The following is a 288358-nucleotide window of genomic DNA, read 5'->3' on the forward strand; positions in this document are numbered from 1 at the left end:
AGGGTTTGTATAGAGGTAAAAAAGGCATCCACGTGTGTACTAATAAAGGAAAATGCCTACAAAGTTTTAAGCAGGTGGTACTATACACCAGACAGGGTAAAATTGATGTATGCTAGTGCCTCAGACAGATGTTGGCGTTGTGATAAGGACCTGGGCAATTTTATGCATGTGTGGTGGTCATGCCCACTTATTCGTTCTTTCTGGGACGATATAACTATGTGCATGACCTCTATTCTGGGGACACAGTTTGTAGGGGAACCTAAATGGTGCCTATTAGGGTGGGGGAATAAAAGAGGCAAGAAGTGGCAGAAGCGGATTAAAAGACTATGTTTATCAGCTGCGAAGCTGGAAATTGCAGCCCACTGGAAAAAGAAAGTGGGTCCTACAGTCGTGGAGTGGAAAACAAGACTCCGCACCATAATGGGACTTGAACAACTGACGGACAGACGAAAGGGCAGATTTGAACCAAAGGCGGAGGAATGGAATCATCTAGAGTGTTTATGGACTAATGCCACTATTACACAGTGTATTCAGCCATTACGTGAAGATGGGGGGGAGGGAGGGGAGTAAAATTCATTAAGTTTTCAATAGTTGATATTATTGTACAGTTCACTAAGGCTTGTTGCATAGTGGGTAATTGATATTGTGATTGTACTTATGAATAATGAGATTAAATAAAAAATTTCTTTCAAATAAAAAAAAAAAAAAAAAGAATCAGTTGGATTGCTGGATGACCAAGGGGTAAGAAGGGCACTCAGGGAAGACAAGGCTATAGCGGAGAGACTAAATTAATTTTTTGCTTTGGTCTTTACTGAGGAAGATGTAGGGGAGATACCTCTACCAGAAATTGTATTTAATGGTGATGAGTCCAAAGAACTGAAACAAACCTCTGTAAACCTGAAGATATAATGGGGCATTTTGACATACTAAAGAGTAGCAAACAGAAGATTAATTAAAGGGCCCCTAAATTTCTTTAGGAAAAGTCCATAAACTATTATTAGCCAAACAGACTTGGAAAAGTAATTGCTTATTCCTGGGAGTGAGCAGCATGGAATAATCTGTTCTCAGGATCTTGCCAGACAGTTATAGAGGCATGAATGTCAACATGCCTTGAGCAATACAGCCCACTGGTGATTAACCAACTTTTGCAACATAACAGACATCTACACATTCTCCTACCATTGCTATTACATTTTACCATTTGTCTGTGGCAGTGGTTCCCAAACCTGGTCCTGGAGGCACCCCAGCCAGTCAGGTTTTCAGGATATCCACAATGAATATTCACGAGAGAGATCTGCATGCAGTGAAGGCAGTGCAAGCAAATCTCCCTCATGAATATTCACTGTTTATATTCCAAGTTGATTCCTTTCTTTTTAATCTTTTATAATCATGATGACCAAATTACTTCCATTGATATAATAAACCACTCCAAACTTATATTGCCAAAAACAATTTTTTAAAACAGTTCTTTTAAAATTATTTTTTTATTAATATTATTTAAGGTGCTCAGTACATCCCTGTAACTCCACTCTGGGATATTATGGTATCCTGATGAAAATTATTGCACCTTCAACCTATGATTACTTTTCATGTATATTTCTCTGTAATAAACTTCATTTTACTTATCTTTATGATGTGCACTTTTGATGTCTTTTTTTCTCTGGGATAAGTACATAAGTACTGCCACGCTGGGAAAAGACCAAAGGTCCATCAAGCCCAGCACTCTGTCTCCGACAGTGGCCAATCCAGGCCCCAAGAACCTGGCAAAAACCCAAAATTTAATAACGATCAATGGACTTTTCCTTTAGGAATTTGTCCAGACCCCCTTTAAACTCAGCAAGGCCAGCTGCTGTCACTACCTTCTCCGGCAATGAGTTCCAGAGTCTAACCACTCGCTGAGTACATAAGTACATAAGTAGTGCCATACTGGGAAAGACCAAAGGTCCATCTAGCCCAGCATCCTGTCACCGACAGTGGCCAATCCAGGTCAAGGGCACCTGGCACGCTCCCCAAACGTAAAAACATTCCAGACAAGTTATACCTAAAAATGCGGAATTTTTCCAAGTCCATTTAATAGCGGTCTATGGACTTGTCCTTTAGGAATCTATCTAACCCCTTTTTAAACTCCGTCAAGCTAACCGCCCGATTTGTTTTAAACCTACCACATTCTAATTTCATCTTGTGTCCCCTGGTTCTATTATTGTTAGAAAGCGTAAACAAACGTTTCATATCTGTCCGCTCTACCCCACTCATTATTTTGTAGAGCTCTATCATATCACCCCTCAGCCGCCTTTTCTCCAGGCTAAAGAGTCCTAGCCGTCTTAACCTCTCCTCAAGAAAGAGAAAAACATCGAAAGCGCGCACATAAAATGAAGTTTATTATAGAGAAACATGCATGAAAAATAATCAGTGTTGAAGGTGCAATGATTTTCATCAGGATACCGTAATATCCCAGAGTGGAGTTATAGAGATGTACTGAGCACTTTAAATAATATATAAAAAAAATTAATTTAAAAAATTGTTTTAAATGTTTTGGCAATATAAATTTGGAGTAATTTATTATATTAGTGGAATGTAATTTGGTCAAGATTAAAAAGAAAAGGATGAGTCAACTTGGGTTATGAATAATTACTATTAATTATATGTTAACTAGGAAATCAGTTCAATCAACCCAACTATTTGGAATGAATTTTCATTGTGGATATCCTGAAAACCTGACCGGCTGGGGTGCCTCCAGGACCAGGTTTGTGAACCACTGGTTTAAGGGGCAATGACATAGGTTGACTTATATTAGGGGTTTGTGTCCCACAATTCCACTGTAGCAGAATTCATCTCCACGCACAAAATCGAGGCAAATGGTCCCAACAGCAGCACCTCTCCTGGGCTTGTTCTTGGTCCTTTCAATGTCACATAATTCTGTCTCACTGCTTAGCACAACTGTTTACTCGCCCTCAAGCACAGCCACTCTCTCCTGCCCCCTTCAAAATTGCTTCCATCTCATAAGATCATAAGAATAGCCAACCTGGGTCAAACCAATGGTCCATCTAGCCCAATATCCTGTTTCCAAACAGTGGCCAAGCCAGGTCACAAGTACCTGGCAGAAACCCAATTAGTAGCAACACTCTATGCTACCAATCCTGGGGCAAGTAGTTGCGTCCCATGTCTGTCTCAATAGCAAACTATGGACGTTTCCTCCAGGAAGTTGTCCAAACCTTTTTTAAACTCAGATATGCTAACCACTGTTACCACATCCTCTGGAAAAGAGTTCCAGAGCTTAACTATTCATTGTGTGAAAAAATATTTCCTCCTATTTGTTTTAAAAGTATTTCCATGCAACTTCCTTGAGTGTCCCCTAGTCTTTGTTCTTTTGGAATGAGTAAAAAAATTGATTTACTTCTACTCATCCTACACCACTCAGGATTTTGTAGACCTCAATCATATCTGTCCCTTGGGTGCCTTGCTTCCCCACAGCTATCACTCTCCCCCCCCCCCCCCCGACAACTACCATTTTCTGATCTCATCCCCACCCACTCACACAAATGCCAAGAAAGCCAACTCTCTCGCCCTCGTTATCACCACCTTCCACTTTGCACAAAAAGCCATTGCTGACCTGTATATGGGTTTTTTTTCTTCACTGTTCCATATTATATGCTGTTATATGTTTTTATAAATATTATGTTGCTTTAAAATCAATAAAGTTAAAAAAAAGCCATTGCTGTTCACCCAACACTTCTACCACTCCCTCTCTGTCCGAACAGATGCAGTTACTTCTGCCTGTATACAGCCGCTGTCTCCTAGTGCTCCTTCCCTGCACACAGAGCAGCCACTCTCTCCTAAACACCCACTCTTGCAGTTGCTCTATAAGGATGTGTGCTAACAAAAAAATAAAATAAAATAATGTCCAAGAAGATAAACTCCTAGTATATGATAACATATGTATACTTGATCTTGAGCTGTCCTTGACATTTTTAGTGCACAGACCATAGAAGTCTACACAGCACTGGAGATGATGTTGAAGCCCACTCCAGTCCAACCATATCTATCTAGCCATAGAAGTCTGCCCGGAACTAGCCTTACTTTCCAACAACTAGATTTGCCGCTTAAACACTGCTAAGTTGTTTTGATTCCATTCTCTTTCCATATAGGAATTCCTTTGTGCTTAGCCCACACATTCTTAATTTCATAACCATTTTCATCTTTACCACCTCCAGCAAGATGGCATTCCAGGAATCCACCACCCTCTCCATGTAAAAGTACTTCCTAACATTACGCCTAAGTTGATCCCCCCTCCCCCCGCAATTCAATTAATGTCCTCTAATTCTACCGCTTACCCTTCTCTGGAAAAGGTTTGTTTTCATAGTAATATCTTTCAAATATATAAATGTTTGTATCACAGTGATTTTTTAATGTTTGCTATGGTATTTTAACATATACTAATTAACTTCAGGTTTTTCCTGTCATCATCTACTGTGTTATTATGTTAATGCACATTCATTTGAAGGTTAGTGCAGACTTTAACAATCTTTAAGAGGTTCTAACAAATCTAACTCACCTTGAGCTACTACTGAAAATAAAATAAAGCAAATTCACATCGATTCCTATCTTCAGTATAACCAGGGCTCAGCCATTAGGTTCTGCTTTTCAGGAAAGCGATGCTGCAGGGCTTCTGACTTTAACAAACAGAGCCACACAGTGGCGGGAGTGAAGAACAAGAGACAGGACTGAGGATGGAGAGCAGACATAATGAGAGCAAAGGACAAGAGAAGGCTTATAAATAGGAGGGCAAGATTAGAAGGAGAAGTGTAATGAGCCCCTTTCAGAAAGGGCAAAAAACAGTAGAAGACAGGTAGTATAAGATGGAAAGGTAAAAAAAACACATAAGAAAAAGGAATTGAAAATAAAAAAAAATAAAAAAAAGAGAGAAAAATCAAATGGACAAAAGGAAGGAAAACAAAAGAGAAGCCAAGCATTCACAGATAAGGTTCAGCAACTATTATTTTCTTTTCACAAAATATTTAGAAATTGATTATAATAATCAATATTGAATATACTAACATATGCAACTATGCCACAAATTGCTATACACTCTTAAAAAAACTGTGCAGCACCATTTCATAACTTGACGCAGAATTTACACAGAAGCTGCCTCAGGAATTAACATCTCTGTTTACTGGGAATAAAACACTAGGGACCCCACCTAAGTAGATAGGGATGCAATCTGATCAAAGTCACTGAAAATGCAGATTTAAAAAAATCACAAATATACCAAAAAAATACTTAAGAATGCTTTTATTCAAACAAGCAACAGCCACTTTACAAACTGTTGCCATCAGATTCTGCCCTTACAGAAAGAAGATCACCTTTGAAAGCTGTTTCTGAGGCATAAGCAAGGATTCCTGAATAAACAGGCAGTATAATCATCTAGTCAAAAGTAAACTACATGAAAAGAATTTTGTGAAAAGTATTATGGTACATCCATTCTGGATATCAAGTCATGCTCCTTAATAAACTACCTCACTTTTTCATTTTTTTTTTCACTAAATATGACAGCAGTGTGTTTATTTCATAATTCATATTCTTTAAACTATACAGGACCACTAGAGTCTGAAAACAGTCTGTCATCTTTAATTATATCTATTTATCTATACCTCCATAGATACATACGCTGCATGTGTGTTTCACACACGCATCTATATATAGTTAACCTATTACACAATATATAGTACTTTACTAGGTGTAAATATATAGACACAAGATATTTCTTACAGACTTCTCATCCCACTATAATTTCCAATTCCAATATACCTGAGAGAACAGTCATTTTCACATCTCGCACAGAAACCTCAAGTCTCCATTTAATGGAAAATCAAGCAATGGTGTGTGAGGAAAAAAATAAATTATACCAAAAAAAAAAGTTGAGAGAAAAACAAACTTACCAGAAAATCACCTTTAAGATTTTCCTCCCCTTTCCCATCCCTCCCACCTCTGCAGAGAGAGAGAAAAAAAGGGAAAGGACTGTTAGAAATCTTCCCCCAAGAAGACAGAAAGCTTCGGAGAGAATCCTGTGCCAGGCAAAGGATGTGGTTCAGGATGGCTCCTTTTTTTTGGTGCTTGTTGGTGCTTCTCCCTCCAAGATGGTAGGAGAGTTGTCGTTTCGCGGCTCTCTGGTGTTATGTCCTCTCAGTGCCTGTAGTGGTGCTGTGGGAGGCTGCGAGCGTCTCTCTGCAGCCCTGCCTTCTTTGCCGGGGAATATATTCAGGGATTCCCTTTACCATCGCCGATCCCCCCTTTCCCCCTTCTCAATCGTTATTATTATTTATGATACCCGGGGCTCAGGCTTTTCCCGCGGCAAGAGGAGATCCCGGAGCTGAGAGAGGGAGCGTCAGCCGCCCGTTCGCTGGGGAGGAAACTGCGATCTGCCAGCCGGCCGAAGCCGAGGGGGGAGAGAGAGGGAAAAAAAACGCACACACACGTACAGCGAAAGAGGTAAGCGGAGCGCAGGCCTACAGCCTCGGCCTCGAGTGGCGCGCCCGGCCCGGCCAGGCGCGCGACACGGGCGGTCTCAGCAGCTACTCCAGGTCGGGGATCGGAGCGGCCCACCGGGCCCGGGAGGGAACGGGGGTTTATTGGGGATCGGGGATATTGTGAAGGTGTGTCGGGTCGGGAAAGAAGGGGAGGCGGGATGTATTCCGGACTCCTAGCGGGAAAGGTGGCCTGGGGGCTGCATTTTCGGGTTTATTGGTGGAGGCGAGGGCCGGGGACCCCACTGAGTCCGGCTGGGAGCTCCGGTGTTTAAGACAAGTCCATGTGGCTGCCGTTGGGAATATTTAGGGTGTTGTAAAGGGATCTGACCCGCGCAGAGCATCCTTCGGCTCCTGGGAGCTGCTCCTTCCCAGGCCGGGGCCAGAGCTACACTATAGCCACTTAGCTCTACTTCTCTGTTAGGGTATTGGGTTGGGTACGAGGCTCCCGGGGAAGTCCCTCTTCTCCTCATTGGTGTGTGGTGGAACTTTCGGAGCCCCTCGGTTCGTTTTGTGTGGGGCCCTCCCTCGCCCCGGATAGTGGCACTGCTGCTGCAGGCACGCAGGTCCCCTCCCTCCTCCCGAGTCCCTTCCTTCCTGACCCTGTCCTGGAGTTTGCAAGGAAAGAACTGTGAAGCTTGTTCATTCATCCATAGGGGAAGAATTGTATAGATCTTGTGCAGCCACCCCCTTCAAAGGAAAAAAAAAAGCTATTGCGATGAAATCGGGTGGGGGTGGGCACGTGTGAACTATTGTTACTGTCGCAGGGTGGTCTGGCATGGAGTGAAAGTTACTTTTATTTAGGACACCCGCAACGTAGAGACTTGGTTTGTCTTGGGAAGCCTGGGTATACAGAACAGTGTTTAGAAAGAAAATAGCCTAAAAAGAAACCATGTGATGTTTAAGCACATTTTGGTGCTCTTGAATGCAGTGGTGTAGGGCACCGGTTTCTGTGGCGTTACATCTTTTAACTATGTGTCTAAAATAAGTCTCCCAGTTCCATCCTCACCATGGATAGAGCTGCTAATAATTGGGAGCTGAGAGAGTTGCAGACAGTATTTCTGTACAGGGTAAGTTCCAGCTGTTCCTGCCCAGGAGATCTTTATCTGGTCCAGGATGGAGATGGTAGTATACCTGAAGCCTGTTTTTTTTTAAGTTTGCAAGAATATTTTTAATAAGCTTTTACATTGGTTTGTCATGTTATGATTCCTGAGCCTCCTTGGGGAGGGATACTTTCCAACTGCATGAGGGTAACCCAGGTAGCTGGAGTCCAGGAGCATGTACTGGCTTGTGGAATGTGACCCCCTGACCTAAGAGGATTGTAGGCTAGAGAAGCCTGAGAAGAGAGCTTAAAAAGGGGGGGGGGGGGGGGAGTGAGTGGGAAAAAGTCATTAGTTAGTTTTGTAAAGTACTTATGGCAGTGGCATAGCCAGACCTTAAATTTTGGGTGGGCCTACTGGCAAAATGTGTGAGCACAGTGTCATGTGTGCAGCCTGCACCCGCTCTCTGCCCTCACCCCAACTTAATTTAAAATATTAAATACCTGAGCTGGCAGGGATACCCATGTCCCACCACCTGTGTCCTCAAAGGTGCCCAGAGCTCCCTCCAGCATAGTTTGGCAGTCAGCAGCTGCTTTGCTGAGCCACTGGCACCCGGTGCATGATCAGTTTTCTTACGTGCACGAAAACTGAGCATGACAGCACAGGAAACCTGCAGCTGACTGCTGAGTTGCACTGGATGGAGTTCTGGGTGCCTTTGAGGAGGTCTTCAGCTGGTGGGGATTGTGGATCCCTGCCAGCTGCAGCAAAAGTGCACTGCTACTGGGTGGGTCACCTTTGGCTATACCACTGACTTAAGGTACCATTCTGTTGAGGCCTGTAGGAGAAAGAGGAAACTGTTTTTGGTAGAAAACGAATCTCTTTGCTCAAAAATTGAAGTTATTCGTGTAGCATTGAGACATCTGGTAGCGCTGCTAATAATAATAATTTCACACCAGCACCTCAGTGTTCTCACATTTCTAGTTTCAGACTGCTTCTGCGTGCTTTTTGTCCTAAACTGTGAGGTTTAAAGCAACTTATGAGTGCCATGCACTGATTGATTGATAGTAAACTATTAACTGCATTATGTGTTATTGATTTGCGATATATCAAATAAATGTGATCTATGAACTATATCAGTTGAACAGAATATTATAATGAATAGGAGTGTGGTTTCTTGGCTTAGGAGCCATTTCTCTATCCCTGGATACAGTGAAGGAGTTTGTTCAGTGCTGGGGGGGGCTCAAGCATCTGTTGCACGTGCAAGGCTGACACTTGTGTTCCTGAGGGAATAAGAAGCTTCAGATTGACACTGGAAAACACACGCTTTTCTAGGATGTTGTACGCTTGATTTTTTTTTTTTTACTATATCTTTATTGAGGGGAAAGGAACATACACAGCACATATGCCAGCAGAAAGATGCAGGAGTATGATTGCACATGACAATAATATGAGTGAACAAAAGAATTAACACATATAGTATGAACTCCACTCCGCTCTCCCGGTGACTCTATCCCAACGGCATCATCTGAGCTCAATGAGGTGAAGTGCGTGTCCCCCAAAACCCTCCAAAGTTTACTTTTTATAAATGTAATTGCACCCCCCACTCAAATCAGCCGCACCAGACATTCTTCCACTCGCACAACCAGACACAATCCTCTCCTAGGCTTGATTTCTAATGTCTGTTATTGGAAATAAGTCTTTACAGATTCTATAGGAATTGGTTGGTGACGCTTAAGAGCTGGCGCTTTGCTGAGTAATTGGCATATTCAGGACTGAATATTGTACCAATATTATAGGAGTCCTTTTACTCAGGTGCACTAATGAATTTAACTCGCTAAGTGGTCCTTTTACCTGAGGTACATGCCAAATGATAAGATGCTCATAGAAATATAATGGGTGTCTCATAATTTAGCGCACGCTAAATCTGTTAGCACACCTTAGTAAAAGGACTAGAGAATGACATGGGGACAAAGTTTGTCTCTGTCCCCGCCCCGTCCCCGCAGGCCCTGTCTCCATCCCCACCCCCGCAGGTTCTGCCCCCACCCCCGTGGGCTCTGTCTTCATCTGCAGAAACCTTGAACACTTATGATTTTATATTTAAATCTTTTTATTAAAGTATAAAAAGGAACAATATGCTGTGCAACTGTTGTGTATAAATTACAAATAGAGAACAATAATAACAATGAGCAGCTATAATAACCCTCCATCCCATCACCACCCTCTACCCTTCCAACTTCAACAATAGGTGATTTCTACTACACCAAAGAATCCTAATTCACACTGTTAAAATGTTCAGGGGTATAAAATACAACCGATTCTATATGCCCTAGAGGGGAAAAATATGCCCTCTAAAGCACTGTTATGGTTTTTCAATCTGTGGATAAATAAGACGTCATCAACAATCTTGGGATTCAGTCTAGCTCTCCTGTCTTCCACAGTCCTTCCTGGAATAGAAGTTGTCTTCTTACAAGATGCGCTGGTAGCAGGATGTATAGGATCCCTTATGCAAATTTTGCTAGTTGTAGTCAGTATGTTTGCTTGTTTTTCCAAAAAAAGTCAAAATATCTTCGTAGGCATCACTTAAACATAAATAACAGTCCAGTTCATTAACAGGCTTCACAGTAGAAAAGGACATGGGGACAAAGTTTGTCCCCTGTCTCCATCCCCACCCCGTCCCCATGGGATCTGTCCCCATCCCCGCGAGCTCTGTCCCCATCCCCGCGGTTACTGTGGTTCCCCGTCCCCGTGTCATGCTCTAAAAAGGACCCCTAAGAAGCCCATTTTATACCTGTAGGCTTCATAGCATTTATCACATGCTAAATCCTTTAGTGTGCCGTAGTAAAAGGACCCCGTAGTTTTTTGACTCTTATTATTTCCTTTCTTAATTCTGTTCATGGTCTCTTTTTTGCTCTTCTAGGTTTTATTAATGTGTCCATGTTGCATTATATTTTTTATTGTGAAATCTTTTGAGGCTACAGCTGTGATTAGGACTTGGAAAATACCAGGTGCCTCAAGTTCAGTGAAGCCAAAAAATATAAAAGTTATTTACAAAAAGAGCAAAATATGAATAAAGCTAAAGAAAATATTCAGCAAAATTGTAATAATAAAAGGAGTAAAGAAGTGTGGGAAGGAGCAACATTTTCCTAGCTTCTAAAAATTTGCGCCCAAGTTTGTTGGATACAAAATAGACAGTAGAGGTGGAAATACAACATTTTTCCTCGAGTCTTCCTATAAGCTGTGATATTCTTCACGTGTGATCGTGATCCTTGCCTGAGTGTTGATGATTCAGCATAGCAACTCCATGGCTTGTTGTACCTCATAGTGGTGGGAATACAGTAGCTAAACAGAAAATTTCAAAACCTTTACGCAGGCATTTCTACATAAGAGTTTAAGAAAAACATTATAGTAATAACTGTAACTACATGTGTACAAAGATGCTCTTATAGGACTGTGTACATGTTCTTGTAAATTATTTACATTTTTTTTTCTTTTAAATAGTGCCACACAAAAGGCTTCTCCCATGGTCCGCAGTGGAATGTTTTCACTGCTGTTGCCTTATATAGGGATCAGAGGCCAGGGGGCCTGCTCAAGCAGTCCAAGTAGCAAAATTCTTCTGTTTCTTCATAAGTTGGTGGTAATTTCAATTTATTATTAACAATTTACTGTTTCAGAGGGAAGGCACTCCTTTGAGCAAATTATTTTTGCATTTTTGTTTTGTTATAGCATTCATCTCACTGTCAGTAAAACCGTAAGTCTTCATTTATGGTTTGGCCTAAAAATTGGTCCTATGAAGGTTCAGGTTGGATCATTCGAAATCTGTGGACACTGCAGGAAACTTATTAAGGCTTACTAAATTATACTATCATAATATTTTATTATGATCCTTCTCAGAACCCCTTGCAATTGCCATTTTGGTATATATTCCTCCTTTGTGTCTTTGCAGAATTTCATTACCTTTTTTTTACTATTGAATTCAGAGCAATTTGGATCCTTATCTTAGGCTGAACCTTTTATTTATTTTAGCTTTTAGGTCTTCAGTAGCTAAAAGTAAAACTTTTATTTGCCACTAGTGTTGCTAAGAATTCTTCTGACAAAAATTCTGTGAATTGATTCCCTCGGCCTTTTGAGTTCTCGTCCCATTTGCAAGAGTTTATTTTCCTCTTGTGCTGATGGAGAGAGTTGAGCCAAAACCATGTTCCTTTGACTCAACCAGGTTGGTGATTCATGGACAGTAGCCTGAATTGATACCCTTCCAATTTATCTCTACTGACAGAGGGAAGTCAATATTTTCATTTGTGTTGGTAGTTTGGTACTGGATGCCAAGTTTGTACCTGTGGCTGTTGACACATACCAGTCCTTCAGTCAGCAGAGAGCCAAAACCTTCTCACTCCAAACTGTCGGTTGTGGACCCCCCTCCCTCCCCACCAAAAAAAATAGGTTCATAGAATCTGCATTTGAGGTCACAACCGTACATAGCAGCTTTAAAAAGAAATGTGCCATTGGCCTGTGCAGAGGTGGTATAACTCAGCTTACACATAAGTACATAAGTACATAAGTAGTGCCATACTGGGAAAGACCAAAGGTCCATCTAGCCCAGCATCCTGTCACCGACAGTGGCCAATCCAGGTCAAGGGCACCTGGCACGCTCCCCAAACGTAAAAACATTCCAGACAAGTTATACCTAAAAATGCGGAATTTTTCCAAGTCCATTTAATAGCGGTCTATGGACTTGTCCTTTAGGAATCTATCTAACCCCTTTTAAACTCCGTCAAGCTAACCGCCCGTACCACGTTCTCCGGCAATGAATTCCAGAGTCTAATTACACGTTGGGTGAAGAAAAATTTTCTCCGATTCGTTTTAAATTTACCACACTGTAGCTTCAACTCATGCCCTCTAGTCCTAGTATTTTTGGATAGCGTGAACAGTCGCTTCACATCCACCCGATCCATTCCACTCATTATTTTATACACTTCTATCATATCTCCCCTCAGCCGTCTCTTCTCCAAGCTGAAAAGCCCTAGCCTTCTCAGCCTCTCTTCATAGGAAAGTCGTCCCATCCCCACTATCATTTTCGTCGCCCTTCGCTGTACCTTTTCCAGTTTTGACAGGAGTCAGGGGACGATGGCAGCTTCACAACTCACAATACATGCAAGTCTGATGAAGTGGCATGGCAGGTAAGGTTCGTATTCTTGTAGGTAAGGTTCGTATTCTTGTTGCAATCCCCTGAAATGGGGTCATGGCTGCAAATAGTTTTGGAAGCACTGCATAAAATGCTAACAACTGAAACTTGATTGAATACTTTTGTTTGCTTTTCTCTCTGGGCAGTATCTCTCGATTTTGAGATTGAGAGATTCATGCTTTACCAGTGTGATGCCATCTCAGAAGGAAAGACAGACGTATAGCTTCAATAGAGCCATGCGCCAAAAAAGTGCTATGCCTGATGCAGTAAACAAATTGTATGCAAATAACTAGCGTACAAAAAGTGTGCGCAAACATGGGCGAGTACACCGGTTACCGTGCAAAACATGCATTCAGACATATGTTGGCAGTAGGCACAATTTCTGCACACAGTATTTAATCGGCATTAGGAGGAGCATTACATGTACACACGTTATTCGTATTAGATGTGCATATTTTGAAAGCCAAATGTGTATCCATGCCTAAATATTTGTATGTTATCTAAATTTCTGCGATTCAGAGCACTGCCCATCATTTTACAGTGGTAGCAACTCCTCCTTAACCTCACAGTTGGTGACATAAGAATGTAAGAGTAGCCATACTGGGTCAGACCAGTAGTCCATCTAGCCCAGTATTCTGTTTTCCAAACAGTGGCCAAGCCAGGTCACAAGTACCTGGCAGAAACCCAATTAGCAGCAATATTCTATGCTACCAATCCTGGGGCAAGCAGTTGTTTCCCCAAGTCTGTCTCAGTAGCAGACTATGGACTTTTCCTCCAGGAATTTGTCCAAACCTTTTAAAACCTAGGTATGCTAACCGCTGTTACCACCTCCTCCGGTAAAGAGTTCCTGAGTTTAACTATTCGTTGAGTGAAAAAATATTTCTTCCTATTTGTTTGAAAAGTATTTCCATTTAACTTCCTCAAGTGTCCCCTGGTCTTTGTACTTTTGGAACAAGTAAAAAATCGCTTTACTTCTACTCATTCTACACCACTCAGGATTTTGAGGACCTTCATCATATCTCCTCTCATCTGTCTCTTTTCCAAGCTGAAGAGCCCTAACCTCTTTGGCCTGTCCTCATATGAGAGGAATTCCATCCCCTTTATCATTTTTGTCGCTCTTCTTTGAACCTTTTCTAATTCCACTGTATCTTTTTTTAAGATACGGTGACCAGAACTGAACACAATACTCAAGTTGTGGTTGCACCATGGAGCAATAGAAAGGCATTATAGTATTTTCGGTTTTACTCACCACCCCTTTCCTAATAATTCCTAGTATCCAGTTTGCTTGTTTGGCCACCACCACACACTGAGCAGACAATTTCAGTGTATTATCCACAACGATACCTAGATCTTTTTCTTGGTTGCTGACCCCCAAGGTGGACCCTAGCATCAGGCAACTATGATTCGGATTATTCTTTCCAGTGTGCATCACCTCGCATTTGTCCACATTAAATTCATCTGTCATTTGGATGCCCAGTCTTCCAATTTCTTTAACTGAAGAGTGTGCTGAGGTCTGTGCAACTCTGTGTATATAGGAGAGAATTCAGTAAATGGCACCTCAAGTTAGATACTTGGATGATCCGTGCTAAGCTAGTATTCTGTAAAGGGCACTTGCGTGGAGTGGTCTTTATAGAGTACTAGCTTAGTGCGCATTTCATGCTTAACTTTTTAATACGAGCATTTACACCTGCCAGAGGCTGGTGTAAATGCTCGTGCCCAACTGATGGCAATTATATGTGCATATTCAGGTGTTCTATTACATCACACTTAAATCCTGGGCATGCCACTTTCGCTTCCATAGCCACACTTGCCTGTGGAGTTGCACAGTATAAAATTTAGACGCGCATGTTATGGAATGGGGCATGGGGCAGATCCACATTCAACTCAATTTCTGCCAGTTAAGTGCTTGTTAATGCCAATAATTATTATCTGCTAATTTAGTTTGTGTGAATCTGTGATCCATGTCCAAAGTTGCCTGCCCAACTTTGGGCAGTTACACAAGGTTTTACTTGGTGTAACTGCCAGCAGCTAAATTTAGTCATGTGGATGGGAGCTCAGCATATTCTATAAACCTTGTGGGAATTTAGGCTTATTCTATAAAGCATGCCTAAATTAAGGCATACTTTATAGAATACTCTTAAGCAAATTTCATTTCGGTGCCTAATTTTTAGTTGTGATATATAGAATCTAGTCCTATATGCATTAACTGGGGGAATTGTAGATATGGCGCGTTCTAACGGATGCAAGGTTGCCGAAATGGGACTGAAATGGCAGATTTGCGTAGAAATGCACTTATGCACCCAGTTATTGGATAGTGCCTAAATGTATTTGCACACAACTGTAAAGGGGGCATTTCCATAGTAGGGACATGATCGGAGTGTTCTGGAAAATTGCACCACTATTAGAATACCGCGGATGCACACTCAACTTATGCACCAGGATTTACACTTAGTGTAAGTCCTCGCGCCCAATGCTACTCTATAAAGCGTGATCATCCCAGAGTGTCCTTTATAGAAGAGTGCTGGGCGCAATTTACTGAATCTAGCCCCAAATGTTGATAAAACTTTGGACATTGCCTTCTTAAGAACTTATTTTGACCGTTATAACCAGTATTCCATTTCCTTTAATGAGCTCTGATTGCATAACTTAGGGACCCTTTTACGGAGCAGCGGTAGCTGTACCGCCGTGTCGCCGAGTGCCAAATTGGCTCTACTGCCGGGCCTACTCAGGAGCTCGATGGTAGTTCCAGCTTCTGGCACATGGCGATTACGGTGCTAGAAAATATTTTTGTATTTTCTAGCGTAGGGGTTGTATCCTAGTGCCTCCTAAGGGCTCTCCCAGGAAATGGGCATGTGCCAATGCCTTGGCTTAGTGCCCAGCCATTTCTTTCTGGAGGAAAAACACACCTTTTACCAGCGGCTGTAAAAGGGGGTCTTACTGTGCGGCAAATCCCTTATGTGCGCCAGTGTCATCGCAAGGCCCCTTTTACCGTCATTTGGTAAAACGCCCCCAAGCTAGCTAGAGATTCAAGGCACAAAATTAAAAGTAGGGGGAGGGGTGGAGGCAGAGGATAGCCCTGTCACATACCCTTAAACAAAGGAAAATAATCTGATGGTTGACCGTTAGTGATAGTGCTACTTTTGGGTGCATTGTTCAAAGCATAAAGCAGTCAAGGAAGGGTCTTCCAGCGCAAACTAGGACAGTAAATGATTCTACAAACTTTCTCAGAGGCTTTCTCAGGAGGCCTGAACACTTCTGTCTGTCAATAGTGCCATTTTTGTCCTTTTCTCCTTCACTAAAATGTCTATAGTTTTTTTTCATTGACCTTTTTGTATAATTGGTGGGAATTGGAGTGGTCTGGGTGATCCTAACTTCATTCTCCACAGTTTTGTTAGGTTGTGATCCCAGATGTGTTTTTTTCTGATGTAGCGGTGTTTTACATAGTTTTACTATACTGTTCCTTTCTGTATAGAGGCCTCCTTACATCAGCACTAGCACCCAGCGATGAATTGTATTTCTTTCCAGTGCCACGAATTCTGCTTTGCCTGTTTTACCAGTTTTTTCCTTTGTTGGTTGTGACCCTTCTTGTCCATAGTCCCCTATCCTGTGCTGATTTATCAATTTCAGCTTTAGGTGTAAGTTCCCTTCTCCATAACCATTGCTATGTCTGGTCTAGAGGAAACGTCCATAATCTAGTTAGGCTTGAGTAAAGCCACTGCTTATCCCCAGGAGTGAGTGACACTCAATACATCTATTCTTTGGGATCTTCTAAGTACTTCTTAGGTAGGAAATTATTAACTGAATACGTTGTTACTTAGAAAAAAGTTTAAAGAGTGGCTCTTTATTTTAGCTTTTGATAGACACTCAAATCTTATTTTTGATCCCTTCTTTGATTAAATAGTTGAATAAGTTGTGGTATGTTTGTGAAATGGAGAGATTGAGGGCTATTCGTGGTAAAACCTTATCTAAATGGGAGAAGGTTTAGGAGCCTTTTATTTCCCATTGTTCTTTTTAAGTGCAATAGTTTATGGGAATTATTGGGTGGTGGGTGGGGATTTGTTTTTAATTTTGGGGGAGGGGTTTGGGTTTTGTTTCATAATGGTAAAAAAAAAAAAAAGAAGTTTTGCATATGTGCATTGTATCGTATTTCACCTCCCCACTCCCCCCCCCCCCCCCCCCCCCCCCCCCCCCCGTTTTCTATTTCTGTTGATGGCTCTTTCATTCTCCCTGTCTCCTCAGCTCGAAACCTTGGGGTCATCTTTGACTCTTCTCTCTCCTTCTCTGATCATATCCAGCAGATCGCCATGAACTGTCGTTTCTTTCTTTACAACATCCGTAAAATCCGCCCCTTTCTTTCCGAGCACTCTACCAAAACCCTCATCCACACCCTTGTCACCTCTCGTTTAGACTACTGCAATCTGCTTGCTGGCCTCCCACTTAGTCACCTCTCCCCTCTCCAATCGGTTCAAAACTCTGCTGCCCGTCTCGTCTTCCGCCAGGGTCGCTTTACTCATACTACCCCTCTCCTCAAGTCGCTTCACTGGCTCCATATCCATTTTCGTATCCTGTTCAAACTTCTTCTACTAACCTATAAATGTACTCACTCTGCTGCTCCCCAGTATCTCTCCACACTCGTCCTTCCTTACACCCCTTCCTGTGCACTCCGCTCCATGGATAAATCCTTCTTATCTGTTCCCTTCTCCACTACTGCCAACTCCAGACTTCGCGCCTTCTGTCTCACTGCACCCTACGCCTGGAATAAACTTCCTGAGCCCCTACGTTTTGCCCCATCCTTGGCCATCTCTAAATCTAGACTGAAAGCCCACCTCTTTAACATTGCTTTTGACTCGTAACCACTCGTCTCCACCTACCCTCCTCTCCTCCTTCCTGTACACATTAATTGATTTGATTTGCTTACTTTATTTTTTGTCTATTAGATTGTAAGCTCTTTGAGCAGGGACTGTCTTTCTTCTATGTTTGTGCAGCGCTGCGTACGCCTTGTAGCGCTATAGAAATGCTAAATAGTAGTAGTAGTAGTTAATGTTTTATTTCATTTTCAAGCAGTTTATTATTGCTTGATTGTTATTGTTTCTTTATGAATTAATATTGTTTCTTATTGTCTAATAAAGACTTCTTTAAGTTTCAAATCTTATTTTTTGACCTGGTTAATGTTACAGGCTTACTTTGGAATTTTCCTTCCTAACATTTTAAGAGATCCTTTTTTTTTTTTTTTTCTGTTGGTAAGGGCATGAAGTTTTTTTGGATTATTTTAATGGATCTTTTAATTGTAGAGTACAGTTTTGTGTATGTTTTTTATGTTTTGATTTTGTTTGATAGTTGTTTTGTATATATTGTGTTTTAGGGGGATAATTTTATAAAGCTTTTTCTGGGGGGTCTTTTACTAAAGCTTAGCTCAAGTTATCTGCAGCAGGGCCCATTTTATTCCTATGGGCCCTGCTGCAGATAACTCGAGCTAAGCTTTAGTAAAGACCCCTTCTGTTTGTGAAGCTTGCTCTCTACTTGGGAAAACAGAATGCCAGTATACACATATAGAAAGAAAAACAGTCACACTGTAAGATACTCGTACTTTTACACAATCTGGACTATATTCTATATATCACGCTTAAAAATTTGGCACCAAAATGAAATTTGCTTAGGTGTAGTAAGTACACTTTAATTTAGGCGTACATTATAGAATAGGCCTAAATTTCTACGCAGCTTCTAGAATATGCCGAGCGCCGGTCCACATGATTAAATTTAGTTGTGGTCAATTATGCCAAGTAAACCCTGGTGTGAATGCTGACGGAGCGGGTGTATTCTATAACAACATACATAGATTTTAGATACACCCACCCATAACCATGTCACTTTTCAACTATGCGACTTACATTTTATGCGCACAGCGTTATAGAATACGCTTAGGGAGTGGTGTGCGTAAATTCTAATGAATGACAGTGCTGATTGATTGTTAACATTCAATTATCAAAACTGATTAGCTTGTTAACTAATTAAATTATGTGCATTGTTGTGGCATAGCCTTCGATTTCCGTACGGAAATCTCGGCATGATATATAGATTCCCAGGGGTCTGTGTGTAGGCATTCCTGGAGCACAGTTTGGGCAGCATTTCAATGCATACATGTATTTTATAAAATATGCATCAGCACATACACATATGTACACCTTTTGCACAAATTTATACCTACTCCAAGAGAATTTTGTATGCTATTGGGAATAGTGCTGAAAGCGTATTTTATAAAATGGAATGGAGGAGTATCCTGGTGGTTGGTGCAGCAAACTTTGATCCTGGAGAACTGGGTTCGATTCCCTCTTCAGCTCCTTGTGACTCTGGGCAAGTCACTTAACCCTCCATTGCCCCAGGTATAAATAAGTACCTGTATATATTATGTAAACTGCTTTGAATGTAGTTGCAAAATAGCCACAGTATATCAAGTCCTGTTCCCTTTCCCTAAAGGCACATAGGCCCTTATATACTGCTAAAACTGACCACAAGGTCACTTCTCTGCCATTTACACCATAACATCTGCAACTCAAATTGCATCTTGCACAATATAGAACCTAAGCCCAGGGTTCTAAGATCAACATATAGGTTCACTGAGGTGGCACAGATGGAGAGGGGCTTCTGCATCTTCAGCTTTTCTAGGGTTTAGGAGGGATGAAATGTGGCATGTGGGACCACTTGTATAATGCTGCATGGTCACACCAATGCTTATTTTAGAGGGAAAGCTGCTTGTATCCTCCCACCAATTTCTCCTAATTTTACCCCTCATTTAGCATTCACCTGTTCTTCCTCAACTCAGATCATTCACAGTTTGCTGGGCAAAAGCCAGTGGTAGTTTCCTTAAAATAAATACAGTGTTGGGGCTGGGGAGTTCTACTTCTACTCAGCTGCAATAGGAAAAAGGTAGCAAGTTTCAAAAAAGTCTCTGGGTCAGTGACAAATAGATCTGGGTTGCCTACCTGGCATGACCTTGCTGAAAGTCATGGTGCTGCTCCCTCTTTCTCTCTTGGTTGGCAAATAGATCTGGGTTGCCTACCTGGCATGACCTTGCTGAAAGTCATGGTGCTGCTCCCTCTTTCTCTCTTGGTTGGCAATGTGGATGCCAATGAAAGAATAGTTTCTGTGTGTCCTGCAGTCCCTCCTGCCTCTGTGGCAAAAGATGCATATGCTAAAGAGTGGAACAGACGTAGTGGAGCAGCTTTTCTGCACTTTGCTGTGACCTGCTCCTGAGGGAATTCTGTGCTACGGCACAATGCAGAATTTAGGCAGAATTGCCCTCTTGTTTAGAGGTCTGTGCTTGCCTTGCAGAATTCTATAAAGGGGTAAGGAGGCAGAGGTGACTCACCTGGTTTCCGCCCTCTCTCTCTCTGCTGATTGGCTGCATGTTGGAAACATTCTCTTCCTCTTCTGCTTCCTGTATCCAGCTGCTGAATTTGAACCATGGGACTATTTGGTGGTCTGCGTGGTTCAAGTCAGCAATTAGAGCCAGGATGGCAGAGGGAAAGGATGGCACCCTGATTTGCAGCTGCGCTCCTCTTCTTGTACTGATTGATGCAGGGAGGAGATGAAGAAGTAGGCTTAGGATGTATGCCCTATTGGATGAGGAGAACAAGCTGGAGGGAGAGGGGAGACCTGGGAGCTCACAAAGAGAAAGCTATAGGTGTGTGTGCTGAGGGGGATGAGAGAGGGATAGAGAGAGCTGGGGGTAAAGAAAGACCTTGGAGGACAGAGTTTAAAAAGGTTTGGATGGCTTCCTAAAGGAAAAGTCCATAGACCATTAATAAATTGGACTTGGGGAAAATCCACTATTTCTGATATATGCAGCATAAAATGTTTTATACTTTTTTGGGATCTTGCCAGGTATTTGTGACCTGGATTGGCCACTGTTGGAAACAGAATCCTGGGCTTGATGGACCTTTGGTCTGTCCCAGTATCACAATAGTATGACAGAGAGAAAGGGAAAGAAAGTTAAGGAGTGTCCACTCTGTTGGGGGGGGGGGGGGGGGGAGGGGAGGGCTGGGGTAAGATAGCTTGAACCTCTCCCTAGGCTTCTGTACTATGATTTTGAATATATGAACAGCATTGAGAGTTTTATATTGTTGCATTGTTCCATTAGTATCTGTGATTATACTAAAAAGTGAGTCCATATTGCAGCAACAAAATATGGCTGCATAGATGACGTGGAGATTACATATGAGAGCCCTCCCTTTTCACGTGTGATTTTTGATTTCTAAGGGTTATTTTTAATTTGGCTATCGGGCAGAATATGGCACCCCTGTTATAGGTCATATTTCCTTATATGGAAATATGATCCCTAACAGTTGTACTGCAAGACTACCACTGGGAGCACCTTATTGGTAGATGACAAGGGCAGAAGCGACTGAGGATCAATCCTGTCCTTGGACTTGCTAGAATACTAGGTATGTAGTGGTAGCCCCCTGGAGGTGTTGGGAGGGGAGTCATTGGGGGTGAGGATTCAAATTGGGGATGGGTGAGAGGATAGCACTTTGGCCGTTTAAGATGTGGCCAGGAGCATCAGGCCATGACTTTGAGGGCCTAAGTTAGTTTTCCTTCTATGACACAACTTGAAAGTTGTGTTATAGAATTTACATAGTAATGAACCGCTTTACATGCATTTGCATGTTTTGCATCTCATTAACGTGGACTCTGTGGTAACTTGGTTATCGCTGCGATACAGTAATATAACCCATGTTAGTGCCCATTAACACATTGTTAAAGGACAGGTAATACATCTTGATAACTTTTCCTCTAAATAAATGATAAACCAACTAAGTGACTAGTCTTTACTAATTAGACCTTCTGATTTATTTCTTCGTAGACAATCTGCTCCTGCTCGACTCCTTGGCATTCCATGACAAGAACATCCTCTGGCGGGGGGCTCTTTTTCCAACCCTGATATGGTGCATGAGGTTTAAAATCAGGTAACACCATGGAGGCTGAACTAGGAACGATGTGAAAACCAAAAAGACAAAAAGTCACACAGAAGAAGAGGAAGTTTTTTTGGTTCCTTAATTGTTGTTGTTATCCCTTCAGCTGATGTTCACAAGGAATCGAGTCACGTGATGTATGAAGGCAAACACATACACTTCTCTGAGGTTGATAATAAGCCCTTGTGCTCCTATAGCCCAAAACTCTGCAAGCAGCGGCGACTTAACGGCTACGCCTTCTGCATCCGACACGTTTTGGAGGACAAGACTGCCCCCTTCAAGCAATGTGAATATGTGGCAAAGTACAACAGCCAGCGTTGCACCAACCCCATCCCTAAATCTGAGGACCGTAGGTGAGTACCGGAGACTGTAAGCTCTTTGAGCAGGGACTGTCCTTCTATGTTTAAATTGTACAGTGCTGCGTAACCCTAGTAGCGCTTTAGAAATGTTAGTTAGTAGTAGTAGACTGTCTACCTTTTTGGGCAAAAATTTAAACTGTATCTTTAACTAGAGGCTTGGTTTTAATGCCAAGTTGGTAGGGTAAGGATATCACTTAATGCAATTAAATATTTTGAATATCAGTAATAATTATTTGAATTGATATCTCTCTTTTCAGCCAAACTGGGTCCTAGTATGTTTTACAATACAGTGTTTCAGCAACAGGCAAACACCCAACTTTACAAGTGGAAAGTCTCACCCGCTTTGTTACCTAATTTTTACGAGAAATAAGCAGGAGAGCAGATTCAAATTGAAGGGCCAGTGCAGAATGATTTCCTAATATACGCATAAAAAAAACGTTTCTCCTTAAAGTAGTAACCAAATAAGTTGTGTGCAAAAAAATTGTGAGCTTTCATGAGAGCAGATCAGAAACATGTGTCTGTGGGTCTGTGGTAGCAGCAGCTATATTTTATACACAGACACAAAAAATCATAGCACATGTGTGCATGTGCTGGACTGTTATTCTGCACATATATATTGTTGGTATTGGGAAAATTATAGCTGTACATAGGGTTATAATGCACATACATTATGTTCATGTGTGGAATGCTCTTTCATGCATAAACAGTAAATATGCTGTACAGAAACCGTATTGTATTGTACTGTACTGTACTATAATGTCAGCAGTCCAGCACTTTACTGATTGTTCCAGCACACCTTCTCCTCAGTTCCTCATCCCTTACCCTTTTGTGTTTTTTAAAACCCATTCCCTTAAAAAAAAAAAAAAAAACAGCAGAGGAAAGCTGCAGGTGCTTCATGCTCACAGCAAAGAAGATAAATGGGCTGCAAATCCTCACTAGTAGTTTAGAGCTTATTCATATTTGCTATGCCGCATTTGCTAACTAGCAGATCAAAGTGGTTTGCAATCAAAATAAAACATCGTAAGAAAAGGAACTACAAAATATGACAGGGAAGTAGAGGCAGTTCCTTTCATATGATTGTGCTCAGGCTTCAGGCCTTTTGCATACTTCTTTGCATCTGGTTTTAATGAGTATGAGCTATGCATTTGGTATACTAACTTTCTGTGGTACAACCAAAGTAGTTTACATATTATATACAGATATTTTCTCTGTCCATATTTTTTTTTTTTGTTACATTTGTACCCCGCGCTTTCCCACTCATGGCAGGCTCAATGCGGCTTACATGGGGCAATGGAGGGTTAAGTGACTTGCCCAGAGTCACAAGGAGCTGCAGTAGGAATTGAACCAGGTTCCCCAAAATCTCAGTGCATTGCACTAACCATTAGGCTGCTGTATTAATACTAATACTTTCATTATCATGGGAATTAAATGAGCTGTACACTGATGTCAACCTGAGTCTTTGAGTGGAGAAATTAGATCCTCTACGTGGAAACAGTAAAAGAACAGCAAAAAAGTAGCGAGTTCAACACGACACTTCCAAGACACCGTGGAGGCGAGTAATCAAAATGCTTTATTAAATGAAAGTTAAAAAGACTGGACACGGAGCTGTGTTTCAGCAAAAAATCGCCTGCTTCAGGAGTCTGTTTGTTGTGTAAGCCAATGAATGGAACACCATAAGTAAGACAGTCAAATCAAGCCTTTACAAAAGGCTAATGACAGATGAACGCGCCAAGAATAAGCTTAAAAAAAAAACAATCAAAACTGGAACAGAAAACAACCACAGTGGTGCTAAGGAAGAAACGATAAGGCAGCCTTATGGTGTTCCATTCATTGGCTTACACAACAAACAGACTCCTGAAGCAGTCATATCGAGTCTTTTTAACTTTCATTTAATAAACCATTTTGATTACTCGCCTCCACAGTGTCCTGGAAGTGTCGTATTAACCTGAGTCTCTGCACATAGCTCGTTCACAAAACTCATCTGAACATAGGGATCCCTATGCTAAGCCGTGCGCATGCGGAAAAGCCTCTGGCGTTTTATTATATCAGCCTGTGAGGAAACAACTGACTCACTAGGGGAGGAAAGGAGAGGGAGCCCCAGTCTTGTGTGGGTTTTAACAAAAGTTTGACTTTTTTTTTTTTTTGTAAAGTTATGAATGTTCACAGTTGGATCTTGAACTTTGATACAATTATCTTGGCCTGTATGATTTCCAGAGGGCCCCGTGACTTTTAAACTTTTCCATGGCTTTAGAATAGAGTGTGCTTCTTTATTTGCATAAGTTTGGGCCAAGTTTATACCAGACCTACAAGGTTCAACGTGTATACTCTAAGAAGGAAAGGAATCCTGTTTAGAAGGATTGGATCCAAAGACGCTTAGCAGAGATTAGGAAGCAACACCAGTAATTGGGAAGCAAAGCTAGTATTGGGCAAACTTTTACAGTTTGTGCTCTGATTGTGGCTGGACAGATTCAGCTTCAGTTTCAGAAGTTGGAGAACAAGGACAATTCTGGGCAGACTTCTGTGGTCTATGCCCTGAAAACGGTAAGGACAAATCAAGACCAGGTATACATTATGAAGTATCACATACCATATGTAATGTTTATCTTGTTGGGCAGACTGGATGGACCGTACAGGTCTATTATCTGTCGTCATCTACTGTGTTACTGTCCACAGTTTTACTAAGCCGTTCGCTAATGTCGACACAGCCCATTCACTTTGAATAGGCTGTCGGCATTGCTGCGCAGCAGCTGCTAGAGTGGCTTAGTAAATGAGGGTGTGTTAGCTCTGTAATGCACTGTGAATTTTAAACTTTTTTTTTCAGTTTATCCCCTTGTCTCTTTTGAGCTAACTGTGTTCTACCCAATACATTTCAAAATACAAGTGTAAATTTGAAAGGCAACACAAGTTGTATGCCCCTCTTTTTACATGTTTTGATCAACAAATTCCCCTTCGTCCTTCCCCTAATTAAGTACATTATTACCATACTAGGACAGACCAAAGGTCCATGAAGCCCAGCACCATGTTTCCAACAGTGGCCAATCCAGGTTACAAGTACCTGGCAAAATCCCAACACAGTATAATACATTTTATGCTGCTTATCCTAGAAATTGCAGTGGATTTTCCCCAAGTTCATTTTTATAGTGGTCTATGGCCTTTTCTTTTAGGAAGTTATCCAAACCTTTTTTAAACCCCGCTAAGCTAACTGCTTTTACTACAGTCTCTGGCATCAAATTCCAGAGTTTAATTAGATGTTGAATGAAGAAATATTTTCTCCGATTCGTTTTAAATTTACTACTTTGTAGCTTCATTGCGTGCCCCGTAGTCCTAGTATTTTTGGAAAAAGTAAACAAGCAATTCATGTCTACCTTTTCCATTACACTCATTATTTTATAGACCTCTGTCATATCTCCCCTCATGTCTTTTCTCCAAGCTGAAGAGCCCTAGCCGCTTTAGCCTTTTCTTATAGGCAAGTCTTCCCATCCCCGTTATCATTTTTGTCACCCTTCTCTGAACCTTTTCTAACTCCACTATATCTTTTTTGAGATGCGGTGACCAGAATTGCACACAATATTCAAGGTTGCACCATGGAGCAATACAAAGGCATTATAATGTCTTTATTTTTGTTTTCCATTCCTTTCCTTATTAAACCTAATGTGGAACCTTTGCATTACGTAGCTATAATTTGGGTTCTTCTTTCCCACATGCATCACTTTGCACTTGTTCATATTAAATGTCACCTGCCATTTGGATGCCCAGTCTTCCAGGCTCTTAAGGCCCTCTTGTAAGTTTTCACAATTCTCTTGCGATTTAACAACTTTGGATAACTTTGTGTCGTTAGCAAATTTAATTACCTCACTAGTTACTTCCATCTCTAGATCATTTATAAATATGTTAAAAAGCAGCGGTCCCAACACAGACCCCTGGGGAAACCCACTATCTATTCTTCACCATTGAGAATACTGACCATTTAACCCTACTCTCTGTTTTCTATCTTTTAACCAGCTTTTAATCCACAATAGAACTGTACCTCCTATCCTATGACACTCCAATTTCCTCTGGAGTCTTTGATGAGGTACTTTGTCAAATGCCTTTTGAAAATCCAGATACACAATATTGACTGGCTCATCTTTATCCTCATGTTTGTTCACCCCTTCAAAGAAATGTAATAGATTGTTGAGGCAAGATTTCCCTTCACTAAATCCATCTTGGCTTTGTCTCATTAAGCCATGCTTTTGAATATGCTGTGTAATTTTGTTCTTTATATAATAGTCTCTACCATTTTGCCTGGCACTGAGTTAGGCTCATCGGTCTATGATTTCTTGGATCACCTCTGGAACCTTTTTTAAAAATCAGCGTTATGATTGGGTACCCTCCAATCTTTTGGTGCCATGCTTGATTTTAATGTTAAATTACATATTACTAACAATAGTTCTGCAAGTTCATTTTTTAATTCTATCAGTACTCTGGGATGAATACTATCCGGTCCAAGCGATTTGCTACTCTTTAATTTGTCAAATAGTGCCATTACATCCTCCAGGTTTATAGAGATTTCATTGTTTCTCTGACTCGTCAGCTTTGAATACCATTTCTGACACTGGTATCTCTACCAAATCTTCCTCAGTGAAGACTGAAGCAAAGAATTCATTTAATCTCTCTGCTATGGCTTTGTCTTCCCCGAGTGCCCCTTTTACCCCTCGGTCATCTAGCTGTCCAACTGATTCTTTTGCTGGCTTCTTGCTTTTAAGATATCTAAAAAAAAAATCTTTACTATGTGTTTTTGCCTCCAACACAAACTTTTTTTTCAAAGTCCCTTTTTGCCTTTCTTATCAGCGCTTTGCATTTGACTTGCCATTCCTTATGCTGTTTCTTATTATTTTCAGTTGGATCCTTCCATTTTCTGAAGGATTTTCTTTTAGCTCTAATAGCTTCCTTCACCTCACTTTTTAACCATGCTGGCTGTCGTTTGGTCTTTCTTCCTCCTCTTTTAAGACATTGAATATATTTGGCCTGGGCTTCCAGGATTAAATGTTTGAACAGCATCCACGCCTGACATAAATTTTTGACCTTTGCAGCTGCTCCTCTAAGCTTTTTTTCACCGTTCTTCTCATTTTATCATAGTCTCCTTTTTGAAAGTTAAATGCTAATGTATTGGATTTCCTCACAAACTTGTAAATATGTGTCTTAAATCAGCAGGGTCTCCTTGATGGAGAAATAAAATTTGACAAGCAGAGAAACACCATAAAAGCATCAAAAAGAGCCATGACAAAGGTAATTTCTGTGGGGCATTATCTTCTGAAATTTCTTATACCACATTCTAAATTTCTTTGTGGATCGAGGCACCAAGTTAAGTGCTTTTAGTTGCTCTACAGAGCTCCCCAAACTGTGGGTCGGGACCCCCAATGAAGAGCACTTTTCCAAAACTCAGTCCATTTTTTTTGTCAGTTTTGAGCCATGCGATTAATTTCGTTCATTGAGATAAGTACATAAGTAATGCCATACTGGGAAAACACCAAGGGTCCATCGAGGCCAGCATCCTGTCCACGACAGCGGCCAATCCAGGCCAAGGGCACCTGGCAAGCTTCCCAAACGTACAAACTTTCTTTACATGTTATTCCTGGAATTGTGGATTTTTCCCAAGTCCATTTAGTAGCGGTTTATGGACTTGTCCTTTAGGAAAACGTCCAACCCCTTTTTAAACTCTGCTAAGCTAACTGCCTTCACCACTTTCTCCGGCAACGAATTCCAGAGTTTAATTATACGTTGGGTGAAGAAAAATTTTCTCCGATTTGTTTTAAATTTACTACACTGTAGTTTCATCGCATGCCCCCTAGTCCTAGTATTTTTGGAAAGCGTGAACAGACGCTTCACATCCACCTGTTCCACTCCACTCATTATTTTATATACCTCTATCATGTCTCCCCTCAGCCGTCTCTTCTCCAAGCTGAATAGCCCTAGCCTCCTTAATCTTTCTTCATAGGGAAGTCGTCCCATCCCCGCTATCATTTTAGTCGCTCTTCTCTGCACTTTTTCCAATTCTACTATATCTTTCTTGAGATGCAGCGACCAGAATTGAACACAATACTGAAGATGCGGTCGCACCATGGAGCGATACAACGGCATTATAACATCCTCACACCTGTTTTCCATACCTTTCCTAATAATACCCAACATTCTATTCGCTTTCCTAGCCGCAGCAGCACACTGAGCAGAAGGTTTCAGTGTATTATCGACGACGACGACGACACCCAGATCCCTTTCTTGGTCCGTAACTCCTAACGTGGAACCTTGCATGATGTAGCTATAATTCAGGTTCTTTTTTCCCACTTGCATCACCTTGCACTTGCTCACATTAAACGTCATCTGCCATTTAGCCGCCCAGTCTCCCAGTCTCGTAAGGTCCTCTTGTAATTTTTTCACAATCCTGTCGCGATTTAACAACTTTGAATAACTTTGTGTCATCAGCAAATTTAATTACCTCGCTAGTTACTCCCATCTCTAAATCATTTATAAATATATTAAAAAGCAGCGGTCCTAGCACAGTCCCCTGAGGAACCCCACTAACTACCCTTCTCCATTGTGAATACTGCCCATTTAACCCCACTCTCTGTTTCCTATCCTTCAACCTGTTTTTAATCCACAATAGGACATTTCCTCCTATCCCATGACCCTCCAATTTCCTCTGTAGCCTTTCATGAGGTACCTTGTCAAACGCCTTTTGGAAATCCAGATACACAATATCAACTGGTTCCCCTTTGTCCACATGTTTGTTTACTCCTTCAAAGAATTGAAGTAAATTGGTCAGGCAAGATTTCCCCACACAAAAGCCGTGCTGACTCGGTCTCAGTAATCTATGTCCTCGGATGTGCTCTGTAATTTTGTTTTTAATAATAGCCTCTACCATTTTCCCCGGCACTGACGTCAGACTCACCGGTCTATAATTTCCCCTGGAGCCTTTTTAAAAAATCGGCGTTACATTGGCCACCCTCCAATCTTCCGGTACCATGCTCGATTTTAAGGATAAGTTGCATATCACTAGCAGTAGCTCCGCAAGCTCATTTTTCAGTTCTATCAGTACTCTAGGATGAATACCATCCGGTCCATGAGATTTGCTACTCTTCAGTTTACTGTGCCTTATTCCTGTACCAAAACTCATTAAGTCCATGGTATTTTGATGACTTTATATAAACTGAACCTGGCTCAAAAGCCACTACCTATTTTTCTCAAAACTGAACATCCCACAGTGATGAGAAGCTGAACTCTTCCAGTGACATCACCAGTATAAGAAGTGGTGCAGCCTGGAATTTGCCATATATTTCTGCTTCCAGCAGATGGTGCAGTTTGGTGCTGCTGGAATTCTTTTCGTAGGCCTGACTCCCCAAAGGGAAGTTTATGGCCTGCTCTCTAATGATCGAGTTTCAGGACCAGTGTTATATTCTACACACCTTTCTCTGGTTGAGTGGAGGTACTTTTCTTTGTTTCTCTTGTTTCACCCCGAGAATGAGGTTATAGGGTTTTGTTCAGTGAGGCATGCTGTGGTAGGTTCCCTGGCACTTACGCCTGTGGGGACCAAGGACAATAGAGCCCTCCATCTCTTTCAAGCTGGGTCTCTCAATAAAGAGGGTTCTTTGTTTAGCAGCCCTGTCATCTAAACTTTTCTGACAGGACTGTCTTTCATATAAAAGTTAAAGAAAAAAGAAAAGAAATAAAATAGAAAAAGGCTTGGAGCTTTGGGGGCATAGTGTCAGGTTTGGTGTGACTGCAGTTTTACTGGAGGGTTAAGTACCCATGAGGAGGGGTGGGCACAGGCATGTTTAGCAAAAGGCACTGCAAAGTGTGTGGAGGCTGGCGGGTCAGCACTGCTGCTGGCTCCTACTGCCCTGGTTTAAGTTGGGAGGCCATGGTTTTTGCAGTGTCGCTATGCCCATATTAACCCTGTCCTTAAGTCACTTCATTGGCTCCCTATGTTTCTGGATACAGTTCAAACTCCTCTTATTGACTTACAAGCGCTTCACTCTGCAGCTCCGCAGTGCCTCTCCACTCATATTTCTCTCTACACTCCTCCCCGGGAACTCTCTTCATTAAGTAATCTCTATCTGTACCCTTCTCCTCCACTGCTAACTCCAGATTCCATTCCTTTTACCTTGCTGCACCATATGCCTGGAATAGACTTCCTGAGCCAGTACATCAAGCTCCCCCAGTGGGGGACGACTCTCTTTTTGTGATCTCATGATGACCCAGCAGAATGTAAAGTGTCTTGGGATTTTTTAGTTGCAGGAGGGAGTTGGGGTCAGTAGGTTTAGTTGTTCTGGTGCAAACTTGGTCCAAGCAAGATCCCCTCTCATTTCCCCTGCGGCTCTTAATAGGCTGAGCTATTTTGAGAGTTGCCAGGCATCTGTTTCTGATCATTCTAGCGGCTTCAGATTGGCCACACTGGCCTTGGTATGCAGTCCTAGTGTATCTACTAGATATCAAACCCCCTACGATTCCCAAGAGGACCAGATCTTCTGCATTAGATTTCCTCTTGGCTAATGGCCTGGCCCTTAAGAGGTGATAACCTGAGCTGCAGAGGATACTCGGCTTCAGTTATAGCCACCATGCTGAAAGCTCTTTGGGCGGAGCACAGACACTCAACGAATCAAGAAAGCCCATTGGTTAATCTCTGTTTCCACTCCCCAAACGCAGCCATCATTCCCATACACTCAAAACCAAACAAAATCGCCATCCTGGCCAATGTGTGGGTGTGGAGGGTGTTTTGTGCTAGTGTTCAGCTCATGGTGTGTTGGCCTTACAGGCAGACTGGAAACCATCATAGCCTTTCTTCACGGGGCCTTGAACAAGTGCAAGTGGCAGTCTTGTCTTATTTCAGAGGAAAAGTGAAAGGGGTGTCTGGGAGGGAGGGGGAGCGACCCTTGAACTGATAGGGGGACCCTGGAACTGAGAGGGGGACTATGGAACTGGGAGGGAGGTCATCCCCCCCTCCGAGTCCAGGGTCCCCACCCTCCCAGTTCCAGGGTCACCTTCCCTCCCTCCCTCCCAGTTCCATAGCCCCCCTCTCAGTTCCAGGGTCCCCCTACCAGTTCAAGGGTCGCTCCCCCTCCCTCCCAGTTCCACAGTCCTGTCCCCTACCTTCCTCCCTTCATCCGAGGTGCTTGTTGGGGGGGGGGGGTGCTATTTGCTGTCAACCTAAGGAGACACTGCTTCTGGCGTCCAGCAGCTAAGTCCTGTCGTGACCCACAGGCAGCTGGAGGTACCTCATACTGTTTCAGTGACACACATTGACAGGCAACGGCGGGGCTGACGCAGCCACGGGCACCCTGGATAAACTTTGTATTGTTGACAAATGATGTGAAATACAGAGTTTAAAATTCGTGTTTCTACCAGGTAGAATAATTTTTAAAGCTGTTTTAGTGATATTTAATTTAGATTTCATGAAATTCATATGTACAGATGGGTAGCTTTGAAATACATTAAAAAGGTGTGCAGTAAGAAACCAAAAACAAAAACCTTTTGTCCTTTACCTGTTAAGGCACAGTTTATCCAGTAGAAACAACTTTAGACGTGTTTCAGATGTAAGAAGGAAAAAAAAACGACAATGTGGATCAGCAGCTCCTAGGTGTTCTTGGTTTTGAGTGTATGGGAATGACGGCTGTGTTGGGGAGTGGAAACAGAGATTAACCAATGGGCTTCCTTGCTTACAGTGTAGTTGATTGGGTCACTTCCACTCGTGTGTAGTAATCGTCCTGCTGCATGGCCAGAGTCGGAGAGGAGAGGGGTTGCGGCGGAACGGTGAGCGAGCGGCTGCGGGAGGGTGGGTGAGGGGGACTGTGGGCGGGGGGACGGGGTGCAGCGGCGATTTTGTTTGGTTTTGAGTGTATGGGAATGATGGCTGCGTTTGGGGAGTGGAAACAGAGATTAACCAATGGGCTTTCTTGATTCGTTGAGTGTCTGTGCTCCACCCTAACGTCTTCACGTTTGACTTGAGGGCGGGGCAGACACTCATGGGATCTACACAACTACAAATTTAGAACGTTGAAATGTTGGAGGCTTCATTAGAACGTTGGGGTTGTGAATTATGTCTGGATGGGGCGTGGCTGAGGGCGGGTCTATGAGTGAGAGTGAGTGGTGCTGACAGCCTAGCCTACCAACAGTACAGGGCTTCAGTGTTTCCTTGCCACAGAGTGAGCTTCAGAACGTTGGAGGTGAGAATTATTTATATAGATATATTTTTTTTGGGGGGGTGGGGGGTTTGCCGGGTTCTTGAAGCCTGGATTGACCGCTGTCGGAGACAGGATGCTGGGCTTGATAGATCCTTGATCTTTTCCCAGTATGGCGGTGCTTATGTGCTTAGGGGGGGTTGGAAAGCCAACATTTAGGCAAGATTAAAAAGAAAAATTATTTATACATTTATTTATTAGTATTTATTTACCGCCTTTTTAAAGGAATTCACTTCGTTGTGCAGTAAAATTAAATCGAACACAAGCAACAGACAATTACAGCAGTAAAAATATTCAAATAACAATACAAAGTATGGCATAGTATACTACTTACAATATCCACACAATACATAATAAAACATTTTCATGGGCAGGGTAGGGTATAAGCAAAGATGGAACATATAGATAGGTAAGAGGAGTTAGAAAATAAGGAGGCTAATTTAAAGAAAGCTACACATGAGGTCAGAGAGGTGATTAAATATTATCTCAGCTAGGGTAGGAGTGGATAAACATGTCCTGCTGCAGTATGTGCAACCCATGTCATTCCTTCTGTGTCTGTGTGTGACTAACAAGTTAGTTACATGTCAAATAATATAAAAAAAAGACTAATCAATATTTCAAAACCAATTTTGGTGCCACAGCGTCTGTTTGAATACAGCTTCGGCTTGGCTTATCCTTAACTCTGCTATAATTTAGAGCCATTTTATCAAGGCACCATGTGTAACACCTTCCAGCTTCAAGTACTGTTGTATTTGACCACTGAGGCAGATGGACATTGCCTCCGAAACACGACCCCCGTGTCAGGTCTCTTCTGGTGCCTTAATAAAGAACGCTTTTGACGACACTCCGTTAGTGGAAGTCAGTGGTTCATCCTCTACTCTTTGGTTTCTTTGGACTCTCGTACAGGTTACTTTTCCTGTTCCCCTTTGTACATTTTTTTTTTAATGTAAACCATGAAAATGCTTACCACATCACCTTTATTATATGTATTCACGAATTTTCCATGTCAGCAATGTGTAATAGCACTAACAGCTGTACTCCAACCCAAATCCTGCTTTCTAGATCATCTGGGGGTCCTATGGCATCATCAAAGGCTCTTCCGCTTAGTTGGCTAACTAGAAGGGAGTGCCATCTATGAGTGTTTTTAACACCAAAGTGTAACATTGCTTTTTTTTGTTTGTTTTTACTGTCTGATTTAGTTATCTGGGGCTTTAATTACCATAGCACTGCTTTTGATTAGACCAAAATCATTATACGTACAAGTTTTGGTACATTACAGTCAAATATTTGATTGACATACCTTTTGTTTAAAATAAGTTCAGCATCTACAACTGTAACAGTGTTGGGTGGACTCTTTCTTTCTAATGCCTTAATACTTATTCTGTTTTTCTCTTTTTAAAGGTACTGCAACAGCCACCTACAAGTACTTGGTTTTATACCTAAAAAGGAGCGGAAAAAAAAGAATGATCCAATAGAGGAGGTAAAGGCCAGGCACCAGATGGATGCTATGGCGTTCAGTCTGACGATGCCCACGCTAGCCCTGAAAATGCCCAATGGACTGGCGTGGCTGTCGCTCTCTCACACCAGGAGCAGGCTCCCTTTCCATTATCTGGAAGCGGATTTGGAAGACCCTTTGCTTTCGAGAGGAAGAAGATGACCTAAGGAAAGGGGTGACCGTGAGGAAGAAACTCCAAAGCAAGCTGGCTCAGAACCGACAGCGTCAGAGAGAGACGGAGATTTTAAAAGTTCGCCAAGAGCACTTTAGCCCCCCTCCTGCACCTTTGCAACTGCAGCAGCCATCTCTGCAGCAGCATTCCTACATACCACCTTTAACAACATCTCTGAAGTCTACTGGACTACCGCAGGGCTTAGTCTGCAAGTCACCTCAGCCTCAGAACACCAGCCTACCAGTGCAGGGAACGGTGCCCACCACACGCACTATAGCACAAACCAGGCAGTTGTCTGGCAAGAGACCTTTGCCTGTTCTGCCACCTGCTAGGGTTCCTATCCCGGACCCACCGAGGACTGACCAAGTCCTCATGAAAGCCACAGCCTTTTCCCCACACTCAACCTGCATGAGTCGGCTGCAGAGACTGGTGAAACTGTGCACTCGAAAACAGCAGCTGGACACTGATCTGTTTCCACATTTAGGTAGGTCAAAGAGGAAATGTTACTTGAGTAATGAAGCACAATTAACAGTGAAAAATACATAATTAAAAAAAAAAATGGATCCATTCTGATTATATATTTTAGAAAATGTGGATTTTCTCATAGCTACAGTAATGGTCCATATGTGCAACTGTGTCGGTGCACGTACGTATTTACTGACTGGAATTACAGCAGTTAGGAATGGAGAAGTGGATTGTAATTGCTTTGCTTTGAATCTGAATGCTGCTTTTTGTGAGAGAGAAAGATTCAGTTTGTAGTATAGTGCTGACATCCTGTTGACAATGTGCCAAAGTGTAACTGGGTATTTGGATTTACAAATGTTGTGCCTCTGCTGATTGAAGGAGCCAGGCTAACAAGAGACAGGAATGTATTCCTGGTGGAATTCTGAAATCTGATATGCTGCCTGTGATCTCCATATTTTATGTAACCCTGGCAGTTGAAAAGGCACCGTCCCCTCCCTGGAGTGGAATAGCAGCTTAATGTTAGAGTAGCGATCTAAGAACCAGGGAAGCCAGGATTCAAATCCTAGTGATTCTCCTTGAGATCTTGAGCAGGTTTTTTATCCCTCAAGTGAAAACTTAAGGGTCAGTATTCAGCAGGGCGTTATTCCTGGATATTCAACACCGGGCCCTGTCCGGGCTTCAGGCATTGAATATCCGGGTTGTGCGGACCAGCTAACACTCAGCCGATTGAGGGCCAGATGCACTAAACTTAACGAGCCAGCAACATGTTTTTTTAAACTGGTTCTAGCCAGTTAGCGCGCAAGTCGTTAAACCAGGACATGCACAAAAGGGTTCTCCGAGCCATTTTCCTGTCACGGTAGCAGCTACGAAAACGGAATGCAAATGAGCTAATTACTATTATAATGTGAATGCGATGCGATGCACTACCGTTTCCGACCCCATGCACAGTGGAAAACCTAATGGGAGATCTGCACCTCTCGTTGGGGATTTTGTGAGTGGGACCTATGCAGAGAAGGACGCCCATCACAAAAATTGGAAGAAAAAAAAAAACGTCCAAGTGCTCATCAGGGACGTCCTTTCAAGTGCCTAACACTTGGATGTCCTTCAATAAAAAAAAAAAGGATGTCCCTGACGAACACTTGGATGTTTTTTTTCTGCAGATTTTGTGATGGGCGTCCTTTTCATAGTCGTGTTTTTCTTACGTGCCCAAAAACCGTTGGAGAGAATCGGGGATCAGAACGTGCGAGGACGTCCAAATCAAAACTATTTGGACGTCCCTTTCGATTATGTCCCTCCAGGTCTTTCTCGCCAATCACAGCACGTTTAGCTGTCACCACATAAAGATGTCACATTTATATGGTTATATGGCCAGTTAAGTGCTGACTTTGCCCCCAGAACTCCCCCAAAATAGCCAGTTTCACTTAGGCGCTAACCACTAATTTTCAGTGACAATAACTGGTTAGTGCTGATAAAAATTAGCGGATAGCCCCAAACATGAAATTTAACCGGTCAGCGGTCATTTCTAGCTGGTTAAATCTTTCTCCGAGGACAAGCTGGCTGCTTGTTCTCACATGTGGGTCGACGTCCGCGTCGGCCCAGGAAACGGCAAATGTTTCACCAGCAAAAATAAAAAGTTTTGCCAGAGCGTGAGCGTGCCTCCTCAGTTTGTTTCTTGTCCGCGAATGAGGTGACAGGTTTTTTTCTGTGCTCCTCGTAAGGCCCAGGAAAAGAGTCTGACGACTTGTTTCTTTTTTTTTTCGTCATTTTTTCTTTAAAAATTCCGCGTAGCTAAATTCTTAGTTTAGCCCCCCCCCCCCCTTTAAAGTTTCTTTTGTTTTTCAACGCGGTCGGATTAAGGCCACGCGGTCAGGTTCTCTCCTTTCTTTTTGTGCCCTTTTTTTCTTTAATAGGCACAATCACGTCTTTTGATTTCGTCAAGGCTGTTTTTCCTTCCATGTCACTCGAAGACACCCAGCGGCTTCAAACGTTGTACTCGGTGCAAACGGAACATATCAGGTACCGATACCCACACCTGGTTATCCAGTGCCTTGGGCCCAACCATAGCCCCAGCCGCTTGTGGTTGTGTCTTTGTATGAAGAAACGGGACCCAAGCGTCTCGAGAAGCCCAACAAGAAAGCTTTTTGGGGGCTCGGTCCGGTCTTCGACATCAGTACCGAGGTCGTTGGCGTCGACGTCGGGAGCAGAGGTAATGGCTGCTGAGAGACCAACCTCGCGCTGGGAGCAGTGAGCGTCGAATGGGTCTCCACCTGTCTCGAGGCTCCTGTTATGCAGCCCCCGGGACCGACCTTCGTCGGACCCGGCTCTGAGGAGATGTGAGGATTCCACGTCCTCCTCATCGGTACCGAGGAGCAGGGCTGTGGAGTCAGTACAAAAATCCTTTGACTCTGACTCCTCAGTTTATGGTACCTCCGACTCTGACTCCGACTCCTCAGTTTTTAATATGTATTTTTTTTGCATGTTGACTGAAAGAGTGCAGCATGCAAGGCTGCATGTAATGTTTGGGTTTAAAATCTATGTCATTGTGACTTTTTATTTTATTTATTAAAGAAACTATAAATATCATTAATCCTAAAGTTTAAACAAAAAAACACACATAAAAAAACAAGGTTATGTTTATTGTTTTTTTTATCAAGTATAAAGTCATCATAGCATTAGCAAGTATAAAATCTGGAACAAACACATCCTTTGGAATTCTAAAACAACATCCTTTGGAAATTAGAACAAAATCAAAGTTAACCTACATAAACCAAAAACATTTGGAAAACCTTAAAACAACTTATATATTATTTAAACTTGGCATTATAGCTGTAGAATAGCTGTTAAACATATCCAAAATTAACTAATATATTGTTCTTAGAAACAGAATTGCTTCTGCCAGATCCTCCTTCATAGAAGCCCTTAAATCTGATTTGATTATTTTCAGTGCTGAAAATAGTCTTTCAACACTGACTTGAGTGGGTGGCATTGCTGTTACGGTTCTAGCTGCATCACTGACAATCTCTGGATAAACAATGATGGCTTCTTCTATAGTCAGTTTTGATAAGCGGTCAAACTTTTCCACTTCTTTTAATCCTTTAAAAAACTCTTGCATTAATTTCTTTATATGGACATTTACAGGTTGCTTTTCCATGCTTAACCGACATCGCTTTGCTTTTGAAGCTTCCATTTGTCCAATAGGCTTGAAAATTCTCTTCTTCATTTGAAGAGGATGAACCTGAGTTCCATTACCACCAGTATTTATAGCTTAGCTTCATCCAGTGGTTTATGAGTTTCAGGTAGCAACCCTTTCATGCGAACTGCTATGTCATAGAGTGCCTGTTTTCCGTAGCAATTTTTGTCACTGCTCAAACAAAATTCGGCTCCTTGGATCAACATAAATAGCAGCTAAGAGAATTTGATTATCCAGCAAAGAGCTCCTCTCTTTTCCTCAATGAAGATACAATGCCATCAGCAATTAACCCCCCACTTTTGTTAAGGTTATATATCAAGCCCTTCCATTCCAAGAAGAATTTACCAGGTGTTAAATCTTCATATTGCAGCTTCTTGGTAACAGCAAAAGGGTAAGAAAGTAGCCTTTCTAATTCTGTAACTTGAGCCCACTGGTTTTTTTTAATGAAACATTTACATTGTCCAGTTCTTCAAGAAAGTCTTTAGTTCAAGCAAACGCTTTATCATCAGTAAGTGCTTCCCCAGCGCGTTGCTTGATCCAAAATGGCTCCTTTCCCAGCACGTCTCTTCAGAATAGCATCTGTTTTAGGGATCCTGGCTGCAACAGCTACTTGCCTCAACTTGCTAATTAGTGTAAGCCGCATGACGATCCTTCAATCCATCTCTTATTGCTAGTTGCAGAGTATGAACAGCACAACGCATATGTTGAATGGTAATAAGCTTAGATGCTTCTTCAGCAATATCATCCAAACTTTCACCAGCTTTCTTGAATTGCAGAACTGTCATCTTCTGATATTTGTATGCTGCTTTTCTTCATCAACTTCCTTCATTTATTCAATTGTGCTTAACATATTTGAAGCATTATCAGTTACATACATAGAATGTGTTCCTTTTTAATTTCAAAGTCTTCTAAAACACCTTCCACTAACTTCTGCAGATACTCAGTGGTATGATGTGCCTGAGTGTCCTTTACTCCTAATGTCCGGGTTATTGTTTTTTTGTTTTCATCAGCAAATCTAACATTAATGCAAAATATTGACTCTGTGACGTGTGCATGCATCCATTTAATAAGACAAAACGTCCCTTCAGACTTTTTCTTAGTTCTTCCTTCTTACATTGGCCTTTTCAAGTATAAGTTTCCTTATACTTTCTCGTTCCAGAGAAACTCCCAAGCTTTTTAGCCATTCTCCATTTAAGCCTAAAAAGGCTGGTTGTGAAAAAAAGATAGTGGTATACTATTCTTTACTGCCATTTCAATGATGTGGTTTTTGAATTTTCTGGTGTCATTGTAGTCACTTTGTCAGCTGTAAAAAATCTGATAGTTGTGTCTGGCCTCCAGTAGATTTCTGATCTTTTATGACCCCTGAAGTAGATGGAATGTTTTCATTGCTATCTTTCTCATTCACAGCTTCTAACACTTTAGGATGGAAACGCTGCAAGGTGTCTTTTAAATTTGATGCTCTTGTAGGTGCATTTTTTTCATAACCACTGAAACTGCTAATTTTTGCATCACATGCTTTTTCACCATCATCATCTTCTATAATTCATTGACATACATAATGTTTCCCATCTGTGTTATTGTAAGTGTTCATAAACAGCAGACTTTGTCATGTTTCCTGGACATTCTTTTTGCCATTGTGAATGGTGTGCCACTTCCACTAAAATATAAAGCTCTTCTTGCAGAGAGAGAGGAAGTTGGGTGGAATCTCTCTGCTGCCTTATCTGTGTTTGCTGAATGATCTTCTCTTGGAGCTTAAGTTCACTGTGGGGTCAGAGAGGAGGTGCTCTACAGCAGGTCAGTAAATGCAAAGGGAGACTGAGCAGAGGGAAGCTCTCCAGCAAAATAGTTCAGCTGGACTTCACACTAGTGAAACAACTAGGCACTAAGCTTTATTCACAGCAGAGAAGTACTTTATTCAAATGTATGAGGAGTCGGATTCGGTACATTTTTGCCGACTCCAACTCCGACTCAATGTATCCAAAATTGCTGCCGACTCCGACTCCACGACTCCGACTCCACAGCCCTGCTGAGGAGTCTCGATGATGGGCGTCGAGCGAAGGCGAAGAAGCACCATCATCGTTCTCCTTTGACGCACGGTACCGGGAGCTCTGGGGCGTTGAGAGAGTTGACACCCGAGAAGCGTCGGCGCTGAGAGGATCGCTCCCCCTCAATACAGGAGGTGCCGATGCGTCGGTCTCCTAGCAGCCCAATGCCTGCTCCCGAGCGTCCACAGATTCTGACACCGCCTGTTCCACTGACCCCGCATCCTTCTCCGATGGCGGCTCTCGACGAGCGCATCTGGGCTTTGTTTCCAGAACTTCTGGAGGGACTGCTACGTCAGTCAGCTTCGGTGTTGGTGGTGCTTGCGCCTTCTGTACCATCTGCTGCAGCAGTGTCTGGCCCTTCTCCTGTGGTGAGGTCTCCGCCTGCAGTGCCGCCTGCGGCATCAGCGTCGGCTGCCACCCAAGTCGACTCCCCTTCGACGTCGATGGAGAGAGCTTCGCCGCAGTCGGACCGGGTGTTGGCCTCTCAACATCGCCATAGAAGACATCGTTCCTCGGCGTCGAGGCAGGTTCAGTGTCGAAGTACCTTGACACAGGTTTTATCGGACATTGAGCAGGAGCGCTCGTGGGAGTCAGAGGAAGATCCCAGATACTTTTCTTCTGATGAGTCCTTTGGGATTCCCTCTGATCCTTCCCCACCTCCAGAGAGGAGACTATCTCCACCGGAGAGTCTGTCTTTTAACTCTTTCGTCCAGGAAATGGCTATGGCTATTCCCTTCCTTATTTAGGTTGAGGATGAGCCCAGGGCTGAGATGCTCAAGGTCCTGGATTATTCTTCTCCACCTAAGAGGCTGTAACAGTTCCTCTGCATAAGGTACTGAAGGAAGTCCTTTTGCGAAACTGGTCGGCCCCTCTGGCCCTGTGGTCCCGAAGAAATCTGAATCCTAGTACGGAATCCACTGTGAACCTTGATTGATGAGGTCCAAGTTACTCCACAGTTTCCATGGTGGTGGACTCCGCCCTCAAAGAGCCAGGAGTTCTAGAGACTATGAAGGCAGAGAAGCTAGAACTCTTGATTCTTTGGGAGAAGACGTATCAGGCCACTATGTTCGTCGCCAAGATTGTCATACCAGCTCTTCACGAGCGTGCACTTGCGGGACTCGATATGGCAACTGTCAAGCTTGGTTGATGCACTCCCTACAGAGCTGGGCCGAGCCTTTTCGCCAGGTGGTCAGGCAGCAGAAGGCGTGTCGAAAGTTCCTGGCCAGGGGTACATTTGACCACTTTTGAGGTAGCATCCAGATCCCTGCTCAGGGTATAGTGATGTGCGGACTCTCATGGCTGCGTGTCTCTGACCTGGATCATTCTGTCCAGCAGCGAATGACCCATGTTCCCTTGCCCGGGGGACAACCTTTTTGGTGAAAAAAGTAGAGGATCTTGTTGATCAGATCAAGAAGCATAATGATGCTATGGATTCCTCTCTCCCACCGGGCACCTTCTGCTACTGCCTCCCTCATCTAGGGGGGAAGAAGAATGCTCCCTTTTCCTATCCTAGGAGTAGGTACACTCCTGCTTCTCTGCAGCCTACCAGGCTCAGCCCCAGCGCTTGTTCTCGTCAACAGCATGCGTCTTAAGGCCTATACTGCTCCCAGTCAAAAGCAAGGGACAGGCTTTTGACTGCCTCCAGTTAAACATAGCCTCAATAAAAGTGTCCGTACCGGACGACTTGCCGGTTGGAGGGAGGTTGATATTTTTTCACCAGAGGTGGCCTCTTATAACCTCCGACTGGTGGGTTCTTCAAATAGCCTGGTTAGGATACACCCTCAATCTGGAATCCAAACCTCCAAATTGCCCACCAGGGAACTCATTCATACAGTTTCCAGCACAAACAGGTACTTGCAGAGGAACTCTCTGCCCTTCTAAAGGCTCAAGCGGTCGAACCCGTTCCACCAGGGGAAGAAGGGCTGGGAGTCTATACCAGGTACTTCCTTGTGCAGAAAAGATAGAGGGGATGCGTCCCATCCTAGAACCCTAAGGGGCCTGAACAATTTCTGGCTTGAGAAAAGTTCAGGATGATTTCCCTGGGCACCCTTATGCTTTCTGGACCTTAAAGGATACTTACATAATATCTCGATACTTCCAGCTCACAGGAAGTATCTTCGATTTCGGCTGGGAACTCAGCACTTCAGTACCGTGTATTGCCTTTTGGTCTGGTGTCTGCGTCCAGAGTATTTACAAAGTGTCTGGCGGTAATAGCAGCGTCGCTACACAGACTGGGAGTGAATGTGTTTCCTTATCTCGCCGATTGGTTGATTAGAGCACCTCGGAGGCAGGCGCTCTACAGTCCATGCGAATGACTGTTCAGGTGCTAGATTACTGGGTTTCGTGATCAATTACTCCAAGTCCCATCTCATCCCAGTACAGAAGTTGGAATTCATTGGGGCTCTGTTGAACACAAAGACAGCTCGAGCTTATCTTCCTGACACAAGGACAGACAACCTCCTATCCCTGGTGTCCATGGTTCGAATGTCTCAACAGATCACGGCTCGGCAGATGTCAGGCCCTCTGTATGCTTATCCTCCCATACCTCTAGTAGGGAAGACTTTGCTGAAACTCAAGCAAGACCGCGGAACCATGATTCTGATTGCGCCCTCTTGGCCCTGTCAGATTTAGTTCCCTTTTCTTCTGGAGTTGTCCTCCGAAGAACTGTGGAGATTGGACTGTTTTCTGACTCTCATCACTCAGAACGAGAGGTCGCTTCTACATCCCAACCTCCAGTCTCTGGCTCTCATGGCCTGGATGTTGAGAGCTTAGAAATTGCCTCCTTAGGTCTTTCAGAGGGTGTTTCCCGAGTCTTGCTTGCTTCCAGGAAAGATTCCACAAAAAAATGTTACTCTTTCAAATGGAGGAGGCTTGCCGTCTGGTGTGACAGCAAGACCCTAGATCTTTTTTCTTGTCCTACACGGACCCTGCTTGAATACCTTCTACACTTGTCAGAGTCTGGTCTCAAGACGTAAGAGTTCATCTTAGTGCGATTAGTGCTTATCATCGTCGTGTAGTGAATAAGGCTATCTCTGGACAGCCTTTAGTAGTTCGCTTCATGAGAGGTTTGCTGTTGTCAAAGCCACCAGTGTCATGGAATCTCAACGTCGTTCTCACCCAGCTGATGAAAGCTCCTTTTGAGCCACTGAATTCCTTCCATCTGAAGTACTTGACCTGGAAGGTCATTTTCTTGGTGGCTGTTACTTCAGCTTGTAGGGTCAGTGAGCTTCAGGCCTTAGTAGTGCATGCACCTTATATTAAGTTTCATCACAACAGAGTAGTCCTCCGCACTCATCCTAAGTTCCATCTGAACCAGTCAATTGTTTTGCCAACATTTTTTCCCCGTCCTCATACCTGCCCTGGCGAAAGCAGTTTGCATACCTTGGACTGCAAGAGAGCATTGACCTTTTACGTGGAGTGGACAACCCTTCAGACAGTCCGCCCAGTTGTTTGTTTCTTTCGACCCCAACAGGAGGGGAGTCGCCATCGGAAAACACACAATCTCTAATTGGCTAGCAGATTGCATTTTCTTCACTTATGCCCAGGCTGGCTTGACTCTAGAGGGCCATGTCACGGCTCATAATGTAAGAACCATGGCTATGTCAGTGGCTCACTTAAAGTCAGCCTCCATTGAAGAGATTTGCAAGGCTGCAACGTGGTCATCAGTCCACATCTCACTACTGCCTTCAGCAGGATACCCAACGCGACAGTCGGTTTGGGCAGTCGGTGCTGCAGAATCTGTTCGGGGTTTAGAATCCAACTCCACCCCCTAGACCCATTTTTGTTCTGTTCCAGGCTGCACTCTCAGTTAGTTGTTATGGTTTCAGGTCAATCTCTGTTATGTCCTCACCGTTGCGAGGCCCAATTGACCAATGTTTATTGTTTTGAGTGAGCCCAGTTTTAAGACCACGGGAGCCAGGCTAACTCCCACAGTCTGTGCTGAGCCTGGATATTCAATGCCAGGCCGTTTCCGGTGACTGGCATTGAATATCTGGTTTATTTTTGCCGGTTCAAACTTAACCGTCCAAGCCGATATTCAGCACCGGCCAGTTAAGTTTAAACTGGCAAAATGTAAGCTTGGTATTCACATGACTAAATATGGTCGCCAAACGTGCTGAAAATCAGCAGATAGCCGGTTATATCTGACGATATAAAAGGCTATCGCTAGTCACTAACCGCAAATTCCTTAGCGTCCCTCCGGCCCGGCCCAGAATGTGACTGATGGGTTGTGCAAGCCTTCAGCAGGTGGAGACTGAGAGCTGTGACTCTAAAGAGGAGAGCCAATAAGAGCCCTTGCCAGCTAGAGGAAAGATCCAGTATTCTCAGTCTCCAGCAGGTGGAAGATGGTGAGCCCTTTAGTCTCATTCCTTTCTATCTCTCTTCTATGGTTTTCCTTTGTTTGGTTTGTTTTTAAGGCTTGGCAGAGAGTTTTTTTTTATTCTCAGTGTAGAATATTAAGTCAGGCTGTGCATCCAAGGTTTTGCCTGTTGATAGAGGCAGAGGCCCATGGGGGTCTCATACAGCCTTGGGGGTGTCACACTCGGGTGGCCTGGTCCCTCCCCCTATGTCCTCCCTAACATCGGAGTGATGCATTTGTGTCCTTGATTGTGCCTCAGTCTCTTCGGGGGAAGAGCTGTACAGGCAGGGAGAGGCAGCCGCTTTCAAAAAAAATGACAGCTATTAGCTGTTCAGGGAGTGCAAGCGAGCAAGGCAGCTCCTTTTCCTTCCTTTGCGGCTTGCCTTTCCTTCTCCCCTTGCCGCTTTTGGCTGTGGCACAGGTTAAAAAAAAAACCAGCACGCCGGTTTCAGCGCCATGATAGACAAGTTCTGCAGCTGTGCTGGGTGTCAGCGGCACAGCTTTGAAGGCAGTGGCAGTGGCAAGTTATCTGCAGTGCTGGACAGTCCTCGGAGATAGGGACATGACTTTTTAGTTGGCGGCGCCTGTATCGGGGTGGTCCGATTCGGGCGGTTCTTGTTTGCTGCGGTCTGCTTTGGTTTTGGCGGGAATGCTGCCATTTTTTGTCTTCCTTGGCGTCTCGGCCCGCAGTTTTCTTGGTGCCTTTGCTTTTGGGTGACTGCTTCTGTTTTGCCAGCTGTATCTGCATGGGCAATGTGGATACTGAGCACTGCGGCTCATGTTTTGGTTCTTGGTGCTTTTGCCAGGATGTCTCGGTTTTTCTGTACCGTCTGTTCTGTGGATGGTTTGGTCAGGCATCTTGGGATTCCCCTCAGCTACTCTTCTAGCTTATTTTGCCCTTCAGAACAGCTTGGCTCACAGGTCTAGGCAGGTTGCTTTTCCCATGGAGGTTGGCATGTTTTGCAGTGTATAGCGATCCTTCCCATTTTTTGCATGGGCAGCTTATGTGCTTACATAAGTACATAAGTAATGCCACACTGGGAAAACACCAAGGGTCCATCGAGCCCAGCATCCTGTCCACGACAGCGGCCAATCCAGGCCAAGGGCACCTGGCAAGCTTCCCAAACGTACAAACATTCTATACATGTTGTTCCCGGAATTGTGGCTTTTTCTCAAGTCCATTTAGTAGCGGTTTATGGACTTGTCCTTTAGGAAACCGTCTAACCCCCTTTTAAACTCTGCAAAGCTAACCGCCTTCACCACGTTCTCCGTCAACGAATTCCAAAGTTTAATTACGCATTGGGTGAAGAAAGGTTTTCTCCGATTTGTTTTAAATTTACTACACTGTAGTTTCATCGCATGCCCCCTAGTCCTAGTATTTTTGGAAAGCGTGAACAGACGCTTCACATCCACCTGTTCCACTCCACTCATTATTTTATATACCTCTATCATGTCTCCCCTCAGCCGTCTCTTCTCCAAGCTGAAACGCCCTAGCCTCCTTAATCTCTCTTCATAGGGAAGTCGTCCCATCCCCGCTATCATTTTATTTGCCCTTCGCTGCACCTTTTCCAGTTCGACTATATCTTTCTTGAGATGCCTCGACCAGAATTGAACACAATACTCAAGGTGCGGTCGCACTATGGAGCGATATAACGGCATTATAACATCCTCACCCCTGTTTTCCATACCTTTCCTAATAATACCCAACATTCTATTCGCTTTCCGAGCCGCAGCAGCACACTGAGCAGAAGGTTTCAGTGTATTATCGACGACGACACCCAGGTCCCTTTCTTGGTCCGTAACTCCTAATGTGGAACCTTGCATGACGTAGCTATAATTCGGGTTCTTTTTTCCCACATGCAGCACCTTGCACTTGCTCACATTAAACGTCATCTGCCATTTAGCCGCCCAGTCTCCCAGTCTCTTAAGATCCTTATATTTCCTGTCAGTGTAATTTGATGTCATGAAGTTGAACACGGGGCAGATTTCCTGGAGGTTTCCATGTGAAAGTTTCTGGTTTTCTGGGTGTTATAGCTGTGAGTACCGCTCAGATATCAGAGGAGTACTCCCCCAATACAGGTATTTACTTTGCAGGGAGGTGTCAGTAAGAGTATTTGTGATTCTTTTCAGTGAACAGCGTATTTGCTCTTTAGTTTGTCTGTATGCTGTCTTACAGTAGGTAATTATTTTGCTCTAGTTTTTACCTTTGTGTACCTATGTGGTTCTTTTTTTTTTTTTTGTTACATTTGTACCCCGCGCTTTCCCACTCATGGCAAGCTCAATGCGGCTTACATATACAGGTACTTATTTGTACCTGGGGCAATGAAGGGTTAAGTGACTTGCCCAGAGTCACAAGGAGCTGCCTGTGCCTGAAGTGGGAATCAAACTCAGTTCCCCAGGACCAGAGTCCACCACCCTAACCACTAGGCCACTCCTCCACTGCTTCTAGTGTGGTTAGGTATGTTTGGTACAGAGTTTAGCTTGTTAGGCTTTTCTGGCTTTTCTTGTGTCAGGCATGAGCTCATCACTGGACTGCTTGGCTGGCGGAGCTGGGAGTAGCCTTCACGCTCTCACATGCAGGCTGTTGATTCCTGGCTTTTGTGAGCACATCCCACTTTGCTCCGTTCACAGAGGGCTGAAGCTGCTCTTGCTAACTCATGTCTGCCTTGATTTAAAAAAAAAAAAAAGTTTGTGTGAGGCACGGTGTATGGATTTTTGGAAGGATTGTTGGATGGGGTCTTAATAATTTCCAAAGGGATGTGTTTTTTCTCCTCTTTCATGATAATTATTAGTAAATAAATTTTTGCTTTTCTTGCAGCTTGTGCCTAGCTTCAGTCTACAGAGCTGAGAAGTAGTTTGCCTAGATCTGTCAGGGGTTATATCGTGATAATTGCAAAGGCTGTGCAGTAGTGTTGGGAGTGTGCCAGCATCTCCTCTACTACTGTGACACTGAAAAGAAAAAATAAAAAGTCACTTGCCTTGTCATCAAGCAGATGAAGCCATTACGTATGGGTCGTGTCCATCAACCAGCAGGGGGAGATAGAGAGCACTCAACTTTTCATAGTGCCTCATGGCCAGCCAGCTCCACTGCCTCTTCAGTATTCTCTATCTCCCCAAGCAGGGTTGCTGCAGCTTCTTCGAGCTCCATCAAAAATCTGCGTGGTGGTGGCTCCTGGCTTGCCAGTTGTTAGCCAGGGTAATAGAGGCTATAGCAGCTTCACTTTGAAGGCACATAGGTTAGCCCTTTCCCTGCCTTACCCATGCCCCCGTGGATGTGGACATATTAGCTTGCTTTTCCCTGTCCTTTCCCACTCAGTGGATGCAGGCACATTGGTTCGCCTTTCCCTGCTTTCCCACTCATCTGAGCCTCCGGAGTTCTTATTACCTCTGCTTTCCTCAAAGCGTTAAAAAAAAAAAAAATGGAACAGAGGTTTTCCTTTGATTCTTCTATGGGACCTGAGCTGTGATACTCGGTATGGTGAGGTAAGAGTGTTTTCTAACTCCTTCGGGGTGGGCCCGCGATTGGCACGTTTTTGGTGCGAAACCGCCATTTTGAATTTTCCCGCCGTTTTCGGCAATGGATGCAGAGAATGTAAAGCGCTGTTCCCGGTGTGGCAAGTGCAAATCAGCAGCGGGGCTCTGTAAATCATGCTGTACAGGTGTAAGTGCCGGCCCGAGCATGGCGAGCGATGATTCTTCCCTCTCAGAGCTGGCAGCGGACGCCATTTTGAATTCTCCGCATGGCGCGGCCTCCGTAGAGACGGAGAGCCCTGAGCCCGGGGGGGGGGGGGGGCGGACCTCGAATTGAGGCTATTCAGGGAGTGGCTATCCCCGGACGGGATCTGGGTGCCCAGGGCGAGTTTTTCTCCCCTGATTTTGTGTTGTTATTGCATAAAGCATACATGCTGAAAAGAGCGTCGTCTGAGGCCCCTTCTGTTGTCTCCCCCCCCCCCCCCCCCCCCCCCCCGGTGGATTCTGGCCTGGGACTGCCCGCTGAGGCTATTTTCCCTGATAATTGGCATAAAGAAAAGCATAGAAGGGCTAATTCCCCTTCAGATTGTGGTGCACCTCCTTTTTCCCCCCTGTGGTCGGGCTGTGAGGATTCGGAGAGTTCTGGCAGGCCTTCGTGGTCTGAGGAGCCAGACTCAGGTGCAGAATTACCACAGGATCTGGATGATCCCTCCGCGGTGAGGATTTTCCACCGTGATGAACTGCCAGTGCTTATTTCAGATGCCCTACAGGTCCTTTCTATTGAAGAGCCTGACAGTGGCACGGCCTCCTCTGTGAATCCTAGGATGGCTAGTATCAAAAAGCCTGCTCGAGCCTTTCCTTTGCATGACTCCATCCAAGAGCTTATTTCCGCTCAGTGGGCTGACCCCGAGGGACCTTTGAAAGTTTCCAGGGCTATGGGGCAATTATACCCTCTGCGTGAGGAGCATTTGGCTCGCTTTGCAATGCCTAAAGTAGATGCCCTAGTCACTGCGGTGACAAAGAGAACTACCCTCCCTGTGGAAGGAGGAGTTGCCCTGAAGGATATACAAGACAGTAGGCTGGAAGCAGCACTTAAACGGTCCTTTGAAATTGTAGGTCTTGCTGTTCGGGCGTCTGCATGCAGTTGTTATGCTGCTAGAGCCTATACTATATGAAAGCTACAGCCTGAAATTATTAGTGTTGTATTGGTAAAACAGAGAAAAAGCCCTCAGAACCGCTGGCAAAAATGCCTACGGTTTAGTGCATGGTTATATATAATTCAATTTATAACTCACACAGCGTTTCTATCATTGGGCAAAAAAACTCTGTCGCCACAGGGCTATATATTTACAAGCCTCAACCAAAATTATACTAACTGACAGCAATAGTTTGACTAACAGCAATAGTTTTTTAAGTATCAGGCCAAACTCATGACCCGAATCAAATCAGCAAAAAAAGACTTAGCTTTGAACTGCATTTTGTTCTGACCATTATTTAATATGCTGCTAGAGCCTGCCTGGCGTGGTTGCAACAGGCAGTGAAACAGCCCGGAGATGGAGCGGAGCCCTTCTCGGATGTGGCTCCGCGGCTGGAGTTGGCCTTATCCTTTTTGGCTGATGCCCTTTATGATATTGTCAGAGCTTCGGCTAAACAAATGGCAGTAGCAGTGGCGGCTCGCCGTCTTATTTGGCTATGACATTGGGCAGCGGACATGGCCTGTAAGCAAAGGTTGGTGAAGTTGCCCTTTCAAGGCCTTCTCCTATTTGGTGAGGAGTTGGAAAAAAAATTGTTAAAGGCCTGGGAGATCCTAAACCCCAGCGCTTGCCCGAAGATAGGCCGAGGCCTTCCTCCAAGGGGCCAGGCGGTCCACTCCTCTTATAGACCTCGCTTCCGTGAAGCTAGAAGGTACCGCTCGGGGCGTTCTGCTGGGTTCACTTCTCGTGCCCGTTTTTCAGCAGAGGAACTCCTTTCGCTCGGACACTGCTCTAGGCCTGGAGTTCAGGGGCGACCCTCTCAATGATGGTGCGCCAGCCCCTCCTCGCTTCCTGTCATCGGAGGACGTCTTTCCCTCTTTGCCGAGGAGTGGGCCAATATTTCCTCAGATCAGTGGGTTCTGGACCTTAGAGATGGCTACAGAATAGAATTCAATGCCCCAGTAAGAGATGTGTTTGTGGAGTCCCGATGCGGTTCTGCTGCCAAAGGGGCGGCAGTAGAGGAGACTTTGCAAGGGTCTGATTCAGTTAGTGGCCGTGTCCCGCGTACCTCCGCTGAACACGGCTACGGCCGATACTCCATCTACTTTGTGGTGCCGCGAAAAGGTGGTCTTTTCGCCCTATTCTGGACTTAAAAGAATTAAACAAGTCCCTGAGAGTGCGGCATTTCCATATGGAAACCTGCGCTCCGTCATTGCTGCGGTACAGCCAGGAGAGTTTCTCACGTCTCTAGACCTGAAAGAAGCTTACTTGCACATTACCAATTTGGCCCGCACCAGAAGTTTCTGAGGTTGCGGTGTTGGGAAAACATTTCGCAGTTCCAGGCCTTGCCTTTTGGCTCGCCACAGCTCCCCGAACCTTTTCGAAGGTAATGGTGGTAGTAGCTGCTTTGCTTAGGCGAGAAGGTATCAGGGTTTCACCCGTACCTAGACGACTGGCTCATCAGAGCAGACTCTGTCAACAGAGAGCTATCAAGCTACAGCCAGAGTGGTCTCAGTACTTCAATCTCTAGGCTGGGTCGTCAATATGGCCAAAAGTCACCTGACCCCCTCGCAATCTCTAGAATATTTGGGGGCCAGGTTCAACACAGACTCGGGCTATGTATACCTACCCGAGCTAAGGCGGTGCATGCTTCAGAATCAGGTCCGTCTGCTCCTGAGGATGCCCCGCCCGCGAGCTTGGGACATTGTCCAGCTGCTGGGATCGATGACAGCCACATTGGAAGTGGTGCCCTGGGCGAGAGCGCACCTGAGACCTCTACAGTATTCCCTACTTCAAAGATGGTCTCCAGTTTCTCAGGATGATCAATGCAGACTTTCTTGGCTCCCTGCGGCCCGACTCAGCATGGTGGCTCTCAGACAGCATGCTGCGGCGAGGAGTGCCGCTGGCGCTCCCTGATTGGTGTCTAGTAGTGACAGATGCCAGCCTGAAGGGCTGGGGCGCACATTGCAAGGGGAAGCATGCCCAGGGTCTATGGACACCCAAGGAGTCGGAGTGGTCCATCAAACGCCTGGAGTTGAAAGCGGTGTTTCAGGCGCTTCTGGCCTTTCAAGTGACCCTGGAAGGATTGGCTGTCAGAGTGATGTCGGACAACACGACAGCAGTGGCCTACATAAATCGACAAGGTGGCACTCAGTGCAGAGCACTGGCCGCGCAGGCTGAACAGATTTGCCACTGGGCCGAGCTGCATCTTCAGTTTCTGTCGGCAGCTCACATTGCAGGTCAGAGCAACTTGCAAGCCGATTATCTAAGCAGGCATCAGATCGATCCAGCAGAATGGGAACTAGCAGACGAAGTATTCCTGCAGATATGTGATGGATCTAATGGCGACAAGTTCAAATGCCAAAGTCCCGTGCTTCTTCAGCAGACAGAGAGATCCTCGCTCGGCAGGGTTGGATGGCCTTGACTCAGCCCTGGCCTCCGGGCCTACTATATGTGTTCCCTCGTGGCCCTTGATAGGGCACGTGCTCCTGCGGATTCAGCTGCACCGTGGAGACGTGGTCCTCATCGTCCTGGATTGGCCCAGGAGGTCCTTGGTATGTGGACCTCCGACAGATGCTAGTGGAGGCTCCCCTTCCTTTACCTCTGGTACCGAACCTGTTGTCACAGGGCCCGGTAGCCATGGAGGACGCCTGCCACTTGGTCTTATGGCATGGCGATTGAGAGGGCGCAGTTGAGGGACAAAGGCTATTCAAACACAGTCATTTCCACTCTCCTGCAGGCCCGCAAGCGTTTCCACTTCCGTGGCTTATGCCAGGATTTGGCGCCAGTTTGAGTCTTGGTGTGCTTCAAAAGCGATCACACCCATGCGGGCTCCTGTCTCGCCGATTCTGGACTTTTTTGCAGGATGGTGTACAAATAGGCTTGGCCTATAATTCCCTGCGGGTGCAAGTGGCAGCGTTGGCCTCCCTTCGTGGTAAGGTTGAAGGCGTGTCTTTAGCTGGCTCATCCAGATGTGGCACGGTTTCTTAGTGGGGTGCTTCGGCTCGGCCTTCCGTGCGAGCACCCTGTCCTGCTTGGAACCTGGGGCTAGTTTTGAAGGCCCTGCAGGCTTCTCCTTTTGAGCCGCTTCTGCGAGCATCGGAGAAAGATTTGATACTAAAGGCCGTTTTTCTGTGACCATTACTTCGGCGGGTGTCAGAGCTCCAGGGCGCTGTCCTGTAGAGACCCATTTCTGCAATTCTCAGAGTCCGGGGTCACGGTTCGGACCGTGCCTCCTGCATGCCTATGGTGGTTTCAGCGTTTCACCTAAACCAGCCTATTTTCTTGCCCTCCTTTGATAAGGAGAGTTTCCAGAATCTTTTGGGCAGTTGCACCTGTTGGATGTGCGCAGGACTCTGCTTGCAGTATCTGCGAGTTACTATCTCTTTCAGGATCTATGATCATCTGTTTGTTTTGCTATCAGGTCCTCGCAGAGGGTTTCCAGCGTCTAAAGCCACTATTGCCCGCTGGCTCAAAGAAACTATCTTTCAGCTTATCTGCTTGCCGGCTGGTCTCCGCCTGTAGCCTTTAAGGCGCATTCTACCAGAGTGATTTCTTCCTCTTGGGCTGAAACTGGAGCACTCTCTCGTAAAGAGATATGCAGTGCAGCAACATGGGCTTCTAAGCTCTCTTTTGCCCAACATTACAGGCTGGATGTGGCTGCTAGGAGGGATGCGCGTTTTGGAGCACAAGTGCTAGCGCGTGGTGTGACCTGTTCCCACCCTATATAGGGATTGCTTTGTTACATCCCATACGTAATGGCTTCATCTGCTTGATGACAAGGAAGGAAAAATTAGGTTCTTACCTTGGTAATTTTCTTTCCTTTAATCATAGCAGATGAAGCCATGAGCCCTCCCTGTATGATTGTCTGTATGCTGTGAATCTGTTTCAGGTTCTGTTCTTGTTTCCTGAAGTTCCTTCCTTGGGAGAAAGTTGGAAAACAGTCTTCAGGATTCATGTTCACTTATAGGAGGATGAGTCCATTCCCTCCAGTTTATGTTTTGGAGGATGAGTTATTCCCTCCAGGAGGTTGCGTGTATCCCCTCCAGTTATACAATAAGGAAGACGAGTTTATTCCCTCCAGGAGGATGTGTTCATTCCCTCCTTTTGAGTTCATGCCCTTGTTAAGGGGCCATCGTTCGCTGTGAGGAAAGTTCATGTTATTCCCATTGCGGTTTGTCATACTGCTTTGGAAGCTTCAAATACTGAGGAGGCAGTGGAGCTGGCTGGCCATGAGGCACTGTGAAAAGTTGAGTGCTCTCTATCTCCCCCTGCTGGTTGATGGACACAACCCATACGTAATGGCTTCATCTGCTATGACTAAAGGAAAGAAATTACCAAGGTAAGAACCTAATTTTCCCTTCTGCAGTCCATGAAACACTCCCTATAATTCCAGAAGCTCAGTTCAAAATTGTATACATAAATACAAATCTACAATAAAGTCTCAATCTAAAGAGACGACATAGCCCAGTTTCCCACTGTTAGGAGGTATCGGTTAAAGACAAACCACTGTGTCTCACCGTATCTTTGCTCTTATAAAAAGCTTTACAAGGCAGCCAGGTCCTCAGATGATCAGTTTGTGTTGTTTAAAGTAACTCACAGTTGTGCAGGAAAGAGATTTGTTATTTGGCATTCATTTTCTTGAGATGAGGCCACATTGCAGGAGCTGTTCCTAGTGTGTGTGTGTGTGTGGGGGGGGGGGGGGGTTGCCGGTTTGTTGAAGCCTGGATTGGCCACTATCGGAGACAGGATGCTGGGCTTGATGGACCCTTGGTCTTTTCCCAGTATGGCGGTGCTTATGTACTTATGTAAATAGGAACAACAAAGATAGTTTGAAATGTCTATATGCGAATGTCAGGAGCCTAAGAAATAAGATGGGAGACTTAGAATATATTGCACTAAATGAAAAATTAGATATAATTAGCATCTCTGAGACCTGGTGGAAGGAGGATAACCAGTGGGACAATGTCATACCAGGGTACAAATATATCATAGTGATAGGGTGGATCAAATTGGTGGAGGGGTAGCATTGTATGTTAACGAGAGCCTTGAATCAAATAGGTTGAAAATTCTGCACGAAACAAGGCACTTCTTGGAATCACTGTAGATTGAAATTCCATGTGTAAAAGGGAAAAGGATAGTGATAGGAGTGTACTACCGTCCGCCTGGCCAGGATGAACAGACGGATGCAGAAATGTTAAAGGAAATTAAGGACGCAAACAAACTGGGCAACACAAAAATAATGGGTGATTTCAATTACTCTGATATTGACTGGGTAAATGTAACTTCGGGGCATGCTATGGAGTTAAAATTCCTTGATGAAATCAAGGACAACTTTATGGAGGCAGCTGGTACAGGAGCCGACGAGAGAAGGAAAAATTCTAGACCTAGTCCTTAGTGGAGCGCATGATCTGATGCGGGAGGTAATGGTGCTGGGGCCGCTTGATAACCAGTGATCATAATATGATCGGAGTTGATATTAGCTTTGAAGTAATATACATAGGAAATCAAATACGTTAGCGTTTAACTTTTAAAAGGAGACTATGATAAAATGAGAAGAATGGTGAAAAAAAAAATTAAGGAGCGGCTCCGAGGGTCAAAACTTTACATCAGGCATGGATGCTGTTCAAAAACACCATCCTGGTAAGGAAGGCTAAGAGGGACTTCGAAAAAAGATTGCGTTGGAGGCAAAAACACATAGTAAAATTTTTTTTAGGTATATTAAAAGCAGGAAGCCGGCAAAAGAATCGGTTGGACCGCTGGATGACCGAGGAGTAAAAGGGGCGATCAGGGAAGACAAAGCCGTAGCGGAGAGATTAAATAAATTCTTTGCTTCGGTCTTCACCGAGAAAGATTTGGGTGGGATACCGATGCCAGAAATGGTATTCGAAGCTGACGAGTCAGAGGAACTTAATGAATTCCCTGTAAACCTGGAGGATGTAATGAGGCAGTTCTACAAACTGAAGAGTAGCAAATCTCCTGGACCAGATAGTATTCATCCCAGAGTACTGATAGAACTGAAAAATTAACTTGCGGAGCTATTGTTAGTAATATGTAATTTATCATTAAAATCGAGCGTGGTACCAGAAGATTGAGGGTGGCTAATGTAACGCCGATTTTTTAAAAAGGTTCCAGAGGAGATCCGGGAAATTATAGACCGGTGAGTCTGACGTTGGTGCCAGGGCAAAATGGTAGAGGACTATTATAAAGAACAAAATTACAGAGCATATTCAAAAGCGTGGATTAATGAGACAAAGTGAACATGGATTTAGTGAAGGGAAATCTTGCCTCACCAATCTACTACGTTTCTTTGAAGGGGTGAACAAATGTGGATAAAGGTGAGCCGGTTGATATTGTGTATCTGGATTTTCAGAAGGCGTTTGACAAAGTACCTCATGAAAGACTCCAGAGGAAATTGGAGAGTCATGGGATAGGAGGTAGTGTTCTATTGTGGATTAAAACTGGTTAAAGGATAGAAAACAGAGAGTAGGTTCCCCAGGGGTCTGTGCTCGGACCGCTGTTTTTTTAACATATTTATAAATAACTTAGAGATGGGAGTAACTAGTGAGGTAATTAAATTTGCTGATGACACAAAGTTATTCAAAGTCGTTAAACCGCAGGAGGATTGTGAAAAATTACAAGAGAACCTTACGAGACTGGGAGACTGGGCGTCTAAATGGCAGATGATGTTTAATGTGAGCAAGTGCAAAGTGATGCATGTGGGAAAGGGGAACCCGAATTATAGCTACGTCATGCAAGGTTCCACGTTAGGAGTCACAGACCAAGAAAGGGATCTAGGTGTCGTCGTTGATGATACGTTGAAACCTTCTGCTCAGTGTGCAAATAGAATGTTAGGTATTATTAGGAAAGGAATGGAAAACAAAAATGAGGATGTTATAATGCCTTTGTATCGCTCCATGGTACGACCGCACCTCGAATATTGTGTTAAATTCTGGTCGCCGCATCTCAAAAAAGATATAGTGGAATTAGAAAAGGTGCAGAGAAGGGCGATGAAAATGATAAAGAGGATGGGACGACTTCCCTATGAGGAAAGGCTAAAGCGGCTAGGACTCTTCAGCTTGAAGAAAAGGCGGCTGAGGGAAGATATGATAGAGATCTATAGATGTGAAGCGTCTGTTTAAGCTTTCCAAAAATACTAGGATTAGGGGGCATTTGATGAAGCTACAATGTAGTAAATGTAAAACGAATCGGAGAAAAATTTCTTCACTCAACGTGTAATTAAACTCTGGAATTCGTTGCCAGAGAATGTGATAAAGGTGGTTAGCTTAGCGGAGTTTTAAAAAGGTTTGGATGGCTTCCTAAAGGAAAAGTCCATAGACCATATATTAAATGGGCGGGTAAAATCCACTATTTCTGGGATAAGCAGTATAAAATGTTTTGTACTTTTTTGGAATATTGCCAGGTATTTGTGACCTGGATTGTTCACTGTTGGAAACAGGATGCTGGGCTTGATGGACCCTACTTATGCATTTATGTATAGTTCAGCACAAGGTATATTGTAACGGAATTGGTTGCCATGGCTGTTTCTGGGATAATTCTGTGTGCCAAGTGCCTTGTATTCTGGTTGGTTATTAAAAACATTACAAGTTTTACAAACAAAAAAAAAAACCTATCCCCCCCCCCCCCCCCCCAAAAAAAAACAAAAACACCAAACAAACCAGGAAGTAGCATAGCATTGAGGTTTGTGTAGCTGCATTTCCTGTAAGTCCAGCCATCTCTCTCCTTTCTTCTCTCTGCATCCCTCGCAGTCCAGCAACTCACTCCCCCCATAGTCTGGTATCTTCCCCTCTCTAGTGCCCCCCTCATAGTCCCACATTTTATCCTCTCTTCCTGCCCCTCCCACCCTAAAGTCCAGCACCTCTTCCTCTGCTCTCCCTTGAGTCTAGCAACTCTCCCTCTATTCCACCCCCTTTGAGTCCATAAACCTCTCCCTCTGAACTCCCATCCAGCTCCTCTTCAGTCTCTTCTCCCCCTCAGTCCAGCAACTCTCCCTCAGCCTCTGCTCCCCATTAGTCCAGTTGCTCTTCCTCAGCCTCTCCCCCTTGCGAGTCCAGTACCTCTTCCTTTATTCTCTTTCAGCACCCTCCTCTCATCAACAGCTCTTTCAAATCTTTTCTTTGCCAGCAGTGGTAATCTGCTGCCTGAGCCAATCTGGAGCCTTTCCTCAGCCAGATCCCATGCATAAACAGAAAGTTGCATCAGAGGAGCGGGACTTGGCTGAAGAAAGTCTCCTGGTTGGCTCAGGCAGCAAGTTACCCTTGCTGACAAAGAAAAGATTTGAAAGAGCGGGATGTGAAAGGAGGGGGCCTGAGGGAGGGCGTAAGAAGAGGTGCTGGACTCTTGCGGGGAATAGATGAGAAAGAGAACGAAATACAGTGACAGCATGCCACTGCAGCTGCTGTTTTTATGTTCCAGCCCCATGACACACCGGTTGAGAACTGCTGCCCTAGAGATTGCTAGGTACAGTAGGCAGCCTGGCACGGAGTTTATAACACCTATGGCACTGTTCTCAGCTTTGCTAATGTACATAATGGAACACTCACAGCTGAAGAGTGGACTCTGAATTTTTTTAACTGATCAGCCTTATATATGCTTTTTATTAATTAAAAAAAAGGGGAGGGGTGGTAAAACATTTGGGAAAACACCCCCCCCCCCCCCCCCCCCCAAAAAAAAAAAAAAAAGAAGCCAGAAATGGTCAAGTTGATCTTCTGGCTAAATGGCAAGGTAATCAAAGAGAACAAGAGAAGGGCTGTATGGTGGTGACATCATTGCTTGCAAATGGGGAATGGTAGTGGTGTTGACTCCGTCAACTCTATAAATACCCTGCAATGAAGACGGAGCAGGATCGCTTCATTTAGCAGATCTAAAAACAGGTCTTGTAAACACATAGGGTGAGTGTCACCAGAGACATTTTACCCTCTCTTCCTGCTATGCAAGATGTTCTTTGAAGCAACATGATCGGCTCAGGGTTGCTGGGCATACCTTGTTGCTCTGTTGAGAACACGATAGTACAGTTTGTAGTCAAAACTTGTGTATAAGACAGTATTTCCATCAAATTTGTCACGTTTTGTTTTTGGTTTTTTTTGCTGTACTCTGGGTAGAAAGGCCCATGTGATTAGTTGGAAGAGTAGCCTAGGGGTTAGAGCAGTGTGTTCAAACTTTCATCTAGTATGACTCCATACAAAAAAAATTCACGTGACCCAAGATGATGAATACAAAGTAGCAAGCCTTGACCCCTCCCCACACTAACCCATTTCCTTATCCCCCACTTCATGCAAAGCAGGAAGGTGGCAGCACAGCAGCAGCAGTCAGTGCAGGGCCTGTGAGTCTGTGCACACTCACAGACCCTGTGGCGGTATGCAGGGTCAGGGCCTGTGAATGTTCATTGACTTACAGGCATGCTGATTGCCACTGCTGGGCCTAGGTCACAGTGAAAATTCAAAGAGAAGGAATGGCCCTGTTCTGTGATTTCCATCCAGTAATGAAATCTCCCAATTTGGGGTCCTGACCATTTGAGTTAGGGCAATGGGATAAGAACCAGGGAAGCCAGGATTCAAATCCTACTAAAAGCTCCCTGTGATCTTGGGCATGTCACTTAACCCTCCATTGCCTTAGAGGTACAGACTTAGGTATTTCCCTATCCCTGGAGGGCTTACAATCTATCCTACCTGATTGTAATTCACCTTGAGCTACTGCAGGAAAGGCATAAACTAAATCCAGATAAACAGGTGCTAAACTAATAAGTATTCTGAAATATTCTTTCAAGAGAAATTGCCTTGGAGGAAAAATCATATCCTTACAGTGGTCCTCTGGGAGAAGTAGTTATTTTTGGGAGTCAGGGGATCAGTTCATAAGTTCTCCTGTACCCCACATGCTTAAAGGTTAGCAATGTTTCTGCATAGGACATTTTTGAGTGCCATCAATCCATCATTACATGGTTATTTATACTAAAATATTTTTGCCATGTTGTTATCCTAGTCCAGAGAATAGTTGCATAATTTTAAATCACAGCAAAAATCACTTTTAGATATACTATTCAGAGTGGATGTACATAATAATAAGTGTTTTGTAAAACAGCTCAGAAAAGTGAGTGATGATCTGGTATCCTAGCTAGGAGTTTATTGCTATTGTTTTTGGTCATTTCCCTAACACTACAGCATTGCATACTACATAATGAGAGAGAATCCCTGGTTCATAGACTTAGAGACATGCTGAAAACATACACAGATAAACAACATGGTTGGATTTAACTGATTAACATTTTTAAAAAAAATCAGGTATCTGCACCTCTAAAAAAAAATTTATACACACTTCTAAAAGTGTAAAAAGGCTAAAAATGCTGAATTTCCTCTCCAGAGCCCGCTTACACTGCTATATTAATATCACATAAGCAGCATACTGGTCAATGTTCCTTTTTGAAGAGAATGTAGATCAGAAGCAGAGCAGCAATTAAGCAATACAATTTTCTTAGTGTCAGCTCATTGTTCTGTGCAAATGGGTGTTATCCTGTCCTACCAGCAGATGGTGGTAGAGAAAACTGAGTTTTACCAGTGCTCTCTGGAAAGATCCAGTATTTTTGTTTACCTTCCAGCAGGGTGGTAGGTTGAGCTGTTTGGTGTTCTGTCCCTGGCCTAGCTTCCTGCTCTGCTGGCCACAGCTTCACAGTGTAGTCGAGTCTAATGTCCGCTCCCATTTCATGGTCATGGACCGTACCTGGTAGAGTGTGGAGCTTGTCTCCGCGTCCCCCAGTTGCACCATTTAGTGCCTCTGGGTGAGGCTTTAGCTTGGTCCCAAGGGATCTTGCCTGAGGGGTGTGGGTTTCAATCCCCCACCCCTCTTGCCCATTCACCCTGTTTGGGTTTGTCCTCCATGGGCTCCCTCTGCAGCTCCCAGTGCTAAAATCCCCCCCCCCCCCCCCCCCCCCCCAAATTGCCCTGGGCAGCTTTATTCCCTGCTTTAGGGAATAAGGCTATTTGTCTGCTACTGCAGCTTTAAGAGCTAACTGCAAAAAAAAAAAAAAAGGCAGAGCAGCCAGGTGCAGGGAAATCGTGTATCAAGGATAAGGGATTTCCCTGCTTTACATGCCAAGGCCCTAGATTTCCTTTATACGTTCACTCTGGAGAAGGTTGGAAAGTATTGGACCTTCCCTAAGGTGAATGCTGTGGTCACGGCAGTCACTAAGACAGCCGCTTTTCCGGTTCAGGGGGATTCGGCCCTTAAGGAGCTCCATGATAAGAAGGTGTGAACAGCAGCTCTGCCTAACCTTTTCGGTAGGGACATCCAGCATTCAAGCTACCACTTGTGGCGATAATGTGATGAGGGCTATTCTATGTTGGTTGCTGCAATTCCTGGAGTCCCTGAAGGTGACGCACCTGGAGTCTAAGACGGCCTTTTTAGCAGATGTTGTTTATGATCTAGTCTGCTTGTCTTCCCACTCAGTTGCTGCTTCAGTGGTCGGGCACAGGTGGTTGTACCTCTGCCACTGGTTGGTGGATGTACCTTCTAAGAAGCTGTTGAGTCAGTTGCCCTTTTGAGGATGCTTGCTTTTTGGCGAGGATATAGAGAAGCTGGTGAAGGACATGGGAGAGGCACAGCCTCTCTGATTGCCTGAGCCGAGACAGAAGGGAGCTCAGCACTCCACTTCTGCACGGGGGTGCTCCAAAGGGGTGGGCTGTTTTATTCAGTGTGTAGCACTTTGGCCCAGGGAGGGGGGCCAAAGCAGGTCTTTCAAGCAGGAATCCTTTCATGACCTCAAATGGAGCTAGTCCTCAGGTGAAACCATGGCTGCCTGTCCTGCCCAATGAAGGTGCACCGGGCCTCTCAGTAATCCTGGTAGGGGACAGGTTTTCTCTTTTCCAGAAAGAGTGGGCCCGTATTGTCTCAGATCAGTGGGGTCCTGGAGGTGGTCAAAAAAGGGGGTACTCCCCAGAATTTGCCCATCCGTTTCCAACACCTTCATGGTCTCACCTTGCTGCACTGCCGTGAAGCAGCAGGCAGTTGTCCTTACTCTGCAGCATCTGTGTGATCTCAGGGCAGTGGAGCCTGTACAGCATGGCAGATCAAGGTCTGGGACAGTACTCCGTCTATTTCATGGTATCAAAGAAGGTAGGCTCCTTCCGGACCATTCTAGATCTCAAAGGAGTAAACGCTTGCCTCAGGGTCCAGCGTTTTTGGATGGACCCTGCGCTTGGTCGTTGCATCTGTAAGGCTGGGGAGTTCTTGTCCTCCCTGATCCGTACGGAGATGTACCTCCACATCCCCACTGTGAGTCATCACAGGTGCTATCTACACTTTTGTGTGCTGGGGCAGCACTTTCCGTTTCGGGCCATGCTTTTTGGCCTGGCTACAGTGCCATGCACATTTTCCAAGGTGATGGTGGTGATGGCAGCGCATCTGCTGCATCGGAGGTTTTGGATTCACCTGTAACTGGTTGACTGGCTGATTCGGACCAACTTGGAGGTGGAAGTCACGCTGGTCACCGCATGGGTGATTTCCTTTCTGGGTGGTGAACCAGTCCAAGATTCATCTGGTTCTGTCTCAGCTTTTGGAGTACCTTGGAGTCCACTTCAGTACAGCCCTGTGGATGGTGTTCCTTCCAGAGAAGTGGGTGGGGAAGCAGCGGGCATAGCTGCGCCGGTTGTGCGAGCTCCTGATTCCCATGGTCTTGAGACTATTTGCAACTCTTGGGCTCCATGGCGATAAGACTGGAGGTTGTGCCTTAGGAAAGGGCTCATGTGCACCCTTTTCAGCGAACCCTATTGTCACGGAGGGCTCCAGTCTCTCAGGACATCCATCGTCCTCTGCTGCCTCCATCCCAGGTGTCCAGGGTGGACAACTTGTTTTGCAGGATTGATCGCTGGACTGGCCTTGCAGACCTTGGTATGTGAATCTCAGGCATTTGCTAGTGGAGGACCCTCTTCCTCTGACCAGAGGATGGGCTCTTCTCAAGCAGGGTCCGGTACAAATGGAAGATCCGGATCCCTTTTGGCTTACGGTATGGCCATTGAGAGGTGGCATTCAGAGAAGTGTGAGTTTTCCCCCGTGGTAATCTCTGTGCTGCTCCTCTCCAGGAAATCCTCTACATCCCTGGTTTATGTCGGGGTCTGGCATATGTTTGAGGCCTGGTGTGGGGAATGGTCCCTGTCTCCCTGGAGGTCCCAGGTTCCTGATGTTTTGGGTTTCCTCTAGCATAGCATTGAGCACCCTGAAGTTTTAGGTGGCTGCACTGTCCAATTTTCGGGGGAGAATGAAGAAAGTCTCTCTGGCTCTGCATAGAGAAGTGGCCCGGTTTCTAAAGGAGGTGGCGCATTTGTGTCCCTTGCTTTGTTCTTCCCATTGTGGGACCATAATTTGGTCCTCTGGGTGCTATCTGAAGCTCCATTTGAACCTTTGTGCTCAGTTTCTATTAAGGACCCAACTCTTAAGGTGGAATTTCTGGTGGCCATCACCTCTTCACAATGGTTCTCAGAGCTCCAGGCCCTGTCATGTCGGGACCCATATCTCTCCTCCTCAGAGAATTCATTGCCTTTGTGCCTGGTCCCATCCTTTCTGCCAAAGGTGGTGTTGCCATTCCATTTGAATCATGTGGTTTTCTTGCCCTCCTTTGCAGCAGGGTTTCAACTCCTGCAGACCAGCGGCTTTACAAGCTGGATGTCCGGAAGATGTTGCTTAGCTATCTTTAGGAGACGAATGAGCTTTGTCTTTCGGGCCACCTCTGTGTGTTTTCACATGGCCCTCGGAGGGGTCAGGCAGCCTCGAAGGCCTCCATTGCAAGGTGCATCAAGGCAGCTGTTGAGTCCGCTTAGATCTGCACGAATCGTGCAGTGCTTCAGGGGTTGATGATCCACTCTACCATTGCACTACTCTAAAATAACATTCCCTAAGTTGCGCACTAACAGTAAGCCCAGGTATACCCTTGATATTATTCAACATTTCCCAGTTTCGCAAGCCCCCTATATGTCTATTGTTCTGAGATGCAGGATTGCAGGCTCCGTTAAACAATTGCTAGTGGACACATCAGGGGCCTTTCGGGAGAAGGCTAATGGAGAAACACTGTTTAGGAAAGTTAGTCTTGTTGTATGGAAATGCATTCTGCAATCTTGGAAATCCTCTGAGCTCCCGGCTTATTGGCAGTGGAGAAATCAGCTACATGAATTGCTTGCGAGTCCCCTAAATGAAAGAAGTACTTCCTGATGATATGGGATTCAAGCATACAAAATTTGAGTCCCAAAGGGAGAAGTTTAATTTTAAATGCCATATAAAACTCATCTGGCTGAGTTGGCTATATGAAGTGGCTGCCCCAGAGTGGTGTGTTTTAAGGATATGGTGGGGTGCTTTTAATAGCTGTGGGTATACATCCAGGGGCCTATAAGAACCAAAGCCTTCTGATTTCTAAACATTCATTGTGTATAGTTGGCTAACGGGTTAGGAAGTGGAGAGCAGTAATGAAGGTGGGAGGTTGTAGTTGGCTAATGGGTTTAGGAGGTGGAGAGCAGTAATAAAGGTGTGAGGTTGTTCTATGCCATTGTTGATTTCCTATGGGCCACCAAAGAGTTAATCCTGCCTGTATAGAATTTAAAAAGAGCCCACTTTTTTATGCTTGGCTCAAAATACAGAGATTTAAAAATCACTTCTACATATGTCCTCAGAGTATGAACCTGTTTAAAACACTGTATTCTATCCTTTTTTGGTCTGATTTTTTAAAATCTCCTTTCTTCTGTTCAAGGAAATGATGATATTCAGAGCCTATAAGCTGGGATCTGGTAAAAGAGATGTCATTAGAGCCCCCTGGTGCTAGAAAACTGTGGTAGTGGCTATTGCTGCTGGAGGGGAATGGGATGGCTGGTCCCAAGCTGTGGGATGAGAGGAAAGTATATTAAGGAACAGGGAGTGTGGGAAAGCAGGGGAAAGAAGAGGAAGAGAGTGAGATTGCGTGGAAATGGGAAGGAGACAGGGAGAAAAGGTCCTTGAAAGAAGGGAGTAACAGAATAAAGGAAAGTTTAAAATAAAGGGAAACATAAGTGTGTGTGTGTTGTTGTTTTTTGTTTTGTTTTTTTTTTGTAATAAGGCAAAGAGCAAATTATCAAAACGTACATTTTCCTAGCTCCTAAAAATGTTGTCTGGTGCCTAAATTTTTTGAGATATTTTTTCTCCACAGCTTACATTTCTACATTCCTTTGGCATGAATGGGCATGCACATGTGATAATGGTTAGATCACCTTCCCTTTCCAGCTGTTGATGATATAGTGTATTTATTATATACTGCGGTGCAGCATTGCTTATTAGATCAGTGATGATGTGGGAGTCTAAGCAAGAGATGTTGTGATGGACTTGGTTGGTAGTGAAATATAGATAGAAATAAAAAAGGAAGCTTACTTATAGTATTCTGGCTAAAAATATTTTGGCAGGAGTAGTGCTTTAACATGCCATTGGTTACAATTAAAAAAATCTAAGGCAGCGATTCTCAACCAGGTTATCTTCCTGAGCATCTGGGAGGTGTGTTGTAGGGCAATGGCTCTGACATAGTGAGGGCAACGGCACAGGAAGCACAAGGGCAGAAGACGTGGCTGCACAAACACCTGCAGTCTGCCTTGATTTCTTGACAGCTGTGCTCTTTGCCTGTGTTGCAGCTTCAAGCTGTTCTTAGAATCATTTCACTTATGGTTCACTGAATGCACTGGGAATGAAAAGAGATAAGTGCCAGATGCAGCTGCAGTGCAGAGAAGAAGCACAACTCTCAAGTGGAGGAGTAACCTAATGGTTAGTGCAGTGGCCTGAGAACCAGGGGAACTGGGTTCGATTCCTACTGTAGCTCCTTGTGACTATATATAATGTGTAAACCGCTTTGATTGTAACCACTGAAAGGCAGTATATTAAATCCCATCCCCTTTCCCTTTTCTTTCAAGAAATCAAGGCAGACTGCTGGTGCTTTTGTGGCTGTGTCTTCTGCCCTTGTGCTTCCTGCTGCCCCTGCCCCGTGACACACCAGACTGCTGGGGCTTGTATGGCCACTTCTGTACTGCAAGGGGTGGGAAGAAAGGGGAGAAGGAATGTGTTGCACTGTAAGAGGAGAAGAAAGATGCTGAATGGCTGCACTCTAGGAAAACAGAGGAGAGGAAAGGTGCTGTACTTTAAGGGAGGGAAGGGGAGAGAGGAGATGCTGAACCCCAAGAAACAAGGGAGGGGAGACGATGCACTGTAGGAGGACATGGGAGACGGAATATGCTGTACTGTAGGGGGACAGGGAAGAGAGGGTACAAGGAGGGATCAAGCTGAAAGGATGGGGAAGAGGGGGAGGGGATGCTGGGCTACAAGAGTGGAAAAAGGGAAACGGCGGGAAGATGTTGGGAATGGTGGAACCACATGGGAGAGGCCGTGGGGAGTTTCAAGGAGATGAATGAGAAGAGGATAGTGAATACAGAGGGTAGAAATAGAGGATTAAAGAGAAGGGAATAGAAGTCCATGGAATTAGTGAGATAGGGGAAATGGCAGATTTATGGGTAAGAGAAGGAAATGGAAAGTTGCTAGGTGAAAATTAAAAAGGAGATGGACGATTAGAGGGTGAGAAAGAGGGTGATATTTGAGTGGAGAGAGACACAGAAAAGAAAGGGAGGAAATGGCTAAAAGGGAAAGATTAATATTTCAGATAGATGTAGTGAGGGTATGGAAAAGATAGGAGGACAGAGAAGAAATGACAAATGGATAGCAGTCATTGGAAAGATAGCAGAAGACAAATAGGAAAGCAGAAAAGAGAAACTGGGACCAACATGACTGAAAAATAAAATTCTCAAACAACAAAGGTAGGAAACTGTGTTTTTATTTTGAATTTAATTTATTAACTGGAATGTTTGCTTTGGGAAATAGGCATCACAAATGTATTGTGTTCAGTACAAAAAGAAATGCATTTTCTTTCTTTTTTATTTTATTTCTCAAGTGTTACAGTATATGCCAAGTTTGACTTCTTGGGTTCCTAATTCAATTTGGTTTTCATATTTCTAATTTGTGATACCTTGTTCTGTATCTGAGAAGAGTTTGTGTGTTGCATTTGACTAAGGTTCAATATTCTGTTCGCATGTACTTCTTTGTGTAGAAACCTGTAGCAGTCCCACTTGTTCTGTTTTGCCAGTAGTAGGTATATAGTTGTGTAATATTTGTAGTGCTGCCTTTTCATAGATAGAGTTCTTGCTGTTCCAGTCATAGTAGTCTAGTGCTACTATTATTGTGTTTCAGGTTTGATATATACATATTGAATGGGGATTTTTTTCAGTTTTTATATTATTTTACAGTGAGCCTGGTAGTGGAAAGTGTTGCTGTTGCTCATATGACATGGCAATTAGAATATTTTTTGTATGGTGACCTCTATATAGAGAAATGTCTTAGTTCTGATCTGAAGCTGTTGGTGGTGGGACAGTAGGGTTTAATAGCTTCAGAGCTTGTTTACATTCCATTCATATGAACCTCTGTGCTGTGTCAGACCACAGGTCCATGAGGGTCATGTGAGCATCTTCCCTCAGGTGTATCCTGACTGGAATACCACGTCAAAGGTATATTAACATGTATATTAGACAGAGTTGGTGTATTATTTTGAAGCATGTTCAACCAAGTGACTTCTTTCCTTTCACAGGGCTAGACTGGTCTGAAGACAGTGGAGAGGACCTGGAGGAATCAGAACAAACCTCCCCATACCATGTGGCGTGGTCTGTCCGAGAATCCCTCCGATACCACAGAAAAGAGTAAGAACAGCTTTCTTCTGCTTGTCCTTGGTGACATGTCTGCTCCCGAATGGTGTAGAGAAGTGAAAAAGAAGGTGGTGGTTTGACTGTAATGAGCATTCATACTTTCTGATCTTAGTCTGTTCCATGGAGAAACATTATGCCATCACCATAGGGAGAAGTGGTATGTACTCGCATTTCAAAAAGATTAGGGCTTCATTTGGATTACAGTTTTTAAACACTTCTCTCCCTTCCTTCCATGGGTCCAACTCTTCCACCTCACGTTATCAGTTCGCCTGGTAGTGATTTACACAATAACAATTTATAAGAATAGATTAATATAAATCAACATATTTTTTCAAAATTAACACTTTTATTTATTATCTAAAACCCTTTGTAACATTCTCCACTTGGGTGATATAATCACAATTTTTAATATAATCCTTTCTTATATACAAAAACTTTTACTAGTAATTTAATGTATAACTATAAGCATTGATCTTTAGAAGACTCTTAGAACCTTTTACATATCAATAAATCATCCAAGGAGGTACAATAAAGTGCCAGATGTTCTGTATTGAGTGATTTCTAAAATCAACCACAGATAACCCATGGATAATTAAAAGGTCCTTTTAATCAAGTGAAACCAATGCAGTTGTACTCCAATCGTTACTGAAATTGTCCATTGAAGTCCACAAAGTGAAATTCCAAAAATGTCCCCAAAAGTTATCCTTGTATTGCTTCGTCTGTATCAGATACCACCTTTTAAACGGGTGGCCACAATTAACGCATCACAGCACATTTTTGGCGCGTCAATAAGAATAAGAACCAACAGAGGCCAACTGCCAAGAACATGTTTGGAATTTCACTTTGTGGACTTCAGTGGACAGTTTCGGTAACATTTGGAGTACCAACTGCATTGCTTTCACTTCATTAAAAGGACCTTTTAATTATCCACGGGTTATCTGTGGTTGATTTTAGAAATCACTCAATACAGAACATTTGGCACTTTATTGTACCTCCTTGGATGATTTATTGATATGTAAAAGGTTCCAAGAGTCTTCTAAAGACTAATGCTTATAATTATACATTAAATTACTAGTAAAAAAAAATTTGTATCTAAGAAAGGATTATATTAAAAACTGTGATTATATTGTCCAAGTAGAGGATTTTACAAAGGGTTTTAGATAATAAATAATAGAGTGTTAATTTTGAAAAAATAGGTTGATTTATATTAATCTGTTCTTATAAATTATTGCTGTTCAGGTTTGAAGAATAGTTAAATTATTAAACTCCCTCATTAATTCTTGTTGGATTGTTTATCAGTGATTCACACAAGCCTGCTCCAGAGCCTTCCCTCTCATAAACAGCGAGGCAGATGCAAAGGTGCCACACCCGCGGGTTGGCGATGGGAGCAGAGGGAAGGGAGAGAGATGTTGGACCGGCGGGAGGGCAAGGGATGCTGGATCATGGGTGGCCGGGGTGCACAATTCCTGGGAAGAAGTGTGTGTGTGTGGGGGGGGCGGGGGGGGCTGGACCCACCCAGTGCCACGCCTCTGGTTCATTCACAGCAGCAGGAGACATCGACTTTGGCAGCACCACATGCTCCTCAGTGGAAAGCATGGGAATAGCAGCGTTGGTAGCACATGTTCAGCAGCGGTTTTGGAGGCAGTACATGCTGCTCATTAGCAGGCATAGTGGCATCGGCGGCCCCAAGCAGCCTCCCTAGTAGGAGCCCATTGACTCCCTGGTGACCTCCAGGCAAACAAACATCCCCAGAGGCTCTTGTAGATGATGTTACGCATGGAAAGCTGAGGCTGGTTTTTCAGCAAGCAAGTTTGTTGGGGGTGGAGGGGAAGGAATGGTATGCCTGATGAGTGAGCAGGTGAATGCTGTGATTAATTGTGAATATGTTTTTAAAAATCGTTTTTGGTGAATAACACGTTATTCACTGCATTAAATGCAATTAATTTGCAGCCTTACAAAAAAATGTGCCTGTAATGTGTGTTACTTCTGTTGAATGTGGGATAGCTTGTGGATGACCTGTGAGCCGTAGTTTTACCCCAGTATGGTTTATTTCAATATTGATTACCATCAAGTTGTTCCATCTTTCCTGGAAGGGAGAGTTGCTGGCAACTGGTCCCAATGTTTTTCCAATCTTTGAATCGTAGTTTAAGAGAATACTGTTTCAGGCAGTGAAGATTCATGAGTGTTGAAGTGTGACATGTGATCTCTGAATATGGCTGTTGGTTGCTTCTGATCCAAGGACCACTGAGGCACACCTTCAGAAGCCCTCCATTGACTGGTTGGGATTATAACGTCTGCCACAGAGATGGACTAAACCACTCATTAGGGCAGTATTTTCCAAACCTGCAGGCACATCTAAGCAGTCTGGTTTTCAGAATATCATAATGAATGTGCACAAGATAGATTTGCATAGATTTGGTCATTGGTATATATATCTCATGCATATTCATAATGGCTATCCTGAAATCAAATTGGTTAGGTGTGCTTCTATAGCTTGGTTGGGAAACACTAGGCTAGGAGGAATACATAATGAGATTTCATGTTACCTAGAGCAAGCTGAACCAGTCCTAGTTTTGTCCTGTTGGATGCACCAAATGTACACACGTTACTCTTGTATATAAATAAGAAGGTATGAACAGAACACATTAATTTGCAGAATTTAACGTGGAATTGTGATGGTTCTTTTTAAATCCTAAAATACGGCTGTAGAGGATAGATTCTCTAATGTATGCAAATATATAAACAGATGTTATGTTCTTTTGTTGTCCCCCCCCCCCCTCCCCTTTTTCAGGTTGGAGGATGAAGCTGCAGATAGCAGGAGCTCCAGGGTATCGCAACTTTGCACTTACTTTCAACAGAAATACAAGTACCTGTGCCGCCTGGAGCGGGCAGAGTCTCGGCAGAAGAAGTGTCGGCACACGTTCCGCAAAGCCTTGCTGCAGGCAGCCAGCAGAGAACCGGAATGCACTGGGCAGCTGATACAAGAACTTCAAAGAGCTGCCTGCACCCAGGCCAGGTCAGAAAGAGCCCAGGGGCAACTCCTTTTCAAGGTCCAAAAATATGGAATAAAATACCGCTTCCCATACAGAAAATATCTAATTATCTTTGGTTTCGGAAAGCCTTGAAAACGCATTTGTTTGTATTGTAAGAACTATGTTAAGTACTTTAAGGAATATTGTTAATCATATCTGACTGAGATATTTTCTTTAACTGTAAACCGCCTTGAAGACAGGATTAAAGGCGGTATATAAGTACCAAAATAGAATAGAATAGAGCTGAATGCTTTGAAACAGTAGTGTTACTGCTTTACTACTTGCTCACTAATTCAAACTAGTACAGAAGACCAAAAGGAGGGAAAGAGGGTGTTTGAGATCAAAGTGTGTCATGTGACTTGTGCGACTTCTTGATTTTAATTCAGCGAAGAGATTTGTGGCTGTGAACAGAGGTCTTCTATGAGTCTGCAGTCATGAAAAGGGCTAAAAAAAAAATCCATCCCTTCCTGTTGAATTTTGCCAGTCTTACAAAATTGCCACAGACACCAAGGGATGAATCAGGTTGTGGAAGCGGAGGCTGTTTGATAGTTGTTCAACTCCATCCCCATCTCGTGTGCTGAACTGGTGGCAGGAAGAGGTGAAAGTGCATGCATACTTTAATTTGAAAATTGCCTAAGGAAAACATACCCACGGAGGCTCATATCTACTTTTTTTTTCTGCAGGTGCTTTTTCTGACTAAAACATTCAACTGTACATTAACTCCAGTAACTGCTGATTGCGCCTAGTTAAGCAATTAACTTGCATGTGTAACTGGCACTGTTCTGTAACCTGCATGTGCAATTTTTGCACACTAGGTAAAAAAATGTCTGCAAGGTTATAGAATAAAGGGTTTCTGAATTGAAAACCACTATGCTGCAGGTAAATGTTAATGGCAGTATATCAAGTTGAAGAAATGAATAAATGCCACATTTTAAAAAACTAGTTGTTCAAGAAAAGCCAGTTAAGGAGCTCATGTGCTCGAAGTGTGTGTGCTCGATGCAAAGAGCTCAAAGCTCTCAGAGAACGAGTCCGTTCTCTTGAGGCTAGAGTAGCAGACTTTGAGGAGCTGAGGGAGACAGAGAGGTACATAGAGGAGGCCTACAGGGACATTGTGGAGAAGTCCCATCTTCATTCTGAAGCTCCTGTGCTGCCTTGGAGGAGGGAGGAGAGGGAGGTCTCCTAAAAGGAGAGTATCACCCTGGTGAAGTAGGAAGTAATCCTGTAGCCAGGACCTACACACCAGGAGATGCAATATCCTCTCGCATTGACGATGTGTCTCCAGGAGCTTATGCCCTGGAAGGAAGGGTTAGGACAGCTGCTGTTGTTGATTTGGTCATTAGGCATGTAGATTGCTGGGTGACTGGTGGACATGAGGATCGCCTGGTCACTTGCTTGGCTGGTGTGAAGGTGGTGGACTTCCTGTATCACCTAGATAAGATTTTAGATAGTGCTGGGGAGGAGCCGGCTGACTTAGTACATGTGGGTACCAATAACATAGGAAAATATGGGAGGGAGGTTCTGGAAGCTAAATTTTCTTTTGTCAGTTTTGTGATAATATTATGTATGTACTTATGTAATCTGTTGGATTAAGTGGAATATAAATTTTTAAATAAATAAATTTAGGCTGTTAGATAGAAAGCTGAAATCCAGATCCACCAAGGTAGCATTTTCAGAAATGCTTCCTCTTCCACATTCAGGACGCAAGGGGCAGGCAGAGCTCTGCAGTCTCAGTGTGTGGTTGGGACGATGGTGCAGGGATGAGGGATTTAGATTTTTAGGAACTGGGCAACATTCTGGGAAAGGGGGAGCCTGTTCCAAAAAGATGGGTTCCACCTTAACCAGGCTGTTGGTGCTAACATTTAAAAAGTAGATAGAGCAGCTTTCAAAAACTAAAATTGGGGGGGGGGGGGGGGGGGGGGGAAGATCCAACAATCGCCCAGGAGCGCATGGTTTGGTGTGGAGTATCCTAGGAGGATACTATTGAAACAGGATCTTTAGGGAACCCCAGTAGAGAGGTTTCAATAGAAAGAAAGCCAGGAGAGTTTAATGGGAGAACAGAGTAAAGGATGCAAATTATTCCCATCAACTTCAAAGCAGCTTGTAGATGCAAGCAAAACCCACAATTTGAAGTGTCTATATACAAATGCTAGAAGCCTTAAAAATAAGTTGGGATAGTTGGAGTATAGAGCAGTAAACGAAGAGGTAGATGTGATAGGCATCTCAGAGACCTGGTGGAAGGAGAACAATCAGTGGGACATTGTCCAGCTTATTTTCAAAAGAGATGGCCGGCCATCTTCCGACACAAATTGGGAGATTGCCGGCCATCTCCTGAAGCCGGCAAAATCAGTATAATGGAAATCTGATTTTGGCCGGCTCCAACTGTTTTCCGTTGCAGAGCCAGCCAAAGTTAAAGGGGGCGGTATGGAAGGCGGGATGGGGGTGTGGTTATGAGATGGCCGGCTTCGGCCGATAATGGAAAAAAGATGGCCGGCTCTGAGGAGCATTTCGCCAGCTTCACTTGGTCCATTTATTTTTACGACCAAGCCTCAAAAAAGTGCCCCAATTGACCAGATGACCTCCGGAGGGAATCGGGGATCACCTCCCCTTACTCCCCCAGTGGTCACCAACCCCCTCCCACCCTAAAAAAAAAAAAAAAACAATTCTGTGCCAGCCTCTATGCCAGCCTGAAATGTCATACCCAGCTCCCTGACAGCAGTATGCAGGTACCTGGAGCAGATTTTTGTGGGGTGCAGTGCACTTCAGGCAGGTGGACCCAGGCCCATCCCCCCCTACCTGTTACACTTGTGGGCAACATTATAATAATGGATTATTTCAGTTACCCCAGTATTGACTTGGATAAATGTTACATCAGGGAGCACTTAGATGTAATAAATGACTGCTTCTTAGAGTAACTGGTCCAGGAACCAAGGGGAGCTATTTTAGATCTGGTCCTTAGTGGAATGTAGGGTATGGTACGAGAGGTAGCTGTGTGGATCTGCTGGGATACAGTGATCATAACATGATCAAATTTGAGCTGATATCTGGAGTGAAGTCACTAAAGAAATTACTGTAGCAGCATTTAATTTTCAAAAGGGTAAGTACGACAAAATGAGGAAAATGGTTAAAAAGAAGCTGAAAGGGTCGGCCGCAAAGGTTAGGGCTTTAAAGCCGGCATGGATGTTGTTTAAAAATACCATCACGGAAGCCCAGACCAGATGTATTCCACGTATTAACAAGGGTGGAAAGAAGAGCAAACGACAAACAGCATGGTTAAAAGGTGACATGAAAGAGGCTATTTGAGCCAAAAGAGCTTCCTTTAAACAATGGAAAAAGAATCTGAATGAAGAAATTAAGAAGCAACATAGGCACTGTCAAACTAGATGTAAAGCACTGAAAAGAAGGCTAAAAGAGAATATGAAGAAAAACTTGCTGCGGAGACAAAAACTCATAATAGCATCTTTTTCAGGTATATCAGAAGCAGAAAGCCTGTGAGGGAATCCATGGGACCATTAAATCATAAAGGAGCACTCAGAAAGGACAAGGCCATAGTGGAGAGATTGAATAAATTCTTTGCTTCAGTTTTTATGGAAGAAGATATACGAGGTCAACCTGTACTGAAAATGGTTTTCAAGGGTGACGATGCGGTGGAACTGAAAGAAATCTCGGTGAATCTGGAAGATGTACTGAGCTAAATTGATATGTTAAAGAGTGATAAATCACCTGGACCGGATGATATACTCCCCAGGGTATTGAAAGAACTCAAACATGAAATTGCTGATCTGCTGTTAGTGATCTGTAGCCTGTCGTTAAAATCATCCATAGTGCCTGAAGATTGGCAGGTGGCCCGTGTGACACTGATTTTTTAAAAAGGGTTCTAGGGATGATCCTGGAAATTACAGACTGGTAAGCCTGATTTCCGTGCTGGGCAAAATAGTGGAAACTATTGTAAAGAATAAAATTATGGAACACACAAACACGGTTTAATGGGACAGAGTCGGCATGGGTTCAGCCAAGGGAAGTCTTGTCTCACCAATTTACTTCATTACTTTGAAGGCATGAATAAACGTAGGTAATGGTGAGCTGGTTGATGTAGTGTATCTAGATTCTCAGAAGGCTTTTGACAGAGTTCCTAATGAGAGATTCCAAAGAAAATTAATAAGTCATAGGATAGGAGGCAATGTCCTTCTGTGGATTAGGAATTGGTTATTGGACAGAAAAGAGGGTAGAGTTAAATAGCCATTTTTCTGAATGGAGGAGGGAGAATAGTGGAGTGTTGCAGGAAATGTACTAGGTGCTATTTAATATATTTATAAATGATCTGGATATCGGAACACAGAGTGAGGTGATTAAATTTGCAGATGACAGAAAGCTATTCAAAGCTGTCAAAACACATGTGAATTGTGAAAAATTGCAGGAAGACCTTAGCAAACTGGAAAACTGGGCATCCAAGTGGCAGGTGAAATTTAATGTGGACAAATGCAAACTGATGCACATTGGGAAGAAAAAGCCGATTCATAGGTACCTGGTGCTAGGGCTCACCTTAGGAGTCAGCACTCAAGAAAAAGAAATCTGTGTCATTGTAGACAATACACTGAAATCTTTTGCCCAGTGTACAGCGGCCAAAAAGCAAACAGGATGCTAGGAATTAGTAGGAAAGGGATGCAAAATAAGTGTTATAGGGCTTCTGTATTGCTCCATGGGATGACTTCACCTTGAGTATTATATTCAATTCTGGTCGCTGTATCTCAAAACAGATATAGCGGAATTAGAAAAAGTTCAAAGAAGAGTGACCAAAATGATAAAGGGGATGAAATTCCTCCCATATAAAGACAGGTGGGGGGGGGGGGGGAATATGATTGAGGTCTATAAAATCCTTAGTGGTGTAGAATGGGAAAAGTGAAATAATTTTTCACTCTTTGAAAAAGTGATAAGACCATGGGGACAGTCAACAAAATTACATGGAAATACTTTTAAAACAAATAGGAGGAAATATTTTTTCACTCAAAGAATTGTTAAGCTCTGGAACTCACTGCCAGAGGATGTGGTAACAGCGGTTAGCCTATCTAGGTTTAAAAAAGGTTTGAACAAGTTCCTAGAGGAAAAGTCAGTCCATAGTCTGTTATTGAGATGTCCTTGGATTGGTAGCATGGAATGTTGCTATTATTTTGGTTTCTGCTAGGTACTTGTGACCTGGATTGGCCACTGTTGGAAGCAGTATACTGGACTAGGTGGACCATTGGTGTGACCGGGTATGACTATTCTTATGTTCTTATTAAAAAAAAAAAAATCTTTGGCGGAATTTGTGAGCTGCTTTAGAATACTAGAGTGGTAAGCACAATATGGTGGAACCCACAGGTCCAAACGAGCAGTTAGCTGACAGTTACATCAGTTTTGGGTTAGATACAAATGCCCATACCTTGATTTTGTGAAGAATGCATGTATTGATGTTGAAAACTCAGAGATACACACAATGCTGGCTTGCCGAGATCATGCCCACATTTCCTTTCTGAAGCGTGTATGTTGCAGTTGTAAACATGTAAAGTCAAGTAACGAAAGAGAGGGTCCAAAAGTACACAAATCCAAACAGCAAAACAAAACACCAAAAGTCCTCCAAGATTGAAACAATGGTACAATCTTTAATAAGAGTGACCCAACACAGGCCGTGTTTCGGCACAACCTGCGTCTGCCTCAAGGGTCTGAGAAAACATAAATATACAAAATCATAAAACTCTTAAAAACAGCGTAAGACAGCATAAACATATCCAAAATTATAAAAAGTTAGACATATATGTATAGTGTCAAATATGGCAATATTTCTGTTGAGCTTAAGAATTAGTGTCCATGCATGTAAATCAAAAAATTAAATTTTAAATAAAATGAAATAAAATTAGCCGTTTGTTTCTTAGTGAGGAGGGGAATCCGTCCATGCATGTAAGAACAAGTGTGATAAATGGAATTATAAAATAAAACTTTTGGTGTACAAAATGTAAAAGCATGCAGAGCAGTGAGAGTTCATTCATCCAATAAATGTGAAATGAATAATATATGGTACTTAATCTGCACATCTGTGGTCAACATGAGCCAAAACCAGAAAGCTCCCAGAGTGTTGGAATTTGCATGTCTTACCAAAAGTCGATGTCCTAAAGAGGAATGAATATTTCAAAATGTCCTTTCTGAACTAAAAGATAAAACAAGATTAGGAATGTAGTTAGTAAAATACTTCAGGATGCTAGAATATGTGGTTCTGTGCAACTGTGCATTATTATTTCACTAGTAAAAAAGGCCCGTTTCTGAGAGCAATGAAACGGGCGCTAGCAAGGTATTTGTTTTCTGCAATGAATGTTGTGAAAGGGATTTTTAGGATAATTTGTTGTGTTGGTAATGAATAATTTACATTGTATTATGTGCAATATCTAGGGGGGCGGGGGTGGTGAACTGTGAGGGTGTGGCGGGGAGAGAGTGAGTGTCTTTCCATGTTGTGCATCAGTGTGTTTGTGAGTGGTTTTTTTTTTGGGGGGGGGGGGGGTTGGGGGGACGGTGGTTGTGTGTGTGAGTGTGTATGAGTGTAAGAGACAAAGATCATGTGTCACAAAGATAGATTGTGCGCGTGTGTGAAAGTGAAAGAGGGTGGGGCAAAGTTGGAGTGAGAGTATCAGTGTGTGGGTGTGTAACAATGTTGGGGGGGGGTGTCTGGTGAACTGGGAGGGGTTGGCTGTTGGGTTTTACTCTTTTTGTCTTAGAGGTACAGGTGTCTTGTTAGTTTGGTGGGCTTGGGGGTGGGGGGCATATGTTGGGGAGGAGGCGTGTTTTGCGATCTGTAAGTCTGCTTCACTGTGTGTGTGTCACAGAGAGAGTTTGTGTGTGTGTGAAAGTGAGAGAGGGTGGGGTGGACTGGGAGGTTGGGTGCTAGTGTCTGTTTTTGTGGTATTGTGTGTGTGTCTCACAGTGGCTGGTGGGGGAGGGGGAAGGCAATCTGAGAGGGTGTGGCAGGGGGCTTGGAGGGGGGTCAGCATTTGTTGGGGTTGGTGGGGGTGTTGGCCGTGTTGTTGCTGGCTAGTATTAGTGTGGTGTTGTAGTTTTTTTTTTTTTTGTTTTTTTTTTCTTTTAATGTTGGGTTTTTTTTTTTTTGGGGGGGGGGGTTGGGGGATGTCCCGTGCTGGCAAAGTGGGATGAAGTGGTGTGTGGCTTTGAGGGTGGTTATTGTTGCAGGGATGATATAGAGTGAGAGAGAGAGAGAGATTGAGTGTGTATCTATCCTTGTTCCTTATCAGTGTGTGTGAGTGTTTTCTTGTGGGGTTTTGGGGGGGAGGGGGGCGTTTGTTGTCTGTCTGTGTGTGTGAAAGATCATGTGTGTCACGGAGCTACATTTTGTGTGTCTGTGTGTGTGTCACAGAGACAGTTTGTGTGTGTGTGTAAGTGAGAGAGGGTGGCGTGGATTTGGCGGTTGGGGGTGAGTGTCTGTTTTTGTGATATTGTGTGTGTGTGTCTCACAGAGAGTTTGTGTGTGTGTGTGTGTGTAAGTGTGTGAGGGTGGGGTGGATTCGGAGGTTAGGGGTGAGTGTCTGTGATATTGTGTGTGTGTTTCACAATGAAAGGGGGGTGGGGGGCAGGGAGAGGGTTTTGGGGGGGGGTGTTGGGGGATGCCCCATGCTGACAAAGTGTCTTGAAGTGACGGGTGGCTTTGAGTATGGTTATTGTTGAAGGGGTGATGTAGAGAGAGAGTAAGTGAGTGTGCATGTTGCACATCAGTGTATGTGTGTGTTAGTATTTTTAGTGGGGTTTTGGGGTGGAGGGGGGCGGTGTCTGTGTGTGAGAGTGAAAGATGATGTGTGTCATACAGGTAGTTTGTGTGTGTGAGAGAGTGTGTCTGTGTATGTGTCACAGTGTGTTTTTGTGTGTGTGAGAGAGGGTGGGGCGGTCTGGGTATTTGCGGGCAAATGTGTGTGTTTTTGTGATATTGTGTGTGTGTGTCTAACAATGACGGGGGGGGGGTGAACTGTGAGGATGTGGCTGGGTGCTTGGAGGGGGTCAGCGTTTGTTGAGGGGTGGAGTGGGTTTTGACCGTGTTGTTGCTGGCTCATATTAGTGTGAGGTTTTTGTTTTTGGGGGGGGGGGGGGGGTGGGGTTGGGGATGTGTCGTGCTGGCAAAGTTGGAGGAACTGTTGGTTGTCTTTGACGGTGGTAGTGAAATGAGAGGGTTTTTGCAGGGGGTTTGGAGGGGGGTCAGCTTGTGTTTTGGGGGGGGGGGGGAATTCTTGTCATCGTCAGTGTTACGGTGGCTGGCAGCAGCGGTCCAAAGCATGTAGACTCGGCCCTTTTCTCTCTCATGTCCTGTTTCCGCACGGGCGGGACCAGAGCTGTGAGAGAGAGAGAAGGGCCGAGCCTGCACGCTTTGTTTAGCTGCTGCCATTCGCCAACACCGACGATGTAAGTGCAGATGTCTTTTCAAATTCGGAGGGAGGGTGCCTGCAACTGGAAGGGAGGGGGAGGGTGTAACGGAGGATCGACGACCCTTGAACGCAGGGGGAGAGGGTGGGGTCCTCTACGTCCAGTGGTGAGTCGTGACGGGAGGGGGGAGAGTATGGGGGGATTGAACGGCGATTCAGGAGGGAGTTGGTCGGGGAGGAGGGGGAAGTCTGAAGTCGGAGAGGAGAGGGCGGGGGTCCGAAGTCGGACGGGAGAGGGAGGTCTGTGGCAGTGTGCATTGGGGAAGATAGTGGATGAGGGAGGCAGTGGCCGGGGGACGGGGTCCATTGGCATCTCGGCAGGAGCAAGGGACAGAGCACCGGAGGGGGGTGGGGTGTTGTCGAGTGTGTCTGTGAGGTGGGTTTACCGGCAGTGTTCACGGCGGCTATGTGTCGTTGACGTTCAGGCACGCTGTTTGAGCTGTTTTTTCAGTCCGTTGGTGTGCCTCGTGCTGCTTTCATGTGGTTGGTCAGTGTCGCTGGTGACGTACCAGGAAGTACTGATGTCAATTCATGAGATGGAGTTACAGAGAGCACGAATGCTTCAAGGTTTTAGTGCCACGGAGTCAGCTTCAGAACGTTGGAGGTGCTTTTTATTATATAGGATAGGATTACACCCATTTAAAAATGAAAATTGCTCTGTTTCATTTTCAGGGCACATCAACCTGAGCTGAGAAATTCGGAATCTGCTCTCTGCAGTGGAACAGTGAAAGGTGAACCGTGTGTGAACAAGGCCCTTCCACTAACCAGACACTGCTTTCAGCGTATCCTCTTCATTCACCCTGAGCAGAACAGTACACTATTTGGCTTTTTTCTGGTGCAACCTGATTGAAAAGCTGTTATGTTGTGTCTGGCTTTTTATAATGGCGTTTTGTGAAATGTACACTAGTGGCAACATCTAGAGAATCTGAGCACAGATGTAAACCTGAATATTTCTTGCTCTTTGATTGCTAGTAATTTGCTCTTGGTACAAGTCTGGGTTCTGCTTTCAAAAACAGATATCTCTCTTCTTTGACTAAGGCACAAATCCTTGGAAGGTGGCAGCCATTTCTTCCTGTTGTGTAGCATGACCCAGCTGCCATAACTGGAGACTCAGGTTCAGTTCCCTGGCTCAGTTCTGGGTTGTGGCCTACTCCATTTAGAAGGGAAAGGGAATGAGATTGGATATACCACCTTGCTATGTTTACGATCAAAACAGTTTACATATTATATACAGGTATTTATCTTGTACCTGGGGCAGTGAAGAGATAAGTGACTTGCCCATAGTCACAAGGAGCTGCAGTGGGAATTGAACCCGGTTCCTGTGGTTCTCAGGCCGCTGCACTAATCATTAGGCCAATCCTTCACTGGTGGGAAGAAGGCCCAGCAAATACAGTCCCTAGTAGAAGATGTAGGAGGAACACTGACATTCAACAGTGACATATCCCTTAGCTGGTCAGGAGAACACAGTTGTTGTGCTCCGAAGGGAGCTATAGTTCTTTTTGAATAGCTAACTGGTATCGGGACACCTGAGTTACTTGTGGGGAGGTGTGGTGATTAACGAAACAGTCCTAATGGAGTACGGTAAAAGAATGACACTTCCAAAAACATGAGGGAGTCAGAAATCCTTCACACACAGTGTTTATTCTAATAAATACACCTTGTCACGGAACTGTGTTTGTGTTAGATGCCTGCCTCAGGAGTCTGTGTTCTGTGTATAATAAATGGTGTATTAAAATGCTGTGTATTGAACAAGGTGAACAATCATCAGTTGTACAGTACAGTTGGCAGTTGGATAGCAAATAAGCTCTTCATAGAGCCTGAGGCAGGCGTCTAACGCCGAAACATGGTTCCATGTCAAGTCTTCAAGATGTATTTATTAGAATAAACATTGTATGTGAATGATTTCTGACTCCCTCTTGTTTTTGGAGGTTCCATAATTTTACCCTACTCCATTAGATCGTTCCTGCTATGTTCATAGGGATTGATGTTCCTCCACCCTGGTGATTGACTTCCCTGATGATTACCGGCATGCATATCCAGCAGTTTTAAATGAATTCTGATGTTTCTACTTTAGTTGTTGCGTCCTTTCTTAACATAGAGTAGGTTGGGAAGAAAACTCTCTTAAATTCAATAGGGTCAGTATTCAGTCAGCAATAGTCAGATAAAATAGACCCAGATATTCAGTGCAGTCTATATCTAGGTAACGGCACTAAATATCCGGGTCTTTGGCGGATTCCTGAAGTAAACATGGATACAGCCAGTATTCATTGCCGTACCTGCATACTTACATAGCTAACCGGGCAAAGTTAAGACTTCTGTATAATCGATCCTACTTGCCTGATTAGTTATGGAGGCTCTGATAGTTAATATTACTCAGCTCCACCCAGAATCTGTCCTGGCACCAGTTAGGGAGTGCCATGGCAGTCAGGGAGGATATTCAGCAGCACTCCCTGAGAAACTGCTGCTGAATATCCCTCCTGAGAACAGGCTTAAATTGTTTTGAATACCAATCAGAATTCCAGTTTTGAGTGTAACTGGCAACAAAAATAGTATTTCTCTGAAGATGAGGATATACAATCTTTGCAACTGAGTAATGTCATCTTACTTATCCCCAAGTAGATCTGGGAAATTGCATCAGACTTAAAGGACCCAAAGTCCCACCACAAATACATCTCAAATGATCCAAGAGAATGTCACCTTTCTCTTGTACCACAACCATTGTCACCATGTGGTCTTTTTTTTTTTCTTTTTTTTTTTCCCCCAATTTTGTTTTTTTATTGATATACTAGCCTTTGAGCCCGTAAAAACGGGCTATTATAGGAAGGGGGGGGGGGTTGAAAGCCCCCCCCCCCGTGCCGCTGAGTTCGCCGCTGCCCCTCCCCTCTGAATTGCCTCTCCCCCCCCCCCCCCCCGGATGCCGTCGCCGTTGCCACCCACCCTCCCCACGGTCGGGCCCTCGCTCCGCTACTGAAACAGCGAGGGTCCGGGAACGCAGACTGAGCTCTGCTGAGCAGCCAACGTCGGCCTTCCAAGTTCCTTCTTCTTCTCTGCCTGTCCCGCCCTCGTGTGACGTAACGTCGTCGAGAGCGGGGACACAGGCAGAGAAGAAGAAGGAAGGCGACGGCAGCTCAGCAGACCTCAGTGCTGCGTTCCCGGACCCTCGCTGTTTCAGTAGCGGAGCGAGGGCCCGACCGGGTGGAGGATGGGTGGCGACGGCGACTCCGGGTGGGGGGAGCGTTAGCGACGGCAGTGTCCCTCCCTCGCAAATTGCGGTAGAGACCCTCTCTGTTCCGCCCCCATCATCACGTATTGATGCGGGGGCGGGGCAGAGAAGGTCTCTACTGCGCATTTGCGAGTGAGTACGACACTCGCCTTTTATATATATTGATGATGATTGCAAATCGGTAAACTGTATACAAAAAACATCCAAACAAATACCCTAAACGTTCCACCCCCCCCCCCCCCCCCCCCTCCCCCCACCCCCCCATCCCTTCTAATACAGTGTATCTGTATCCTGATTAAGGCTAAAATAGGTCATCTGGGGTATAGTCCATCACCCTGAGGGATCCTGCTACTCTCATCTTCCATTGTTTCATAGATCCGCCAAGTGTCATAAAAATTAGCCAGTCACCCTGTCGCAAAGCTGTAATTTTTGATAATTGAAAGATAACATCCTGTTGCTGCGTAACACGCAACAGAGGAGGTAGAACAGCTTGTTTCCATGCTTGTGCGATAACCAGTCTAGTAGCTGTGAACAACATTGTAGCAAATCTATGTTGGGAGACAGTAACTGCAGTCGATTTGTGGTGCAGAAGACAGTGCTCCGCCCGCAGTGGATATGTCTTTCCCAATATGTCCTTCAAGGTATCTAATATCAAGGCCTACTGGATCTGCACCACTGAGTAAGACCACCACATGTGAAAGAAGGTCCCCCTCTCTCCACAGCCCCTCCAACACACATCCAGTGCTCCGAAGAACAGTTGTTTTAATTTTACTGGTGTATAATGCCACCAATAGAAAATCTTAAAACTATTCTCGACCAAATTGCTAGTAATAGATACTTTGAACAAATATTTAAATGTTCTATCCCACTGTTCCCCTGAGAAGTGTGTATCCAGATCATGCTCCCATTTAGCAATATAACAGTGCAGCGGAGACTTGAACAGCAAAAGGGCTGTATATATGCGAGTGATACTTCCCCTAGCTCAGTCTGTAAGGGAGATATATTCCCCCTCCTCCCAGAGCTGTCCCACGTACTCGCAAAGCCACTGCTGGCCCATCTTTATAACCTGATCCTGTATAGCTGTGGAGAGATCATTCCTGTCTGTAAAAAAAGTTTTCTCGCACCCTATACCAATGTATGAAGGGGATAACTCACTACCAAAGGGCTCTCCGGATCAAGTGGAGAAGATCTCTTTTCGGGAGCCAAGGGACGCCCATACAGGGCAACACCCAGCCAGTGCCACTCCATTCCATCCATTTTTCCCCCCATCTTGCATCCATTCTGCTAAAAATTCGTAACTGAGTGGCCTTAAATAAAGCTCAAAAATGTGTGCCCCTCCAAAGCTCGAAGAACCCTAAGTAGCAAGGGGGCTAAGTGTGTACTATATAGTTTATAGAATTTGTTAGAGAATCCAACCAGTCCCGGGTCATGCTAGGAGGCCCCTATGGCCCAGAGCACCTCATCCAGTTCTATAGGCTTAGACAGCTGGTCAGCCTCTCCTGCTGTGAGAGTAGGAAGTGAGACTGAGGACAAAAAGGCCTCCATCTCGGATTCCAATGGAGAGTATTCCGGGTGTATAGGGTTTCATAAAATTGAAGGAACCTATTATGGATGTCTACAGTCTGTGTTAATGTAGTCCCGTCCTCCCCTTGAATAGAGAAAATATAATTACGCTGAGATTGCTGCTTAAGCTATGCGCTAATAACTTGCTAGAGCGATTATCAAATTCAAAATAGACCTGACTAGCTTCTGTAACTGGTCCACTATATCAGCCATTTGAATCTCCCGAAGAGATAAGCATAGCTCGTGTAGTCTGTCAGCACAGGCTTGGTTTTGAGTATCAACCTTATAGGCTCCCTCCACCTGTGAGATCTTGTGGCGGATACTAGATTCCTGAGCTCTCTTTGCTCTAGTAACATGGGCCTGCAGTGCTATAATACGACCGCGCATCACAGCCTTCATTCCTTCCCACAGGGTGAGGGGAGAAATGTCCCCTCTATCATTCAACTCAATATACTCTTTTAAATATTGCTCAATGGCTGACACATATTGGGGTTCTAGCAATAAAGCATCATTCAGTCTCCAGTATCGATGACCCCTAGGGCCTGTATCCCAATTATATGTTAAAGTAACTGGGTGTGTATCTGAACATCTTGCGTCTCCTTTAAAATCTGAGAATCTCCCAGCCATAAGTCTATACGCGAGAAAGACCTATGATGGGGTAATAGGTAAAGTCTCTATCTCCTGGGTGTCTCCGTCTCCACAAATCAAAGAGACCCCATCTATCCAGAAATTGCTGAAATGATATACGTTCCCTTTGTGAGTATGAAATCCCAGCTGCACTGGTATCCCACCCAGGGGCTAGAGTAAGGTTAAAATCCCCCCCCCCCCCCCCCCCCCCCCCCCAGGAGAAGAAAACCCTCTCCCAGTCGTAATAAGATATGACCCAGGTCTTGCCAGAATGCACTATGGCCCTCTAGGCGCATATATGCATCCCAATGTAAAGGTCACACCGCCCAACTTTATTAAAAGAAAAAGTTACCGCCCCTCCCTGTCCGACACAACCTTCAGTATCTGCCAGGGGTGGGCGGTGGAGTGTGCTATCAATACCCCTCTAGTTTTAGTTTGTGATTTGTTAGAAGCAAAAAAAACATGATATTTTTATGAGCCACATATCTCTCATGACATGGCTTGAGGTGTGTTTCCTGAATGAATGCAACATCCGCCCGAAGTCTGATAAGTTCTTTGAACAGAAGTTTTCTCTTAACTGGCGTATTCAGGCCTCTGACATTCAGAGTTAAACAGTTTAAATGAGACATACCATAGAAAAGAAAATCCTTGGCAAATGCCCTCTATCCCTAGCCCCCCCTCCAACAAACATATCCTATGTAGTGAAATTACAAACCACACCCCAACCCAGTTAAAGCATTTCCTAATACCACTGTAATCCCTTAAACTCCCCCGTACCCCACCCCCAGATATTATGTAGGCAAGACAACACCACTGTAGCTGGCGTGCCCACATATTTAAAGAGGGAGCCGCACACCAACAAATATTACATTGGACATCAATGCCCATAACCCATCCAGGTATAGTAGATCACTAGTACCCCTGTACCAAGCACCTTATAGGGTGGAAACAGACAAAGCAGATCAGTATACTGATCTGTTTTGTCTGTTTCCATCTTGGAGTTTGCGGATCGGCTACCCTGCTGTTTTCTTGGACCAAGCACCTTATAGTCCAGAGTTTTTAGAGCATGACCAGGTTTTTTGTAGAATGCTGTCGCTGAAGGCGTCCCCGTCCATTAGAGACGCGTTGCCATTTGGTTTCAGTGCTCCGCTAGTGCCCCTTGTCTCGGGGGGGGGGGGGGGTAGCTCTCGGCCTGGTCTGTAGGCAGATATGCCTGCGCCTAAGACCACTGCAAATGGATGTTGCCACTTATATCTAATGCCTTCATCACGCAGGTGCTGTGTCAAAGGGCGCAGTTCAGCCCATCTCTTTAGCGTAGTAGTTGCCAGGTCCTGGTAAATTTCAATATGATATGTGTCCCATTCAAAATCCTTATGCACCTGTGCCTTCGCCAAAATGGCTTCCTTCATTTTAAAGTCCTTCAAGCAGGCAATAATATTCTTAGCACGATTTTGCCTCGAGTTACCCAGTGCTTTATGGGCTCTATCGATCAATTTTGATTCTGGTTTCACTGGTGGGGATTCCACGGAAAGGAGGGTCCCTGCTATTTTCTGAACCACATTTTCACAATCCACGTATTCAGGGCCCTCCAGGATTCCCCGAAAGCGAAAATTGGATCTGCGACTTCAATTTTCAAGATCCTCGATCTTGTCCAAGAGCTATCTGGTGCTGTGTTTATTCTCATCGAGCTGCTGGTTAATGCTAGATAATTCCGCAGCATGTTCCTCTAAGCCAGTTTCGGTTTCTGCAATGTGCTGGCCCAGCTCAGCTAGCTCTGGCCGCAGAGCAGTGGGGTAGCCACAGGTGGGCTTTGGTGGGCCAGGGCCAACCCACTTAGGGCTCAGGCCCACCCAACAGTAGCACACGTTTAGTGGTAGCTGGTGGGGATCCAAAGCGCCGTCAGCTGAAAACATTCGCCTAATGGTAACAAAAAAATGCTACTCTCAACGATACTGGAACCTGCGCTTGCTCAGTTTTCAGCGCATGCCTTCTGCAGACTGCCAAGGTGGAAAGAAGCGTTTTCCTGCCAGCTTAGATATTTTTTTGGTGATGGTGTTGTGGAGAACACTTGGTGCCCACCCACTTATTGCCTAGGCCCACCCAAAGTCTGTTGTCTGGCTATTCCCCTGCCGCAGAGCAGCTTCCAGTGTAGCTACTTCGCCCCGTAGGGCCTTTATTTCGTACTGAATCGTAGAAAGGGATGTCCCTATGGCCCAAATCGGGTCCTCAGCATTTGCAATATCCACAGAGCTCGCAGATGGTCCCACGGCGGCAGATTCGGGCTCATGAAGATCGGGTGTACCCGCTTCCGACTCCACTTCCGGTAGATCGCTACTGAAGGCTGCCGCCTGTTGTTGAAACGCAAATTCTTGCAAGTTCACTGCCCTATGCCGTCGGTCTGCCATCTCAACTGAATCACTGAGTTGTTAGATTAAAGATGCGCCAAAGAGAAGCCGCACAAGCTGCTGCTGGATGAGTTAAAGGTTCTTTAGAAAGCTAGGTGGTGCCGAGCTGTACAGCTAAGCAACCATTCCAGTTGGTGATGTCACTTCCCCCCTCATGTGCAGTCTTTTGATGAAAAGTTGAAGAGGAAGCTCCAGGGCACGCTGAATCACCATCTAGCAAAGTGAGCTGGAGAGTTTATGTAGAAGGACTCTACATCCAGGGCCTGTGGTCTCTTCAGAGAAAACTTTGATCAGATACGTTTCGTAGATCTAAGGCTGAGAATTGGATAACTATATTCTAACAAGCAGGGAGCAACAGGGTCATACCTCCTGTGTCGGGAGGCACTCAGGATGTGGAATTCAGCCATCTCACGTGGGATGACCCTCAGTCTTGCAGCTAGCTGGAAAGGACAGTATCCTACCAGTCAGACTGAGTCATGTCCCTCAACCACACAAGTGGTCCCTGCACAGAGGGGGTAGCAAGCAAGATATTCCACAAGTGGGGACCACTAACAGTAGATGTATTTGCTTCTAAACATGAAGTTTTCTCAATTCTGTTTGAGTGTACAGATATAGCAAACTAGCCTCAAATACATCCTTCCTGTATTGGAGAGAGGGTCTCCTGTATTCATAGCTCTTATTTCTATAGTGGCAAAGACTCAAAAGAGATCATGGAACTAGATTACTCATAGCTCTTTACTGGCTGAGACAGATTGGCTCCTGCTCCTAGGAGAGTTTTCTATCAGGGAACTGATCCGTTTATGGGTCTTTGCAACCCTAATAATGCAAAATGGTTAAATCTGTTACATCCCAACTTCAGGTCTCTAGTCCTTACAGCCTAGAAGTTGAAAGGGTAAATTTAAGTTACCTAAATCTGCCTGAGAAGGTTTCACAAATCCTTCTGGCTTTCAGGAGAAATTCCACTAGGAAGTCTTATGGTTTTATGTGGAAGAGGTTTGCCATCTGTGATAAAAAGATCCTAGACTTTTTTTCCTGTCTCACACACAAAAACTGGGTGAAAACCTTCTACAAATATTACAATTAGGTTTGACAACTAACACTGTTAGGTTTCACCTTAGACCAATGTGTGCCTTTAGTTTAATTTGCTATTATATGGGAAGTCCCGCACATTTGTAATACATGGCTGCAGAAAGCTTTTAGATCTTTGTTTCTGCACCCTGGATTCTTAACGGATAACATTGCTTGGAAAACAGGTGCTATACAGGTAAGCAACTTTGCATTCTCGTAAGTGTGGTGCTGGTATTGTCCTTGACTGCATTTTACAGATATCCTTTTGAATCGCTCTCAGCAGCTTTTCTCCAGTTGCACAGCTAAGTTTGCAGATGGGCAGCAGTGCTCGGTGCCAGTGTTTGACATCACACATCAGACGCCTCTCTGTGAAGAACATGCCAAGAAAATGGTAAGTGAATCTTTCAGCTGGTCCCTATTACATGGGACCCCTTTAGCTCTCTGTACTGGTTGGTTTTATCACTAGAGGGTAGGGATGGAAGGAGCCAGAATACAGAACTGTAACACCATGATTCTTCTGCGAATTTACCTATGCAGTCTCTTTATAGTTGTGCTAAGAAGCAACTTAGATCATTTGTTGCATGAAGGGTGTGCAGGTTTTTTAAATGTTCCTCATTTACACATCAATTAACATAGTAACTATCTGGTGTAGGACCAGGTTCAGTTCTTAGGAAGATTGAATGACTATGGACTGAAAGGATATCAACAGTGCAAAGGTTTAAGAAGGGTGTGACACATGGATTTGTTAAACCATCACTACCGTCATGTACTGTAGGAAGCGGTGACTTTGGAAGTTGCTTCTGATTTTGAAAATAAGCCTTTTGGTTTTAGATTTTTAACATGGTAACTGATTGACAGTGCCAGTGCAGGAATTACGCATGTGCGAGGACAACGGAAACCAGGTTTCCTCTTATCAAAGCAACATTTTAGAAACTGTAAGAAACATGGACTTGTTCTTGTGGAGGATACTGTTTTTAAAATCACAGTCTGTTATGATAAGCAGTTATAGTGTTCAGTTACAGCAATATTCGTCAACAGATCTGTATTTGGATCAAAAACAAATCCAATGAACAATGGACTAATTGGAAAAAACTCCTAAAATTATACAAGAGCATGATTATCAAAGCAAAAACCACATACTATTCAAAACTTATAGGTGAAAAAAACAGTTAATCCACAAAACCTTTACACACTAGTAAATAAGCTATTGGAATACTCAACCTGTAACTACAACAAACGAACCCACTCCCAACAGCTGATCAATTGGCATCATATTTTGAGCACAAAATAACTAAAATCAGACAGGAACTAAATAACTCCCTAACATCAATAGATCATGTTCTTAATCTACATGATTCTTCACCACTGTGCTCCCAAATAGAATCAGGTTGGCCTTTCACCCAGTTACAACTGATTGAGTCAAATGCATTCTTCATAAATACGCTAAATAACAATGCCTACTTGATAACTGCCCTAGTTACCTACTCAAATCAAACCCTAATTTTAAGCTATTTGCACTCAAACATAACTTTAATGCTATCTCAGGGCCTATTCCCCCCTCAAAATGGCAACATTATTTTGACTCCCATATCGAAGAATACCCAAACTAGCCTAAGTGTAGTCTCTAACTACAGACCAGTGGCTTCAATTCCATTATTGGTAAAGGTAGTGGAGGGGTTAGTCACGCACCAACTAATGGACTATCTCCAACTTCACTCCATTTTACATAGCTCACAAGGGGTTTTAGACCTTCTCACAGTACTGAAACTGTTCTCACCACCCTCCTAGCTAAATTTAGATGAGAGCTTAGCTTTGGTTAAAATATTAATACTCCAATTTGATATGTCCAGTGCCTTTGACATTGTTGATCATAATGCTTATCCGAGATTGGGTGGCAGTATAGCGCTGCGTGAGTCTGTTAGCGCCTTGGAAATGTTGAGTAGTAGTAGTAGAGCCAGTGGGGGGAGGCAGGGCTAGTGCTGGGCAGACTTATACGGTCTGTGCCCTGACAATGGCAGATACAAATCAAGGTAAGGTATACACAAAACGTAGCACATATGAGTTTATCTTGTTGGGCAGACTGGATGGACCGTGCAGGTCTTTTTCTGCCATCATCTACTATGTTACTATATAATCTTCTTCTAAACATCCTTGACCATTTTGGAATCTGTGGAGCTTCGTTAAAATGGTTCTCAAGCTTCCTAAGGTCTAGATCATACCAAGTGAAACAATCAGGTACAATTTCATCAGCATGGTCCCCTGTTTGTGGAGTGCCCCTGTGCTCTCCGTTGTCCCCCATCCTATTTAACATCATGTTGATTCCATTAGGCAATTTACTGGAGAAAAATGGTCTCCCAGCATTCATTTATGCAGATGATGTTACCATCTATATTCTATTCACTAAAGAAATAAATGAAATTACTCATATCATCAGATTAGGTATCTCTCTATGAAATCTTGGGCATCCAATTTCAAATTAAAACTCAACACCAATAAAACTAAATTCTTAATAGTAACTAATACTCATCACGCTATAAATCTTAAATCATTTACCACTGAGAACATCACATATCCCCTTGACTCAACTATGAAAATCTTAGGAGTCATGATTGACCAATTCTTCACTCTAGATAACCAAATTTCCAAAGTGGTCTCAAGTGTCTTCAGTTCATTATGGAAATTGAGGAGACTTATTCTTCGCAAAATCAGTCTTCCATACCCTAGTTCAATCCCTAGTCCTAACAAAATTTGATTACTGCAACTCTATTTACGCAGGACTTAAAGGGGATTTCCTCAAAAAAACTACAAACTGCTCAAAACACTGCCACACGTCTCAAAGCAAAGCTCCACTTCTGTACGATTTGCATTGGCTGCCAATAAATGATAGAATATCATTCAAGTTATGTACCTTCATTCGCAAAATTTTGTATAGTTTGACCCCACAATATACATGAACAACCTCATTGAATTTCCCTTACGTAATGCTTCTAAATCATCTGGAGAATATCTTATCCTGCATTTCCCAATCCATACTGCTAAGTTTTCATATCAAGACACTAAAATTTGGACCTCCTTACCTAAAACCATCAAATACACCAATGATTATTTGTTATTCTGAAGTCTATTGAAAACTCACTTCTTCAGTCTATCCTTTAAGGAAATAAGCACCCTTTTCAAATAAACTCATGGCATTAATTTTTACCTCATCCCACCTCCCACTACTCCTGTCGTTCTACTTGGGCTAATGCGGGATATAAATGTCATAAATAAATAAATAAATTCTCCCAAGACATCTTCCTTCAAAGGGGGGGGGGGGGTTGCAGGGGACTGTAACAGATCATGGAACAGTAAACACTTGCTAACTTTCTAACTGCTTTTTCAAATTCTAGGATTGTGGTTCTCAAACCATTTTTTTATCAGGGAATTCTTTGCATTCTTACTCCAGGATCCTTTCTATTTTTACTGGTTCAAAAGCTACTCACCAGCAGTGGCAGCAGCAGCACTGTACTCCCTCACCTGGGCCGGTCAGCAAACCTGTTATCCTTACCCCGCCACCCACTAACACAGAAAAGGACCCCTAGGGGTCCTAGAACCATATTTGGAAAATTACTGCTGTGGACAATTGTGGGATCCTATCAAATAACAGAATTCTGAGAGAAATGTCACACATTAGTTTGCTACACCAGCAGCATGTGTGAGTGTGCTCTGAGCAGAGCTGGTGATAATAAATCACTCATTAATGTGTGAGTAATTTGGCCAGAAAGCCAGAACTAAAAATGAACAAGAAAACTTTAAATAGAACTTAAAGGACAAAGGTTTTCTTTTAGTAGATTCATTCTCCTGCCAAGACTGTAGCTGCAGTCCATCTGCAGTTTAGTAGCTTGTAAGGAGAAAGTTGAAGACCCAGAGTGGCAGGAATGCCACCTGCCCTGTTGTACCCATTCTTTTATTCCCTAGTGGGCTCCCTTAGTCTTAGTGAAGTTGCACATGTACAGGAAAAGGCCTCGTTCCACAGGTAAATCGTTATTTTGCTCACAAATTACATATAGTAAATGACGGCAGGTAAAGACCTGTACGGTCCATCCAGTCTGCCCAACAAGATAAACTCATTTTACATGGTATGTGATACTTTATATGTATACCTGAGTTTGATTTGTCCTTGCCTTTCTCAGGGCACAGACCGTAGAAGTCTGCCCAGTACTGTTCTTGTACTAAGTTCTGAAGCTAACATCGAAGCCCCTTAAAATTTACACTCCAGCCCATACCTATCTATTCAGTCACGATCAGGGCATAAACCATAGAAGTCTGCCTAGCTCCCGCTTTGTTTCCAATTACCAGCGTCGCCACCCAATCTCCGCTAAGATTCCACGGAACCATTCCTTCTAAACAGGATTCCTTTGTGTTTATCCCACGCATGTTTGAAATCCATTACCGTTTTCAACTCCACCACCTCCCGCGGGAGGGTATTCCACATATCCACCACCCTTTCTATGAAAAAATACTTGCCTGACATTAGTCCTGAGTCTGCCCCCCTTCAACTTCAATTCATGTCCTCTAGTTCTACCGCCTTCCCGTCTCCGGAAAAGGTTCGTTTGCGGATTAATACCTTTCAAATTTTTGAACGTCTGTATCATATCACCCCTGTTTCTCCTTTCCTCCAAGGTATACATGTTCAGGTCAGCAAGTCTCTCCTCGTACAGTTTGCAACGCGAATCCCACACCATTTTTGTATCTTTTCTTTGCACCGCTTCCAGTCTTTTTACATCTTTAGCAAGATATGGCCTCCAAAACTGAACACAATACTTCAAGTGGGGCCTCACCAATGACTTGTAGAGGGCTTCAACACCTCCTTTCTTCTGCTGGTTATGCCCCTCTCTACGCAGCCTAGCATCCTTCTGGCCACGGCCATCTCCTTGTTGCATTGTTTCTTCACCTTCAGATCCGCCGACACCAACACCCCAAGGTCTCTCTCCTGAGTCGAGCTTACTAATCTCTTCCCTCCTATCCGGTATCTCTGTTTTGGGTTTCCGCACCCCAAGTGCATCACTCTACACTTGGAGGAGTGGCCTAGTGGTTAGGGTGGTGGACTTTGGTCCTGGGGAACTGAGGAACTGAGTTTGATTCCCACTTCAGGCACAGGCAGCTCCTTGTGACTATGGGCAAGTCACTTAACCCTCCATTGCCCCAGGTACAAATAAGTACCTGTATACAATATGTAAGCCGCATTGAGCCTGCCATAAGTTGGGAAAGCGCGGGGTACAAATGTAACAAAAAAAAATTTTAATATTATAAGGTTAAAATTTAGATAAGTGTTTGAGACTCTGACATGAATTGTTTTAGGTATATGTTATTGAATTGTTGTAGGTTTTTGGGAGTAGTTCCTCTTGATGAAGTACACCATGAAATGCGGTCTCGCATTGAGGAACTAAAGTCATGTCATTAAGTTGACCTTTTCGGTTTATCATGGAAGCTTTCTTCATGCCGTGCAGTGTTGCCACACATGCAGCCAACCACGATATTCAGCTGGTGAAGGATATAAGTGAAGCTTGATTATACATTAAGACTGTCATTATCTGCATGTGGAGTTCTATGACTTTGGAATAACTGGGACTTTGTCTTCCATATTATAAAACTGCGGGTAGCTTTGCAAGCCGCCCGTGGCAGCTATTTTGGAATTTTGTTTGAATCCGATGCAAGGAAAGAGCATTTTATAACACCATCAAAAGCTAAAGGAAGACGCTGGATTTGAACTCTAAGTATTGCAGTGTCTTGTTGGTGTGCTGTATTATGCGGGTGGTGTGTATGAGTTTGTTGTGTTTGCGAGGATGACGGTGTGAAAGGCATGTAGAAGTGAGTTCCATGGAAATCAAATAAGTTTGTTGATAATATATGTGCATATATTGGCAATAATTAAAATGTTGATGTTTAAGTAATATTGGAGTACTTTTGTAATAGATTAAATTTTAACTGCCAGACCCTCGACCAATTAAAATTTAATGCCAAGAAGTGTAGTGTGATGCACTTGGGGTGCTGAAACCCAAAAGAGAGATACTGGATAGGAGGGGAGAGATTATTAAGCTCGACTCAGGAGAGAGACCTTGGGGTGTTGGTGTTGGAGGATCTGAAGGTGAAGAAACAATGTGACAAGGCAACGGCCTTGTCACATTCAAAATTCTTTTGAAAATTACCTTCCCTATAAATCAAAACACTGTCTGTTGGCCATACTATCCTCTACCTGCAAAGGGAGCTAATTTATTTCACACTGGTGCACCATGAGTACATAATGTTTTGGATAACCACCTATTGTCCACAATTTTTCACTTTGATTTTTATTTCTTACTGTTAATGATATGTTAATTTTTAATCTTTGTTAAGGCTGCCTACTTTATTCTCAGCTTTATGAATGTTAGATAAAATTATCAGTTTAGCTCTCTGTCCAAGTAGGGGCAAGCCAGGTGAGCCAAATGAAGTCCTCCTTTTTTGGGGGGATGGTATAAGGGAATCAGACTTATATCCTCATATATGCAGTGAGCTCATTATCTTCTTGTGATGAGCTGTGCAGGAGGCAGAAATGCTGAAAAAGGAACAAAAATGATTCCTCTTCACAACATAACAGTAACAGCACATCACTGTGAATTAAGGAAAAGAAGACTACATTAGAGAGTTGCACGGGGACAGAAATCTTACCCATCCCCGCCCGTCCCTGCTGGAATCTTACCCGTCCCCACCCATCCCCACTGGAATCTTACGCATCCCCACCCATCCCCGCAAAAATTTAAACCATCCCAACCCGTCCCCGCAAGAATTTAACCCGTCCCCACCCGTCCCCGCAAGAATTTAGCCCATCCCCACCCATCCCCGTAAGAATTTAATAGTACATAAAAGAAAGTTCCAGTCAGCTCCCTCAGTCTCTCTCTGGATTTGAGCCACAGCACTGTAGGCAAGGAAGGAACGGAAGTTGGAACTTGGAACACTCTGGTGCGCACATGTAAGATTTGTCTCTGATTCACTGGCAGTGTGTGCTGAGAGGTCGCCACATGCATGCGCCAGTAGGTCAGGTGACATCTGATTCTCATGCCTGGGTCAGAGCTGAGGTCTGTGCACCAGCCTGGGAGCAAAGAGGATTAATAGTAACATAGTAAGTGACAGCAAATAGACCTGAATGGTCCATCCACTCTGCCCAATAGTCACACTCATGATCAATTCATCATTAAATCAACGAGTGTGATATTATATACTTGATTATGGTCTTTCTTTCGTGTTTCTGGAACAAAGACCACAGAAGTCTATCTGGCACCAACCTTATGTTCCAACTGCTGGAGTTGCCATCGAAGCCCACTCCAGCCTATTCATGTTCTCATTTGTGGGACACAGACCATAAAAGTCTGTCCAGCACTGTCCTCATGTTCCAGCCACTGAAGTTGCTGTCTAAGCCCTTTCCAGCCCATCCTACACCAGATTGCCATGTATGAGACACAGACCATACAAGTCTGCCAGGTATCAGCTCTAGTTCATCACAGCCAGAGTCGCCATCTAAGTGTCACTTGACAGATCCACACACATGCAGCCATTTAAGGTTAGCACGCCTTTTTGAATTCCGTCATCATTTGTGACTCTACCACCTCCTTAATGGAAGACTTTCCACATTTATGCTAGTAAAGCAAGGAAGAAGAGGAGGAGACAGCACTCAAATAAATTGGTATTCGGTAGATGAGAGGCTGGTGCAGGTGCACCTTACACTTCCACGGGAAGCCCACAGAACTGGTTCCATCCCCGCGGGAACCCCGCAGGAACTGCCTCCGTCCCCATGGGAACCCCGCAGAACTGCTTCCATCCCCACGAGAACCCCGCAGGAACTGCCTCCGTCCCCGCAGGAATCCCGCGGGTTCCGCGGGATTCCCGCGGGGACGGAAGCCGTGCAGCTCTCTAGACTACATGCAGCCAGCAGTTTATTAGCCTGGAGAAGCAGAGAATGAGTGCTAATTATGTGCAGGGAGATGTGTGATTCAGGAAGAGGGAGGGAGAGAGCAATGCAGAAATAAGTTCAAATAATAGCAACAGTTTGATGTTGGGGAAGAGGGTTATTGAGTGATGACTGGAACATGAAGTAAGAGTGATAATTATATACAGTATCCTGCTTGTAATTTGCAAATTTCAAGCAGTATTTTTGTTCACAATTTATTGGAGAAGCCAAAATACTCTTTGAAATCAAAAAGAAGATTCTTTGAGGACAAGCAGACCATATTCTCACATGGGTGACGTCATCCGTGTTGCCCGGTGCAGAGCATAAAAAAGCTAATAAGAGCGCACGCAGCATCCCCACTGCGTGATTGCGCATGCGTGATTGCCTTTTCGCCCATCCCAAAATTGTGGGACCATCAGTCTCGTCATCTGTTATGAGGAGAGGATGCACTTTCTGCGGCTCCTCACACCATCTGGTACATGAGTACTTTTCAGAGCAAATAGTGCCTTCCTAAGGTTTTTCTTTTTTTTTCGCCTCATTTTTTATCTTTTATTGGTTTAGGTAGTTTTTTTCTCCACTTTTGTTTCTTATTTTTTTCCACATTCTTTCGGCCCTCCTGAGCTCTGGTCAGGACTCGTTCCTCTAATTCTTTTGAGTGCTTTGCCCCTTTTTTTCTGGCACTATCGATCTGTTTGATTTGGCTACGGCTGTTTTCTCTGGTCATTGACAGTTCCCAGTGGCTTTAAGTGCTGTACCTGGTGCAATAGGACCATATCTGGCAAAGACATTGATTGTTTGGGGGCCTGAAACCTTCTTCCAGCTGTGTTCTGTGTCTTCGTATGAAGAAAACAACCCAGCTGGCCAGAGAGGCTCAGTGGGAAAAACCTTTTAGAGCCCAGTCCGAATACTCGACATTGGGGTCAGCATCAGCTTTGAGAGTTGCACCGACATCGGGTGCATCGGTCCATATGGCTGCTAGGCCTGTTTCAGACACTGGGAGTGGGCATGCATCAAGTGGATGTGCCTCGATGCTGACTGCTGTGCAAGGCTCCCAGGACTGGTTGGCATATAGGACCCAACCATTAGGCGATGTGATGATTCAACATCGGCAATGAGGAACATCCATGACTGGCATCGAGCGAATCCAAGAACCATCGGCATCGATCCCCCTTGACACATGGTGCTGGGAGTTCCGGGCACCAAGGGACCCCCAGTCCCAGAGAAGCATCAGTGCAGGGAGGACCGCTCCCCCTCCACACAAGAGGTGCCAATGTGCAGGTCTCCATGCAGCCAGAACTGTTGCCTGTTTCAACCCTGGCAATTCAGCATCCTGTCTCTGACCTGATGCCCCAGCCTTTCCTGATGGCCTCTCTCAATGAGCACACCTGGGTCATACTCCATGAGCACTTGAGTCTTTTACAGCAGAGTGTATCAGCATCTGGAGTGCTTGTCCTTGCCATGTCTCTTCCTGCTGCCCCACCAGACCCTCAGCCTGCGGTGAGGTCTCCAACACCGGTGCCACCCGTGCTGGCACCCCCTCAGTGTCGGTGGAAAAGCTTTGCTGGAGTCAAGGGGTGGAACCAACACCTTGATGCCCATCTCTAGGATATGATTCCTGCGTATCAAGGCAGGGTCAGTCTCGGCCCTCCCATGAGGAGTTCTTCGCCGAGTCTGGTGAGGATCCATGTTACTTCTTGGAGGAGGAGTCCTATGGTATCCCATCTGTCCCCCCCCCCCCCCCCCCCCCCCCCAAAGGAAAGAAGAAAATCTCCACCTGAGAGTCTTTCCTTTCCATCTTTTTTGGCAAGGAAATGGCAGCTTCTGTTTCAATTCGTTTAGAGACAGAGAACCAGCCCAGGGCTGAGATGTTCGAGGTCATGGACTATGATTCCCCTCTTAGAGAGGCTGTGAAGGTCCTGCTTCACAAAATGCTATGGGATGTTCAGGTGAAGAACTGGGAGTCCCTTCTGTCGATCTCTCTCCTTCCCGAAAAGATAGGCACAATGTATTGGATCCAGAGCTGCTCTGGTTTTGATAAGCTTCAGTTGCCTCATCACTTAATGGTGGTGGAATCCATGCTCAAAAGAGCCAGGAGTTCTAGACTATGCTCTGCGCCCCCTGGCAGAGAAGCTAGAACCCTGGATTCTTTTGGGCGGAAGATGTATCAGGCTTCTATGCTCATCTCCTGTATTCAATCTTATCAGTTCTACATGAGCCTAAAGCTGCGGAACTTGGTGCACAGTATGTCTGATTTTTGCGGATTCTCTCATAGAACATAATAATAGCCATACTGGGTCAGACCAATGGTCCAGCTAGCCCAGTACCCTGTTTCCAACAGTGGCCAAGCCAGGTCACAAGTACCTAGCAGAAACCCCAAAAGTGGCAACATTCCATGCTACCAATCCCAGAGCAATTTGTAGCTTCCCCATGTCTGTCTCAATAGAAGATTATGGACTTTAACTTGTCCAAACCTTTTTTAAACCCAGATACACTAACCGTTGTTACTACATCCTCCAGCAAAGAGTTGCAGAGCATAACTATTCATTGAAAAAAAAATTTCCTTCTATTTGTTTGAAAAGTATTTCCATGTAACTTCCTTGAGTATCCCCTAGTTTTTGTACTTTTAGAACAAGTAAAAAATCAATTCACTTCTACTTGTTATACACCACTAAAGATTTTGTAGACCTCATCGTATCTCCCCTCATCCGTCTCTTTTCCAAACTGAAGAGCGCTAACCTCTTTAGCCTTTCCTCATATGAGAGGAGTTCCATCCCCTTCATCATTTTGGTCATTCTTCTTTGAACCTTTTCTAATTCCGCTACATCTTTTTTTAGATATGGCGACCAGAACAGAATGCAGTACTCAAGGTGAGGTCACCCCATGGAGTGATACAGAGGCATTATAGTATTTTTGGTCTTATTTACCATCCCTTTCTTAATAATTCCTAGCATCCTGTTTTGCTTTTTTGGCCACTGCTGCAGCTGAACAGACCTAGACCTTTTTCTTGGGTGCTGACCCCCAGAGTGGATCCTAGCATCTGTTAAGTATGATTCAGATTATTCTTTCCAATGTGCTTCACTTTGCATTTGTCCACATTAAATTTTACCTGCCATTTGGATGCCCAATCTTCCAGTTTACTAAGGTCTTAATGCAATTTTTGACAGTCCGCCGTTCATTTTCACATACCTTCCCATCTTCCCTTGGAGTTGATTCTATGCTGTATTGTACTGATAGTCCTGCACTCTCGCAGCAGGCAGGAAGGCACTTATGTATGCGCGGTGGGGACGCTGCCCGTACTCTTAAAGCGATATTAGGTTTTTTTATGCTCTGTACCGGGTGATATGGTTGACGTCACCCACATGTGAGAATGAATGGCCTGCTGTCCTTAGAGAATACCTACTACAGGTAAGTATTTTCGCTTTTTCTAACGTTCATTAGGTATGCATGGGTGTAATTCTAGGAGGAGCCACCTGGATTTAGGTGGCAAGAATATGTGTAAATGTTGGTGTTCTAGTCACTTGTATATGGACTCGTACGTGCATAAATGACTATTTTGGCTTTGTGCTATTCTGTAAGTGCGCACCAATATTCAGTGGTGAGCATTCAATAGCGAGGTACAAATTTATGCCTTTGACAGTCTAGGCCAGGTATGAGCAACCTGTATACTCGGAGGGCTGCATGAATGTCAGTACTGAACCTAGCTGACCTTAACATTACATAATGTCAGAACTGGAAATACACAGTGCTCTGTAGACTTTCTGTGATAAGATAAATAAGTAAAAGTTTAACTAAAATCAATGGAAACAAACTGCTAGAGTGGCTATTCTGTATTTGCAAATTACAGTATTTAAATTTGCCAAACTCTGGTTAATAATGTTTTCTCTGTATCCTTCCCCTGGTTTCACAGGCTGCATAAAATTCAATAGGCCACATGTGGCCTGTGGACTACAGGTTGCCCATCCCTGAACTGAGGCTGGTGTAAGTTCAGACGCCTAAAATATAGGTGCCTATTTACCTGTTAAACTGTATTCTATAAAGAAAATTAGGCACTGATTTTTCTTTTCAGAATAGACTCCAAATAGGTGCATGCTTGGTGCCAGAAAATAGGCACCCTTTTATAGAATTACTCTCCGAATGTAAAGGTGCATTTATAGTTTGGAGAGTGAATGCTGATAAATCTGAATATGTCTCCCTTGATAGGATAACTTCTTGAGAGGCGACATTTCCCGCAAAGTCCAGCATCAGCAGCAGAGGAAACCCAGGAAGAAAACCAAGCCACCTGCACTTACCAAAAAACACAAGAAAAAACGGAGGCGTGGCCCACGCCGGCCACAGAAGCCCATTCCGCCGGCATTACCGCAGGGAAACCTCAGCATGCCCCCCAGCATCTCACTGCCAGTCGATATTTCTCACCTAAGGTCAATGTCACAATGTCTTTGTGTTTGTGATTTTGTGGAGATTGAAGTTAGGAGCTTGACTTTTGAGAATCAACAATTATTAATATATAATATATTTCCTGTTAATATATAATATATGCCTTCAAATATAATAACATATATATGCCTTCAAATATACTTGTACAAAAATAATGAAATATTAGTATCCCAACTGTACATAATGCCCTGAATTGTTATACCTGGTGCATTTCTTTGTAGATGTCTTACATCTGGTTGCTGTTAATGGGGGGAATAATTTGTTAGTCTCTATTTGTTTTGATTTAACTTATTGTCAGGTAGTACTAATTCTTTTTTTTTTTTAACTGTCATTTGTTTTGTAACTGGTTGTCCTACCTGAAGGCCAAGTGTACATCCAAACAGTCGCTCAAAAGAGCATGGTTCGGGATAAGGTATCTTTCAAAGATATCACCATAACAGGGAAGATAGAGTATCCTGATAGTGAGGTTGCAAAAGAGATTGTAGTAGATCGGGTATCTTTAAATAACAATAAAAATCAGACAAAAGATTGCCAATTAATACTGTCAAGTACTAAGCATGATGTACTTAGGAACAACAAACATAGTTTGAAATGTCTATATGCGAATGCCAGGAGCCTAAGAAATAAGATGGGGGAGTTAGAATATATTGCACTAAATGAAAAATTAGATATAATAGGCATCTCTGAGACCTGGTGGAAGGAGGATAACCAGTGGGACACTGTCATACCGGGGTACAAATTATATCGTAGTGATAGGGTGAATCGGATTGGTGGAGGGGTAGTATTGTATATTAACGAGAGCCTTGAATCAAATAGATTGAAAATTCTGCAGGAAGCAAAACACTCCTTGGAATCACTGTGGATTGAAATTCCATGTGCAAAGGGGAAAAGGATAGTGATAGGAGTGTACTACCGTCCGCCTGGCCAGGACGAACAGACGGATGCGGAAATGTTAAAGGAAATCAGGGACGCAAACAAACTGGGCAACACAATAATAATGGGGGATTTCAATTACCCGCATATAGACTGGGTTAATGTAACATCTGTACACGCAAGGGACATAAGATTTCTTGATGAAATCAAGGACAGCTTCATGGAACAGCTAGTTCAGGAGCCGACAAGAGAAGGAAAAATACTAGACTTAGTCCTTAGTGGTGCTCATGATCTAGTGCAGGGGGTAACGATACGAGGGCCGCTTGATAACAGTGATCATAATATGATCGGTTTTGATATTGGCATTGAAGGAAGTGAAACTAGGAAATCAAGTACGCTAGCGTTTAACTATAGAAAAGGTGATTACGACAAAATGAGAAAAATGGTGAAAAAAAGACTGAAAGGAGCAGCTCGCAGAGTAAAAAACTTGCATCAGGCGTGGATGCTGTTTAAAAACACCATCCTGGAGGTTCAGGACAAATATATTCCACGTATTAGAAAAAAGGGAAAAAAGACTAAACGTCAGCCGGCGTGGCTAAACAGTAAGATAAAGGAAATCATTAGAGCCAAAAAACAATCCTTCAGAAAGTGGAGAAGAGAACCAACTGAAAGTAACAGGATAGATCATAAGGAATGCCAAGCCAAATGCAAAGCGGAGATAAGGAGGGCAAAAAAGGACTTTGAGAAGAAATTAGCGTTGGAAGCAAAAATACATAGTAAAAACTTTTTTAGATACATTAAAAGCAGGAAACCGGCCAAAGAGTCGGTTGGGCCGCTGGACGAAAATGGTGTTAAAGGGGCGATCAAGGAGGACAAAGCTGTAGCGGAGAAATTAAATGAATTCTTTGCTTCGGTCTTCACCGAGGAGGATTTGGGGGGGACACCGGTGCCGGAAAGAATATTTGAAGCGGGGGAGTCGGAGAAACTAAACAAATTCTCTGTAACCTTGGAGGATGTAATGGGTCAGTTCAGCAAGCTGAAGAGTAGTAAATCACCGGGACCTGATGGTATTCATCCCAGAGTATTAATAGAACTAAAAAATGAACTTGCGGAGCTACTGTTAGAAATATGCAATCTGTCCCTAAAATCGAGTGTAATACCGGAAGACTGGAGGGTAGCCAATGTTACTCCGATTTTTAAGAAAGGTTCCAGAGGAGATCCGGGAAATTATAGACCGGTGAGTCTGACGTCGGTGCCGGGCAAGATGGTGGAGGCTATTATTAAGAATAAAATTGCAGAGCATATACAAAAACATGGACTGATGAGACAAAGTCAGCATGGATTTAGTGAAGGGAAGTCTTGCCTCACCAATCTAATGCATTTTTTTGAGGGGGTAAGCAAACATGTGGACAATGGGGAGCCGGTTGATATTGTATATCTGGATTTTCAGAAGGCGTTTGACAAAGTGCCGCACGAAAGACTCCTGAAGAAATTGCAGAGTCATGGAATCGGAGGTAGGGTATTATTATGGATTAAGAACTGGTTGAAAGATAGGAAGCAGAGAGTAGGATTGCGTGGCCAGTATTCTCAGTGGAGGAGGGTAGTTAGTGGGGTCCCGCAGGGGTCTGTGCTGGGTCCGTTGCTTTTTAATGTATTTATAAATGACCTAGAGATGGGAATAACTAGTGAGGTAATTAAATTCGCCGATGACACAAAATTATTCAGGGTCGTCAAGTCGCAGGAGGAATGTGAACGATTACAGGAGGACCTTGCGAGACTGGGAGAATGGGCGTGCAAGTGGCAGATGAAGTTCAATGTTGACAAGTGCAAAGTGATGCATGTGGGTAAGAGGAACCCGAATTATAGCTACGTCTTGCAAGGTTCCGCGTTAGGAGTTACGGATCAAGAAAGGGATCTGGGTGTCGTCGTCGATGATACGCTGAAACCTTCTGCTCAGTGTGCTGCTGCGGCTAGGAAAGCGAATAGAATGTTGGGTGTTATTAGGAAGGGTATGGAGTCCAGGTGTGCGGATGTTATAATGCCGTTGTATCGCTCCATGGTGCGACCGCACCTGGAGTATTGTGTTCAGTACTGGTCTCCGTATCTCAAAAAAGATATAGTAGAATTGGAAAAGGTACAGCGAAGGGCGACGAAAATGATAGTGGGGATGGGACGACTTGCCTATGAAGAGAGGCTGAGAAGGCTAGGGCTTTTCAGCTTGGAGAAGAGACGGCTGAGGGGAGATATGATAGAAGTGTATAAAATAATGAGTGGAATGGATCGGGTGGATGTGAAGCGACTGTTCACGCTATCCAAAAATACTAGGACTAGAGGGCATGAGTTGAAGCTACAGTGTGGTAAATTTAAAACGAATCGGAGAAAATTTTTCTTCACCCAACGTGTAATTAGACTCTGGAATTCATTGCCGGAGAACGTGGTACGGGCGGTTAGCTTGACGGAGTTTAAAAAGGGGTTAGATAGATTCCTAAAGGACAAGTCCATAGACCGCTATTAAATGGACTGGAAAAATTCCTCATTTTTAGGTATAACTTGTCTGGAATGTTTTTACGTTTGGGGAGCGTGCCAGGTGCCCTTGACCTGGATTGGCCACTGTCGGTGACAGGATGCTGGGCTAGATGGACCTTTGGTCTTTCCCAGTATGGCACTACTTATGTACTTATGTACTTATGTACACAGAAGGACGGGCTGTACTGTAGTTTGGGTCTATTTTCATTGCCCTTTAATGAGTAGTCCTTGAAAGGCAATAAAACCTATGTAGTAAAGTGTGAGTGAATGTGCAAATTAGAGCTTTGTGCAGAAAATAGCACAAAATGTGCAAAACTGCCAATGTATCATATTTTTCTGCTATTTTCCACACAGAGCCTATGTCATACTTGAAGGTTTATGGAAATTGCCCATTTATGAGCTGCTGCAGTGCAAAAGCATGCAAAGCAGCTCATTAAAAGAAATTTTTGTGAAAGTGAGCCAGTTTTCACAAAAATATAACTACACCTCAGTGAGGTGTAGTTATTTTTTGTTTGTAGCCTGTAGGCTGTCTTCATGCAGCGGCAGGTAGTTAAAGGGCCTCCTGGCTCTATGTTAAGAGCTCCCTTACCCAGAGGCTCTCAAATTTTCCTCACCATCTCATCCCTAGTCTAGGACTCCAGTGTTAAAAACAAGGCATCCCCTCCCCCCCAACCACTAATCCACAGTTTCTTGTGCCAAGTTCCACCTTCTAAAAAAATCAGGTGCTGGGCTAGCCCCTGCACTGCAGTGCCAACCCCTGACTGACTCCCAGATGTCCAGATACATGAGTAAGCAAGAGCAATGTCCGCTAACTCTTTCCTTGAGGCTCCCATCTTGAATAGAGGCTGTGTCTAACCACTAGCCATGCATTGGAACATGCTGCCTGGGACCAGGACATACTTTTCAAGATGGTGGCCCTGGAGCAAGGTTAAGTGTAGATTGCTCCTGCCCCCTCACGGATTTTAACATTTGGGAGTGAGTTTGGAGGAAAAAGCGACCTATCTTTGAATGCGGGAATAGACGTAAGTTTTTTTTTTTTGTTTTTTTTTTTTGGGGGGGGGGGGGGTATTGTTTTTAATATTAAGCCCCAGATTTGGGGGTATGAGGGCTTCTAAAGTGCCAGAAATTCAAGGAATCCTACCTTCCCCTGAGGGCCCTTTAAGCGCAGGCTGCTGCTTTTGCTGTTAGGGAGACATTTTATTTGAAATTTCTTATAAAACTTAATTACAGATGCAGATTATTAAGGAGCTCATTTGCATCTGCAGCTGAATTTAACAAAAGAATAGCCACTAATCTGTGATTTTATGGGTTAGTACTTTGGATTACATGTTTTGAGCATCAGGGTCTGTGTAAATTGAATCTCTGAAGCACTCTTTAATGACAAGTTAGTTTCCAGCTGGAGATCTCAGGATGGTTAATTGTAATTTTCTGACTTTTCTACTAAGTTAAAGGAACAGATTCCTGTAACTTATCTATCTTGCCATATTACATTCAGGTGCAATAGATATATTGGTTATCTCGCGCTACTACTGAAAAATGAGTGAGCTAAATTCAAATATCCCACCCTCTTCTCACAGTATTCCATATCATAGTGGAAAATTTGTGATTGTACCCTAATCCATTTTAGAAAACTATAGGCTTTAGAATAGTGAAGCTCAAGTTGAGAGCAGAGGTTCCCAAGAGTGGACAGAAGATGAAGCTATATTGAATTCTGACTGTCCTTTCACTGTAGGAGCCCATCCACCCCGGAGCTGAGTGCAGATGAACTGCCCGATGACATCGCCAATGAGATCACAGACATTCCACATGATTTGGAGCTAAACCAAGAGGACTTCTCTGATGTCCTGCCACGCCTGCCTGATGACTTGCAGGACTTTGACTTCTTTGAAGGTATAACTTTTGAGTTTTCCTTTGCTCACCTGCATCTGAACTGGGAAGACATTTAGGTTTAATCTCCCCTACTTCTCTGTCTCACCATGGCATGGAGAAGCTGCTGCTATTACTTTGTGAAATGTTATGTTATCAAAGGGTTCAAGGGTTACATTTATTTGATTGATCATATTTGACATTTAATTGAGTTTCAAAGATTTATTTCTTGCCAATTTAGATTCAAGGCGAGTTACAACATTATAAAAACTGACACCAGATATTGAAAAAAATTACAAATAAAATTAATAATCAAATGAAAAAGTCAGTAAGCCCACCCAGTCTAGTAAACAGGTTTTCAAAATTTTACGAAATAAATAGTAATTCTGGTGCAGTTCAGAAGGAAGATCATTTCAATAATGAACCTCCAAGAAGAAAAATGATTGAGAAAAGGTTGCCTTGAAACGTATATTTTTGACTGAAAGAAAGGCCAATAATAAATGATTGCACTTTCTTGAAGCTGTCTTAGATCTTAACATAGTCACCAGCTGAGAGCCACCTTCAGGACACATACCATTCAGAAATTTAAATACCAGACGCCGGCTGTAAAGAGCAAATAATCAAGAAACTTCAAACAGCCCAGAACACTGCAGCCAGACTTATATTCGGTAAAACAAAATATGAAAGCGCTAAGCCCCTACGAGAAAAGCTACACTGGCTCCCTCTTAAAGAACGCATCACGTTCAAAATATGCTCCCTAGTTCACAAAATCATTCACGGAGAAGCACCAGCCTACATGTCAGACCTGATAGACTTACCACCCAGGAATGCTAAAAGATCATCCCGCACATTCCTTAATCTTCACTTCCCCAATTGCAAAGGTCTAAAATATAAACTAATACATGCGTCAAACTTTACCTACTTGAGCACACAGTTATGGAATGCACTGCCGCGCAACTTAAAAACGATTTATGAACTAACCAACTTCCGCAAACTACTTAAGACCCATCTCTTTAATAAGGCGTACCACAAAGATCAACAAATGTGAACATACACCACTCCTCCACAAATACTCAGATCAGTCTTATAATATTTGCTTGTTATATTACTATCATGTCTTATCATTATCATGTTACCCAAGATTCTTCTGTAACACCAAATGTCTATTTTCTAATATATTTCCACCATTCATGATGTATTATAAGCCACATTGAGCTTGCAAAAAGGTGGGAAAATGTGGGATACAAATGCAATAAATAAATAAAATTTAAAGATAGTCCGAGACTTCACGGTCAGCCAATGTAATTCAGCCAACAAAGGACTGACATGATCTAACCTGGTTTTTTGAAATAATAACCTAGCAACAGAATTCTGAACTAACGAAATCCTAGAAAGTTGTTTGGAAGAGAGACTCAAATATAATAAATTACCATAATCCAGAAGTGGTAATGGTAAGATTGTTAACTGTACAATAATCCTAAAATGTTCTTCTAAAAAGTAGGATCTTAACAAACGAAATTGCTTTAGTTTAAAATAAGCTTTCCTTATCAAACTATTAATTTGAGGCTCCATAGACGGAGAAGAATCCAGTATAGTTCCAAATACTTTAGAAGATTTTCTACCTTAACTTGAAATCCAGTATCATCCATAGTAGTCTGAGGAATTTTAGCTAGATCCATGGCAAACCACTAATTTTAGACTTATCAGTATTACGTTTTAATTTAAATCTATCTGACCAGTGTTTTATCCTAGTTATACAGCTATGAATTGTAGAAGAAACAGAAACAATAGCTTGGCTTACAGGTAGTAAGAGAAAGATATCATCTGTATAAGACAGAATATGCTCGCGAGGTAAGAAGGTTATCTAGAACTCATGTATAGATTGTACAAAAGTGGAGAGATAGGAGAACCTTGGGAAACTGCACAAGGAGAAACCCAAGACGATAAATAAATTTAAGCTTTTAAAACTAAATATTGTCTGTTCTTTAAGGTTCAAACCAATTGAAAACTGAACCACATAAACCAAATTCTGATAACATAACTGGTTGGTAGGAAATCTGTATGGACATCCTCTTAACTATGAGTTATGTAATTGCCAGAGCTTGCATTTAACCCCTTGGTCTAGTTACCCTACTGCAAACTTTATTCAGTCTCTGAACCTCTCTCTCCTTTGCTTTTACTCGGAGGAAATTCTATAACAGGTGCCCTCTTGTAGGTGCCCCAGTGGTGCGTGGGAAGTGCCTATCTGTGACAGCATCTGTACATTATAAAATACTCTAGTAAACCTGCATTGGCAGAACAATGGCAGATGTAAATGTTTATTTAAAATCTTGATATACCACCTGGGCTGACAGGCAGATCATGGCACTGAACCAATAAAATTATCATAAAGGGAAAGGAGGAAAAAACTCCAATAAATAAAGGAAAGATTCATCCACACCTTATAAACAGTTAAAAGTTAAATGCTGCAGTGCGACTCCCACTAGGTGCATAGCATCAAATGTTCACCATATGCAAGTCTGAAAAAACTGTGTTTTTTAACGTTTTAAATTTTTGATAGGAGGGTTCACTACTGATAGAGTAGGAAATTCATTCCATAGTCTTGGGGCTAGGAAGAAAAAGGCAGATAGTCAGGCACACTCATAATGAACCTGCTTAGGATTAGACAATACAAGTCCGTAGGAGTCCAAAGACCCTAAATGGCGCGAAAGGGGTATAAGGAATGATAACAAATAGTGGTAGACCTAGATAATACGCTTTATACACAAGACAAGAACATTGAGAGAAATGCAAAATGTAAGCGCATTAATAGAGGCATAACAGTTGGGATGCAGAGTTTGTAATCTTTTTAGTTGAAAAGATGGTAGGCTCATGTAGATTACAGTAGTCTAGCCTGGAGAAAGGGAAATGGGACTTGATATACCGCCTTTCTGAGGTTTTTGCAACTACATTCAAAGCAGTTTACTACTACTACTACTACTTAACATTTCTAGAGCCCTACTAGTGTTACGCAGCGCTGTACAATTTAACAAAGAGAGACAGTCCCTGCTCAAAGAGCTTACAATCTAATAGACAAGTGAACGGTCGGTCCGATAGGGGCAGTCAAATTGGGGCAGTCTGGATTCACTGAACGGTAAGGGTTAGGTGCCGAACGCAGCATTGAAGAGGTGGGCTTTAAGCAAAGACTTGAAGACGGGCAGGGAGGGGGCTTGGCGTAAGGGCTCAGGAAGGTTGTTCCAAGCATAAGGTGAGGCGAGGCAGAATGAGGAGAGCCTGGAGTTGGCGGTGGTGGAGAAGGGTACTGAGAGGAGGGATTTATCCTGTGAACGGAGGTTACGGGCGGGAACGTAAGGGGAGATGAGGGTAGAAAGATAGTGAGGGGCAGCAGACTGAGTGCATTTGTAGGTAAGAAGGAGAAGCTTGAATTGAATGCGGTATCTGATCGGAAGCCAGTGAAGTGACCTGAGGAGAGGGGTGATATGAGTATATTGGGTCTGGTGGAATATGAGACGTGCAGCAGAGTTCTGAACAGATTGAAGGGGGGATAGATGGCTAAGTGGGAGGCCGGTGAGGAGTAAGTTGCAGTAGTCCAGGCGAGAGGTAATGAGAGCGTGGACGAGAGTTCGGGTGGTGTGTTCAGAGAGGAAAAGGCGAATTTTGCTGATGTTAAAGAGGAAGAAGCGACAGGTCTTGGCTATCTGCTGGATATGCGCAGAGAAGGAGAGGGAGGAGTCAAAGATGACTCCGAGGTTGCGGGCAGATGAGACAGGGAGGATGAGGGTGTTATCAACTGAGATAGAAAGTGGAGGAAGAGGAGAAGTGGGTTTTGGTGGAAAGACGATAAGCTCGGTCTTGGACATGTTCAGTTTCAGGTGGCGGTTGGACATCCAGGCTGCAATGTCGGATAATCAGGCCGATACCTTTGCCTGGGTCTCCGCGGTGATGTCTGGTGTGGAGAGATACAGTTGGGTGTCATCAGCATAGAGATGATACTGGAAACCATGAGATGAGATCAGGGAGCCCAGGGAAGAGGTGTAGATTGAGAAGAGAAGGGGTCCAAGGACAGATCCCTGGGGAACACCAACAGATAAGGGGATGGGGGTGGAGGAAGATCCATGAGAGTGAACTTTGAAAGTGCGGTGGGAGAGATAGGAGGAGAACCAGGAGAGGACAGAGCCCTGGAACCCAAATGAGGACAGTGTGGCAAGAAGTAAGTCATGATTGACAGTGTCAAAAGCGGCGGATAGATCGAGAAGGATGAGGATGGAGTAGTGGCCTCTGGATTTGGCAAGGAACAGGTCATTACAGACTTTAGAGAGTGCTGTTTCTGTCGAGTGAAGAGGGCGAAAACCGGATTGAAGCGGATCGAGGATGGCATGAGAGGAGAGAAAATCAAGGCAGCGGCTGTGGACTGCGCGCTCAAGTATCTTGGAGAGGAAGGGTAGGAGGGAGATGGGGCGGTAGTTGGAGGGACAGGTAGGGTCTAGTGATGGATTTTTGAGGAGTAGCGTGACTACGGCATGCTTGAAGGTGTCGGGGACAGTTGCAGTGGAGAGAGAGAGGTTGAGGATATGACAGATGGAGGGGGTGATAGTAGGAGAGATGGTGTTAAGTAAGTTGGTGGGGATGGGATCAGAGGAACAAGTGGTGCATTTTGAGGAGGAAAGAAGGCGGGCGGTTTCCTCCTCGGAGATATCAGGAAAGTTTACATATATTTAGGTGCTTATTTTGTACCAGGGGCAATAGGAGGGTTAAGTGACTTGCCCAGAGTCATAAGGAGCTGCAGTGGGAATCAAACTCAGTTCCCCAGGATCAAAGTCCACTGCACTAACCACTAGGCTACTCCTCCACTCCATAAGGGCGTGGGTGAGTGCACCTCGGTGCTGCTTGCACACGTAAATTGAAGCCCCACCCACGCACCTGTCATGCTGTACCTATCTGTATGCCCCCTTGCAGTTAGGCGCTTTAGCACTTATAGAACGATGCGTAGTGCACTTATGTGCATAAGTGATACTTTTCTGTGCATTTTAGCGCACAAGGTGGTAACGGCACATGCTGAGCTACAAAATTGCCTTTATGGCGCCCAGTGTCCACCAACAGCACAGGAACATTTCAATACGTTAGTATTCATATTTACAGAAGATTTTTTATGGGAATCTTTTATTTTATGAACATTTGCATATAAAAAATATTGCCCCTAATCCCACGGTGGTCAGTGGTTTTAAAGCCACTTGCACTCACGGGCTATTCCAGATATGTCACTGTTGAGCCATGTCCGAGCACTGGCATTGAATGTTTGGATTATCTTCGGATCCGGTAGTTCCATGGGTTTCGGCCAATATTCAGTGCGAGCACCCACAGAACTAAAAGGGTTAAGTTAGGACTGCCTTCTCTGTGGTCCTACTTGCCCAGTTATCTCTGCGGGCTCTGGCATTGAATATCACCGGTGCCCTCGTAATTGCCGTCTCCTCCCTGACTTCATCCACAGATTTCCCCAGCACTATCCGGATACATCATGGTGGTTTTTTTTTTTTTGGGGGGGGGGGGGGGGGGGATGTTCAGTTACACTCTGTTGGTTAAGTGCTGCTGAATATTGGGGTGTGGCCTGCTAATCCGGATTTAAATGGGCCGGAGCCCCTTTCTGCTTAAACACCTCTGTGGCATTATGGTACAGGAGGTGTGAGCCTCTTTCAAATGAAGGAAAGCTCTGGAATGAGAGGGCATGGGATGAAGTTAAGAGGTTATAGGCTCACAATATGTAATGTAAGGAAAAACATTTTCAGAGAAAGGGTGGTGGATGCGTGGAATGGCCTCCCAGAGGAGGTGGTGGAGACAATGACCGTGTCTGAATTTAAGAAAGCATGGGACAGTTACGTGGGATCTCTTAGGGCAGGGGTAGGCAACTCTGGTCCTCGAGAGCCGCAGGCAGGTCAGGTTTTCAGGATATCCACAATGAATATGCAGGAGATAGATTTGCAAGCACTGCCTCCATGGTATGCAAATCTATCTCCTGCATATTCATTGTGGATATCCTGAAAACCTGACCTGCCTGCGGCTCTCAAGGACCAGAGTTGCCTACCCCTGTCTTAGGGAAAGGAGGAGAGAGTGATTGCTGTGGATGGGCAAACTGGATGGGCCATTTGGCTCTTATCTGCCGTCATGTTTCTGTGTTTCTGAAAATCTCCCCCAATGTACGTTTTCTGCAGATGAATCATTTTTGTTTATTTTCATTATTTCCCTTTGCTCTCTCTTACTTTTTATTCCCTTTTCTCTCTCCTTTTTACTCTTGTCTCGCTGTATCCTGTCTCCCACATGAGTTACCTTTTCTTAAAAGTTCTTTTCCCTTTTCATCACCTCCTCTTTTGTTTCCTTTTTTCTTCTTTATATTTTCCCCTCAGCCTAGCTATCAGATCATCTCCCTTCCTGTATCCTTTTTATTCTCTTCTGATGTGTTGTCTCTTGCCTGTCTCATTTTTAGCACTTTTCTGCCTCCAAGTAGCCTGCCTCTGCCCATCACCTCATGCAGGCTTTCTTCCCTCCTGTGCCCCCAGCATTTCTTATTTCTTTACTCCCTTGGCCCCTTCCCTTTCAAAGAACATTGGTCCCTCGCTTCTCTTCCTCCACCCTCCACTATCCTTCTCTTCTGTCCATTAGCTTTCCCTCCTTAGGAACCAGGCTGTCTGTCATCACTTCACATTCGTGCAAGACCATTGGGATCTTTCCTCTTGTTTTCAGCTGCTGTAGTGCTTGCTAATTCCTCCAGTCTTCCAGCCTGCATAGCTCTGTTTACTTGGAAGTGCATGATGCCAGTGAAACTTTCAGATCTCACAAAAATTTGAGGGGAATTGGTTGCCTTAGAATAAACAGAGCTAAATAGGAAGAGCAAAAAAATGCTGCAGCAGCTAAAGAGAGAGAGATTGGTGCAGGGGTGAAGGAAGGATGTGGAAAGGAAAGCTAGACAGGAAGGCAGGTGCTAATTTGAGGAGCGATGGGTGAATGAAGTGGCCAATATTGGGGGTGAAAGGAGAAGAGAGGCAGTTTTGCAGAATTCCATGGAGTAATCTAAAGCATGCAGCCATTGCCGCAATTATGGAATTGCAGGTAAGTGGAGCCTGGGCCTATAGTTTTTGATAAGGATGTGCATTTGTTAATGCACATTCGGTTCATTAGTGCACCTTAAATTTTAGTGTGTGTTGAATCAATTTTAACGCATGTCAACCCTTTCAATTAAAATTAAGTTGAGGTGCATTTAAAATTTTATTTACATTAAAAACAAATGTGTGAAACAAACAGAAAAAGGGGCCTTTTTACAAAAGGGTTGTAAGGGTAGCGCCGGCTTAGCAAAGTGATTTGTCGCTACTGTCACACGCCAATTCCATTGCTAGAAAATATTTTTTTATTTTCTAGAGCCGGAGGTGTGCTACCACCAGAGCCCCTAAGTTCGCCCCCCAGAAAATGGCCACACAGCTAATGTTTAACTTACTGCATGGCCATTTCCTTATTTAGAAGAAAAAAGCTTTTTATTGGCGGTGGTAAAAGGGGACCTCGGCACTCAACAAACCCGCATACTGATGCCACTGCAGGGCCCCTTTTACTGTCCAAAATGTCTAAAAATCATAGAAAAGTCTGCAGATGACTTGAAAGAGAACCAGAATTTGTTTTCAATGCATATCCCTTATTTTAGGTAGTCCATTGTGTTGGTTAGGTAGTTGTTAATGATTTCTGGCACAGTGGCAAAAATAGCTACTGTTAAAACATTGGTGAATGCATATATAATAGCCAACATGAGATTATTGAGAAGGTTTATAGTTTGTCTTCTATTCACTGGTTTGATTTCAAAGATTTTCAGTAGTGATTAGAATAGTTAGATGAAGACCATTACTTCCCTACTTCATTACTATATACCGTTACAGTTATGCCTTTTATATTCCGCTAATTCCTGTCAGTGGTTCTAAGTGGATTACAAATAAGAAGACTGGATTATAGTTCTAGGAAATTACAGATTAATACAAGATAAGACATACTAATATCAAACCTAATGCTGCCTTAGTAGAAGATATTTTCAAAACAGGACAGTTTTGTAGCTTTAAAAAAAAATAGCATTACTAGATAAGAATCTTATCTCATTAGGTAGAGCAGACCAAGCACTAGCAGCTTGATAAGAAAATAAAGAGGAAAACAGTTTCACAGATGAAATACTTCTAGGGCTTGGAGAGGATAAAACAGCGTTTTAGCTGATATTGGTTAACTGCTGTTCTACAGATAAGTTGAAGGCGGCTACAGTAAAGAGAAGAGGTGGGTGCCAGCATAGGGCAGCCTATGGGTGCCTGCCTCCACCTTTTAGAACATGAAGAAAGAAATTAAACTTGGGGAACGGGATGGAGGAAGGAAGGGGGAGATGCCAGTCCTGAAAGAGTGCTGCTTGAGGCCCCCACCTCAGGTGGCCTAATGGTCGGGCCGACCCAAAGGCTCACCTACACCTCTAGTACCAGTACCCTCAGAATATTGACAGTTATTTCAGCATACTGATATAAACATTAAAAATAACTTGTTTAGGTTGGATCTAATTAATCCTTTGATGCCAGTACTCACAGGCATCAATGAGTTAAGGCAGTTTTCTCATAATTGTTGCATCTCCTTTTACAGGTAACATGTATCCTAATGGTTTTTTTCTTGTCTCTTTCATGGTTGCTAACCTTGCAGGTAAGAATGGAGAGCTCCTCCCTACTACTGAGGAAGCAGAGGAACTGGAGAGGGCATTGCAGGCTGTGACTTCCCTTGAGTGCCTGAGTACCATTGGTGTGCTTACCCAGACGGATGTTGTACCCATTCAGGAGCTGTCTGAGCGTGGGATGGGAGTATTTCCCACAGGTGCCGGAGCTTCAGGAATTCAATCCTTAAATCGGGAGGTTAACACAGACCTAGGAGAGCTGTTAAACGGTCGCATTGTGCATGATAATTTCTCTACTCTAGAGCTGGATGAGAATTTGCTCCGTTCTGCTACTTTATCCAACCCATCGACGCCCCTAACAGGGCAGTTCTCTGCCCCTGCCAGCGTCAGCCTTACTTCTGCCACTCTAATAAACCAGAGTGCACTTGGGGAGAGAGCCTTCCAAGGACCTTTTCATGGACTTCATGATGGCAGCCATGCCTCCCAGAGGCCACACCCTGCCCAGCTGTTGAGCAAGGCAGATGATCTAATCACCTCACGACAGCAATACAGTAATGATCATTCACACTCCTCACCCCATGGAAGCCATTATGATAGTGAGCATGTGCCGTCTCCCTACAGTGACCATATAACATCGCCCCACACCACCTCCTATTCTAATGATAACTTGGCAGCTACCTTCACAGCGGAGGTGCCCATGATGGCGCAGCACTTGCTGACATCCCAACTTGAGGTGCCACTTACTGGGGTGGTGAACCCCAGAACTCACTGGGGAAACCTTCCTGTCAACCTTGGTGACCCCTCGCCTTTTAGCAACCTTATCAGTGCGGATGGACACCTTCTTTCCACCTCCCTGTCCACGCCACCTACCACCTCTCATTCGGAAACCATACAGCCTGTCTTCTCCACCGTGACCCCCAACAGCTCCAGCGTGCTTCCGGGGTTACCACAAACCAGCTTTAGCGGCATGGGTCCTCCTTCCACTGAACTGATGGCCTCTAGTTCCCCTAAGCAGCAGCAACAGCTCCTCCCTCAGTTCAGTGCGGCCTTTGGCCATCAGCTCAGCTCTCACAGTGGCATTCCCAAGGACCTGCAGCCAACTCATAGCTCCATAGCGCCTCCCACTGGCTTCACAGTAACAGGTGCCACAGCAACTAGTACCAACAATGTGTCTGTTCCTTTCACCACATCCTAACTAAGCATCTGTCTTTTTTTCTGTGTTTGTATTGAAGTGGGAACCCTTTGCTATTTCCTCTGTTCCATATTCCTCTTCGTACTCCCCTTCCTCTTTTTTTAACCAGAAAAATTGGCACGGGTTATCACTGTCAGTGACCCTTCTTTCAGTGTTATGTGCTTTAGACACACTGGTGCTCTCTCTTAGTCCTGGCAGGTTCACTTCACCCCATCCTCCCCCCATAATTTCAGTTATGGAGCAGAAGGGGCTCCACACATTGATCTCAGCAGTAAGACCTAAAAATAGGAAGATACCTCAGATCACTGAAACCTGCTCCTGTTACCCAGGGTTTGGATCCATTCATTTCATTGCATTAGCAGGTGCTGTGGAAGGTTACAGCATTGGCAGCGGGAAATTGTTACTTAATGACCAGGCTCTGGTTGCAAAGGCAAATTTAAAGAGCCATGCAGTGGTTCAGCGCTGTATTCCAACACATTGAATCCATTCATGACCTTGATTCAGTTCCCAATGTTGGTGAATATCTTTTAAAGATGGATTATTGATCTTGGGGTGGGTGGAAAGAAGTAGATCATGTCTGTCTATGATGGGGAAGAAAAAGCCACGCCACCTCCAAGTTGCTTGTCCCTATGGCATTCTGACTTCTAGCTCATTGTATAGAGGAAATCACCAGTTTCCATTCAGCATCAAGAACAGTGGAGGAGTAAAACAAAAACCATCAAGAATTGATAACAAATGTTACTGTGCCCCTTAAGACTTAATTTGGAGGCTTTTCTGTTACAGAGAGGTAGCTGAATTGGTGTGGTTTTGTCAGAGCCCTTCTTTCTCTTGTGAACTGGGCTGAACTTTGAAGTTCCTTGAGTGGAAGCTGGTTTTCAGTTCAGATTTGAAAGAAGTTGTTCATTCGTTTCTGTATCCATTCAAAGAAGTTTGGAGCATCTTGGTATCTGTCCTTTTAGTGTTGTTCTTCTCTCTTGGAGCTGCATTAGTGGGTGTCCAGGTGAAGTTGTATTTTATTTTAAAGCTTATTCACCATTGAAATTGTAATTTGGCATGTGCTATCCGCTACTGCCCAAAAACAAAACAGGAGTATGATATCTGCCTCTCTAGCATGTTGTTTTCTGCCTTGCTACTGACTTGTCTCCTGATCTCCATTGTTAATCAAATTTTCAAATTTAAGCAGTTACTTTGAAGTCCTGCATTTTTCCTTAGATCATTCCACCTGAAAAGAATAAGAAAAAGGAGAACTGGGATGTTACAGAAAAAAAAAGGATAGTCCAATAATCATTGTTGTAGAAATGAATTCTCATGTCACTAGATTACTAATGAGCAGCTGTAATTGGCCAGTAAGGGCTAGAGTGACCTGCCATGCTAGCATGTGTTGTTAGTATATAGATTAAACATACAATAACAATCCAGGCAAGGGTTAACCAGGAGCCAAATATGATATACCTAAACGGAGGAAACAATATCAGAAACTCAACTTCTCTTGACCGCAGTATGCTGAACTATGTCTGCCGTTTTTGCGGGTGAGTTCTTCATCGCTGATCAAAAAAAACCTCCATTTAAAAAGTTATAAAAATTCTTAAACGGAGGTTTTTCTTGATCAGTGATGAGCTCACCTTCAAAAACGGCAGACGTAGTTCAGCATATTGCGGTCAAGAAAAGTTGAGTTTCTGAGATCTTTTCCTCCGTTTAGATATATCATACTTGACTCCTAGTTGACCCTTGCCTGGATTGTTATTGTATGTTTAACATTATTATTGCAAGTGGCAAGCCATTTTTTTGTATTAGTATATAGGTCCCATTGCTTAAAATGGATCCTGTGGTAGATTCATATCAATATCTATCAGCACATTCTAGCATGGTAGTGCAGTTTAATAAATTTATTCCTAAATTTGCATCTATAACTCAGGAGTGTGCAATTCTGGTTTCTCAAGTATGTATGAGATATTGGTCTGTTTTCACCAGTGTCTATGATGCCCAGGAATATTGAGGTCAATATTTGGAAGGACTTATGCAGTTGATACCTGCTGCCAACAACATAAGTCCTTTATTAAAAACATTTTTTTAATTGGAGAGGTAAACTTTTGACTGTAGAAGTTGCTAAAGAGCTAAAGTTGGCCATTTAAAATCTGGGCATGATTTGGGGCACACCGGGTTGGGGGGAAGAGGGGTGGGATGATGATATTCAGTCACTGCACATAAAGCTAAGCATGTAAGTTCCATTGTAGAAATAGTCGCTACAGTGTTACACAGATAAGATATCGGTGTAAAGTTGTACCTGTGTCAGCACTTGAATATTCAGTGACAATAAATGTGCATAGAACTTTATAAAGATATCTTACCTTTATAAAGTTGTATGGACATCCGCCCGCCTCATTGTGTTTGTCTACAGTTGCTTTCTGGATCTTAAATTTCTCCAGGAGGCGTCCCCTTGACAACCTGCCATGTTCAAGCTTCCAAGCTGCGAGCATAATGCCCATCCTATTTTTGCGAGAGTGAGTGGCCCTAGCTACAGCTTAATCTACAGCTTTTAATTTAAATGCTGGAAAAAATGCATTTTATATGGTTGAACAATCACAACGCATTAAGGAAGCATCTTCATTGTATTTTTCTGCTTGGTACATTACTTACTTTGTACCACATCAATTTCACAGAAAATTCATATATATGTATATATGTATGTATATATATATATATATATATATATATATATATATATAGAGGATGTAGGATTATGGCTTTTACAGAAAGGTGTCAAAGGTCATGTCTGCCATTCACATTTTAGAATATTTCTTTCCACACTTTGAAGACCAGGATTTCTCAGGGCCCAATTTTGTCTTTGTCTGATATGTGTGGTTTAGATGCAGGTTGTTATCTTCATATTTATTTTTATTCTTCTTTTCCGATCATGTCATGCAGTGAAATGAAGTGACAAAACAGAAATTGATGGCTGGTTGTATAGATGTGGTTGCAACCAGTTATTTAGTCTGGATAGATAAATGAATTATGGGGATCGCATTTGGAGTTGTTTCCATGGTGATGAGTGGACAAATATGATTGGCAAATTTCCTGTCTTTTTGTTTTATCATGGCTTGATCGCCATTTCTTGCTGTATGACTCACATGGTCAGTATTAGTTGCAGATTATTTTTAATCTCATAATTCATTATTAGGCGTAAGAGCATGAGAACAAAAAGATGAGTTATCTACAGCAATAGAGTTAAGTAGATTTGAGATAGAGAGCACAAATGAATTGAAAGTTCCTTAGCATCAAAGTTGTACCTCATCTATCAAAAACAAATTTCTTTGTGGGTTAAAAAAAGTCAGTCCTTGACTTTTGCTGAGAGAAGTTTTTTAATCTGTTCTGCTGCCCAACATTTTAAGCAATTCATGTTAGGATGCCTTTTTGTTATTGAATTCTATTTATTTCCTCAGGATTCATTACTGATATATTTCAAAGTTTCAACCACTTATTGGAAAAATTCTGAACAGAACCTTGTGTTTGGTAAGTCTTGCGTGTAAGTAGAGCAGAAGCCATTGATGAATGATTTCCTAGGAAGAGATTTTTTTTTTTCAATTAGAGCATATTCAAGAAATAAAATGATTAGAAAGGGGGAGAAAATAGAGAACTAGAGGCAAAACCTACAGAAGAAGAAAACAAGCAGATTGAGAGAACACTTTCTCCAAATTTGAGTGGCTCCCTCTGCCTAACACAGGTAGGAAGCCCATTATCTGCAGGACACTGTAAGGCAGCTGAAGTTTGTCATTCAGCACTGAATTACATGCATCAGCTACACAACATTTTTCTATTGACTGGATTACCATGGTCTAAATCAGTTAGTTAACATGTGCCTCTTCTTTTCCACTGAAACATTATGATAGTGAAATTGTGGCCAATCGTAGCCCTACACAAAATGACTACAGTGCACACTTCTGTCGCAGTGCATGTGTGTAAGATCAGTAGATTGATGGGTAGAAAGATGCACAGCTTCGCTTGCAGCTATAGTTTAGGTCTGGGTATTTTTTTAAAGGCAGCAAAATTGCACAGTTTTGGTCAGATCTATTCCTGTTTATAATGTAAATTGGTGGCATACTGATGTTTATTTTATAATGAAGAGTGGAATAGTTACAGAAATGCATATCTTGGCTCTATCTATTGCTCTTCCACCAAAGAATCCGCATAGCAGTTTTAAAACATTTGTAGAAAATATCAATATGAATATGTTTTATATGATCTGATTGAATAAAGCTAGTTTTGTCCCTTCTTTAAAGTCTAAAAGTTCATTATTTATTTATTTAATTCTTAAGACTGAGCTACTACTGAAAAGGTGAAAGTTGGCACATCAAAATTGTAGTAGAAGCAACCGATCCCCTTTTTGATGTGATGTATCGTCAGAAATCCTCAGGTTGGATGAGAAAGTACAGTCTTTGAGATATTTTAGAGCACTTCCTGTTACTGCTACTGTTACTGCTACAGTATCAAATGGTGATCTGGCCGATGAAGGGCATTAAACGTGACTCAGCCCGCTGGCTGCTCATCTTGACTTTATCAGGAGAGAGTTGAGAAGAAAGCTGAAATATCGGTCTGTCCTAACCATGCAAGAATTTTGACTTGGCGGCTTACCCTGCTTAATGATACAATGAGATGCATCCAAGAAGTGTCTCATTCACCAGAGGCAAGCTGCTTATTAGGCTTGTGGTCACTAATGCTAATTGGGTAAGAATAATGTTATAATAATGGAATTAATATGAGCCCATTGAGCTTGCCCTGGCCTTTAAAAATAACCAATAATCATAGAAGATATTAATTTTGTGGTCCTGATTAATGGACTTGTTCAGTTTGAATATTAGGTAAACAAAAACATGGTCATACTTTTTACTCGCGATGCAGTTAGCTAACTGCATGCAAAATATTGCTTCATTAAAAATAATACATAGTTTTCTGCATGGGAGGGGAGTTTTCTGCACACAGATCTTATTCACTGTTCCTCTGCAATGATTGGTCCCTTTCCATTCAGTCCCTCCACTAACAGCTTTCACTAAGGGACCAACAAGCATTGAGGTGCAATGAATACATGAATTGGAAGTGAAGCTATAACACCACTTAATATTCAGCCCCAGGGGACGAAATAAAAGCAAATTCCTACTCCTGAATTCCCAGAAGAGCCCTGAGGGAGGAAGAGAAGCTTTTACTTACTCTTGCAGGGCTTGACCAGACACTTCTGGGGGTTCAGGGGTGGGGATTTACCCTATGATTTCTTTTTATATTTTGGGGGTCTGGAGTTGGGGTCCAATCAATACTGTGTTTTTAAACATACTAATATATATTGAGGGATTTGCTTCTTGCTCACCAACCTCACCCAGTAGATCAGGAAGAAGAATCATCTCTGGTAAATGTCTCTTCATGTTCAAGTGTACAGCGCTGCGTACGTCTAGTAGCGCTTTAGAAATGATTAGTAGTAGTAGTAAATCATGCTGACACAGGAAGCCAGAATAGCGGCCTACACAAATGCTAAGACTTTGCTGCATATCGGACCAGAAGTTCAGTTCCCAGCATTAGAAAAACCTGTGCATTAAGCCTTCGAGGCTTGTGCACGCTATTTTTCCACAGGGAGAAGTAATAGCTAATGCCTTAATTAACATATGATTGAAATGTCAGTGCGGTACCATGTGTGCACGCTCTTTTGCACAGAAGTACTTCTGCATCGGTTACTGAGCTGTGCACAGCTCAACGCTCCTTATTACATAAGCCTATTAAATTGCCTCGTAGTTGAATATATTAAACTAGACGAGCAACCAGGCAAAAATGCAAGTGTAGTTAACACTGGTTATCCACTAGAGGGAGGTGTAATTTTATAAACAATCTTCACATAGTAACATAGTGTTTAGTGCACCTAAATGAGCTCTTTTAAATTAGGTCACACCTAAAAATAAGCATATTGCAAACTGCTGTGTACACCTACTCCCAGATTCTATATATGGTGCCCAGATATGCACGTGCTTGAGATGTGTGTGTAAATTAATCAAATAACAAGCCCTTAACTACCAATAATTTGGTGCTAACAGCCAATGTTAATTGGCACTCATTGAAACTCGCACATACACCTGGTTGCGTGCTATTCTGTAAGGCAGGGCACCTAACTACTAGTGTGTGACTGGAAAGGGGGTGTGGCCATGAACATGTCAGGGGCATTCCAAAAAGTTGCAGGCATAGTTATAGAATAGTGCCTCAGCACGCCCAATTTAGGCGCCAGCGCTTGCACCAGGTTTCAACAGGCACAAGTCAGCATTACAAGCTCTTCTGTAAATGGCGTGTGCCCTGTATAGAGTAGGGCTTACTCCCAGATTCTCTATATCTCACCGAAATCAAAGCATATTCCATAACAATGCGCATAACTTAGTTAAGCTAATCAGTACTGATAATTCCAACAAGCAATTATCAGCACTAATTGTTATTAATTAGAATTTACGCCCACTACTGTCTTAAGCGTATTCTGTAACGTGGTGCGCCTAAATTCTAAGCTGCATAGTTGAAAAATGGGCTTGGTTATTGGTGTGGAATGGGCCGGTCATGGGTGTTTCTAAAATCTACGCGCATTGTTATAGAGTATACCCGCTCCATGCCTAATTTAGGCGTCGGGATTTACCCCAGGTTTTATTTGCGTAATTGACCACTACTAAATTGCATGAACCGTTCTTGGCACAAAATATACACCACGTGGAAATTCAACCCTATTCTATAAAATTTAGGCATACTTTAGACAATATGCCTAGGCGTGTTTTTTTTTTTGTCCGTGCGGAATTTGCAGGCGCCATATATAGAATCTAGCCCTTAGTGCTTATTATTTTCAGTGCCTATCTTTGAGCACCATTTATAGAGTTCCACTCATTGTTTATGAAATATGCATGTAAAATATGCACTGATGTTTACACCTGCTCTCAAGCTGGCTTAATGTCTGCGCCGACTGTAGACGGTATTGCTGCTCAATTTGCACTAATGTTTTGTAAAATCATGTGGGCACCTATTGCTTATGTATCTTTATAAAATAGTGCCAAAATGGGCATCATCTTGTTCACTTCATCAAGACACCCTGGTACAAAATTACCCTCTAGCTGTCCAGATCCTTCTCTCTTTAAAGTAGAATATTCTTCTTAGAAAGTACCCATGTTCGTTTTCCACCCTTCTTCCACATTACAAAGCTTGTAATATACATGTACCTTGTTATTTTATGGTTAAGTCTTTGCGGGAAAGGTGTCTGAGCACACGTTTTCCAAAGTAGTTTTCACTTTTATGGATTTATAGCTCCTGGCAGACTTGGGGACTATAGGTTTCCTGTCGTTGGTTGGCTTGAGCAAGATCTCTGAGAGAACATGATGAGAGGAAAGAGGTTTGGCACAAGAGTCAAGGATGGTTTGAACAGGATATCTGGTTCTTTTCAAACTCTCATTTTGCTCACATTGTAATTAAAATGACCTTTGTTGTCTTCACTCTGGTAGTCAGTGACAGGATTTCACGGTACCCCAAACAGGTCTAGAGCAGGGGAAGGCAACTCCGGTCCTCGAGAGCCGCAGGCAGGTCAGGTTTTCAGGATATCCACAATGAATATGCAGGAGATAGATTTGCAAGCACTGCCTCCATGGTATGCAGATCTATCTCCTGCATATTCATTGTCGATATCCTGAAAACCTGACCTGCCTGCGGCTCTCGAGGACCGGAGTTGCCTACCCCTGGTCTAGAGAATGTAATCAAACAGTGTGGTTGAGAGGGTTGAGGGCTGTCCGCTCCTTTGCATTCAGAACCAGCTCAGCAGATTGACTGAAGTGGCTGGGCAGCAGTGTTGTGATGTTTGCATAGCTTCCCTGGCAGATCCAGGATAAATGAGTATTTGTGAAGAAGACTGCAATAGAGACTGCTAACATTTTCTTTGTGTACTGAGCATTAACCCCATAATTCCATAAAAGTTGCCAAAAATTGCGCATGCAGATTTGTGTGCCCAATTTGTGCACGCAATTTAATTGAACAACAAGCTAATTAGCACCAATAATTGGCTTTTTTAACAGGCAGTTATCGGCACTAATTAGATATAATTGGCATTTACATGCGTAAATTTAGGCGTGGAACTCACATTTAAAATTTACATGTGATCTGAAAAAGGCACGGAAATGGAAGGGTCACGGGTATGTTCCCAAGATTAATGTGCGTTGTTATAGCATAATGGGGATACGTGCCTAATGTAGGCGCCTACGTTTGCACCGTGTTTCAGTTGGTGCAAATGGCCGCTCCTAAAGTGAGGTGCAATTCCTGGACATAAGCTCTATTCTATAAACCAGGCCTAATTTTAAATGTGGCTTACAGAATAGCGCTCTTTTGGCGCTTTATATAGAATCTAGCCCTAAGGGTGCACTTCTTCAATTGGGTGTATCCATTTAGGCACCCTGAGGACCACGCAGTAGGAGCCTATTGTATAATGGAACTTGTATGCCCAGGTTTCATTATAAATACAAGAGTAACCCAGTATTGTGCACCTAACATTTAGGCACCCTCAGTTACACCAGCTATAGAGATGGCATAGGTGCAGATGCTTGAATGCAGCAGGGGTGCGCGTAACTGATGCTCTGTCCATATGTATGTTCCCCTTGCCAGTATGCGCTATGTACTGTAAGAAAAAACTGCTAAAAATCAATCAGGAATTAACAAAAAAAACTATAAAATACAGATACTAAAAAGAAATCATAGCCCCTCCCCCCTAATCTTAGAAAACATAAGTGCTAGTATTGTAGACATAAATGCGGGCACCTAGATAACAAATTTGCCTTTCATAGGGCCTTAGTCAATGGAAGATGTTTATCATTGGCACAGAATGGGGCAAACAGAAGAAGCATTTAAGATATGACTTTCCACCTGTAAGTGTGAGTGCTTGCAGGAAAATATGACTTGGTTTTAACTTAAAAAGCTTTAATGTGCTTTATCATTTCAACTTGTGCTGTATTTCTCTTGGAGTTGACTCTGTTCAGGTTAAGCTCCACATAAATTAATAGCATAAAGGAACACAACCAACTCGTTGCTTTGTCATTATGTTATCTGCTAAATATAAAAATCTTTGTCCAGTTGTAGGTCTATGTGGCCAGCATGTATTGTTCTGGAGAGCTGCTTGCTTTTTTGATAGATTCCCTAAACTTGTTTTTAACTTACGTGAATTTTCCGGGAAAATTAGGAGGATATTCTGTTGGCGCTACATTCAGAGGAACTTTGGCATTGAATGTTGTCATTTTTGTATTGTGCTTTGGTTTTGCACAGAGAACTGAAATTAGTGCCTCAAACAAAAACACTGAACATGTAACAAGGGGAGATTCAAAACCTCTTCTTCCTTTCCCCCTCCCCTTTCCTGCTCAATACAGATTTACACAACTTCTTCACCAAACACACATTGGTTCAATATGCGCATGTATGGGACCACTGAATCAAGCTTTCCGTTATTAATGGCCACCATTTTCCTTCTAGAAAATAATATGCCTCAAATAGCATGCTATGCTGTAATTTACCTGCATACCAGTGCTGTAGCGGAATGAATTGATTTGTGTTGGACTGACTGTAGGCTACATCCTAAAGTTACCTACAGAAATGGATGTGCTGTATACCTTAGCCCATTTGGTGGAAAGGCTGGTTCAGAAGCATCCTGAACCATTTCTACCCGAACATCAGCACCTACATGATACAATTGTTGTGCAGTATCTCAGGGATTCCCGAGGATATAAGGGCACTTCCCTTAAACTGAGGGGCCCTTTTACTAAGCTGTGGTAAAAAGGGCCCTGGCTAGCAGCGGGGGCCATTTTTGCCGTGCACTGAGGCCCTTTCTACCACATCGGTTAAAAAGGCTGATAAAAGACATGGTCATGAGGTAAGATTGCGCTTATTGTGTGGCCATGCAGGGGGGAGCTGTTACCGCCACTCATTGAGGTGGCGGTAAGGGCTCCAGCGCTAACCCAGCGGTAGCCAGGTAGCATGCGGCACTGCCTGATTACCACTGGATAACCCCCTGTGTAAATATTTTTTTAATATTTCCGCTAGCGCCAGAAATGCTGCATGCTGACGGTGGAACTACCGCCGGCCCCTATATTGGGCCAGCGGTAGCTCCAGATTGGCGCATGGCAAGCCTGCAGTGGGCTTACTGCCACTTAGTAAAAGGGCCCCCGAGTTCTAAAGGAGAACTCTGCTAAAGGGAGAGCACAAGAGCATTTCATCGCCTCCTAGGTTTTGCTGTGGGGCAAAAGCAGTTGTGATGCCTATTCATTTTGGAGAGGGAAAAAAAAATCATCTTTAGCTCTGCCTATAGAATGTCTTTTTGTCATTAATTTTTATTTAAAATGCTGCCTACCCCTGAGAAGCTTTCAGAATACTTATTAATATAGATTTTAAGAAAAGAAAATGGTTTATTAATTTATGCTAGTAGCTTCACTTCATAAATTGTTTTATACTTAAGTTGTACAAAATATAATGAATTATGTTGCATATATATGCTTTTGGTAGCTCTAAGATAAATATACAGGCTTTTTAAAAATTCTTGGATAAATAAAACTAGTGATACACCTTCCTGCACTGGATCTTTATTGTATCAAGATATCTAGCTGTTCTTTGCTGCCTTGCAGATATACTTTTCTATATAAAATAGTAAGTGATATCCTTGCTTTTATTGAACGGGTACTCTAATGGTCAGTACAATTCACCAATATCATATTCAGCAGTAATTTAACTCTGCTTTCAGTCTAAGATTCTGATAAAACAATTACAGGCAGGGCTTCTTTTGAGAGGGGTACTGAGTACAGACACCTTTTCCATTGTCTGCTAAAATTGACTTATGGTCCCCAAGTTTTAATGAAAGAGCTCATGCTCTACACACCAATTCTGCCTTGTCATAGATTCTGTGACTGGTTGTAGGGGTCCTGGCTATTGTGGGGTGGGTCCCTCAGTGATCATCCCACCCCTGAAGGGTGGCCTAGCATTTGAGTACCGGCACCTTTTTCACTAGAAATAATGCACTGGTTACAGATGTAGATCTGATGAGTGCGATGTCTGTGCCTGGAAGTCGTGAACCACTTCTGTAAGATTTGCTATCCCCATTCTTGTGCTGAGTAGTGCAAGATGGAAGAAAATGTATTCAATTTAGATTACCATGCTTTATTTGGGAATTTTCCTTGCCCCTGTATTCTTATACTTAGTGGTGCTTCCGTTAACCTGTAGAGACTGTGTACATGTATGTGTGTGGAATAAGCATGGGCCCCTGTCAAATATTTTGGAAGGTATGCATGATATTGTGAATGCCATGTAGGAGTAAATTTTGTATTGCCCTAGATTCCCTAGAAGAAGCGATAAATACAAAAGGTGGTAGTAAAGAGGGGAGAGTCATGTCCTCTGCTTGCACACTTGTGTTGTATACTGCTTTGATCACATGTTTTTCTGTAATAGTGGGTTATGAATAATAAATCAAACTTATACCAAGTTCTGCTTTATCCTGGTGGACCTTATGTACATCTTTTTTGCTCTGAATTTCTTTAAATCCTGGTTTGAGGATATTAGTTTGGTCACTGTACATTTTGAAGGCAAAATGAGACCTGACATTACAAATCACTATTGCAGTGGTTCCCAAAACTGGTCCTGGAGGCACCCCAGCCAGTCAGGTTTTCAGGATACCCACAATGAATATTCAGGGGAGAGATTTGCATGCACTGCCTCCACTGCATGCAAATCTATCTCATGAATATTTATTGTGGATATACTGAAATCCTGGTTGGCTTGGGTGTCTCCAGGACCAGGTTTGGGAACTACTGCACTATTGGGCCACATATTTCTGGTTTCTTAAGACAAGTTATCTTCCAAGATTTCATATGTACCACATGTTACATCTGTAATAATAACTAGTGGCATGTCCAATAAGTAATTTGTATCTGGGTCATCTCAAAGTAGGTTTAGGCTTTATTGCACCCAGCTGTACTAAAATGTTTTTCTAATAAAAATAAAAAGCCATATGTTTTGAGGAGGTGCGCTATTAGAATTAGAATCGATTTTAAGACTGATTGTACTGTATTTAAAATCTTACAGGGGAATTCTTGTTTTTACTGGGGTTTCTGTCTGTTGAAAAGTCTGTAATAAAAAAGTTGTTGATGGCTCTTTAATTTAGCAGACTAGAAAATTGTGGAATTCTATACCTGACGAATTTGAACACTTTTTGGATACTTACAGTTTCGTAAAGGATTGAAGATTTTATCTTTTTAGTAAATATTTGGATAAATAATATAATAGGGCTTATCAGTGTATCTGATTGCGTGTTTTGAACTTTATATAACCCGCTTAGATTCTTTAACTGACTGTAGTGGGATATAAATACCCAGAATAGAATAGTACAGTGATACCTCGGTTTTCGTCGATAATCCGTCCGAAAACAGTCGGCGAAATCCGAAACCAACCGAGGCAATAAGAAATTAATATAAAATGAATATAAAAGACTAATGTAAAGAATAAAGGAGCATTTATTTAATATGGCATTTAATTCCAAAAGAGGCCAGTTTCATCACAGTTGAAGACTTGTTTGGGGATGAATCCTTCAGCCTCTTGGCGTATTATTGTTTGAAAGGGGAATCCCCCACCATAAGGACCTTAGGTATCAAGGCATTATCTGGGGTCACTGCCTTCTTGGTCTTTTGGCACTAAGACCAGCTTCAGAGTCAGTGGACCCATGTCGCACAAGAAAGCTGTCCAGAGAGGTCTGTTTCTGGTGCCTCTTTAAGATTTGCCTACAATGGGGCAAGACATTATAATTAAACAAGTTGCAGACATGGCCTGCAACAGCTTTGGGTGATTTTTCTCCACAAACCCCTATACTTTACTCCACATGGAGAAGATGTCCTTAGTCTCTGAGGAAGGCACATTCTCCCCTGTCTCTTCCTCCTCATCTGAAGCAACTTCTTCATCTGCTGTCTGTTGCACTTCTAGGTGAAGGTCTTGCAGCTCTTCAGTGGTGAGTTCTTCACTGTGGTCATCCACCAACTCTTCCATATCCTCACCACTCACCTCCAAACCCATGGACTTCCCCAAATAAACAGTTGACTGCACCACATGTGTAGGGTCATCAGGTGAAGGCTCAAACCCTTCTAAATCTCTCTCATGCACATATCCTGGCCATAATTTCTTCCAGCCAGAGTTCATCGTCCTGGATGTCACTCCCTGCCAAGCCTTATCTATGAGGCTAATGCAGTTGAGAATGTTGAAATGGTTTTTCCAAAACTCTCTCAAGGACAATTCTGTATCTGATGTCACCTCAAAGCACCTTTGAAACATTGCTTTTGTGTACAGTTTCTTGAAATTTGAAATGACATTCTGGTCCATGGGCTGGATGAGTGGTGTGGTATTAGGGGGCAAGAACTTCACAGTGATAAAACTGAACTCCTCCAACAATGCGTCTTCCAAACCTGGAGGATGTGCTGGAGCATTGTCCATTAACAGGAGGTACTTAAGGGGCAACTGATTATCCTAGAGATATTTTTTCACATTTGTGCCAAACACTTCATTCAGCCACTCAATGAAAATTGGCCTTGTGACCCATGCTTTCTTGTTTGCCCTCCACATCACACACATATTGTGAAAATGATGAGGCTAATGTGCAGATGGTGATGCTCCCACCTCAGGATCCCAGGTCCCTCTTTCACTCAGGGTGAGCTGGTTCTCAGTATGCAGATTTATGCAAATTAATCTACCACCCTTTTCTGCTCAGGGTGACCTGCTTCTCAAAAAGCAAACATAGTCAGGTTTCACCAATCAGCCTATTTTCATACACAATTTTATTCCAGCCTCTGGGGCACACTTCTTTTAGCTTAAAACACTTTCACAAGCTACAAGCTTCAACAGTTCTTCCAGCTTAACCATTTCATTTCTTCCTACTCAGTGCAATCTTCCCTTTGAAACATTTCTTCTTGCACAGTTCAATATCCATAGATTTCTTCCCCCTGAGCCCTCTCACACAGGCCTTTGGGCTCAGTATTAACTCAGTCCCCGGACACAGAGTCCCCGGACACCCAGTCTTTTCCCCTGGGACACACAGTACCTCTTCACTGTTCTGAACACACAGTACCTCTTCAGAACACACAGTTCTACTACCTGGTTATCTAGGGCCTTCTTACCCCAGCCAGCTTCCTTGCTTTGCACACAGTTCACCACCAGCCTACAGGGCTCAGCCAGTACTTCACATGGGGGTCTCCAGCCCCAGCTACCAGCTCCAGCTCCCAGCTCTCTTCTTCAGCCGCTAGCTCTCCTTTCTCCTCCTCCTCACCACTTAGGAGGAGTATAAGTAGTTAATAGCCAAACAGGACCCAGCCCATAACCTGCTGCACCTGTTTCTATCCCCAGGACTCTCCCCGGTCCTAACGACCTCCAGCTATCCTCCCCTTTCTGGCTCCCTTTAGTGACTCACCCAGCCCTTCTCCCTGGACCTTTTTGGGGAACAGCGCCCTCTAGGGGCCTAACCAGGGTAGGACAGCCTCTTCCTTCTTACAATATTTACTTTTGATCACGTTGTTTCTGCTAAACACTCTAGGAATTTCTGAATGGTACACCAGTAAGGGCTTCACTTTACAATCACCACTAGCATTACCACACAACAAAAGAGTTGCCTATCTTTCATAGGCTTATGTCCTGGCAGTGCCTTTTCCTCCTGTGTAATGAACGTCCTCTTTGGCATTTTCTTCCAAAAGAGGCCAGTTTCATCACAGTTGAAGACTTGTTGGGGGATGAATCCTTCAGCCTCTACGTAATCTTTGAATTTGGACACAAATTTTTCGGCCCTAGACGTGTCCGAACTTGCACCTTTGCCGTGCCTACTGACACTGTATGCCAGTGCGCCTTTTGAATTTTTCGAACCAGCCTCTGCTGGCCTTAAAATCACTAAGAGGCATATTTTCAAAGCACTTTGGGAGGCTGAGTTCCATAGGTTTCCATGGAACTTTGGGAGGCTAAGTGCTTTGAAAATGAGCCTCTCTGTAAACTAGCACTCGTCCCAGGCATTTTCTTAATGAGATCGGCATACAGCAGTCTGGCCTTTTCACATATGATGGCCTCAGAAACAGAATCGCCATCTAACTGTTTTTGATTGATCCAAATTAATAATAACTGTTCCACATCTTCAATTGTTTGCGATCTCTGTTTTGTTAGCACATTCACGCCTTTCGCTATATTAGCCTCCTTTATTGCTACCTTTTTCGCCACAATGGAACTTATCGTGGATGGTGACTTCCCGTACATGAGGCCGATTTCAGCAATCTTAATGCTGCTGTCATATTTTTCAATGATTTCTTTCTTCAACTCGATCGTGTTCTTGGCCGCCTTCTTCGAAGGGCTGCTGGCTGTGGAAACTTTTTTTGGACCCATGATGGAGCTAGGGGTGATGATCACACAACGAGAAACAACGCCACAGGAGAACGCAAAATTAGCAGCGTGGGCATGCCGACGAAATCCAAGGCAACCGATGAAAACCGAGACATTTTTCTAAGAAAAAAATGACGAAAACCGAAAACGACAATAACCAAAGTCAACGAAAACCGAGGTTTTACTGTACTACTTTTCCCTTGCTAAAAAATGCCATATCATTCTTACTTAGCAGTAATACACAGCAAAGCAGACAGAAAACAATGATAGCTGAGTACTATGAGTCTATAGGATATGAGTACATAATGTTACCAAAATCATCATCTTGGTAATAACCTAGATAACGGCAGAAAAGAACCAGTTGATATCCAATTTGCCATTATTTCTGTTAGCATTGCTAAGGATATATCCCTGCTATCAGCCATATAGCATGACTGTTTATAAAATATCATTCTCCATGACATTTTTTGGCTTTTTCTTCCATTATGTTCTGCCATCTTGAGTAGATGAAACAATAACAAAAGATATCCCACTATCCACCGGTATTTAAATATGCTGACTATGCAAACGCTGGGGAAAAAAGAATCACACAAACCTCACTAAACTGAGTGTTTATGAGCAGGGAAATGCTAAAGAAGACCCTCAGAAATTTAACTCGCCTATGCGGCAGTCCAGAATATCTGGTCCATTATAGAGGGTGAACAGGTTTTTTTTCATTCACCGGGTCTTAATGCACCGTGGCCACTCTTGTAACATACACATAAGACTCCATATAATCTTGAATATGGTCTACCAATATAATGTGATCACAAAAATATACTGCACACAGAATACAGCTTAACAAACCTCTACTCTACTCTGTAAAGTATTTAAACATTCATACATGTGCCAATAACGGTCCTTAGTAACACTGTGTTTACTTATATACAATATAATACAACATAGCATATGTGAAACATCATGTTCATTTTCATATCCATGTTCAGATGTCAAAACAGTCAGCGATTAAACTTTTTACTTATCTCAGTGCTGTCGGGTAGAGATTCGCATACCCAGCAGCACTGTAGCCAGCGCTCTTCTGTGAATACCGAGCCAGTGTCCAGCTGCTAATGCTGAGAGTAACTTCCTGCAGCTCCCCTGTACGCCTGATGCCACGAGTTTCGATAGCGACTGCTTCAGGGACTCGGATTTGACTGTTGCAATCTAAAAGTCATGAAAGCAAGACAGAACAAGAACGCTGAGAATTTTAGAAAAAATTGTCAAATCCTCTATAGTGGACCAGATATTCTGGATCACCGCATGAGTGAGTTAAAATTTCTGAGGGTCTTCTTTAGCATTTCCCTGCACATACACACTGAGTTTAGTGAGATTTGCACAATTCTTTTTTCCCTGGCTTTTGTATAGTGATCTTGAGTAGATGAGCATATAAGATCCCCTATTTAGTTGATGCCCGATACCTCTCCCTTCCCAGCTGCCAATACTGGTGTGCTGCTTGCCAAACATCTAGTCTTCTAGGTTTCAAATAGTTCCTGGCCACCACCAGCCTACTTCGGTGATCCATCCATAGTTTTGGGGGTAATTTTATAAAGCATTTTCCACATGTAAAGCATGACATGAGTTTATATGCAGATAGAAGTATGCATGCTGACAACAATTCAGTACCCAACACTATTAAAGTCTCAATAAGCAACGTGACTCTTGAACATCTAAATCTCAGCAGCTACTTTTTTCACATAGACTACACGGGACTATAACTCACCTGCCATCAGTTTAGATCACACTACCAAATATGAAAATATTCTCAAATCTACTATAAATCATTTCAGGCTGCAGCAAACTTCTTCAATTTCCATTTTTATAAAGAATTAAAATCCAAACTTACCTTTTCTTGATGAAATCAATTGGACCTGCCACCAACACAGGCCATGTTTCGCCATTGGCTGCATCAGGGAGTGGTACTAATACTGCTGTGCTGTCTTCATCTTCATATGGAGCATTCACATTTCAAAGCCCCCACTAACTCAAATAGATTGATGGTTCTTTAAAGTGCTGACATGTACGTGTTCTTAGGGAGGTATTTGGTAGGGCATTTGTGGAGTTGTCAAGTATATGCATATTTTAGGAAATATGCCAGTACACACACACATTTGCATCTGCCTTAGAGCAGCATTTGTACACTGCTGGGACTCATTCTGGGAGTAAAAGAAAGCCCAAATATACTTACTATATAATCAAACCAAATCAATAAATGAGGATAATTAAATCTTCAAAAGAAAATGTAGCAAGAGTAGTCATACCTGTGATCATTTTTAATGCTGGTGTTACCAGTTATCATCACCCATTGACCACATCTTAATTATTAAAAAAAATGTTTTTGAATAAACCTCTCTGTTGAAAATGATGTAATAAAGAATGAAATCATGGGGAAAAAATCAGTCATGCAAGCATAATATTTATGATCTTTCTTTAAATATGTGCTCAAAATATTCTCGATGAAATTGGAATGAAGACTGGAGATTCAGCTTTGTTAATCCACTTCCTGTCAGCGAGGTAACTTTTTTTGAACATGTATTTATGAATGGTTATATTTTTGTGGTTGCATGACTGATTTGTTTCATCTTTTCAGTCTTTATTTTGTCATTTTCATTAGAGAAATGTATTCAAGAACATTAAAAAAATAGTTAAGATGTGATCAACCAGGGATGTGTGGTGTTTGAAGCACATAAATAGATATTACAACCCTCACTAAGTCTTATCTTTCAAATTTTTAATAGATAGATACCTACATAAAATTAACCCCCCCCCCCCCCCCCCCCCCCCCCGTAACGGACATCAATTATGTTCATGGCACATATTGTATTCCTTTTTTTTATATTATGGTTGGGACTCCACTTTGTAGTTATTTCTACATGGTCTAAGTCCACTTGATTACTATGAGTTCTACACAGCCTGCCTGATAAATTCATCTGGTGTTGACCTGAGAGCCAGGCTCAGTAGATCATCTAATTTGTGGTCTACTACCATCCTGGCTACCACTTCTATTTTTGCTTTTAGGCTGTAGCCCGTTGATATCAACTTGCTTTTCCCCGTGGTTTTAATTATTACTAGGCTGTACTGCAACTTTCACTTAATTTTCTTTGCAACAAAACACTTCTGTGTTTTTCCCTTACTTTCCTAAAATCTATTGCTTTTGTAGCCTCCACCACAAACTGGGGGAAGGCATTCCATGTACTTACCATCCTTTCCATTAATAATATTCCTTCCAAGTCCATCCTTTTGGAGTCTTATGTTATGGCCCCTGATCTACTACTTGGGCATTATTAAATACATGTTAAATATGGTTTTCTCTATTTTCTCTACCCTATCTTCTAGATTATGCCTGTTTCAATCCTGTAGTTTTATCTCATAGTGCTCTGTTTGCAGACCCCATATCAGTTAGGTTATCCTTCTTAGGACCACCTTCATTCTATGTCCTTCCTGAGTTAAACCCCCTAGAAATATGAACACAGTACTCCAGATGAAATCTCACCAGTGAGACAATGTGCATAATTACTCCTTTCCTCTAGTAGTTGTCCCCCTCCCTATGCATCCTAGCTTCCTTCGGATAGAAGAACCCTTACAGAGCAATTTCTATAGTACAAAGATCCAGTAACTGAAGTAGATCTCGGGAAACTTGTAGCGTTAGTAGGATCAGTGTCCAAATAATACAAGATCATGTATTTCATGAGCTTTCAAGACCACAGAGGTTCTTAGATGAGACCGTCAAAGAATGCAGTGCCTTTGTGCCACCAGCATACAAGATGGTAGGCTTGAAACCCAAGCTTCTACATTCTGTAGACTTGTACTGCAATAATACATCAACACTTATCATATTTATCAGTCAGATATCTTCTGCATCTTGATTGTTTATTCAACATATTTAGAATGCTTATCACCCTTCAACTCCCTGCTGTCTTAAGAGATTACATTTAGCATTGAGACGATCTCCCTCCCCTCCTCACCCAGTCTAGTGGATTTTTTAAGTACTTTTACTTTGCAAACCCTTTAATAATTTACTAAGATGCCATTAAAAAAAAAAACTATTTTCATGGCCTTATTTTCCAGTGATTGCATTTTTGTCATGGGTGCATCTAGAAACCTTTTAGTGAATGAGACACTAGCATTTTTTATAAAGCCGGGAAGGCAATGAAGTGTTGTTGTAGATTGCCAAAGGGTTACAGATACAGTGGAGATTAGGTAGGAATATATTTGTATATAGGTAAAATTGTATATGTAGCATTTGGGATGCAGAATACTAGTCAAGATGGTACTTTCGGAGTTAACTGAATTCTTTGCAGATTGTGGTACTTTGTTTTGCATTAATTTAAGTATGATCTACTTTAACACTATCTTCGAATAAGTCTTGCATTTGTTTAATAAAAATAAATCACATCCTGCAAAGATAACGTTTAGGATAACAATTTCCTCTATCAGATTGGCCACAAACCATACCTTGTGGGATGTGTGTACATATGTACTCAATGAAATCTATATGTATACATAACCTGTGAATATATACATTAGAAGACATGTATATACTGTATGTATGGAGCAAAGGTTTATCTGCATATATATTTAGTGTACAGTACATCAGTTCTTTCACATGATTTTTAGCTAACAAAACAGCAGGATTCTTGTATACACCGGGATTGAATAGGGAAGAAAGGATAATGCAGGCGAGCGTACGTGCAATTTGCCTTTTGATTCAATTATGCATTCTTTGTGAAACAGAAAGCATTAAGGTGAGAACATGCCCTTCCATCACAAAGAACTCTTGAAAGAAAGTGCACCTTTCCAGAAACATTAAGCTTATGGAGATCAGGGAGATACAGTATATACAAATGAGCAGTTTCAGTTTAATTTACATAAAACTACGGTAAATATATGTAGGGGAGAGGAAGTTCTTTGCGTTGTGTATTTGTTGGTAGCTGGATCTGTTTAGGTACACCTTTTACATATACACCTAGATATTTGTCTCAACATTGTCAAAAGCAGTTTGTATATGTTATCAAAAATTACTCAGTATGAGTGTGTTTTCAGCTAACGTTGGCTTATTGAACCCATATACATGCACTAGAAGAGATTCTGCTAACATAGACCCTCTTACCCCTCACAGTCTGAGTCTGTGATCCTAGGCTAGCCACTTTAATCTCCCTATATATGCTTACTCACGTGTGATTGTGTAAGATTAACTATCTTCTTGTTCTCTTAGACATAGGCTAATATTTGGCTCTGATTGGGAGAGACTTGGCCTGATAATAGGTAGTATTCTTTCATAGTAACATTGTAGATAGCAGCAGATAAAGACCAGTATGGTCCATCCAGACTGCCCAACAAGATAAACTCATTACATATGGTATGATCTTGATTTATCCTTGCCTTTTTTAGGACATAGACCATAGAGGTCTGCCCAGCACTGGCCTTGTTCTAAAATTTCTGAAGTTGTTGTCGTAGCCCCTGAAAAGCTTCACTCCAGCCCATCCAAGTCTATTCAGCCTTAATCAGAGCACAGACCGTAGAAGTCTGCCCAGCACTGGCTTTCCTACTTAATCTCTCCTAAGCTTCTTTGGATCCGATCCTTCTAACCAGGATTCCTTTGTGTTTGTTCCACACATTTTTGAATTCCATTACAGTTTTCATATCTACCATCTGCCCATGGGAGGGCATTCCAGGTATCTACCGCACTCTCTGTGAAAAAATACTTCCTGATATTATTCCTGAGTCAGCCCGCTTTCAACTTCAATTCATACCTTCTAGTTCTACCACCTTCCTATCTCTGGAAAAGGTTTGTTTGTGGATTAATACCTTCAAATATTTGAACGTCTATATCATATCGCCCCTGTTTCTCCTTTCCGCCAGGGTATACACGTATGTCTTGCTACGTAAACCCCCTACCATTTTTGTCACTTTTCTCTCAACCTCTTCAAGTCTTTTAACATTCTTAGAAGAAACAGAGCCGGATCGTCAAGATCATACCTAAACCTACACTACCCAAATTGCAAAGGACTGAAATACAAAACAACTTCACATCTGGCTTCTCCTACATAAGCGCACAACTATGGAATGGCCTCCCAAAAGCAGTGAAAACAATCCATGACCACCTGAACTTCAGGAAATCACTAAAAACCAACCCATCCCAATGACCCCACGTACACCTCTTCACCCAGGAACATAACATGACTAATGATCGTACCAGACATCACGCAATCTTCATCCCTTCTGATCCTCCACATATACCTCATTCGATCACTATACAACCTGTATTTGTTATCAACCGACTGGGCAAATGCTTTTGACGGTATTATGTAAGCCACATTGAGCCTGCAAATCGGTGGGAAAATGTGGGGTACAAATGCAATAAATAAATAAGGCTTCCAAAACTGAACACAATACTCCAAGTGGGGCCTCACCAACTACTTGTACAGGGGCATCAACACCTCTTTTCTTCTGCTGGTTATACTCCTCGCAATGCAGCCCAGCATCCCTCTGGCCTCAGCCACCACCTTGTACTGTTTTGTCACCTTGCGATGTTCAGATACCATCACCCCAAAGTCTCTCCCTTGAGCCGAGCTTACCAATCTCTCCCCTCCTATTCAGTACGTTTCTTTTGTATTTCTGCATCCCAAGTGCATCACTCTGCACTTGGTCTGTGTTATTGGCCTATGATCCTGAATTGGTCATTTTCAATTCAAATATTGATTTGGGGGGGGAGGGAGGGGGAGACATAGGCCTCATTCAGTCTAAAACTTGGAATAGGATCAACTTTTAGTTTTGAGTTTTTTTAAGGCGGTCTGGGATCACAAACCTTAAAAAAATGTTGAAACTGAAAGATATCTAGATCAGATATTCGTTGATTGATGGTGACCCTTGCTCTCCAAAATTGGCTTATCTTTAATTTAGTTTTGGGCCCTTTTACTAAAGCCTAGCACTTGCTAACGGACATTAGTGCACGCTAAATACTGCGTGTTCTATTTTTATATCTGTGGGCCGTGTGGCATTTAGTACGCGCTGATTTCTGTTAGCACACACTAAGAGGCCTTTTACAAAGCCATGCTAACGTGTTTAGCTGCAGTAAAAATCAGCTGGCGGTAAACGCTGAGACGCCCATTATATTTCTATGGGCATATCAGCGTTTACCGTTACTGCAAGCTAAAAATGCTAGAGCGTCTTTGTAAAAGGCCCCCTAATGTATAGTAAAAAGGCCCCTCTATTCTCTATTACTTGAAAGGTTTCATGAAGTTTATGTACCACAAATATACCGTCAGGTCATGTACCTCACAATTGGTCATTTATGCATGTAAATGAAAATTGTGTGTGGTGGGGCATGGGACAAAATGCTTTATAGACTTCTACATTCTTAAAATTATTAATGTTATATGGTGGTGCAAGAAAAATAGCATTAGCTGAAAACATTTGTGGATAACAAACTGCTCATAAACTCCAGGCTCTAGGGAAATGATTTTGTTGGAATTACTTAGGCATGAAATTGAAGATCATACAAGTATATAAAATAATTTCACTCTGTGTTTAGATGTGCACAGTATAACCTGCTTAATGCTTTCATTTTCTCCACTTTACACTTTAGACCAATATTCGTTACTAAATAACATGTACCGCTGTGGTAGAAACTTGTTGACAGCTCATTTTGGGTCTGATTGAGGGAGAGATTCTACCCCACTCCCATTTTGGGTGCAGGGGTGGAAAAATAGGTGAAGCTTATTTTATTGTTCACTTTAGGGTTACATTTGTAATTTGTTTATTAGACTTTTTTGTCAGTGAATTTAGAAAGCTGCAGCCTTCCAAGTTTGCTATTCCATTATGCAAGCTCACATCCTGTCAGTGACAATAGAAAATGTGGCCTTGAGTGTATGCCATCCAAACTTAGAGTGATGGAAGATAAATATCTGGTATCTCAGAAGTTTAGCAGCGGTTGCCCTTCCTTTACATCTTATATTTTATCATTCATGGACTGTGGGCTTGGGTTCTTAAGGTTTTTATTGGTATGAGTCTGAAGGCAGCTACTGGCCATTAGAGGAGACAGAAAGTGAACATGATGTGTTTAAAGACGAAAGTGCCAAATTGTTTGAATCCTCCATTTTCAAATATGATGTTTTCCTGTTGTACAGTGCTAGGCTCTACAACACAGGAGAAAGTACAGCACTGAGGAGGTTGCTGAATAGGCAGATACAAATGAACTGTGGAAACATTTATGAAGCCATGTCTGGGCAAACATTTTAAATTGTATTTATTGTATTTTAACAATATTCAGCATAAGCTCCATATAACTTCTTCTCATACTTTTCTTACATAGCTTTTTTTTGTGTTAGGTTTCCTTGTTTTGCATTTCACTGGTTTCTCTCAACAAATACTGGGGGGGGAGGGGGGACTTTTCCCCCATGATTTTAATGAGTGGACAGAAAAAAAAGAAACCAACCCGAACAGAAAAAAAAAAAATCCTTTGAATGTCTGTAAATATTTGAGCACAACACAGGCTTTGTAACTGTCATGACTCCTTATTTAAAGCAAATCCAGGGCAGACTAGATGGCTGGATTCCCACCGTTGAGCCATCATTCATTTGGGCAGATAAGTTTTTGGATTCCTAGACTCTGGCAGTTCTTAGAGCAAAGTTTAAAGCACTGTTTCTTTACCATGTTTGCTCCTGTTCAACTAGACAAACAGCTGTGCTCTGTGCCCTTGTTTTTAATCTCTGCCCCTCTAAGAATCCTTTCAAACATTGAACACAGGGACCTGGATAGGCCTAACCAGAATTGCTCACTGCTGCCCGATAAAAAGCATTGCATAACCCATTAGCTCCTTTCTAAAGTTTAAGAGACTCTCTTGACCTCAAAGTCTGTCTGGGACACATTGGACAGCTTGTACTGAGGTTGTAGAGAGTTCCTTTAATGTTACAATACAAAAACGGTAAACCTTTTGGATTGCAGATGTATCTGCTCAGTGGAAACTGAGCTAGTGTGACAGAAGTTGCAAAGAGGGCACACAAGCACTTTGTTTTCTGACTTGTGGTAAATGTAAAATGACCAACCTTTTGAATGGTGCAGTTGCAGGGCTATACGAAGGACTTGTGTTGTGCACAATGAATTTTATGAAAATTAAAAAAAAAAAAAAACATTCAACCAGATTCTCATATTGGAAACAGTCATGTAGCAATGATTTGCGGGGTTTTCAGCCACAGACTACCTGAAAAGAGAGGAGGGGGAAAAAAGCAAATGTGAATTTGTATATTTGAAACAATTGCAGCTAGCTGCAGACTTACAGATTTTAGTTTTAAATACCTGCATGGTAGCAAGGACAACTATTTTTTATAACCCTTCCTCCCCACCTCCCATTTTCATTGTCCTTACCTATTATCCCTGAAATACACATGATTTAGACATGACATATGTTCAGAAAATAAGACACAGCCACAAAAGATGTCAATGACTGCTTAAGGGTAAGACACACTTTCCCCTCCTCCTCCTTACTCCCGCTGAAAAGGGAAGGCTGCAAAATTATGTTGCCAGGGCCGGCCTTAGCAACTGCAGGGCCCTGTGCAGAGCAAATCAGTAGGGCCCACCCCCGCATCCCCCGCCCGTGCCTGTCACCATAAGCCATAATTTATCAGAGTTTAAAAGGAGGTTTAGAGTTCTCGGAACCTCACCACACCCCTTACCTTGATATGCATCCACCATGTTTCAGTAGAGGAGTAGCCTAGTGGTTAGTGCAGCAGACCTTGATCCTCGGGAACTGGGTTCAATTCCCACTGCAGCTCCTTGTGACTGAGGGCAAGTGACTTAACCCTCTATTGCCCCAGGTAAAAAATAAGTACCTGTATATATGTAAACTGCTTTGAATGTAGTTGCAAAATACCACAGAAAGGTGGTATATCAAGTCCCATTTCCCTTCCCCCTTCCCTAGAGAGCAGCAGACAGTGGCAGTGATGTTCTTATCCTTTCAGCTGCCAACCTCGGAGCCTCCTCGCTGCTGCATCCCGCCCTTGTGGAAGCAGGAAGTGACATCAAAAGGGGCGGGAGGCTCTGGGCTCGGCAGCTGACGGGATATGAAAATTGCTGCCGCTGCCTGATGCTCTCTACTGAAACCTGGATGCACATTAAGGTACAGAGCAGGGAGGTGTTCCGAGACAGGAGGACAGACGTGCCAGAGATGCGGGGGCCCTGTGCGACTGCTCCTGTCCACCCTGCCTAACACCGGCCTTGTATGTTGCAAATGCAGAAATTTAATTTTGCTTCAGGAAATACCCTTTACAGGGGAGAATAGATCAGAAGGGGGGGTGCTCACAACATGGATTTAATGAAAATCACGCTAATGCTTTTAGAGAGGGAGAGAGCAGCAGTTTGAAGGATGGAGAAAGGGAAGGCCAGTGTTCATATTGACTCTTAAGCATGCCATGCATCTTGCAAGTTCCTCATACTCTCTCAATGAATGTACTGTATTACCATTAAAAAACTTAAAAACAAAAACAAAAAAAATCATAAAATGATGGATGGTCTCCTATTGTTATCTGGTCCTTGTTTAATTTGTTTAAGGGTTTTTGTATACAAAAGTTTACATTTTTATGTATATTTTTCTTGTGTATAAACTGATGTAATATGTGTATAAAACACTGTATGTATTATCTGTATATAGCGTGACAAAATGATTTTTTTTCTTTCTTTTGGATGTATTAATAAATTGCTGTGAAGTAGCCTTGTCTACTACAGTTTTTATTTTTCTTCTATTAAAGATGGTGGCTTTTTTTTTCTGAAATTGGAGTAAATCGAGGATGATAGGACTATACAGATTCATGTGAATAAGGGTATAAAATTCTTCACACCATTATATATTTTTTTCACATTCTGCTTTCTAAAGTATAGAATACCAAATCCATTAAAATAGGAGTATAATTCACTGATCTACGTAACTTGATCTACACTGTCAATGTTACATTTAATTATTAGGATTTATTTACTGCCTTTTTGAAGGAATTCACTCAAGGCAGTGTACAGTAAGAATAGATCAAACATGAGCAATAGGCACTTACAGCAGTAAAAATATTCAACTAACAATACAAAGTATGGCATGGTATACTACTTATGAAATCTCAAAAATTCAAAAAATACTGCACAGAGTAATTAAATTAGAAACTATTAAATTACCAAATACTCTGAATATAGATTGCTATTTTGGCACTTATATCCACTGTCACTTTATTTTTTCTTAAACTAATGTAGCCTCATAAGCCAAGGGTGCCATCTATTTAGGACACCAACTGTAGTAGCTAACATCATTGGTTCCTCCACCTTCCGAAAACACCTGCAGAGTAAAAACTCCCCAAACTTTTTAACATTTGGAGAAAAAGTCTGCAGTAAAAAAACGGAGGGGGAGGTTTTAAATGTGACCAAATTTTGATTTAAGTGCTCAAACACCAACCATGATTTATCATTTAAACTATAAATGTAAAATTGAAAAACTGATATAAAAAATAAAGTGTCATGAAAATATCAGAAAGGGAACAAACACTTCTTTTACTTAGCTTTTCAGTGGAAGTGCAAATAGCACATATCACACTGTTGCTCTTGATTATGTTGAACCCGAAATATCAACCGGAAGGTGGAGGAACCAATGATGTTAGCTACTACAGTTGGTGTCCTAAATAGATGGTACCCTGGGCTTATGAGGCTACATTAGTTTAAGAAAAAATTAAGTGACAGTGGATATAAGTGCCAAAATAGCGATCTATATTCAGAGTATTTGGTAATTTAATGGTATACTAATTGCAATGTCAACACAATACGTAATAGAACATTATAATTGATAGTGAAGGGTAAGGCAAAGTTGTAACATATAGATGGGTAAGAAATTAGGAACAGTTAGAAAGTAAGGTGATTGAATTGCCTTACGATACTTGCTGGTTATACTACTATCATGCTTTATCATTATCATGTTACCCAAGATCCTTATGCAATACTAAATATTTTCTAATGTATTTCCACTATTCATGATGTAATGTAAGCCACATTGAGCCTGCAAAGAGGTGGGAAAATGTGGGATACAAATGCAATAAATAAATAAATAAATTTGAAGAAAGTTGCACATGAGGTCAGAGAGATGGTTAAATATTATCTCAGCTAGGGTAGGAGTGGATAAACATGTCCCGCTGCAGTATGTGCAGCCCGAGTCACTCCTTCCATTAAATTCTAGTTACGGAAATATTCAAAAGGTAATTAAGAAACCAAAGAGACGTGACTGAATAATTCTTCACCCTTTTTTTCATAGCAAACACACACATTGCCTTTACAAAGCACGTAAGTCAAATAGAGCCCATCTGCATCCTGTCACAGTAGTCGAGCTGACTTAAATATTCATGAATGAAAAATCAAGCTGGTGCCTCTGTATGTATATATCCCTGGGTTCTATTATATGGCAACTAAATTTGCATGTGCAAATTAATTGATAAATGAACTGATCAATGCCAGTAATTGTCTAACAACCAATTATTGGCCTTAATTGGGCTTTAAGCATGTATCATCTTCTATAACAATGCGGGCAGAAATCTTGTGGCATGTAAACTCAAGGGGCATGGCTGGGGGCATTCTCAGAATTTACGTGCACTTTTTCAGAATAGACCCAACAGGCACTGGCGTGTACACCTGCTTTCAGCAGGTATAATTGCCAGTGCCTTAAATTAGGCATCATTTATGTGCTTAGCTGCTATTCTGTAGAGGACATGGATCCTTTATAGAATAGTGCTCAATTCTTAAATGTTTCAGTGCCGAATTCTCAGTGCCATTTATAGAATCTAGTCCACAGTGGATTAGAAGCAAATGTTAAAGTCTGCCACATAGAAAACAGAGAGCAGGGTTAAATTGCCATTTCTGTTAATGGAGGAAGATGAATAGTCAAGTGCTGCAAGGATCTGTACTGGAACTAGTGCTTTTGAACATATAAATGATATGGACATGGGAATGATGAATGAGGTGTTAAAATTTGCATATGACAGGAAACTAAGGGGTCCTTTTACTAAGGTACGTCGAAAAATGGCCTGCGCTGGTGTAGACACATGTATTGGATGTGCGCAGGTCCATTTTCAGTGTGCCTGCAAAACAGGCCTTTTTTTGGCCAAAAATGGATGCAAAATAAAAATTGGCACGCGTCCATTTTGGGCCTGAGACCTTACCGCCACCTGTTGACCAAGCAGTAGAGTCTCAAGTGTTAACTTGAAGGTAATGGTCTACGTGTGTACAGTGCCGATTACTGCCTGGTTAGTGCCTCCAGCATGCCTAATGGATGTGCATAAAAAATGAAATTACCACCCTGGCCACGTGGTAGCCGGTTGGTAGTTCAAAATTGACGCACTGTACGCTCCTATGCAGCTTAGTAAAAGGGCCTCTAAAGTTGTTAAATCTCATGCAGACTGTGAAATTGCAGGAGGACCTAGGGAGGCTGGAAGACTAGGTATTCCTATAGCACATGAAATTTAGTGTGGAAAAGTGCAAAGTGATGCATATTGAGAATAACTCAAATTATAGCTACTTGACGCTGGATTCTACAATAGAAGTCACCTCTCAAACAGATTTGAGTGTCATCGTGGACAGTATGTTGATATATTCTGCTCAGTGTGCAAAGGGGGACAAAAAAAGCAAACAATGTTAGGAATTATTAGAAAAGGGATAGAGAATAAAGCAAATAAATATTATGTTCTGTATCGCTCCATGATGAGACCACACCTTTGAGTATTTTGTGTGATTCTGGTTGCCACATCTCAGAACAGATGTACTAGACTAGAAAAGATACAAAGAAAGGTGACCAAAATGATAAAGGGGATGGGACTTCTCTCATACGAAGGAGGGCTCTTCAGCTTGAAGAAGAGATGGCTGTGGGGAGACATGATGGAGACCTATAAAATCTTGAATGGAGTGGAACAGGTAAATGTGATACTTCATAAAGTTACATAGTAGCACATTTAAAACAAATAGAAAGTATATTTTTCATTCAATGTATAATTAAGTGGTAAAAGCAGCTGGGTTTAAAAAAGGTTTGGACAAATTCCTGAAGGAAAAGTCCATAAACGATTACTGAGGTAGTCCTGCGGATAGTCACTGCTTATCCCCAAGGTTAAGAGCATGGAATCTTGCTTTCTTTTGGGACTCTAGCACTTGTAATCTGAACTGGCCACTGTTGGAAACAGACGAAAGGTCCATCTAGTCCAGTGTCTTGACCAAGTAGGGCAATTATTACATTCTTATGATCTACTGAAGACTCCAGAATAAATTTATGAAAAGGGGGAAAGGGTAAAATTAAATTTCAATGTGTTTGATTATCCCTTTGGGCACTGTTGGGTACATCTTTGCAAAAAGAAAACAGTTGACACCACCGAAACCCCTGTCTCATTAGACCATTCTTTCAAAGGCAGTAGATGTGATTTAAGGAAAGTGCTGAGGAAGGTCACTGCAAGGCTTAAGATTACTTTAAAATATCATAGAGCTGTCTGGTTGAGAGTGTACAAAATGTTGAATGTTTAGCAATTTCAAGATTACCCCCACAAACGTAGCCTCTGTGGATAGTGGCAAGAAGGAAGCCAGTGCTGACGAAAAGCCATGTAGAGAGTAATTTTATAATTGGGTTCTGAGTATCAGACAGCACCTACTTAGGTGTTAGTTCATAAAGAAAAGTAGGTGCCTACTAATTCTAAAATAGTAGCTTAACAGGTAGGTGTGCACATTTACACCTGTCCTATATTGCTCATGTATGAGTATAAAATTATAGTATTTTATAAATTTTTTATGTGTACTTGTGTGCTCTGCTCATGTTCCACCCAAACTCCACCCATGTACACACCCACCAGCAGTGTACACTTGAATCTGATGATGCTGTTAAGTAAGCCTGGAAGCCTATGGTAGTAGCTTGATAGGTATAATCTATGTCTATGAGATCCATTCCTCCTTCAGTTCAGGAAATGTAGTCTTGGCATACACTGATTCTTATAAATGACCTCATGGGCATGGAGGAGTTTTCTTCTTCTCCTAAGGCACTAAGGATTTACTGGTGTTGTGTATGACTAAGCCCTTTCTGCCAGCTGCTGAGGAAAAGAGTCACTGGTGTAGTAGGTGGTATGCATGCTTCTAGCCATAAAGAGAGGATAATTTCACACTGTCCCGTGGCTGCCCGCTGATGTTATTACTAGGTTAAAAAAATGGAGGGATGGGAGTCATGGATTATGGTGTTTTGTGACACCAAGGTTGCTGATATAGGAGGGCTTGATTGTATTTCTAATGATATGGTTGTTACGAAGTGTTACGATATGGTGAGTTACTCAATTTTGGTAGAAGGAGGGGGCTGACTGCATCTTTGGAGAAGAGACAAAATCAAGATTAGTTTTAGAGAAGAAACCATTAATTGTATTGGTACTGTAATGACTACAGGAAGAGCAGAGTACCAGCAAATTCTCAGCTGTGGAGATAGACTCCTGTAATTTCAGAGCTCCTTTTCTTGCTTGGGTTATAGATCTTGGTTCAATAGGTTTTACTTGTCACAGCAGATTTTCCCTGCGTATACACATCGGAGCTTCAATAATTTGTCAAGTTCCCTTATCTTCCTTCTGCATATCTTCATTGCTGCCTTCCTTGTCCTTGTTGTTTAGAAGTAGCTTCATAACATTCATATTTTTATATGTTTCTACATTTACCTCATTTGCTTTTGTGCTGACAACCAAACCCAAGCAGCTGAAGAAGATAAGATAGACAAAAAGGTCTGACAAGTCCAGTACCCTGTCTTTGACTGTGGCTATTCTAGGTTATTAGGAAGTACCTGGCAGATCCTAAAGAATAGATCTATCCCTTGCAGCAACCTCCCAGGGAAGAATGGTAGCTTTCACAAGTCTACTTTGGCTAATTATTGTTTATGGACTTGGTTATTTTAGCAGCTCTATTCTTGTTTTGGACATCTGAAAACTGGCATTTAAGATGTCCATATTGCATGGACATCCAAATCCCAATTTTACAAAGACAGGATATGGACATCAAACACTGCAGTACATCCATGTGGCAAGGGGGAGGGATATAGGCATGTTTTAGTGGAACTAGGGCGGGCCCAAAATGTGGAGTCCAACTCTGATTACAGAATGAAAAGGGACATCCAAGTCTAGAAAGATGGATATCCATATTTAGACCTGGTACCTGTCACATCCAGGTTATAGAAAGGTGCTCTGACTGAGCAGTTCTGCACTGATTGGAGATAAAGGAAGTCACCATAGATATTTTTCTATCTCTGGAGTGCTCACAATCTAAAATAATAAATAAATAAAAGGTGTTATGGGACTTGAACCAGCCTCCTGTGGATCTCTGCTTTGTTCTCTGTTGGCTATTTTAACTGTTAGGCTATTCCTGCGCACAGATCTCCATGTAGCCATTTTATAATATGGGCATTTCTCTGCTGCCATATAGATGTCCATGTCCCTCATTTTGCCCTGTTCATAATTTAGACTTTTCATTTGTAAAATAGATGTTCATGCTGAACAAGGTGGTCTTCTCAAAAAATTACAAACAGCTCAAAATGCTGCTGCTCATCTTATATGTAGATCTCCTCGCTTCGTCAAAGCCACTCCTCTTTTATATGAGCTACATTGGTTACCAATAAGAGAGAGAATATCTTTCAAATTATGCATTTTATTCACGAAATCCTGTTTGGTCAAGCCTCATCATATATGAATAATCTTATTGAATTACCCCCTCGTAATGCTGTTTCATCATCTAGAGACTATCTTGTCTTACATATCCCTATCTGTAAGAATGTGATATATAAAACAATTCACTCTGCTAATTTCTCCTATCAAGGCACCAAAATTTGGAATTCTCTTCCTAAATCAATCAAGTTTACAGATGTTTACCTAACTTTTAGAAGTTTTCTAAAAACACATTTCTTCAGTCTGGCCTTTCTGAATACAATTAACACTATTTGAATTTTACCCACACTCTTTTCTTAATCTCGTTTCCCATCTAGTCCTGCTTAATTATGTTCTCACCTATCCACCCTTACTTATTTGTTTGTTCTTGAGAGAGTCTAAATCCATGGTTACTTACTGCACATGTATTAATTTGCTTCTTGAAGTTATTGTAATTTGTGTTATATTCTGTACATTATGTTTTATTCACTATATTGTTTGTAAGCCACATTGAACTTGAGTCTATTTTGGGCTAATGTGGGGTACAAGTGTCATGAATGAATGAATGAATGAATAAATAAATAAATATGTACAGCCTTGGAATATTCAAAGAGCGAAGTGGAGTGGCTAAGATTATCATGGATAGTTTTGGAGGGACAATATATCTAAAGAGTTCTGAAGTATTTGATTGCCAGTTGCAGAAGTTCTAGTAAAGTTATTTTGCATTAAATAAAATTCCTGGAGTGTGGAATGATCTTTGGAGTGCAAGTGGGGACGACTGTTCCCGGAGCTGGTAAAGTGCTGTTTGACAGTTTGAATTGGGACTTGAGTGCGGTGTGTGTGTGATCCCCTGTGACACCGTGACTGGAGAAGAGAGTGGGTTTATCCCCGAGTCCAGATTACAACAAAGTGGCACTCCATGAGGGGCTTGAGGCGATAAATCTGAAAGAATGAAAGAAAATAAACTGTTTTCCCTGTGACCCGGGTCAAGGGGGTTTGCGGAGCTGAGTTAGTAGAGGTGAGACCTGGGTTACTCACCTATCTGATGCTACAAAGCAGGGGTGTAGCCACGGGCGTGCCCACCGAATTTGGGGTCAGGCCCGCCCAGCAGCAGTGTTCCTGCACACCGATTCCGGTCGCAGGCTCGGCTCACAGCAATTCCCACATGCTGCCTGCCGCTCAACAATCTCCTTGCAGCTACTAAGCACTAACCCGGAAGCCTCTCCTCTGCAGCATCTTGACTGGGCAGAAACTGGAAGTTGTGGCAGAGGAGAGGCTTCTAGGTTAGCGCTTAGTAGCTGCAAGGAGATTGTTGAGTGGCAGCCGGCAGGCAGCGTGTGGGAATCGCTGCGAGCCGAGCCTGCGACCGGAATCGCTGCGAGCCACAGGAACACTGCTGCTGGGTGGGCTTGCAAGGAGGGTGCGGGAAGATGGGGTGAAAGTTGCTGCATGGGGGAAGGGATGATGGGAATAGATTTTGCACGGGGGAGGGAAGATGGGGGACAGCAGCTGCACGGGGGGGGGGGGAGGGAAGATGGAAAGATGAGGCATGGTGGGTGGGGGAGATGCTGAACGGGGAAGAAGGGAAAGATGCAGCAAAGGGGTGGCGGGGTGAGGAAGGGAGAAGTCTTGGCTGCATATGAGGTGGAGGGGAGGGAGACATGCTGCATAGAGAGGGGATAGGTGGTGAGAGGGAGAGAAATGTTGAACATAGGGGTGGAGAGGAGGGAGAAATGGTGGGCATAGGGGTGGAGGGAAGGGAGAAATGTTAGACACGATGGTAGAGGGGAGGAAGGGAGAGATGCTGCATGGGAAGGGGAGACAGATGTTGTACCAGAACACAAGAGAGAGAGAGAAATGTTGGACATGATGGTAGAGGGGAGGGAGGAAGGTAGAGATGCTGTATGGGAAGGGGAGAGAGATGTTGGACCCAGAACACAAAGGAGAGGGAGAGAGAGATGGTGGACAGTGGGAATGAGAGGGGGAGATAGACATGGGTGTAGATGAGAGTGAGGGAGAGGTACACAGTAGGTGGTGAGGGTGAAAAATGCTGGGCCATGGGGGAGAGGACAGGAATGAAGATAGAAGGGGCAGGAAAATATAAGGCTACCAGGGTAAGGTGGGGAGGGGCTCAGATGCTGGTTAGAAGGGTGGAGGGAGGAAGACGATGGGAATGGTGGAACCCTGTGGGAGAGGCCAAGAGGGGGAGGAGGGGGTGGCAAGGAAATGAATGAGAGATAGTGATTACAGAGGGTAGAAATATGGTAATGGGGAGTAGATTAAAGATAAAAGAGAAAGTAGGGATGGGGAGGAGTAAGATGGGGAATGGGAGAGCTAGCGGGTGAAAGAAGAATATGGAAATTTGATAGGTAGTTGAAAAGTAAAAAGGAGACAAAGAAGGGTGAGAGAGAGGCAAAAAAGAGCTAACAGGGAATGATCAATATGTCAGAGGCAGGAATAGTGAGGGAACAGACAGGAGAGAGGAGAAAAGACAAATGGACTGCAGTCGCTTGAAGAAGAATTAGCAGACGACAGAAAGGAAAGCAGAAAAGAGAAATTGGAACCAGCAAGATGGAAAAATAAAATGTCCAGACAACAAAGGTAGAAACAAAGCATTTTATTTTGAATGTTTTAAATGGAATATGTTAGCTTTTGGAAATGTGCATAGCAAATGTCTTTGTATTGTGTTCTGTAGAAAAGGAAATGCATCTCTGTTTTATGTCTCCAGTGTTGCAGTAATGCTATGTTTAACTTCTTGGGGTTCCCTTTCAATTTTTGTCTAAATATTTTTATTTCTAATTTGTGATCCCTTGTTCTGAATTTGGTGAGGGTATGTTGGTGTGATAGTAATGGCAGGTGGGAAATTGGAGGGGAGGCAAAGAGGAGAGGGAATCAGGGAGAGGAGCCCTCCTTTATTTTCTGACCTACTACTACTACTTATCACTTCTTTAGCGCTACAAGGCATACGCAGCGCTGTACACCATACACAAAAAGACAGTCCCTGCTGAAAGAGCTTACAATCTAAATAAGACAGGTAAACAGAACAACTAAAAGGTAAGGGAATTAAAGAGGTGGGGTACAGGGCACGTGAGTAGTGGTTAGTGGTCTAACATCAGTCCTAACCCTTGCTGTATAGCTGGTGAGAATTCCCAGGCATCCCCAGCTAAGGACTTTCTCCAAAGGCGGCCAGAACTCCCTTCTACCAAGCTCTGGCAACAGCATCCTTGAGCCAGTGAAGCTTAGGGTCATTGCTGCTGCCTGCCAAGCTTGGTAAAAGAGAGTTCTGGCCACCTTGAGAGAAAGTCTTTAGCTGACTGAGCTTGAGGACCTCATTAGCTAAAGTATTTATATTTTGAGGTGGAGGTAGGGCTGAGCAGAGAAAATTTTGTGCCCACCCACTTTGGGCTCAGGCCTACCCAAAACTGGCTGTTTGGCTATGCCACTGCTACAAAGCACAATTGCTATTGCTATTGAAAGCTTTCTGGGGTGTCAAGATTGAATAAATATCACTCAGGTCCTAGATGTCCTGAATTCCTTCAAGGACGCTATAGAAGAACTGAGATCAAAAAGAGCCATCTTGGCTGTTGTCATCTCAATGGTGGATATTGTGGAAGCAAAGTTAGCGGGTTTTTGGCAGTGAAAAAGATTGTCCTCCAAGGTGTTGGTGTTGGTAGAACCTTGCATGTGCAAGTGGAAAATAGGTTCAAATCCTTACCAAGGAAAATATTTGCATGCTGGCCACCCTATGTAAACTACGGGTGAAAAAGAGTAATAGCCTCCAGTACAACCTAATAAAAAATACAAATCTACAGATTCACCCATCTACCTCCTTTTCCAATATTCATAATTTTCCTCCATCAGCATCCATCTCTCTGCCCCTTCACCTTCTCATGTAAATGCCCTTGTTTCTCCTCCCCCGAGAGTATCTGTCCTTCTTTTCCTTCTCCCACTCCCAACTCCTGCATCAGGCCCATACAGAGCCGTGGCCCACCCCCCTTTTCCCACTCCCAACATTAGATCCCTTATCCCACCTTCATCCTAGCCCCAATGTTAGCTCTGAGCCCTCTTCTCTCTGCTCCAGAATTAGCCCTTTCTCTCAGCCCTAGCATCAGACTCCTCCTGTCAACCCCCATCTTCTAGCATCACCCTCTTTTTACCATCCCTAGCCTTGCATCAGCCCCAACCCTTGCATCAACTCGATCCCCAAACCTCAGCTTCCATCTGCCACTCTGTCAGCCCTCAGCCCCCTTCTCCAGCATCAGCCTTTCTTCCATACCTATTCCCAGCATCAGCCCTCTTTTCCTACCTACCCAGCACTTTTAATGCATCTGCAGAGCACCAGGAGCTTGTCTTTCCACCAGGGGCATAGACGGCAGACTATTTTGGGGGAGCCCAGTCAGTTTTTCAGGATACCCACATTAAATATGCATGAAATAGATTTGCATACAATGGAGACAGTGCATGGATATCTTGAAAACCAGACTGGCTTGGTGTGTCCTGAGGACTAGGTTGAGAACACCTGGTTTAGAGTTCCAACCTTTTGAAAGTGGTCCAAATCGGTGATGCCCATTCTACCTTTCTGATCTCTGAGGGGGACTGAGGTCCCACCTTGTTTCTCTGCATGTGGGTATCATGATCTCAAATTCAGCCTTGCCTTGTATGAAGAGTTTGTGGTGTGGGGGGGGGGGGGGGGGGGGGGAGCATATCTTTCCTCTCTGCTCTCCCTGCATTAAAAAAAGCTTACCTTTGCTGGCAAGGATGCCCAAGCCCCATCAGTCAAAGAATGCCACTGCCTGAAACTCTTGGTGTTCCTTCAACAGCGAGGAAATTGGCAGCGTGCTATCTAGCCACTGACACCAGCACTTCTTATATGTGCTCAGTTTCCAGCAGGCTTTTCAAGGGGCCTGATCCAAAAAGTGAAGGGACCCAGGTCCCCAAAAACCCCCTCCCAAGGGCTATGCCACACTGCTTTTCAGTGAAAATGCTCTGCCTGTCTTTGACTGGCTCTGGCACTATGTGGTTGTTATAATCAGAGAGCAATTACTTCCTGTTAAAAAGGAACCAGAGGCCAGAGCCAGCCAAGGACAGGCAGAGCAGCAGCAGTGAAAAGACAACTTTCCATTGTTCTGCAGGTGATTTTAAAATGCTGTACAGGTAGAAGGGTGAAGCCCGAAGGAAAACTGTGACTTACTGGCTTGGTGTAATATTTGCAGTGCTGCCTTTTCATAGGTCAGATTTCTGCTGTTTGATCTTTGGAAGATTAACAAATCATTTGCCTTTTGAAAAAGTTGAAGGATAAATACTACAGTACATTATGGCAATTTCAAATAACATCAGATGGGGTTTTACAATATTTTGCAGGATGTGTGATGTGCCTTTATATGTTTGACTTTAACAGAGGCTTGTATGTATGGGATATCACTTCTGAAGACCTCTTTAAATATAATTGAATTGTTTCCCTTATGTGTATATGTGTTTGAAATAACTGAGTTTAAAATAAACTAATGACATTGACAACTGTCAGACTACATAGAAATTCATTATCGGCTGTAATCTAAAGAATTTATTTATAAATAAGACTAGTACAGTTTAGAACTGTATGCCTAGTACCCACCCATGTTAACCTCAGGGACCCTCCTTCCCCCCCCCCCCCCCCCCCCAAAAAAAAAAATTTCTGGCTACACCACTGACAGGCAATGAGAGAGTGGGTGAGCATTTTGGCAGCATGCTCAGAAAGGAAAAGACAGACTTAAGCAAGGTTGAAAATGAAGAAATGTCAGACATTAGCATTGTTTTGGATGCGAACAGAGAAAGAGAGGTATCACATATGACCTCAGAACCAAGGGGACAGCGGTGTACCAAGGGTGGGGCGGTGGGGGCTTTCCGCCCCGGGTGCACGCTGCTAGGGGGGTGCAGAGAGCTGCCGTCTGCCTGTCAGCTCTGCTGGTTCCCTGATCCTTCTGCCCCAGAACAGGTTACTTCCTCCAGAGGGAGCAGGGAGCCAGCAGAGCCTAGAGCTGCGCGGCTGCTCCCAGCAACTAAAAATGTACCGGGGGGGAGGGGGTGTGTGTCATGCTACATCTGGGGGGGGGGGAGTGCGCATCGGCGATCCGCCCTGGGTGGCAGCCGACCTGGGATCGTTACTGCAAGGGGGCCTTTTACAATGGCGTGCTAGCGTTTTTAGTGTGCACTGAAAAGAAGTGTGCGCTAAATGCTAGAGACACCCATATATTCCTATGGGTGTCTCTAGTATTTAGCATGCGCTAAAAACACTACTGCATCTTTGTAAAAGACCTCCCAAGTTTGCTGCTGGTAAAGAAGCTTCAGAATATTATGTGAATTCAATGTGAAAGGCTACGGTGAAAAAAAAATTGTTATCGTTCGCTTAAATCAAAAGGATGCAAACAAGCCATGAATATTGCTTCATGTTCTGTAATTTCTGAAACATTTCTACAATCCAGCCCTCACTCCTATTTTCCTCAGTTACTGATTGATATGATATCGGGTATAGCCATATGTCTACAACAGGTGTTCTCAGCACATACCAAGCCAAGTCAGTTTTTCTGGGTACCCGCATTGAATATGCATGAGATCGATTTGCATACAATGGAGACAGTGCATGGATATCTTGAAAACCAGATCGGGTTGGTGTGTCCTGAGGACTAGGTTGAAAACACGCCAACCTTTTGAAAGTGCCCCAAATCAGTGATGCTCATTCTACCTTTCTGATCTCTGAGGGGGACTGAGGCCCTACCTTGTTTCTCTGCATGTGGGTATCACGATCTCAAATTCAGCCTTGCCTAGTATGAAGAGTTTGGTGGCTGAACTGTCAGCAACACAGATGTGATGGCATCTGGAAAGCCTTAGGTGGGATTTGTGAAATGGAGATGATTGCTTTAACTCAGTAATTAGATCACTGGAAATCGCTACATGACTGACTGACTTCCGATCAAAGAAGAAAGTATTATTTACAACGGAGAAAAACAAAAGCTGAACAGAGAGATGAGACACCCAGGAAATTAAAGACTAAAGTCTGGGCTTCTGGCGTAAACTTAGTAAGCTTCAGATGTTTTTGGATATCTCTGTAGTGCATATTCTTGTGTGTGTGTGTGGGTGGGGGGGGGGGGGGGGGGGGGGGACAAAGGCAACAGTCAAGAGTAAATGAATGGGAAGGGACAGACACTTCAAGAAAAAGTTTGTGAACCCCCATAATAGTTTGTATTTTAGTACAAATTAGGGTCTAATCATGTTTAGAGATTGCACCAATCAATAAACCATCACACAAAATGAGTATATTTTGATTATTTGTGTGACAATGACAATAAGGTAAATCTTATCCCAGTTGTACATGCCATGGTAACATCAATTTTGGAACGCACTGCCGCGCAACTTAAAAACGATCTACGAATTAATGAACTTCCACAAACTACTGAAGCTCCTTCTATAACACTAATTGTCTATTTTCTATTATATCTCCACTAATCATAATATATTGTAAGCCACATTGAGCCTGCAAAGAGGTGGGAAAACGTGGGATACAAATGCAATAAATATAATATAAAATATAAATATTACTGCAATGCACTATACAATGGCCTGACTACAAAGGGACTGCACCATCTCCAGTTGATTCAGAATGCAGCAGCAAGACTCATAGAAGGTTGCAAGCGACGTGACCACATCACACCAACTTCATTGGCTACCTGTACAATACAGGGCTAAATTTAAAACTCTATGTCTGATCTTCAAGGTCCTGAAAGGAAATGGCCCCAAGTATCTGAAGAATAGGATGATCCTCTACACACCGCCATGGACACTAAGGTCCTCACACGGACTTTCACTAACTACACCCTCTCCAAAAGACATGTCATGATGTGATACCCGGAAGCGAGCCTTCTCCGGAGTAGCCCCCACACTCTGGAATGCATTGCCTGAAAGGCTCCGCTTAATACAAGACTACCTTTATTTCAGGAAGCAGGTGAAAGTTTGGCTCTTCAACCAAGCCTTTAATGGAAGAAGTAACTAACTTGTTAGTCTCACTCACACACACAAGGATTGACTCGGGCTGCACATACTGCAGCGGGACATGTTTATCCACTCCTACCCTAGCTGAGATAATATTTAACCAGTTCTCTGACCTCACGTGCAACTTTCTTCAAATCAATCACCTTACTTTCTAATTCTTCCTACTTCCTTACTCATCTATATGTTACAACTTTGCCTTACCTTTCACTACCAATTATAATGTTCTAACATATTGTGTTGTCATTGCAAGTAGTATACCATGCCATACTTTGTATTGTTGTTCGAATATTTTTACTGCTCTAATTGCCTCCCGCTCTTGTTTGATCTATTCTTACTGTGCACCGCCTTGAGTGAATTCCTTCAAAACGGTGGTAAATAAATCCTAATAAATAAATATGCAACAGTGAGTATCCTTGTGTGAGAACAAATATGAACACGAGGTCTATTTTAAAATGCGTAAAAATGTAGAGCCATGGCAAACATTCATACACTTGGTAGCACATACAAGAGAAGAAACCAGTTTACCAAAGTACATGTTCAAAACAAGTTGGAAAAGCATGTAAAACATGATTCATAGAATTTTCACACAGCAAAGGCGATGAATTTGCACTATACAATTGATCAAGGAGTCAATAAGTTCTTTATTAGTTGACAAGTGGAGACTCAACACGATCACGCTTTGCTTCTGATTCACTATCCAGCTTATTTTCGAAAGAGAAAGACGCCCATATTCCGACCCAAATCGGGAGATGGGCATCCGTTTCCTGTGGGCGCCCAAATCGGTATAATCGAAACCTGATTTTTGGCGTCCTCAACTGCAGTCCGTCATGGAGACGAACAAACATCACGGGGGCGTGTCAGAGATGTGGCGAAGGCGGGACTGGGGCATGGTTATCGGCCGAGGAGAGATGGGCGTCTTTAGCTGATAATCGAAACAAGAAGGGCGTTTATGATGAGAATTTGGACCCTTTTTTCAGGTCCAAAGTCCCAAAAAAGTGCCCCAACTGACCAGATGACCACCAGAGGGAATCGAGGATCACCTCCCCTGACTCCCCCAGTGGTCACTAACCCCCTCCCACCAAAAAACACCCCACTTTACAAACTCTTTTCCCCAGCCTGTATGCCAGCCTCAAATGCTGTACCCACCTCCATGACAGCAGAATGTGTTCTATCCTCTAACAGCCTTTCCCTGGTTCTGATGTGGGTCTCAGGTGAGTGTGACACCTTTTCTGTTAAGGACACTGCAGAGTCACATCAGCAATGCATTGTGGTAGGTGTAGGGTATTGGGCTCCGTGATTCCAGTAGCTTGTGTTAAATGCTCACGATGTTGGTAGTTGGTAGGCTCTACTCCCATGGTGCTTTTCCCTCTGCTTACTGGGTCAGAGTGTGCCCTGGTTTGTTTCCTGTAGTCCATGAGGTAGTGGCCATTTGTGTAAGACAGTTTTAGATCCCTTTCATGTGTTAGCCATGTTACAGCACTTAGTTCTTACCTTGAATGTTGCTGAAAGAGGGCATTGTACACCATTCTGCCAGCTCGGACCTACTGCTAATCTCAGTACCAGCGAGACTCGTTGCCAGTGGGGCACAACCTCTGATCTGCAGTTAACTGCGAGTAAACGTGCTTATTCAAATAAAGGACGTTTTCAACGAGATTAGTCTTCAGGTGTGAACTGCTGTGCCAAGGTTATACAGCAGTAACAAGTCCTTTCCCTGGAGCACTTTTAGTGGGTACTGCAGAGCACTTCAGGCAGGCAGACCCAGGCCCATCCCCCCTACCTGTAACACTTGTGGTGGTAAATGAGAGGCCTCTAAAACCCACTGTACCCACATGTAGTTGCCCCTTCACCCCTAAGAGCTATAGTAGTGTTGTACATTTGTCCCTCCCACGACCAAATGGCTTGGATTAGGATGTTTCTGAGCTTGGCGTTTTTAGTTTCCATTATCGCTAAAAAAAAACAAAAAACGCCCACCTCAGAAACGTCCTAATCCATGGCATTTGGTCCGTCCAAACCGTATTTTCGGAATGAAAGATGGACACTCATGTTTTTTGAAAATACGGTCTGTCCCGCTTCTTCACATACCCGTTTTCGGACATAGACGCCCATGGAGATGGGCTTTCGCATTCGATTATGCCCCTCCACGTAGTGAATGCGTGATCGTGTTATATGGTTTTTTTTGTATGCTGGTGACTGATAGTGTGGTGTCTGATGTGCCTGTAACATTGATTCTCGATGTGAGCTGTTTTTCTGTAAAGTGCACCATAGAGCTGCCAAAGACATACATTTACTTCACACTCAGACTCTTGATGAAGGCCTTGTGGCCAAAACACGATTTGTGTTAAGTCTTCACTTGCCAACTAATAAAGAGCTCAGGGGCCCTTTAACTAAGCTGCAGTAGACTCTACACACGTCCAGCACGCACCAAAATGAAACTACAGCCAGGCCAGCGCACCCTCCTAGCAATAATTTCAGATTTGGTGCACGCCCATAATGCCTAGACAAATTATTTATTTATTTCCTCCTACATGCACCAGTTCCACCGGTAATCGGCACTCGGCATACGCCAACTGGTTACCAGGCATGTAGCATGTGAGCCTTTACTGCTAGATCAATGGGTGGCGTTAAGGGCTCAGGCCAGTTTTGGACATGCACTGTTTTCATTTTTACCGCAGGCCCTTTTCCTGTCCCATTTAAAAAAAAACAACATTTTTTGTATATGCGGTAAAAACTGGCCCGGCGTGCACCCAATACACGCGCCTACACTACCGCAGGCTTAGTAAAAGGTCCCCTTATTCAATTGTATAGTGTGAATTCATCGCCTTCGCTGTGTGTGGTTTTTTTCATCCATGCGGAAGAGAGGTCTTCTCTGTTTTGGTCATGGAATTCTTCCCAATGTCTCTACAAATGTGTCTGCATGTTTGTGATAAGGACATTGTAAGGGGGTAGTTTTGTGGGTGGGGGCAATTTGCATGGTGGTAGGGCAGTAGTGACAGTAGTCTGTGAGGGTGGGGCAGTAGCAGGTGTTTGGGGTGGGCAATTAGTAGGTTGGTGGGGCAGTTTCTGAAGTTAATGTTTAGGAATGGGGACAGATTGTGGGGTGGTGGGGCAGTTATGCATGCAGGTTTTGAGAATGGGGTCAATTTGCAGGGGTAGTTTTGGGGAATGGGCAATTTGCAGGCTGGTAGGGCAGTTGTGGGAGGGTAGTTTGAGGGGATGGGTAATTAGTGGTCAGTGGGACAGTTGCAGAGGTTTGTTTTTGGAGTGGGGCAGATTATTTTGGGTGGGACCTACTGCAGGGTGGGGATAAGATTTTTGGGTTGGGGCAGTTTATGGGATAGTGAGGCAGTTGTAGGGCATAATGTTTTGGGTTGGAACAGTTTGCAGAGTGTTAGGGAAGTTCCAGGGGTGATTTTTGAGGGTGGGTCATTTTGTGTGATGGGGTAAAGTTGTGGAGTAGCATTTGGGGGAGGAGCAGTTTGCAGAGCAGTGGGACAGTTGTAAGGGGTTAGTTTTGAGGTAGGGCATTCTCTGGGATAGTGAGAAAGCTGCAGGGGTAGTTTTTGAGGGTGGGATAGGTTCTGGGAGTGTGGCAGTTTGCAGGTAGTAGGGTAGTTTTTAGGGGGTGAGGCAATTAATGGGTTGGTGGGGTAGTTGAAGGGGTTTGTTTTGGGGGTGGGAACAGTTTTGCAAGGGTGATGGGTCAGTTAAGGTTAGTAGCTTTTGAGGGTGGGGTAGTTTGTGGGCTAGTGGCGCCTTTGTGGACAGTAACTTTTTGTGTTGGGGTAGTTTGCAGGATGGAGGGGCATTTGTGAGGGTATTATTTTTTGGGGTGGGAATAGTTTGGAGGTTGATGGGCATTTTGGTATGGGTGGGTCAGTTAATTGGGAGGGGGTAGTTTTGACAGGTTGGTGCAGTTTGGAAAAGAGAGAAAACAGCAAGGCTATGTTTCACTGTATGCAAGTTTCTATGGCACATAAGCTGTAATTTCTGCTATTGAAACATATGCTGCCATTTTATTTAGAAAGGGGGCTTATTTCTCTGGCAACCTATCCGATTTGGCCCATTTTTTAAATCAATGTGGGTTTTTTTTTACTGGATTTTTCCGCATGCTAAGTGTCATCCCATTTCGTTAACATTTTCAGAGCTATTTTTGCCCCAGCAGATATGTCTTGACCCCTTTCGTATAATATTGAGATCTCAATGAAAGAAACTGATGTCTAGATTGGGTTGCATAGCAGACACTGGGATAAATTCTTATTATTTGATTCATAAATTTGATGATCAGTGTTTTTTTTGTCTGCTGCATGCCCAGACACTAGCACTGAATATTCAGGTTTATGCAGCTAGCTTTTACTAAAGGTTGTCATCAGGGGCGTAGCCAGACTTTGGTGGGAGGGGGGTCCAGAACCTGAGGTGAGGGGGCACATTTTAGCCCCCCGGCGCTGCCAAACCCCCCACCATTGCCAACCCCCCACTACCGCCGCCATCACCAACTTTGACACCCCCTGCCAATGACCCTCTCGACCCCCCTCCTGCCGCCAACCCTCCCCCGCCGTCACCTACCTTTGCTGCTGGGGGACCCCAATCCCCGCCAGCTGAAGTCCTCTTCTTCCGGCACAAGGCTTCGTTCTGTTTCTGAGTCTGACGTCCTGCAGGACGTCAGCAAAGGTAGCCCTCGGCGGCGGCGGGAGAGGGTTGGCGGCAGGAGGGGGGTCGAGAGGGTCGTCAACAGGGGGGTCCAGGGCCAAATCTACAGGGGCCCAGGACCCCGTGGCCCCACGTAGCTACGCCACTGGTTGTCATGTGGCAACCTGGAACTACCTCTGACCCGATGCAGGTGCCGGCAGTAGTTCCACCCCAGTGCGCACCATTTCCAGTGCTAGCAGATTTTCCTGTATAATAATACCGCTGGGGGATATCCGGCAGTAAGCGGTGCTGACCAGTTACCGCCGGGTTAGCATGGGAGCCCTTACTGCTCCCTCAATGGGTGGTGGTAAGGGCTACCTCCAAAATGGCTGCTCAGCACGTGTGAACTTGCTGTCTGACAATTTCTTTTTTCAGGCTTTTTTTTTTGTTTTTAGAGTTTAATTTCTTTTATTTGTGTTCAGTACAGAAATACACAAGAGCTCACAACATGGCAACAGACAGCAATAAGAAGTAAAGGGGCCCTGGCGTGTGGCAAAAATGGCCACTGCCGCTAGCACAGGGCCCCCTTTACCACAGCTTAATAAAAGGGCCCCTAAATGAGATATTCAGCACTTAACCACCAGATAAAGATAAACCAGAGTTTTATGAGGTCCATTCTATCTGGTTTACTTAACCCCACAAGTGCCGACTCTGCCCCCAGACTGCCCACAAAATAGTTGGTTTTCACTTTAGCTGTTAGTGCTCATATTCATAGGCATTAAACGGTTACGTTCCACTGAATATCAGCAGATAGCCCTGCACAAATGATTTAAGCAGCCAGGAGCCTGCCCTAGATGGTTAAATCGCTTTGAATATTGACTCATTTTCCTCTATGAGGAAAAAAAATAATTAAAATCCCTGTCTTAATTGGACTCCAGTAACAAAGGTACCAATAAAGTAGCTTTGTCCATGGACTAAATAAGCTGATCCACCACCACCACAGAGGAATTTGCCTCTGCACAGAACCTTTAGGTCTAAAATCCATTTCTTTAGAAATAGACTTGTTCCTCAAAGGCAAATAGGCTGTAATAAGTGCAGGTAATGAAGATTTTGGAACCTCTAATATCTCTTTCATGTAACTCTTAAATAATGTGTCTGATATATATCTATTTAACTTAGAAAAATTAACCAATCTAATTTTATGATGTTTTAGTGCCGTTTCAGTGCTCTCCAATGTTCCCATCTATACTCTTAACATTGAACCACTTTAATTCTACTATCCATACCTTCAATAGGTTCTGCACATTCATCTGCCTTATTCTCACAAACGTAAGGGGTCTTTTACTGCTTGAAGTCTTGGTGGCCATTTTGAAGAAGTGCACCAGCCAGACAGCAGCGGGCAGGAAAGAGTGGGGTCCTTTCCTGCCCCCAAAGAGGCCACTAGACCACCAAGGCAGAGGAAGGTAGGTCCGGGGAGTAGTACCATGGTAACTGATGTGCCATTTGGATTGGATTTTCTTTAAAAAACCATTACCGTCTCTCAGCCGTGGACGAGCAATGCTTTCCCTCAGGCTGCTGCAGGGACCCTCTCCCTTTATGCAGCAAAAGGTGGAGGTCCTACGACATGCGTTACAACTCCCGATTGGTCCAAATGGCCAGATTGCTACAGTTCTGTGGAAAAATGCTGAATCCTGTGCCCCTGGGGGATTCTGCACAAATTCTGTGCTGCGCAGTTGCGCAGAATTCCAGCAGGAGTAGCTCTTGTTCTTAGCTGTGATCTGGCAACTCTGATTACACCTCTCCTCCCCCTTCCTACAGCAACCAGTGCTCACTTCTGGGTTTGAAGACTGGCTGCTGCTGTGGAACAATGTTGCTGCTTCACTCCTCAACACTGGTGCTGCTCTGGGAGATTATCGGCATCCTCCCATCAGTATAAAAAAGAAAATCTAAACAGTTTACAATATCAGCAATCCCTTTTCTGAAATCCAGTACTATCCCAGCTGCAGGTTCATCAATTTGGCTCAAAGAAGCTGCCATTTTATCCATTAATGTCTAGTATGCACTCCATTGTTTTCCATGTCATTTAGACTAGCCTCTGAAACTCCAGCAATCATACAATCATTCCTCCCCAATATTGATGCATCCTGAACTCTAACTAGTCTTGTTAAAGAGTCTGCCAACTTAGTTATAACAAGCCTCTAGCTTTGTTCCTCCCTTTGATGCTGCCTCTACAGTTTCTCCAGTGTCTACAATCACCTGGTGCCATCTCAGTGCCAATCAACTCAACCTGCAAGGCAGAACCAATAGATGACCTATTCAAATCCTCCCAACTCTCAACTTCATCCACAGATATCAGACACTCCTATGCCCCGTAGACCTCAAGGACATCTCCAAGGATGCTGATAAAGCACCAGATGCTCTCCCAGAAAGGAGAACCGGCAGAAGTCTGCAAGGATGGCGAAAGCTGCTCCATCAGCTTTGAAGCTTGTGAACATTCAGAATTGGGAATTGAATGAGGATCAGGGAAATTAGCAGAAAATTTACAACCCCTCTCACCCCCTCCTATTTGCTGGCTTACACCCCAAGAAGGAGAGAAATAATAATTGATGAGCCTCCCCTGAAACTATAGAAGCAACCCCTTTCCTCTTGACCATATTCAAAAGGAAATGGGAGAGAAATAGGGCATGTCCTACTACGAAGAAACCATCTTAGATCTCCAAGAAAGTCATAGTTTCAAACTTTCTTATTTAAGAAATATGTGTTATAATTAGGTTTCTGCTTGTCTCCAAAGCAACAATTGTTAATTCTCAGAGGAATGTTCTGATTTGTTTGTTACCTTTGTACCCTGTGCTTTCCCACTCATGGCAGGCTCAATGCGGCTTACATGGGGCAATGGAGGGTTAAGTGACTTGCCCAGAGTCACAAGGAGCTGCCTGTGCCTGAAGTGGGAATTAAACTCAGTTCCCCAGGACCAAAGTCCACCACCCTAACCACTAGGCCATTATAACCCTTTAAGATGTTTGTAAACCGCTTAGAACTGAAAAGCAGGATATAAGCCCAAATGTAATGTAATAGTTCTCCCCAAACATAGCTTGTAATTCCAGTGATGGCACATCTTACTGACATACCCTGTCCCCTGTCTCTAAGGCTACACTATTTGGCTATGACTAAATGTCATGCACAATACTTTTCATGAACCTTTAAAACTGTCATCTTGGCTTCAAGCTATTGTAACCCCTGAGGCGTCACTTCTGCCCTGTGGTTGCTTCTGCCCTGAAGGAGACAGGCTCCTTACACCTTCAGGTTTCTGGGGTTTGGTTTTGTGGGACTAAGCCCCCCAGTACCTGGAATTAGGGTTCTAGGACTTGCCGAGCTGCCAAGGGGGCCTATTTTTTCTGCAAAAGATTTAGAGTACACCCCAGCTCCACCTATCCCCACCCACAACTCTACCACAGCTTTGCCTCTGTAACACCCCAGTTCATGGCCATGGCACCAGAAGTTGCCTCCCCTTCCAGTGGCAGCAGGAAACGCCTTAATAAAATGTCATCTCGTGCTGCTGCGAGACCAGTCCCTCAGCTGTTATCGTGAGCCTGGTCCCATGGCATCAGGAGACTCCTTAACCATAGCAGCAAAACATGACATTTTATTAAGAAGTCTCCTGCTGCCAGTGGAAGGGCTCAGCTCTGGCTCTTTGGCGGGAGTATAGAAGATGACCTGCAAAAGCGGGAGAGTCCTGCCAAATGCAGGAGACCTGGCAGGTCTGGAGTTGTGCCTGCTAAAGTGTAGATAGCTAGTATCAAAAGAAAAAGTATCTCCTTGAGCTCTGTGACTAACACCTTTGCGGCCCAGATTTCACGAGAGAACAGACAGTATTCCACCACAACAGCTTTACTGGTATATACTTATTAACTGTACTGTACACGGTAACATAGAAAAGTAGCTGCAAGATTGTAAGCAATCAATAAACAGACATTAACATAATGATAATGTATACCAAAAAAAGAAAGGTATACTCAAATGTATATGCAAATAACAAGCACAAGAAACAAATGATAACTGAATTATAACATTTAATCAAAAATTTGAATAAAGTAAAAAAAACATAAAGTGTACATTTAAATCTGTTCACAACATTGACAATTAATAAACCTTGTACACAAGACACATAAAAAGTCTGATGTTTCAGTGAGACACCTACATCAGTGGCTCTTATTCAGTAACTATAGTGTGACAGGGCAACAAGGCAAATTTAATGGTAAGGCAAGAAGAAGAAAAAAGAAAGAAATTGGAGGAAAAAAATTGGAGAAACACCAAAAAAATGTGTCACCAAAAATAAATAAAAAATGGAAAAAAGAAAGTAAAAGACATATAACCCCTTGACACAGCAAAATTTTAAATTTCATTATAAATCACAAAGATCAGCCAAACCAAAAATATTAAATACACCAAATGAAGCAAAAACCATATAAAATAAACAAAAATAAAAACTAGAAAAACATCTCATACTGTCCAAAAGCAGCTGGAGTCAAAGCAAAATAATAGATACTGACAACCCTACAAACTAAAAGAAACAACAGGAAGTACCTTACCAGCAAGGAAGGCAGGCAGTTTTCAAATAACCTATGTACCCAGATAAATCTGGAAGGGACTTAAGGCTGAAGGCAATACCTTTACGTTAGTCCTTACACTGTAACTGTCCACTATCATTTTAAAATTTTTTTATTCAACTGGGTCTACCAGTATCGTTAAAATAATCCATAGTACCTGAACATTGGAGGGTGGCCAATGTAATGCCAATTTTTAAAAAGGGTTCCAGGGGTGATCAGGAAAATTATAGACCGGTAAGCTTGACTTTAGGGCTGGGCAAAATAGTGGAAATTATTATAAAGAATAAAATTATGGAACATGCAGAGAAACACGGTTTAATGGGACAGAGTCAACATGGGTTCAGCCAAGGGAAGTCTTGCCTCACCAGTTTGCTTAATGTCTTTGAAGGCATAAATAAACATGTGCATAAAAGTGAGCAGATTGATGTAGTATGTCTAGATTTTCAGAAAAGCTTTTGACAAAGTTCTTAATGAGAAACTCCTGAGAAAAGTAAAAAGTCATGGGATAGGAGGCAATGCCCTTCTGTGGATTAGGAATTGGTTAGTGAAGAGAAAAGAGAGGGTAGGGTTAAATGGCTTTTTCTCGATAGAGGAGGGTGAATAGTGGAGTGCAACAGGGATCTGTACTGGGACCGCTGCTATTTAACATATTTATAAATGATATCAAAAACGGAAAGACGAGTGAGGTGATTTAGGGGATCTTCTACTAAGCCATGGTAGAAATCAACTGGTGGTAAATGCTGAGATGCCCATAGCAATATAATGGGTGTCTCAGCATTTACCGCCAGTTGATTTATACCTTGAGCTAAAAATGCTACTGTGGCTTAGTAAATGACCTCCTCAGTTTGCAGATGACACAAAACTATTAAAAATCTCAAAACACTTATGGATTGTGGAAAGTTTCATGAAGACCTTAGCAAACTGGAAGACTGGGCATCGAAATCTCAGATGAAATTTAATGTGGAGAAATGCAAAGTGATGCTCATTGGGAAGAATCATCTGAATCATAGTTGCCTGATGCTAGGGTTCACCTTAGGAGTCAGCACTCCAGAAAAAAGATCTAGGTGCCATTGTAGGCAATACGCTGACATCTTCTGCCCAGTGTTCGGCAGCGGCCAAAAAAAAACAAACAGGATGCTAGGAATTAGTAGGAAAGGGATGGAAAATAAGACCAAGAATATTATATGCCTCTGTATAGCTCCATGGTACGACCTCACGTATTGAGTTCAATTCTGGTTGCCATATCTCAAAAAAAAAAAAATAGCAGAATTAGAAAAGTTTCAAAGAAGAGTTGCCAAAATGATAAAGGGGATGGAACTCCTCCCATATGAGGAAAGGCTAAAGAGGTTAGGGCAGTGGCGTACCAAGGTGGGGCGGTCCGCCCCGGGTGCACGCCGCTGGGGGGGTTCCACGCGCCTGTCGGCTCCGTTCGTTCTTTGCTCCCTCTGCCCCGGAACAGGTTACTTCCTATTCCGGGGCAGAGGGAGCAGGGAACGAGCAAAGCCGACAGGCGCGCGGCACCCCCCAGCAGGTAAAAATGCACCTTGGGGGGGGGGGTGTCCTTTCGCCGGGGGGAGGTGTCCTTTCGCCGGGGGTGGGGGCGCATTGGTGATCCAGCCCGGGTGTCAGCCACCCTAGGAACGCCACTGGATTAGGGCTCTCCAGCTTGGAAAAGAGATGGCTGAGGAGGGATATGAGGTCTATAAAATCCTGAGTGGTGTGGAATGGGTAGAAGTGAATCGATTTTTCACTCTTTCAAAAAGTATAAAGACCAGGGTACACTCAATGAAGTTACATGGAAATACTTTTGAAACAAATAGGAGGAAATATTTTTTCACTCAAAGAATAGTTAATCTCTGGAACTCGTTGCTGGAGGATGTAACAGCAGTTAGCGTATCTGGGTTTAAAAAAGGTTTGGACAAGTTACTGAAGCAAAAGTTCATAGTCTGCTATCGAGATGGACATGGGGAAGCCACTGCTTGCCCTGGGATTGGTAACATGGAATGTTGTTACTAACTGGGTTTCTGCCAGGTACTTGTGATGTGGCTTGGCTACTGTTGGAAGCAGGATACTGAGCTTGATGGGCCATTGGGCTCCTTTTACAAAGCGGTGCTACTGATTAGCGGCACGCTGAATGCGAAGAAGCCCATTTAATTCCCATGCGCTTCTTCATATTCAGTGCAAGCTAATCGTGTAGCCCTTTGTGTTCATATTTTTATGGACTGAACCTGCATAATTTTTTCAATAAATTTACTTCTTTTGCACAGCCAGACCCCGGTCCAATCAGTTGTTATATTGCTCTTTTCACTGTAATCAACCTCTTCAAACACCCACAGTGTCCAAAGGGTCAACCAGTGTGGACCACTGCTGTAATTATCACTTTTTTGATTTATAGTTTTGATAAACCGTCTCTCATTGTAAAATAGCGAGGCAGTTTACAATAAAATCAAAAGGAAACTTTTTAGCATGTATAAAGGGCAGGAAATCAGGCACATATTATATTTCATATTATATGTCTCTCTATTGTAAAGCTTTTTCTGCATATTGAATACATACCTTTCACAACCTCGGGATCTTGGAATGTTTCATGTATCAGTATTATCTGTAGAATTACTGCCCCAAAGCTACACATACTTGTCCACAGAGTGTCAGTGTTGCTCCATAACTAGAAAAAGAAAGCGACCTTGATTTTAATATAGAATTTCATATAGGTTTTATATGCTTTGGAAAAGGCAGCTTGCTTGTTTCTTGGCTCTGCAGCTCCACTTTCTCTTTTGTTTGTAGAAAGTAGTCTCCCAACCCATGAGATTGGTCTTTATATTCTCTTTCTCTGTCCACAAGATTGGTTACACCAATTACAATTTTAGAGATCCTGGTTCCTGTTTTTTTTTTAGGGTATCCATAGCAGGGGCGTAGCCAGCATACCATTTTTGGGGGGCCCCGGGGTGGACTGCGTGGGACCACCCATTCTTCTCTGCTCTCTCCCCCACCCCCAGCCCATTAAAAATGTTATCTTTACTGGTGGGGTTGCCCAAGCCCCTCCAGTTAAAGAGCTCCATGGCCTGAATCTTCCCTGATAAGTTGGCAACATGCTTTCTAGCCCCCAATGCCAGTACTGCTCATACATGCTTAGTTCAGGTGCTTGAACTGAGCATGTGTGAGGAGTGCTGACATTGGTAGCTGGAAAGCATGCCACTGACTTCCTCACACAAGGGAAGATTCAGGCCACAGAGCTTTTTGGCTGGTGGGGCTTGGGCACCAGCCATTCAGAGTACTGCAGTTTGGTAGGGGGCCCTGAACCCAAAGGGTAGGAGCCCATGCCCCAAGGTCCTCCCTAGGTGCAGTGACACCTAGAGGTCTACTAAAGCAATATCCCCCGGATTCTATATAGTGCGAATTAGGTTGCATGCATAAATCCGGTCGTATTCATGGTAAAAAGAGTATCTTAGTGTATTCCATTCAGTGGGCTTGGACAGAACTTTGTAAGAGGTTTCAGTATTGTCATATGAATTTCTACTTTCCTCCCATTGAGTAAGAATGTGGATTTCAGCCCAGGATCTAATACAGCAGTATTTCAAAATTAGGAAGAGAATTTTCAGTCTTTTTAGGAGCTTAGTTTAGAACAGGGCTGAACTGGAGAGAATTTTTTTGCCCACCTTCAAGTTGACACCAAGGGGTGAATTCTATATATGTCGCCGAAAAAAGTGCTATTCTATAAGCTGCACTTAATGTTAGGCATGGTTTATAGAATATCACTTATGCCAGGGAATCACGCCTAACTTTAGATGTGGCCATTTGCACCATCTGAAATGTGGTACAAATGTACGCACCTAAATTAGGTGCATATCACCATTATTTCATGTTTAAATCTTTTCATTAACACAACGATATTACAATGAACATCAGCAAAATCATACAGCTCCAAAGTGTCAACCACATAATGGATCTTCCTCCAAAGCTCCAGAGTTCCACTCTACCCTGTCGTCCTCAGTACACAGTTTCTTCCTTAATTAAATAGTCAACAAAAAACTACAGGATCTCAGTGTCAAGATGCCCCCAAAGCTCCCAAGTGGTTGAAATTGCTGCCCAGTAACATGTGCAAAGTCTCCAACCTGTAATCTATCTATACGCAGTTGAGTAATCATTAAGGTTCTCCAGTGCTGTAGAGTCGGGCCAGAGGCATCTAGCCAGAAGGTAAGAATTTATTTCAGTGCAAACAAGGTGGCTTGTCCCCATTATTCTATAATAATGCACATAAATGAAAGGAATGCCCCTGTTCCATCCATGACCCTCATTTCTGTGCTCCCTTTTTTAACTCACATGTAAAATTTAGGCACAGATCCAGTGCCTACATTTACACATGTACATTCCAATTAAATCTAATTAGTGCCAAAACTGGTTGTTAACAAGCCAATTATTGGTGCTAATTAGCTCATTATTCAGTTAAATTGCACGTGTGCCCAAATTTGCATGCACAATTTTTAGCGACGTTTACAGAATTAGGGGTCAAGGAGTCAATTCAAGAAAGGTTGCCTAAAGTTAGGCATCTAAATTTTATATGCTAACCCTCGGATTCTATAACTATGACTTAAATAGCGTGTGTAACTGCTGTACTATTTATAGAATTAGAGGGTATGGTACTTAATGGGTACCATTGTCAGCAAATACTGAGGAAGTTTATGACATATGGAATACTCTCATATTGGCATCTGGACAGAGAGAGCTGCCAGGGAACAAGCGACAACTCCTACTCCATCTACTACTCACTAGGTACTGTATTCCCTGGTGGGTGAGGTACAGGATACTTGGGAGCATTGGACTTTGTTTTTAATCAAATGATTGGATAGGGGTAATTGGATTTAATATACTGCCTTTCTGTGGTACAATCAAAGTGGTTTACATTTATTATTAAATATAGGTACTTTCTCTGTCCCTATTGGGCTCACAGCAGTGCCTGCCCAAGGCAAGATGCTGCCTGAGGCACAGCTAAGATGCTGCCCCCACCCCCAGGTCAAGATGCCACCCCCACCCTGTTTGCAGCATTTACCTGTTTCATCATGTTCCAAACCCAGCAGCGATTCCCATACACTGCTCTGCCGCTGGCAGCCGCATCTTCCCTTTACTGTGGCTGCCTGAACCTCTGATGAAACAGGAAGTTACATCAAAGAGGCAGCCGCAGTAAAGGGAAGAGGCGGGTGCCAGCAGCAGGGCAGTGTATGGGAATCACTGTCACTGCCAGGTTTGGAACATGATGAAACAGGTAAACGCCGCGAACGGGGTGGCTGCTCCCCGAAGAGTTGAGAGATGCCACCCCTGATGAGTGCCGCCTAAGGCCCCCGCCTCAGGTGGCCTAATGGTCAGGCCGCCCCTGAGTCTAAGTATTGTACCTGGGGCAATGGAGGGTTAAGTGAGCTGCCCAGAGTCACAGGGAGCTGCAATGGGGATTGAACCCAGTTCCATAGGTTCTCAGCCCATTGCACTAACCACTAGGCTACTCCTGGTTTTATGCAAAGGATTGGAGGGTGGGAAAGTTGGTGAGGGGGACCCACATTTCTTTTCAGGTATTAGAAGGTGGGTGGATGTTTTCTAGAATCTGGCCTAGCCCTTTAATTTTTCCTGGAAGTATTGGCTCATGAGTTAGCTGGCAGATGCTCCAGGTGGGAAATCAACAAAACCTCTTTTGCATAATAATGGACTGTTTTATAACTCATTCATTATTTAACACATGGTGTTAACAGCAAATAGTGCATGTTATTCTTGCAATGAAACGTAGTAAATAGGGGCTGATGCAAAAAGCTACCATGATCAGAAGCATGTGCTTACTGTGACGTATACACACGTTAATGGGTGCACAATTATTATTATTATTATTAGCATTTGTATAGCACTACCAGACGCACACAGCACTGAACACCTGATACACAATGTAGAAAGAGGTTCCGTGCAGGAGTTAACTTGTACAGTCCACATGAGCACACAGTATTTAATGTAACACCCCTTTAAGTCTCTTTGGCACCTCTATCACTCCAGTAGACTCCTTCAGATATCTGGGTGTAATTTTAGACTCACGACTCACATTCTCTGTGCAGATTTTTCAACTATATGCAAGTCAACTCTGGTTGGTTAGAAGTTATTTTCATCATGACACATTTCACTCACTCATCCTCTCCCTTTTGATGTCTAGAATCGACTACTGTAACATAATATACTTAGGATCCCCCTGTTATTCTTCAAAGTGTCTCCAAACACTTCCAAATACTGTGATTAAGCTTCTCTCCCATGCTAAAAGAAAGGACCATGTTTCATCCTTACTTCAGAAATACCCTGGCTTCCCATAGAGCACAGAATCGTTCATAAACTTCTTACCCTTACTTTTAAGGCTTTCTGGTTGGGCTTTCCTGATTACCTGGTCAATCTTACCATCCCATACTCACCCATTCGTTTGTTACAATCACTTAATGATTACCGTTTAGTTTTGCTGAATCCCAAACAGGCCAATTTAGAATCTAGTAGACACTCTGAAACTTCCTTTTTAGCATCAAAACAGGAAGCTGCGTAGACAGAGGGCGCTGTGGAACACGGCAGAAGGAAGACCAGAGAGACAGCCTCTCACTGTAAATCGCTGCTGGCTGCAGGAAGCTGTAGGTGAGAAGAGCAGGGAGTTCAGGCCCACCCAGTAGCAGCGTACATATGATGTGGCTGGCAGGGATCCCCAAGCCCCACCAGCCAAGAACTCCCAACAACTGTCCCTCTTGCATACCGTGTAAATAGCAGATCTTCACCTGCAGCGAGCAGCGACTGATACATACTGTTTGCACCGGCCCCACAGCCTTCCCTTTGATGTATTCCCGCCTATGCGGAAACAGGAAGTTGCATCAGAGGGAAGGGGTGGGGCAAACATGAGTAGTGTGTATTAGTTGCTGCTTGCTGCCGGTGAAAATCTGCTACTTAAAAGGTATGCGGGGGAGGCGGGATGTTTGAAAGACCATATGGCATGCAGGCAAGAGAAGGAGAGACCAAATCACTTGTGGGACAAGGCGGAGTTCTTTTGCCCACCCATCTTGGGTCCAGGCCCACCCAAAATTGGGTGTCTGGCTACGCCCCTGGTTCCAATAAAGTTGTTTGCATTCTACAAAGCCCAGGAGTGCAGATTGATTTTTGGCAAGAAAGTGAGCTTGCCAGCTCGGGGTCTGAGAGAAGTGCCAAAGTGAGTCTCTCCTAGCCTTCCCAAACCCTGGATCTCTATTCCAGAACATTGACCCACTCCCAAGCTCATTGGATGGAAGATGTGATGGCATAAGTGATGAACTGAGTGGATGCAAAATAGAGCACTGAAAGAGAACTAATTTTTCCCTGTCAACTGGGCTTGTTACGGACCTGAGCTAGTGAAGGGGAGAGACCTGGGTTACAATGCATGGGAATGATGTTACGGTATTAGCCATTCCTCCACAATGCACAGAAGTAAACAGGTGTTCTTATCATGCACACAGTTCGAAAATTTTCATCAGGTCTGGGGTTGCATAGAAGGGCTGGTTGACAGAATTTAATGCCAGTCTTTGAGATTAAATGCCTTGTTTTTCTTTTTTTCTTCAACCAGATCAGTGCCTGCACCTTTAAATGCCTGTGCATGTGTCCAAGCAAAACAGAAAGTGCCAACTCATATCTGCGCATGAACTGGAATATTGTCCTGTGCATAAATATTAGCCTCACAAAAACGATATGTGCAAGAAATGTATGCACAGATCAACATTCCGATTCATGCACAGATGTGTGCTGGTACTTTCATTTTTGTTTGGACATGTGTACAGTGAAGACAGAAGCTTTGTGTGCATGTGCCAGGCAGGCTTTCCCTGAGTAGCACTCCAATTCTGTGTGTGTTGAATTTGCATCTCATTAGTTTACAGCATCCCCATGGCATATTTTATTAATACTGCAGTAGAAGCTGTTTGTTCAGTCATCGGTGCACAGCTTTTACCATGAGGCTTTCTGCATTGACCCCTAGGTTTGTAACTGAAGCAGTGGGAAACAGCAGTCTAAATGCTAGTGCTAAATTGACTTCCTTCCCTCTATTGCCAATTTAACTGTCCTTTCCCTTGTCCCCTTCCTCCACGCCCAAACAATAGACCAAAGTATTTCTTCTTTAGGCTCCACTTGGCCAATGAGAATATTCACGAAAAATCTGCAGCTGGTTTTCTTGTAACCAGTAGGATAGATCGCTTATTCATCCCTCTCCTGCACCTTTCACAGTTTTTTAATATCTTTGGCCAAAATGGTGGGTTGTAAGCATTTTTCTTGCCAACACAAATGCAAGAAACCCTCGGTACATCTATCCCCAGGTAATAACCAGAACTGTGTTTTGATTCCTGCTAAGGACTGGCCATTTTTATTACAGCTGTGAGCCCGAGTATTATGGTATAATTATGGTAATGCTGTGGTAATAATGCTGTAATGAAGAAGATGTTTTATTTGGTCTTTCTTCCCCCTTAAAGGATTTAATAATATGTTTTTGATACCAGCCTGCTGTGCCTGGGGATTGAGCTTTTTGATTTTTAGGAACAAAAATGTAATAATAGAAAAAAAGTCATTTTGGGGATCATATTGTATTATAAAATCCTCAGGGTCCAAATCAAGAATCCATATGTTTCTATTTACCCAGTAAGTAGAGAAAATTAAAACAACATTTCAGCCCTGGGATTTGCACCTGTACCAGCAGAAGGAACAGGGAGGAATGCAGAAATTGGTCTCTGACTCATTCCATCTGTGTGTTGCTGAGAGAATGTTTAATTGTTTAAAGAAAGAGGAGGGGGAAGAAAGACCTGAAAGTTTCTTTTCAAATAACTGAACTGAATAAAAATTGAGCATAAAATTGTCTTGCTTGTGCATTGTAATGAGGATAGTTTGACGGCAGTGCCCTCAGATATGGGAAGTCTGAAGGTTTCTCGTTCCTCTAAGTGACCTTTGCTGACCATTGAGGGGCAAAACTTTGAAGCAAAGAGCTTTAGATAAGTAGGACATCATAATTTATCTGTGTAAGAATCTTTTCAGGACCCTCAATGGTACAGTGCTTAGTAAAAAGGTGTGTCTATCGGTAGGGATGGCGGCAATATTTTTGTCTGCCCCTATATAAGCAAGAGTCCCTTTAGAGAGTCTGTGATGGATTTATGTGGAAGTGCTCAGCCTTTGGGTCTAGTTATATTTGAGTTTAGTATGAAGCTTCTCTTGAGTTTTAAGTTAGTCTTGGGTGAATAGCATGTGAAAAGCTAGAGGTTTTGCCCACCCCTCTGCCTGACTGTAGAATAAAGGAGTGAACTCAGGAGCTTGAGACATAAGCTGAAGGAGGAGGAGGAGAGAGAGAAGCCCAACCAGCAGCTTAATCACAGGAGAAGTTATTGTGGGGAAAAGATTCCCATGTGGTAAAAGTCTGTGCAGATCTCATAGAGGAGGGCAAGGCCTTGTAAACTCATGTAAGGGAGTACCAGGGCTCTCTGCTATGTCTTTATCTTCCTTGATCGCCCCTTTTACCCCTCTGTCATCCAGTGTTTACCTGGTGCTGTACAACCTCAAGAAAAAAAGACCACCTCAAAGCACTAATGGTGGCACCTAAATGCGGTAATTGGGTGTATAGATGTAACTATTCCATAAAGTGCGAGCAAGGTTAATCGGAATGTTCCTGACACGCCCATTCCCCTCCCATTTGAATGCCCCTCTGCAGTTGTGCATGAGAGAAATTAGGTGTTCAGTTTACAGGGTAGGGATATAAGTCAGATATATGCACAATTACTAATTAGTAACAATTAGTACTTGTTAATGCCAATTATTGGTACTTATCTCTAATTAGGTGCCAATTAACGTCAATTAGCTAATTATGTTATGCATGTCACTGGCCGTATTCTATAACTGGGCACGCAATTGTGTGCTTAACATTAGGTGCCATTTATAGAGTTTGTGAGCATTTGTTCTGCATAATTCATCAGTAAAGTTAGTTAGACTACTCCATATCTGTCTCAGAATATTTGTGGTAAAGGGGAAAATCTATACCTGGGCCTTGAAGGGAAATATTTTCACCCTGAAGAGAACCTGCTCTGTTGGAGAAGATTGTGCTTGACTGAGAGTGGAGAGGGATAAGAAAAAGGCCGTTTGGAGGGTCTTGGGGTGAGACCTGCCAAATGGAATCCCCAGCATTCCCTTCCACCTGGTACCGTCAACAATTTGGGGAACACAGTGTGTCCAGTATTGAAAATGTAACCTTTTAGAAAAGAGGATAATAGGGGATTCATCCTCCCAAATTTGTCTCCGTGTTGTCAGTCTGCTCTTTTATCTTTGCTGATGGGCCTTCCTTCTGTCTCTGATGGAGTGGCTTGCTTCTGAGAGACAGCCAGTATGAATACTGAATTTTTAAGTGTTTTTTTTTCTTATTCTAGCTTCCAGATGCCCTCCCTCAAAAGCTGCCTCTCTGGGGCACTTAAAGGAAAAGGCATTTTAGAAATGAATGAATGATTCTTTGTATATTTTTGTACATTTTACGCATAAATGACTTTGCAAGGGTTGACTAGAGGAAACACATCATTAGCAAGGTAAGCAAAGCCTACATCAGACATCTTTATTTTTCAAATCGGAAATCTGTACAGAATGTTTTAAAGAAACACTGTCATAGTAACATAGTAGGCGATGGCATAAAAAGCCAGATTGGACCATCTAGTCTGCCCAATTATTCTTGTCCACACTGCAAGATATACACTTGACTGCTTTTAGGATCTCACCTCTTTAACCAAGTCAGCTTTGTTTGTATCTTCATTGGCACTCTACCCCTCTAGACTATGATCATATAGGATCTTATTTCCCAGTTCAGAATGGCATGCATGAAAACCGGTATCATCAAAAAAGGTTCCTTATAATTACACCTGAAATATTTTTGTGGACCTTCAGAAAATTGATGGGTACTATTTTTCAAATGTGAGGCGTAGCACTTGTATACTGCACTCCAAATCCTCATCTGTCCTTATTTTTGCATGTGATATTTCTACATATATATAAAAAAAACACTCATAGAAGCACTTCATTGAATGCTAAAACTCAAAATTTTCATGTGTGGTAAATACATCTCAAAAGAGAGTATAGTCTACTGCCTCTCGGAGATTAAAAAGCTGTGTTTCTATCCATAACTGCGCTTGAATGCATGAAAACTGAGCATATGCACTGTGCTGGTTGGGCAGCAGCAGCCCAGGGACATTGCCGCCAGCTTCCAAGTTTGGTATGAGTTCTGCCTGCCAGAGGAGGAGGTATTCAGGTGGCAGAGCTTAGGGATCCCCACCAGCCACTGCAAAGGTGAGCCAATGAACTCAAAGTAGGTGAGCCCCTGCCCATCCGGGTCCACCTGTGGCTATGCTACTGCCTGCAACCGTTGTTGATAAAACATAGGCCATGTCAGGTCAGAGTCTTTATCCAGAAAAGTTATTTGTTGTTTTTATATACAGAAAAAAAAACTTAATTAAAAAATGGCAACACAATGTATTGATTAAAAGAACATGATAACTGAACGGTAAAATATCTCACACTGGGCAGGGCACAGACCTTCTCTGTCTGAGGAAAGCAGGTGAAGTTTGGCTCATGGAATTGTTTGTCTTGGAGAAGAGGGGGTGCAGCTTGAATGGTACAATACCAAAAATGGATAGAATAATAAAATTGAAATGGTTTTGTAGCACCAGCAGGCTGTAAATGAACATAAGGACTGTGCAAACACATTATTTGAATGTAATGGTCTAATGGTTAGAGCTGTGTGTACTGTGTGCATGTATATTTGTGGTTTACATGTGCTGTGGGTGTGTGTATGTTGGGGGGGGGGTGAAAATATTTGCTCTTTGTGACTGGAAGAGTAGAGAAGAAAGGAGTTTGAGGGGCCCTTGTACTAATCTGTGTAAGCGCCTGTGCACGGCAATTCCGAGCTACCATCCGGCTACTGCGTGGCCCGTGCGGTAATTTCATTTTTTACGTGTGCCCACTACGTGCGCCAGAAAATATTTTTATGTTGGGGTGTGTGGGCGGTAATCAGGCAGTAATTGGCATTTTACATGTGTAGACCATTACCACCCGGTTACCCCATGAGACCTTACTGCTAGGTCAATGGCTGGCGGTAAGGTCACAGACCCAAAATGGACACGCAGCAATTTTCATTTTGCCACACGTCCATTTTTGGCAAAAATTTTAAAAAGGCAATTTTTACAGGTGTGCTGAAAAATGATTCTGTGCGCGCCCAAAACATGCATCTACACTACCGCAGGCCATTTTTCAGCGCACCTTAGTAAAATGGCCCCTGAAAGAAGTAATTCCCTGTTATATATGACGGTATCAAAGTTTCTGTGCTGCAGAAGCTGGAACTTCTTCTCCCAATGAAACGCATTGGGCCATTTTTTAGGGAGCTTGCTTATCTGGAACTTCCGGTCTGGTCTGAACCATTTTCAAAATTTGATGTGTAGTTTTACTGGTTCTTTCCCCCATGCCAAATTTGGTCCCATTCCATTAAATTTTTGGAGAGTTATTTTGCCCCCAATAGACAGATATTCTTGTTATTTGTGTATAATTCTTTCCAGCTATTGTTGGGTTGGAAAGAATAAGCAAGGGGGAAAGCATGCAGAGCATGGCTCATAGCATTCTTCTCCTTTTCAACAGAAGTCCGTTCAGAAACGCCGTTGCCATGCTGGTTATCGCTCTTCTCCATCGGGGCGTTCTGCAGTCGATTGCAGGGGTCTGGCCCTGCTGCAGGGATTGCTACCCCTGCTTCAGAGGGTGTAAAACCCTGTACAAAAGCCTCCTGTCGACGGCTGGCATTGGCGGTGGATACCTCAATTCAGGACTGAACGAGATGCTAGCTTCTAGTTGTGGAGGCGTTTCACCTTTCTCCGCCTCCACAGAGAGCGAAGAATCACAGCTTCCCTGTACTCCTATCATGAAGCGGTCCATCGTCCCTATTGCATGCGAGGCAAGTGCCACAGGGCCTGGCCTTTGTTTGCCTCTCCGCTTGGGCATTTTTAAGGTAAAGGTTATTAAGTAGAAAAAAACTGTTTAAATTCAGGAGCTGCTTCAGGACGCCATCTTGAATCTCCGAAAATCCACTATTTCTGGGATAAGCAGTATAAAATGTTTTGTACATTTTTGGGATCTTGCCAGGTATTTGTGACCTGGATGCTGGCCACTGTTGGAAACAGGATGCTGGGCTCGATGGACCTTTGGTCTTTCCCAGTATGTACATATGTAATTTTCTAACCCATGAAATGTATGATTGTAAATTAATGTGTGTGTATGTATCTGGTGTTTGGGGTTTGGTGATGGTGGTGTGTGTGTGTGTATGTATATATGTGTGCATCCTTGTATGTATGAGTGCTTTTTGTGTCTGTGATCAGGAGAGAAGATGAGGGGGAAAGAGGCATTCTCCTATAAAAATGCATTGGAGCATTTTTTAGAGGGGGTTCATTTCCTCCCCCATCACATACAAGAACTTCACTATAATATCAAAGAAACTTTCTTCCAGTGGTGTTTAGTGACATTGGTCAGTAAATGTTCAGAACAACAAAAGGGTCTCAATAGCACCACTGTAGCACCTCCCACCTCCACAACAAGAAGTTTGAAACATTACATTACATTGGATTTCTAGACTGCCTGATCCATAAGTTCTAGGCGACTTACAATAAAATGTAGAGCAAGAAAACCGGGACAAACTTTAGGAATTACAATTATACCATCTAATTAAAAAGGAGAATTAACTAACAAATCTTTTAAAAAGAATAATCTTCAGAAGTTTCCAAAAATTATCATAACCATTAAAATCTTCCAATATTAAAGCAAATGAGTTCCATATATTAGGAGCTTGAGACATCATCAACTGCTTAAATAAGCCAAATCTTTTTATCCCCTTAGGAGAAGGGACTGCAAAAAGGGAAGAATAATATGATCTTCTATTTCTCCTAAAATCTTTAAATTCCATTTGCTCTATTAAGTAGCTCAGACAGTCTCCAGTTAAAAGTTTAAACAAAATACATGCACATTTAAATAAAATTGTAGTTTCTATCAGCAACCAGTGCAATTGTAAATTAGAGAGCTGCACGGGAATGGGGTTCGTGGGAATCTCACGGAACCCGCGGGATTCCCGCGGGGACGGAGGCAGTTCCTGCGGGGTTCCCATGGGGATGGAAGCAGGTCTATTTGCTGTCACTTAGTATGTTACTATTAATCCTCTCTGCTACCAGGCTGTTGCACAGACCTCAGTTCTGACAGAGGCACGAGAATCAGATGTCACCTGACCTACTGGCGCATGCATGTGGCGACCTCTCAGCACACAGTGCAAGTGAATCAGAGACAAGTCTTACATGTGCGCACCAGAGTGTTCCAACTTCCGTTCCTTCCTTGCCTACAGTGCTGTGGCTCAAATCCAGAGAGATACTGAGGGAGCTGACTGGAATTTTCTTTTATGTACCATTAAATTCTTACGGGGATGGGTGGGGATGGGTTAAATTCTTGCGGGGATGGGTGGGGACGGGTTGGGATGGGTTAAATTTTTGCGGGGATGGGTGGGGATGGGTAAGATTCCAGCGGGGACGGGTGGGGATGGATAAGATTTCTGTCCCCGTGCAACTCTCTATTGTAAATAGAACTGAGTAATATGATCATGTTTTCTTAAAGGGAAAATTAATCTCACCACTGTATTTTGTACATATTACAATTTTCACAGTTGACATCTAGGAGAACCCAGCAGCAGAAGAATACAATAATCTAGTTTAGATAAAACTAGAGACCGCAACAGCATCCTAAACTGAGACATGTCAAAAGATCTCCTGATATGTGTCAATTTCCATAATACACAAAAAGAACATTTTAATAAATATGAAATTTGAAAACCCAACATTAACGCCTGATCAATATAGACACCTATGGGTTCTTTTTACAAAGCCACACTAGCGGCTGTCCATGTGCTAGTGCACACAGCCCATTGGGCTGTATCGGCACTAGCGCATGGCCAGCCGCTAGTACTGCTTAGTAAACCAGAGTGCTAGTAATTTAATAACCTTTTGTAAGGGATAAGAAGTACCACCAACCATTATATGGGTCTCCATAGGATCAGGTTTGCAAAGGGTTCAGAATGTTTCAGCCCGACCTCTGTCTAACTATGGACATCATGATCACATTCACATATCATCAATTCTTGCTATTTTGCACTGGTTGTCTGCTGAAGAGTGCTGCTGGTTTAAATTGTTGGGTTTTGAATTTAAAATTTTTCATGGGATGGCTCCTGAGTATTTTTGAATAAGATAACTAAATAAATTCAAAATCGCGTGTTGCATTCCTTGAGTACAGTTGCGATGTTTTGACACTTTTCTACAGATGCACAGATTCAGTGCTTATGCTGATACTTTACAAATGTCTTTTTCAAGACCAACCTACCGCAACAGTACTCAAGGAATGCTTTACACTGAAGACTCATATATCTGTTTAAGATAATAAGACTCCTGAAGCAGGTCTGTGGCCGAAACACAGATCTGTGTCAAGTCTATAACCAATAAAGTGACTTGAGCCTGAGACCTACCTCCCACTGTCTTCTTACTGTCATTTTCTTTGCGGGTTTTAGTTGCTTTTCCAACGCGGCAGATTTCCATTGAATAAAGAATTTGTAAAAATCCCGAACTCTGTGCCTTTGTTTATGCTTTGCTTGAGGGGTTACCTCTGTTTTCCGTATGATATGATTTTTCACTTATCTGACAATGGGCCCAGCCTGGTTATGTCAGATAATCGAGAAAATACTGTATCTGGTTTCTGCTTTCCTCTGTCTTCTCTTAATTCGCTTGCCAATATCTCCTGTCCATTTGAATTTTCTTCTCTCTACATGCCCATCATCCATCTTCTATCTAAGTCCCCCCCCCTCCCAGTGTCCAACATCACCTTTGTGTCTCTGTCCTTATGATTCCCCATGTCCAGCATCCCTGCCCTGTGTCTGTATCCCCCTATTAGAGGCTGACCAAATTTTGGTTTCAGTCTTAGTGCCAAAACTGGCTCAAAATCCACATTCAGCCTTGTTCTACTTTCAGCTGCCCTCTGTCCCCCATGTCCAGCATAGCCCCTCTGTGTCTATATCTTCCCCCGTGTCCATCATTGTTTCTCTGTGTTCCTACTCCCTCCTTGTCCAGCATTGCCCCTCTTTGTCCCTGTCCCTATACTTCCTCCTGTTCAGCATCTCTGTTCTGTGTCTGTATCTCTCCCCATGTCCATTCTCTCCCCTTCACGTCCAACATGGTCCAACATCTTTCCTATCCTTTCTCTGATTCCATGTGGTCCAACATCTCTCTATTTCTCTCTTCTCCACCTTTCCACCCAGCATCTTTCCCTTGCTTCATGGGTCTAGTAATTCCCCCTCTCTTTTGTCCCCCCACAATTCAGCATCTCTCCTGGCATCTTTCCCTACCTCTGTGGATCCACCATTTCTCCTTCTCTCCATCCCCTATATTCCTGCATCTCTCTTACTCTCTCCCTGGTCCAGCATCTTCCCTTCTCTCCTCAGTTCCCTCCCACAGAACAGCATCTTCTCCCTCTTACCCCAGCCCCTCCCTAATCTGGCATCTCTCCTGTTCCCCCACCCCCCCATGGATTCATCATCTCTCCAGTCCCCTCACTGCAGTTCCAGATCCTCTCCGTCTCCTTTTTTCCCCACACCCCTTTGTGGGTCCAGCACCTCTCTCTTTTTCTCCCTTTCCCCCCACTATATGCCTTCAAAACTGTCTTTGCTGATAGCAGCAGTGATAAACACATTCTGCCTGTGACCAGCCTGCAGCTCACGTTAAAAAAATTGAATTAGAGGAGGAAGGATACAGCAGAGGAAAGGCTCTGGGGCCAGCCACAGACAGTATGTTTATCGCTGCTGCTGTCAGCAAAGAAGGAAGGATTGATAGACTGGGGGAGTTGTGGGGCGGGGGGAAGGAAGGAAGAAAGAGGGAGAGATGCTGGACCTGTGGAGGGGGAGATGGGAGGTAGAAGGTAAGGTGTTGGACTCAGAGGGGGATGGAAAGGGAGGGGTGCTGGACCTCCAGGAAAGGGGAGGGGGTAGAGCAGGGGGCAGGAGAAATGCTAGACTTAGGGGATGGAAGAAGAAAAAAAGAGATGTGCTGCTGCAAACATTATGAAAAATAAATAAATAAAAACAAGAGAGTGTCACGGTAGGACTGGGGATTCACTGAATCTCTTGAAGGCTTCAACCGCACACCACCTTTCCTCCAGATCACCTCTTTTCCTGTGTTAGAGCTGCCTTCCAGTCCTCCACCCCCACTGCTATCCCATTGGCTAGATCTAACCTACAGTCTCTGCTGGTGGTTACAGTGGAAGCAGGCAGGGTAGTCTCACTTACACTGGGTGGGGTGTGGGACTGGAGAATTTTAAATTCAGTGCCTGCAACGCTTCCCTGGCCAATTCCACAACAGATTCATTTGGGGGGGGGGGGGGGTTGTAGTCAACTGCTCCCATTAATTAGGCAAGCCATTAATGTCATGGAAGGCTCACACTATGACTTCTCACTCAGTCCTCTCTTCAGAATACTAAATATACTGTTAGACCCTCCATTTCATTGGCAGCAGCTCCTGCCTAAAATGATGTGAAAAAGTGCACAGTTTGTAGAGCCCAAAACACCCACAGGGTTCGCAATGATCCTGAAGCAAGAAAGTAAAGTATGTTGTGTGGCCTTACCAACCCTGGTACAGCAAGCCCACAAGCTCTTGTTGGATTTTTGTCTATTTTATTATGAATTTTATCTGTTTTATTATTAATGCTTGTATGGAAACCACCTAGTTATAAGTGGTCTATACATTTTTTAAATAAATAAATAAATTGATGTCACTTTGGAACTCAGTCAGTATCTATTAGGAATGTGCATTCATTTGAAATGACATTCCCCAAGGCGTTGCATGTTTTGATATGAGAACAACAGAAAAAAATATCTCACAAAATTTTGTGTTTTTTCATGTGTCATTAATTCTGCAAAGAATTCACACTATTCATGAAGAGTGTGAGTTATTTGCAAAGAGGGGGCACTTTTTTGGAAGAGTGTGCTCTCTTTCTTGATATTGCCTGCATGCACGAACCATCACTAAAGAATGTACACTCTTTGCAAAAAGTACACACGCTTTTGGAAGAGTGCGTGTTCCTTCTGAAAGAGCGTGCACTCTTAATGACAATGCTCCCATAATGAAAAATATGCCAAAATCCACTCAAATAAAAGGAGTAGTGCCAGACACTACAAGGGAAATCCAGACAAGAGAGGCAATATAGATTCCATAGACGGAATGTGTCAACAGACAGAACGGATCACAGACGAAGTTAAAGAATGACCTGACGTGGCCACGTTTCGCCCGAAGGCTGCATCAGGGACAAAACTAATAGGGATCAAAAGTAAAAGTATCCTGTATTAGCCAGCTATAATTCCTTCAAGCAGAGTACTGAAAATCTGGATGTTAATGGTCTGGATGGTGAGCCCTTGGTACGTAGTGGAAGTCTACGATAGACTGAATCTAGTAGCAGACTCGAACAGGCCCACAATAGTATCAATGCCTGAAACAGGATAGAGACTCAAGTAGGCCGAGCAAGCAAAACCACAGTGACTTGAATAGAAGCTGGCGGCTTCTCAGAAACCCATGCACACAGTAAGCGTAAGACTGCTGGAACCCCCACACACAACGAAGCATGAGGCTGCTGGAACCCCCACACACAATGAAGTGTGATGCTGCTGGAACCCACACACACAATGAAGCATGAGGCTAATGGAAGCCCCACACACAATGAAGCGTGATGCTGCTGGAACCCCCACACACAATGAAACATAAGGCTAATGGAAGCCCCACACACAATGAAGCGTGATGCTGCTGGAACCCACACACACAATGAAGGGTGAGGCTGCTGGAACCCACACACACAATGAAGCATGAGGCTGCTGGAACCCATACACACAGAGAGGCTGGAAGTGTAACTGGAACCTACTCATACATGGACGCTGGAAGCTGAACTGGAACCCATCACACATGGACACTGGAAGCTGAACTGAAACCCACTCACACACAGACACTGGAAGCTGAACTGGAACCCACTCACACACAGATGCTGTAAGCATTACTGGAACCCACTCACACAAGTAATGAAGGTGGAAAACTGGAAAGGCTTCTCGAGAACCACAGGCAGCTTGGGAGCAACTAGGGCAGCTTCGACACAAGAGCGTCAGGACAAGAGCTGACGGGATTAAGTCCGGTCTAGGCATCTGATGTCATCAAGGGCGCCAGAGGTTCCAGTGGGTCCTGTGCTGTGACGGAGCTCCTTCCACTAGCAATGCGACCCAATCCCAGAAACCCGCCTCGTGCTGGACGCTGCCAACATGGTCCCCATCGGTAGGACCGTGACACTGGAGAGAGGACTGCTGCTACTCTGGAAGCTTTTCACTACTCTGCTTGAAGGAATTATAGCTGGCTAATAGAGGATACGTTTACTTTTGATCCTTATTAATGTTGCCCCTGACGCAGCCTTCGGGCGAAATCTGACCACATTGCGTCATTCTTTAATAAAGTATTGCTGTTTGGTTTTTGTCCGTGATCCATTGCTAGTAAAATTCACCCACGGACCACGGTCCCCAAGTATTCATGAAAAAGCCCAGGCTCTGCACACTGAATGCACACATTTCTCCAGTGTGGTTCTGCAGGCAGTGTCCAGTTAAGTTTTTCTGTGTTTACTTCTGTTTCTAATATGTGGTCATTTGTTTCTGTATTTGGTGAAGCTTTATTCATATTTTGCACATGAGACCAAGGTGAGGTATTATGTGTGCAAGCAGTTTCTGTGCAGAGATTTGTTGCAGTCTAGATTGTTCTTTTTCCAACAAGTAATCATTTTCTGAGACTCACTCAGTATTTGCAACACTGCCTTTTCATAGACTCTGGGCAGCTGCAGGGGATGTGGCTATTGTCAGAGTGGGTCCCTCAGTCGTCACCCCACTACTTAAGAAGGATCTTGCATGTACATAAGTATATAAGTATTGCCATACTGGGACAGACCAAAGGTCCATCAAGCCCAGCATCCTGTTTCTAATTCATGAAGAGTCACAAATACCTGGCAAGATCCCCCCAAAATACAAAACATTTTATGCTGCTTATCCCAGAAATAAGTAGTAGATTTTCCCCAAGTCCATTTTAATAATGGTCTATGGACTTTTCCTTTAGGAAGTCATCCAAACCTTTTTTTTAAACCCCGCTAAGCTAACTGCCTTTACCACATTCTCTGGCAACGAATTCCAGAGTTTAATTACACGTTTAGTAAAGAAATATTTTCTCTGATTTGTTTTAAATTTACTACTTTGTAGCTTCATTGAATGCCCCCTAGTCCTAGTATTTTTGGAAAGAGTAAACAGATGCTTCACATCTACCCTTTCCACTCCACTCATTATTTTGTACACCTCTATCGTATCTCCCCTCAGCCGTCTTTTCTCCAAGCTGAAGAGTCCTAGCCGCTTTAGCCTTTCCTCATAGGGAAGTCATCCCATCCCCTTTATCATTTTTGTCGCCCTTCTCTGCACCTTTTCTAATTCCACTATATCTTTTTTGAGATGCGGTGACCAGAATTGAACACAATATTCGAGGTGTGGTCGCACCATGGAGCGATACAAAGACATTATAATGTCCTCATTTTTGTTTTCCATTCCTTTCCTAATAATACCTAACATTCTGTTTGCTTTCTTAGCCGCTGCAGCACACTGAGCAGAAGGTTTCAACGTATCATCAACAACGACACCTAGATCCCTTTCTTGGTCGGTGACTCCTAATGTGGAACCTTGTATGATGTAGCTATAATTCGGGTTCCTCTTTCCCACATGCATCACTTTGCACTTGTTCACATTAAATGTCATCTGCCATTTAGATGCACCATTTTTCCAAGACAAAAAGCACACCTTTGCACGTGATATACCATTGCAAATAGAAGAGTAAAGGATACACACCCTCCATATTTTTAATATTTAAAAAGCAGCAGTGTCTCTCAGCAGAGTCTGTCTATCAGAAGAAACACAGCCTGTGTTTCCTGTTCAGCTTCAGCACAGGGCACAAACACCTCACAGGTTTCCTGGTCTGTCCAGTGAACCCTTCAACTCTGGTCTTCCTGAGCCCCATCAGCAAAATTCTTTCTGGCCAGAACTCTCCATTTCCATGACAGCACACTACACTTTGACCTATATCCATAGATTTCCTTGTTCCCCCTCACCTCTCTCACCTCTTACTTCCACGTTAAACTCTACTCTATTTACAGGGCTGAAGAAAAGACATGCTCTGAAATTTAACACAGTTCACGGCAGCAGTGATAATTCTGTACGTCGGTTTATCTGCATGCATCTTTTGTGTTCATTGTATTAAGCTTAGCGCAGGGGTTTATTTTCAATTAGCATAGAATTTTTGTGTGCTAAAACCCCTGATGCCTTGGTAAGATAGTACCCCAAATACAGGGCTGCTGAAAGGGGGATCAAGATTCCCCCAGCCCATCTTCCAAGGGGGGGCCCGGTACCAGGGTCTGTCTCTCTTCTGCTGTATCATATGCCTGGAATAGACTTCCTGAGCCACTATGTCAGGCTCCATCTCTGGCCGTGTTCAAATCTAGGCTAAAAGCCCAGCTTTTTGATGCTGCTTTTAACTCCTAACCCCTATTCAATTGTACAGTACCCTTATTTATCATCCCCACCTTAGTAATTCCCTTATCCCTTATTTGTCCTGTCTGTCCTGATTAGATTGTAAGCTCTTTCAAGCAAGGACTGTCTCTTCATGTTCAAGTGTACAGCGCTGCGTACGTCTACTAGCGCTATAGAAACGATAAGTATTAGTAGTTAGTAGTGTCAGGACTTGGGTGATTGCATTAACGTGATAACCCAGGTCCTGGCACACAGGAGCAGGAAAGTAACAGACTGAGGGAGAAGCAAATGCAGGAAGGTAAGGGGGTGTGGTTGGCAGCGGCCCGAGTGGGGGGTGAGGCAGTGGCGTAGCCAAGGGTGGGCTTGGGCGGGCCCAGGCCCGCCCACTTTGGGCTCAGGCCCACCCAGTAGCAGCACCCCTATGATGTAGCTTGCAGGGATTCCCAAGTCCCACCAGTTGAAAACTCCCAACAACTGTCCCTCCTGCATACCTTGTAAATAGCAGATCTTTGCCTGCAGCGAGCACCAGCTGATACATACTACTCACACCAGCCCCACAGCCTTCCCTCTGACGTATTCCTGCCTTTGCGGAAAATGGAAGTTGTGTCAGTGGAAGGCTGTGGGGCCAACATGAGTGTATTAGTTGCTGCTCATTGCCGGTGAAAATCTGCTATTTAAAAGATATGCGGGAGAGGGGGAATGTTTTGAGAGACCATATAGCATGCAGGTGAGAGAAGGAGAGACCAAATCACCTGTGGGATAGGGCGAGATTCTTCTGCCCACCCATCTTGGGCCCAGGCCCACCCAAAATTGGGTGTCTGGCTACGCCCTTGGGGTGAGGGCAGCCCAATGGGGGGGGGGGGGGTGGCAGAGAGCGGCAGCAGCCCAAGTGGGGGGAGGGGGCAGAGGCGGCTGCAGCAGCGGCCCTGCCCTGGGCCCGGCTCTGTCTCTGTTCTCTAATTGGAAAGTAAACCACTGTGGTAAGCTCAGCACAGTTTCTTACAATGTCTGCATTGGCTGGGCAGTAGAAGGAGTGAGATGGGTTCTGGCAAACCAGTATGCATATTTTTGAAAATCAAATATACATGTGCTATTTTCCCCTCCCATCCTAAATACACCCTCAGGAATGTCTCTCTTCAATGTGGATAAAATTATACACACATGTAAATTTAGATGCATTTGAGGAGGGACATTTTCAGTAATTATCTGTTTACTAGAATGAATACCTTTGAAATCTGCCTTCCCCTATATTTTCTGTCACTTTGTAAGTGACTCTTTATTATGGCTATACTATACCACTGTTTTTAACAATCTTTTCCTTCCCTTTAAGTTTGCTCCAGCAGATGTTTTATGTTAGATTCATACTTTAATGCCCACTTGGAGATTTTGATGAAGATTAGCACAGCAGAAGCATGATTTTCAAAAACATATAAACATCATCATCTCAAGAATGAAATAACATTCAGAATAGAAATGAAGGACTATATTCATGTTTATCTCTGCTACCACATTATCTTTTTTAAAAAGCCTCTTTTGCTGGTACTGCTGTTCCAGTTATCATTTGAAAAGAGGAACTGGGACTGGTCTGGTGGCTCATTGGCAGTGCCATGTGGAGGCTCAGGGTTCAGATTTCTGGTCAGGTTTTCTTCTGTCCAGGGCAGGAAGTATTTACAGCCCTTAAAAGAGGGTTTCTCAAATCTGTCCCAGGGATCCAAATATGTTAGACTGGTTTTCAGAATCTCCATAGTGACTTTGCATGACATAAATTTGAATACATTAGGAATCCAGCATATTTAGATTTAGATTGTGCATATTCCAATGTGGATATCCTAAAAAAATTGGGACTGGCTATGGCAATCCTAGTTATGGTATAGCAGCAACCTCTAAAAAAATATATAAGGGAACAACTATCACTCCTCGATAGGGAAAAAAAAACCCCCAAACAAACCAAAGGGAGTAACAAGCCTGAACAACAGTGGTGAGAAACATAAGGCTAAATTACAAAGAAAAAAAGCCCAACAAGACTTAAAAAGGAAAAACCAGATAGGAGGCATCATGAGGTAAATCAAATCTCCTATACCACTAAGCTATTCCAGATCTGCAGCACTTCATATATATTAATCATTTGCCTCCTGTGCTGGATTGAATTAATGTAATTTTCATGTCTTTTTGCCGGTTGCCACCTTAGTGTTCCGGTTTGCAATTTGCTTAGCGACCTATTCAAAATTCTTTAGAACCAAAACACCAGGCTCTCTGTATAGTGGGAATCGGGAGCTCTGCTTTGTCTTCAGTGCTGGGCCATTTTGGTGTTAGCTAAATATTGGGGTTGCTGTTTCTTGGTTTTATTGCAAATTTATACAAAAGCAATTAAAATTAAAAATTCAATAAATTCAATAATTTAAAGGATTCAATTCAGCACAGGAGGCAAATGATTAATATATATGAAGTGCTGCAGATCTGGAATAGCTTAGTGGTATAGGAGATTTGATTTACCTCATGATGCCTCCTATCTGGTTTTTCCTTTTTAAGTCTTGTTGGGCTTTTTTTTGGTAATATAGCCTTATGTTTCTCACCACTGTTGTTCAAGTTTGTTACTCCCTTTGTTTTTTTTTTTGTTTGTTTTTTTTCATAACAGCAACCCCTGGCAGCTGGATTTAGGATGCTTGAGTGCAGAATATCAGACATGGACTGCTGTGATGAAATAGCTAGGTGAGTCTGGAGGAGAAAATAAATCCGTAGATGGGTAAAAATGAATGTTCATAGTGCCAGATCTAAGCTCTGGTTACAACTAAGCTGAAACTCTGTTCTTGCCCTCACCCCCAACCCCCCAAAAAGCTAGTAAGCAGGACTTGTTAGAGAACAAAATCCCAGTGTTTTCTGTAAATGTCACTAGATGGCAACATGACCTCATAAACGAATGAGGAGGTGGTACTTCATTTCACAAGATCAACACCACTTGCCCTTAGTCATAGTGTAAGCCATGCCAGCACAAAAGAACCAAGTCTCAGGCAGCCACATTCAATTATTTTCTTTTCTCAGCATTTTTTTTTAAATTTTCAAATTTTCTATGCAGCTGAAAAAATATTGATGGTTAACAGAACACACACTAAGGACCAGATGTACTAAATAAAGCATTTTTCTCACTTTGTGTCTATGGGGAAAATAGCTTAGTAGTTATTATTGGAATGATGTGACTCCTGAAGCCTGGGTACAGTATCAGTGATCCTAATCCTATGCATCATCATATTCCTCTCACCACCAACCATCCATTCAAGGACACGAATCCTCTTCCATTTCCTTACGCTTACTCTAAAGCCCTGAACTATTACTTAAAGCTGCGGTACTCTTTGGAGTCTTCTTCAAAATATACTGTTGCTACTAGTCTCTTGGCTCTGAGACTATTTTATTTAATCTTATTTCAAAGTGTCAGTTCTTCTTTTATTTTTTTTTTATTTGGTTGTACATATCATACCAAAATAAAAAAAGCCAGTTGTGCTCTTCAGGTCTGTTTTGTCTGTAATGGTGATCAGCAGGGGCAGACTGACAGAGATCTGGGCCACTGGGCAGTAAAGGTCATTGGGCCCCCTATCGCCACACTGCTGCCTACCCCCCTCACCACCACTGCCCCTCTACACACTATAGTCCCTCCTATACACTACAGTCCCCAGAGCCTCAGTAGTATAGTGGCTTTTTCAGAGGCAGAAAAGAACCCCACTCTTTCCTGCCCACTACCGCTATTCTGCCTGGTGCTATGGTTGCTGTGTTTTCAAAATGGCTGTCAAGACTTCCGGGTCTCAACAGTCTCGGCAGCCATTTTTAAAACACAGCGGCGCTGGGCAGAATAGCCACAGCGGGCAGTAAAGACTGTTGTTCTTTCCTGCCCCCGTAGAGGCCACTACATTACCAGGGCCCTTCAAGGTGGGACCGGGGAAGGCCCATTCAGGCTCGGGGGGGGGGGGGGGGCTGTAGTATGTGGCAGCAGCACTGAGCCTCTGGACCCCCTAGAACTTCTGGGTCCTCGATCACTGCCCGCTTGCCCGAATGGTCAGACCACCCTTGGTTGATGGTGAATGCATTTGTGGCAGAAGACACATACTCTCAAATTCTATAAATGGCATCCAAAGTTAGATACAGAATTGGGCGTGTAGTTATAACGTAGAGCCAATTGCATGTATTACATAATTAACTAACTGGTACTGAACTGGTGATAAATACCAATAATTGGCATCAACAAACATTAATTGATGCTAATTTGCTGTTGTGTATAACAGACATGCAGGATCAAGTTTCACTATCAATAATCTGTAATCCCTATTACTATGTAATGCTTTGAGTGGGAAAGCGCGGGGTACAAATGTAATAATAATAATAATAATAATGTAAAGAACTATTCATAAAGAAACTACAGACTGCTCAAAACACAGCAGCCAGGCTTATATTTGGTAAATCCTGATTCGACAGCACCAAACCCCTACGAGAAAAACTGCATTGGCTCCCAATCAAAGAACGTATTACTTTCAAAATCTGCACCCTGGTCCACAAGATTATCTATGGTGATGCCCCGAGTTATATGGCTGATCTCATAGACCTACCAACCAGAAACACAATTAGAACATCATGAACATACCTAAATCTTCACTACCCTAGCTGCAAGGGACTCAAGTACAAATCAATTTACAGATCCAGCTTCTCCTATATAAGCATGCAACTATGGAACACATTACCGAAAGCCAGAAAGACAACGCAGGATCACCTCAATTTCCAGAAATCACTAAAGACCGATCTGTCCGAAAAGGCACATACTACTGATCCAACTTAGGTAACTGAACTCAGCAACACAACCTGCAATGAACAATATATCACTCTTCTTCTCTTGATTCTCTAACGTTCTGTAACAACATCACTCTGTATTTGTTTCATCACCGGAGGTGGCTAACACCTCACGGTAATATGTAAGCCACATTGAGCCTGCAAAGAGGTGGGAAAATGTGGGGTACAAATGCAACAAACAAACAAATAAATAAATAAATAAATAAACATCGCACCTAACTTCTCTTGAACGCAAATGCATAGAGGGTGTTAATGTGGGAGGGGCAAGGGCATGTCAGGGGCGTTTTGACTCCTCTTGAAAGCGCTGTATAGAATAGATGTGTTTATGCGCCCAACTACTTCATTTAGGTGCCACCATTTATGCCAGCCATAGACATCCAAAAAAGTCAAACTCGATGCACTAACTTTACCATGCACAAAATACACAAGGAAAAAGTGGAGAAAAAGACCTTAGTGAGTTAATACAATCACCAGGGGGCTATAAACAAAAGACCGTTGAAAAATCACCATCATGTGCCTCCAATTCTAAAATCTTTGCATTGTCTTCCTTTAAAATTTCGCATTTGGGGCTTGTGTGTTTCAATGACTTAGAGGGCTATGCTGAAGGGTTACCCATATCAGACAGGCCTCTGAGGAGAAACCAGAGTGTCCCAAACTGGGAGAGTGGTAAGATGGTGACCTGAAGTTCGTATGCCCAACGGCCCAGCTGCCCTCTGAAGTTTCGTCTTCTTTGTGTAAATTTCCTCTCTGCAATTGCAGTTACCTTAACTAAGAGGAAGGGGACAACCGGCGGTCAGCCGCCGATGGCCAGCGTTTTATCCCCTGAGTAGCAAGTGCGGGACCGCTGTGCGATGAACTGCCCACAGATGAAAGGGTTGGCGAGTCCTTTGATTAGCGCCGGCAAAGGAGCGTCAATGCTCTTGGACCTGGAAAAAACATCTCCATCGCTCCCGAATTATTCAACCACCATGTCCAAAGGAGTGGAGGAGTGAGTTAGAGGTATATGCTGAAACGGAGGACGTTTACAGCAGAACCCGAATCGGCGGAACCACTCCTAAACACCTATGAGAAATCAACTTGGAGTTTTTGGCTCCCATGGAGGTTACATTGAATACCATCTGGAAGGTGCTTCGGGGCCTAACGGTGGCAGTAAATAATTTTGTTTCAGATGTAATTTTATTAGAGAGTTACATGGACAATTCAACTGAACCCTTTGAGAGTAAAAAATTGATATAACAAATGATTCTACATGAGCAAGAAGAGGTTATGATAATAGACCAGAAATTTTGAATAATAAAATGAATATTATTATAGATGATTAATATCGAGATTATTGTTTTTCCAAGAGTTCCGGGTATGACTCCTAAAGTTTTCCTCAGAAATATTTCCTCAAATTATTACTTTAAAAGGAGTGAAGCCTGTGAAAACTGGGGTTACTTTAATCAGTGGGATTTGAATTAGAGACTTAAGTATATGTATTGTTAAATAACTTCTGGTTTTTAAAAGAGAAAGAATGTAATCAGATGTATTATTTCTAACTAATGTTGGACAATAAGTATGTTTTTCAATGAAATGATTTGACTATAAACCGTATTGGCCTTCAAGAAGCCAACCAGATGATCAATGTGGAATAATGAATTAGACGAGTAATATCTGGGGATAATCAGGTTAATACCACGGGGGTTTTTTCTGTTTACTGTTTAATTGATCTCCTTATCTTGTTTTACTCTCCCTATTTAGTGGTCTAAGGAAGAGAATAGAATTACCTAACTGAAATAATTCCTACATATTATTTTCTCTGTATTTCCAGCAAGTTGTTTTATCGCTTGTAAAAATTTAAATGGTTATAAATAAAAAATTTTAAAATAATAAAAAAAAAATTCGCATTGAGTTTAAAATCTTATTGTTGGTTCTCAAAATATTGAATGGTGGCATTTCCTCAACACTCAGTGCCACTTTAAGGTGTTACCAACCTTCTTGCCCTTTAAGATCATCTCAAAAACAACTACTTGAAGTTCCTTCTTTTCCATAGTTTTGCTTAGAAGAATGAAGATTTTCTATTTTTTATATTAAAGGCCCCAAGTTATGGAACGTGCTGCCTACTGAACTCCACTCTATGCAGAATATTGACCCGTTCAAAAAAGCCTTAAAAATTCATATGTTTACTCAGGCGTACGGATCACCAGATGTACGATACTATTTTGTTTTACAGTGGTGTCTGAATTTACAGGCACCCGGTCAAAAGAAACCGGTCAAAAGAAACCACACAAAAAAGTTCCAAACAAAAAACGTTCCCGACATAAAAGTCCCTACAAAATAGACTCCCGACAAAAGGGCCTGATGAAATAGATTTATTTTTGAATGGTACGAATTTGAAAGGTACAAAGAAGTGGAGGAGCCATAAATTACTGAGAAAGTCCACGGCTTGTCACTTGAAAGTCCTGGCACCTGCCTACGGCTTGACTTCACTATCCATACTTGGTATCTAGTGAGAATCATAAATCTGCTTGAAAACATAATCCAGCTTTATTAAGAGTCTATTTTGTCTTGGGTTGTTTTGTTGTGAGTTTTTTTGGGGAGGGTTTTTTTGCGGGTTTTTTTTGTATGGTCTATTATGTCGGGGTGCTGAATTTACATTATAGTATGTTAAGCTGTAGTATAGTACAATTTTGTATAGTGATGATATATTTTTATTGATATGTTTATGTTATTTTATTTTGTATGTGGTTTGTTCCCCACTTAGACTGTTCCAGATATAGAAGGTTATAAATAAAGTTTTTATTACTATTATTATTATCATCATCATCACAGGTCAGAAGAAACTCCACCATCAAATCCATGTTTATAGACCCTTGGTGATTGTATTGATTCACTGAGATCTTTTTCTCCACTTTTTGCATGTGTGTGGTAGGATTACTGCATCTGATTTTACTTTTTTGTAGGTTCAGTTTTGTATTAGTGCTTTTGGTTTTGCATCCTATTCCTTTATATTTTCTTATTCGTGTTTGGAAGTTAAGCAGCCCCAGAACCTGTGCAGCAGTTTGGTTCTAGTTTGCAAGCTGGAGCTTTAATCAGTGGGACCCCACTTTCCAGCAAGGAGGGCTAAGCAGAGCATCTAACCTGGGCAGAAGGACAGAATGTAAGAGTTGCCCTATTGGGGCAGACCAAGGGTCCATCTATCCCAGTGTTCCGTTTCCAACAGTAGCCAGTCCAGGCCACAAGTACCTGGTAGAGTCCCACAAAGCAGCAAGAGTCCATACTACTTAACCCTTGAAAAAAGCAGTGGCTTCCCCAGGTCTACCTTAATAACGGTGTAAGGATTTTGTTCAAACATTTTTTAAACCCAGCTACATTAACTGCTTTTACCACTTGCTTCAGCAATGAATTCTGGAGTTCCAGAAAGCCCCCAGGGTTGTTCTGTTCCTGACCTTAAGCATTGTGATGCAAAGGGAAAGAAAATCTGCAGTTGCTGGTGCTCTCTCCTCTTGATCCAACCTGTTTAGGACTGGAGAAGTATAATACAACAAAATGAACTCTCCAGTATGATGGCAAGAAATAGCACTCATCAAAAGGACTATATAATTCTGTGGAGTGCATCAACTTTGAAAGGAAAAATAAGGGAAAAAGTCTCTGCATGTCACCCAACCTCCAGCCCAAGTAATTATTTGTTAGTAACAAGGGTTGAGAAAAGTTTTGTCTGGGTGTCTTCTCATCATCGGCAAAACACCCTTAAGTTCCAAAATATATATAAGAGATGCTAAAGCTCAACAGAATCAGCTAGGGATCCATACAGCATGTGAAAGTATAATATCGTACCTTAACTTTCAAGTGCAGGTACAGGGCAACGTGTGAGTCATCGGTCCAACACACCGACTATGACCAGAGTTTCGCTAAAAAACGCTGTCTCAAGGCGTGAGTAACCAGAGAAATTCAAAACACAGGCGTGCTTCCTGCAAGGGACCAGCAAGCAGCACAAGGGCTCACAACTGGTGGCCGTCACCGCAACCAGTATGACCGACCATGACAATTGAGGTGTCAAAGCAAATAGAATGTTAGGAACTATTAGGAAAGAAGCAGAGAATAAGACAAAGAATAGCATAATGCTCTGTATTGCTCCATGGTGTGACCTCACCTTGAGTACTGTGTGAAATTCTGGTCACCACTTCTCAAAAAATATACAGCCCAATTAAGGGAATGGAACTCCTCTTATACGAGGAAGGTTTCTTCAATCTTGAGAACAAAACTGAGGGGGGATGTGGAGGGGCATAATCGAATGCGAACGCCCATCTCCATGGGCATCTATGTCCGAGAACGGGTACGTGAAGGGCTGGGACAGACCGTATTTTCGAAAAAAATGGGCGTCCGTCTTTCGTTTCGAAAATACGGTTTGTACGGACCAAAATGCCATGGATTTAGTCATTTGTGAGCTGGGCATTTGTTTTTTTTAGCGATAATGGAAAATAAAAATGCCCAGCTCAGAAACGTCCTAATCCAAGCCATTTGGTCATGGGAGGGGCCAGGATTTGTAGTACACTCGCCCCCCTGACATGCCAGGACACAAACTGGACACCCTAGAAGTCAGTGCGGTGGACTTCAGAAAACGCTCCCACATGCATAGCTCCCTTACCACGGGTGCTGAACCCCCAACCCCCCTCCCCCCAAACCCACTACCCACAAATGTACAACACTACCATAGCTCTTAGGGGTGAATGGGGCACCTACATGTGGGTACAGTGGGTTTTGGAGGCCTCCCATTTACCAGCACAAGTGTTACAGGTAGGGGGGATGGGCCTGGGCCCGCCTGCCTGAAGTGCACTGCGGTACCCACTAAAAGTGCTCCAGGGACCTGCATACACGCAGGCCTCTAGGACTTGTTGCTGCTGTATAACCTTGGCACACCAGTTGACACCTGAAGACTAATCTCTTTGAAAAAGTCCTTTATTTGAATAAGCACGTTTACTCACAGTTAACTGCAGATCAGAGGTTGTGCTCCACTGGCAAAGAGTCTTTCTGGTACATAGATTAGCAGTAGGTCAGAGCTGGCAGAATGCTGTACAATGCCCTCTTTCAGCAACATTCAAGGGAAGAACTAAGTTCTGTAACGTGGCTAACACAAGAAAGGGATCTAAAACTGGCTGACAAAAATGGCCACTACCTCATGGACTACCGGAAACAAAACAGGGCACACTCTGACCCAGTAAGGAGGGGGAAAAGCACCATGGGAGTAGAGCCTACCAACTACCAACATCGTGAGCATTTAACACAAGCTAGAGGAATCACGGAGCCCAATACCCTACACCCACCACAATGCATTGCTGATGTGACTCTGCAGTGCGCATAACAGAAAGGGTGTCACACTCACCCGAGACCCACACCAGAACCAGCGAAAGGCTGTCACAGGATAGAACACATTCTGCTGTCATGGAGGTGGGTACGGCATTTGAGGCTGGCATAGAGGCTGGAAAAAAAAGTTTTTAAAGTGGGATTTATTTGGTGGGAGGGGGTTAGTGACCACTGGGGGAGTCAGGGGAGGTGATCCCCGATTCCCTCCGGTGGTCATCTGGTCAGTTGGGGCACTTTTTTGGGACTTGGACCTGAAAAAAAGGGTCCAAATAAAGCGGACCAAATTCTCGCCCAAAATGCCCTTCTTGTTTCGATTATCAGCTAAAGACGCCCATCTCTCCTCGGCTGATAACCATGCCCCAGTCCCGCCTTTGCCACGCCTCCGACACGCCCCATCAACTTTGTTCGTTCCTGCGATGGAGTGCAGTTGAAGACGACCAAAATCGGCTTTCGATTATACCGATTTGGTCGCACACGGGAGAAAGACGTCCATCTCCCGATTTGGGTCGAAATATGGGCGTCTTTCTCTTTCGAAAATAAGCTGGATAGTGGAGTCTATAAAAATCTTAGTGGAGTGGAACAGGTAAATGCAAATCGATTGTTTACTCTTTTAGAAAGTACATAGATTAGGGGACACTCCATGAAGCTCCATATTAATACATTTAAATCAAACAGAAGAAAAAAAATATTTTTTTCTGAATACATAGTTTAAGGTCGGGAACGCCTTACTGGAGGATGCAATAAATGGAGTTAGTGTAACTGTGTTTATAAAAGATTTGGACAAATTTCTGGACATACACTGTTATTAAGGTAGACCTAGGGAAAGCCACTTCTTATCCCTGGGGGTTAGCATGTAATCTTGCTACTTTTGTGGATTCTACCAGGTATTTGTGACTTGGACTGACCTCTGTTAGAAACAGGATACTGGGCAAGATGGACCTTTGGTCTGACCATATATGACCATTCTTATGTTCTTGTGAAGCAGGAAGGGGAGGTGAGAGGTGGTGCAATACAATAATAGCCATGGAGAACAGATGTAGAGGAGTAACTGAAACAAACAAAAGGAGAGAAAAAAACATAAAATGGAAAAAGAATCTGGACAAGAAGTTTGGGTGGAGAAAATGGAGAACAGGAAGGCACTGAAGACAGATAAATGTGATTTAGAAAAAAAACCGCATAGGAAACATTTTATATGAAGCCTCGTGACAGAAATATGTCAGCATTAGGAATGTGCATCTCTGATAATTTGCACAGCATATGCATTTCAGTCATTTGTTTCTCTTGGGTTGCACTGGGTGCAAAGTTTGGCTTCTTGGAATTCCTTTTCCTAGAATATGTTTTTGCATGGTTTTGGGCTATTTCCAAGGAGGCTCATTTTCAAAGCATTTAGACTTATAAAGTTCCATAGGTTACTGTGGGGCTAATTTTCAAAAGAGAAAAATGCCCAAAAAGTGTCATAAAGTACCATTTGAATGGATTTCTTCTCAAAATGTCCAAATCTATATTTTCAAAACCTGTTTTGCAGACGTTTAACTATGCATTTTGTCTGCAGTACATCCAAATCATAAGTGGGCATGTTGGGGGCATTTTGAAAGCAGGATTAGGGTGTGCCTAACCCTTGAATGTTTTACAGCCATAATGGAACAAAATCAAAACGTCTAGGGTGAAAACTTCACCATTTTGGTCTAGACCTGTTTTCAGAACAAATAAGGCACAAAAAGGTGCTCTACGTGACCAGATGATCACTAGAGGGAATTAGGAATGACCTGTCTCTCACTCCCCCAATGGTCACTGACCCCCAAAAATAGTCTCAGATGTTATAGCCAGGTCCATTAAAGTAGCATGCAGGTCCCCGGAGTGGTGTAGTGGTGGGTGCAGTGCACTATAGATAGGTGGACCCAGGCCCATACCTCCCCCTACCTGTTACAGTTGTGGTGGAAACTGTAAGTTCTCCAAAACTCGCTAAAAACCCACTGTACCCACATATAGATGCCCCCTTCACCCTAAGGGCTATTGTAATGGTGTACAGTTGGGGCTAGTGGGTTTTGGGTGGGTTTTGGAGGGCTCAGCAGACAAGATAAGAGAGCAATGGTGAGATGTGTACCTGGGAGCATTTATATGAAGTCCACAGCAGTGCCCCTTAGGGTGCCCCATTGCTCTCCTGGGAGGTCTGGGGGACCAGTCGGCTAAAAATGCTGGCCCCTCCTACATCCCAATGCCTTGAATTTCTATGTTTTTCGCGTGTGCATTTTTTCCCCAAAAATGGCCTGAAAAGATAAATACACAGAGCATAAAACCTAGTTATAAACTGTATTGAAAAAAAAGGATAGTTTGTTGTTTTGAAAATGGTCTTGTTTTCTAGTCGGATTTTGGACATTAAGCATAAAACATCCAGAGTCTGATTTAGATGTCATATCGAAAATGCCCCTCTATGTAACTTTGTAAATCTAAGTGCTTTGAAAATACAGAATTTGCATATCAGAGATGGGGCATTTGAAAATTTGCTAACACATGCATTTTGATTTATTTAAGATAATGTTATCTGCCAAGCCATTAAATATGTTCCAAGCAGATTGCAAATCAAATATAGACAATAAAAGACAATACATACAAACAACAATTTTAAAATCATTACTCAGAAAATCAAAATGCCAGTCAGAAATAAAAGAATCTTAAATTTCTGCTAAAAATCAGAGGTTTTCAACCCAGTCCTTGGAGGTTTCAGTATATCTCCTTTGAATTGAATGAAAACCCAACTGGCTGGGTGTGCCCCAAGGATTATGTTGAAAACCTCTGGATTACATAGTTCAATTAAGCCTCCAAAATGCCAAGTTACCCAGTTTGAGGTTGGAGACATTTTGGACAGTCCTGGTTTTGAATTTACATCCCAAAGTAGTGTAGGATTTTTAGCGTCTGATCTTACCTATTTAAATCAGTGCTGCAAACCCATAATGCAACAAGAAGAGGAGGTCAGAAATCTAGGACAGTCCCAGAATCTCCAGCCTGGAACTGGTAACTTGTCATTTCTGTAGCCTAAATGGCTGCAAGCAAAGTATTCCGTAACCTGGGACCGGGAACAAGCAAAACAGAATTCCTAGTCATGTTTAATAAGCATACATAAGTATGTGGAGCAGATCAGGGCGTTTTCCTGGATGTTGTAATAATCAAATTAGGAGAAGCAGAATCACTATAATAACCAACACCAGAATCCAACTTAAACAAATTTCAGTGTCAAACAATGCTTATCCATAAATGTTCAATAAACATTGAATACTTCAATTGTTCATATATGGAGGAAAAATGGTCTCGGAGTTCTAGGAGTATACAAACAAAAAAAGCAACACTGGGCCTTCAAGGCTGGGACAACAGGAGTATTTTATTGCAAATTGTTTTTATCAAAGGAACGGCTAACACAGGAGTTGACCGTGGCTATCCTTCTCAACAGGACAGCTTGGCTCAGAAGTTTTTTAATTTTATTCTCAGAGGCATTGGACATTTATACATCTTGTATAATTTACAACTAAACTCTGACCCCTGAGGCAGGCGTTACTTAACGCCGAAACACGGCCCGTGTCGGGTCATTTTTCAATAAAATACTCCTGTTGTCCCAGCCTTGAAGGCCCAGTGTTGCTTTTTTTGTTTTGTACTTCTTGGAGTTCTAGGATAAATATTTCATAGGTACATTAAGAAACCTTCAAACTCAGCTAATAACTAGTTGAAAAATGCAGGGCTCTGTTCACTAAAGTGCGCTAGTGTTTTTATGGGCATCTACACAGTTAGCGCATGCTAATGTTTAGTACGCGCTAAAAATGGTAATGCGCCTCTAGCGCAGCTTAGTATACAGGGCCCTTATACACATCTTGTGATATGTCAAAATATGGCCAGCATTTCACTTACAAAAGCTGAATCAGGGTACTAGGACCATTTGTAAAGAGCACACAAAATCTGAAGCCATTTTGTGTGCTCTGTACAAATAGTCCTTGTACCCTGATGCAGTTTTTGTAAGCGAAGTGCTGGCCACTGTCGGTGGGACCATTTTGGCATATCACAAGATAAGTGGTGTCTACGTTTTTCATTAGTTATTTGCTGAGATTGGAGTTTTTTTAATGGACCTGAAGTATCTATTCTTTCCAAGCCATCGATTTAAGTTTGATCGTTTTGACTGGGACTCTGGGGCATTTTTTCCTCTGTACAACAACAATGAGCTCATTTTCAAAAGAGAAGGACGCCCATCTTTTGACATAAATTGGAAGATGGGCGTCCTTCTCACAGGGTCGTCCAGATCGGTATAATCGAAAGCCGATTTTGGACATCCCCAACTGCTTTCCGTCGCAGGGATGGCCAAAGTTCAAGGGGGTGTATCGGAGGCATAGTGAAGGCGGGACTTGGGCGTCCTCGACCCATAATTGAAAGAAACAAGGATGTACCTGACGAACACTAGGACGACTTTACCTGGTCGTGTTTTTCTTATGTCTAAGGCACAAAAAGGTGCCCCAAATTACCAGATGACCACCAGAGAGAATCGGGGATGACCTCCCCTTACTCCCCCAGTGGTCACTAACCCCCTCCCACCCTCAAAAAATATCTTTCAAAATATTGATTGTCAGCCTCAGATGTCATACTCAGGTCCATCACAGCAGTATGCAGGTCCCTGGAGCAGTTTTAGTGAATGCAGTGCACTTCAGGCAGGTGGATCCAGGCCTACACCCCCCCCCCTACCTGTTATGTTTGTGGAGGAAACAGTGAGCTCTCCAAAACCCACCACAAACCCACTGTACCCACATCTAGGTGCCCTCCTTCACCTGTAAGGGCTAATGTAGTGGTGTACAGTTGTGCGTAGTGGGTTTTGGGGGGCTCAGCACACAAGGTAAGGGAGCTACAGTGGGGGAAATAAGTATTTGATCCCTTGCTGATTTTGTAAGTTTGCCCACTGACAAAGACATGAGCAGCCCATAATTGAAGGGTAGGTTATTGGTAACAGTGAGAGATAGCACATCACAAATTAAATCCGGAAAATCACATTGTGGAAAGTATATGAATTTATTTGCATTCTGCAGAGGGAAATAAGTATTTGATCCCCCACCAACCAGTAAGAGATCTGGCCCCTACAGACCAGGTAGATGCTCCAAATCAACTCGTTACCTGCATGACAGACAGCTGTCGGCAATGGTCACCTGTATGAAAGACACCTGTCCACAGACTCAGTGAATCAGTCAGACTCTAACCTCTACAAAATGGCCAAGAGCAAGGAGCTGTCTAAGGATGTCAGGGACAAGATCATACACCTGCACAAGGCTGGAATGGGCTACAAAACCATCAGTAAGACGCTGGGCGAGAAGGAGACAACTGTTGGTGCCATAGTAAGAAAATGGAAGAAGTACAAAATGACTGTCAATCGACAAAGATCTGGGGCTCCACGCAAAATCTCACCTCGTGGGGTATCCTTGATCATGAGGAAGGTTAGAAATCAGCCTACAACTACAAGGGGGGAACTTGTCAATGATCTCAAGGCAGCTGGGACCACTGTCACCACGAAAACCATTGGTAACACATTACGACATAACGGATTGCAATCCTGCAGTGCCCGCAAGGTCCCCCTGCTCCGGAAGGCACATGTGACGGCCCGTCTGAAGTTTGCCAGTGAACACCTGGATGATGCCGAGAGTGATTGGGAGAAGGTGCTGTGGTCAGATGAGACAAAAATTGAGCTCTTTGGCATGAACTCAACTCGCCGTGTTTGGAGGAAGAGAAATGCTGCCTATGACCCAAAGAACACTGTCCCCACTGTCAAGCATGGAGGTGGAAATGTTATGTTTTGGGGGTGTTTCTCTGCTAAGGGCACAGGACTACTTCACCGCATCAATGGGAGAATGGATGGGGCCATGTACCGTACAATTCTGAGTGACAACCTCCTTCCCTCCGCCAGGGCCTTAAAAATGGGTCGTGGCTGGGTCTTCCAGCACGACAATGACCCAAAACATACAGCCAAGGCAACAAAGGAGTGGCTCAGGAAGAAGCACATTAGGGTCATGGAGTGGCCTAGCCAGTCACCAGACCTTAATCCCATTGAAAACTTATGGAGGGAGCTGAAGCTGCGAGTTGCCAAGCGACAGCCCAGAACTCTTAATGATTTAGAGATGATCTGCAAAGAGGAGTGGACCAAAATTCCTCCTGACATGTGTGCAAACCTCATCATCAACTACAGAAGACGTCTGACCGCTGTGCTTGCCAACAAGGGTTTTGCCACCAAGTATTAGGTCTTGTTTGCCAGAGGGATTAAATACTTATTTCCCTCTGCAGAATGCAAATAAATTCATATACTTTCCACAATGTGATTTTCCGGATTTAATTTGTGATGTGCTATCTCTCACTGTTACCAATAACCTACCCTTCAATTATGGGCTGCTCATGTCTTTGTCAGTGGGCAAACTTACAAAATCAGCAAGGGATCAAATACTTATTTCCCCCACTGTATGTACCTGGGAGCAATTTATGAAGTCCATTGCAGTGCCCCCGAGGGTGCCCGGTTGGTGTCCTGGCATGTCAGGGGGACCAGTGCACTACAAATACTGGCTCCTTCCATGACCAAATGGCTTGTATTTGATTGTTTCTGAGATGGACGTCCTTGGTTTCGATTATCGCCGAAAATCAGAAACGACCGAGTCTGGGGATAACCAAATTTAAGGATTTGGACATCCCTGACCATATTATCGAAATGAAAGATGGAGGTCCATCTTGTTTCAAAAATACGGGTTTCCCCACCCCTGGATCAGGACGTTTTGTGAGGACGTCCAAATCGAAATGAGGACGTCTCTTTCGAAAATGCCCCTCCACTTGAACTATTGCATGTTTTTTTGAATATTTATAGATAAGTATCATTTGACATAGAAATTTGTTTAAGTGGGATTCTGGTGGTGGTTATTATAGTATTCCTGAATGTACCAAACTGCACATGTATACTTTCTCTGAACTGGAAACACAGACTTTTTACACACATTTGCTTTGTTGGAGAGTTGCCCTCTATGTATGTAGCACTTCATTTGGGGTTTAAATAATCAGAGTTAGGTGGTACCATATATACTCGAATATAAGCCTATCCGAGTATAAGCTGAGTTATCAGTTCTCCCCCCAAAAAGGGGAGGAAGGGTAAACTCTTAACTTGAGTATAAGCTGGGGAGGGATAGTGTTAGAGAACACTATGTGAGGATACATGCCTCCCCTGCAGCCTTCATCTAGTTTCTCTCATCCGCCTCCCCAGCCTCTCCCATGCCCCTCCCCAGCCTTTACCCAGTTTCTCATGCCCCCTCCCCAGATTTTCCCACATTTCTCTCATGCCCTCCTCCACAGTATTCATCCAGATTCTCTCATGCCCCCTCCCCAGCCTTTAGCCTATTTCTCTCATCCTCCCTCCCCAGCCTCTCCCATGCCCCTTCCCCAGCCTTCACCCAGTTTCTCATGCCCCCCTCCTTAGATTCTCCCCAGTTTCTCTCATGTCCCTCTCCCCAGCATTCACCCAAATTTTCTCATGCCCCCTTCCCAGCCTTCAGCCACTTTCCTCCTCCCCTCCTCGTTTGCTGCTACAGCAAAGCTGAGGCTCTGGACTTTTTCACTTTCCTTGGCATAGCATCAAAGTCCTTGTCTTCCCCTGCATGGCTGAGCTCTGCCGATTCTTCACCTGCACAGTGCAGGAAGTTGGGGAAGTCTGGTAAAATATTGAAAACTATCAGTTGGGGGTGCTGGGTGTTTTCCTGGATTCAAGAGTAACTTTTGAAACACAAATAAGTAATTTAACAAACAAAAAAGTTTCTTTAAATTACGCCAATTGAGGGCAATAAGGTCATCAATGAATAATGAGAGTTTTAGGTTTATATCTCAGGCTATACTCCTTTCACAGTTAGATTATTGTAACTATATTGTTCATTGTCTTCAAAGTTGCAGCGAAAGCTTCAATTTGTGCAGAATACCGCAGCCAGGCTAATTTTTGGTAGAAGTAAGTTTGACAGAGTTACACCACTTTTGAACTCTTTGCATTGGTTGTCAGTTGACTCACGTATTGTTTTTAAAATTTCATGTTTGATTTTTAAGTCATTGAATGGCTTAAATTCTGAAGGTATTATTAGAATTCTAAATATTCCTTCTAAGTCACATACTGTACAAGAGATCCATAAGCTGAAGCTCGGCTTTCCGTCTCTAAAAGGAGCCTCTCAAAAAAAAGCACAGAGAGTTGTCTTTTCCCTTTCAGGGAACGAGAATTTGGAAAAGTCTCCCAAAGCAAAATAGGGAATTGCCATCCTATCTGCTTTTCTGGAAGGTTTTAAAAACTTATTTTCTTGTTTTATTTTATTATTTTTTAAATTGTTTTTCCCTCTATTGTTGAGGTTTCTTTACTTGTGATCTGCTTTGAATCCTTATTTGAGGAATTTAGTGGAATATATGATTGAAATAGAATTGAATAGAATAGAGATTCTGTATAGGATCTCTGTATCTTGGGTTTTGTTTTTTGTTTTTTTTGGCTGTGAAGGGAAGCTGTTCAGCTGCTTTTTATTGGGAAAACCATGGAACTGCTGGCCAATGGCTCTAAAAGACTGGAATTAGAGAAAGCTAGACTCACAGAAAAGCTAAGAACTGTGGACCTGGAAGGGAAGAGACCTCTGGAAGCTCTTCCTGAAACCAGTAGACTGGCCCACCAGGAAGAAGAGGGAGGCCTTGGTAGCAAGCTTGGGGCACGGCACAAGGCCTCTGGGGACACAATCAGTGTCCAAGGCCCAACAGCAGAAAGACTCCTGGGAGCACAATCAGTGCTTGTAGCTTGGCAGAGGTGGAGGCTCCTGGGAGCAGAACCAGCACTCGGAACCTGACAGCAGAGAGTCGCCAGGCCAGACTGACTCAGCCTCTCGCTGGATGTCCAGCAGCCACCAGTTCAGAGTGCTCCAGCAGGAGGGTGAGACCTGGGGGACTGGTGAGAATGGCAAAGGGGAAAGACTCAGTGAAGGAGCAAGAGAGTCACAGGTAATAGTGCCACTGTAAGAAAAAGACAATAAAGGAACAGGGAGATGTGTTTAAGCTGACACATCAGCAAAGAGATTAACCAGTTCCAGGAGCACTGGTTATTTAGTAGATTGCTTATTAAACTCCATTCACTCAGAATGTTAAATAAGTTGATTATCACAAATACTTCTCATTAGCAAATGTGTTAATGCTTTCATTTAGTATAAATTTTAAACAGGTCAATAAACTGACATTTATGCCAGTCTTGTTCATAGTGGTCTGGGGGGAAAGGAAGGAAATCCCAATCGCTAACACCTTTCTTCCCCAGATGAAGGCACCAGGTGCTAATCATTTCAAAGCCCGAAAGAACCTGCTCAAGGGAGACCAGCCAAATTGCCCCTGAACCCAGGGACACTTTCCAGGGGACAATATACACATATATACACACAGTAACAAAATAGCACATACTTATAATTATAGTTAATTAGAATTGCTATACCTCTATGACTAACTAGCAGGTTGTAGCAGTGTACAATAATCCAAAAATAGTTGGAAAATACATTGATAGGAAAGAGAATCAATCATACATCCACATAGAAAGAACAGAAAAGGAGGGAGATGGGGATAAGGTAATATAGAGGTAGGATGTGATAGGTGACTGGGGAGGGGGGGGGGAGAGATAACATAGTACAGGACAATGACAGACTGCCCAATGGCTACTCCCTGGTTGAGCCATATGCTAGTATGAAAAGCCAGGCCTTCAGTCCGACTTTAAAGATTTTGAATGAAAGTTCTGCCCAAAGATATAGGGGAAGAGAGTTCTAAAATGAAGGGCAGAAAAAAAGAACGCATGGAGTCTTGTCAATTCCAATCGAGTGAGCTTAGGACCAGGTAGGACTAGAGGTTGATCATTTAAGGAGCGCAGGAGGTGAGCTGGGAAATGTGGGTTAGTAAGAGAGGATAAATACTGTGGGAGATCAAATTTGTGGGCTTTAAATGTAAATGTCAGTAGTTTAAAGATTATGTGCTGTTGAATAGAGAGCCAATGAAATTTCTGTAGTAACGGAGAAACGTGATCATGCTGTAGTGTGACATAACAGCCAGATAGCGACATTCTGTAAGGACTGGAGTCTCTTCACGTTATACACATGACACATGCAATTGTTCACAGGGGCAAAGTTTGGGTGGAACAGGGATGGAGTGGAGATATATGTGAGTAATTTGTAAAATACATGAGTATACACGTAGGGTACATGCACTTTGAAGTAGGTGTAAATATATGTGTTGGCATTTATGTGCTATAGTAGCTCATTCTAGGAGCCTATTTAAACACACACACACACACACACACACATAGGTACCTATGTTGCCTTTATAAAACAAGCTTAAAGAGGGACCCAGAGATGCCAAGCTACCCAGTTCCAGGCTGGAGATTTTTTGGCCAGTCCTGGCTTTGAACTTGTATCCCAAAGCAATGTGGGATTTGTGATGACTGACGCTGCCCATTGAAATTAGTGCTGCAAATCCGATAATGCACCAGGATGGAGTGTTCAGAAATCCAGAATTGTCCCAAAATCTTTAGCCTGATACTGGGTACCTTTCTGGACTATTCATATAGGTATTCTGCATAGACGCCTGGTATAAGGGGCTTGGGAAACTAAGCTATCCCATAACCCAGGCTGGCAGACAGGAGCTGGAGCTGAGCCATTCAATACTGGTATTATGGCAGGCACTTGGCCAGTGACTAAGGCAGGAAGCTGCTTGTTGTAGCTGCTAATTCCCTGCTTCCCGACTTTCACTAGTTGTGGCCAGCATGATGATGCCATCAGCAGCTGGAGATGAGCAAATACTTCCTCCAGCTCTTATAATGACATGAGAGGGAGGGCACAAAGTATGAGATTATTGAGGGGGCAGTAAGAGAAGAGAGGAACTGAGTGAGGGTGGGACCATGTGATACGCAGATACTGCATCAGCTTTAACACAGTATGTGCCATGCATCATCAACTTCCAGGGCAGTTTACGGTGGGAGACAATGAGTCTGTTGAAATACAGTTGAGTAAAGGGGAGGTGAAAAGGGGAGGGTTGTGAGCTCTCAGCTTCTGTTGATATTGCTTATTCTCAGTCACAGCAGCAGTGGTGAACAGAGATCAAGTAGTAACGAAATGCAAGGAGGAGGTTCAATAGTACAACATCAGTATTCATAAATATCCTGTAATATATTCTGTACACAGTAGGAGACAAAATGGAAGGTATGAGAACAGATCCCTTGCCATGACTGCTGACAGATTAAGAATATGCTCTGCAAAAGAGCCATGTTTTAAGTGCAGATTTGAATTGTGAAGATTCCATACAAAGGTCTGTAGGAAGCAGCTATAGGCTGTGGAAATCAAGAATTCAACCTTAGTTTTTCTACAGGGAGGACAGCCTATAGATTAATGTTTGAGGAGTGGAGTGTACAAGGCTGATAGGGAATGATCATAAAAGATAAACAGAGCAGCAGATCAGTATAAAAGACTTTATGAGTCAGTAGGAGAATTTTGAACTGCATTCTACAACGGATGGGCAACCGGTATTGTTCAACTGGAAATGGAGTGACACGGTCATATTTTTTTGCATTATTGATTAGTTTGGTTGCAATATTTTGTATAAGTTGTAGAGTAGAGAAGCAGGCCTGCGAGGAGGGAGTTAAAGTAATTGAGTATATTTATAATAAAGGCATAGTCCAAAGTTTTCATGACATGAGCATCTAGAAGTGGTCTCAGCGATCACATTTTTCCAAAGGCAAGAAAAGATTTTTGAATTATGCAAGAAACATGAGGACCAAAAGAACAAGAACAAGATAATATCCCCAATTGGGATAGATGTAAGAATATAAGAGTAGCCATACTGGGTCAGATCAATGATTCATCTAGCCCAGTATCCTGTTTTCCAAACAGTGGCCAAACCAGGTCACAAGTACCTGGCAGAAACCCAATTCGCAGCAACATTCCATGCTACCAATCCCGGGGCAAGCAGTTGCTTCCCCATGTCTGTCTCAATAGCAGAATATGGACTTTTCCTCCAGGAATTTGTCCAAACCTTTTTTAAACCCAGAAATGCTAACCATTGTTACCACATCCTCCGGCAAAGAGTGCCACAGCTTAACTATTCGTTGAGTGAAAAAATATCTTCTCCTATTTGTTTTAAAAGTATTTCCATATAACTTCCTCAGTGTCCCCTAGTCTTTGTATTTCTGAAATGAGTAAAAAATCAATTTACTTCTACTCATTCTATACCACTCAGGATTTTGTAGACCTCAATCATATCTCCCCTCATCCATTTCTTTTCCAAGCTGAAGAGCCCTAACCTCTTTAGCCTTTCCTCATACGAGAGGCATTCAATCCTCTTTATCATTTAGGTCGCTCTTCTTTTAACCTTTTCTAATTCCGCTATATCTTTTTTGAGATACGGTGACCAGAACTGAACGCAATACTCAAGGTGCGGCGCACCATGGAGCAATACAAAGGCATTATAGTATTTTCAGTCTTATTCACCATGCTTTTCCTAATAATTCCTAGCATCTTGTTTGCTTTTTTTTGTCTGCTGCTGCACACTGAGCAGAAGATTTCAGCGTATGATCTACAACAACACCTAGGTCTTTTTCTTGAGTGCTGACCCCCAAGGTGGACCCTAGCATCAGTTAACTATGATTCAGATTATTCTTTCGAAAGTGCATCACCTTTCTTGTCCACATTAAATTTCATCTGCCATCTGAACAGTAGCGAACCAAGGGGGGGGGGCGGTCTGCCCCGGGTGTCAGCGGGTGGGGGGTGCTCCGCGAGAGCCGACAGCTTTTTTTTTTAAAATCCGTGCAGCGATCGCCGATGCAGGCAGCGCCTCGCGTCTGCCCTGCATGAACTGAAAAGAGAAAATTGCTTCGCTGGCATCGGGCCTTCCCTCGCTTGTTGTCCCGCCCTTGAGGAAATAGGAAGTTACCTCAAAAGAGGGCGGGACAACAAGCGAGCGAAGGCCCGACGCCAGCAAAGCGATTTTCTCTTTTCAGTTCATGCAGGGCAGACGCGAGGCGCTGCCTGCATCGCTGCACGGATTAAAAAAAAAAAGCAGGGTGGTGGCTTTAGGGTGAAGAGGGCTCAGGGCTCTCGACGGAGGGGGGGGGGCTCAGATGGGAGAGGGGGGGCTCAGAGGGGAGAAGGGGATTGGTGAGGGTGCTTAGAGGGGAGAAGGGGATTGGGGAGGGTGAGGGTGCTCAGAGGGAAGAAGGGGATTGGGGATTGGGGAGGGTGGGGGTGGTCATAGGGGAGAAGGGGATTGGGGAGGGTGAGGGTGCTTAGAGGGAAGAAGGGGAGTGGGGAGGGTGGGGGAGCTCAGAGGGGAGAAGGGGATTGTGGAGGGTGGGGGAGCTCAGAGGGGAGAAGGGGATTGGGGAGGGTGGGGGTGGTCATAGGGTAGAAGGGGATTGGGGAGGGGAGTGCTCAGATGGGAGAAGGGGTCTGGGGTCTGACAAGGGGGCAGGAGGGAAAATGGGTCCATGCCTGGGTCTGGTGGGAGAATGGGTCTGGGGCTGAAAAGGGGGGATGCAAGGCATGTGGTGGATGAAGGGGGCTGTAACTGGGGGCTTTAAAGGGGACAGGGAGAACTGGCTGGGGCTGAAGCTTGGGACTGATGGGAGAAAAGGGCTGGGGACTGGTGGGATAGTGGGGCTGAAAAGGGGGGCAGGTGGGAGATGTGGGCTGGGGCTGGAACTAGGGGCAGGTGGAATAAGGGGGCTGAAAAGAGGGGGCATAGAGAGAGGGGACAGACCCTGGATGGAAGTGGGGAGCGTGAGGGAGGGCAGACCTTGGATGGATGGGAGGGCAGACGGATTGAAGGGGCAGAGAGAAAGGGCAGATGGTGGGTGGAAGGGGGAGCGAGAAAGAGGGCAGACTGGGGTAAATGGTGGATGGAAGGGGCAGAGATAGAGGGCAGATGTGGGTGGAAGGGGGAGAGAGAGGGCAGATGTTGATGGAAGGGGGAGAGAGAGATGGCAGACTGGGGCAGATGGTGAATGGAAGGGGCAGAAATAGAGGGCAGATGTGGATGGAAGGAAGAGAGAGGGCAGACAGTGGATGGAAGGGGCAGAGAGAGAGGGCAGACACTGGATGGAAGGGACATTAGAGAGGGCAGACACTGGATGGCAGAGAGAGAGCGAAGACAGATGCTGGATGGAAGGAAGACAGTGAAAAGAAGATGAGGAAAGCAGAAACCAGAGACAACAAACTGTAAATATATATTTTAATTATTTTGCTTTAGGATATAGTATTGTAGCTGTGTTAATAAATGTTTATAAATAGAACATGTAAATAAGGTAATCTTTTTATTGGACTAATTTTAATACATTTTGACTTTCAGAGAACAAAACCCCCTTCCTCAGGTCAGGATAGGATAATGTAACAACACTATACTGTATTGACCTGAGGAAGGAGATTTTGGCCTCTGAAAGCTAAATGTATTAGTCCAATAAAATGATATTATTTGTTTTATTTCTATTTGTTAATTTGTAAAGTGGTGATTGGTATTTCTTAGTTTTTTCAAATTTACATCTGCTGTCTTTATATTTTGCACAATACTAGGGGATGTTTTCTGTTTCTGTGGTGTTGCATTGTATGCAGAGTCTGGCATCTTGGGGGTTCAGTTTAATTTTTGTCTAAATAGAAAGTTTAAATATTACTACTTATTCTATAGTGGATTAGGGTGTATCTGTGTTTGTGAAAAAGACATGGCTTTCAGTTGGCATTGACTGTGCAGGCTCGACGATCTGTATTATTCTGTCTGGTTTCGTTTTACAATAGGTGAATTGATGTTCTAGTGCTCACTGTAGTGTTTAAGATGCTTTCCTTTTCCTTGTGTGACTCGTAGAAATTACTGCTTATGGTATGGTAGAATCGCTCTATAGGTCCTGAATGTTTTGTATTCTCGGTATGCCTAGTACTGGATTTGGGGGGGGGGGGGGGGGGGGGAGGTTGTTAAAAAATGACCGGCCCCGGGTGTCAACTACCCTAGGTACGCCACTGCATCTGAATGCCCAGTTTTCCAATTTCCTATGGTCTTCCTGCAATATTTCACAGTCTGCATGTGTTTTAACAACGTTGAATAGTTTTGTATCATCTGCAAATTTAACATCTCACTCATTATTCCAATTTCCATATCATTTATAAATATGTTAATTAGCACTGGTCCCAGTACAGATACCTGCAGCACTCCACTGTTCACCCTCCTCCATTGAGAGAAATGATCATTGAACCCTACCCTCTGTTTTCTGTCCAATAACCAATTCCTACTCCTCACCAGAACCTTGTCTCCTATCCCATGGCTCTTTAATTTTCTCAGGAGTCTCTCATGAGGAACTTTATGAAAAGCTGTTTGAAAATCTAGGTACACTACATCAACTGGCTCACCATTATCCACATGTTTATTCATGCCTTCAAAGAAATGAAGCAAATTGGTGAGGCATGACTTCCCTTGGCTGAATCCATGCTGACTCTGTCCCATTAAACCATGTTTGTCTACATGTTCTGTAATTTTATTCTTTATAATTTTTTTTATTACATTTGTACCCCGCGCTTTCCCACTCATGGCAGGCTCAATGCGGCAGGCAATGGAGGGTTAAGTGACTTGCCCAGAGTCACTCGGCACCGGATCACCCCTAGAACCCTCTTTAAAAATCGGCATCACTTTGGCCACCCTCCAATCTTCAGGTACTGTGGACGATTTTAACGACAGGTTACATATTACTAACAGCAGATCAGCATTTTCATGCTTGAGTTCTTTGAGTACCCTTGGATATATGCCATCCGGTCCAGGTGATTTACTACTCTTTAATTTTTCATTTTGGCTCAGTACATCTTCCAAGTTCACCAAGACTTCTTTCAGTTCCTCTGCATCATCACCTGCCATGAGTGTCAGTGCTTTTCTTTTGGTTCTCAAGTGTGTATGGGAAAGATACAGAGGGTAGTAGCAAGGAGAAGGTAGCCAAGATCAAGAGGTGTCTCAGACTGGGGCAACTCTGCAGAATGCATGGGCAACATTCCCTCTAATAGAAGGCCTTCACCATCATTCCTACCATTGAGGGCAGTGCATCAATATCGTGGTTTCAATTGTGAGGGGCAGGCAGGTCCCTTGGGAATCCCACAGACCCTGCACTTGAATCAGCAATGCTGCACCACTCACCACCGAAAGAGAACTCATGTGCTCCTTAAAGGGAATGTTGTACATGGGTCAAGTAGTCCTTATCAGCTGCCAGCTCCTATGTTATTTTGCAATAAGTTGTTTCATCTGCACACAACCTGCAGTACATCAAAGTCTGAGAGTCAGATTTGGTTTTTATTTCTCTCTGTAGCCATTGAGTTATCTTCTTTTCCCACCAGCTTTTTTCCCCTTGTGCAAGATGAATATGAGGCAAAGTCTATTCATTGCTATAAGCAAGATGAGGTGAGCACTCCAGCAGATGTGAGGACAAGGCTTTATCAGCACAGTTTCTAGCTTCATCCCATATCCTACAGGAGTTTCCTGGCACAGAGCTTAACAAGACAGAAGCCCACAGATGGAAATTTGGATCTTCCAGTCTATTGTCTTTACTCCAGACTTCTCCCTTGATTGCTCTTTCAGTTAGTGATTCTTGTTTTGAAGCTGTCTGTGAAAGAGGTGTCCTTAGATCACTCAAGTGAGGCCACTCCATTTCCAGCAGCCATGACACATTGACCACAGGGCAGCACACTGTATGTTAAAATATCACGGGGATTGAAACTGATGTAGTTAATGGGTTAAAACTACAGATCAATTGATTGAGTTCTAGTACAACATCACAAAAAAAATCTGGTATCAAATTCAAAGTACCTGACAGGACCATAAATTCTTAATCTGTATGTTCATGAAAACCATTGTAGCCTGAATGTCACTTGTCTTGCAGCTACTGAAGCTGAAAGGACATTTCTGGATCTATCGTGCACTCCATTCTCTCTGGGGCTATTTCTGGATAGGGAGTTAGCCTCTAGGGCTCTAACTTTTTCAGGTCCAATCCAACAAGTCCTGGCCGGTACAAATCCGAACAAAATCTGCACTGCATGTGGGCTTTGATTGTTCAAATGGATAATGCCTTTACTATTATTATAATTATTGCTATTATTATAATGATGTCTTCATTTGTGAAAAATCAGAGCCAATGCTGACTGGTTTTAACTCCATTAATTTGAGTCCTATCCAAGGACCTGGAAATAATATTGCAAAATGCACAATGTTCCAAGTAAGGTAGTCTTTTTGCAACATCAATCAAGTAATTTATTTCTATATTATAGAAGCTTGATATACCTCTAAGTACATTGACATTCTACTAGGCCAGTTACAATTAAAAGTTAGAAACAGAAAAGGAAATAGAGAATTACAATATTTGTAAAGCAAAGAAAGAGGGGACGGTGGGATGGAGGGAAAAGGAAAGAAAGAAATATGATAGAAGAGTGAAGGAAGGAAAGGCATGGGGATGGTCAATAAGGAAAAGGGTGAGAACAGGGACTGTGGCTAGAATGAATAAGGCATAATGAAGGGGAGATTACTTGAATGTAAGATGGAATAGCCAGGGTATGACCACTTTTTTGAACTTGGGGAAGGAGGTATCAAACCACATATCCAATGAGAGGGAGTTCCAGAGATGTGGTCCAAGGTACCAGAAGGCAGTGTTTCTAGAGATGTCTACATATAGATGAAAATATGACTGGTGGAAGAGTGAGTAGAGGAATGAAGAGTGTGAGACATGACATATTTATTTATACATTGATACCCCACATTATCCCCAACATGCTCGAGTATTTTGGAAGTCCAATCAGTATTGTTGCAATTAGTAGTAGAATCAATTTTTTCCTCCAGAGTCTTTCTACTTCAGGGGTCCTTTTACTAAACCAGGGTAAAAAAGTGGCTTGCGGTAGTGCGAGTGCATCTTTTGGACGCACACTGGACCACTTTTTACCATATCTAGGAAAAAGGGCCTTTTTTTAACGGGCCAGAAAATAGACGTGTGCTAAAATTGAAACCAGCTGGCATCCATTTCTGGTCTGAGACCTTTCTGCCACCCATTAACCTAGCGGTAAGGTCTCACACGCTACCCGGGCAGTAAGCATGCAGCACTGTTTACCACCAGGTAGGCGTCCCCTGGTAGAAAATAGAAAATATTGTCTACCGCATGTTTTCAGCACACGCCAAATTCAGAACTACTGCCTGGGGCACGCGGTAGCCAGGCGGTAATGCCAATTTGGCACGGGCTGGATGTGCGTAGGCCCTTACATGCCTTTGTAAAAGGGTCATTCAATTTTCAAATCATGGTATTTTGCTATTTTTTCCAGGTGTTTTCATCAATTTTACTGTCATCAGATATTGCCACATCTATAAACCACCGTTTTCTTTTCTATGACTGTGATGTCAAGAGTGTTGTGCTCCAAGTGCTGTCAGTTTGTATTTTTAGTGCCACAAGATCTTGACCTACTCATTTTCTGTAATCTTTTCAACAGAATGATCTCAATAGCTGTTTGCTAAATTAAGAGGGATATTTTCAATATGGAAATTTTGCTGAAAATGTGGCAAACGTGGAGGGGCATTTTCGACTGGCGATGCCCATCTCTAAGGGCTCCCATCTCAGAAGATGGCGCTGCGAAGGGGCGGGGCCAACCGTATTTTCGAAAAAGATGGCCGACCATCTTTTTTTTTGATAATACGGTTGGGGCCGGCCAAATCTTGACATTTAGGTCAACATTAAAGATGGTCGACCTAAATGCTGAGATCGCCGGATTTAGAGATGGGCGCCCTTGGTTTTCACCGATAATAGAAACCGATGGCGCCCATCTCAAAAACGAACAAATCCAAGACATTTGGTCGTGGGAGGGGCCAGGATTCGTAGTGCACTGGTCCCCCTCAGATGCCAGGGCACCAACCGGGCACCCTAGGGGGAACTACAGTGGACTTCGCAAATTGCTCCCAGGTGCATAGCTCCCTTACCTTGGGTGCTGAGCCCCCCAAAATCCACTCCCCACAACTATACTCCACTACCATAGCCCTAAGGGGTGAAGGGGGGCACCTACATGTGGGTACAGTGGGTTTCAGGTGGGTTTTGAAGGGCTCCCATTTTCCACCACAAGTGTAACAGGTAGGGGGGGGGATGGGCCTGGGTCCGCCTGCCTGAAGTCCACTGCACCCACTAAAATTGCTCCAGGGACCTGTATACTGCTGCGATGGACCTGAGTATGACATTTGAGGCTGGCATAGAGGCTGTCAAAAAAAGTTTTTACAGTTGATTTTTTGAGGGTGGGAGGGGGTTAATGACCACTGGGGGAGTAAGGGGAGGTGATCCCCAATTCCCTCCAGTGGTCATCTGGTCAGTTCGAGCACTTTTTTGGGACTTGGACCTGAAAAAAAAGGGACCAAAGAAAGTGGACCAAATTCTCGTCAGGGACGTCCTTCTTTTTTCCATTATCGGCCGAGGGCGCCCATCTCTTAAGCATACCCTGGCACACCCATGTCCTGCCTTCGCTACCCTTCCGACACGCCCCCTTGAGTTTGGCCGGCTCTGCGACGGACTGCAGTTGAGGCCGGCCAAAATTGACTTTCGATTATACCGATTTGGCTGGCTTTAGGAAATGGTCAGCCATCTCCTGATTTGTGTCGGAAGATGGCCGGCGATCTCCTTCGAAAATAAGCTGGATAGTGATTTTTGAACCAGAAAAACATCTATCTTATTGTTGTGTAAATAGCCATTTCCTAGATGTTTTGTGCTCAGTGCGTTTTTCTTTTGTGACCATTTAAAAAAAAAAAAAAAAAAAAAAGGTCCAAAGGAAAAATGTACAAAATCAAGCCATTGGGATGTAGGAGGAGCGAGCATTCTTAGTAGACTGGCCACACAAACATCCCATCAGAGCAGTGGGGCACCCTAGGGGGTGTTGCAGTGATTTCACATAAAAGGTCCCAGGTACACATTTCACCATTACCCCCTTATGTTGTATGGGGAGCACACCAAAACTCAGCAATAACCTACTGTATCCAACTATATACCACTACAATAGTCCTCATGTCTGCACGTGTCATCTATATTTATTTATTATTTATTTATTATTTATTGCATTTGTATCCCACATTTTCCCACCTATTTGCAGGCTCAATGTGGCTTACAAAGTCCCGTTATGGCAATCGCCATTCCAGGGTGAAAGGTACAATTGGTGTTGCATAGAGAAAAGGATGACACATTGGAAATAAGATATCAGAAGAAAATAGTCAGAACATCGATGGGGTGTTGATGTGTTATAGTTAAGCTATTATTCCATGTGGTATGCCTTGTTGAAGAGAAAGGTCTTCAGAGATTTACAAAAGTTAGTTATTTCGTAAATTGTTTTTAAGTTACGTGGCAGAGCATTCCATAGCTGTGTGCTCATGTAGGAAAAGCTGGTTGCGTGTATTAGTTTATATTTTAAACCTTTGCAGCTGGGGAAGTGTAGATTAAGAAATGTGCGGGCGGATCTTTTAGCATTTCTGGGTGGCAGGTCGACAAGGTCTAGCATGTAGGCCGGGGCTTCTCCATGGATGATTTTATGAACTAGAGTGCAGATTTTGAACGCGATTCGTTCTTTAAGTGGAAGCCAGTGTAGCTTTTCTCTTAGGGGTTTTGCACTTTCATATGTTGTTTTTCCAAATATGAGTCTGGCTGCGGTGTTCTGGGCTGTTTGAAGTTTCTTAATGATTTGCTCTTTGCAGCCAGCGTAGAGTGCATTGCAGTAGTCTAGGTGAATCAACACCATTGACTGCACCAGGTTGTGAAAAATGATCCTTGGGAAGAAAGGTTTTATTCTTTTGAGTTTCCACATTGAGTGGAACATCTTCTTAGTTGTATTCTTCATATGATTTTCAAGTGTGAGATTTCGATCAATGGTAACTCCAAGAATTTTCAGAGTGTTTGAAATGGGCAGGGAGAGGTTTGGTGTGGTTATAGTGGTGAACTTACTTGTGTTATGTTGTGAAGTAAGTATGAGACATAAAGGGGCATAATCGAACGAAAACGTCTATCTCCATGGGTGTTTATCTCCGAGAACGGGTCCTTGAAGGGGCGGACCGAACCGTATTGTCGAAAAAAATAGACGTCCATGTTTTATTCGATAATTTGTGAGCTGGGCGTTTTTGTTTTTCAGCGATAATGGAAAATGGAAGCGCCCAGCTCAAAAACGAATAAATCCAAGGCATTTGTTCGTGGGAGGGGCCATGATTCGTAGTGCACTGATCCCCCTCACATGCCAGGACACCAACCGGGCACCCTAGGGGGCACTTTTACAAAAACAAAAAAAAAAGGTAAAAGAGCTCCCAGGTGCATAGCACCCTTCCCTTGTGTGTTGAGCCCCCCAAATGCCCCTCAAAACCCACTGCCCACAAGTCTACACCATTACTATAGCCCTAAGGGGTGAAGGGGGGCACCTACATGAGGGTACAGTGGGTTTGGGGGGGTTGAACAACTAAGCATTAAGCAGCACAATTGTAACAGGTAGGGGGGGATGGGCCTGGGTCCACCTGCCTGAAGTCCATTGCACCCCCTAACAACTGCTCCAGGGACCTGCATACTGCTGCCAGGGAGGTGGGTATGACATTTGAAGGTGAAAATAAAAAATTGTGAAACATCATTTTTTGTGGTGGGAGGCAGTTAGTGACCACTGGGGGAGTCAGGGGAGGTCATCCCCGATTCCCTCTGGTGGTAATCTGGTCATTTAGGGCACTTTTTGGGGCCTTATTCATGAAAAAACAGGGTCCAGGAAAAGTGCCCTAAATTCTAGCTAAAAACGCATACTTTTTTTCCATTATCGGCGAAAGGCGCCCATCTCTGTTCGGGTGATAACCATGCCCCAGTCCCGCCTTCACCACGCCTCCAACACGCCCCCATGAACTTTGTACGCTTCCGCGATGGAGTGCAGTTGAAAACGTCCAAGTTCGGCTTTCGATTATACCACGTTATTCGTTTTTGTGAGATAAATGTCCATCTCCTGATTTAGGTCGGAACTTGGGCGTTTTTCTCATTCGATTATAAGCAGGATTGTGTTTTTTCTGCATTAAGTTTTAGTTGAAATGCATCTGCCCAAGAATGCATGATTTGGAAGCTTTGGTTTATATCACTGATGATTTCAGTTAGATCGATCATGTTTGAATGGGATGTAGATCGTGACGTCATCTGCATATATGTATGGATTGAGGTTTTGATTGGATAGTAGTTTGGCTAAAGGTGTCATCATTAGGTTGAAAAGGGTTGGCGAGAGGGGAGATCCTTGGGGAACTCCACATTCAGGTATCCATGGGGCTGATGTAATCGAGTTAGCTACCACTTGGTATGATCTTGTGGTCAGGAATCCTCTAAACCAGCTAAGAACGTTACCTCCAATTCCAAAGTATTCTAGGATGTTTAGTAATATACAATGTGGGTACAATAGGTTTTTGGTGGGTTTTAGTGGGCTACACTTTCCACCATAAGTGTAACAGATAGAGTGGGATATAGGCCTGTGTTCCGACCACTAGGCTACTCCAGGGAGATGCTTGCTGTCATAGAGGTTGTATGTACTGTGGGAGTCAGTGACTACTGGGGGAGGAAGGGGGGTAATCCCTTAATCCTTCCAGTGATCAACTGGCCATTTAGGGCACCTTTTGTGAATTATTTCTGATTGAAACAGGTCTAGACAAAAACATCTAACTTTTAGCCCTAGACATTTTTGCTTTGTTCCACTGTGGCCGAAAAAGTCCAAGTTTTGGAAACGCCCAAATCCCACCCCCAATATACCCTTGTAGATGAACTGCATAGAAAAATGTCTTAAAGGTGGGTTTTGAAAATAGCAATTTGGACATTTTGAACAAAAAAACCATTCATCTGCCGCTTTGTGCTGCTTTTTGGATGTTTTTCTATTTCGAAAATGAGCCCCTAAACCACACTTTTTGCATAGATCCCAATGGATTATTTTAGCCACTTTAATCATAGTGTATATTATTATTATTGTTATTGCAGTTGTTATGTGCATTAGATATCAGGTGCATGCAATACTTTTACAGACATTTTAGTGGTAGAATTGGTGTGCTGAAACAATGCACCAAAAGCACAGTTATTCAGTGGTAATCTTGACATAGTCTAACAACTGTGCTTCATAGGAATAGAACATACTTATACTGGATGGATTTGGGGAAAATTCACTGTTCTTCTGTTTGAGGGGGAAGAAATATAGGGAGTAGTATGCAGCCAGTGTTCGGGTAGCACCGTGCAGTGCCCAGGTAACTCCCAACTGTGCACTGACTCTGTTCCTGGACTGCCCTTGCATGAATCGGAGAATGCCATGGTGATCCCCTTAGATTTTCAGTAGCACTTTATGGTTTTGAGCTGCTGAAAATCCAGGTTATCTTTATGACCTTAGAAACATATCTGGTTATTGTCCTGATGCTGTCACAGTGACCAGTTTCCCTTGCCAGTTTAGATTTGAGGGGTAGGAGGACAAATGCCAATGGGAGATTAAGGGGGCTACTTGCCTTATCCCTCCAGTGGAGTGCTGCTCAATGTGCCTCAGTGGAGTGCTGTTTACCAGACCCTAAATATGCTTGGTAGATGGTGAAACTCCCAACGTCGATCTTTTAAGACAGACATTTTGTCCCCTTCTGACATGGGGATTAAATGTCTATGAACTTTTCACACCCTTGTCCCACCAAAGGCACACCCAGACCATGCCCCCTTGCCATTTGTACACACTTGAGTTTGATATGTGCATATCCTGGCTTTGTAAAATGGGGACTTAGATGTTTATGCAAGATAAATGTTTAAGTGCTGGTTTAGGCATGTATCAAACGCTAACATAAGTACACAAGTATTGCCACACTGGGACAGACCAAAGGTCCATCAAGCCCAGTATCCTGTTTCCAACAGTGGCCAATCCAGTTCACAAATACCTTGCAAGATCCCTGAAAAGCTCAATACGTTTTATGATGCTTATCCCAGAAATAAGCAGTGGATTTTTCCCATGTCAGTTTAATAATGGTCTATGGAATTTTCCTTTAGGAAGCAGTCCAGATCCTTTTAAAACCCCGCTAAGCTAACCGCCTTTACCTCATTCTCTGGCAACAAATTCCAGAGTTTAATTACACGTTGTGTGAAGAAAGGTTTTCTCTGATTCATATTAAATTTACTACTTTGTAGCTTCATCGCATGCCCCCTAGTCCTAGTATTTTTGGAAAGAGTAAACAAACAATTCACATCTACCTGGTCCACTCCACTCATTATTTTATAGATATCTATCATATCTCCCTTCTCCAAGCTGAAGAGCCATAGTAACTCCCTTCCTCTTTGAAAGTCAGACAGGTCTGGTTTTCCAAGACACATACAACAAATATTCATGAAATATATTTGTATACAGCTGCCAAACATATGAGCTTATTTACATGTGTATAGTTTTTCGGATGATGGCCAACGTGTTGTTAATGCTCCATCATTAGAATTTACTGTCCCTGGTAATAGTCTGCAGCCTCTTATATTAGAATGGAATAAACATTGACTGATGAGATCTGGAAATGTGCTTCATAAGAGGAAGGAAGACTATGAAACTCATCTGTCAACCTGCATGCTTGCTGACAGAGATGCAATTCTCTTTTCCACATTTGTTTTTGTAATCATTCAGCACATTTTCTATCAGTGCTGTACAATACCTGGGAACTCTCTGAGCTTGACCTACAGTCACCAGGGTTACACACCTGTCTACAAGAGTGTTTCCAGGATTTCTGGTTCCTGTGCTTGCTTTAAAGATGCTGCCTGTGCAGCAAAGCTGATGCAATAACAAGGAAAAACAACGGTTGGAGGAGGCTGGAGGAATAAGAGAAGTGGGGGAGGCTGCAAAAGTGGGAGGAAGGGGGAAAGAAAGAAATCAAAGGGAGAGGGGCTGGATGGGAGAACAAGTGGATAGGGAGAAAGGCTGGAGAAGTAAGAGAGCAATGGGAAAAGGACTGAGAAAACAAAGGAGACTGCTGAACATGATGTACAAATTTGACTGTGAATCAAAAGTAATCATGAATTTGCCTGTCTTGTCATTCACCTTAAATGCTCTATATTCTAGGTTCTTGATCTTCACTTCCAGTCCTTGAGGGCTTCCAATGGGTCAGATTGTCAGGATACCCCTAATGGATATGATAAAGAAATTCCAATGCTGACTGCATCCATTGCATGCAAATCTCTCTCATGCATAGTCATTAGAACTATCCTGAAAACTCAACCTGTTCGTGGCCCTTTAAGACTAAAAGTGAGGACCAAGGAGTCAGGACTCAGGTAAACTATGTAGGGCTGACACTGGATGCACTGGGGACACTTCAACCAGTTACAGATTGTACAAGAGAGTAGCTGAGGCAGCTTGTCACAGGGCAGGATCAACTCTTTGATGGGTCATAAGCAAACTAGTGTATTGGGCCCTCCGTGATAATATAAATAAATTTTAAATTTTATTTATTTTTACATTCATATCCCGTTTTAACTAAAATGGGTTACAGAATTAATATACGTAATAAAGCCATAAAAACTTACTGTAAACATAACAAAATTCAAAATGTCCAAATGGCGGTGACTAACACTTGCCGTCTTCATTCCAAATATCGTTTCACAAAATAGTGAGCCTTTAATTACCTCTTAAACTGATAAAAATTTGGATATAGCCTCAGGGTACCTGAAAATGTATTCCACAATATAGGCTCAGCTATTGAAAAGACATAAGCACAAGTCTGCAAAATGACACGATCAGAAAAGAACAAGGCAAAGAAACCGGCAAATCCAATATGGAAGAATTAAAACCAGGAGGTAGATCATATAAAACGGTAGTCTCAGTGGTGTACCGAGGGCAGGGCGGTGGGGGCGGTCTGCCCCGAGTGCATTCTGCAAGAGGGGTGCAGGGGCCAGCCGCATGGCTGTCGGCTCCACTGGTTCCCTGCTCCCTCTGATGTTACTTCCTGTTCCGGGGCAGAGGGAGCAGGGAACCAGCGGAGCTGACAGCTGTGTGGCTACTCCCAGCACCCCAGGAGGTAAGAACAATGCACCTGTGGGGGGGGGGGGGGGGGGTTGTGCTGCACCTGCGGGGAGACAACGTTGCACCCAAAGGTTGCACCAGCGATCGAGCTGGCTGGTAAATATTCAACACTTTCAAAAAATGCGCTGGCACATTTGCATAAATACTCTGATGGATAATATCAGAATCTTAAAACATACTGTACTAGTAAAAAAGGCCCGTTTCTGACACAAATGAAACGGACGCTAGCAAGGTTTTCCTCGGAGTGTGTATGTTTGAGAGAGTGTATGTGAGAGTGACTGTGTGAGAGAGAGAGAGAGTGAATGTGCGAGTGTGTGTGTGAGAGAGAGAGAGTGAGTCTGGGTGTGAGTGTGTCTGTGAGAGAGAGAGTGTGTGTGTGAGAATGAGAGTGTGTGCAAGTGCGTATGTGAGACACAGTGTGTGAGAGAGAGAGAGTGTGTTTCACACAGATACAGAGAGAGAGAGTGTGTGTGAGACACAGACTCTCTGTGAGACTGAGTGTATGAGACCAAGAAATAGAAAAATGCCTATATTGTGACCCAAATCGGGAGATAAACGTTTATCTCACAAAAACAAATAAAGCGGTATAATCGAAAGCCGAATCTGGACGTTTTCAACTGCACTCCGTCGCGGATGCGGACAAAGTTGATGGGGGCGTGTCGAAGGCGTGGTGAAGGCGAAACTGGGGCTTGGTTATCGGCCGATCAGAGATGGGCGCCTTTCGCCGATAATGGAAAAAAAAATATGCGTTTTTAGCGAGAATTTAGGGCACTTTCCCTGGACCCTGTTTTTCGACGAATAAGGCCCCAAAAAGTGCCCTAAATGACCAGATGACCACTGGAGGGAATCAGGGATGACCTCCCCTGACTCCCCCAGTGGTCACAAACCCCCTCCCACCACAAAATATGCCGTTTCACAACTTTTTATTTTCACCCTCAAATGTCATACCCACCTCCCTGGCAGCAGTATACAGGTCCCTGGAGCAGTTATTAGGGGGTGCAGTGGACTTCAGGCAGGTGGACCCAGGCCCATCCCCCCCCACCTGTTACACTTGTGCTGGTAAATGGGAGCCCTCCAAACCGCCCCCCAAACCCACTGTACCCACATGTAGGTGCCCCCCTTCACCCCTTAGGGCTATAGAAATGGTGTAGACTTGTGGGCAGTGGGTTTTGAGGGGGATTTGTGTGACACATAGAGAGTGAATGTGATACAGTGTGAGACGTGAAGGGGCATAATCGAACGGAAACGTCTATCTCCATGGGCGTTTATCTCCGAGAACGGGTCCGTGAAGGGGCGGACCGAAGCGTATTTTCGAAAAACATGGACGTTTATCTTTTTTTGAGCTGGGCGTTTTTGTTTTTCAGCGATAATGGAAACCGAAAGCGCCCAGCTCAAAAACGAATACCTCCAAGACATTTATTCGTGGGAGGGGCCAGGATTCGTAGTGCACTGGTCCCCCTCACATGCAAGGACACCAACCGGGCACCCTAGGGGGCACTTTTACAAAAAAAAACAAACAAGGGAAAACAGCTCCCAGGTGCATAGCACCGTTCCCTTGGGTGTTGAGCCCCCCAAATCCCCCTCAAAACCCACTGCCCACAAGTCTACGGCGGTTTGGAGGGCTCCCATTTACCAGCACAAGTGAAACAGGTGGGGGGGGGGATGGGCCTGGGTCCACCTGCCTGAAGTCCACTGCACCCCCTAATAACTGCTCCAGTGACCTGCATACTGCTGCCAGGGAGGTGGGTATGACATTTGAAGGTGAAAATAAAAAGTTGTGAAACGGCATATTTTGTGGTGGGAGGAGGTTTGTGACCACTGGGGGAGTCAGGGGAGGTCATCCCCGATTCCCTCCAGTGGTCATCTGGTCATTTAGGGCACTTTTTGGGGTCTTATTCGTCGAAAAACAGGGTCCAGGAAAAGTGCCCTCAATTCTCGCTAAAAACGCATATTTTTTTCCATTATTGGCGAAAGGCGCCCATCTCTGATCGGCCGATAACCATGCCCCAGTTTCGCCTTCGACACGCCCCATCAACTTTGTCCGCATCCGCGACGGAGTGCAGTTGAAAACGTCTAGATTCGGCTTTCGATTATACCGCTTTATTTGTTTTTGTGAGATAAACGTCTATCTCCCGATTTGGGTCACAATATAGGCGTTTTTCTATTTCGATTATAAGCAGGATAGAGTGTGTGAGAGACAGTGTGTGAGAGTGAGAGAGAGAAAGACATTGACTGTGAGAGAGAGAGTGTGTGAGAAAGAGAGTGTGTGTGTGACAGAGATACCTCCCCCCTCTCTCTGGTGTCAGGCCCCCCCCCTCTCTCTCTGGTGTCTGAGCGTTACTGTGCAGGATGCTGAGCTCTGGCTGTGCTTCAGGGAACTGACCAATCCTATTTAATAGAATGCACCTCCAACATTCTGAAGCCGAGAAACCTCGTGTGGTTGGTCACTTCTGCTTGTGACGAACCCGGAGATGGATACAGAGAGCAAGGAATGCCTCAGCCATGCAGTCAGCTGTTGGAGGTGCGTTTTATTATATAGGATAAGTCACTGGCAACCAATGAAGCGACTTTAAGATAGGAGTAACATAAGATGATTTTGGCAATCCTATAATTAAACATGCCACCGCATTCTGGATGACCTGCAGAGCCTGGAAATGAGTAGATATCATACCTAAATAAAGAGAATTACAATAATCAATTTTGATTAATACCAGGGTCTGCACCACCATACGGAAATCTGAGGCTGGCAACATTATCTTCAGTTTGCTCAGCAAACGAAGCTGTAAAAAATAATGTGGATATCACTTGATTGATTTGCGGTTGCATCGACAGAGTGGAATCTAAAAAAAACCCTAAATTTCTAAGATAACATTTCACTGTTAGCTAAGAACTGCGGGTAATGTGGAATCCACCTTTCTCCCTATATACATGACCTCAGTCTTTGCTAAGTTCAGCGATAATTTATGATTCCCCATCCACACATTAATTTTGTCAAGACATTCCTTAATTCTCAAGTTCAATTCAAGAAACCATCCTGAACTGACCCCCCCCCCCCCCCCTTGCAAATCATCAGCATACATTCTGTATAAAACTTTTAGTTCTTGGAATACCGAATTCAATGACACCAAAAAAAAGATTGAAAAGTAGGGCCGACAAAACCTATGGCACACCTCTGTTAATCAAAAACTGATCAGAAATAGAAGCTTGTGTTTTAACTCTAAAAGTCCTCTCATGCAGATAGGAATCAAACCACAGACATGTGAATATTTATTTATTTGTTACATTTGTATCCCACATTTTCCCACCTATTTGCAGGCTCAATGTGGCTTACATAGTACCGGAGAGGCGATCGCCAGTACCGGTTTAACAAATACATATCAGTACGTTAGCCTCTTCTCTCCTCCTCTCATTCCCAACCTGATCTCCTTCAGTCACAGGAATCAGCGAGCATCACTTTCTTAGCTGCTGCTCCTTTTTCTTCTCAGGTGGGGCTGTTGAGTCTTGCAAGTCTACTGGGTTTTACATGCTACTGACTGCAGAGGAAAACAGCAAAGAAAGAGGCAGCAAGTATGAAGCACTGGTCAACAACTCCCTCTGCCCACTGGGTGAAGCAGGAGAGTTTAGTGGGTAGCAGTGGCTCTGGCCCACTCCTGCTTTTCTTTCTGCCCGCAGCTGATTACCAGGGCAAAATTGACTGGCTTGGAAGCTCTGAGGTCTGTGGTTAATAAATTATTTGTTTTTTACACACTATGAGAGAAATAACCCAAGTCCTAACTGGTTTGGATATTGGTAGTAATTATAGTAATTACCAGTTGGTCCCCGTTGGTATATATATTAAATTAAATGAAATGGAATTCAAAGACCAGTACTGAAATGTGAATTGCCTGTCTTGTTAAATAAAGAGTTTAGACATAATATTATATTTAAAAAGGACCAAAATTTGTGCTGGCAAAATTTGAGCTTCACAAACTTTCAATGGCTTATAAATTTGGAAAAATAAGTTCTGTGTGTAGGCGTTGGGCACATCGTCAGCCTAAGGAGTCTTATTCATCATGCAATGGTGAGATTACTCTTTTCTGGTAAGCGAGCCAGGAACAAAGGACTCGAAGCAGTCAGAAAAGCTCTAACGATCTGTGTTTTCTCTATAGAAAGAGCTAGAGATTTTGTTTTTAACTCTCTTTGCCAATCTGATGCCTTATAATAGTAACAGCAACCTCTGAGTCAGTTATGTTCTGAGAACAGCCGTCTGCTCAGGCTGTAATCATGTGGTTTGTAGAAGGCAGAAGCAAAATAACTCTGCAATCAAACTAAAAATAATTTCTGTAATGCTTCATTATAAAAGGTAAGTAAAATGGAGGTAAACATTTTGTTCCCTGGGGTGATGTCATGACAACACAGATTGTATTTCATGCAGTCTTCAAATAAAGACTAAAATGGCCCTTTCAGTCTGCCCAGCAAGGCATGTTGAGTTATAACTGTTGCTCCTTATAGATTTTCCCCATGCAGAATAATTACGCCAGTGTTTCATTTCCATCCTTTTGCCGTAAGGGATCCTCTGTCTTTATCTCACTTCTTTTTCTTTTCTGTTGCCATTTTTGTCTACACCACCTACTCTGGGAAGAACTCCAAGCATCCACCTCCCTTTCTATGAAAATCTACTTTCAGTTAAAATCTACTTTCTGACATTATGGTTGATGCTCTTGGAACTACCCCCTTGGAACCTGCATCCTTGGCCAGTATTTCTAACAGATTCTGGGTACTTGGGACTGATATGGAGCAGGGGCACAGCCAGACAGCCGTTTTTGGGTGAGCCTGAGTTCCACTCTGCTCTCTGCCCCTTCCTCCCCCCACCTGCCTGCCAACCCAAAATATTAAATACCTGAGTTGGTGGGGCTCCCCCAAATCCTGTCAGCTGAAGATTTCCTCCTCCATGGGCAGCTAGCGCTCTTACAAATGCCAGCCTGCAACACTTGCCTCAAGCTGAACCAACACTGTTGTTGGCAGGCTGTGAATGCTCAGTGCTTGTGCATGCATGAAAACTGAGCATGTGCAGGGGCAAGTGCCGGCGTCAGCTTGAGGCTAGTGCTGCCGGCTGGCATTTGGAAGAGTGCTGGCTACCCAAGGAGAAGGAAGTCTTCAACTGGCAGGGTTTAGGGTTCCCTGCCAACTACAGCAAGAGTACCACAGTTTTGGGTGGGCCTGAGTCTGAATCAAGGCCCACCACTGGTTACGCCACTGATGTGGAAGGCAGTGGTAGGAAAGGGTTTGAAAATTCATGTGAAAGATATGGGAGCAGGAAGCCAGTGTTCGCTTGAGTAATGGAGGAATCACAACTGGGCTGGCTGTATGGGTGTCGTACACTGGGCAGGGTATCACTAGTTATTCATTACCCTAGGACCCTTCACATATAAAACACATTGGAGTAGATTCAAGAAACAGGGCCAAAAATTTGACACAAAAAAGTTTGGGTGCTAGCTCCTGGATTCTATATAAGGGGCAGCGAGTTGCATACATTAAATTGGGTGCACACCTTAATTGAATAACAAGTCAATCATTAATGATAATTGGCCAATAACAACCAATTATCAGCACTAATTAGCAATAATTGGAATCTAGTGCGAATCTTTCTGGGTGTATTCTAAAAAGAGGCGCATAAATTCTAAAAAGGGGGTGTGGCCATGGAAGGAGTTTGGGCATGTTAGGAACGTTACTGAAATTTACCTGCATCAGACAGGCATAAATAAGAGTACCCAATCGCAGCAAGGAGCGCACATAACTTACAGTATTCTAAAATTTGGATGTGTAAGTGGGAGACACGCCCATGCTTTGCCCATCTGTATGTCCACCTGATAGTTACTGAGCCCTTATAGAATAGCGCTTAGGATGCTTGCTCGTGTGATACTTTTTGTTGCATTTATGCACACATATGGCTAGATTCTATATATGGCGCCAGAAAAATCTGCGCAGTAAGAAAAGATGCCTAGGCCTTTTCTCTAAAGTATGCCTACATTTTTTAGAATAGGCTTAAATTTCTGCAGCGTTTACACCAGGTTTTCATGCTTCTTGGTCCTATGCGCTATTCTATAAACTGCGTCTAACGTTAGGCACGGTTTATAGAATAGCGCTAAGCACTGTTTTTGGCCGCATCTTTTTTTAGATGCCATTTACAGAATCTGGTCCTAAGTGCTAGTTCTATAACAGCAATTGCACATGAAATTGCCTCTTTAGAATAGAACGTATGTCAGCATGCATGTGCTTAACTTTAGGCGTGAATACTTACGCCATGTCATAGTTAATGAATGATGTGATTTACATAGCATTAGGTGCAGAGAGCATGTTACCTTGTGCTGTGTAACCCCTTAACCATTGACAGAAGAGTGGACAGTTTATATTGCAGCTCACACTATGTAAAACTGGAGTAGCTAAACATATTTAGGAATGAAGCACAAAAGTTTAAAAGTTGCCACTAAAAATTATTACTGTGCTGTGAGTCACATGCAAGCCAAATTAAATAATATTAATAGCAGCTGTTCCACACAAAGATGCACGCTGCTCACTATGACTTACTAATAGTAATGCTAATATACATGGCAAGTCTATACAGATGTGTTTCACACCTTGTCCCCCAGGGATTGATTTCTTCCTTGGAGGAATTCACACAAGTCCTCAAAGTAGCCATCTTGGAAAGATGATATCTTCATTTGTAGAAGGTGCTAGTCACAAAGGGGGAACCAGTCAGCAGCAATTTTAGCAATGAGACATCCAGGTCTGGTCCTCAAGTTCTGCTTGCCTTTTAGAACAGGATCTACCGACATGAAATGGATGTTCATGAACTGGTTACATGCAGGCCGGCCTTAGCAATTGCGGGGCCCTGTGCAGACCAGTTCGGTGGGGCCCCCCCTGTCCCACCTAGCTCTGCCCCACCTAGCCCCACTCCCACCTAGCCCCTTCAAATAAAGACAAATCAAGCAAAACTTGTACAGAAAAACTAATTTAAATATGCACAATGCTATCAAAGGAGAAAAAAAAAATCTCTGCACAAATATAATAGTACTAGGGTGTCCCTTTAACCATCCCCTCCAAATTACACAGATATTACCTTGATTTTTTTTTTTACAGTTTTTTCCCCTCCCCTGCCAACCTACCTACTTACCTACCTACCTATTCCAGACTTCCTCTCCGCTCCCCCGAGCCACAGGGTGCCCTCCCAGCACATATCTGAAGCCACCCTGGTGGTCTAGTGGAGTCTTTGGGGCAGGAAAGATCCCCAGTCTTTCCTGCCCGCTGCCGGCGCTGACCCTCTTCTTTAAAATGGCTTCTGAGACTTCCAAAGGTGGCCTCGCAAGACTTCGGTGGAAGTCTCGGCAGCCATTTTTAAAGAGTGATATGGCAGCAAGAGGGTCAGCACCGGCAGCAGGCAAGAAAGACTGGGGATCTTTCCTGCCCTGAAGACTCCACTAGACCACCAGGGTGGCCTCAGATATATGCCGGGAGGACACCCTGTGGCTCGGGGGAGGAGAAGCAAAGAGTCAGATCACGGCAATAGCAGGAAGCGGTAGGGAGCGCCCCGGGGCCCCTGGAAGCGACAGGCCCTGTGCGACTGCCCCTGTCGCCCCTGCCTAAGACCAGCCCTGGTTACATGCTGCAGGAACATCCATTTTAGAATCATAAGCATTTAAAATATGAACAGGCCAATGTAGATGCTTAAACCTCTATGTGCCGGCAAAAAAAAAAAATGACATAGCAACATAAGCGTTTATGTGCTGGAAATATAAGTTATCTATCTTAGAAATGTAAAGCTTATTTTTCCTGAGGCTGTTGTGGAGCTCGGTATCCCTTGCCAATTCTGTTTTTTTTTTTGGGGGGGGGGGATATCAGTCACTGTGGGAGTTAAGGGTGAGACCTCCCCCAATCTCTCCAGTGGGGCGCTTCACCATAGAAGCACTTTTCTGAAACCTAGACATCCCAGGTAGCAAGTGTAAATCCCAACATCGATCTTTTTGGACATAGATATGTATTCCCCTCCTGAAATGGGGAATACATATTTACCAATACAAAAAAGACTTCTATAAGTTTAGTGTCCGTATCCACAGGCATACCTTGTGTTCTTCAATGAAAATATAGTGGAGAAAAAAGACCTCAGTAAATGTCAGAAGCACCTCTGTTTGAAAGATAAACATTCATAAATACAGAGGGTCCCTTTTAATCATCAGTCAGGAAAAAACTCCACTTCTTTCATAATTTTTTTCACAAAGCTGTAAGATTGTCTCTGAAAGATACAGCATACAATAAGACAATGAGTTGCAGAAAATTTTCTATTTATTTATTTATTTGTATATTATTACAGCTCTCATGAAAAATAATACAGAAATTGGAAATAAAATCATAAAGAAATAACAATATTGTCAAAATTGACCACAAATATAAACTATACAAGCTTTGTCCAACATATTTAAGTAATTTGGATCCAAGGTGATAAGAAATTAAACAAATAATTATTGAAAGAAATCTAAATTACTGCAACCCATCAGGCTCTCTCCAGCCTATCTTATAGTATGCACCTGTGACTTAAACAATGATATTTACCTCCTCTTTAGCTAACAAGAATTCTTCTAGCTGCTTAGGATCAAAAAATTGAAATTGTTTAGATTGAAATAATACCCAACATATACAAAGAAATTTAAGTACAAAATCAGCGCCCAGGGCCAAAGTCCTTGGACAAAGAGTCAAAAAGGCCTTACGCCTTTTCTGTGTTTCTCCAGAAAGGTCAGGAAAAATTTTAACTTTGGATCCCAAAAACTGTGAATCTAAATGTCGAAAAGAAAGTCTCAAAATAGCATCTCGATCCATTTCCAAAGCAAAGGACACTACTATGGTCCTTTGCTACACTACTAAGTAATCACTTCTAGTGTAGATTCCAAAAAAGATGTAAGGTTCATACCATCTCCTGCTTGGGCTTGAGAATTCTCACCACACCAACCGGTTTTCTAGTAAACTGCAAATACTATGTCCGAGTTAAAGGAGGCAGTGAATCACTCGATATTCCCAAAACTTGAACCAAATATTTCTTTACCATAGCTATTGGAGCTATTATTACAGGTGATCTGGGAAAATTGGTTAGTCTCAAATTAAGCCTCCTAGCCTGGTTCTCCAAATACTCCAATCGACAAAAAGTAAAATTCTTCTCCTTAATTGAGGTTAATCCCAAAGATTTCAAAGTCTGAATTTTTGTATCCAGAAGTTTTACTTCAGTGGACTCTTGAGCAGTCACTAAATGTTTTTTTTTTTTTAGTTCAATCAGTTTTTTATTGATTTTATATCATATTGTAAATTTAGTACCAATGACAATAACAGTTAACAGAAAGGTCAATGTACTCTGACTATATATATATACATATATGCATATTCGTATGAAGTATGCATGCATATCAGATGTTATAGTATTAATGCCAATGTTTGTGAAGTACCTGTACATTAATTACTTAGCTGGATGAATATTTAATCACCGGAGACCAAATTTTATTATATGCCATAAAGGAACCAAATTTCTCTGCTGCTACTTTTTCGTATTTAGCTGTTAGACCATAGGCGTAGTTTGACTGTTTCATTTGGGGGGGGGGGGGGGGGGGGGCAAAGAATAGGCGGAGCATATTAGCATATCATTTGCATATATACATATGCAAATGAATATGCTAATGTGGAGGAAGGAATTGTAATTTACAGGCAAAATATCACAGATGCACATTTCAATTAATAAATTATGAATAAAATACTTTTATCTACCTTTGTTGTCTGATCATTTAGTTTTTCTATTCGCTTTGGTCCCAGTGTCTTCTGTTTTATGCAGTGTCTTCTTTCCAGTAGGCTTCCCTCTGCTCCCCACCCTCCCCAGTCCCATCCATCTCTTGCTCCTTCCCTCTGCTCCCCACCCCTCCCAGTCCCAACCATCTCTTGCTCCTTCCCTCTGCTCCCCACCCCTCCCAGTCCCATCCATCTTCTCTTCCTTCCCTCTGCTCACCATCCCTCCATCCCATCCATCTTCTGCTCCTTCCCTCTGCTCCCCACCCTCCCAGTCCCATCCATCTCTTGCTCCTTCCCTCTGCTCCCCACCCCTCCCAGTCCCATCCATCTTCTGTTCCTTCCCTCTGCTCACCATCCCTCCGTCCCATCCATCTTCTGCTCCTTCCCTCTGCTGTGCCTGACCTCTCCCAATCCCATCCATCTCCTGGTCCATCCCTCTGCTCCCCACCCCTCCCAGTCCCATCCATCTCTTGCTCCTTCCCTCTGCTCCCCACCCCTCCCAGTTCCATCCATCTTCTGTTCCTTCCCTCTGCTCCCCACCCCTCCCAGTCCCATCCATCTCTTGCTCCTTCCCTCTGCTCCCCACCCCTCTCAGTACCATCCATCTTCCCTCTGCTCCCCACCCCTCCCAGTACCATCCATCTTCCCTCTGCTCCCCACTCCTCCCAGTTCCATCCATCTTCCTTCTACTGCCCCCCCCCCGCGAGGTCCAAGATCGTGACTCCGTTTACCCCCTCTCTTCCTCCCTCCCTCCGGCGCAGGCAACAGTCTTCAGCTTTTTCAGCGTTCCTGGCAGCGGTAGCGATGTACACGCTGCCTTCGGTCTGCCCCGGAAGCCTTCTCTTCAAGTTCCTGTTCCCGCATAGGTGGGAACAGGAACTTGAAGAGAAGGCTTTGGGGCAGAGCCGAAGGCAGCGTGTACATCACTACCGCTGCCAGGAACGCAGAAAAAGACTGCTGCCTGCGCCGGAGGGAGGGAGGAAGAGAGAGGGGTAGACAGACACGCTCCTCTCCATCCGCTTGGCTTCCCTGCCCTCTCTGTAAGCGTCCCGCCTTCCTCTGACGTCAGAGGAAGGCGGGACGCAGACAGAGAGGGCAGGGAAGCCAAGCGGATGGAGAGGAGCGCGTGCCTGCATGTGTTGTTTTTTTTTTTAAACTAATGGCGCGGCGGTGCCTCGCCGTCGTTTGGGGGGGCATTGCCCCTCCTCGCCCCCCCCCCCAGTCTACGCCTATGTGTTAGACATACTGAGTTCCACCACATTTCGTAGGTTAACTTTGTAAAATCTTTCCAGTTTTGACATATCAATTTTATAGCCACTTGGATCAATATACGTAGTAGTTTAATTATATGTGGTGATAATGTATTGTTAATGCCGAAATCTACTGCTATTATCGTTTTGTAAGTTAAAGAAATCTTTAAATTTAGTATAAGAGAAATTGTTTTCTCTATTTGAGACCAATATTCATCCAGTAATGGGCAATGATATATTAAATGGTCCAAGGTTCCTATATTGTTGCAGCAGGACCAGCAACGATTGGAAGCATCTTTTGATATCTTAGATAGTTTATATGGTGTCCACATAGCTCTATGTAATATATAAAATGACGATTGTGTAAGAGCTGATGATTTTGACGATTTGTATAGAGATGACCAAATTTCTTCCCATTGATCTTCTGATAGTTGAGAGTTGATTTCTCTATTCCAAATGTTCTGTAAAGCCATTGGAGGATGAGAAGAATGTTCTTGTAGGATTTTGTACCATATGGAGGCCGTTTTCTTTTTTGTATCCAGTTGATGACATAATGTTAAATAACTTGGTGTATCGTCCTTTAAAGTATTAATGTTAAAGCTAGAAGAAATACAATGTTTTAGTTGGATCCACTGGAAAAGGCAATGTTTATGCAGATTATATGTTTCTTGTAATTTAGAGAAGGGTATCCATTTATGTTTGTCCAAGAGTTGATGTAGATACCAAATTTTAGCTTCCATCCAATTGGGCCATGCAATGCACTTCCCATTGATTTTAAGATTTGGATTGTTCCAGAGAGGAATCATGGTGGTTGAGTGAATTGGTGCTTTTACACAAGAGTCCAGTGAATTGAAAGATATTTGAGATGCAGAGATAATTGGATTAGTTTCTGATTTGTTTGTAAATGACCATGGTAGTAAGTATAGTGGGATATCTTTATATAGTTTTGCTTCCCATTTTAGCCATAAAGGTTCTGGTTGATCTTCTCTAGAGATAATCCATGAGGAGCTTTGTCTAAGTATAAAAGCTTTGTGGTAATCCTTAAAGTTTGGAAAATTAACTCCACCATGTTGTTTAGTAGACAAGATATTTTAAGGCTATTCGAGGTGGTTTATTAGACCATAAAAATTTAGATAGGATTTGTTCTATATTTTTGTATGTGTTATCATTAAGCATAATTGGTAACATGCTCAATACATAATTTACCTTTGGAGTAATCATCATTTTTATGGTATCTAATCTACCCCACCAAGATAATTTGAGTGGTGACCATTTTTTAGACATATCATTAACACAATTCAGTAGATGTGTTGCATTGAGGTTAATTGTATCATTAACATTAGATCCAAACAATACACCTAAGTACTTCAAACTGGTGGGAGACCATTTGAATGGTGATTGTGTATATTGATATGATCTTGCTGACATATTCATAGGTAGCATTTCTGTTTTTGTAGGATTTAGTTTGTATCCAGAGATCAGTGAGTAGTTATTTATTACTTCTAATATGTAAGGTATGGATGAAGGAGTGGTATATAACAGTACGTCATCAGCATATGCCGAAAGTTTAGCTGATAAATTATCCATTTCTATACCTTTAATATGGTCAGATTGTAGTATTGTTAAGAGTAGGGGTCACTAAATGTTGAGGTAAAACTTGTGCTGCGATATGGGTTTCAACCAAGCTGGTCTTCTCAGTCTCCCTCGATGTGGGCAGGTTCCCTCTCTGCTCAATCGGCGTCTCAGCATTTGGAGCACCAAAGGCAGGACTTGCCATTGCAACATTTCTTCCTGGCTGTGGGGGTGGGGGGGGGGGGGTGGGGAGGGTTGCACACAAGACAAGGCTCAGAGAAACCCTGTCGACACTGCCAGCTAACACAGAAGCATCAGCTCCGATAAAAGGAGAGGAAGCTTGTATGGGTCCCGACGTCAAACCAAACCTCTCCAATGTCGTCTGCTGTGGAAGGTGGGTCCTGGTGGGGGTCGAGGGAAGCTCCCTCTCCTTTCCCCCATAAGTCGAGGAATAAAGAGCCATTTCAAGCAGCGGTTCAGAGTTTGTTTGAGCACGTCCGTAGCAATAACACCCTACAGCGCCATCTTGGATCTCTGCTATCGAGTTGCAGAAAATCATAACAAAGTACTTATCTCAGATGTAGATTCCTTGCTTGTTATTTCATGTCAAAATATTATTCAAGTAGGACCTTCAAACTCCCAACATGGGTTCCCTGTTTCACCTTCGTTAGGCTGCTTCAGGGGAAAACAAAAATTTTACTCCTAATCCCAGGGGCATAGCTACGGGTGGGCCTGGGTGGGCACAGGCCCGCCCACCCAAGCGCACACACATTGCAGCAGCAGCACGACGGCAGGGACACCACCTGCACAGCGCATCCGCTGTAGCGCTCAGCTGATCAGGCTCGACAGAATCCAGCCAAGCGCACACACTGTAGTCTGCAGTGCAGCAGTGGCAGCCTAGGCCCTAGCGTACAAGTCGCGCAGCCGCCAGCTGGGCACCTGCTCAGGTCTCCAGGGCAGGCTCAGACAACATCAGCCTGCCCGCCGGCACCTACCTTCCCTTGCAGGGCCACGCAGGCAGCACATCGTAGTTTCTCTTCCATCATCCATCCTACGCGGTAGCAGCGCTGAATGGACGTGGCTGTGCTGCTGTGCGCAGTGACGTGCTCAGCCTCGCTCTTGGCATCATTCAGAGGGCAGGCTTAAAAAAAAATATTTGCACGTGCACGCACGCACGCACGCACGCACGCAGGTGCGAAGCGAGCCTCAGTCTGGCCCTGGGGTAGGAATTGGCTTGGGAAGTTCCAGATCATTCCAGAATCGAGTTCCAGTGTCTCCAACTCTGCCAAGGTAAGCAGCAGCTGCTAGCAGCCCAGCCCAGCCCAGCCCAGCCCAGCAGCCAGCAGGTAATAAAATTGTAAATGCTTTTTTTTTCATCATAATCATTATCATGTAATTTTTTTTTAAATTAAGGCTAGCTGCTGGGGCATATATATATATATATATATATATATATATATATATATATATATATATATATATATATAGTGCCCACCCATATTAGCTCTGGACCCACCCAAAAGCTCAGGTCTGGCTACGCCACTGCCTAATCCATCCAAGATTTCCAAACTTGCAACTTGTTAAATCCACCAACTGTAATAAAATGGCGGCTGGCTTTCAAAAAATGCCGAGATTTAAGCTCTTTACGTTTCAACTTGACGTAAGGACGCCATCACGTGCTCATTATTCCTCCTCCTACAGATTCTGTTTATTTCAGTGAATACATATTTACCCCTGGATTCTATATATGATACCTAAATTTGCACACTTAAATTTGGGTGCGCTCCCAAGCTGCATGCTCAAATTAATTAGCACCCACTAAAATTTGTGAACACATCTGGCTGCATGCTCTTCGATAAGGCATGGCACCTAACTCTACTAGCATGTAACTCAAAAGGGGAATGGCCATGGGTGTGTCAGGGGCATCTGAAAAGTTGCACGTGTAGTTACAGAATACTGCTTCAACATACCTAACTTGGGTGCAGCATTTACATCAGGTTTCTGCAGATGTAAATCTGGTGCCCAAAGCTGGCCTGGAAATCAGTTCTAAGCAAGATTCTAGGCCAGGTGTGTGCCCTTTATAGAATTGAACTTAGTACTGTTTTTTTTCTGGCACTGAATTTTGAGCACCATTTAGAGAATTCCTCTCTTATTTTTAGGCTCAGCTTAGTCCTGTCCAGAACATATCTGAACCACACTACCTTGTCATTGCATACCTTACCGTTTTACACATGTATATCCCAGCTTGGTAAAACCAGGTTTTAGACATTCATGCAATATAAATGCCAAAAAGCTGGATTACGCATGCATAAAACCTCAATAGTGCTTCTAAAATAAGCAGCATAATATAGCACAAAACTGCATGTATTCCAACAACACACATATACTCATTTGCTATCCCCAAATTCTATAGAGTGGAGGAGTGGCCTAGTGGTTAGGGTGGTGGACTTTGGTCCTGGGAAACTGAGGAACTGAGTTCAATTCCCGGCACAGGCAGCTCCTTGTGACTCTGGGCAAGTCACTTAACCCTCCATTGCCTGCCGCATTGAGCCTGCCATGAGTGGGAAAAAGTGCAGGGTACAAATGTAATAAAATAAAAATACATATCACGCCTTAATTTCCACGTGAAAAATCAAAGCGAATTCTAGAACGATGCATGTACCTTAATTGGTCAACTAGCTAATCAATGTTGTTAATTGGATATTAACAAGCAACTATCAGCATTAATTAGCATTCATTGTGATTTATGCGCAGAACTCGCTAAGTGTATTCTGTAACGTGGTGCACCTAAATTCTAAGTTGAAAAGGTGACGTGGGCATGAGCATTTCTAAAATCTATGCACATTATTATAGAATACATCCACTCTGCGCCTAAGTTAGGTGCCAGGATTTACACCAAGTAAAACATGGCCTAAATGGATGTGACCAAATTTGGTTGCATGGAGAGGCATTCAGCGTATTCTCTATACCATGCGGAAATTTAATCCTATTCTATAAAATTTAGGCACACTTTAGAGAATATGCCTAGGTGTCTTTCTTTTACCACGCTAATTTTTCTGGCGCCACAAAAAGCGTCACACGAGCAAGCATCCTAAGCGCTATTCTATAAGGGCTCAGTAACTGTCAAGAGGGCATACAGATGGGCAAAGCATGGGCGTGTCTCACACACTCAAATTATAGAATACTGTAAGTTGTGTGCACTCCTTGCTCCGCTTGAGTCTGTCTGATGCAGGTTTACGCTAGTCTTCTGTAATGGAATCTGGGTGCCCAGATGCAGTTATAGAATAGGTGCTGCCTGCATGGCATAAGAAGCCTACATCTAAATGCCCTTTATAGCAGTGTTTCCCAAGTCCACACTTGGAGTACCCCTTGCCAGTCAGGTTTTCAGGATATCCACAATGAATATGCATGAATTTGATTTGCATACACTGCCTCTATTATATGCAGATCTCTTTCATGAATATTCATTGTGGATATCCTGAAAACCTGACTGGCAAGGAGTACTCCAGGACCAGACTTGGGAAATACTGCTTTAAAGAATTGCTCCCTAAAAAAATCAGTGCTGACATATACCCGCGTAAACAGTATTCTATAAGCCATGCCTTAAATTGGGCACAGTTTATAGAATATATGCTTGAGGAGAGCCATGTGTTAATTTAGGCGTGGCCATTTGCACCAGTGAAAATGTGGTGTAAATTTCCATGCCTAAATTTACACATGGAGCACCATTATTCTGTAATTATAAATGTAACTCAAAGCCACACTCCTGTTACACCCTGAAACACCCACAATCCTCCTGTTTATGTGCCCCCTTTTTTGGACTATGTGTAAATTTTAGGAGCAGATTCCACACCTAACTTTACGCACGTTGGTCCCAATTAAATCTAATTAGTGCCAATAATTGCTTGATAGAAAGCTAATTATTAGCACTAATTGGCTTGTTACTCAGTTAAATGACACATGCAAATCAGGAACGCATCTAAATTTGCATGTGCAATTTTTGAAAACCTTTATAGAATCAGGAGGTAAAGGAGTAAATTTTCTGATATGAAAATCCAAGCTCTTTTTTTGACTGCTCTTCTTTATACATATAAGCTGCCGCTTGGTGGTTTGCTGAATATTGACCTGATTATATTTTACAAAATGAGCGCATGTTATGTTTAACTAACGGTAAGTCTCAATTGTATAAAAGCATTATGAATTCAATAAAAATATATGAACAAAAAAAGTGCTTTTAAAATAAGACAGTGAATTTATAAATTTTTCAGATGAGGCCAGTGAGGTCTCAAAAGCGCTCTGCAACCTCTTTTAAATTGGTCCTTCAATCAATAATCTACATAGTCTCCAGTTACTTATTTATGTTTTTCCAGTTCTCAATTTCACAGCGCACCACAAAGAATAAGGTCCATTACAATTTCAAATACTATTTCACAGCAAAATAAAATTCCCTACATTTCTCCCCTCTTCACAACACTTGTAGTCCATTCTCTGTGACTATAAAGCCTAGGTTGTATTCTTTCCGAAAGGAAAGCTGCTGTTTCTCTTGGTGCAACATGAGCCCTGAACCACAAAGTCCATCAAATCATGCCCTGCAATCTTAAGTCCCTCCAGAACATAATAATCGTTGAGAGGATTTAACGCTTCTAGGTGCACATGCAGCTGCAGCCTATCAAGACTTACATTGAATATACAAATCCAGTGGCCACCAGTGGTCAGCAATTAAAAAGGGGGAAAATATGATCTGTTGATTTCTTTCCCACCAACAGCAAAGACAGCCTTATTCTTGATGAGGTGAAAACATTTCACTCCTGAACTATCTACTATGCAGGTTAAGGACTCAGGGGTCCTTTTACTAAGGTGCACCGAAAAGTGGCCTGCGTTGGTGTAGACACATGTATTGGATGTGTACAGGTCCATTTTTCAATGCACCTGCGAAAAAGGCCTTTTTTTTTAGCCAAAAATGGACATGCAGCAAAATAAAAACTGGCGCATGTCCATTTTGGGCCTGAGACTTTGCCGCCACCTGTTGATCTAGCAGTAAAGTCTCACGCATTAACCGGACGGTAATCGTCAGTACACGTACAATGCTGACTACCACCCAGTTACTGCCACATGCCAGAAATTTTCCTGGGCGCGTAGTGGGCATGCATAGAAAATGAAATTACCGTCAGGGCCACACTGTAGCTGGGTGGTAGTTCAAAACTGACGCACGTAGGATGCATGTATGTGCTTATGTGGCTTAGTAAAATGGCCCCTCGGTGTATTCCAAGACTGGCTCTGCCACTAGGTGGACACAGCAGTGTGGGGGGAGGGGCGCGGTAGAGCAGCATTTCCTTTTCCCCTCATCCTATGTCCATCATCTCCTCTGCCCTACTTCCTTCCTCACCCAGGCTGAAGTTGCAATCAGATTCAGCGCTGGGCCATTACAGTTCTATGCTCAAGCACTGCTGTATCCTGCCCTCCCCTCAACAAGAACACTGGTGTTGGAGGGGGGCAGCACACATCAAGCGTTTGAGGGCAATCCTGTGTAAGGCCAAGCACCGGCACTGAGTCTGATTGCAACTTTGGCTTGGATCCGGGTAGAGGAAAGGCAGCAGCAGTGGAGGCAGGCAAGAGGGGGAAGATGCTGGACACGGAGAAGGGTGTGGAAAGGGAGAGGGGATGCTGACTAGGGGGGTAGAGAGTGGAGTATTACTGGATACCTGGGGGAGAAGGTAAGGGAGGGAAATGGAGATACTGGACTACTGGGGGGGGGGGGATGATAGAGGGCCCTGAGCCACCCAAAATAGGGGGGGGGGGGGAGAAGCATGGCTAAAAGGTCGTACACCCTTTGACCAGTCCTGGTGGTTTTTATCCTTCCAAATCATTAGCTGACAGTAAGGAATACAAAACTTGCAGACATTGCATGTCTACTGACTGTAAAACCAATTTTTGTTAAATATTAATTGTAGCTGTCTCTGTTTGTTGTGATTTTGCATTTGAGTCATATTGATTGTTTTCACCACCATCCCAACTAATCTATGGAAGCCGAGTCTCATTCCGTTGTCTTACTTAAAAGACACATTACCATTAGAACTAGTAATTGCTCCCCAGTGAGCAGTCCATAGAACCATAAGTTATGAATACTATAATCCCTATTGACATACTTTATGCTTAGTTGGTGCATGCAGTAGGCAGCATTAATGGTCAGGTAGTTTTAATTATAAGTTAGTTTTGTGCTGCATGAGATCTTTTGCTATAGTGTGAGAGACCCTTTCCATGCAGCTTAGATGAGAGTGCTGTTACATGAAACTCACTGGCTCTCACTACTGAAACTGCATGAAATGTTTCTCCTACTATAAAAAATCTCCTAAATGAGGGATGACAACATGCGGCCTGCCACTGAATTTTATGCCGCCCATGAGACCATGGGAAGTATACACAGAAAACATCATTCACCAGAGTTTTGGTGAGTTTAACACTCTAGCAGTTTGTTTCCATCATTTTTAATTAAATATTTACTTCTTTATCTATCACAGAGGGTCTAGAGAGCACTGTGCATTTCCAGTTCTGATAACACGTAACAGAGTGGCCAATACTAGGAATAGTACTGATATCCATGTGGCTCTCTGTGTATAAAGGTTGCTCACCCCTATCCTAAATATATGTGTTCATAATTAGAACATAACAACATAAACATTGCCATACTGAGACAGACTGAAGGTCCATCAAGTCTAGTATCCTATTTTCAACTGTGGTTAATCCAGGTCACCAGTACCTGGCAAGATCCCAGAACAGTAAAACAGATTTTATGCTGCATATCCTAGAAATAAGCAGTGGATTTTCCCAAGTCCATCTTAATAATGGCTTATGGACTTTTCTTTTAGGAATTATCCAAATCTTATTTAAACTCTGCTAAGCTAACTGCTTTTACCACATTATCTGTCAAAAAATTCCTGAGTTAATTATATGTTGAGTGAAGAAATATTTTCTCTGATTTGTTTTAAGTACATAAGTATTGCCATACTTTGACAGACCGAAGGTCCATCAAGCCCAGCATCCTGTTTCCAATAGTAACCAATCTAGGTTACAAGTACCTGGCAAGTTTCCAAAAAAGTACAATACATTTTATGCTGCTTATCCTAATAATAAACAGTGAATTTTCCCCGTCCATTTTAATAATGGCTTATGGAATTTTCTTTTAGGAAGCTATTCAAACCTTTTTTAATCCCCCCTAAGCTAACTGCTTTTACTACATTCTTTTTCAATGATCTCCAGAGTTTAATTACACGCTGAGTGAAGAAATATTTTCTCCAAATTGTTTTAAATTTACTACGTTCTAGCGTCATTACGTGCCTCCTAGCCCTAGTATTTTTGGAAAGAGTAAACAAGCAATTCACGTCTACCCGTTCCACTCCATCATTATTTTATAGACCTCTATCATAGCTTCCTTCAGCTCCAAGCTGAAGAGCCCTAGCCACTTTAGCCTTTCCTCATAGCAAAGTCATCCCATCCCCTTTACCAATTTCGTTGTCCTTCTCTGTACCTTTTCTAATTCCACTACATCTTTTTTGAGATGCGGTGACCAGAATTGAACACAGTATTTGAGGTGCAGTCGCACCATGGACCAATACAAAAACATTATAAAGTCCTTACTTTTGTTTTCCATTCCTTTCCTAATAATACCTAACATTCTATTAATGCTTTCTTAGCTGCCACCACACACTGAGCAGAAGGTTTCAACGTATCATCAAGGATGACGCCTAGATCTCTTTTCTGGTTGGTGACTCCTAATGTGGAACCTTACATTACGTAGCTACAGTTTGGGTTCCTCTTTCCCACATGCATCACTTTGCACTTGCTCACATTAAACATCATTTGCCATTTAGATGCCCAGCTTCCCAGTCTCATAAGTACCTCTTGTAGTTTTTCACAATCCTTTTGTGATTTAACAACTTTGAATAACTTTGTGTCATCAGCAAATTTAATTACCTCACTAGTTACTCCCATCTCTAGAACATTTGTAAATATGTTAAAAAGCAACAGTCCCTGCACAGACCCCTGGGGAACCCCACTATCTACCCTTCTCCATTGAGAATACTGGCCATTTAACCCTACTCTCTGTTTTTTATCTTTTGACTAGTTTTTAATCCACAATAGAACACTACCTCCTATCCCACAACTCTCCAGTTTCCTCTGGAGTCTTTCATTAGTTACTTTGTCAAATGCCTTTTGAAAATTCAGATACATAATATCGACTGGCTCTCCTTTATCCACATGTTTGTTCACCCCTTCAAAGTAATTGATTGATGAGGCACAATTTCCCTTCAGAAAAATCCATGTTGGCTTTCTTTCATTAATCCATGCTTTTGAATATGCTCCATAATTTTCTTCTTTATAATAGTCTCTACGATTTTGCCCAGCACTGACGTCAGGTTCACTGGTCTGTAATTTCCCAGATCACCTCTGGAACCTTTTTTAAAAATTGGCGTTACATTGGCCACCCTCCAATCTTCCAGGGGGGGGGGGGGGGGGGGCCTGGCACAGGGTTCTCTCTCTCTTTCTCTCCTACTACTGATGGGACCCGGGTGATCACATCCCGAGCAGGAGAGAGAAAACTCCGGCACTGGGCCCCCCTTGCATTGCCTGCCTAGCAGCTGCTGGGCCCTCAGGCCGCACATGCTCAGTTTTGAGACTGAGCATGTGCGACCTGTGGAAAGCAGCTGCAGGGGCAGGCAATGCTGGGCAGAGGAAGGAGCCGTGCTGCCTGCAGCTGGCGGGGCCAGCCAAGGTACTTCAGAAGGGGGGCGGCCGCAGCGGTGACGATTATGATTTTGGGGGGGGGGGGGCGGCAGCGGCGATGACTATTCTGGCCCGGGCCCGGCTCAGTCTTTCGGCGGCCCTGTCTGCAGGTCTTCAGTCTCCACTTTTCATTCTAGTTCTTTATTATCTATCTCCAACTCCTGCCTCTAGAGGGTTAATGATGCTTGTGTTTCAGTGGTCCCTATCTGAAGAGTTTGTGATCTTGTTATACTCCTCAATAGTTTCTCTGGCTAGGGTCATACTCAGCTGTGGAAACTTTAGTTTAAGCTGTGTACAGCCAGAATCAGTAATTTATAGGATGTTCTTTGTAAAATCCTATCACTCAGAACATGGGTGCCTGTGAGGAATGCTCTGGGATCTTGGGTCACTGTTGCACCGCACAGCTGAGTCAGCCACAATCAGATAAAATGAACTCAAGGAGGAAATAAACACTTGAAAAATATTGATTAAATCTGGTTAGTTACTACTGTGCAAGGCAGAAATTTTGAAATGAGATTTTAACTGAAACATTGCCGGTGACATAAAGTAATAAATTACTACTACTACTTATCATTTCTAAAACGCTACTAGACGTACGCAGCGCTGTACACTTGAACATGAAGAGACAGTCCCTGCTCGACAGAGCTTACAATCTAATTAGGACAGACAAACAGGACAAACAAGAGATAAGTGAATATTAAAGTGAGGATGATAAAATAAGGGTTCCAAACAAGTGAATAAGGGTTAGGAGTTAAAAGCAATATCAAAAAGGTGGGCTTTTAGCTTAGATTTGACGACGGCCAGAGATGGAGCTTGACGTACCTGCTCAGGAAGTCTATTCCAGGCATATGGTGCAGCAAGATAAAAGGAACGGAGTCTGGAGTTAGCGGTGGAGGAGAAGGGTGCAGATAAGAAGGATTTACCCAGTGAACGGAGTTCCCGGGGAAGAGTGTAGGGAGAGATGAGAGTGGAGAGGTACTGAGGAGCTGCAGAGTGAATGCACTTATAGGTCAATAAGAGGAGTTTGAACTGTATGCAGAAACGGATAGGAAGCCAGTGAAGTGACTTGAGGAGAGGGCTAATATGAGCATAGTGACACTGGCGGAATATTAGTCGTGCAGCAGAATTTTGAACAGATTGAAGAGGAGAGAGATGGCTAAGTGGGAGACCTGTGAGAAGCGGTCTTGTCAGCGCAGCAATTACACTAAAGTAGGCAGGCAGGCACCAGAATCCTGTGTCATGAGCTCTAATATAAATGGAGATGTATTTTCAAAGCACTTGAAAATGAGCCTCAAGAGCATCATCTTTGTCTTGTCTCTGAATAACCACAACTAGGAAAACAACAGAACTAAGAGGCTGAGGTAGGCCACAAAAGATTTTCGTGCCCAGTGAGGGGAGAAAAGTCAATGTTTCAGTTCACAGGTCATTTTTATGAGAAACCACTACCTTTGGTTTGGTCATTCAACTTTTGCTTTGGGTTGCAAGCAAAATATGCTGGGGCTGATATTCAGCTGGCGGGAGACAGCCCCTATAAGTGCTGCAGTTGATGCTGACCCCAGATATTCAATGCCGGGGCCGTTTCCGGTGAGTGGTATTTAATATCCGGTTTCATTTTTGGCTGCTGAAACTTAACCGGTTAAGTCAATATTCAGCACTAACCAGTTAAGGGGGTCTTTTACTAAAGCTTAGCTCGAGTTATCTGCAGCAGGGCCCATTTTATTCCTATGGGCCCTGCTGCAGATAACTGGAGCTAAACTTTAGTAAAAGACCCCCTAAATGTTTCCAAAATGCCTTCCTGCAGATTCACTTCTCCCATTACCGTAGCACCGGCCAGAGTGGAGAAAAAAGACCTCAGCCAATCAAGAGGTGCCCTTAAAATAGCAACTCAAACCACCAAGTCATCATCGGTCAGAAAAAAACTCCACTATGCCACATTGCAAGTCAAACATAAGAAAAAAAAACTTCAAGGAGAAGAGAAATAGATTCCTATTTTTTTTATTTATTGCCAAAGATACATAAGAATATGCAGCATTCACCAGGTCACCCCATAGTCTCGGCTAGAGGCTATTTTTTGGCGAGATTGTGCAAATTTATTGACAGGTATTGACAACCCTCTTTATTGAAAGTGAAGTCTTATGTTAAGTTGCCGTTGAAGCCCAATCCAGCCTTGACCCTGATCTGAAATGTGTTAAATACGCACAGACCCTTCCAAGTTCTTCGGTGGTGCCTGTTACTCTTTTGCGGCATGAGATATAAAGCAGAGGCAGGAGGAGAGGTATTAAAATGTTCAATCAGTTGAGAGATCGAATTGGCTGCATACATATCCTGAGGTGCTGGGCAATGCATCAGGGAGCAATAATTTATGTGACAACAGCATAGAGGGAAAAAATAAGTTGTGTTGGCTCTCCTTGATATAAATGAAATGCTCAGAAATTTCAACTCCATATCCCCATCTCCTGAAGACTAAATTGCTGCAGTAGTATAAGATTTACTACTGGAAAATGGCTTCAGCGCTTTTTAAAATGTCTTTTAGGTTTACAAAGAATGCATTTTTCTGAAGACAGCTCTTTTTTTTTCTAGTTAATCCCTGAGTGGACAGCAGACTCACTTAAATGAGCAGGAATAGGTTTCTGCCAGTTCTGCTCAGTGCTGTGTTATTTGTCAGAGTTAGTGATATCTGTAGCTTGTGCCCTGCTGGGGGAAAGAAACATTCCAGCCTAGGTCATTAAGCTTGCAGCTGAGGGTGGCCTTGGCAAGGAATTGTATGTCACTGCCTGTTTTCTTTTTGAGTGTTTTTGTTATATACTGGAGCCTCCCTGGAAACTCTTAGCTCTCTCATCGGAAAAGTTAAAAAATAACCATGCATTTTTAGTAACTTTCCTCCTTCCTCACATCTTTCAATTCTGGAGATGAAAACCAAGGCCATTTCATCCCCCTCTCTCCAATCACCATCCCTAGGTAAGGCTATAAAATGGCTATGGGCCCAGTTGAGTTAGTGCTGCTTGTGTCCCATTGCATTATGGACTTGAAGTCCTGTTTATTGTGGATTGTTTTCTGTGTGTATAGAGAAAGAGGGGCATCTGAAACACAAATCCATACAAGCAGGATAATCTAGAGTTTTGTTTTGTTTGGAAGAACATAGAATGGCCACTCCAACAGCCCCTCAGGATCTCAAAGAGTAGATCTATTCCTTTTTTCCTAGTTCCCAGAGATGTGGTGGTTTTCCTCAAGTCTACTTGGACAAAAATGGTTTATGGGCTTTTCCATAAACAGCTGTACCCTATTTACCTGTCTCACCCTACTTAGGATATTATAAATCATTAATGTAACCCCTTTCAACCAGGAGTGTAGCCAGGCTGCCAGTTTTAGATGGGTCTAAGCCCAAAATGGGTGGGCACAATATGTTCTCTCTACCTCCACCCTTCTCCACTGTCTGCCTTCCCCCCATGATCCCCAAATCAAATATAAATACCTTAGCTGGTGTGGATCCCCAAGCCCCACCAGCTGAAGACCTCTTCCCCCAGTGGCCAAAACTCCTATCAAATGTGCTAGGGGTTTTCTAAAATTGCCACAAATAATAAATTCCTTACACCTGGCCACCATGACGCTTTCAGTTGATGGTCCTGTAAACCCTGATGCAGCTCCTTTCTGAAACTGGCCACCGTTGGTGGGACCACTTCACCAGCAAGAAGACTTTCTTCAGATAAGGAATGGATCTTCAGAAGCTTAGCCGAGATTGGGTGGCAGAGCCGGTGGGGGGAGGCGGGGCTGGTGGTTGGGAGGTGGGCCTTGTTCTGGGCAGACTTCTACGGTCTGTGTCCTGAAAATGGCAGAAACAAATCAAGGTCAGGTATACACATAAAGTAGCACATATGAGTTTAAATTGTTGGGCAGACTAGATGGACCGTGCAGGTCTTTTTCTGCCATCATCTACTATGTTACTATGTTCTATTATTACAAGGTGTTCAGATAATGGATTTAAAGGATTGATTACCTTGAATGTGTACTAGAAAGTGACTGAAGATTTATTCGTACTGTATTGTATTAACTGTGGCACTGACTGTAAAGTTTGATTGACTTGAACTTAAGGGAGGGGTTTTTTAAAGCCAATGAGGTAATTTTACCCGCTAAAACCCGAGAGCACAAAAAGAAATGCTCCGGTGGATTAAATAAGTCCTGTTGGAATATGGTAGAAGTGGTCTAAAGAATGAGTGCTTCAAAGTGTATGAAGTTTATTATTTGTGGTTGTTGATTTACTAGTTCCATTAGCTCTTTATATTTGTATTGGTTTCTAAAATTGCACAAAAACAATAACTACCTTTGCCAGAAAGTTAAAGGTGAAACAAAGACAATAGCAAATGTTAATAAAATGAAACCTCAACGCTATCCAACTCCAATTAACATCCTATCACTGGTTTCCAACAAAATACTTCTGTTCAGTAAAAAAGAGCAATGAAAAACTCCCAACAAAAACCCAGAAAAGAGAAAAGATTGTTTCAAAAAAAAAAAAAAAACCTGAGTATAACCATAAAGTACTTGATGATTCAACTATCAAAGTTCTCTCAATTAACAGTTTCTCTTCAGGGGCGTAGCTACGGGTGGGCCTGGGTGGGCCCAGGCCCACCCAATTTCAGCTCAGGCCCGCCCGGCCGCCCGCAAACCCAAGCGCACACACATTGCAGCAGAAACACTACCCGCTCTGGCTCATCTGATCACTCCAGACTCGCAGCGGCGAACTGGCGCGGGCCAGGGTTGCCAGGTGGAAAATTTTTTTCTAGCCCAATCCAGCCCAAAAACCAGCCCAAAACCCGCCCAAACACAAACCCCGCCCCTGACACCCCCACCCCCGCCCCCGCCGTCACCGGCCCCGCCCCCGCCGTCACCGGCCCCGCCTCCCCGTCATCGGCCCCGCCTCCTACGTCATCGGCCCCGCCTCCCACGTCATCGGCCCCGCCCAAAACGTCACTAACCCCGCCCAAAAAACGTCACTAACCCCGCCCCCCCGCGGCCGAAAAAGGCAAAAAGCCGCCCAAAAAACCGCACAGAAACCCAAAAAGCCGCCCAAAAAAACGCAACCCGCCGCGGGCAAAAATTTCCCGCGGCGGGTCGCGGAAAACCGCCCACCTGGCAACACTGGCGCGGGCGGCGCCAGTAAAAGCATAAAGCAGCCAGGCTCTTCAACTCCGTCCATCCTTCGCTTCCCTGCCTTCTCAGCGCGTCCCGCCTTCCTCTGATGTCATTTCCTTTCGGGTGGGCGGGACGCACTGAGAGGGCAGGGAAGCGAAGTGAAGGACGGACGGAGTCGAAGAGCCTGGCTGCTTTATGCTTTTACTGGCGCCGCCCGCACCAGTTCGCCGCTGCGACTAGAGAAGGATTGAAGGAACTGGAAGCCATTTAGAAAACCTTTTTCTACTCCCCCGCGCAGCCGTCGCCTTCACTCAAATCACAGGAAGCAAACCTGTGAGCTGCTGCCTGCGTCCACATTGTCGTTCTTTATTGTTGGTGAGCAGAGGGAAGGATGGGATTGGGAGGGGTGGTGAGTACAGAGTATGGGGAATGGGGGACTAATGAAGTGGGTGAAAGATGGGGGGAGAAATTTAGGAGACTGGGTAAGGGAGAGACAGAGGGGGGACTAGGAGTGCTGGAAAGGGAATGAGAGGGAGATGGTCAAAGGGGAGAGAGGAGCATCGATGGACATGGATGGGAGGACAGGGCCCAGGGAGAGAGGAGAAATTGCTGGACATGGAGGGGAGGGCAGGGGAGAGAGGAGGGTTGCTGGACATGGGTGGGTGGAGGAGATGGGATGGACGTGAAGGAAGGAGATGCACATGGATGGAGGGGAGAAAGAAGAAATTCTGGACATGGATGGAGGGCAAGGAAGACAGAGAAAGGAGATGCACATGGATGGAGTGGAAGGGAGAGAGAAGAAATGCTGACATGGATGGAGAGGAGGGAAGAGAGAGGAAGAAGATGATATGAGGGGAAAAGAAGAGAGGAGAAAAACTGCACATGGATGGAGAAAATAGGCAGAAGCTGGATCCACTGGACAGTCAAGTCTGCGGAGGACCCAGCTTTTACTTAGGATATAGAGCAAGAAATGAAGAAGAAAGGCGGAAAGTAAAGAAATAAATGGAAAGGAAGCCCTGGAAATGGAGTTAAGAGGACAGATAGCAGCAGAATCGGATACTGGGCCAGCATGATCAGAAAAACAAAGTCACCAGACAACAAAGGTAGAAAAAAATCATTTTATTTTCATTATAGTGTTTGGAATATGTCCACTTTGAGAATCAGGTGCTCAACATTAAAAGTTTATATTTATTTACTTATTTATGGCATTTTATCCCACATTAAACATGAATTAGATTGGCACCTGGGATCAGTTAATTTTATTTCCTGGAGAGAGTAATGCACTGCCTCCACCCCCAGGCTCTCTCCCCGGCTATAGCCAGCTCTGCAATTTTGAGGGGAGGTGGACCGGGGGGGGGGGGGGGCGCAGAGGTGGACCAGGGAGAGAGCCTGTTGTTAAACATTTACCAGCAAACCACTGTCTAGTGCCCACCCATCCAACCTGTTGGCCCACCCAAAAATTGACTTCTGGCTACGCCACTGCTCTTCACAAAACAACTTGACAAAAATAGAGCTTCAAACTGTGCATAGCAAAAACACAAGACACTTATCTGAACAGAAATTGACTTCACACACTCTTCCTGTATTCCAACATCAGCAAACAGCCTTCAGGTTTCAGGGAGGTGATCTTCAAACTAAAGTCCTTGTTGCTGTAAGCACATCCAATAATCCTCGTCAAGGAATCAGGATCCCCCTTGTTTCGCTTCGCTGCGTCAAGAGGATATCTCCCTGATGGAACTGGATGTGCAACCTACCCAGTTGATGGCGGGTGTGTAATCTGCTCTGGGGAAACTTATTCTTTTGTTTTCTTGTTATCCCTGTACTGACTACTAACATGCTTATGTGCAGCTACCATTTTTACTTAATTATGTTCCATTTGTGCTAGAATTTCTGGACATTATTTCTATGCATTATATAGTTTTCTTTACCTGGTGCAAATAAAGACATATTAAAAAAAAAAAACTCCTACCAAGCCTGACATCTGGCAGCAATGTCCTTGAGCCACCGCTGTCACCCTGCACATGTTCAGTTTTCACCCATGCACAAAAACTGAGCATGTGTGGTATGCTGGCAATGGTCCAGGGACATTGCTGCTGACTGCTGAGCTTGATAAGAGTTCTAACCTCAGGAGGAGGTGGTCTTCAGCTGGCCAGGCTTGGGATCCCTGACAGCCACAACAACTGTAAGCCACTGCTGTGTGGCCCTGAGCCCAAATTTAGTGGCTCCCTGCCCACCTATGGCTATGCCACTGTTTCAGTAATCTCTTTTCCAAGCTGAAGAGCCCTAATCTGTTTAACTTTTCTTCATAGGGGGAGCTGTTCCATACTACTACTAATCATTTCTATAGCGCTACTAGACGTACGCAGCGCTGTACACATTATATACAGGTACTTTCTCTGTCCCTAGAGGGCTCACAATCTAAGTTTTAGGGGGTAATATTCAGCCTATGGCAAGCAGTTTTTAAATTTTAGACGCTGGATGCAATCAGCTTAATTGTGTCCGAATATCCGGTGCTTGGTGGCCTGCAGGAGTTATGCTGGTATCACCAATATTCAACGGTGGTATCTAGACAGCTTCCTGTTTAAGCTAAGGACAGCCTTTTTGCTGCTCTAAATCAACCAGACAGTTATCCGGGTACTGCTGATGCTCAGGAAATTCCCAGCTCTGTCCCAACTCTGACCCAGATAGTGCTGCAGCTATCTCTCTGGATTTTCTATGTCACAATTTGGTTATGTGCCGCTGAAAATCTGAGGTCACCTGGTCAGTGTGAAATAACCAGGTAGGAGTCTCTAAGTCTCTTCTACTGCCCCTTCTGGCCTTTGGATCAGCTCAGCGGTATGAAAGGAGCAGATCACACAGGAAAAGGTCCATTATAATGTTGGGTACCTGATGGAAATAGAACAGGAAAAAGGTAAACAGGTTAGAGCTCTTCAGCTTAGATAACATTGTATTTCCTCAATTCTAAGATGCCCTCGATTCTAAGACGCACCCTTATTTTGCAAAAGTGAAAAATATGGCAAATAAATACCGTAAACAAACATATGCAGAAGGAAAAGCACAAATAAATGTATTTTCATTACTGGTGATTATCTGGAGAGAATAAGGAATAAGGCTGCGTGATTTCAAATTTTGGACCTCAATTCTAAAACGCCATTGAATATAAATTGCACCTACTTTCCACGGACATTAAAATCAGCAAAAAAGTGCGTCTTAGAATTGAGGAAATACGTAAAATGGAGGATATGATAGAGATATACTTGCTGAGCTCAGTCCAAACTCAAACAGGGTAGCATCTGAAGCCCTCAGACATGATTGTTCTGGTCTCTTAAAGCGTAATACCCTCTTAAAGCAGACATGTGCTAAAATAACCAGAGAGTATCTCAGCATATCAGGAAGTACCAGAAGTCCCTTATCTTTTTCTGAAATGTACTTCTATTGAATAAATGTAGCTAATTTACTCACAGTTCTTGGATTCTCAGAAGTTACTTCCCCAAGGAAAGAGACTTTGAAGTTCAAAATGCTGTGTCGGTGGGTGAAGGTGGAAATTTGAAGAAAAGGAAGCTTTATGGCAGAGGTGAGGGAGTTGTCAGGTAGATGAAAGTGGTTCAGAGACGGGAAGCTGATTCATGCAATATTGTGACAGAAATAGTGAATGAGGTAAAATGACAAGTTCACTGCAGTGGAGCAGGGGAACATGTGCATCTGAGACAAGATGCAGAATGTCTGAGGTCGTGGGGACAAAGAGGTCAAGAAGAACACCCACAAGCCCAGGGAGGTGAGAAAGAAGTTCCAATAAGGTCAGAACTTGAGACCAGGTAGCAGAGGTGGAAAGAGGGTAGTCCTCAATTGGAGAGACAGGTCATACCCTTGCTGACCCATCAGGACAAAGATAGTAGAAATAATCAGGAAATGACAGCAGGTAGACAAAGGAATCAAGCTCAGCTGAGAAAGGACCTTTGCAGGAGAATAGACCACAAGTAACAAACTTTATACAAACAAGCAGCAGTGACTGCAGTACATGTGAGACTACATTAAGTACAATGCATTGTTTATATATCATTGCAAAAAGTGATTGCAGCAATAAAAATCCTTAGAAGTAAGAATAACATTAAAGGCATTAAACACATTTTAGGGCTACACTATAAATACAGTATAAGGCTGCTGGGGGCAGAACAATGATGATGCAGAGTGGAAGTGCCACTCTCATTGGTACATGGTGCAAGGGATGGCAAGTGTCTACTCTGTTAAGAATGGTTTCCCCCCTTTGTTACCCTAGTTTAGGAGCATGACTACTATGCTGACCTTGTTCCAACTCCCTTACCTCCTTTCTTACCCCCAAAGCTGGTCCTGGATAGTGGAAGAGCAGGAGAGACAAAAATGGAGTGGAAGGTAGGCAAGACAGATGAAAGGTATGAAAAAAACTAGGAAGCGGTGACAAAAGAAGAAAAAACAGTGAAGGGGACTGATGGAAACTAATAAGAGAGATAGGAAAAAGCAGAAAGAAAGACATACCCCCTAATTCGATAAAATTGGGCACTAAACTTTATGCTTAGTGGACAACGTTGCACATGCAATTTGTAGACTAAGGTCAGTCGCACGTGCAACTTAATAATTGACTGTTAATTGGGGTTAACAGCCCCTTATTTATTTATTTGACTTATTTAAAATTTTCTAATCTACCTACAACTGGCTTAAATTGGTGTTAACTGGCACCAACGAGCAACTGTGCACAACTGCCCTTAGTCGCAATTTTAGAAACTGCGTGTACAATTTCTAGGGGGCATGACTATGAGTTACATGCACAGTTATCTCCAATTTTAGTGTTTCCCAAATTCAACATCCCATTTGTGCTGACAACTGATGCAAGTTATCGTGGCTTGGGAGCGATTCTAAGCCAGGTGCAAGATGGGGTTGAGAGAGTGATTGCTTATGCCAGCAGAGGATTAAGAAAGTCAGAAAGGAATGATAACAATTACAGCACATTTAAATTGGAATTTCTTGCCCTGAAATGGGCAGCAACTGAGAAATTTCGGGCATATCTGATACTCCTACCCTAGCTGAAATAATATTTAACCATCTCTATGACCTCATGTGCAACTTTCTTTAAACCAGTCACCTTACTTTCTAACTCTTCTTACTCTCTTACCTATCTGTATGTTACATCTTTGCTTTACCCTTCACTATCAATTAAAATGTTCTATTACATATTGTGTTGACATTGCAAGCAGTATACCATGCCATACTTTGTATTATTTGAATATTTTTACTGCTGTAATTGCTTATTGCTCATGTTTGATCTATTCTTACTGTATACCACCTTGAGTGAATTCCTTCAAAAAGGCGGTAAATAAATCCTAATAAATAAATAAATACAGAATATTAGGGGTTATGGGGGAGAGTCTATATATAGCACCTGAAAAATCCACATGGAAAAAATTATGCCTAGGCGTATTCTCTAAAGTACACCTAAATTTTATAGAATACTTTTAAATTTCTGTACGGTATATAGAATATGCTGAGTGGCTTGCCACATGACCAAATTTGGTTGCGTCCATTTAGGCCACATTTTACTTGGTGTAAATCCCAACACCTAAATTAGGCATAGAGCGGGTATGCGGTGGCAGCCAAAAAAGCAAACAGGATGCTAGGAATTATTAAGAAAGGGATGGTGAATTAGAATGAAAATACTATAATGCCTCTGTATCATTCCATGGTGCGACCACACCTTGAATATTGCGTTCAGTTCTGGTCATCATATCTCAAAAAAGATATAGCGAAATTAGAAAAGGTTCAAAGAAGAACGACCAGAATGATAAAGAGGATGGAACTCCTCTCTTATGAGGAAAGGCTAAAAAGGTGACAGCTCTTCAGCTTGGAAAAGAGATGGATGAGGGGAGGTATCATTGAGGTCTACAAAGTCCTGAGTGGTATAAAATGAGTAGAAGTAAATCGGTGTTCGCGCCTAGGGTTAGGCATGAAACTGTGGACTTATGCTAGAATTCTATAAGGGCAGTTAAATATGCATCATTCCAGTGCCTAAAGTTTGGTAACCTTTTGAGAATTTACCCCCAAAATCTCTATCCATAGTAGTGACAGCAGTGAATAGAAACAGCTCACTAAGAAAAGGTATATACAAATAACTTAAGAGAGGGTGGATCGGTGGGGGAAAAGTTATGTGCACGGTAATGATGCTGGACTGGACAGAAGGTGAGGAGGAAAGAGAGAGGTGGATGGTGGTCAGGGGTGAGGGGAAGAGCTAAAAGAGTAGTAAAGAAAGGAGGAATTCTGGGATAATGATGGGGAGGGGAGGGGGGGGGGCAGAGACAAGGAGGATTGCAGTGCAAGAGCCAACACTGCCAAAGAAGGGAGCATTATGCTAGAACTGCCACAAATAGTGTATTACAGAACCAGAGATGCTGAGTTTATATCAGAGTTCTGTCTTTTCCTGTATAGAATCTAGACATATATAAAACTAGTTTGAATAATTTTAGTGGTAGTCTTATTGGGTGGTTGAAACTGGCTGGGAATTTCTTTACTGCATTAGCATTTTGGGTCTTTTTTGTAGTGGTTTTTTATAAATAGCAAATTTAAAGGTAGGACAACCATGCCTTGAGGGTGGGCATGGGCAAAAGTGTCACTTTAATTTGCCTCTTCCATACCTTTGTTGCCCTTGACCCCTAATACTTCTTCTAGGGCAAGAGTTCTCATTGAAGTTCTCAGGCACATGCCAGGCAGGCAGTTTTTCAGGATATTCTCAATGAATATACATTAAATACTTCTCTGAGCTTTCTAGATTTCACTCTGATTACACCATATAATTACTTTCTCACTGTAATTTTTTATTCCAAACTTTTATTCATATTTAATGTTTAACAATGTATTCATTATCACTATTGTATCAACCTCCACCTATTTTAAAAACATATCCTCATCCTTACTTTCATACATACCCACACTCACTCTTAACACAAGCTGTGTGTATTGACCGTACAGTTTCTCTAATAACGTTATAACACACTGTGGAAATCTTCTTTACATTCAATTCCATGAAATGCTATTTGAATCAATAAAGTTCCTTCTTAATAATGTCCCACGTGTGCTGCTGTGTTCTTTAAAGAGGCAATTCCCTATGTGTATCCTTGCCCTCTTGTCTTTTCATTGTAACGCCATGTCCAGAGCTTGTCATTAAACACAATTCCTTCTACTTTCAACTTTCTGTTCTGTTGTTAATGCTTGCGATCTCTTTTCCCAAGAACTTGAACCTCTCGAGGCACCTGCTTAATCTCAAAGTAACCTCCCTTTGGAGGTATGGGTTGTATCCGCTGTCCCACCCTACACAATTGTGTTTTGTGATTTTGCGTCGTCAGGGGTTATGACTATAACATAATAATCAAGCAAGGCTTTTAAAATGTCTCCTCTCTCCTTTGTAACAATCTTCTGAAATTTTATAAATCTCTCTTACTTACACACTTTGTTTGTGAATTCTTTATCCTACAGGCCTGCCCCGGAGGGAACTCGCTTCAGGAACAGGAGCAAAATGGCGCTATGGCGTTCTCCCGCGCCTTGCCTATTCACTTCCTGCAATCCAATTTTATTCACTGGCAGATATACGTCATGGCAATAGACACGCCCATTCTACCTCTTTGTTTAACCACCGTGGGGTCACAGTACGCCACTCACATATCAATCTTTGTTCTAATCCCATCATTTTGCGTAGCGTATTGCCTTTCTGATTATTGGCAAATTCTGCCAAAACCACAAATTTTAAATCTTGCATGGAATGACTTGCATTTATCCAATGGTACACGAGTGGAGTTTCAATTTTTTTCAGTTTTATGTTGCTGAAATGCTGAGCCAATCGATGTTTTATCTTCTTAACTGTCTGGCCTATGTATATTAAATTGCAGGGACACTGGATGGCGTAAATTACTGCACTCGAGTTGCAATCGGTTCTAGTTTTTAAATAAAACCGATGAGGTTTGTGTCGGTTGGGAATCTGTACCCATTGCGTTTCTATGGCGTGGGAACAGTATCTGCACCCACTACAACGGTAATGTCCTGGGGGCTCTGTTTGCTGTTGTTCCTTATTTTTAACAAGTTTCTCCCCTAGGTTTTGCCCCCTTCTATAAGCAAACTGTGGTTGACTTTCTAACCCTGCATGGATATTCAATATAGACCAGTTTTTAGTAATAATTTGGCGAACTGTTTCCGAATTTGGAACATAGGGCAATACACAGGTGATCCTAGAGTCTCTTACTCTCTCTTTTTTACATAACAACCAGGGGCGATGAAAATTAAATGCTCTTTTATATGCTCTCTGGATGATTTTGTTAGAATAGCCGCGTTGTTGAAATCATTGTTTTAACTTTTGGGCCTGACTTACATATTTATTTTTGTCTGAACATATGCGTCTTATGCGGAGAAATTGTCCTACTGGGATTCCCTTCTTTAATGGGATGGGACGATGACTCGAAAAATGAAGCAGCGTGTTTCTATCTGTTTTCTATCTAGGTTGATACAATAGTGATAATGAATACATTGTTAAACATTAGATATGAATAAAAGTTTGGAATAAAAAATTACAGTGATTACAGTGAGAAAGCAATGAATATACATGGGATATATTTGAATGCTACACCTCTATTCCATGAAGATCCATCTCATGCATATTAATTGTGAATATCCTGAAAACCTAACTGGATGTGTTCCCAGGACTGGGTGGAGAACCACTGGTCTAGAGATGTTGCTGTAAATCATTCTCATCTTCTTCAATGTCATGGGCAAAGAATGTCTACTCCTGTTAGAGGAAGGTTTAAGACTGGAAATTACCCCATAGGGTCTCTGTCTTACTAAAGGGTGAAGGAAAGAGAATACAAAAAACCATTACAGATTAATTCATAAACAATAAAATATACACACATATTAATACCATCATCAAATAAAGTTATATATACATACAACCTTAACAGTAGTACCACAGAAAACAAAATTGAAATAAAGATTAACCAAACACCTATACTTAGGTACTATTTTCAGATCTGTCTCCAGATCTGACCCTTATGACTTAGAACCATCTAGTAACAGACTTCTGTGGTAAGTCTTAGGTGTTACAAGCTTTGTAAAAAATACAGGCTTGACCAGTGGCGTAGCCAAGGGTGGGCCTGGGTGGGCCCAGGCCCACCTACTTTGGTCTCAGGCCCACCCAGTAGCAGCACACCTATGAAGTGTCTGGCAGGGATTCCCAAGCCCCACTAGCTGAAACTTCCTGTCCTTCCTGCATACCAGCCTTCCCTCTGATATATTCCTGCCTATGCGGAAACAGGAAGTTGCATCAGAGGGAAGGCTGTGGAGCCAGCATGAGCAGTGTGTATTATTTGCTGCTTGCTACCAGTGAAAATCTGCTATTTAAAAGGTATGGGGGGAGGGGAATGTTTGAGAGACCATATGGCATTCAGGCGAGAGAGGGAGAGACCAAATCACTTGTGGGACAGGGCGGAGTTCTGCCCACCCATCTTGGGCCCAGGCCCACCCAAAATTGGGTGTCTGGCTACGCCCCTGGCTTGACATTAATGCTTTTCACCCAGAAGAGCTGGTGTTCAGTTCCTAACTTTAGCCCTTGCTCTTCTTTCTGGTCCTGTTGAACGGCGTGCCTATATCCTCTGTGAAAAAGACCGAGTGAAGCTAATAACCTGTACCTTTTCAGAAGTTCATTCACAAAATGCTGAAGTGGATTCTCAGTCACCTGACTCTGTGGGTGCAAGCCATTAACTTACATGGGTGATTTACTGTCTTCCAAAGCAGACTGGATAACCTTCTGAATGGGGCATTTGATAATGTTCTGGATCTGGAGACTGTAATGGAAACAGCTGACTTGGATTTAGAGGTGTTCGTAGAGATGTGGTTGACAAATAAGTATGACTGGGAAATAGTTAGATCTGTTTATAATCTATTCAGGAAAAACAGGGTAGGAAGAAAGGGAAGAGAAGCGGTGCTTTATGTTAAAAATAATATTAAAGTATCACAATTGCAGTACTTACGAGGTAAGGAGGAAGCACTGTGGGTGAATTTGGAAAGAGAGAATGGAACATCTATTTATATGGGTGTAACATACAAACCTCCCTCACAGGCAGAAGAAATAAATGGAGATTTCTCAATGTTGCTATGAAAGGATGACGAGCCATTGCTAGGTGACATCAATTTGCCAGACGTTGACTGGAACATCTATGCTGCAGTGTCACCTAGAGAGGGAGAACTATTTTGGTAATTGGTAATGGAACTCATGTTGGAGGGAGAAATACTGAACCTAGTGCTTATAAATGAGGAGAGTGTTTCTAATGTCATAGTGAGTGATCATCTGGTATCCAGTGGTTCAGTATTGGGACAGAGTGTGATGTTTGTGAGCCCTTGGCCCAGAGGTGGCCGCATGAGAATCACCCAACCACCTCTGGGTAGACCGAGTCCCCTCAGAACTAAGAGTGCTCCCAAGAACTGGATCGGACCACAAGTGGAGATGAACTGAGGCAGCTTTATTAGTAGCAAAAACACAGGGCTAAAAGGGTAGCCAAATTCTTTTTTCTATCTTTTGTTGTCTGCTCATTTTATTTTTCCAAGTCATGTTGGTCCCAGGCTCTGGTTTCTACATCCTTCTGTCTTCTCTTAACTCACTCACCAAGGTCTCAAGTCCATTTGATATTTCTACTCTCTCTCCATGTCCACTATCCATCTTCTTCCATCTCTGTACCTCTATCTTCCTCCATGTTTAGTATCTCCCTTACTCTGTGTCCCTATATTTCTCTGTCCAGCTTCTCCCCTCTCTTTGTCCCCAGTGCCATTTTATCTCTACCCTCTCTGATCCTACCCATCCAGCTTCTCTCCCTCTCACTCCCTCCCCTTTCCAGCATCTGGTTTGGTTGCTTGATTCCCTGCCTACCCGCCCTCCTTTCCTTCCTCTCTCACACTGTAGGTTTAGTATTTGTTCCCTTTTCCTTCATCTCCTTCTTCTGGTATCTCTGTTTCCCTTCCCTCCCTCTTTGTGCTGTACCAGCAGTTCTCTCCCTTCCCTCCAGTTCTCCTTCCCCTCTTTCTCCCACGTCCAGCAGCTCTCTCCCTTCCATCCAGATCCCCTCCTCCTCTTCCTCCCACATCTAGCAGCTCTTTCTCTCCAGCCCCCTCTTCCTCCTCCCACATCCTGCAGCTCTCTCCCTTCCATCCAGTCCTCTCTTCCTCCCATGTCCAGCAGCTCTTTCCTTTCCCTCCAGTCCCTTCTTCCTCTTCCTCCCTTGTCCAGCAGATCTCCAGCCCCTTCCTCCTCTCCCTCCCATGTCCAGCAGCTCTCTCTCTTCCATCCAGTCCCCTCCTCCTCTTCCTCCCTTGTCCAGCAGCTCTGTCCCTTCCCTCCAGTCCCTTCTTCCTCTTCCTCCCTTGTCTAGCAGATATCCAGCCCCTTCCTCCTCTCCATCCCATCATGTCCAGCAGCTCTCAGCCACTTTCTCTCCAGGCCCTCCCACCCAACATCCTTTGCTGCTGTCACTGCCTTTTCCCATGGCTCCGGGTACGGCCGTCCAGGAGGCAGCATTCAGCGTTACCTACCTGCTGTGAAATAATTCTTCTTCTCTCCAGGCTCCGCTGCATCAGGTTTTTGAACGTTGCGCAATGTCGCCATTCTCACAGGCAGCTCCGCTCCCCCCTGCCGCGTCCATCTGGCCCTACATAAACAGGAAGTGCATAGAGAGGGCTGGATGGATGTGGCAGGGGGGAGCAGAGCTGCCTGTGAGAATGGCAGTGTTGCGCGATGGGCGAAAAACCGATGCAGCAGAGCCTGGGGAGAAGAAGAATTATTTCACAGCAGGTAGGCAACGCTGAACGCTGCCTCTTGGACAGCTGTAGCCAGAGCCGCAGGAAAAGGCAGCGACAGCAGTGAAAGATGTTGGGTGGGTGCCTGGCCGGGCCTGGAGGGAAAAAGCACTGATAAATTAAAAAAAAAACAACTAAAAAATAACACTGGAGCTGCAGGGCTTAGCTCGGGAGTACTTCTCTGCTTCCTACATATGGCTGAGCTAATGCGATTGGAGTACTATGGCTGAGTAGTGTGCAGCTAGCTGGCAACTGATTGGTGGATCATTCAGACTGGGAGGGCCTGATCCGAAAATATTTCCCTGCCACATAGAGAGAGAGAGAGACTTCCTCTGCACTGAGTGCCCAGACTCCAAAGGAACTGTTTTTAGAGTGAGTCTCTGCCTCAGGAAGATCCAGCGTGAGTGTCTGCTTCTGGAGGATCCAGCACAGAAGCTTGCTGGTTCGAGTGTCCGCACCTAAGTGAGTCTGCCCTGGGGAAGGAGCTGCCCAGCTGAAGCCTCAAGCCCTGTGAGTGCCAGCAGTTAAGGGCCTGCCTTTAGGAGGTTTAGTTTAGCAGTTCATCTGGTTTGAGTAGAGGGTGTATAACAAAATAAAAGAAAAGGGGTCATGTTTTGGGAGGGCTAGATAGGAATTTTCCTTGCTTATCTTTTTGTTTGAATTTTGTTAGCCCACAAGGTCCCTTGCCAAAGAAAATACTGATTGAGGTTAGGGCAAACACCCACTGAGCACAGGGAGTCAGGGTTTTCATTTTTTGAGTTCTTTGAGTCAGAGAAATAGGTATCCTGGAGTTCTTGAGCCAGTGAGCTGACCTCACCAACCGAGGAGACGTGGATATGGAGAAGATCAAGGTACCCAACGCAAGAGAGCAGCGATGCTAGCGAATATTTGAGACACCGGTAACATTATTGTGTGCACACAAATTGAAAACAAATATGTATATATCAGATCTGAGTACACTAATTGGGGTTGTGTACATGTTTGGGATGTTTTGTGTTATTGCAGGTGTGGGATCGGGGTCTTGGTAACTATAATTGTAGTTTTAAACATCTTATTGCCTTTGTAACTTATCGCAAAGTATTTAACACCTTGTTTTATTTAATACTATCAAACTTTAACAATTGGTACCAACTTTAAGGAACATATCCAAGTGTTTCTATTTACTTTACCATTTAATAAAATATATTTCTTGTCAAATCCCTTGGTTGCGTGGAGTTTATTTGGGACCCCTATTTGAAACTGTGACATGCCTATATATTTATTTCTTTACTTATTGTAATTACTTGCTCCACCACTAGGGGGTTTATCGTAGCCAGATAGCAAATTTTGGGTGGGCCAATGAGTAAAAGGCTGGGCATGGTGCATTTCCTCTCCACCCCCACTCACCCCCGCTCCATTCCCAGCTCAATTTAAAATTTAAATACCTGAGAGGAAGGAGTGGCCAAGATGGTGGCCAGATTCTGAGACACTGTGTACTCGGCTCCTGCTGGGATTTCTGACTATCTTTCTTTACCTGCTCGATTATGCCTCACATGAAAAGAAAGGGGAAAGTGAAGGCGTTACCCCCGCCTGCCGGGTCAGTGTCCCCAATTCAGCAGATGCTTGAACGCTAAGCGTCCAGATTGCATCCTATAAATTGGAATTGGAGTCCTGCTGTGAGGCCCGATGAAGGAGCAGGACACGTCGTTGTCCCCACTGATAGCTAACGCATTGCCGTGTCCAGCTGCCTTGCATGAAGAGGCTGCAGTTACCTAGTTGGTGGAATTTCTGGAAGCTGGGGCCTGTGGCGGTTGGAGACCCTCTGAAGTGAAGGCAGCTGAGTTTGGATTTGTGGGGGAATTTAAAGCTTCAGATCCCCCCCCCCCCCCCCCCCCCCCGTGTCGGTCATGCTGGAGACACTTTGGTCTGCAATCAAGCACATGGATAAGACAATCAAAAGATCCGTTGCAGAAACTACAAATCTTTTAAGTGAAGTTGAGATGCTTTTCCAGAATCTGGATAAGATTCGACAAAAAGTAATAGAACACATTTCACATACACAATGAGAAATAAAGATTCTTAAAGAAACTGTGTCATCAATAGTAAAAGATCAGAAACTTATGTATAGAAGGTTTAAGCAACTAGAAAATTATAATCGTAGACTGAATTTAAGAGTTTTGAATTTTCCTAAACTAATGGGAGTTACCCCTGTAGTCTCAAGAAGTTTCTTACTGAGCATTTAAAATTGCCTCTTGAAGCTATTTCCCCTTTTAACAAAATACATATTTTTCCAACTGCCCAGAGGAGTGCTGTAGGAGGTTCACTTCCAAATCCCCAAATAGTAGACATATAAATTCAGGAGGGAGGAGCAGCCTAGTGGTTAGTACAGCAGACCAGGGGCGTAGCCACGGGTGGGCCTGGGTGGGCCCAGACCCACCCAGTTTTGGTTCAGGCCCACCCAGCAGTGGAGGCAGCGGAGCGGAGGGAGCAGGCTGAGCTCCGTTCCCGCATCTGCCTCCCTCACTCTCACGGCAGCGCTTCCCAAACGCTGCCCACCGCCGCCATGATCGCGGGATTTACCTCCCTCCTCTCAGCACTCAGCAGCAGCGGTAGCGAATCATACACGCTGCCTCCTTCTAACCCGGAAGCGAACACGTCCGGGTTAGAAGGAGGCAGCGTGTATGATTCGCTACCGCTGCTGCTGAGTGCTGAGACGGAGGGAGGTAAATCCCGCGATCGTGGTAGCGGTGGGCAGCGTTTGGGAAGCGCTGCCGTGAGAGTGAGGGAGGCAGATGCGGGAACGGAGCTCAGCCTGCACTGTAAATTTTTTTGGGGGGGGAGAAGAGGGCTCCGGGCGGCCAGGTGGAATCGGAGGACATGGATGGGAGCGGGAGGGGCGAGAGGAGAATCGCTGATGGCTGGAGGGAGGGGACAGGGGAGAAAAGAGAATTGCTGGTATAGATGGATAGAGGGGGGCAGGGGCAAGAACAGAATTGCTGGGTATGGCTGGATAGGGGCAGGGCAGAGAGGAGACTTGCTGGGGATGGATGAATGGAGGGGGGCAGGGGAGGGAAGAGAATTGCTGGGGATGGATGAATGGAGGGGGGCAGGGGAGGGAAGAGAATTGCTGGGGATGGATGGATAGAGGGGGCAGGGGAGAGAAAATTGCTAGGTATGGATGGCTGGAGGGGAGAGGAGAGTTGCTGGACATGGGTGTATGAAGGGGAGGGCAGAGGAGAGGAGGGTTGCTGGACATGGATGGAGGGAAGGACAGGGGAGAGGAGGGTTGCTGGACATGGATGGAAGAGAGGGAAGGGAGAGAGAAGAAATGCTGGACATGGATGGAGAGGATGGAAGAGTGAGGAAGGAGATGAGGGAAAAGGCAGAGAGGAGAAAAAGTGCACATGGATGAAGAAAATAGGCAGAAGCTGGATCCACTGGACAGTCAAGTCTGCGGAGGACCCAGCTTTTACTTATAGATATAGAGCAAGAAATGAAGAAGAAAGTAGGAAAGTAGAGAAATAAATGGAAATGAATCCCTGGAAACGGAGTTAAGAGGACAGATAGCAGCAGAATCGGATACTGGGCCAGCATGATCAGAAAAACAGTCACCAGACAACAAAGGTAGAAAAAAATCATTTTATTTTCATTATAGTGTTTGGAATATTGTAAGGATTATGGAGAAGAAGAAAGGCTAGGGATGAAGCCCAGCTCCAAAGGGCCGAAAGAAGCTCCTTTGAAGGCCCCGGGGGGGAGAAAGAGGAACCTAGGAGGAGAAAACTACAACTCCCAGAAAGCCCCGGGAGAGCCTAGGATAAGGAGGCGGAATAGGCTGCTCCACCATGAAGCTCCAGGAGAGGGCCAACAGGGAAAAGAAAAGGTTGAGTCACCTCCCTGGTGGAAGAGGTGGTGGCACAAATGGGCGGGGAAAGAAAAATACCCAGGCCCATTTAAGGAGGGGGAAGTGATTCAACAAGAGAAAGGGGAAGGAGGAGAGAAAATGGATTGGGCTCCAGAGATAGAGGAGCCAGAGGGGATGGAAGTAGGAGAACCGGAACCCATCTCAGAGGAACCCATGGAACTCTTGGCTCTCAGCAGACCAGAGTAGGAGGAGAAGCCGAGCTGGAAAGGACTGGTCTTAACACAGCCTGACTTTATTGAGCAGGGCGGAGACAGACCCGCTTGGAGGGGCCAAGTGGCTCGATCGTTCCGCCCGGACTCGTACAAGGGCATTACAAGTGGTGGCAGTGGTGGGATAATTCTTCTGCAGAACCTGTCGCGTAAGAGGAGACGGGGACCGGACAGAAGGAGAAGCCTCACGGGAGGGCCAACGCTGAGAAAGGCGCAGACCCATCTGGGGCTCTGGTAAGCGGGCCTAACGTGGGGGGATTAAAAGGGGTCAAAGAATCCAACATCCAAGTGATAATCGCACTTGGAGGTGGTTCTCTGTTGGTTTTTCCCCAGGTGGTGTTTCCGGAGGCGAGATGGACCCCAAGGAGATCTTCGGATGGATGACGCTGCAATTTCAAAAACAACAGGAGCTGACAGCCAAAATAGTCGAAGACTCCCTGACCGCCGCCCGGGATCAACAGCAGCCCGTAATGAACATGCTTCAGGACTTCTTCCAGAGAGGGGCAGGTGCTCCACGGGAGGAAGGAGCTGGAACAGCTGGACAAGGGATCGGTGGAGGAGGAGCGGTAGGACCTGTATCCCTACACACACTTAACTGGGGGAAGTTATCAGAACTGGATAATGTGGACGATTTCTTGACAGCCTTTGAGAGGGTGGCTGGGGCGGCGGGCTGGCCTAGGGAACAATGGGCTATGAGGTTAGTGCCTTCGCTATCTGGGGAAGCCTTGGCAGCCTTCAGGGATTTGTCGCCTGAGGAGGCTGCCAATTATGCCCGACTGAAGGAGGCGATTAAGGACAGATATGGTCTTAGCCCCAAGCCTACAGACGGAAGTTTAGAGCCACAAAGTGGGAAAAGGGGACCCCCCCTAAAGCAGTAGCTAACAAACTCATGGATCTAGTGAAAAAGTGGCTGGAGCCCGAGCAACACAGCCTGCAAGAGGTATTGCAGGAGCTCGTGGTGGAACAATTCCTTCAGGGTCTCCCCGAAGGAATTAGGGGTGAATTAATAAAAAGGGGCTGTAAGACGGTGGAGGGAGTGACTTCGGGGTTGGAGTGCTACCTAGAGGCCCAGCAGTGGACTATCCCCGGGTTGGAGGGGGGAAGAGCACGGGGGCCAGAGAAAGAGGGGCAGCCTAAAGTTTCCCCCCCCAAGCCAGAGGCCCCGACCTGGAGTAAGAAGCCCGAGGTAGGGGCGGGCCCGAGTAAACAGGCTGGTACGTTTGGGAACCGAATGTGTTTTAAATGTGGTAAAAGTGGACATTTAAAAAAAGATTGCCAATGGCGGGAGGGGTGGACCTCTAGGGTGACCGGGCGAGGTAGCCCCAGGCAGGGCCGTGCCTAGGGTCTCCGGCGCCCCCCTGCAGTTGGCCTCTCCGGCGCCCCCCCCCCCGAAAACGAGCGCTACACTACCCGCGCTCTTCTCCCCAGATCCTTTTTTTTTTGTTTAAATTTACCTCTCCGGCGCGTGGCAGCGTTAGTGAGAAGGAGGCGGCGCTCCCCCGCCCCGACGTGTCTTGACTTCGCTGTGTCCCGCCTTCTTCTGACGTCAGAAATGACGTCAGAAGAAGGCAGAACCGAGCGAAGGAAAGACACGTCGGGGCGGCCGGGGGAGCGCCGCCTCCTTCTCACTTACGCTGCCGCGCGCCGGAGAGGTAAATTTAAACAAAAACAAAAAAAAGGATCTGGGGAGAAGAGAGCGAGGTAAGCATGGTGCGGCGGGGCGCCCCCCAGAGGATGGCGCCCTCCTGCCATGCTTACCTCGCTTACCGCATCGGCACGGCCCTGGCCCCAGGTACCTAACCAAGGTTAAGGTGGAAGGGGAACCCATTACGGCCATGTTGGACTCGGGTGCCGATCAATCCATGCTCTCTAGGGGGCTCTGGGAGAGGATACGAAGGAGGAGACCCCCGGGGAAGGAGACCTATGAAGGAAGGGTGTCCATCCAGTGTATTCATGGGGCTAGAACGCCTTATGCGGTAAAAAGGGTCAATGTACAGGGGCCCCAGGGAGAAGTAAGACTGGCGGTGGCTATTCTGCCACGGCTGCCCCAGGAGATGATCTTGGGGAGGGATTGGCCCCATTTTGGAGACTGTCTAGGAGAAAAGAAGGTGTACGTGACTACCCGATCTCAGTCGAGCCGGGGGGCAGAGGGGGAAGAAGAGGCCCTAGGAGGGGTTTTCCCTTTTAGGGGGGAAGTACTGGGGGAGCCCGGCCGAGCGAGGAAAGGAAAGGCCGTGAAAAAAAAGGAAAAAAAGGATAGACGAGAGGCTCTTCTGAGGGTGCAAAGGGAAAATTACCTGCCGGTGTTGCCGGCTGAGCTGAGGGAGCAGTTTCCCCAATTCCACAGAGAGCAGGCCAGGGACCCTACTCTGGAGTATGCCTGGGAGAGAGCCCGGCAAGGGGGCGAGCAGGCTGCTCCCGGGTTCCTGGTGGAGGCGGACATATTATATAGAAGGGTACCTAGCGGGGAAACCTCTGGGGGGGGGAAAGCAATTAGTGGTCCCCCAGGCTTTTCGCTCCTTGGTCATTAGGCTGGCCCATGATCATCCCCTGGGGGGGCATAAGGGATCGCAAGCTACTCTGACACAAATATTGGCACGATTTTATTGGCCCGGGGTTTATGATGAGGTGGAAAAATACTGTAAATCATGCCCCAACTGCCAAAAAGTGACCGACCGGTTCCCCTCCAAAGCCCCTCTAATACCGCTCCCTAGGGTAGAACAGCCGGGGAGGAGGGTGGCCATGGATATAGTGGGGCCGGTGACACGGTCCCAAAGTGGGTTTAGCTATGTGCTCGTAGTTATGGATATGGCCACCAGATATCCCTGGGCCCTGCCCTTAAGGAATATTTCGGCCCGGAATATTGCCCGAGAGCTACTGAAGATTTTCTGTGAGGTGGGGTTTCCCCAGGAGGTATTGACGGACAGGGGTTCAAATTTTATGTCGCAGACATTGCGGCAGGTATGGGAGGCCTTTGGGATCCACCATATCCGCACGGCCGCTTACCATCCGCAAACAAATGGGATGGTGGAGCGCTTTAACCGGACGTTAAAGGGGATGCTCAAAAAAGCTTTAGGCGCCGACAGATCCGGCTGGGATCAGCTTTTACCTTTCGTATTATATGCATATCGAGAGAAGAAACAGGACTCCTTAGGCGTTTCTCCTTTTGAATTAATGTTTGGCAGGCGTCCTAGGGGCATATTAGATATTGTACAGGAGCAGTGGGTACCCCCTGAAACTACGGATCAGTCCGTGGTGGAGTATTTGCACGATCTAAAAGGCCGGTTAGCTAGGATACAAGAGTATGCCCAGGGAAGGCTCGAAAAGAGCCAGGAACAACAAAAGGGATACTATGATCGGGGGACCCAAGAAAGGGAGTTTGCAGTAGGGGACCGGGTTCTGATATTGATTTCGGAAGACCCCCATAAATTCGCCTCGAGGTGGAAAGGGCCCTGGGTAGTAAAGCGGAGACTCGGTCCCCGTACCTATGAGGTGGCAAATGAGAAGGGTAGGGTACAAACCTTTCACATTAATCTGATGAAGCCTTGGATAGCTAGGGTAGGATATCAAACCAGGTGGGAGGAGAAGGAGAGCGAGGAGTTAGGGCCCCAAATAAGGGAGATTTTCCAGCATGGGGAGCCGGGAGTGAATCCTCAGTTACCCCAGGGGAAAAGGAGGGAGATAGGAAAGATCTTGGAGAGCTTTACGGATGAGTTGACAGCCTGTCCGGGGAGTACCCACTTAGTGGAGCATGATATAGTAACCGAGCCTGGGAAGAGAGTGCGGCAAAAGCCCTACCGACTCTCCCCAATGAAAAAGAAAGAAGTCATTACCCAAGTGAAAGAGATGTTAGACTTTGGGGTAATTGAAGAATCTCATAGTCCCTGGGCGAGCCCGGTGGTATTAGTTCCCAAACCGGAAGGGGAATGGCGTTTTTGTATTGATTTTCGACAGCTGAATACTATCTCTAAGCCCGATGCGTACCCCATGCCCTATATAGAGGAGCTGGTAGACCGGTTAGGGGCCGCCCAGTATCTGACCACCCTAGATCTGACGAAAGGGTACTGGCAAATTCCCCTTTCGCCGGAGGCAAGGGAGAAGACGGCTTTTAGCACCCCCATGGGTTTATATCAATTTAAAAGGCTGCCTTTCGGTCTAAATTCTGCCGCCGCCAGCTGCCAAAGATTGCTGGACCAAGTCCTCAGACCCCATCAGGCCTATGCCGCGGCCTATATGGACGATGTGGTAATTCACAGCGAGGACTGGAACATGCATTTGCAGCAGGTTGGGGCGGTACTACAAGCTTTCAGACAGGCGGGGCTCACCCTTAACCCAAGGAAGTGTTGTTTCGCCCAATATAGGGTCAAGTACTTGGGCTATAATGTGGGACGCGGTGAGGTGCGGCCTTTGTTAAACAAAGTGCAAGGTATCCAAGAATTCCCCCGTCCTAGTCGAAAAAAACAATTAAGGAGCTTCCTGGGTATGGTGGGGTATTACAGGAGGTTCATTCCCCACTTTTCCGAAATAGCCACCCCCCTGACCGATATGCTGAAGGGTAAGAAGCCTGATCAGCTGAGATGGGAGGAGGGGGAGTTGCAGGCTTTTGAGTTGATGCAGAGGGCCCTGTGCCAAGAGCCGGTGTTGAAGGCAGTAGATTTCCAAAAGCCCTTTATACTGCAAACAGATGCTTCAGGTAGGGGGCTGGGGGCGGTACTGTCCCAAGATCACGAAGGAGCCGAGCATCCGGTTCTCTATCTGAGCCGAAAACTCCTGCCGCATGAGACCCATTATTCCACAATAGAGAAGGAATGTTTAGCCATAAGATGGGCGGTACAGGAGTGCACAGTCTATCTGGAAGGGAGACCATTTACGCTGATCACGGATCATGCTCCACTGAAGTGGCTCAATTTAATGAAAAACAATAACAGCAGGCTTATGCGTTGGTATTTAGCCTTGCAACCATTCCAGTTCACGGTGGAGCATCGTCCAGGGAAGGACTTGGGGAATGTAGATGCCCTATCCCGGGTAGGAGAAGATCCCGAAGAGAAAGGGGGAAAACCGGGGGAGAGTAAAAGCTTAAGGAGGAGGGTATGTAAGGATTATGGAGAAGAAGAAAGGCTAGGGATGAAGCCCAGCTCCAAAGGGCCGAAAGAAGCTCCTTTGAAGGCCCCGGGGGGGAGAAAGAGGAACCTAGGAGGAGAAAACTACAACTCCCAGAAAGCCCCGGGAGAGCCTAGGATAAGGAGGCGGAATAGGCTGCTCCACCATGAAGCTCCAGGAGAGGGCCAACAGGGAAAAGAAAAGGTTGAGTCACCTCCCTGGTGGAAGAGGTGGTGGCACAAATGGGCGGGGAAAGAAAAATACCCAGGCCCATTTAAGGAGGGGGAAGTGATTCAACAAGAGAAAGGGGAAGGAGGAGAGAAAATGGATTGGGCTCCAGAGATAGAGGAGCCAGAGGGGATGGAAGTAGGAGAACCGGAACCCATCTCAGAGGAACCCATGGAACTCTTGGCTCTCAGCAGACCAGAGTAGGAGGAGAAGCCGAGCTGGAAAGGACTGGTCTTAACACAGCCTGACTTTATTGAGCAGGGCGGAGACAGACCCGCTTGGAGGGGCCAAGTGGCTCGATCGTTCCGCCCGGACTCGTACAAGGGCATTACAATATGTGCACTTTGAGAATCAGGTGCTCAACATTAAAAGTTTATATTTATTTACTTATTTATGGCATTTTATCCCACATTAAACATGAATTAAATTGGAACCTGGGATCATTTAATTTTTTTTTTTTTCCTGGAGAGAGTAATGCATTGCCCCCCCCAGGCTCTCTCCCCGGCTATAGCCAGCTCTGCAATTTTGAGGGGAGGTGCACAGGTGGACGGGGGGGGGGGGGGGGGGGGTGCAGAGGTGGACTGGGGAGAGAGCCTGTTGTTAAACATTTACCAGCACACCACTGTCTAGTGCCTACCCATCCAACCTGTTGGCCCACCTAAAAATTGACTTCTGGCTACGCCACTGCAGCAGACCTTGAGCCTAGGGAACTGGGTTCTATTCCCACTACAACCCCGTGTGACTCTGGACAAGTCACTTAACATTCCATTGCCCCTGTGTATACTATCATAAACCAGTTTTAATGTAGTTGCAAAGTCCCCTTCCCTTTCCTGAATATGGAACATAACTAATTGCCTTTCTCTTTGAACAAGATCTAAATTCAATTATGTGACTGTATTTTAGGAATTCTGGGGTTCTTTTCTATGGACAGCAGGTTTGCTTGTACTCAGATGTGACTAAAACCTTGTAATGAGAGACTAAACAAAAAAGTTAGGAGCCACATGTTTGCTGGCTTATCCATATAGATGTGTGGTGATACATTTGGGAATGAAGTATGTATTTTTTGCCCTAGAACATATTAGATCTTTTCTTGATGTAAAGACGTTAAACAGCATGGAGGTGTCATCATAGTGATAGTTAGGCAGTGTTTATTTCTGGCTGAGCCTTTCTTATTTCTTTTTCTTTTCTTCTTTTTGTTCTCCTTATTGATGGGTCTCTCCCCCCCCCCCCCCTTATTTTTGTGGTGTAAGGAAGGGGTTTTGAATACTTTTTTCTACTTTAGGAATTATGATATTCTATTTTAATTGAGATTTCTTGAAATTGTAGTTTCTGGGGTTCCCCCCCTTTGGATGGAATTAATTCCTGTTTTTCTTGTGCAAGTGTGTTGAACTTGTAAAAAAATTGTTTGAATTTTATAAATAAAGAGTAAAAAAAAACGTAAATACCTGAGCAGACAGGAATCCCTAAGCTCTGCCTGCAGTAGATATCCAAAGACATCCAAAGAGTGCCAGAATTCCCCTCAGCCTATCTTGGTAGTCAGTGGCAGTGTTCCTAAGCCCGACATCAGCACCCCACGCATGCTCTATTTTCGCACATCTACAATTCATGAAGAAAAATGGATTTTTAAGCCTGAAAAAACTGAGAGTTCATCATATTTAAGGACTTGAAGCGGTTCAAAGAAAAGCGACAAAAAATGGTATGGGGGTTGCATAGCAAGATGTACAAGGAGAGACTTGATGACCTGAACATGTATACCCTGGAGGAAAGGAGAAATGGGGGTAATATGGTACAGACGTTCAAATATTTGAAAGGTATTAATCTACAAACAAACCTTTCCAGAGACGGGACAGTGATAGAACTAGAGGGAAATAATTGAGGTTGAAGGAGGGATGACTCAGGAATAAATGTCAAGAAGTATTTTTTTCACTGAGAGGGTGGTAGATACCTGGCATGCCCTCCTGTGGGAGGTACTGGAGATGAAAATGGTAATGGAATTCTGGAATCCTGTTTAGAAGGAATGGATTTAAAGAAGCTTAATGGAGATTAGGTGGCAACACCGGTAATTGTGAAGCAAAGCCAATGCTGCATAGACTTCTACAGTCTGTGCCCTGATTGTGGCTGGACAGATTCAGCTTTAGAAGCTGGAGAGCAAGGCAGTGCTGGGCAGACTTTTACCATTTGTGCCCTGATCGTGGCTGAATAGATTTGGATGGGTTGGAGTGGAGCTTTTCAGGGGCTTCGATGACAACTTCTGAAGTTAGAACAAGTACCATGCCAGGCAGAGTTCTACAGTCTATGTCCTGAAAATGGCAAGGACAAATCAAGATCAGGTATACATATGAAGTATCACATCATACCTTATGTCATGAGTTTATCTTGTTGGGCAGACTGGATGGACCGTACAGGTCTTTATCTGCCGTCATCTACTATGTTACAAATGTTCAATATTTCAGGTATAACCTTGTTAGTGCTTTTCAGAAACAAAGCATATTATCTACAAAAAGTCTGAGCTTGATCTCACCACTGGGCAGAAGCAGGCAGGGCCTGCAGTTTTATTGCCATGGTTTCAAAAATGAAATAAATAACGGACGAGGCAAGGGACATCCCTGTGTAGTTCCTCTACACAAAGGAAAAAGCTTAAAAGGTTGATTGTTAAGTACAATCCTTGCCGTAGGGAGTTTGAATAATGCTTTTAAACACTGTAAGAAGAAAACTGTCAATCCATATTTGGGCAACAGCCAAAACAGATAATCCCAATTTACTCAATCAAAAGCTTTTTTTGAGCTCAAATTCAGTAACATCTGATCTAAGTACCTATTGCTATGCTCAAAAGCCATTATTACCTTAGTTATATTTGAAACAGAATAGTAGTATTTAACATAGCCAGTGTGAGATCTGGAATAAATTGACATAAATGCTCAGCTAAAACAGCTGCAAATATTTTGAAGTCTGAATTTATTAACAAATTCGAGTGGTAAAAATTGAGCAAAGAGAGTTTCCTTCCTGGCTTTGGCATGACAAGAAATCAAAGTTTGATTCATTTTGCAGGAAAAGACCTTCAACTGAATGGCAGTTCCACAAAGACCAGTTGTAACACAGGGAACAATAAATAACCCAGTAACTTAGAGAACTCATTACCCAGTCCATGAAGGCCTGAGGGTTTTTGCTAACTTAAGTTTCAAAATTTACTACCAAGGGGACCTTTTACTGAGGCCTGTTATACAGCTAGCCCAGGTTTTTCTATAAGGAAGATGTTAGTATGGACTTGCCACTTGCGCTAACTGCTACCATGCATTAAAACCAGTCAGTGTAGTAAAAACTCTGCAGTAGTGGGGGTAGGGATGGTTTGTGGGTGTGACAGTGCGAAGTGGATGAGTGACCAGCGGTAACAGCTATTGCCTAGATCAGTATCACATGCCAGCTGTTTCTGACTGCTGATAGCATGGCTGCACTTAACACAGTAGTATGGTAGTGTTACTGCTGTGGCAAGATGTAACGTAGTAACATAGTAGATGACGGCAGAGAAAGACCTGTACGGTCCATCCAGTCTGCCCAACAAGATAAACTCAAGATGTGCTGTGACAGCCCACCCCTTCACCATCTTCTCCCAGTCCAACCCCCCCCCCCCCCCGCAACAAAGTCACAACCTCCTGCCATCTGCATCTTGGAAAATCTCCCCCTCAATATCCCCCTGATCTGAACTTCCCGTCACAAACCCCTATCTGATGACCCAAGTCTGATACACTCCCCTCTCCACAAAACCTCATCCACTGAGCACAAGACCTACACTACCACAGTCTAACCCTCCCCCACCCTCCTGACCCCAATAGGACCTACCTGGGGGTGTCCCTGCTCCTGCACTAGGACCGTTCTTAGTTCAAAATGGTGCTGATGACCCCTTAACAGTAATTTTGTGGTGCTACCACTAGGGGTCATCCTTCTCAATTTCTCCTTATATGGAAGCATGACCTCTAGTGATAGAACTGCAAGACTACCACTAGAGATCATCAATGCCAACATGAACGCAGTGCAGTCCTGGGGCAGGAGTGAAGGGGAGCTCCCAACCTAGGCTACTAGAATATCCTGAAGACCCCTGAGTAGGCCCTGGAGGGGATTGAGGTGTTTGATGGGAGGGTCTTTAAAGAGGTGTGACGTGTTCGAGAGCAGGGTTTTGTGACCTAGGGGAGGGGATCTTACAGGCATATTGGACCATGAGGGATGGTGGGGCTTCTGATTTTGAGGGGAGTTGTTTCTTTGGGGGGGATCAGACTGAAGCAATTTGGATAAAGGGAGTTGTGAGTTGGGGAGCTAGATCAGTCCAGAGGGGGAGATGTGGTGGGGTTGTGACTTCAGAGAACAGAATTGGACTAGGGGAAGATGTCTGTGGGGTACTAACTTCAGAGACTGGTAAGGGGGAGGGACATAGTGGTGGTGGGCTATTCTGCTATGATTGTACTTATTTTTTTAGTTTAAGTACTTGAAAGGTATTAATATAGCAACAAATATTTTCCAGAGTAGGGGAAATGATAAAACTAGGGGACATGAGCTGAGGTTGCAGGGTGTTAGACTTAGGAGTGATGTCAGGAAATTCTTTTTCATAGAGAGGGTGGTCGATGCCTGGATTGCCCTCCTGAGGGAGGTGGTAGAGTCAAAAACAGTGACGGAATTCAAAAGGCATGGGATGAACACAGAGAATCTCTATGTAGAAAATGGATGGCATTAAAAAAAAAGAAAACCTTAAATGGCTGCAGGTGTGTGGATGTGTGAGTGATGCTTGGACGGCAACTCTGGCTGTGAACAACTAAGGCCAGTGCCAGGCAGACTTTGTAGCTATATATGGCAATCCAGTTTAGGATGAGCTGGAAAGGCCTTCAACAACTTCAGTAGCCGGAATCAAGGAGAGTGCTGGGCAGACTTTTACGGTCTGGGTCCTGCAAATGACAAGATGTATTCGGATAGGCAGGAGTGGGCTTTGACAACAACTCCAGTAGTTGGAACATAAGGACAGAGCTGGGCAGATTTCTTTGGTCTATATCCCAGAAACACCAAAGAAAGACCATGATTCATTGTTGATTTAATCATGAATTGATTATGAGCGTGACTGCTGGGCAGACTAGATGGACCGTTCAGGTCTTTATCTGCTGTCACTTACTATGTTACATGCTGTGGAAGATAGCATGGGTGCTCCCATGCTATCTACCATTTCATGTAACACGGTACCCATGTGGGTATCAGGCAAGTTCCCACCGGACAGTTCCTACCCACCAATTGGCCCCGGGACAATTCCCACCTACGACAATTCCCCCCGGGACAATTCCCACTTAAGGGGACACTTCCTACCAAGGACTCCCCCCCCCCCAGACATTTCCCACCCTCCCTAGCCTGTAGCTTCTTTTTTGCATCGGGTTCCATAAGTCCTGGTGGTGCTTTTTTTTTTTTTTACAGTGTCTGAAACGAGGTTAGAGCAGCATACAGATGTACATAGAGGACATATAATAACAGAATAACTTTCCATAGCTAGAGTAGTAAGTTGTTATAAATTGTAATCAGTGTGTCATTTTGAGGGTTGAAACCTAGTTTAGAGGGTGTAGGCCCCCCATATGAACTGCACTTTGTATTTATTTATTTATTTATTTATGACATTTAGATCCCAGATTAAACATGAATTAGGTTCAAACTTAGTTTGGGGGGTGTGCCCCCCCCCCCCACATGAAGTGCATGTTTGGAAAGGGAAAGGGATATATAAAATATAATGTTGAGGGTGTACTGGCCCCCCAAAATGATGTGGAAGAGTAAAGGGAGGGAGATTATTTGTCCTAGTGTGTTTTTTGGGGGTTATGGGTGGGAATTGTCCTCCCTGGTGTGGTGGAAATTAGTTCAGTGAGAATTGTTGTAGGTGGGAATTGTCCAGATGGGAATTGGTGGGTGGGAACTGTCCAGGTGGGAACTGACCTAGAACCCTCATGTGGTATATGCAGGGCAGATGCTTGGCACTCCACCTACATTTACTAAACAGGCTTTGCACTTATAGCATGCTAGTTTATCCACCTAACATGAGGTAAGTGCAAAAACGTACCACACTTTAGTTTAATTAAGTTTATTTGCACTCTTGATATAGTCAAAGGGCCCTCTATTCTCTAATTCAGTGATAGATTCGATACATTTAAGTTATGGAAAAGACATAATTTTTTTCCACCTGCGGTCTTATCAGTGGAATATAAATCCTTATAATACTCAATAAAGACTTCTGCTGTCTTATCAGCTGTAGTTAGAATTTTTCCACTTTTACTTCTAATTTACATGTCCTTTCAGAAGATGTGCTAAGAGTTTTTCTGTTTTATTGCCAAATCTGTGTAATTAATGTTGGAATAAAAGCAAATTGGTTTTCACCTTCTGAGCCAACAAAGCATTTAAGTGACATTTTGCCTCTATAAGTTTTGTTCTATTTGCCTTGCTCATTTCAGTGACGTGTACCCTTAAATTTTGTATTTCTATAGATAGCCTTTTAGATGAAATTTCCTAGTCCGGTTCTGTCCTGCTACATAATTGATTATATGACTCCTGCATAACCACTTCCCTACTTCCCAAAAGGCACTATCATTCACACCATACTGTATATTAAGCTCATTTTACAAATAGAAGACATGCTGCCTGATTTTCAAAGCAATTTAAGCGGGCAGGAGAGGTTCCTGCCCGCTTGAATCACTTGCTGTCGCAGTGTCGCTTAATTTGGAACGCTCTGGAACACTTTACCTAGAAACATTAGAACTTGAAAAGACCTCAAGACTCACCTCTTCTGGAAAGCCTACCCAGAAAACCCGAACTAATTCATGAACAATGCATCACATCTTTTGATCTAAGAAATGAACAATACCCCTTCCACATAATCCTAGTACTTCAAACTGTACGAATTTTACCACTCCAGTTATAATCAAGCGTACTTCTACCCTTATCCTACTCTGTATTGCTCACTAGAAGCTGTAGTCCCATCCCCGGAGACTTATCAGCCTCATTGGGGTTACTTCTCTCTATATGCTACTATATATTCATCCCAGAGTTATATTCTCTTTTCTGGAACCTTATCAGCTTCCTTGCACCTACTGTTACTCTATTTTCCACTCTGTATATATTCCTGGAGTTGGTACTCTCCTCTCCAGAACCTGTAAGCCACATTGAGACTACTGCGAAGCATGAAAATGTAGGGTACAAATGTAATAAATAAATAAATAAATAATTTCTGATATTCAGTGCCACTAAGCCAGGCAGCGCCACTGAATATTGACTTTTGACTGGCCCCAGAAAAAGTGGGCAGGTCATGGGTGGCACAGGGGGGCGTTGTTAGGGTTATGCAGGTGCTGGCAATGTTCAGTGTCAACACCCACATAGCTAAGTGGGCAAATTTGGGACAGCTCAAAAGCTGCCCTAAATCCACTCGCTTAGCTATGCGGATGCTGGCACTGAATATTGGCTCGCACCTGCATAACTATTTTTTCTTAAAAAGAGCCCCCGATCCCCCTCCAATCCCCAGGAAATATCCCCCCTCCTTTCCTCCACCTCCTTCCAGGGCCCTGCCATGCAGACCCCCTCTCCAAACATCCCCCCAACCTCCCTCTGCTAGCCCTGGTGGTTCTGGAGTCAATGTCTATCCCTTGTGGCTGTGTCTGAAAATGCCTGCTGTGACCTCTTGTGGCAGTTTGCGATACTTATGTAGTACAGTGAGGCTGCTGCAAGAGGTCACAGCAGCCATTTTCTGACAGCAACTGCAAAGGGCAGGAGCAAGGAAGCTTTGCCCCGTTAGGACCACCAGAGCTATAAGGTAGGCCCGCGGGGGGTCTACTTAGACAGCAGGGGGAGTTTTGGGGGATGGGACCTAGGGTGGGGGTGGGACCCTGGGTAGAGGTGGAGGGAAGGAGGGGAATACTTCCTGGGCTAGGAGGAGGATCAGGGGGCTCTTTTTAAGGAAAATAGCTATGGAGATTCTGGTCAATATTCAGCCAGGACCTGCATATCTGTCTTATGCAGGCCCTGGCTGAATATCGTCCAGGACCGACATAACGCCTGGTGGCCACCATTAGGCAAATTAGCCCCTGATATTTAGTACTAGTGCCTGAACATGGCCTGGCACTGAATATCCAGGGCTAATCTAGCCAGCAACAGTCAACGAATAGGTAAGCTCTGGAACTCATTGTCAGATGATGCAGTATCAGTGGTTAGTGTATCTGGGTTTCAAAAAGGTTTGGACAAGATCCTGGAGAGGAAATGTCCATAGTCTGCTATTGAGATGGACATGGGGAAAACCACTGCTGACCCTGGGATCAGTAACATGAATCTTCTTACTATTTGGGATTCTGTCATGTGACCTAAAGTGGCTACTGTTGGAAGCAGGAAACTGGGTTAGATGGACCACTGGTCTGACCCAGTGTGACTACTCTTATATTCTAAAAAAACACTGACCGCTACAGGCTAAATATTGGCCAGTCAGATCTCTCACCTGGTTGCAGTTTCAATGAAACAATATGTTAGTAGCATACACACTGCAAATAATATATTTATGCAATGAACCTATAGTGATTACATATCACCAATTGGGATTTACAGTCTACTTTTTCTATCATTAAAGCAACAGATCTGTCAAATCTGCATTCATCGGGAGACTCCCGCTTTCATGGGTCATCTCCTACACTCCCACTGGAGAGGAAATAGCTCCTTCATCAGCAGCAGGAAATGAGTTAATAAAATGTCATCTCCTGTTGCCCTGGGACCAGTTTCGTGATAAAAGTTGCAAAATCTCACAGCTCTTATAGCGAGACTGATTTGGCAGCAGCAGGAGATGATGTTTTTATTAAGGTGTCTCCTGCTGTCAGAGGGGGGAAGTGGCTTGTTGGTGCCACAGCCCGTGGAATTTTGGTGTGCCAGAAGGTGAAGCCAGGAGGTGGAGTGGGTGGAGCTGGGCCAGAGCTGAGTGCAATGGGGCAGGGCTGGGCGTGTCTTAAAATCTCCCTCTGTAAAATCAGGTCCCCCCCTTGGCAGCTCTGAAGCAGGCCTTGGTAAATTTCAGCCCCAAAACATAGAAGCCAGCTGTTGAACAAACTTCCTACTCCCTGCCATTGTCTTCTCTGAAGCAGTGAATCTGAGTTGCTGGAGGGTGAGGCAGAGATCTCTTCTGAGTTCTACTACAGCTCCTTAAGGACTTGATTTATTAAGGCTGTTTACCTATTCCTTCTCCAAGGGAAAAGAAAGCTTAATAAATCTGACCTTTAATGCACCCTATTAGTCACTGGTAAAAATACACAGCCGGCTGACCCTATCCTCCTTCTTCCCACCTCCCATCATTACCCAAACTTATTTTCTACCCCGTACCTTGTTGTTACCCAGTCTTATGTTCACTCTCTCTCCCCCACTCTGTCACCACCCAGTCTCATGCTCACTTTCTCCCCCCCCCATCATCCTGTTGTTACTCCCTCTTCATTTAAAATTGGCCACCCCAACCCCTATCCCAGCTAACCCTCCCAACCAGAAAGCCAGTGAATCCCCTCACCACCCTTCATTACCCAAAAAAATCAGTTATGCACCCCTCATTGATTACCCACCAAGCCAGAAGCCAGCCCCTATCCCCTCCACTTTCTCTAAAAGCCAGTCAGCCCCCCAGCTCCTACACTATCTTGCCCAGAAGCCAGTTAGTCCCCCAGTCCCTCCTCCTCCCAAGCTAGTCAGCCTTCCTTCTCTCCACCTGGATGTCTGTGGCCACTGTTGGAGCATGGACTTCCTCAGCTGATGCAATCACCACTGGAGCATGGGCTTCAAATTCTCTGCACTGCATAGCTCTGTGTGAGTTTGAGCTGTGCTGAAAAAAAACTGCCTCAGGCTGTCAAGTCTCCCCATGAGCCCAACATGAAAGTTCCTGCACTGAGCCGTGGGGTGCAGGAAGAAAGAAACCCCTGCTCTACTGGCCATTAGCTCAGTGGTTCCCAAAACTGGTCCTGGAGGCACCCCAGCCAGTCAAGATTTTAGGATATCCACAATGAATATTCATGAGAGATATTTGCATGCACTGTTTCCACTGCATGCAAATCTCTCTCATGAATCATTGTGAATATCCTGAAAACCTGACTGGCTGGGGTACCTCCAGAACCAGGCTTGGGAACCACTGCATTACCTGCTGCAACAGAATTCCTTTTTATTTTTTTTATTTAAAAGGCCTTGGGAATCCCAGGTGCCAGAGGAAAATATCTAGTCACCATGGCGATCCAGTGCCTCGGATTTGTCGAAACCTGCATTAAAAACACATTTTTATGTCTCATAATTGCAACTTCTTTCTGACTGGAAAAAAAAAGGAAACTCAAAATGATCAGCCTTGTTCTTCTGTAACTTCAAGAGCTCATTCTTCTCCAAATCCATCTCCTGATCAAATACAATATGTGCACTGGGGCAGCGGAACATTTTTGTGGTTAAAGAAGCCAAATAAACCAATCTCTGGCTCTGCTCCAAACTCTTTAGTTTTTGATGCTATGTTGGGCAAAATATTGTTTCGGCCATGGCCCTAGGGTTACCATATTTGCAGAGACAAAAAAGAGAACACAAAAAATAAAATGCCACCCCGCCTCACCCCACCCCACCCCACTGTCGCCTTGACCCCCAAGAAAGCCAGATTCTATAAGCAGTGAAAATATTGGTGAAACAGAAATGCATTTTCTTTCATACTCTGCTAAACACAAATTTTGAAAAGATATACATTTCCAAAAAAAGCAAACATCCATGAGCAGCATGTCCCCCTCTCCCCTCCTCTCCCTTCTACCCATCTTCTGTATTTCCCCCTTTTCCCTTCCCCCTTCCATGTATGTAGGGTTACCATATGTCCAGATTTACCTGGACATGTCCTCTTTTTGAGGGCATGTCCAGGCAACTGGGCGGGTTTTGCCAATCTGCCCGTTTGTCCGGATTTCTGGACAAACGGGCAGATTGCTAGCCTTCCCTCCCCTTACTTACTAGTGCCCTGGTGGTCTAGTGACCTCTTCCGTCTTCGGGACACGAAAGAGCCCCCTCTTTCCTGTCCGGAACCCTGCCCTGCATGCATCCTTTCTGTTGCTGATCCTCGGAGCCGATTCAAAATGGCCACCGAGAGTTGAAGTGACCTCGCGAGACTTCAACTCATGGTGGCCATTTTGACTTGGCGCCGAATATCAGCAACAGGAAGGATGCATGCAGGGCAGCGCTCCGGGCAGGAAAGAGGGGGCTCTTTCCTGCCCCAAAGAGGTCACTAGACCACCAGGGCAGTAGTAAGGTAAGGGGAGGGGGTGACGGGGAGGGGGGGGCGATAGGGTATGTGACAGGGGGGAGGAGAAAATGTGAAAGGGGGCGGAGCGAGGGTGTGAAAGGGGGCAGGGCAGGTGTGTGGTGGGGGGGGGGCGGGGCATGTGTCCTTCTTTTTGGGGGACAAAATATGGTAACCCTACATGTATGTCCCCATCACCAGTCTTTTTTTCCATTCCCCTTCCTCCCTCCACCTTTTTTCCAGCCCCCTTCCTCCCTCCACCCACTCACACACAACTCCATCCATTCTCCCTGAACTTACCCTGGTGGTCTAGTGGCCTCTTCAGGGCAGGAAAGAACCCTACTCTTCCCTGCCCGCTGTCGCTGCTTCTTGAAAATGACTGCTGAGACTTCAAGCAGAGGCCTCACAAGACTTCCGCAGAAGTCTCGCAAGGCCACAGCTTGAAGTCTCAGCAATCATTTTCAAGAAGCAGCAGCAGCAGCAGGAGCAAGGAGGTCAGTGGCAGAAGCCGGAAAAAGTGGGGTTCTTTCCTGCCCTGAAGAGGTCACTGGATCACCAGGGCCTATTATGGTAGGGGGTGAGGGAGAAGGCCAGCCCACCCACCAGTCAAACAGCCAGCCCACCTACCTGCCCAGAAACCCTGAGAAACGAGCAGGCTGAAAACAACCGCCCAGACCCCCGATAGTCCCCTGAAAAGGAAGACATGTCTGGGGAAATCTGGATGTATGGTAACCCTACATGGCCCCAGTGGCCCACCCCATTCAGCTGTCTATGTGAGTGTTATTTATATTCTTACCCAAGGGATGTTGGAAAGAATTATACAAAAGAGGTTGAGAAATGTCTGTCTGTCCATCTGTCTGAGGTAAAAATAACCCTTTGAAAATTAAATGGAATAGGATGAAACTTGGCATGGGGAAAACTGTTGAAAAGACAGATCAAGTTCAAAAATGGGCCAGATCCGACCAGGGGTTCCAGAGAAATAAGCCTCTCCCTCAAAAATAACTCAATGCATTTTTATGGGAGAAGCACTTCCAGGTTTGAAGCATAGAAACTTAACATACAGTGATACCGCATTCAATTCAAGCTTCTCCTTCTTACCTACAAATGCACTCAGTCTGCTGCCCCTCACTACCTCTCTACCCTCATCTCCCCTTACGTTCCCGCCCGTAACCTCCGTTCACAGGATAAATCCCTCCTCTCAGTACCCTTCTCCACCACCGCCAACTCCAGGCTCCGCTCATTCTGCCTCGCCTCACCCTATGCTTGGAACAACCTTCCTGAACCCTTACGCCAAGCCCCCTCCCTGCCCATCTTCAAGTCTTTGCTTAAAGCCCACCTCTTCAATGCTGCGTTCGGCACCTAACCCTTACCGTTCAGTGAATCCAGACTGCCCCAATTTGACTGCCCCTATCGGACCCTCCTCTCAGTACCCTTCTCCACCACCGCCAACTCCAGGCTCCGCTCATTCTGCCTCGCCTCACCCTATGCTTGGAACAACCTTCCTGAACCCTTACGCCAAGCCCCCTCCCTGCCCATCTTCAAGTCTTTGCTTAAAGCCCACCTCTTCAATGCTGCGTTCGGCACCTAACCCTTACCGTTCAGTGAATCCAGACTGCCCCAATTTGACTGCCCCTATCGGACCGACCGTTCACTTGTCTATTAGATTGTAAGCTCTTTGAGCAGGGACTGTCTCTCTTTGTTAAATTGTACAGCGCTGCGTAACCCTAGTAGCGCTCTAGAAATGTTAAGTAGTAGTAGTAGTAGTAGTAAATATGGCAAAGTGGGTATAACCAGCCTTTCACTGCTGTACAGTCTCAGGTAAGAACCACCAGTAAACAACAGAGTAAAGCAAGGCTCCTGCACATAATACAAAAATTCAAGTCTCACACAGGAATGATTTTTACATTGTGACACAAAATTGCACCACTCTACTCAAGTGTTTTCTTGGTGTGGGGGTTAGGGTGAAGATGTTTATTGATCACATTTCATGATTAGAAGTCTATGTGGATATGACTGCAGATCTTGGAGAATAAGAAATCCTTTTTTGTCACCCCAGATAGAACCTCATTTGCATTAGACTAAAATTGTGTAATTCACTATTTCCAGTCCCCCCCCCCCAAGAAAAAAGTGTCTTGAGAATATTTATATTCAGTGCCGAATTATCAATTTCTTATCAAGAGCCTCTTAATGCTAACTCTGCTGTACTTGGCAAGTCACTGCCTGTTTTGATAAATCCTGGGATCCCTCTGCAGTTAGGGAATTCCTCCTTTCTAATTGCCTCTTTCCTGTTCTGCCCCAACCTTCCAAAACTACCTCACCTTGCAAGTGCCCCACCACCCCACAATCTGCCCTAATCCCCAAAACTACCCTTCTGCAACTGCTCCACCACCCCTAAATATTCCCATCCCCAAAATAACTCCCCAATGACCCCTGTAAATTCACTAATTTTGTCTAACTACACTCCTCCAAATTACTCCAGAACTACTTCCACACCCTCACAACTACCTCCACATAACTATTGCTCACTCCCCAACTAGCAACACACACACACACACACACACACACTGCTCTGCCCCCACAGTTATGTGGCACATTTACATTTATTGTATTTATATTTATCTTATATAATTCAAACTAGGGTTACCATATGTCCAGATTTCCCCGGACATGTCCTTCTTTTCAGGGGACTGTCGGGGGTCTGGGTGTTTTATTGCAGCCAGCCCATTTGTCCAGGTTTGCAGGCTGGCTAGCTGGCAGGCAGGCTAGCTGGCTGGCAGGCAGGTGAGCTGGCAGGCTCTCCTTCTCCCCAAGCCTCAGGGTGCTCTCTCTGAACCTACCGTAACATGGCCTGGTAGTCTAGTGACCTCTGGGTCAGGAAAGAACCCCACTGTTTCCTGCCTGCTGCTGCTGACCTCCTCACTCTGCTGCTTTTTCAAAATGGCTGCTGAGAGGAGGCTGCCACTTGAAGTCTTGGCAGCCATTTTAAGGAAGTGGCAGCAGCGAGGAGGTGAGAGACAGTGGGCAGGAAACAGTGAGGTTTTTTACTGCCCCGAAGAGGCCACTAGACCACCAAGGTGTGTTATGGTAGGTTCAGGGATGGCACCCTGACTTGACTCAGGGCAGGAGGCAAGGTGGGTAGATGGATGGATGGAGTCATGTAGGTGGGTGGGTGGCGAAATGGAGGGGGCTGTTAAAAAGGTAGATGGAGTATAGGTGCAGGGAGGAGGCTGGAAAAAAATTGGTGATGATGAGAACGTACATGAAGGGGTGAAGGGAAAGGAAAGGGAGACATGGTTTTCTTGGGGGGGGGGGGGTCAAGGTGACTGTGTAGTGGGGTGCGGCATGGTGGGGCAAGGCTGGGGGCAGGGCAGCATTTTATTTTTTGTGTCCTCTTTTTTGTCTCCGCAAATATGGTAACCCTAATTCAAGCTAGCATCAGCTTCCTGGTAGATGCAGCACCACTTGCATGTGACCCATTTCCTCCAGTCACTTAGGTACCCCTTTATAAAGGAGTGGCAAGCCTACTGTGGGCTATCGAAGGAGCCCAGCGGTAGTTTCTGTCCCCACCATTCTCCATTTCCAGTGCTTAAAAATATTTTAATTTTTTTAGTGCTGAGGGCTTACCCAGTGGTCATTGGGCAGCATCATGTGCTGCCCAGTAACCACCGGGTTAACGCGGGAGCCCTTCCTCATGCTAAATAGGTGGCGGTAAGGGGTCCCCAGGAAATGGCTGCGCAGCAAGTGTTTAACTTACAGCACAGTCATTTCCTTCTTTTTGTTTTTAAAAAGCCTTTTACCCACTGAGGTAAAAGGGGGTGTTAATGTGTGACAAATCCATGTGCCAATGCTACCACAGGGGTCCTTTTACCGCAGCTTGGTAAAAGGGGCCCTTAGAGACTTACTATGTTCATTCTTCATCCCCCTAAGCACATGCTCTGACCCTATTGGTCATTTCCTCAGCTCCTAGTTTTATGGTACAAAAACGTAGACTGTGAGCCCCCTGGGGAGAGAGAAAGTACCTGCTTTGGTTATACCTCAGAAAGGTGGTACATTAAATCCATGACCCTTTGCCCTTGTAAGAGTTTTCTCTGCATCCCGCTCTGAAGAGCAGAATTCTCTATCTTGGGTTCAAGAGCAAGCTGTCCTTAGCTCTCTGTCCCTCTCTAACCCGAGAGAGCATTCTCCTTTTCACCAAAGAGGCCAATATCTTTTTTATAAAACCCAATGGAGGCAATTTTCTAACATGGCATCTCATTTAAGCACTACAATGGGGTGTGCTTAACGCCAGTTTTATATCGGTATTTAACCATGTCTAAGTCATTATAGAATACTAGTGTAAACCCATATTGGCATGCCAAACCTTAGGCAAGACCCTTTAAACCATGTCAATGACAGGTGTAAATAGTCATGCCTAAGTGGAGAGTTTCAGCGTCTACGATTGTTTTATGAGGTGTGACCCACAAGGCATAAGACAACATACATATTTAACAGAAGCTAGTTAGGATTTCCGTGCATTCAATAGAAGACTCCTGAGGATGGCCATTTTTGGCCGAAACACAACTCGTGTCGAGTCTTGGATATTACAATAAAGCTACAATATATTGAACATCGTCGACTGTTCAATCATTTGTCACCCTCAATGTGCTTGACTTGTTGCTGTTCCTCTGTTTCTTTGCCATGTCTAAGTGCCCATGTGACATGCATAACTGATAGCGTGCTATTTGATGCCATGCCAATGGGTCTGCCCATGCTCCTCCTATGTTTACGCTGACCTGAAGGGTCTTTTACAAAGGCGTGCTAGCACTTTTAGCATGCACTAAACACTAGAGGTGCTCATAGGAATATATGGGCATCTCTAGCATTTAGCGCATGCTAAAAAAGATAGTGTGCCTTTGTAAAAGGACCCCTAAGGTACTACTTTATAGAATAACACCTAGTGCACTTATGCATGAAAACACCTATTAAAGGTGCCTTTCATGCACCTAAGAGGCAAGTAGCTCTAGGCGTGAGTTTATAGAATTGCCCCAAATATCCTTCCTGCATTGAACCTTTCATCTATCCAGTCATCAGGCAGACATCTTTTTTCCCACTAAAGCTTAACTTTCATCTCTGCAGTAATTCAGAATCCATCTCTCCAGTCACTCAACTTCCTTTTCTTCAGTTTGGCAGGCTGCCATCCAATTGATCAGCACCCAGTTTCAGGGTCTAATCCTCCCTGGGCAGAACTCTTGTTTTCAATTCTCTGCATGTCATAACATAAGCTTTGCCATACTAGGACGGGCAAAGGTCCATTAAGTCCAGTATCCTCTTTCCAACAGTGGCCAATCAAGTTCACTAGCACCTGGCAAGATCCCAAAAGAGTAAAACAGATTTTATGCTGCTTATTCAAGAAAAAAGTAGTGTATTTTCTCAAATCCATCTTAATAAGGGCTTATGGACTTTTCCTTTAGGAAATTATTCAAACCTTTTTTAAAACCCTGCTAACTGTTTTTACCACATTCGCTAGCAACGAAATCCAGAGTTTAATTGCACAAGTGAAGAAATATTTTCTCCAACTTGTTTTAAATTTACTACTCAAGCCCCCTAGTTCTAGTAGTTTTGGAAAGAGTAAACAGGTGATTCACATCTACTCATTCCACTCAGTATTTTATAGACCTTTATCATCTCCTCTTAGCTGTCTCTTCTCCAAGCTGAAGAGTTCTAGCTTCTTTAGGCTTTCCTCATAGGGAAGTCATCCTATCCCCTTTATCATTTTCATCGCCCTTCTCAGTACCTTTTCTAATTCCACTATATAGTCAGTTTTGAGTGGGCCTGAGATCAAACTGGGTGGGCACAAACGTTTCTGTCAGCTACCACCCTCTTCCCACTCTCCACACCTTCCCCAGCACCTCCCAACTCAAAATATAAATACTTTAGCTAATGAGGATCCCCAAAGTCTGTCTGCTGAAGACTTTCTCCGAAGCCAGCCAGAACTTCCTTTTTCCAAGCTTGGCAGACAGCAGAAACATCCATGAGCCACTATGCCAGCACCTCACACATGTTTAGTTGATAGTAGCTCAAGGATGCTGCCATCAACTGCAGAGTTTGGTAGAAAAAAGATCTGGCTGTCTTTGGAGGAGGTCCTCAGCTGGTGATACTTGGGGAACCCCACCAGCTACAGCAATGGTCAGGGCCGGTGTTAGACATGCTTGGACCCAGGCCAGAAAATAAAGGAGGGGGCCTCCCAGATCCTCTCTCTTCCCTGCCTCCCCTCTGATCTGCCCACCTGCCAATACTATCCCATCGACATATCATCATCAAATACAGAACAAGGGATCACAAATTAAAAATAAAAATATGTAGACAAAAATTGAACTGGGAACTCCAAGAAGATAAACAGTGGCGAAATAAAAAGATAAACACTGGAGAAATAAAAATGGAAAAGCATTTCCTTTTCTAGTGAACATAATACAAAGAAATCTGCTATGTACATTTCCTAAGGCTAACATTTCAGTTAATAAATTAAAAACAAAATGCTTTTGTCTGGACATTTTATTTTTCCATCATGTTGATTCCAGTTATTCTTTTCTATTTTCCTGTCTGTTCTCTCCTTCAAGCAGTTGCTGTCCATTTTTTTTTTGTTACATATGTACCCTGTGCTTTCTCACTGATGGCAGGCTCAATGTGGCTTACATGGGGCAATGGAGGGTTAAGTGACTTGCCCGAGTCACAAAGGAGCTGCCTGTGCCTGAAGTGGGAATCGAACTCAGTTCCCCTCCACCAATGGCCACCACCCTAACCACTAGGCCATTTTCTCCTCTACCCTGTCTTGTTCCATTCCCTAATTACACCTGCCTCTGACAACACTAGCTAAATGCTCACAAGGAGAATATTTCTGTTGGAATTAGGTGCATCTGTTTCCCAATCCCAATAGTTAGTTGGTGGGAGGAAGTACAAGAACTTTGATGTTTAAGATTTTTTTTTATTTTAGTTGATAAAATAGATTAAAATATAGACATCTTTAAGTAAAACAATTTGCTAGCAAAAATTTTTTACATTTATAAAACAGCTATGTCCGAATTATTATAATGAGTTACAACAGTGTCAGGCTCATATCACTAACATTCTTTGTATCTCCATTTCAGACAACCCTTCTGAGCTACCACTGAAATGTCAGCTATCAGATAAGTTTCAGATTTCTATTTCTCACACCTCCTTTATTTTCTCTCTAACTATATAGAAATGATTCTGTTCTTAAATTTTGCTTTTCTCTCCTCAGACAAGGAGAACTTCAGGAACACCCAGAAGAAAACAGGATCCAACCCACCCAGGTAAGTATGAGTTTGTAGTTCTCGCTATATGTGTTCTGTGTCAGTCTTTGTACACAGGCACAACCGATGACACAAAACACAAGGAAACTTCACAATTTCTCTTTAAAACACTACACAGACTAGGTTTGTTCTCACTGGTGCCCAGAGTTCTATGCCTCCGGTTCAGGAATGCTGCTCCCAGAGGAATCGGATTGCTATAGGAAAGACTGGGTTAACACAACCAGAAAATTCTCTCACTTTTTTTCCATAATGCCACTTTTGTGAGCCCCTAGTGGTGGAAGAAGGAATTGTACCTTTGCTTAGTTTTACTGTTTTTGTCATTGGCTGGAGTGGTTCAGGTTT

General features: G+C 43.7%; 1 protein-coding gene across 1 annotated transcript; it reads left to right on the top strand.

Moving 5' to 3' along the window:
- Window positions 1-5705: 5705 nt before the first annotated feature.
- Window positions 5706-116973, top strand: INO80D (INO80 complex subunit D). The gene is given in 12 exon segments (XM_030210299.1): window positions 5706-6486; window positions 21601-21703; window positions 21816-22062; window positions 33684-33914; window positions 33916-34433; window positions 66315-66423; window positions 69221-69445; window positions 78581-78690; window positions 87052-87185; window positions 98958-99175; window positions 104323-104480; window positions 113160-116973. Coding segments are annotated over 10 exon segments (3084 nt in total). The 5' UTR covers window positions 5706-6486; window positions 21601-21703; window positions 21816-21844; the 3' UTR covers window positions 114323-116973.
- Window positions 116974-288358: the final 171385 nt, after the last annotated feature.

Source organism: Microcaecilia unicolor, chromosome 7 (assembly GCF_901765095.1).
Source record: "Microcaecilia unicolor chromosome 7, aMicUni1.1, whole genome shotgun sequence".
Classification (NCBI taxonomy): Eukaryota; Metazoa; Chordata; class Amphibia; order Gymnophiona; family Siphonopidae; genus Microcaecilia; species Microcaecilia unicolor.